The 206,070-nt window shown below is 35.8% G+C and overlaps 17 protein-coding genes, 1 long non-coding RNA gene and 1 pseudogene across 28 annotated transcripts; 8 read left to right on the plus strand and 11 right to left on the minus strand.

Annotated features, from left to right (window-relative positions):
* Window positions 1–9,751: 9,751 nt before the first annotated feature.
* On the minus strand, window positions 9,752–12,231 carry LOC133699780 (3-hydroxy-3-methylglutaryl-coenzyme A reductase 1-like). Its single transcript, XM_062123239.1, has 3 exons — window positions 10,874–12,231; window positions 10,427–10,773; window positions 9,752–10,293 (listed from the first exon to the last, which is right to left on the minus strand). Exons 1-3 carry the CDS (start codon window positions 12,066–12,068, stop codon window positions 10,051–10,053), a joined length of 1,785 nt encoding a protein of 594 aa, XP_061979223.1. The 5' UTR covers window positions 12,069–12,231; the 3' UTR covers window positions 9,752–10,050.
* A 5,711-nt stretch (window positions 12,232–17,942) lies between these two features.
* Window positions 17,943–27,705, minus strand: LOC133699660 (brefeldin A-inhibited guanine nucleotide-exchange protein 1-like). 2 transcript variants are annotated; one of them, XM_062123007.1, is made up of 11 exons: window positions 26,333–27,705; window positions 25,703–26,020; window positions 25,041–25,374; window positions 24,418–24,840; window positions 23,618–23,910; window positions 22,672–22,945; window positions 21,894–22,396; window positions 21,470–21,791; window positions 20,994–21,351; window positions 19,730–20,403; window positions 17,943–19,085 (listed from the first exon to the last, which is right to left on the minus strand). In XM_062123007.1, the coding sequence occupies exons 1-11, from the start codon at window positions 27,427–27,429 to the stop codon at window positions 18,477–18,479; spliced, it is 5,205 nt and encodes a 1,734-aa protein (XP_061978991.1). In that variant the 5' UTR covers window positions 27,430–27,705; the 3' UTR covers window positions 17,943–18,476. The 2 variants fall into 2 exon arrangements, with proteins under 2 accessions (XP_061978991.1, XP_061978992.1); XM_062123008.1 differs by lacking the exon at window positions 26,333–27,705 and having other exon boundaries at window positions 25,041–25,384; window positions 25,703–25,880.
* A 4,211-nt stretch (window positions 27,706–31,916) lies between these two features.
* Window positions 31,917–35,751, plus strand: LOC133699138 (uncharacterized). 2 transcript variants are annotated; one of them, XR_009843239.1, is made up of 5 exons: window positions 31,917–33,040; window positions 33,145–33,210; window positions 33,634–33,702; window positions 34,442–34,620; window positions 34,888–35,751. It is a non-coding gene; the product is annotated as an uncharacterized LOC133699138 (long non-coding RNA). The 2 variants fall into 2 exon arrangements; XR_009843238.1 differs by having other exon boundaries at window positions 34,442–35,751.
* Window positions 33,671–34,996, minus strand: LOC133699137 (expansin-A20-like). The gene is made up of 3 exons (XM_062122286.1): window positions 34,846–34,996; window positions 34,393–34,711; window positions 33,671–34,289 (listed from the first exon to the last, which is right to left on the minus strand). Exons 1-3 carry the CDS (start codon window positions 34,973–34,975, stop codon window positions 33,986–33,988), a joined length of 753 nt encoding a protein of 250 aa, XP_061978270.1. The 5' UTR covers window positions 34,976–34,996; the 3' UTR covers window positions 33,671–33,985.
* Window positions 35,752–37,605: 1,854 nt separating the features above from the next.
* LOC133699357 (uncharacterized) lies at window positions 37,606–38,397 on the minus strand. Its single transcript, XM_062122593.1, has 2 exons — window positions 38,060–38,397; window positions 37,606–37,837 (listed from the first exon to the last, which is right to left on the minus strand). The coding sequence occupies exons 1-2, from the start codon at window positions 38,395–38,397 to the stop codon at window positions 37,606–37,608; spliced, it is 570 nt and encodes a 189-aa protein (XP_061978577.1).
* Window positions 38,398–42,372: 3,975 nt separating this feature from the next.
* Window positions 42,373–45,759, plus strand: LOC133698837 (uncharacterized; annotated as a pseudogene).
* A 264-nt stretch (window positions 45,760–46,023) lies between these two features.
* Window positions 46,024–48,763, minus strand: LOC133698836 (pentatricopeptide repeat-containing protein At2g03880, mitochondrial). The gene has a single exon (XM_062121925.1). It carries the CDS (start codon window positions 48,707–48,709, stop codon window positions 46,775–46,777), a length of 1,935 nt encoding a protein of 644 aa, XP_061977909.1. The 5' UTR covers window positions 48,710–48,763; the 3' UTR covers window positions 46,024–46,774.
* A 2,101-nt stretch (window positions 48,764–50,864) lies between these two features.
* Window positions 50,865–53,703, minus strand: LOC133698891 (probable galactinol--sucrose galactosyltransferase 5). The gene is made up of 4 exons (XM_062121996.1): window positions 52,486–53,703; window positions 52,185–52,362; window positions 51,588–51,955; window positions 50,865–51,428 (listed from the first exon to the last, which is right to left on the minus strand). Exons 1-4 carry the CDS (start codon window positions 53,701–53,703, stop codon window positions 50,865–50,867), a joined length of 2,328 nt encoding a protein of 775 aa, XP_061977980.1.
* Window positions 53,704–56,825: 3,122 nt separating this feature from the next.
* LOC133699958 (damage-control phosphatase At2g17340-like) lies at window positions 56,826–60,847 on the plus strand. The gene is made up of 12 exons (XM_062123500.1): window positions 56,826–57,060; window positions 57,151–57,216; window positions 57,321–57,387; window positions 57,489–57,557; window positions 57,785–57,925; window positions 58,433–58,561; window positions 58,683–58,769; window positions 59,191–59,265; window positions 59,340–59,417; window positions 59,542–59,619; window positions 60,459–60,521; window positions 60,609–60,847. The coding sequence occupies exons 1-12, from the start codon at window positions 56,891–56,893 to the stop codon at window positions 60,696–60,698; spliced, it is 1,113 nt and encodes a 370-aa protein (XP_061979484.1). The 5' UTR covers window positions 56,826–56,890; the 3' UTR covers window positions 60,699–60,847.
* LOC133699959 (cysteine protease XCP1-like) lies at window positions 60,795–62,435 on the minus strand. The gene is made up of 3 exons (XM_062123501.1): window positions 61,672–62,435; window positions 61,442–61,582; window positions 60,795–61,326 (listed from the first exon to the last, which is right to left on the minus strand). The coding sequence occupies exons 1-3, from the start codon at window positions 62,362–62,364 to the stop codon at window positions 61,111–61,113; spliced, it is 1,050 nt and encodes a 349-aa protein (XP_061979485.1). The 5' UTR covers window positions 62,365–62,435; the 3' UTR covers window positions 60,795–61,110.
* A 4,536-nt stretch (window positions 62,436–66,971) lies between these two features.
* Window positions 66,972–68,239, plus strand: LOC133699896 (uncharacterized). Its single transcript, XM_062123408.1, has one exon. The coding sequence runs from the start codon at window positions 67,208–67,210 to the stop codon at window positions 67,676–67,678; it is 471 nt and encodes a 156-aa protein (XP_061979392.1). The 5' UTR covers window positions 66,972–67,207; the 3' UTR covers window positions 67,679–68,239.
* A 4,773-nt stretch (window positions 68,240–73,012) lies between these two features.
* On the plus strand, window positions 73,013–75,897 carry LOC133699561 (uncharacterized). The gene is made up of 4 exons (XM_062122857.1): window positions 73,013–73,414; window positions 73,848–74,488; window positions 74,983–75,183; window positions 75,609–75,897. The coding sequence occupies exons 1-4, from the start codon at window positions 73,132–73,134 to the stop codon at window positions 75,651–75,653; spliced, it is 1,170 nt and encodes a 389-aa protein (XP_061978841.1). The 5' UTR covers window positions 73,013–73,131; the 3' UTR covers window positions 75,654–75,897.
* On the minus strand, window positions 75,871–80,976 carry LOC133699560 (calcium-dependent protein kinase 26-like). Of its 5 annotated transcripts, XR_009843296.1 has the most exons (10): window positions 80,657–80,973; window positions 79,386–80,205; window positions 78,842–78,985; window positions 78,605–78,757; window positions 77,988–78,103; window positions 77,475–77,642; window positions 77,038–77,262; window positions 76,781–76,924; window positions 76,179–76,338; window positions 75,871–76,099 (listed from the first exon to the last, which is right to left on the minus strand). XR_009843296.1 is itself a non-coding variant. In XM_062122855.1 (9 exons), the coding sequence occupies exons 2-8, from the start codon at window positions 80,137–80,139 to the stop codon at window positions 76,802–76,804; spliced, it is 1,683 nt and encodes a 560-aa protein (XP_061978839.1). In that variant the 5' UTR covers window positions 80,140–80,205; window positions 80,657–80,976; the 3' UTR covers window positions 76,120–76,338; window positions 76,786–76,801. The 5 variants fall into 5 exon arrangements, 4 of the variants coding, with proteins under 4 accessions (XP_061978839.1, XP_061978840.1, XP_061978838.1 ...); XM_062122855.1 differs by lacking the exon at window positions 75,871–76,099 and having other exon boundaries at window positions 76,120–76,338; window positions 76,786–76,924; window positions 80,657–80,976; XM_062122856.1 differs by lacking the exon at window positions 75,871–76,099 and having other exon boundaries at window positions 76,120–76,352; window positions 76,786–76,924; window positions 80,657–80,976.
* A 567-nt stretch (window positions 80,977–81,543) lies between these two features.
* On the minus strand, window positions 81,544–87,105 carry LOC133699562 (mitochondrial phosphate carrier protein 1, mitochondrial-like). Its single transcript, XM_062122858.1, has 7 exons — window positions 86,645–87,105; window positions 85,145–85,494; window positions 85,025–85,068; window positions 84,017–84,231; window positions 83,814–83,938; window positions 82,903–82,976; window positions 81,544–82,076 (listed from the first exon to the last, which is right to left on the minus strand). Exons 1-6 carry the CDS (start codon window positions 86,798–86,800, stop codon window positions 82,922–82,924), a joined length of 945 nt encoding a protein of 314 aa, XP_061978842.1. The 5' UTR covers window positions 86,801–87,105; the 3' UTR covers window positions 81,544–82,076; window positions 82,903–82,921.
* A 6,462-nt stretch (window positions 87,106–93,567) lies between these two features.
* On the plus strand, window positions 93,568–99,348 carry LOC133699873 (monosaccharide-sensing protein 2-like). Of its 3 annotated transcripts, none has more exons than XM_062123376.1 (6): window positions 93,568–94,001; window positions 94,288–94,419; window positions 94,692–95,258; window positions 96,858–97,798; window positions 98,117–98,304; window positions 98,661–99,348. In XM_062123376.1, the coding sequence occupies exons 2-6, from the start codon at window positions 94,341–94,343 to the stop codon at window positions 99,103–99,105; spliced, it is 2,220 nt and encodes a 739-aa protein (XP_061979360.1). In that variant the 5' UTR covers window positions 93,568–94,001; window positions 94,288–94,340; the 3' UTR covers window positions 99,106–99,348. The 3 variants fall into 3 exon arrangements, with proteins under 3 accessions (XP_061979360.1, XP_061979361.1, XP_061979363.1); XM_062123377.1 differs by lacking the exon at window positions 93,568–94,001 and adding an exon at window positions 94,111–94,204; XM_062123379.1 differs by lacking the exon at window positions 93,568–94,001 and adding an exon at window positions 94,117–94,149.
* A 224-nt stretch (window positions 99,349–99,572) lies between these two features.
* Window positions 99,573–101,010, minus strand: LOC133699874 (homoserine kinase-like). Its single transcript, XM_062123380.1, has one exon. The coding sequence runs from the start codon at window positions 100,876–100,878 to the stop codon at window positions 99,778–99,780; it is 1,101 nt and encodes a 366-aa protein (XP_061979364.1). The 5' UTR covers window positions 100,879–101,010; the 3' UTR covers window positions 99,573–99,777.
* Window positions 101,011–103,597: 2,587 nt separating this feature from the next.
* Window positions 103,598–107,660, minus strand: LOC133699719 (alpha-1,3-mannosyl-glycoprotein 2-beta-N-acetylglucosaminyltransferase-like). 3 transcript variants are annotated; one of them, XM_062123112.1, is made up of 17 exons: window positions 107,472–107,660; window positions 107,235–107,373; window positions 107,090–107,152; window positions 106,843–106,877; window positions 106,662–106,738; window positions 106,533–106,584; window positions 106,309–106,371; window positions 106,059–106,125; window positions 105,918–105,986; window positions 105,771–105,840; window positions 105,594–105,655; window positions 105,318–105,408; window positions 105,140–105,233; window positions 104,788–104,850; window positions 104,647–104,685; window positions 104,395–104,565; window positions 103,598–104,095 (listed from the first exon to the last, which is right to left on the minus strand). In XM_062123112.1, exons 1-17 carry the CDS (start codon window positions 107,541–107,543, stop codon window positions 103,979–103,981), a joined length of 1,344 nt encoding a protein of 447 aa, XP_061979096.1. In that variant the 5' UTR covers window positions 107,544–107,660; the 3' UTR covers window positions 103,598–103,978. The 3 variants fall into 3 exon arrangements, with proteins under 3 accessions (XP_061979096.1, XP_061979097.1, XP_061979098.1); XM_062123113.1 differs by having other exon boundaries at window positions 106,533–106,578; window positions 107,472–107,659; XM_062123114.1 differs by having other exon boundaries at window positions 107,468–107,653.
* Window positions 107,661–111,930: 4,270 nt separating this feature from the next.
* LOC133698933 (amino acid transporter AVT3B-like) lies at window positions 111,931–113,644 on the plus strand. Its single transcript, XM_062122044.1, has one exon. The coding sequence runs from the start codon at window positions 112,077–112,079 to the stop codon at window positions 113,358–113,360; it is 1,284 nt and encodes a 427-aa protein (XP_061978028.1). The 5' UTR covers window positions 111,931–112,076; the 3' UTR covers window positions 113,361–113,644.
* Window positions 113,645–130,186: 16,542 nt separating this feature from the next.
* Window positions 130,187–152,484, plus strand: LOC133699358 (uncharacterized). The gene is made up of 9 exons (XM_062122594.1): window positions 130,187–130,268; window positions 130,378–130,532; window positions 130,564–130,646; window positions 130,788–130,875; window positions 131,117–131,227; window positions 142,867–142,989; window positions 143,057–143,197; window positions 152,142–152,264; window positions 152,332–152,484. Exons 1-9 carry the CDS (start codon window positions 130,187–130,189, stop codon window positions 152,482–152,484), a joined length of 1,059 nt encoding a protein of 352 aa, XP_061978578.1.
* The last annotated feature ends 53,586 nt before the right edge of the window (window positions 152,485–206,070 follow it).

Below are 206,070 nucleotides of genomic sequence, written 5' to 3' on the forward strand. Positions count from 1 at the left end.
TTTTTCAATCGAATTATATTTTTACAAGTCATCCAGATTGCTTTGACCCGCAAAGTCAACTAAGTTTTATTGAGTCAACGCCACACAATTTGATTTTTTTCTATTAAAAAAACACATTAGCATCGTCTATATATCTTTTTACGTTCAAGAAAAATTTGACTCGACCTCGGCATAACACGGGTCAATAATCTAGTATTTTGCTACAAGCTTTGGGATAATAAAACAGGTAGAAATTGTATTTGAAAAATAGCACAGTTTGAATACAACTACGTTTCAAAATGTTGTTTTTATACACCATCGCTATTTGGAATAGCGATCATATTTCAGAATATGTTTTTCAAATAACAATTGTTTAGCCATCTTTCGAAACATCTTCCATTTATAAATTAATTAACCTAAACAAAAGTCAATTCAAAATTTTTATGAAGATCTAATGGCTAAAAAATAAGATTCAAGATCCATTGACCAAGAAAAAAAGAAAAAATAAGGTGATGTGGTACGAGAGAGAATGGAAAAAGAAAAAAATAGGTCACCATGAACACGTTGAGGTTCCGTTTTCAACATACTTGGTACTGTTAAAAAAATTAGATGAGATGATTTTAACAACACTTTAGAAGAACATCAAATAACATTGTAATTAACTCTAAATTAAACCCAAACAAAACCGCTAGCATATTACAACTATGTTTGGTGGTCTTTCAAGAAGTGATTAAAATTATCTTGTCAAGATATTTTTAAGGATACTAAATGTGTCGAAAATAGAGTTCTGGTATGTCTATGATGACTCATTCTTTCTTGGTCATTGAATATTTATAAAATTTTGGGTTGATTTTTTTATATGTTAATTAAATTGAAAGAGATAATTTTTGAAACAATAATTATTTCAAATAATGATGGTGTTCAACCACTATTTTGAATCACGGTTGTGTTCAACAATTATTTTCAACGACAATGATATTCAAACTTTGTTGTTTTTCTAACAATTTCTTAACATGTGTCAAGTTTCTAAATTAAAATTCTAAAATAAGATCTCACCATTACTCACACTAATTTTATTTATTTATTCATGGACTCCAAGCTAGCTATGAGATAATCATATTATCAATGTTATCCATCATATCAAAGACTGGGAGTCGAACCATCTAAATGGTGACCTAGTGGTAAGAGTTTGGGACTAAGAAATTTATTTTTTCTGTAGTTTTAGGTTTGAACCATGTGGTTACTCATATGATGATCACTGAAGGTTTACATGGCCATTAATTTCAGAAACCCGTGAAATTAGTTAAGATACATGTAAACTAATCCAGATATTTATGATAAACTAAAAAAAAAAAAGCCAAGAGTTGGAGATGGAAAAAAACGGTAGGTAGTGAAAAACCGCCCATTTATTTTATTCAACAAGTAGGTAAATATTCTAGTGGTTTTACTTTTTAGTTATGATCACATGTGGAAATTTTGAATGCAATGTCTGTGTAATCATGACTGCACGGAGCATTTTCACATGCGTTGACCATAATTTCTACTGAAATGCCTTTTATTGAAGTTACAAATTAATGCAGCAATACTCCTATACATTTTAAAAATATTTTAAATTTTTTTATTTTTTATTTTAAATTAATAATTTTTTGATATTTTCAAATCATTTGGATACGCTGATATCAAAAAATAACTTTTAAAAAATAAATAAATATTATTTTAATGTATTTTTATATAAAAAATATTTTAAAAAACAACCGTTACAACACTTTTAAATAGACACTACATGCCTTCTATTTGGCACAATACTTTTATTTTGGAGATTCTTATAGATGTTTTGTGTTTTCGATAATTTTTTTCAATGGTATATTATTTGAATCATAATGCTGTAATTCTCTCGATTATAATTAAAAAATATTTATTTATTTTTATGGGATTCTGCGCTTTTTTTGGGAAGTTATTTTAGAAAATATTTTTTTGATGAAAGGGCTTGATTAAGAAGTAAGCGGTAGAAGGCAAGAGTAGAATGCGTGCATTCGTGCAGAAAACGAGAGTGGGGAGGCTCCAAAATGCAAATTAAATGCAAATGGCGGTTTGCCAGTCCTCGGTGAGGATTGGATGGAGCAAGTCAAGGAGAAGATAGACAGGACTTGTGGCCTAACGTGACAGACACGTGAGAGGTGTCGGAAGGGACATCATGACCTGGGTCATTTCCCTAATCTTATCTCACTTTATCCCGCCATTCATGTATCACACCATACACGCAACTGCTTCACCATGCATCTTCCTGGTGTCAGGTAAGAAATTATGTTTTTTAAAACATTTTTTATTTATAAATATATTAAGATAATATTTTTATTTTTAAAAATTTATTTTTTGATATCAACATAATAAAATAATTTAAAAATAGTTTTTAAACACAAAAACAAATACACTCCAAGAGTTTTTTTAAAATATTTTTTATTTAAAATTATATTAATTTATTTTTATATTATCACACCAAAACTATTAAAAAATAATAAAAAATATTAATTTTTTTCAAGTGAAACTCATTTTTAAAACGTACTCAAAAGTAGAAGCTCATGTACTCTCATACACTATCAAATCATATTTTTTTATTTTTTTATTTTTTAAATCAATACTTCAAACTTATTAAAAAAATATTTAAAAAGTGTCAATTTGATATTTTTTTAAAAAATAAAAAATATTTTAAAAAGCAAATTAAATCATAAAAACAAACACATAATAAGTTCTAACCTCACCATGTATATATATTTATATAGATGCATGCAAAGAAATTGATTTTTTTTCAAGGATAAAATTTTTAATCAATTAAAAACAAAAACCTTTAATATATTTACACGAAATCAACCAAAAAAATTAAATATAAAGAATGAAATGGATTTGCGTTGTTCACACACACAACACGAAGTTGTTGTTTTTCTTTCTAATAATTCATTTTGATCTATAAAGTTTTATTTTGTACAATTTGCTCCTAGTTGAAGGTCAATTGTTTCTAATTTCTCAGTGATTAATGAAATTAAAAAAAAAACCAAAATAATAAAAAAAAGATGTAAAACATGGTTGGTGTGCCAAGGATTATATAGAAAATATACCTAGGTCCTCGATCTTTCAAAATTACGCAATTCATATAATTCAAGTCCCTTTAAATTTTTTAAAAATAATTATGATACACAAGTCTATTTGTGTTATTTTTCAGTCCCTGGTCAGGAAGAGAGGGGTTGTCAGATTTTGACAATGAGAGATAAAGTCATCATTCACTCCATTTTCGCCCACCAAGATGAGTTTTTTTAATGTACACAGGTCCCATAAGATAAGAGGGGTTTTATGGTAGTTGTTTGAAGTCTCAATGTTACATGAAAAATCAGATATAAGTTGACAAAGCCAAAACTAATATGTTTTGACTTTGTGTTTTAGGCTATTTTTTAGGTATTTGGAGTAGATGAAATGATTTTTGGGTACTATAAAGGTGTTGATGAGGTGTTTTTTGGGTTAAAATAACCTAAAAAAGAGATTTTTTTTTACCATTGTTGCCTCGATTTTTTAGCCACCCCGTGTTGTCTGGAATCTGGGATTGCTAAAAAAAAAACATCATTTTCATTCACAAGAAACGTGTCACTTGCTTATTTTGTTTTTGAAAAAAAGTAGGGTGAACACTTGGGCTTGAAGGCCTGCTAACACTCATGAGCTCTTCATTGTTGTGCCCCAGGCGCTCCTACGATTCTAGGTTCTTTTCGGACATTTTTTTAGGTTTGATATAAATTGAAGGAGAAAAAAGTTTTGAATCCAATTGAGTTCATGGTCCGGATCACGAGTTTGATAAGTTAAATTACAACACCCGACCTGCTCTTTTTTCTCTCTAATATTAATTTTTAAGATTTAAATATCTTAATTTATATATGGATGTTATTTTTTTACTTTATATTTAATTATTGTTAATAAATTTCTTTCTATAAATTATTATCTATATATTTAATTAGATGATTTTCAATTTACTTTTATAATTCTTCATTAACATTTTAAATCCTAGTTGCCTCCAGCCTGCCAGTGGTAATGATTTTTTAACTTTATAGAACCGACCACTTTATTTGTACGTAGAGTGCCTCAAGGTCAGTGGAGTACTGTGTCCGTCCGATTTGAACAGATGGAGTGTGTAATTAAAAAGCAAATTCCTTTTAGCTGATTGGTTAATCCTTTCCAGAGGAGAGAGCAGCCACATGATGCTGTGCGTTTGATAGCTTTCTTTGCCCAGGATTAAAAAATTGCTAATCAATTATATTATTTATATATTTATCTAAATACAATACCTTTCTTGAGCCACGGAAAAGGTTAGCACCAAATAATAATTAACACACAATACCTCTTGAGTTAATTAGCGCAAGTGGAGAATAATTTAATACAACCAGCGCTGGGCTGGCTCATGGAATGTAAACATTGGCCGATACGAGGAGTGCTCCTTCAAGCCTTCTTCTGCCTTTTGGCAAGATTAAGCGTGCGTGTTTTTCAAAAATTTTATTTTTTTTTATATTTTTAAATCGTTTTAAAATATTAATATCAAAACTAATTTTTAAAAATTAAAAAAATTATTTTAATCTATTTTTAAATAAAAAAACATTTTAAATTATACCATAATACAAACAAGCTTCAAGTAACATATTGCTAATTAATTGCGATCGCGGATGTTCATGTAAGAAATCTTGAAAATTGTAAGAGGATTTCGAATTAACGAAGGATGAAATGTGCACGGTTCTAACATCATGTGTGTGTGAATATATATATATATATATATATATATATAAAGGCAGTAAATTGGCAAGATTTGTGAAATAACGACAGTTTGTGAGATTTACTCTGTTCTGAAAATAAAATAAAGATGAAAAAAGTTAAATCAGGATTAATTTTGAACTGTATAAATTATAAATATACTAAAAAAAAAATGTTTTCCTTAATAGAAATTGCATGGTTGTAAATTTTGCTATTTTTTTAGATGTTGAAATTGTAATTCCTGTTTTTTTTTTAAAGAAGAAAAGTTTTGCTTATTTTTTCCCTTTCTTTATACCTGGAGCTTAGTTGATTTATTGTTGTTCCTTTTCTTATCTTTATTTTTTTTATAATATATTTTTTAGTTTTTTTTTCCTTACACTTTCTTTTGGAAAAAAAAATATCATTTTTTATTTTTCACATTTTGAATATTTATTATTCTGTCTATTTATATCATTCTCTTTGTTCTTATCTTTATTTTTTTGTATTTTTTTCTTATACAATGACTAAGCAAACAGTATTTTATTAAAGCAATTGTAATATTATTTTATTTTTATTTTATTTTAAAAATTAGCTTGAGATCTTATATATTTTTATTAACACTTATAATATTTATTATATTTTATTATATGCAAGTATTGACTTTTTGATTCACGGTTATATTTTTTATTTGATATAAAAAAATATGTTAATAACATCTACATATTAATTTTTTGCGTTAGAAATAAAATTATTCAACCTGCAACGAGGTGAGTTGAATAACACATAAATACATTGTTTGATTTACATTTATTGGCACATGTGGTTTTCTTAAATGACATAAATTGATCTTGATTTATAATTTGAATTAAAAAAGGCTTATATATTTATTTTTACACCAAAAAAATATCCCACCCTACAACAAAACACGCGTCGAATAAGGATGGCCCAATCCCTGTGGTGCTAGACGGCTACTCTGCTGGGTAAGCATGAAGAAGCAGAAGAATGGGCCAGGCCGAGGGCTTCTCTGGACTGCCAAGTCGATGACCCAAAACATCTCTTATTGCAATCTCATCAGTAATCAGCGCCCTGTGCTTAAGCAATTTTAATATCATCTTTAAGGGCCCACAACCGCGATGTCTGGTGGGGTATCTCTCGTATCAGCATTTTAATTAATTTAATATATTTTTATTGAATATTAAACTCGGTGTGTTTGATATTGTGGTAGCTTTTATGGTTGTAGTTTATAAAAAAAATTTAATATGTTTAGTTAAGAATGTTTTTTAAATTGATATTATATATATATATATATGTGTGTGTGTGTGTGTGTGTGGTTTAAATTTAAATATTGTAGATTTAACTATTACTATTACATCATGAAATAAATAATACTTTATATAAAATATTTTTTATTGTTCCATTAAATTATCTACAATTTCAATACATATAAAATTCATCCGACAAGAACTACAGTTTCCATGATTTTTTGAGCATGCAATAAAATTAGGTAAAATATTATCAGGAATAAAATTGAGATTACAGTGCAAGTAAATTTAATTCACTTTAAACTAATTTTTTTTAAAAAAATACTATTGACGTGAACTACACTGATTTTTTTAAAAAAAACAGTGTTTACTTATGAACAGTGCAGAGTAGAAGAAGAAAAGCAGCCGATAGCTACTTTGAATTTAATTTTGTTTTAAACACAAAGCTCAATGGGCTCCATTAAAAATAAATTGCTTTTTGAATGTTACCAAATAATTATTTAGTTATGGTCTTTTAATATAGAAGTATCCACACAAACAAACAAACAAACAGACTAGATTATAATCAAAGATGAAAGCATACCTTTTCAACCACTAATGCAACCTTTTAAATTAACTAATTAACCACTCCTTTTAAATTAATTGTTCTTGAAACTAATTAGCAAGGGAGAAAGATTAAAAATATATTTTTTAAAATTTAAATTTTTTTTTAAATTACTTTTTATATTTTCATATCGTTTTGATGTATTAATATAAAAAATAATTTTTAAAAAATAAAAAAAATATCAATTTGATATATTTTTAAACAAAAAAATACTTTAAATTATAATATATAATATATTTCTAAATAGTCCTAAATAATAGATAAAATATGGATGCATCCCCTCGAAATTTCGAAATTAGGTAACTAACATGAACAAAATATTCTACAATATAATTTTGGTAGATATAATGATAAAAAAAAAAAAAGCAGTCAACTTTGGCTGTCGCTACTATGCCAACTGAATCCAAGGTGCTTACTTAACCATAGAAAAAAGTACAAGAAACGCACAGAATGTTAAGTGGTCCAAGTCAACTTCATTTCTTTTGACTGGTCAACTTACTAGCTCAGCCTAAACCTAGCCTGCTGCCACCATTGACGAGGCAATGGTTAAATTGTCTCTGTACCCATTTTTTCCTTGGAATTCCCTTTTTGTTCCTCTACACTCTGAACCTGACCTGTTAGTGCAGGGCGGCAGTTTTTTTTGAAAAAAATGTTTTTTATATATATATATAAAATTTTATTAAAAAAACACCTAGAAGATATTTATCTCACTGTACCAAGCACACAATAATTGGATTTGGATGGCAGCTATGATATTTTTTTTTTATTCAAAAAACGCTATTTATCTCACTGTACCACGCACACAATATATACATATACATATACATATACATATACATATACATATACATATATATATTTTCTAATTTGAATGGTTCTGATTAATGCGCTCTATTCTTATTTTTTTAATTTTAAATATGCATAAAATTTTATCCGTGTTAGTATTGTCTTACCAAAGTCTCAGCAAGAAGTCTTAAATTCCAACCCTCCGTCTCGGTTCAATAAGGCGGGTCCAGCCACCCGACAAAGGAATAAAGTCGCCTCAGCTGCATAAATGACCTCTTTAGCTAATATATTCATTAGCTACAATTATAATGTCTGTGACCTAATCCCACAAAACAGGGGGGTACTTCTGTACTTGCGGAACATGGGAATTATTTATTTTTATGTTTTCAAAATATTTTAAAAATATTTAAATTTTTTTAAATTAATATTTTTTTAGTGTTTTTAAATTATCTTGATGTACTGATGATAAAAATAATTTTTTAAAAATAAAAAATTTTATTTTAATATATTTTTAAATAAAAAAACTTTGAAAAGTAATTATCATCACACTTCAAAACACATCCATGACCCTAGAAGGTAAGATTCCTAACATGCTAAGTTTTTTAAAAATATTTTTTAATTAAAAAAATATATAAAATATTATCTTTTTTAAATCAACAATAAGATTATTACTTTTCAAGAAAAAATTTCATCCACGGGACAATCATTTCCTAACCATAGTTTTTAGACTCTACCTGATCCAAGGTCAGGGTTCTGGGTTTTGACTGGGTCATCAAAGTCAATTTTTTTTAAAAAAAATCAAAACGACATTGTTTTAGTAAAAAAAGGTCAACGGGTTGCAACCGAATTTTTGACCGGGTTTTGCAGGGTTAATCAGGTCACACCGGATTTTTTCTTCCGTTATTTTTTCTTCAACCCGACCCGATTCCAATCTCGGATCGGCCAAGTCCCGGGCGACCCGCCATGCCAGGTTTCAAAACTATGTTCCTAAGTGAATGTATGTCCATAGGACTTGGCTGCTTGCTTTTGCTCTCCAAAACTTTGAGCATGAGAAAATTATCCAGATACAATAAAAAAGTGTTTATCTATATATATAGTTGGATTGAGTTTGAGTTCATAATTATATTTAATTTAATTTTTAATTTTTTATAAATTATAAATTTGATTAATTTAATTTTTTTTACCCGAGATGGATAGATATATGGGGCTGAGTTAATTTTTTTATATTACAAATATTTATGAGTTGAGTTAATTGAACTTAATTTAGAATTAAAATTTGAGCATAATAAATTAATTTAATTTTTTTTATAAGCTGTAATAAATAATTTAGACTTAATATAATTGAACAATCATAAAAGAAGAAGGATAAGAAAATGAGAGGATGAGCGACAAGAGATAGAGAAATGGAACAAAGGGAGTATTAATACTAAAGATTTTTTAGAATATAAAGTTATATTATGATTGAGCTTTACAATCAATTCAATTTAAAAATTTAAGTTGTTAAGTAAAGTTTTAAGATATAATTTATATTATTTTTTAACACATTTTTTTTAAATGAATACCTTTTAGACTTAAAATTTACACAGGCTTATAAAATATTGTGTTTAATTTTTATATCAAATAAATAGAGATGATGAGATTTGAACTCGTGATCACTTGATCATCAAGACTTTGATACCATAGCAAAAATCTATTTTAATCCAATAACTTAAATTGTGAAGAAAAATTTTAAAATATAATTTATATTATTTTTTAATATAGAAAAATTTAATTCGAGCTTTTGCTGGATAATACGAATATTACAATTTTTTTTTTTTGAAGCGCAGACAAAATCTGCCAAAGCATTAAAATCCCCGTGGGAATCTCTGTAACGTATACAGGTGAAAGCAGAGACAGAAATATGAATGAATAATAAAGATTAATTGCACACGTACAGAAACACACCAGAGATGGAATTGGATGAGTAAAAGAAAGAGCAGTACTATAGATACATAAAACAAAGGAAAGGCATACTGATCTATTCTATGGCTACATCTGCCTAGGGATGAGATCTGAGGGTGTCATGGACCAATTACAGCAATGTTTCTTTCCCGGTCGAGGGCGGCCCTTCTCGGAAGAAAGCTACGATCCCCGCTCCACTAATTAACTATCAAACAGAAACACAAAAGAAACTGTAGATGGGTCGGCGGAGAGAAAGTTTTTGACATGGTGGTCTGCCACAGATCGATGCAAAGTACGTACGCAACATCATGTGATCTTGACTTCTAATAAAAATAATACGTGTAAAGAATCATGGCTCCCTGTATGAACTATGTACGAAAGAAACAGGAGATTCGAGTATTAAACAAGGTGTGGAATCTTTGAAGAAAAAACAAATGTTTTGATAATTTTACACAATTTGCTGAATATTTCTTACATGGCTGTCATGGAGAAAATTTGGAAAAATAGAAGAAAGAACAACGGAAAGAACGAAAGAGAATACACATTAACATTGCCTAGCTAGCTGTTCTAATCTCCATTTATTTTCTTCCTCTGAATCTCCTATTCCCCTCTCTTTCTCTCCGTGTCTTCTGAAGTGCCTCATTGATATGACTCGTCTTATGGATCCCTACACGTCCGAGGCTTCCCTGCCTCCAGCCCTCGATACATCCACGTATTTTATGAAGAAACCTTGGCAACATCCTTGTTTGCCCGGTTATATTGCATGTGGCTTTGGACAAGTTGTCCAGCTGCAATAGCAGACATGAGGGAAAGCTCTCCAGCAAGAACAGAACCAGCTACAATGCTGGCTAGCAGCCTTGCGTTGGCTCCAGGTGTCTCTTTGCAAGCACCCTTCACTCCGAGCAGGTTCAAGCATGCTGATTGAGATGCAAGCTGGGTACCTCCTCCAACAGTACCAACCTGAAATGATACATCATATAAAGCGAATTAGATTACTAATCAACCAAAACACCCAGAGAACATAAGCCTAGGATTAAAATTGCTATCTAATTTAGAGAGCATAAACGACTAAGATAGGATCAATGTGAAGTACCTCAATGGAAGGCATAGTGACTGAGACATGAAGATCCTCTCCGCCGTTAAGAGGTTCCATCATAGTAATGCAGTGAGAACTCTCCACGTTCTGTGCAGGATCTTGGCCAGTGGCAATATAGATAGCAGAAACAATGTTACTGGCATGAGCGTTGAAGCCTCCGAGAGCTCCAGCCATGGCAGAACCAGTAAGGTTCTTGAGCATATTAAGTTCCACCAAGGTATTCACGTTAGTCTTCAAGACTTTCCTCACCACATCACCCTTGATGATTGCCTCACACACCACTGACTTGCCTCTTCCTTCAATCCAGTTGACAGCGGCAGGCTTCTTATCAGAACAGTAGTTTCCTGATAGAGAGCATATATATGTATATAAATTCATCAGTTTCAAAACAAATAACATTTGATCAAAACATGGTCATAGTTTCAATCAAAGAAGCTAGCTTACCAGAGATGCCAAGAACATCCATATCAGGGAAATCATTCTGGACAAAGTCCAAGACATTCTGAACACCTTTAGAAACCATGTTCATGCCCATAGCATCACCAGTGCTGCAGGAGAATCTCATGTAAAGGTTCTTTCCAGCGAGAGCACACTTGATATTCTGAAGCCTGCCAAATCTGCTAGACTTGTTAAAAGCTGTGGACACAGCCTCAAAATTAGCAGGATCCTCCAAGTATAGCTTCAATTGAGCAGCTCTTTTAGCAGTTCCAAACCTCACAACAGGTGCTCTTGTCATGGCATCCCTCAACAAAACACTTGTAGCACCACCACACATATGAATTGCCTTACAACCCCTATTCGTACTAGCCACCAAGCACCCTTCAGTTGTAGCCATTGGAACGGAGTACTCCTTCCCATCAAGCAACAAAGGCCCAGCAATCCCTACAGGAATCTGCACGTACCCAACTGGCATCTCACAGCACTGCCCCAAAATCGACTCGTAATCAAAACCCTCCAGGGGTAACCCTGACAGAGACTTGGAAGTAATCCTCTGCAAAGCCTCACGCCTTATTGCCGCAGCACGCTTGCAATCCCCCAATTTAGACTCGAGTGAATAAGATGGAATTTTTCCAGCCACCACGGAGTTGATAAGTTCTTCATCTTCTTCAGTTAAAGTGGTTGGAAATGGGACTTCATCGACCGCCTTGGGCTTGAGCGGAGGAGAAGGCACAACAACAATCGGGTCCACAGTGAGTTTTTGCGGTGGTGGCGCAGTGCAATCAAGAGCCTGTCCGCAGGGAACTATACAGGCATCTTCTTTGAGAAGATCTTCTTCATCTTCCTCGTCATCGTGGGCAGCCCAGACATCAGGAGAAGGACGGAGAATAAGGGACTGAACGAAGTCGATGCCGAAGAAACCAAGCATATAAATGAAAGAAGTAATAAAGGCAAAAATAGCGGCGATTTCAGAGAGAGTGAGAAGATGAAGAGGAGTGGAATTGCGAATCTTCTCCCGCCAGCGAGTAAGCAAGAAATAAACAACGGAAAAGAATACGGTGAAGAAGAGAGCATTGGTTATATATAAAGGAAGGGGTAAAGCATCGGATGCTTTTGGGCCAATCACTGCACTGCTTTCGTCGTGATCAACTAATTTGTGATCATGAATGGATTTGGTCGATCGCCGGCGAGTCCCCTCCATTGTGGCGGTGGCGAGTTACTGTAGGTGAATGGAGGAGGGAAGCAGCGAACGGCGGATGGGGAAATGAGAAGCACAGAAGCAAAGGAAGGAAGCTAGAGTTGTGTTTGAATGAATGGTGGATGGAGATGGAGTAGAGATTGGGTGCTATATTTATAATGATTTCAGGATACTGCTTCTTGCTAGTGCCATCGAGACGAAAAACGTGTTTGGAAGCAGTCCTTTTTAGACAAAAATGATTTTTTTATTGTTTAAAATTATTTATTATATATATATATATAATTTTAGATTAATGTGTAAATATTTTTTTAAAAAAATTATTTAAATATATTTTTAAATTAAAAAACATTTTTTAAAAAACAACTTTTATCATGATACTAACTAGAGTATTAAAAGTAATAATTTAAATTTTAAATTTTTTTAAAATTAGTATATCAAAATAATTTAAAAATATATATAAAAAATAATTTAAAATTAAAAAGGTAGTTGCGTATAAAATATTTCATAATCTTCTTTAAAATAAATAGATAAAAAAAAAGAAAAAAAAAGAGAGTAGTGGTGTGTTAGCCAGGTAGGGCGAGTTCCAAATCACGAGTCAAACGAGACTTACCACTAAAGCAGACAGGTGTTCGTTGCTTGTGTGTTTCGCAGCTGCTTCTTCCGGTGGACACCGTAGGTTGCCTTCCGTTGTCTTGCAATTTTATACTTTATTTCAATCTATTTTTTAAATTTCTCTTTAAATCCTTTTTATCTAAAAAATTATCCATTTACATGTTTTTTTAAATATTTAAATATACTAATTGTAAAAATAAAAAAACTATTCAATTAAAGAATATTTTTATAAAATTAGTATGCACGCGCGGGTTACCGAAACCAGTTAAACTAAACTACTGTGTTTTTTTTTGTCTTTATCAAGCATCCTCCTGTTTCCATCCATAATTAAACCTGGGGCTTGGAATTTGCCCGATTAACGTGTTTGACAGTGTGGTTGCGGGTGCTTTTCAAATAATTTTTTGTGCCAAAATGTATGCTAACGATGTTTTTTTATTTTTTAAAAATTATTTTTGACATCAGCACATCAAAACGATCCAAAACGTACAAACCATATTAAATTTTAACAAAAAAAAAAAACAAAAAATTTTCAAATTTTTTAGAAACGCGGCCGCAAATTGCGGAATTAAGTGGGAAGAAAATAAGATTTGGCATCTCAGAAACGCAGTCCATAGGTTTAGGGTTAATGGTAATCTTCACATGCGCGGGATAGGATTATATTAATTTTAATATAAGAAAATGATAAGGCTGAGGTCCAACTACCTCTTCAATGCCATATATACCCCTGGTTTGATTTGATTTCGTGAATAATGGATTATTATTGGCTGGCTGTCCCCACAGTGCCATGTAAAAAACATGGATGAATCATCCTTAAAACGTGTTTCACGGCAAATAATTAGTGCAAGGGACCATCCATATTTTCAAGCTCACAATAAGCTAGCTACTCCATGCGAATACATGCATGCATACATGCATATATATATGTATATATATATGTATATAAAATCAAGATTAAATAATTTGGATAGGGGATTTTCAGATATATTTATTTTATCCACTGAAGCACACCAAAAGAGAGGATTGCAGATTCAATAAAGAATGAAAGTCGAACATTTAGCTTTAATTTGCACTAATAAATTATATTAAGTTTAATCATTCAACAAATCCCACGGCCTCGCGTCAAACATTCGGTAAAATATAGAGGACGGCGGTGTGTTCAAGTTTGTTTATGCATGTGAACGATGAATTCGTCTTCCTAATCATGCCATGACTATATATATATATATAGACTATTTCCTGTTGGTTGATTAGTAGAGCTAGCCACATAATTAATTACCTGATTAAATATTATTGATTAAAAATTATGATTAATTAACTAGCTACTGATCCGCAAAATAATGATCCATGTTATGACAAGATAATTAATAATACATTAAAACATGCGAGGAGGAAATTATGGTAGCAATGAACAATATTAGATTTGGCAAGTTACTAGGTGCACCGTCATTGAGTTTTTTTTTTGGTTTTTTTTAATTAGTGTTTTTTTATTTAATATTAAATTTGTTTTTTATTGAGTTATCTCATTTTCATGACATGAATCCAAATATGATGGAGTAACCCAAGCGGACAAGGATCTGGCAAGTTGCTAGCCGCACCGACAATGGGCTTGACACCATACCGAGACGGTTGATAGACATAGTGCCATTGGGCTTGGCTGCGTGCCGAGCTGAATGAGGCATGGTTCTAGCGAGCAATCAAACCAAATGAGTTGTGCACCAAGCATTTTTGGGCATGTATTTGGCAACCCTCTCAACCATCGACCTTGAGTTTGGCTACGTGCCAAGTTCAATTGCGTATAAATGTGGCTTGTCGCCATATCCATTGACCATGGGCTTGGCAGTGCACCAAGCACAAAGGGCTAGAGGTCTGGAGATCATTATAAGTCTCATGTTGGGTCATAAAGCTCTATTTGTTTATTCTTATAATTTTTAACATAAAATATTAATGTCAATGATATTTATCCCACTACTTATCCAGGTGTATAAAAAGACTTTCAATGACCTATCATATTTTCATCTCGTTAATTTTGTGTAAAGGGTATTTGTCACTCGTTAATGTTATGTAAGAGATATTTGTCCCTCATTAATGTTATTAGGAGAAAATGATTCTTTAACCCCCTTACTCCATTAAAACAACAAGGTTCAGGGCTATAAATACCTCATTGAATCACATGTAAATGATACACAATTTCTATTATCTAAACATTAATACTTTTAAATCTCATAACATCTATCATATAAAAACAAAACAAGAACAAATACTTTTATTCTTAGAATTTAAAGTTCATTCTTTTATTCATTGTAATTATTTTTTAAAAAAATTTACTAATTTTATCTTTCGAGGATCTTTAAACCCCACTAAAATGGTCTGTTTTGCAAATATTAGGTTTTCAACTACTAATCATCCACTTTTTTCAAGTTCCAGAGAATAAAATATTAACATGAACATGTGATTATCAATTATCCAAACACAAAAAACCCTTATTTTATTAACTAATATCTAAATGGTGTGGGGGAATCACTATTCCCCCCCACACAAAACACTGTGGATTACAACAGTAATCCACAGTGCATTCTTTTTTTTTTGTCATTTTTTTCCCAACTTTCTCCTTTTTTTTTCCAAAATTACTTCTTTTTTTTTTCAACTTCCCTTTGTTTTTTTTTCATTTATTTTTTTTTCAAAATTTTTTTTATTGATTTTGCTTTTTATATATTAAGCTGATTAAAATTTTCACTTTGTAATTTTTTCTCTTTGAAATGTTGTGGATTCCTGCAGTTTTTTCCCACAAAGTTTTTCTATTTTATTTTTTTATTTTTTAAAATTATATTTGTCGATTTTTTTTAATATTGAGTTGATTGAGAATTTAGTTTGGTAATATTTTTTCTTTAAAAGATTGTTGATTGCTACAGTGTTTCTCCGCATGGTTTTTTTTTATGATTTTCTCCTAAATTATCTTTTTTTATTTTATTTTTTAATAATTAGCTGGTTAAAAATTACAGTTACAATATGTGAGGAAATCACTATAACTTTCCTCGCAGATTACTGTGGATTGCTACAGTGTTTTTTCCCACATGGTTTTTTCCTGTTTTGTTATGTTTTTTTTCTAAAATTGCCTTTGTCAATTTTATTTTTTAAATATTAAGCTGGTTAAGAATTATAATTACAAGTAAATACAAGTTTTTCCTCACAAAATACTATGGATTGATACAATTTTTCCTCACATGGTTTTTTTCCAGTTTCTTTTGTGTTTTCATTTTTTGTAATACTTTTTTTCAAAATTATCTTCGTCGATTTTATTTTTTTAATATTGAGCTGGTTAGAATTTAACTTTGTAATAAAGCTTAATCATGTGGGGAAAACACTGTAGTTTTCCTTACAAAATATTGTAGATTGCTACAATGACTCTCCACATGGTTTTTTTTCTTATAATTTTTTTTTAAATTATCTTTGTCAATTTTATTTTTTTAATATTGAGTTGTTTGAGAATTACAATTACAAATAAGGCTAAATCATGTGGAGAAGCATTGTAACTTTCATCACAAAACACCGTGAATTGCTACAGTATTTCCAACATGATTCCCCCCCCTTTTTTGTTATTTTTTTCTAAAATTATCTCTATCGATTTTTTTTAAATATTTAGTTGATTAAGAATTTAGCTTTGTAATTTTTTTCTTTAAAACACTGTCAATTATTGCAGTGTTTTCCCATATGATTTTTTTTATTTTTTTTTAAATTATCTTTGTCGATTTTTTTTAATATTGAGTTGATTAAGAATTATAATTACAATAAAGCTAAATCATATGGGGAAAGCGTTGTAGTTTTTATCACAAAACACTATGGATTGCTACAGTATTTCTTTAAATGGTTTTTTATTTTATTTTATTGGGGAAAGCACTGTAATTTTTCTCACAAAACACTGTCAATTGCTACAACTTTTTTTCTCATGGGTTTTTTTCCTTCCAAAATTATCTTTGTTGATTTTTTTTAATATTAAGTTGGTAGAGAATTTAGCTTTGTAATTTTTTTTTCTTTTTATTAACAGAAAAGCTAAATGATGTATCGAAAGCACTGTATCTTTCCTCACAAAACACTGTGGATTGCTGCAAATCATTTTGTTCAGTTTCTAAGTTTTTGATTACCAACACAACCTTTTTTTTTATCATGAAATATTTGTTCCATCATACATTTAGTTTTTATTACTTATTTAGCGCTGGTTCATAATTATAATAATATATTGTTTTTTTTTCCTATCCATTAGACTAGGGCCTTTATACATGTAAGCCGAGCACGCAGCCCTATCAAATGGATTGATTCCTGTGCTCGGTATTTATTTATATAGTTTGATTCTTTCAATGAGTTAAGAAATTGAATACAGGAAATCTGCAATATTTGTTTTTTGGAGTAAATAAATTAAAAAGGAAACATGGAGTGATTGTTCCGCGACTAATTATTTTTGACCAAGAAAACAAAATTGGACTAACGCACACATTGGAGTGGAAGATCAAGACCGCCATTTCATTGTGCGGAATCATGGTAAATCATGGGAGGCCCTTAATTTGCTTGCATGAATTGGCTTTTGTTTGATAGTGTGTGGAAACCAATGCACTCGTATTAATTCACATGACGATGAAGAGCGGCGAATTTGAAAAAGAGGATGCATTTGTTTTTAGGATTTAGTTATTTTTTAAAGAATTTAAAATTTAAAAATATATGAAAATAATTTTTTATAATTTATTTTTGATATTAACGCATCAAAACGATTTAAAAATATAAAAAAATTAATTTTCAATAAAATATCTTTTCAAAATTTGACAAAATAGCGATGACATCTCTATAAACACTTAAATTGAAAACTAAATCAAATTGATGTTATAATTGATTTGCTCAATTTTGACATTGATGATTAAAAACATGACAAGCAGGAAGTATTTGTTTTTTCAGCGAAAAGTATCTTTTTTTCTGAAGAAAAAGCATATATAATTGCAACGGCATGAAAGCTGAAAATGTCGCTTTTCTCACGAGTAAATGATTTTTTTTTTATTTGGTCGATTGTCAACCATGATCACTGATATGATGATGAATGCAGATGTTAAAACTCTCCGTTTGAATCCCACCCTAGCTACACGATCCCCTTCGCTCGTTGATATATACGTACATATATAATTAGTTAAATACATGTATAAATATTGAATACCAATTATATTTATTTATACTTTTCCAAGTCAATTTGTTTGAACACGAAATGGCCTTCCAACGGACTCAATCGGAGCAAAGTAGCATTAAATACATATAAAAAACAGATTTGACCCACTCTGTTTCGACAAGTTCAATGAACATTACATTTATGAATCCACGATCCAATTTACGTAGAGTTTAATCACTAAAAGCAGTCAAACAATTATTAATTATATCATTATCCAACCCCTTGGTGTTCAAATACTAGAGTTGAATAATACCTGCAGCATCAACATATGCCGGAAAAACAAAATAGCGACCAGTTCTTTGTAGCTATCAGGCATCTTTCCCTTTGTTTATCGCCCCTTCCGAGCCAGCAGCAGCCAGACATCCATTTTGTAGCTATCAAAGGCATGGACTTTAAACAGCAGGGCGCTAAGAAATTCTAATTCAATCCTTATACTATTACTTCTGCAACGGCGTGCTTTTACAGGGGGTGGAAAAGAAAGAAATGATCAAACAAAAAAAGAAGAGCATCATCAAGGCTTTGTATTCTATCGAGCAAGAGAGATCAAAACTGTGATAACATACATGTGTTGACTCTGTAAAAAATACTATGATATGTCATCCCATTATAATGGGGCCTATACATGATAGGAAAATGTCGCTCAGAATACGCTGAACTTCACCTGAGCTGTGCTCACACCGCACAAGGTCAACCAGCAAAGGAAAGAATTGTCTGGCATAGCCCCTAAATGAATCCCTTTCCAAACCACTCAATACCCGCAAAGCTGACAAAAGCAAAGAAGTCCTTGCTGCTAATTCTTCCTTTTTGGCCGAACCTGAAGGAAGAATCCAGTGTATCACTGGCTTGTTAGCGGGATCTTGCTGCACGGTCTGCAATCCAGTACAGTTCAGATAAATCTGCAATATCTTTTCACACACTGCTGCAAGTTGTGCCTCGACATTCAACGCCTCAGACATGGATGGGTTATCATCAAGCAAATCTCGGAGGAAGTCGAGGTATTTCTCGTAGGACTCATTTTCAAAATGTACCATTGGAGGATCAGATATCTCTGCTATAGAGCACGCTTTCAGCAGTTTCTTCAGCAGGTCCGTCTCAGAATTCAGCTGGTGGGCATGGGATGCTATTGAGGAAAATATATCAACAAGGACTCTGACATTGGCCGCTGACAATAGTCGCTGGTTTGCTTTGTATAAATCACTTACAACCTGATGTGATAAAAGAAAATCAGTATCACCAAAATACTACTGAAATCTTCGTGCATGAAAAACAGTCCATGCATCAAGCTACCTGTTTAACACACTGTTGGTAAAATCTAAAATGGAAGTGACTGCATAGTCCTGTTAGCAAAATAAAGCTAAAAAGTGAAGTACCATGAAAAGCCAAAGAAAATGTCAGACACTACTGAGTTTTGGAAAGCTCCTTGGTTGATCATAAGACAGAATAACATCAAACAATCTTGTTAGAAACTTTTATATTTCCTGTCCTGCAGTACTTCTACAAAATATTCTTTCATTGATAGATTGCCAGTCACGGCCCTAGAAGGGCAAACCATGTAGTGTATACCAAAGCATCTAAAATAATAATAAAAAAGAGAGTAAAGAAAAGGGAAATTTGTACTGGAGCCAGTAAAAATACATGAAAGATACAAATTGCACGCTGATGGCATCTTTCAGATGATTGGGCAGCTAAGTCTCTCTCTACACGTGTGTGCGGATGAGTGCGTAAACTTAAAAATCTTTCTATATATATATAGCAATGTGTACTTGGAGGCATAAACATCAAATGTAGAATGCAGAAGCACAATTTGCACGTGTCTTTTCTGAGTGAATGTGAGAGTGAGAGGGAAAACCTGCACAATAAGTAGCTGCACAGCAATATGACTCTTCACTCTTGACACCACATATGCTGCAGTTTGGAGATTGTCATCCTCAAGATCATCATTTGTGAAGCCATGATCAGAAGACACATCCGCATCCGCAAAAGGGTGAGAGCTTTCAGGCATCTCAATCCCATCCATGATTCTTAAGACCTTCATAAAACCTGGTAACAATGATGCAGCGGCCTCCTTCAAAGATAGAAAAATCTCTCTATATTCATCTTCTGAAATCCTGCTGCCCAGTTCACCTATTAAACGCAACAATGCAGCAACCCCAGTGCTAGCAGGACCCTTGACAGGACTCCTAATAAATCCCATCAATATAGATACTACACTCTGTAGTTGAGACCTAACAACGTTGAAAAAGTTGACAAATAGGTATACTAGACACTGGACTGCGATTGTAGAAGTTTCAGAATCCCATGCACTTCCTACTGAATGAGGTGGTGCTGAAGTTGGTGAATCCTGATCATTAACATCTTTCATGTCACTGAAGCTATTGAAGATGGGGAAAATGGCAGAGTTGAAAACAGTGGTCCAAAATGAGTGTGAGAATAGATGACCATGGTCATTGAGAATGTTAAATAGCACTTCTAAAGCACTCTTTCGAATAGCTGATCTGGGATCAGATGTAAGTTTCGATAACCCTGCAACCATAACAATGACACATTAAAAAAATACAACACGAGTTGTCTGCAATTCTTCATAAAGCATGTGCTATGTGTCCAAATGGCAGGCTCATGTATTAATTCATGCTAAAACAAGTTATCTATCCATTCATCTTTTGCTTGATGTTTATAAATAAGATCAGATTATTACATTTCCTTGCGTGTATTGAGCAAAAAACAAACAGGAGCTATAAGTCACATAATTCATCCTATTGCGATCTTCGATAAACAGGGTGCTTTAAAGCTTTATCAGTACAAGCATGGCTGTCACAAGGGATTGGAAGAATGCAACATGATAGCAGAAAAAAGTGAATCATCAATTCCTGGATACTTTCTGTTAGCCTTTTCTCTCTTTTTATGGGGGTGGGGGTAGTGGGGTTTAACTTGCAAGCAAATGTCTTTTGAAATGTGGCAAAGTACAAGGTGCACGTGTTCTGTGTACATGGCATAAATTTAAGCAAGGCAGCTAAAAATGAATGTCGAGTACAGCCATCCATGTTTTCTCGGCTATTTTGCCGTGCAAAAGTGTCAGGCAGCATCTAAAAAATCTTTCCTTGAAAGCAGGTTACCTGTTAGCAAAGGAATCCAAAAGGAAACATGATCATCTTTGTCACTGGGGTTTACATCCGATGCAACTTCATCTACTATTGGGATGGATGGATCATCAACACTGCTCTTTACGTTGCAAATAAGTCCTCCATCTGCCAGTTTCAGAGCACAGAATCGGAGAAATGCAATTGCATTGAGGCTCACATCACTATTAAATCTGCTATTTGTGAAGGTGGTGAGGCATCTAACACAGTCAGTGAAAGTTGTTGTCTCCGTCTCCGTTATATAAGGAAAGTACTCTCGGACAATTTTTTCCATGGTCTCAAATGCCAACAAGACAACATTCTTCCGCTCATCAGCTGCAGCAACAGTAAAAACCTGAGAGAAGATCATGGCATCACTGGAACAATTAGAAAGAAGAATTGCCCATGGATCAACATTTTAAAAGTTGACAGAATTAAACAATTTAAGAAAATAAAAAAGAATGCTACCATACCATAAAAACACTTTTCCAACCAGATTTCACATTACTGACACGACTAAGGACCATCTGTGAAATACACCTAACTATTAATTCCCTGATCTCTGTAGAGCTGCTTTTCTGCATCACAATCACAAATGGCCTCAAAAATTCATTCTGGAAGTTGTAATTTGCCAACTCCTCGCGCTCTAAGAATTTCATAGCAAGTTGTCTCAGAGAATCCATCACAAAAATAGCGACAGAGAGATTTTCTGACAAGCCAACTGATACAAAAAATTCAGAGAGAACATTCCATATGCGGGACCAAACTAATCTGATGCGGTTCATATTATAATGCCTGCAAATAGGGAAAAGAATATAATGTACTCTTTCATATAAATTCTCATGGAACTTCAAGAGGCAATAAAAAGTTCTTAAAGGAAAGGGAAAAAGATGTTACGCAATTTCTACGATTTTCGTAAGGCTAAATACACGAGGATCTGTTGGAGACTGCAACTCAGATATTGAAACTTTACAAAGAGCTTTCACAAAAGCTACTATTGCTTCACTGTTCAACCTTTGGCTATTAGCAAACACATGGTTCAATTCAAAATTTCCAATCTGGTCAAGCAAATTCAAATTTGAAATGAAGTTATGAATCTGCTCTGGAGTTACTAGTCCTGGAGAATTGACTCCAACAGTGGTGCTATCATATGAACCCCCTCTAACAATAGCCATTACAGCTGGATTCTGGAGTGTTCCCTTTTTCTTTAGAGAAGGATAACCCATTGACTTCAGTGCCTTTTCTTCTGTTTCCCCATTAGATGGTGTCAAATAAGAGGCATCAGGTGGTGCACCTTCTCCAAGCAGTTGCAGATGCTCAATACGGGAGAGGCAAGTTAAGATATGCTCCCAAGCATCCTGAAGATTATTTCCATCTTCAATGGCAATTGATATTATTGCCTGCATGAATTAAAATATATAGAATTATAAATTAAAAAAATGTAAATGACTGTACAGGAATTGACACCAAATCCATGAAGCCTGCTGATATACAGTATGGCTGTTTGACATGAACTGAAGTAACTAGACCAATCCAATCTATTTAAAGCATCACTGTTTCTGTATGAACAGTTAAATGGCTAGTAACCAAAACACAAAAATTCTTCCTTTGGGGTCATGATTTTTTTGTTCTTTTCCTCTTTTTTTTTTTAATAAAATCTAATGATGTGATTTACCTTCACAGCATCTACATTTCTTTGCTTCATATCTGCAGCACAGTGCAGATATGTAAACTTGGCCACAGATGTAACAAAAGCATCTCTCTGGGTCTGCATACCCATGACTGCAGTAACATGCACAGCATATCGAAACCCCTGTAAGCACTGAGAGGCAGCAAGCCTATCATCACTCTGATCAAGAGTCATACTAAAAGCAGCCAGCATAGGACCCCAGCAGACCTCAACCATAAACCTCAGAATCGCTGCATCTGTTACAACATGATAAATAGACCTGCAACAAAAGAATCAAACTACTATTTTCAACACAAGGACAGCAATGTTGTTAACATGTCTTTTATCATTTGCAACAGCCTAGGTAAGATTGACACGGCCCAGATTGGAAAAAGAAAGCAGCTAGAAGAAAACCATCCCTTCAGAGAAAGGTACCATATCATAAGCATTAGCTTATTTATGAAATTTATGGTGCGCTCAGTTGGCTAAGTCCATCTCAGTTCTTAACTAATTTCCCCAAGATTTGGCACATGCACGAGCATGAGAGAGGGGGGGATCAAAATTATTTAACTCAAGCAAACATTAAACCAACTTCAACTCCCCCAAACCCCTCGCTTTAATTCAAGCCTGGTCAATGGATCATCTGCATTACTGCTAATCTCCGTTCCCCTTCAACCCATTTGTCTCCTATAAGGAGTAAACATACCTTGGTTTTTCTCGAAACCCCAACCATGCAAGTTTTTCTCTAAGATTTTAGATTGTCAAATATGGCCCACTAGGGATTAAAAGAAAAACAGATGTGTTTGAGACAAGGGTCGATGAGAGTCAAGGGACTAGGCTATAGGTTCTCAAACATGACTGATTAAGTTATGATCATGTTCAACCCCCATGAACTAAATAATAATTTACTCTAGAAAGAATCAACTGTGCAACATACTATAACATAGCTTACTCTGATTTTCCTGACTTCGCCTTGAACTGCTCTTGGATATGCCTGATAAGAAGCCCATTTGCACCCAAAGCCTTTTCCTCAGTCTGCTTCCCAGTAACTAGATTGAGTATACCATCCAAACCTAATAGCTTATTTAAGCTGTTACCCTGCTTGCTTTGAGGAACAGAAGAATTTGCACTCATCTTAATTTCATTTTTCACAATGTGATCATAAAGAGCACCCAGATACTCTTCAGGCAAATCCTTGCCATCATCTATTCCTCGGTTGTTCCGAATAAAATCAGCCTTGCTCATCTAAATGGAACCAATTTCACGAGGGAAGTCAGAAGATAAACAAAATTGAATCTACAGTCATTTAAGCACAATTGACAATAAGATGCCCCACTGTAGCCAAATTTATTAATACATGGAGAAGTTCTACTAGTATTTGCTATCCCATTCTTTATTCTCCAATTGCATTGTTCATATTGATAGATTCCATCTGGAGATTTGCTGCTAACTATCAATCTAACTTAACAATTACCCTGACAAGGAAAATCAACTGTGAAGATTATTTACAGTTACAAAAAGGCAATTTTATAAAGAACATCCATAATTCTTTAGGATCAAGTAAGCCTAATCTTATGATTCAATAAAAAAACCCAGAAAGATGAAAATTGTCCTGAAGCATGGAATAACTATCAGGACCAAAACCAAAGCACACCTTTTATCAACTTATAATAGAAAAGAACGGGGTAAAAAGAGAAGCTCGCTAGTCATGATAGTGGCCAAAGATAAAGGGAAGAGGTTTTGCAAGAAAACCTTATCTTTCACCATGCTGTTATGAGCATCTGTATTGAGCATTATCACAGAGTATGCAAGAACGTAAGCAGTATCTGCACTGGTAAATGAATTTGGATTGCATTTACAATAGCGCTCAGCAAACTTTTCCATGATACGATCAATCTTCTGTGCTTCTCCGGGTAACCTGAAGCCCCGTAAGAAAAACCTTATCGCTTCACCAAAACCCATCGCCTTAAAGTTAAACGAGTCTACATAAGCATGCATAACTCTCAAACAAAACTCATCCCTTTCACCTAAATAGTCACCAATCACTGTTTCATTTAGGCCAGTAGTGTTTTTCAGGAAGGCAGCAACTTCTTCTGGAGAACCACCAACCTTTTTGGCATTTATCAGAAACTCAATGCCCTTGGAAGGTTTCCTATTGAATATGGAGATACCTTTCTGCATTTAATAGAGTAAAGTTGTCACTAAAGGAAAAGTAAGGCCCATTTCTGATAAAGTGTAACAAGGCAAGAAATTCAAAAAGAAAAAAATGGTGGCACAAGAAGCTTGCTAGTGATACTAGTAAAAAAGCAATCAATTATAATATCAGTACCATGTACCACAAATGACCATCCCTTGTAAATAAAAAGGAAACTAACCTGGAGTTCAATTTTATATGCCCGACGTTGTTCAAGGGTAGCAGCATCAGATGTTTCAGAGTTCACTTCTGGATGCAAATCATACTCAGGAGCACTTGCATCTTCTCCATTCAGAGTTGAATGATTCTCAGTTGAAGTGGAACTTTGAGAGATCTTAGGCAAGTAGGAATCTCCAATTCTCAGCTGTTGATCCATCCATGCACCCATTGACCTGATGATGCTAACCAAGCATTTCACAGATTCATGCCTAAAAGTAATATCCTGAACCGAAGACAAAGTTGTTGTTGAACCAGGAGGGGGTCCTAGAGCAGTTTTCAGAAGGCCATTGACAATCCTGCAAATATCTGATGGAATTATAAGTGTTTTAATACATTAAAAAAATACATGGAACAAAGAAATGACAAAAGAAATAATAACCAAAATAAAAGACATCAAATGTTTACAAACAAGAGAGAGAATCCACCAACTTTCCCCTATTGATTAAAGAGATCTCATATAACTCTAAGCCCATCATAGTATAAGATCAATGATTAATATACAAACTATAAGATCCTTGTCTTCTGAAAATTTACAAGCAATTAGCTGATCAAATCTCACAACTTCTTGAACAGATGCATATATTGCAACCAAGACATGAGTAACAACAGATGCTCATGTAATACCTTTCATATATGTTTGGAGCATCCACATCGCAGTCATAGTTTACAAAAATATCAATAATGATCTGGGAATCTTGGCTGATTTTGTCCAAAAGATTCAGGACAGTCATTTTCTGCAAGAAGCTAGGCTGGTTAACATTCTCAAGCACTCGAAGGACAAGCATGGGAAAGAATATTCCAATTTCCTCCTTCAATCCAGATCTGAATTTCACTAACAGCATCATAAAAATAGAGCACTGAAGCTGGAAAATAGCCATAACTGACAACGTACTGTTCTTTATCAATGACAAGCATAGGAATTGCTTGATAATGTTGAGAAACCTGTGCAGGATAGAAGAAAATGTTACATTCTACATTAAAAAAAAAGCATGAAAATAGTGCAAAAGAAAAAAAAAAGTAGTTAATTAACAACTCATGATGGTAAAATCAGAGCAATTTATGCAAAATATTCACAAGAAAACCATATACAATTTGTAAGCAGGCAATAAAATGTTTAAATAAAATCAACTAAAAAGGAAAACAGCAAGGGCTTTCTAAATTGAAATAAAATTTGATGGCCAACTGTGGACAATACAGGTATAAGCATAATGGCTGAAGTTCAAAACACTGTAAATGGATGTATTAATGACTTGCCTCTCATTGGTGCGCCAGATTGGACCGCCATTGTCAATGATCACCTTAAGCAACTCAAGAGACAAAATCTTCCCTCTCAAAAGAATTTGATCATCTGGGGTCTCCTGCGATGAGAACTTCATTGACAATTTGCACAAATTCCTAAAAAGAAGAAACCCATCCTCCCTAATCTTACTCCCCCCAGCTTCAACACCACCACTACCACCCACACCACCATCGGTTTCAGCTTCACCATTTGCTTCCTTATCCCTTAATTCACTTTTATGATCCCCTTCACCTACTTTATCATTATCATCACCAGCACCTCCACTACCATTTTGGAGTTTATCAGAAGGCGGACTATGCAACAGCAACAACTTATCATCAGGAACCCCTTCACTTGCCGTCATAACCTCATTAACAAAATTCTGACAAAAATGAATAGAACTCCCTTCATTCAAATTCTTATCAGTAAACAGTAACATTTCACTAACAGAAACCGGTTTAACATTGACATCCATAGAATCCTCCTCGACTCTAGTAAAAACAATGAGCATTACCTGTGCAAGTACAGATTTCGCACAGATCTGATTGGTCCCAGTCAATCCACCAAGATAAACATTATAACAAGTCCTAACAACGTGCACTAAACATTCACCGCGAATCAAAACACAAGGAGATCGAACAGCAGAGAGCAAAACTCTAAGCACAGAAAGCTCAACAGCTTCGTCACCAATTCCACAAACCTTACAAACACTCTCGATTATCTTAAAAATGATCACATTTTTTGAACTATTATCGATCTCACCTCGAATCAGACCTGAGGAAAACAATTTGAACAAGCATTCGAGTGCGGGGTCCACGACCTTGGCGTAAGCTGAATCTAAGGCGAGAAGAATTGGATGGAGAACGAATTCGGCATCCGAAGGGGAGAGCCCGAAGAGAGGAGAGTGAGAATTAGAATCCGTGAGTGATTCGAGCTTGTCGAGGACCGATTTGCAGGAGGAAACGAGGTGAGAGTGCTTCCTCCAGGCGGCGTTTTTAACTATCTTGTCGAGAGAAGGACCTAAGGAACGGCCGCAGCGAGAAGGACCGCCAAGGGTTTGTGAAGCAGACATTCTGGTGATAAAAAGGGATGATGATATGCTTTGTTGAATCAGTCATTCATTAGAGAGATGTAGATCTGCTGCTGCTGCAACAATGTTAGTGTAGAGAGAAAGAAGATGGAGCATGGAGCATGGTGGAAGAGAATGGAGGAGGAGATTGAATTTGGAAGAAGAAGATGATGGATGGAAAGGGAGCGGGGAGCCAATATGGATTTGATGAAGAGAAGAGAAGAGCCGAGCCGATAGATGCGTTCCTGACTGCGAGGTGGAAATTGGAAAAAATTAGCATATTTTGGATTTGGAGTGCTGTCCTTTTTTTATATAAAAAAAATAATATATATATATATATATATATATATATTATTTCCCCTCTGTCTTTTCAAAAATATTTTATGGTTTTTTATATTAAAAATAATTTTAAAAAATAAAAAATATATATTTTTAATTAAAACATATTTTAAATTACAACCCACTACTGTAATTGCAAACACTCCGTCTAATTAGTCCCACTCCGGTGAAAATGGGCCATACCTACTCCCGAGCATTTAATTAAACTCGGCCTGACATCCAAGTCAGTTTAAGGTTTGATGAATGAGTTGACTTGTATTTATTAAATAATATTATTTTATTTAAAAAAATTAAAAAAGTCGTTTTACAAAATTAAAAAAAAAAGAACAAAATCAAGTTTGATCGGTTCCAGATCGACCCTTTGACACCCTACAGGAAATCGAATTAGTCAGATTTAATAATTGTGCTTTCAAATCCCCCACCACGCATGAGTGATGTATCTCTTGCTTAGTGTATAAGATAGAAAAAATAAATATAAAAAAAGATAAAAATTTCCTTGATTAAGAAGATGAAAATAATATATATATATATATATATATATAAATATACAATATATTTTAAATATTTACCGCATGTGTTTGTTTTTTATTTTTGTAATTGTGAATATTTAGGTTAATTTTCATCTTCAAGATCCTAAAGTTAATAATCAAGTAAATTTTCAGTAATTTCAAAATTTATGATATTTGAATTAATAATTTTTAAATAATAAATTTAAGACATGACCAATTAAGTTATACCTTTAAAGTTGCATGTGTATATATTTTTTTAATGTGGATATTCGAGCCAACTTGTGTACACCTTGACTAATTCTACAAGTCTTGAAATTAATAATTATATAAGCTTTTAATAATCTTAATACTTGAATTAATAATTTTTTAAAAAATAAATTTAAATTTTGATTGGTTGAGAGTTATATTCTTACTTCTAGCCAATGTAGCGTCTAAGTCTCTTCATTTATTCGCATAAAGACAAATATAGAATGAATTCTTCTTCTTGTTTTTTTGTCTCTACATAGGGTTTGGATACGAAGATGGGGTATAGATATAAAGACATATAAAGGGTAGTAAGCCTCCGAAAAGACATATAAATGGGTGCGGTGCATGTCACGGGGTAATTTTTCGCTCCGTGAATAAACCTATACGGTAGCCTAGTCCCTCGCTAGACTCAGCCTTCCCTCACCAATTCCACTCATGTTTGCCTAGTAACTAAATGTTTCCCTCACCCGAGAGGTTTCCCCATTTTTCCAAGTTAGAAGACAAGTGGAATACACAACACAAAGCACACCGAGAATACAAGAAGAACTCTCAACCTTTATTTATCTCGTCAATAAAGGATTACACAATGAGTGTGTTATGCACAGAATTCGCATGCTACACAATCAAGCTTACACACGTTATTTTTCTCTATGCATTCCCTATCTCGTATGCTCTCTATGCTCCTACATCTAAAAGTAGCAACAACTATTTATAGCCAAGTATGTGAGCTGCAAGGCTCACCCATGATCTTCTATTTTTCAGCACATAATGGGGCACTTTCTCCCCAAGATCTCCATGATCTCATCAGCTTGGAGAGTCCAGTTATGCTCCATGAGGCTGCCACTTCACCCACATCCTGCCCCCATGAGGCTACCACTTCACCCACGTCCTGCCCCATAATTCCATGATCTAGGAAGACCATGACTGCCACTAGCCCACGTTCTCCATGCCCACCTAGCAGCTCCATTTGCCAGCTCTTGCTTCGTCAGCTGTTGAGTCACTCGTATGCCTTGGACAGTCCTTCGTCCAAGTTTTAGATCGTGCCAAGTCGAGCCCCTGACTTGTACAAGCTGCCACGCCCTGTCGAATTCGCATCTGCGTGCAGGCTGCCAATGTCTTCACTGCTGAATTCCTTGACAGCCTCAATTCTAGTCAGCATATGCCCCTGACAAGTTTTCCTGCCTGGCTTGGACATTCTATCATCAAGTCCATGTTCGTCAATAATCTGCGCTGCCGATTTTTCTTTAACAAACCTACAGCCGCAAGCTAGGTTTTTTTTTATTTTATCTCTATTTTTTTCTTAAAAAAAATAACATTTTATATTTATAACTGTCTATATGCTCAAGCTGGCGTGCAAAAAGAAATAGCAAAAGAATACTAGTTTATTTACGTGATTTTCATTGTATTATATTAAATGATCAAAACATGTTTAAGAATGTAGTTTTGGTTATTTTTTAAAATATTTTTTATTTTTTAAAAATTATTTTTGACATTAACAAATTAAAATATCTAAAACCATAAAAAATTATTAATTTAAAAAAACATAAAAAAAAATTAAATTTTTTTAAAAATATTTTTAAAATACAATAACAAACACAGCTGGGAAAAGCTTCTCCAATATTAACATTACAAATTTGTTATCGTCGAAATTATAAAATTGCTATAAATACTAGTTGATCTGAAGCCTTAGCTTGCTCTCTGCTGATGCGTCGCTATATAAATGCATCACAAATATTATGCTACCATTCTTGGCCAAGAAAGTGCTTGAAATACAAAACCAGATCTGCTCGTTTATGGAGACAAACAACAATTGTCTTGAGTCACTGCGAAGCCATCCTGTACTGTCAAAAGAACATAGTTGTGAAGGAATGCTTAAAGCATTGCATCTGGAAAGTACGAGATAAATTAGGGTTTTTTTTTCTTTTGGTTTTACAGTGAGAAAGAGAGAGAAAAAGAGAGCGCGCGCGCAAAAGGGAGGTGGTATTGAAGATTTGCGACGAGTCAATATTGTTAACTTAATATTTTTATGTTTTAAAATAATCTAAATCTACAGATAGAGGTATTAGTTCAATGAGTAAGAATTTATTTGGAAATATGATGCAAATCGTGTTTTTAAAAAATTTATTTTATTAAAATTTAATATGTTTTGTATGTTTTAGATCGTTTTGATGTGCTGATGTCAAAAATAATTTTTAAAAAATAAAAAAATATCATTGACATGCATTTCGACACGAAAAATTATTTGAAAAACCACTGCAGCCACATTGCCAAATATTTTCTAAATCTGGTAAAATGCTATGTCATCGTGGGTATGGCAAAACACCAGAATTATTCTTTTTAGATTTGATTACATGTTAAATCCAATTAAATTTAAAAATTCATATTATAACCATAAAATTCTATCTTTAAATTATTTATATGAACTATTCATATAAGAGTTAATTGTCTCTTTACATCTATAAATATATAAAAAATCTTTCAAAAAATCTATCATATTTTTCATTTTATTAATAATATATAAAAAATATTTATCTCTTATTAATATCATTAAAAGCAAAATAACTTTCTAGTCTTTTCTTTTTCTAGGATGACACGGTTCAAGAGTTATAAATAACTCATAAACTACATGTTTTGTTTTTTTTTCCTACTCTAAAAGCTTGTATATCTCAAAGCATTAATTACAAACTATAAAAAACAAACAAGCTTGTTCTTGGAATTAAAAACTTTATTTATTTATTTATTATTTTTATTTTTATTTAAAGTTATTGATTTTATAAGAATTTTTAAATCCCACAAACAAGTACTGTTTTTTGCAGATACTATGACTTGTATTGTCAATTTTTGTAATTCCTTGGCTAAAAAAAGTAAGAAATAAATACATAAATATTTAATTAACCATTATTTATATACAAATAAACATGTTCTCTAAATATACTGGATTTTTAAAGCATCATCAATTTACATTAACCTTCAATTGGCATTGCATTGCTTCAAATTAGACCAATGTGGTTTAGTTGCTGAGAAAATGTGAAAGAAAACGAGAGAAGGTAGATTTCAAAAACGCTGTTTTTCCTTGTGATTGCGAGTGAGATACATTGCCATCAATGACAAGAAACGTAGAAAAAGGGTTTTATTAGGGATTTATGTTTGATTTAGGTTTAGAGAGAGAGAGAGAGAGAGAGAGATAGGTGTTTGAAAGAGAAAAAGAAATCATCAATGGAATAATTTTTTAGTATTTATTTGGAAATGTAATAAAAATAATTTTTATTTAAAAATATATTAAAATAATATATATATTTTAAATGTATTTTTAATATTAATATATTAAAAAAATAAAAAAAAATAATTTAAAAATAAAAAATATTCAATAACACCTGCACTGCAATCCATTCTCATACAAGTAAAAAAAGAAAAGAAAAGTGAAATTGAAAATACTCAACAATCCACTGTTCCAATGCTGCAGAGTACTATCTCATGCCCATCATCATCCTCTCACTGGTCACTACTGCTGCCGGTGCGGTGCGGGGCAGTGCAGACAGAAGAAAGAAATTAAATTCAAAGAGGCTGATGATAGACAAAAACAATCAGCTACACTAGTAGTAGTTTCCATTTCCTTAATCCAAAGCCAATCGTTTCGGAAAAGCAGAAACCTCAGCAAGTCAGCATCGACGCCATTCAAACAATACAAACCTTAAAAAAAAAAAAGCGAGCTTACACACAAAAACGACAAGTCGCTGCTTGATCAACCTTTCCGTTCTAAATCCAACCGATTGTTGAGTTCGTTTTGACTGCCGTTCCTCGCCAACTCCTCCGCCAGAACCACTGCCTTTTGGCTCTCAAGGTCAAATATCATTCATTATTTATTTTTGAAACCCAATCACAGAGGAGTACTGGTACAAACCACAAGTGGTGTTTTATGATGAGATGATTAAAGTAATGTCTAGCAATGGATTTATTGACGAGGTCCGGCTTCTTTTTTTTAGGTATTTGGAGACTGAAATTAGTGGTGATTTACAGTGAATTTAATCAACTGTTAATGACTCTGATTAGTTTTAAGCTGAGTGGACTTGTTATGGAGTGCTATGAAGTGCCTATTTGTATTCGAAGAAATGTAAAAAAGTAGTTTTTTTTTTTGTTATTTTTTTAATATTAACATCAATTCAAAAATTAAAACTAGAAAAAAAATCCAATATACAAAGTCTGTTGTAATAGGATGTGAACCTAACAGGTCTACATTTAAATTACTCGTTAGTGGTTTAGAATACATTGGCGAATCTGTTACTGTCAGGCAGGATGCTTACAAGTATTACGGTGACTCCCTCAATTACGACGGGGGAAGAGATAGCTAGTTGAGTTACTTAAAGTAAGAGATAGATCAAAATCCCAGCTTTTGAATTGGTTAGTTCACCATCACTTGGCAGTAAGAGTACCTTGTGAAGAACAACCTGGAATGTGTGTTCAACTTCATGTTGCTGACAGAGAAATCATACATGGCCTTTTGGTTCTGCAATGCCAACATGGTATATGTTTCTTCATTTAACTCAATCTCTATGATCTCTTCTTTCATTACCCATAGCCTGTGTTTTTCTTTTGGTATTTTGTTTAATTTTGGTGATTTTTGTAGTTGTATCAGATATGTAGTAGAAACTCGCTTCTTTTACTCTCCTTTCATTGGAATATGAAAGTTGAGGTGGGTGATTTTCTTTCCTCTGTTAATCTATCCTAGTTGTTATGATTACTTTTATTAAAATAAAAAACCCATTTTACACACTGGAAATGTAAAGAGCAACGACTCTGTGGAGACAACTGTATTTCAATTGTCTCCCAAATGAATCAAAGTAAGAAATGTTTTATCCTTGTAGCTCATGTGACTGGAAAGGGTCAGCAATTTGTTCTAGACCTGGTAGCTGTGTCATCTCTACAACAGCATAAATTCACTTCTTTGGTTATGCTTTACTTCCTCAGTTTTCAATATTGAGCCTCTGTAATTTGGACATCAAATGAGTCTCTCTTTGTTTTCCCCTGCATTACATACTAGCAGTTGCATTTGATGAAAAAGCTTCCATCAATGATGATTTCCACAGCTGTGCTTAATTTATAATCATTCTTGTAGAATCGAAGTAAATCATCTCAAAGTACAGCCTAGTTCATGAAGCAAGGATTGCCTGGTTAAAAACTCACGGTAAGAGATACATATCTTAGACTTTTCTCTTGTCTTTTGAAGTGAATATAAACCTTAAACATTTCAGTAGCTACACATTTCAAGAGCAGTTAACTTTCTACTCTCAAAAGCACGTAAAGAGACAAAACTGGGACCTTGCATTCCTTTTTTTTCCCAACTTCTTTTACAACTTTCTTGCCTTCTTTTGACCAAGAACCAACTTCATCACATAGCAAGAGAATTTTAGTCATTCTAAGCAAAAGGGAAGTGTGAACCTATGTCTCGAGCCTAAAAGCCTCTCACACTAGAATTGTTTGCCTTCAAATGTCTGACCGAATTGCCAGTTTGCTGGTGCAACATTGTAAGATGTGAGTGTTTTTCTGCTGCTGGTTGTAACCTCGAAAGATAGAGGCTGTCCAATAAGGTTGACATTAGATTGCCAGTTTTGTCCCCAGTTTCTTGCCATAGGTATCCATGCTGTTTTCGAACCCTTCACTTTCACAGCAATCACCTCACCATCCAACCCCACATTGGAGATCAGGACTTGATAGAAGTGAAAATTTCCACTCACTGTGAATCTCAGCCCACCCCTTCTTTCACACTTCACCCTACACAAAATTAGCATAATCAATGTTTGCTCATCTAAGGTACTATAAAATAGAGAGAAGCCTATACTCATTTAGCAAGAAATTGCGAATTGATTAGTGATACCTTCTGTGTTGAACTGGCACAATATCGGCTTTTTTCTCTGCGATTTCAGTAAATGCTGCCTCTGACATCTCGAAGTGTTCTTTCGGGAAATTACACCAGCCACCATAATCCGCCGAAAGCCCGTAATTTGGAGGACAGAAATCTGTTGCAGTGAGAATGACCGAGGGGCTACCCTGCAGGCACCATAAGATGTGGTCGACACATCTGACCTCGAAGCAAGCCCCACAGGTACTCCCTCTGTTGAACAGCATGCTACTTAGTCCAGCACTGTACTTTCCATAGGTGGCCTTGTGAAGGTCCGCATACCCACAAGCACCTTCTGCAACATTAAACAATGACAGTTTAATCTTTACAATCCAAACTGGAACTTTTTTTTGTGGAATATGAAACACCATTAAGAGTTGAAGAAACAGAATGTTTCACCCTTACTAGGACCAGTTGGTAGAAAATTACCTACAACGATTGATCCATTTGTTTCCTTAACGTATGTTGCAGTGGCAGACTTCCATTCCTCATCATCAGCGGTGATCTTCCATGTCTGGTGCATAATCAAGTAGAGAAGCATGGCTTTTAGAGCACCCATTTGATAAGCAACGACTATGAGAATTCTGATTTGTACTTGATGAGATTCTTTTCTTCTTGTTTTTTCCCTTTCTTCTCTTCTCTGTGAAATTATGGTCTTGAGTGAAGAGAAAGACCACCCTTTTCTTCGGGAAATGACCCGAATCTCCTTGCTGAAATGAAGCTAGCTTTGTTGGTTAGATGGCCACCCCTTATACGAAACTGTGAAATTTTGACAAATAGGCTCTTTGGGAGAACGTAGTCCAAAATGTAGGGACGTGCAGCAAGCCCGAGAGGAAGGGTAGCTTTGGTCTATCATGGACAAAAGCAATGCCTTCTTTTCTTTGATTTTTTCAAGCTGGGAATGTAAACTCAAAAAAGGGTTTAGGGATTGTGTATGGAGGTTGCATGGTTTGTTGTTGTGGCAGACACGGAGAGCGGAAAGTCTTTGGCCCTGTTTCTACTTGCGTGCACTCATTTGTTGTTATTTACATAATTTGGCTCGTCTTTTGAGAAGAAACGAATGGGGAACCCCATGGCCATATGGAAGAGAAAGTGTGATTGACTAATTGGAAGCTTTGATGAGTATATTTGGAGTTGATTGGCTTCTATGAGATGAAGCAAGATGTATGGTGAAATTATGACCACGCAGTTGCCTCTGCTGTGCCTGCAGCCTGCTCATAAAGAAACTGTGTGCCCGAACGGTTTGCTTGGGCATTCGCGCGAGGGTGCTTTACTGTAGGAATTCTTGTAAATAATGAAAATAATAAATATTATTTTAAAAGATTTTTTTATTTATATTCATATAATAAATTTTGATATGAGATAGTAGTTAATAAAAAAAAAATAATGGGTTCCTGTTTATAAGGTTGAGCTAAAAGAAAAACATTTGATTGCACCCATGATCGAAATAATACCTATAATTTTTGAATGTTTTTGTCTTTTGAAACTATAATTTTTTAAACACTTGAAATTAATTTTTTTATAATTATAAAATCATAATAACTTTTTTATTTTAAAATCTTTTTATTAGTTACAACTCTTTAATTCTTTAATAGTTTTTTAATTTTCTAATTTATTTTCTTTAATTTTTTAATTTATTTTCTGTTTAGTTGATATGTGTTAGCAACCCTCCCCCCTCTTTCTGTTTGTGTGTGTGTATAAAATGTATTTTTACAGTCGAAGTGTGCTGAAAAAAACTATAATATTATTTCTCCGTGCTTACAAGTTTGTTGATATTTCCTTTTGATCTTAGTCTGACTTGATTTAGAGGACTAACTTGTTGGATCTTGGAAAATAAATAATTTTATATTGAGAAAATATCATTAATGATAATATCTATACAAGCTTCAAGGTATATTTTGTTTTTGTTTATTGTATTTTATTACAACAGGACCAGTCCAACACTATACCTTTCCTTTACTAAGGAGGGATTAATGGACCAAAATTTAGATTTCAGAACATTACAGACCCACCTCGCAGAAGGATCCAGCATAGAAGGGTTCCTTTGAAAAAGCTGATGCTTGCAGGCTAGACTAGTGGTTTGGGTGGGAGTGTGATCGATATTGAATACCAAACTGGGCATAAAGATAAATTTGCAAAGGCTCATGTCACGTCGCCTCTATTTTAAACCGTTCTAAATCTCTGTGTCTCACTGCATATATTATAATTTAGAAATGTTTCGATCACTTGTACTAGGCGGCCAGACATTTGAAAGATTAATTGCGGAACTTCCTAGGTATTATGGCTCCGCTAGAAGGTTTACAGCACTAAAATTCGACATCAAATGCCTAGTAATTTCACCAACTTAACTGTTAGAAAAGATAGCAAAAGATAACCATACAGTAGCTATACATTGGTAAGAGTTTAGGATTTCTTCTTTCCTCATCTCAGATAATTCGAACCATATGATTGCTAATATAATAGTCATTAAAAGCTTACATGGTCATTAACTCCAGGATATGTGAGATTAGTCGAGATACGCGCAGGTTGACCCGAACATCCATATTAATAAAAAAAAAACAAAGAACGGATGAAAGTTATACAAAAGATAGCAAAAGATAACCATATAGTAGTTGTCTAATAGTAAGAGTTTAGGATTACTTCTCCCATGATCTCAGGTTCGAACAATGTGATTGCTAACATGATGGTCATTAAAAGGTTACATGATCGTTAACTTCAGGACTTGTGAGATTAGTAGAGGTACACGCAGGTTGACCCAGACACCAACGTTAATAAACAAAAAAAACAAAGAACGGATGGAAGTTATAGAAAATATAGCAAAAGATAACCATATAATAGCTGTCAAGTAGTAAGAGTTTAGGATTTCTTCTTTTATAATCTCAAGTTCGAACCCTGTGATTGCTAATATGATGGTCATTGAAAGCTTACATGGTCGTTAACTTCAGGACCCATGAGATTAGTCAAGATACGCACAAGTTGACCCAGACATCCATGTTAAAAAAAAGACAAAAAAACAAAAAACGGATGGAAGTTATAAAAAATTTTGTTCAGATAGTACAAGCAGGGAGAGGGAACGTAATAAGCAAATTACTGTATATATTAGTCTTGAACCAAATAAATAAAAAAGAAAAAGAAATATAAATTGCCTAATGCATGGTGATCATTTAAGAATTGAAAAGAGGAGCTGAATCATACAACTATAATGTCTTTCAAAGGGACGATGCATGTAATGGGAGCATTTTTGCCCTTGTCACGAATGAGCACAGAATCATCGCCATTGCCACTGCTTGGCTTCTTCAAATGATAGAGATGGTAAGTCGTTTGATCTAGAGTCCCTTCTCTATAAACAAACACAGTCTCCTCTTCTTCCATTCGACGCCACTTCCAATCTCTATCCACATTTCGAGAAAGCGGCATTCCCCTATCATCATCATCATAAATGAGCAAAAACATGAGCACTGTTGTGCTAACACTGATATTATTATTATTATTATTATTATTATTATTATTATTAAGTAGTGCTGAGCATGAAAAGTTAAAAATGTGGTATCCATAAGGAAATAAAAACAAAAAAGAGGAAAAAGAAACACGGAAAATTAAAGAAAAGAGGAAACCAAGTAAATTAATGCATTGATGTATTTACCTGACGTGGAAGAGATCGGAGATGTCAGACATCTCGAGGTAGAGGTTAACGGAGTCGATGAAAGCTTGGTAAGTATATAGGTGGAGGCCATCTATCTTAGGGTAAGGCAGCTTGGGTCGCGGTGGCACTGGCGACTGCTCCTCCGAGTGATCGTAGCAGTATTTGTAATATTTAGACGGCTTAGCCATGTAAGCGTACTCCTTCCAAGACGAAGAGGAAGATGGAGGGAGCCCCACGAAGCCCATGGTAGTCATGAGGGGTTCAAGCTCTTCGTGAGTCATAATGGGATTGAATGTTCGAGTGTGCCATAAAGCTAGCTTTCTCATGCACTCCTCCATTAATAGAATGAGTGTGCGTGCTGCGTCTTAATTATTGTTTCCTGAGGTTTTCTTTTTTTCAATTGATATATATAACTTTTGGTTAGTAATTCTGGGGAGGGAATAGATTAGACTCTAGAGAGAGTCTGCTGTGGCGGTGGTTAAGCAGTGAAAGGCTGGAAAGTAGGGGTTTTGTTTCTGGAGGTCGTCTTCCACGGTGGGATTTGAAAAAGGGAGCTTCTTCTGTTTTGCTATTTGTCTACGTTTGGTAACTCCATTAATTTAATTCATTGCTTGGACTAATTAACCTAAACCTAAACCTAAACCTAAACCTAACCTATTGGGAGATAGAGATCTAGTTAAAGAGGAAACATGGTGGTGACCACTGGGAGAGACGGTTTCGTCATGCAATCTGGGCTCTTTCCCCTTCTTTTCCTGGACTTGTTATTTACAATTTTGGAGGGGTGGCATGGCCGCGTCTCACGTGCATGACTCTCTCCAGTCTTTATCTCCTCGTTAAATTAGAATTCTATATCTGCAACATATCTGTATTGGAAATTCTTAATTTATCTTACTTTCAACTTTATCTTTGTTTCAGTTCATGAAAAAACAATTAACACACCGCTTAACCTTTTCAACGTTTATTTCTCAGCGACTCCTCTCTATTTGCACTTGGGGTCCAGTACAAGCTAACCTAGTGAATCGTCACATGCCTAGGTTTCAAAATAAATCTACTCGTAATTAACTCCATTAAATTTGATTAATCTAGTAGATGAACTTATGATGTTTTCAATGTTATTATAACAAAAACTAAAAGATATAAGTGTTTTATTGTTGATTGTAAGTATTTTAACTATGGATTAGAGCAATATTTATCGGAGAGAAGTTGATTGGTTCTCACGATAAATTGTGAGCACTTTATTTTTTGTTATTTTTTCATGGTGTGTGTGGCGTTGGGTTATTTGTTGTCAATGGATATTTGATGACATGTCATTCTCCTTATTTGTTTAGTGGGAAGGGGGTGATAGTTAGATACATGTTTTATTGCGATATATGTCGTTCTTCTAATTTGTTCAGTGGGGAGGGGCTGTTAATTAGATACAAACCTTATTGCAATGTACCCGGTTGCATAGTAGCTCCTAATTTTGATTGATTTTGCATAGGGTGGCAATAGTTTCATTGTTGTTTCTTTTTATTCTGGGCATGTATAACTGCTTTATTACTGCGCTGAGTTAATATAAGTTGCGCTGAGTTGTTATTTTTAATTATTTCTTTTGGGTTCTGCTGGATTCAAGGGACAAAGAAATGATTTTGTATTTGAGATTGGTTAGGTCTGACACTCAGCCAGACCTAGCACAAGTGGATATTAATAATATTATTATTTTATTATAATTAATATAATAATTAATAATTTTTTTAAAAAAATACTATTAATATTAAAAAACAACCATAGATTTGATTTGAAGGGTAAAATCATCATCATTAATATATTTGAAAAAAAATATTATTACTATTGAAGAAAACCATAAATTTAATTTGAAGGGATTAAAAACTATAAGAACTTGATTCAAACGAGTTTATTATTATTATTATTATTATTATCATTAATAAAAAAAATTAAAAAAATATTATTACTAGAAAAGAAAAATCATAAATTTTATTTGAAGAGAATAAAAACTATAAAACCTTAGGTCAGACAAGTTTAATATTATTATTAATATTATAAATATTATTATATTCATTAATAGTACTAAATTTTAAAAAAATATTATTACTATCGAATAAAATATAGATTTGATTTGAAGGGTAAAATCAATTATTATTGTTATTGTTATTGTTATTGTTGTTGTTGTTGTTATTATTATTATTTTTATTATTATTAACTTGGTCTGACATCCCCTTATAGACCCAAGTAACCTGGGTTGTAAAGGGATGCCCGACCCAAATTGCTTGGGCCTGGTAAGGACTTATACCCAAGTTACTTGGGTCTTGTAGCCCCGCCAAACACAAGGCTCTTAGGTTTGGCGTTCAAGCCAACCCAAGATTTTTAGGTCTGGCCTTGTAGACCGACTCAGGGTTTTTGAGTCTGGTGTCAAAACTCAAGTTTCTAGGGTCTGGCGTCTGGACCCGCAACTCCTGAGTCCAACATTGCAACCAGACCCAAGGCTCTTGGATCTGATATTTAAGAGGACTTAAAACTCTTGGGTCTGACGTTTAAGAGAGGCCCAAAGCTCTTGGATCTAATGTTGCAGCCAGATCCACTTAAATATGTGTCTGCCAAGTTTAATATTATTATTTTTATTATAATTAATTTTATCAATATGATAATTAATAAATTTGAAAAAAAATATTATTAATATTTGAAAACAATCATGGAATTTATTTGAAGGGTAAAATTAAAAATTATTATTATTGTTATTATTATCATTAATAAATTAAAAAAAAACATTATTACTATCGAAGAAAAATCATAAATTTTATTTGAAGAGATTAAAAACTATAAAAACTTAGGCCATGAAAGTACCTATACATTTGTAAGAATAAATAAACACATAAATAAAGGTGACTCATCATAAGGGTAGAATTAAAAATTATTATTATTATATTATTATTATTGTTATTATTATCATTGATAAATTTTTTTAAAAATATCATTACTATTGAAAAAAAAACATAAATTTGATTTGAAAGGATTAAAAATTATAAGAACCTGGATCAAACGAATTTAATATTATTATTATTAAATTTGAAAAAAATATTATTATTAAAGAAAAACTATAAATTTTATTTGAAGAGATTAAAAACTATAAAAAACTTGGGTTAGAAAAGTTTAATAATATTAATAATATTATTATATTCATTAATAGTATTAAATTTGAATTTTTTTTTATTACTATCGAAAAAATATATAGATTTGATTTGAAGAATAAAATCAATTACTATTATTATTGTTGTTATTATTATTATTTTTGTTATTAACTTGGGGCTAACATCTCTTTTCAGACCCAAGTAAGTTCGGGTTGTAGGTCTTGTAACCCTGTCAGGCCTAAGGCAAGGCTCTGGGGTCTGACAGTGCAGTCAGTCCAAGGTTGTCGGTAGGACAAACCCAAGGCTTTTGGATCTGGCATTGTAGCAGATCCAAGGCTATTAGATCTAGCTTGTCAGATTGACCCAATGCTCTTGAGTCTTAATTTTTTTTAATATTTTTTATGTTAGAAAACATTGACTCGTAGCGTAGAACATGCCAACTAACTAGTTAAAATCTAGATGAGATCAGTTAAAAATTTTATTTTATTTTTTCAAAATAATTTTAATTTATTTTTAAATTAACGAGGTTACTCGGATTTACCTTTGAGGTTTTGTATACTTTTCATGTACCACTATTATGTTGTGTTTGTTTTATCACACGTTGCTTTTATTTTTTAGATGATTATTGCTAGACGTTCATGAACTGGTTTTTCCTTCTTTTATTTTTTATTTTTTTTAAAATGATTGATAAGAGTGGGGAAAAAAGAGAGAGGGAGATCTAGGTTTATTATATTTATTATTTCCAATAATCAAATCAATCTTCATAGCTGACATGAAAACAAAGGGAGTATGAAGGCCGTAATTTATGCTGTGTTAAAAGAAAAGAAAAGGTTGCCTGTGATTCGACTCATCCATTCGGCTGATCGTGAAAAAGGATTAGGTATGATCATGGGCTTGAAAATCTTAACTTTGTTAAGAATCGTAGCATTGTGAATGTCCCAGGTACTAGGAAAGCCCTACGGGTTTGTTTGACAGTATGGTTATAGTTGCTTTTGAAATAGTTTTTCGTGTCAAAATACATGTTAATGATATTTTTTTATTTTTTAAAAATCATTTTTGACATCAGCACATCAAAATGATTTGAAAACACTAAAAACATATTAATTTGAAGTTAATAAAAAATTAAAAAATTTTCAAATTTTATCAAAAGCGTTTTTGAAACGCAGAAACAAACAGACCCTTACTTTTAACTTGTAGTCTCGATATGTCTGTCGTCTACCATGCACTACAAGTTTCCACTTCTCAACAGTGATCATCTCTAAGACTGAAGCACACTGCCGGCGAGTGAGAGCGGATGAAAATATTCTCTCTCTTGGCCGCCTTGCTTAATTAGCCAGCCAGCAGTAAGTCGTGACTTACTTTAAGTGACTGGCAGAAATGGAGACAGCCTTCTTCAGCTCCAAAAACAATCTTCTCCTTCTCCTCCTCTTCTCAGTGCTTCTACTAATCCTTACAATCCATCCATTAGAAGCAGAATCAGAAGATGCAGCAATCATATCAAGGTTCCAACAATACCTTCAGATCAACACTGCACAGCCCTCTCCTCAATACCAACAATCAGCTGACTTCCTTATCTCCCAAGCCAAATCCATCGGCCTCGAGTTCCAATCCATCGAATTTGCCCAGAACAAGCCTCTCGTCCTCCTCAAATGGCCTGGTTCTGACCCAACTCTCCCTTCAATCCTTCTCAACTCACACACAGATGTCGTCCCAGTAGAACAGCACAAGTGGGCCCACCATCCTTTTGGAGCCCATGTTGATTCTGATGGTAATATCTTTGCTAGAGGGTCTCAGGACATGAAGTGCGTTGGCATGCAGTATTAGGAAGCTATTAGACGCTTGAAGTCTTCTGGATTTCGCCCTCTTCGTTCTGTTTACTTGTCTTTTGTCCCCGATGAAGAAATCGGTAGCCGTGATGGTGCTAAGAAGTTTGCTGATTCTGATATCTTTAACAGCATGAACGTTGGGATAGCCCTTGATGAAGGTAAAAAGTTTTGTATATAATTTTCTTTTCCGATTATTAGCTAGTTCTAATTTTTATGTTTTGGAAATTACAGGGTTGGCATCACCGAGTGAGAATTACAGAACGTTTTATGCGGAGAGGAATCCGTGGTGGTTGGTGATTAAGGCTACTGGACCACCAGGACATGGAGTTAAGTTATATGATAATAGTGCTATGGAGAATCTTTTGAAAAGTGTTGAGAGTATAAGGAGGTTTAGAGCTTCTCAGTTTGATTTGGTGAAGGCTGGTTTGAAAGCTGAAGGAGAGGTCTTTTCTGTCAACATGGTCTTCCTCAAGGCTGGCACTCCTTCTCCTACTGTAAGTTGGGATGAAATTTTATTTTTTCTAGTTGTTTTGCTGATACATTTAGGTCACTAATGAATATTATGCTAGCTAGAACAATTATGGTAGAACTGGGAGTCATTATTCTGAAGAAAGAGCAAGGATTTAGGGACAGTTTGAGACGGTCTTTGTCCAATCATGTTATGCTGTAGATGTTGCAAGAATGCTCCAACACGTAAACATAGGGCCCAAGGCAGGGGTTTTTCTGCACATTGCATGAATGCCTCAGGACAAAAGTCACAAGCTTTGTCAAATAAACATCTTATTTTTTTCATAAATGCACTAAATCTCGGTTATAAATTATTTGTTGATTGGCTGATTTATTTGGAAAAGTACTGATCTCACTCCATGATGAGAGCATTGTGAGTTTACAATCCTACATGTTATTGATTAGATGGACTGATATTATCCCTTCTATTCCAGGGATTTGTCATGAATTTGCAGCCATCTGAAGCAGAAGCAGGTTTTGATATTCGAGTCCCACCAACTGCGAATCCTGAATCTTTGGAGAGACAATTTGCTGAAGAGTGGGCACCTGTTTCACGCAATATGACATTCCAGGTATTAATGCACTTGCTGGGAGGCTTAAGGCTTATATTTTTTTCCCCGGCTGTATCTGAAAAACATGAAACTCACAATTGTCTTGCTTTATATGGTAACCAGTGATATTCTTGAATTAAGAAGTGGGAAAAAGGTGATGATTATGCTGGTGTCTTTTGGTAGTAGTTTTTCATGCTACAATTGGTACGTGTCATCTAAAATAAAAGTTCCCATTTATCATGAAGCTTAAAGAGCACCTCTTTACTTCTTTGCACTGCTTTTATAAATACATGGTGCGCATTTATAAAAGCTCTAAAGCTGGGGCATTAATTAACTCGGAAGGAATGGGAAGGGAAGAGACTATTGCATTTTGATCAGTAGCTTAGGAAATATGATCTGTCTATATAACCCTTTCATATACCCCATTCAGGGCCCTGTCCTGGCAAAACTAGCTCAAGCCAATGGCCTTTTCTTGCTAGGATGGCAAGTAATAAGAGCCTTAAAAGGAGGTGACACGATTCCTGCTGCAAATATTTTGACTTACACTGTGAACAAGGAAGGAGAAATATAATCTATCAAGAGAGACTTTTGGCAATATAGGCTAAGGGAAACCTTGTTAACTGATACAAGTTTAACTCATATCTGTGTACTTACATGCAATATGGGTACAGCATGTAGAAGAAACATTATCCGGAGGAATATGTGATATCTGATCACTTGTTGGAACCCTTGCTCTTTGATCATGGCATACTTTTAACACACAATAACTATTTGAAGAGTTCCCTTTTCATTTCCAAATCCAGTTTTAATTGTGTTTATAGCTTGGGCAGTTTAAGGAGAAAGCTTCTATACACGATAAGTTTGGGAGGCCAATGCTCACGAAGACTAACAGTTCTAACCCGTGGTGGAGCCTGCTTGAGGAAGCAGTCAGAAAAGCTAATGGAAAACTCAGTAAGCCAGAGATCTTTCCTGCATCAACTGATGCTCGCTACTTTCAGGAACAAGGCCTGCCTGCAATTGGCTTCTCTCCTATGGCAAACACACCTATACTTTGCATGATCATAACGAGGTGAGTGTTTAATTCACTGCTTCCATTTACATTTCTCCATTTGTAGGCTAATACTGGTGGCCGTTTTTCTCGTACAATATTGTCAGTCATTGCGCGCTAATCTCCATGTGTGAATGAGAGTGCATTCAGCTATGTTCTTTGCAGACTTGTTGCACTTAATTGGAATCGATATAATGCATATTAAACCATCATTGTGTCTGCTCTGTTGCAGTTCTTGAACCAAGACGAGTACCTGAAAGGCATCAATATCTATGAGTCCATAATTAAAGCTTATGCATCTTATGTCGAGGACAAAAGCACTGGAAGCTCCAGGGATGAGTTGTGAGGGAGCTAATGCATTATCTCATGTTGAGATACAAGAAACGAAGGCTGCATATATGAGTTGTGAGGGAGCAGCATCACCACTCATACCACATCCTTGAGGCCATATATGTTTTATGAGTTTCTGGCGGTGAAACACAACGATAGTTGAGTTTTGCAAAAGTGATGCATGTGTCAATAAATAGGTGGATTGATTATGACTATAAGGCAAGAATTGCGCTATGCATTCTCAGTTCCTCTTCACTTTGAACCTGCTTAAATGTTCATTATCTTGAAAAATGTATATAATTTCTTAGTAATCAATCATGTATCTTGATCAAAGTAGTTGAATGGCAGGTGGTTGAAAAGCAATTCCCAGGATTTATATCCAAGTTATATACCAGTACTTTAGATGCCTAGGATAATCAAAGTAGTCGCACTTTTATTTCAGTTTTTTGATTGATTTTGAGCTTGGTAAAGTGAGGAAAACATAGAAATGTATGGACAGAACCATTTTTTACAGCTCGATTTATTGATTGTCCAGCTGAATGTCTAATTAGCTTTACGTGTGTGTGTGTAGGCTATAAAACAATTATTCTATACATTTGACGGGGGAAAAAATACAAGTTATTGCATGCGTGAGTTGAAGAGGCTAGAGAAAACATTGAAGTAAGTGTCACTCTTTGTTTTGTTTTTCGCTTAAAGTCTTTAATTACATGAACAGTGAAAGGAGGGGCGGAAAAGCACGAGACTACTACATAGCAGTTGATAATATGAATTCCACTCCAGTGAAGAACAAATTTTTTTCAGCAGCGGTCATAATCCCGAGGATGGCATGCAGTTGGAGGATATTCATCAAAGTCATCCATCCCGCTTGATTTCAGTTTGCTTACTAATAGATCGATTGATGTATAGAGGTAAGTGACAATTTATTTGGTCAATCCGTTCATCCGTGGACCATTCATCATTTCTTTGAGGGCTTTGAGCTTTGATGTGCCATCGTAGCATTCGTAGCTATAGATACACCGAGTCTGAGAAACATTGTAATGCTAAGATGAAGTCATTGGAATGGAACAACTTTCCTGATATTTTTGACTTGGTTTTTCAAAACAGTACGAGTGATCACACATTCTGTAATGGAATCTTTTTCATTGAAACGGTTTTTCAGTGCCGTTGTGCCACCCATTGTTTCCGGCAAGTTGGAGGCAGCATTTATTGAATGATCAGATAAATCCAATCAGGCAGTTGAATTGTTCTATGGGTCTGCGTCTTCTCTCCTTTCCCCACTCTCTAGATGCTAAGCAGATACAAACCACAAGGGCCAACTAGATCTCCTGTCACCAAAAATCTCCACAAGAACAAAGCCCATCTTGGAAGTGATGGTATCGAACGGGATCTCGGATAACAATAATCCGCTGCTCCATCTTTGCTAGAAGTTTTGTAAAGAGATGACAGTCTCCACAAATCCTCAGATTTTTTCTGATTCTTATGGTTTGACCCCTGGGCAAACTCATCAAACCAAATACAATTGCCAGTTTCTCACTGTGGTATCTTAGGGAGTCTTGCATTTGCTCCCCCTCCAGATCTTGCAAGACAAAATTGGTGTCAGGAACATAGCCGACTCCCATGAGTTTATAAATTAACTGGTTCAGCTGAATGTTGATTTCACGGATTTGTGGATGTGATCTATCTCCTAAAATGAAAGCATGAATCTGCTTACTCACTTCAATCCAGCTACATCCTGGTTCTTTCTTGATTCCTCTGTTAGTCATGGCTCTCCTAACTTCTGCAACATCATTCCACCTTTGAGTATTTGCATAAATGTTAGATAACAATACATAGGTTCCAGCATCCTGGGGATCCAATCTTAGAATTTGTTTGGCAGCATGAATAGCTACATCCACATTCCGGTGGACCCTGCATGCATTAAGCAAAGCCCTCCATGTAACAGCGTCTGGTTCACATTCCATTTCATTTATCAAGTCAACAGCTTCACCGAGCCGTCCAGCTCTTCCAAGGAGGTCAATCATGCATCCGTAGTGTTCTCTTCCCGGATCAATCCCAAACAGCTCTTTCATTGAATGGAAATAGTACAGGCCTTCTTCCACAAGACCAGCATGGCTGCAAGCAAAAAGAACACCAACAATAGTTACGTAGTTTGGTTTTATACCCAAAACTTTCATCGACTCGAACAACTTCAGGGCCTCTTTGCTGTATCCATTTTGTGCCAAACCAGCAATCATGGTACTCCAGGAGATCACATCCTTCTCTACCATCCGAACAAAAACAGCATTAGCATCTTCCAAACTTCCACACTTGCAATACATATCCAAAAGAGCATTATTCAAAATCAAATCTTGATCGTACTTCAACACATGAACATGGACTTGCCTCCCCAATTCTAACAATGCCAACCCAGTACAAGCTCTCAAAACACTTGTTAGCGTCGTTTGTTGGGCTAAGAACCCGGCTCTCTTCATTCTCTTAAAGAGCCTCAACGCTTCATCACCATCGCTATTTTGAGCAAACCCTGCAATTATCGAACTCCAAACAACCAAATCCCCTGTCACCATCTCATCAAAAACACGCAGTGCATTCTCCAATTCACCCCATCTGGAATAAACATCAATCAAAGCACTCCTAACAAACACATCAGAGTCTAAACCAATCTTAATTATACAACAATGCAACTGCCTAAGATTAAACAGTCCATCACAGGCTCTCAAAACCGAAGAGTACGTGAACATATTCGGTCTCACACCTTCTCTGAGCATCAAAACCAAGAAATCCAACGCCTTATCATTTAATTTAGCAGCAGAATAAGCTGATATCATCGTTGTCCAAGAAACGACATTTCTATCGGGCATTTTGTCAAACACGTCCTGCGCATCGTGTAGAAGACCGAACTTGACATACATGTTGATCAAAATGTTGATTAAAAACGTTTTGGGCACGTGCCCGTTGGAGAAGAGGTGGACGTGAATACGTTTGCCGTGTTGAATAGCTCGACGGGCCAGGCAGCACTTGATTAGCTCTGAGTACGTAATACAATCAGCCCGTATACAATGTGTGTGCATGAGTTCCAAGGCTTGCATGGCTCTGGGCAAGTCTCTTTGATAACAAAACTTGGTGAAATCATCGAGTAGGGAAGATGGGAATGCCTTGTTGGAGACATTGAAGGACGCTATGGAGGTGAGAGAAGCAGTTGATGATAGCAAAGACGGTGGCTTTGTTATAAATTTCTTCACCACCTTGCTTGAAATTGTTTTCATAGCGTAGTAGTGTTCAGGTTTAATTCGAAGAGGCAGAAGCGGGCAGGTTTTAAAATTAGTGGGTGGGCTTTGAAATGAGAGAATTACAAATTAAGTTCATAAACTTTTAATCTTTTTCTTTTTCTTTTTTAATATCTATGTCTACTCTTTTTTAATGTCTATGATATTTATAGTAGTGTTTATTTTTTAAAATGTTTTTTATTTAAAAATATATTAAAATAATATATATTTTTTATTTTTTTAAAATTTATTTTTAACATCAAAATTTTAAAATAAAATAAAAATATTTTTTAAAAAAACACAAGGCAAAGAAAAACAGTTTTAATGTGATGGTAGCATGTACAAATACAGAGAGTCCACTTTTAATTGAATTAATGGCATTTATCTCGTCCCTCTATTCTTGATATTATATTAATATGGCCCCTCTACTTTTTTGAATCAATTAATTAGATCCCTGTACTCCATATATATTTAATTCTTTTCTCTTGAATTCTTTTTTTTTAATTTTATTATTTGTTGCTTAAAAAATAAAAAAATAAATATTGCGGCCACTATCCAGTCCACACACACACACAAGAGGTTAGGGGATTGTAATTGATAAGAAAATTTAGAAGCAGAGGAGGAGAACTGAGATAAATTGGGCAATTAGTATATAAAATTAAAAAAAAAATTGATGAATTGACATAGTAGTAAAAAGTTTTAGTGAAATAGTATAGTTTTATCATTTTGTATTTGAAATGCAACATGGTTAAATTATGTTATTTTTGACTCAATCGGTTCCAAAATAACAAGAAAAATCTCAAATCATCAAAATCAGAGGGTCTCTGTGAGAATTTTGTTATCTAAATATATGATGATTTGAGTTGTGAAGCAGTAACTTGTATAGGAAAAAAAAACCTCTTTATAAAATTATAATTTTTATGTGAACGGTCAATTTATTAATATAACTGGATCTAACTGATTGATTAATTAAGATAAAAAATTTGAGTTTGACCATGTCATCCTTCAAAAACACAACATTTACTAAATTTGTTGTTGTGATTTATTAGATAGATCATAACTTTGCTTTTAAATTATTGATGCAGTTCAGTTCATAAAAAAGAATCATTTCAACTAAAAAAAAATCTAAATGGTTAAAGTGAAATTTTTTGAGTTTTTTTGAGTTTGGAAGCTGCAGAAACCGTCAACTTTAATATGTGATAGTGGATAGGGAGTCCCATGGTTGAAAAGGCAACAATATCTTACCTCATTGCAGAGTGGTGTTTGCTTTTGCAGAAATAAGAACACTCATGTTTTACTTCTGTGCAACATTTCAGGTCTATAAAAGACTCCAGACTTCATCTAATCTTCCTAAAACCATTGGTCAAGGTGTTTGTCAGTAGCAGTTTTAGGTGGACAGCCCTGGGAGGAAAAACAATCTTCGCCTCATTATGGAAATATATAGACATCAATTCAATATTCAGAGATATCATGTGATTTATTGGAAGCAAGGCGTTTCTGCTTAAGTTAAATCCACTTTTCGCAGATTGATGATTTTAATGCCCTAGATTTTTCCTGAGCTTTCTTAATAAACAATCACAATATCATTGATCTGGTAGTAGATGGAAAGGTAAACTGGATCATAAAGACAAGGAATTGTGTAGCAGACTGGTTCGCTTCCTATGCATTTTAACTATTGCTTGGGGGCGCCAAGCTCTGGATGATCTGCCTGCAGGATAGCTGTGGGGATGCTCATCCCAGGCTGCATTCTAAATGTTACAGCTTTACTAGAGAATGCCAGGAAAAATACTACGCTCGAAGATCAGACCTTGGCTAGAGACAGCGCAGTAGAATGCAGCATGTAAACTTGCTACCCGAATTGGTAGCAATTATTGATGATCCAGAGTGTAGAATCGACAAGTTGTAACAATTATAAGGTGATAAAATTTAGCTGATACAATGAAAAGCATATCAATACTTGATTATTATAAACGAGAGGAAAAGAAAAGAAGTTCTCATGTACCGGGCCATCAATCTGAACAGCACCTCCTTGTTTCTCTTTCCCAATTTAGAGGGATGATAGGATAATAATACGTCCCTTCAAATTCAAACCAATAATAAAATGATGTTTGATGATGATAGCAATCAATTTCCTTCCCAATCAAAACCCTAAACTCTAAAACAAGTACTCAGCCATAGATTGGCCAGAAGGAGCAGACCATGGCACTTGAGTGACAACCATGCACTCCTCGTACTCAAATGGGACCTCTCTTCCATCAATTTTGCAAGCAATTGGTTTCTCAGATGCAAAGACCCTCATTTCTCCGGTTCCTGTGACGCCAATTTGGACAGAGCTATTAGCATCGTTGTAGGCCAATGACTGGATAGCACCGCCTGTGTTTAGCATGTTCACCAAGCCTATAGGAGCAAACTGGACTAATTTCCCCGCCAAGGCAGTAACTGGGGAGACAGTAATGAGCTCAAAATTGAATGGTTCCAGTGCCATCTCAATGTTATCGTATGGTTTGCAGAGAACCAGCATCTTGGACTGGGAAAAGTACATGGCAAACACCTGTACTCCTTCAATGGAAATTGGGTTCTTGCCACTATTCCATTCAATGTCGTTGGGGTTGGTCTTAGCAGTCACCAGGTGAGAAAATTGGGATGCGCATTTGTTGCGTCTAGTCTCGCGGCACCATCCTCCTCCTTGGCAGTTAAATGCTCCGATGACTCCAGTGAACTGTCGTAATTCCCAGTAATAAATTAAATTGGCAAAGTCAGCAAAACAGTTCGACATGAAATGAAATCCAAAGTCTAGCTGCATATATAGGCACAAGATAATCTCTTTTTTAACATGGGGCACAGTAAGAATATTTCAGTACCAAAAATTGCTGCTTACCTTGTTGAGGTTCCAGATTTTAAGCATGGTATTGCCATCATGCAGAGGGTCCTCAAACAGGCAATCCTTGGTTGGGAGTGCGTAGTACTCACACCGGAGAATTGTACCATCTGGCAACACTAGCCTCCTGAGCAAGGGGAAGTTGTGCTTCCCAACGGTGTCACTGACATAAATTGGGCCACCAGAAATTGCCCTGGAAGCAGCGTGGAACTCAGCACAAGGATGAGTAGACTGGAACATGTCCCAGTCAGGGCGAATGAAGTTGCCCATCCACAAGCTATTGTAAGCACAGTGCACCATGTGACATCCTTGGAGCCAAAATGTGCCATTAGGATCACCAGATGGATCGGTGCACCAGAAATCATCACCTGTTGCAACAATATAATAGGGTATATATATAAATGAACTAGATATCATAAAAAAAAAAAAAAGATTAACCAGCAGTCATAAGATGTATATTAGCTAGCAGCATATCAAGCTGCTGTATAACCAGATTACTAAAACTTCTACCAACGAAACAGGTAGTAGTTAAATCTCATTGTAACTTCACAGATTTTTTAGCAACAAATCGATCCATAGGAAGTTCAAGCGACATACCAACACGACCAAGAGAGATGGCCTCTGTACCAAGGAACATGAAGTCGTTGCAGTGTTCCATGCTGGCGATCACACCATTTCCATTGAAATGCTTCCTCACCGAGGCTGTCAAGGCCTTATAATATGCCTTCGCTAGTTCAACTCTGCCTCCGTAGTTTTCACTCAACATTTCCAGCAACTGCACATTATTCAGAGAAATATATTTATATGATCAACTGGACATCAATTAATAGGGCTTGTACTTCGTATATTAAGAAATCATAAATCTAAAAATAGATTAAATATTTGCGTACAAACTCACATGGATGACGTCCACCTTAACACCATCAATCCCAACATTCTCCAAGTGGGAATGAAGCCCCTCGTACATCTGGTTAACTATCTCCGGCGGCACCAGCCCTATGTCATTGTTGACGATCTTATCAACGGCAAGGTCCTCCATCGTCATCTCCAATCCTGGAGACAATTTTGGCTTCACAATCTCAGTTTCAGGCAAGCCAGGCACGTTAGGCCTCAGACCACCCCAGTACCCACATAGTGCATGCCACACATAAACATAGTCCACAGACTTAAATTCCTCCTTGAGGTCCTTTATAAAGGCTCCCATGCCTTTATTATCGTTGGCACCAATAGCCAAACTCTTGGGACTCACATAGTCCCTGAACTTGTAATTCTCCTGGAACTTCAATAGTCTGCATGGCATCTGCTCACCAGCAACAGCAGCGTTCATGCCTTCTTTTGTGATCGGGTCCTCATCATGACTAATAGATTGCCAACCATCATCAATCAACACAAGACCAGGTGGGCAACCACCTTCAACCAGACCCTTTACACCTTCCCAGACACCTTGAGGGTGTACAGTAAGATAAAAGGCATCCCAGGTACACCAACCAAATTTGTCGACAATACCTGGAGGAGTTTTCTCCTCCAAAAGCCTAAAAGTATCCAAATGCTTCCTCGCCACCTTTATGGCCTCCTTCACCAAATTGTAAGGATCATCACCAACATGCACATAAAGAACACTTCCGAATTCGGCACCAGAAACTTTTGTGGAACCACTTTCCACACAAATATCAATGTTGTCGTTGTTGCCGGGCTGGAGAGAGGCCCGGAAAGGCCCCTCAATAAGAGGAAGGAGGAGGACGTAGGGTCGTCCCGAGTCAGACTTATCAAGCATGACCATCTGAGTCTCATGTTCAAGGTCTCTGCCATTGGAGCCAACCCAGTGAGTTGTCCACCAGACCTTAAACCTGAATATGCTCATAAACCTTATGTTTTTCAGTTTCCCAATAGGGACAACATGCCTGTCTGCGGGTTCTTTCGATTCGAACCCAACAAAGAATCCGGCAATGGGGGAATAGGGAGAGGAAGTGATGGTGATGTTATCAGGGACATCAGAGAGAAAGATTTGGCCATTGGCAGTGAAGTTTGATCCCTCAAGAGAGATCAAAGACGGGTTAATGCCATCAACCATCCCTGAATCACCAGTGTTATCACTTCTAATGCCTGGAGGCGACATGGTTGAGCACAAAAGGAAAAAAACGAGAAGATGGGTTCTGCCTAGCCTTAAAAGAGAACAATAAAGAGAAAATTGGAGAAAAAAACTAGGGTTGTTGGAGTGTTTATGATGAGAGGAAAAAGGCTGAAGTGTGCATGTATATATACAGAAGAATGGGAGACTGAAAAGGTAAGTGCAATATTGAAGGAGATTCTGTGTGATTCTGACAGCAAGTAATTTACGTAGTTAATTTTTGCGTTTTAATAGAAACCTTGAACTTGCCTTTATTATTGTTTAAGCTCCACAGAAATGGTAAGTTCTTTATTATTAGTTTGTGCAGGATTTGGAGGGATACATTAGATGCAGATATACAAGACAGGATTATGACTATGAAGGAGACAAAGGGAGACGCAGAGATATTTCAAAAGCAAACTTACCATTGCTACAATTAGCAATGAACGAAAAACGATACATGCTTGGTGATGGCCAAGCTGAGCCACGCTCTCTCTAACACCCTCTTCAAGACCATAGGCATTACTCATCAGTTATCATCTCGATCCCCAACCTGAATTCACGCAGAAAATTCTCATGTCTACCACCAGAGATGGCCCTCAATTTGCTCTGTGGTTGCCTTTTCTCTCCATGTAGCCGCCACATTGCCAGTAATCTTCTCATTTAACCTTATCCTAAAACACCCGGCATTGTGCTTGATGCTCAATCCCATTGTAGAAAACAACAATGAAGACAATGTACAAAAAGTCAACTTAAAACCTTATCTGAGCAACAACAATGAAATGATTACAGTTATACTATCAACTGGCTAAAGCATTGATCTCCTGCCCCCCTGCCGGTGGGGTGGCAATGAATGAGACAGTTGTCCGAGACATAACTTCTCTGAATAGCAAGTTCTTTCACATAGCTCTTAATTTGTCGAATGCAAGAACTTCAAAGGTACTAAAATAAGATTTCTGCACCAGCAAACAGTCCCAACACTAAAGCTCCATTGTCTTCATCTCTCAATCTCTTATAGGTACCGGTGATGAATGCATTTCTATTGGACAAGGAAATTCTCAGGTCACCGTCACAAGAATCAGATGTGGACCTGGTCTCTGAAACAGGTACTACTGAGTTTTCTTCTAGTTGGAGTGGTATAAATGTATACCACCTGTGTAATTTCTTAGAGGTAACTAATATATTGGATAAATGTTCCTTGGTCTAATAGTGTTGGAAGCTTGGAAAGATACGTGACCAATTCAATAATCATTGATCAGTCATATTGTCCATTCACTTCTTGCATCCTTACAGTCAGTATTTACTCTTCTCCGGGGACAGCCCAATAATAGTTGGCAGCCGGATTCTTGAACGCAGCAAAGAAAACGAACGGAAAAATTGGACACTGATGGAAGTTGCATTGACTACTGGCTTGTGCAGGGACTATCTAAGGTGAAGCTAAGTGATATATATTTCAAGAAGCTAGATAAGAGGGACATCATCATCTGCTGTAGCAGTACCAGTAGCAGCAGAATACCTTGAAGACATTCACTTGGAGTTGTCATCAAGTGAGAAACAAGACACTTCATCAGGTAAAAATGTTAGAGCTAGATACATTTTGGCACACAAATCCCACCATCATGCGCCTAGCTAGTGGTTAAAGAGAAAAGAAACAGAAACCATGTCTTAGGTGGTGGTTGTTTTTGAGGAGTTGTTATGCTCCCTGCCTATTCAACTCAATGAATGATTTGTTTGATTGTGATTGATCATGGCATTAACAATATGAAAATGTTGGAGATGTTTGCTCTCTGGCTCTCAAGTGTGAGAGAGAGATAGGCAGACGGTGCAGCAGTGCAGAACTACCAGAGCAGACATTTTTTGGGCTTTCAAGTCGAGGCATCAAAGGAAGGGCAAATATGAAAGTGAAGATAACCCAGAGTCACAAAGAAAATAAAATAAAAATTATGGGTAAATAATGAAAATACTAGGTAGTAGTGGTATTACTATTAAGTATTTAATATATTGCATTTCCAACCCCATTTTTTTTTTAATTATTTGTGAAATAAAGGGCATAGTAAAGTATCCGGAGCAGCAATATATAAAAAAGTATGTCGGCAATTAGCATATATATATATATATATATATAGTAGAAAGCTATGGTGAAATAAAAAATTTTAAAATCCTATGGTGAAATAATTTTTTTTTAAATCGTGAATATCATGGTTAGAAATTATGATAAAATTTTAATTGTTATCATAATTTACAACTGCAACATCAATTAAATTCAGGATAAGTCGATTAGTTTGTAATGACCAATAAAACTAGTCGACTAAGTTAAAAAATTTTAAAATCTAAAAATTTGGCAGTTGAAGTAACGATTTCATAACTACTATAAAGAAAATGATCTCTAGAAATTTCATGTGAAAATCTAAATGTTATCCAACAGTCAGATAAAAAATTATATTTATTTTGAATTATATTTCTAATCTTGCGTGACTAAACCCCCTTTAAATCTAGAGCTGTCTTATTTGTCTATAAATATATTTGCTAAACTATTTATATAATCTGTTTGGGATATATCCTCTTCTAATTATGACAAATCCATACTTAACTGTTCAAAATCACTTGTTATCGTATACTCGACAATATCATCGACATTAAAAAATAGAAAAAAACTATTGTGTGAACAATAATTTTTAAGATTTTAATAGTAATCTGTTTTTGAATCTACAAGTTGGATAAAGATATATATTTTGACTCATAAAATATATTTTAAAATTTTTTTCATAAAATTATAGTTTTTACGTGAAATATTTGACCAGTTCACATAATTAAATTAACCAACCAACTAATTATATCAGAAAATTAATAATAAAACTAGAAGTTAAGCTGTCGAGCTTTATCAACACGATGAATATCTTACCTTCTTTAATAATATATAAGTAAATATTATGATTTATAAATATAACAATATAAAAATATATTATTTCACTATTGTTTTTTTAAATTAGCTTGCCATGTTTAATAATAGTAATATTTAGTAAATTTCATGATTTATAAATATAACAAATGTACTATTTCACTACTTTAAAAAAAAAAAAACTATGTTATTCATCCGAAACTTTTAACATGTGATAATATTTTTTATAAATCCGAAAAAAAGGAAGAGGAGAAGAGGAGAAAAAAGGATTACAGAGAGAGGAGAGCTCTGAAAGCGATGGAGAGCGAAACGGAGATGGTAGCTTTTCCGTTGCTATTGACGCCGATCGAAACAAATTACAGAGCATGCACCATTCCTTACCGCTTCCCATCAGACAATCCTAAGAAAGCAACCCCAACAGAGCTCCAGTGGATTAACGTCTTTCTCAACTCCATTGCCTCCTTCAAGTAATTCTTTTCTTTCCATTCCCTTTCTCTTAATTAGTATAATATTTATATTCCGGCTCAAATCTCTTTCTTCTTTATAATGGAGTGCAGGAAACGTGCTGAAACTGATTCCACTGTTCCTGATGCTCCTCTTAGAGCTGAGAAATTTGCTCAGAGGTACCCTTTTCCCTCTTTTTTGCACTCTTTCTTCTTCTTCTTCTTCTCACTTCTTTTTGTTTGCTAATGTGAGCTTTAAAATAAATAAATAAATAAATAATAAGGTATGGTGATATACTGGAGGACTTCAAGAAAGATCCAGAAAGCCATGGCGGCCCTCCTGATGGCATTGTGATTCCCCTAAACTTCCTCTTCTTCTATACATTTCCCTTTTCTTTCTTTTTTTAATTTTAGAATTATCATAGTAATTGTTTTCTCTTTCTGCCTGGTAGCTTCTCTGCAGACTGCGGGAGTTAATCCTTCGAGAGTTGGGATTCATAGACATATTCAAGAAAGTCAAGGTCGGTCACTCCCCTTCATTTCTTTTTTGCTACTCCAAAATCCTGTCGTTTTACTTCCAAAACACCTGAATTCTAACGTATCTCCTTCCCTCGATAACAGCTGACTTAAGGGGTTTTTTTTCCTTTCATGTTTCTGAGTGTGTTGGGGCGGCTGATTGTGTTTTCTTGCAAATTGCAACCTTTTGCTTGTACACTTGAAAAAGACACTGGTTTTGTTGATGTGACAGGATGAAGAGAATGCAAAGGCTATATCTTTATTTAAGAATGTAGTTCAGCTTAATGATGCTATTGTAGATGAGCCCAAGCGCCTAGAAAATCTTGTCAGAGGAATATTTGCTGGGAATATCTTTGACCTTGGTTCCGCAGAGGTTGGTTAAACATTTTCACTTTTATGATTTTTGTGAGCCTATTTTTGTTTTTCAACAAGTTGTGCACTCATTACAATGGCAGTTATAAATGAATCTAAATTGCATGGATTCTAGGACTTATTTAATCTCCCACTTTTCTTCCATTTTTGGGATCCTGCATCTTCTCACTTCAATCCCCAAACTTACCGTTAGCATTTGTCATCTACGTGATCCCTTTTGATATAGATCACCCTCTGACTTACTGGTGCATTAATGTTCTCTGCTCATTACCCAGCCATCTTTCATTATTTTATTTTATCTGTGCTTGGTTGATGCCATTGCTTTATGAGTATTTCTCCTAGTTATCATTCTCTCTAGCTTCTAGCAAAAGCAGTAGTTTTGTTTCTGTGACAGTTTAGGTACTGCTTAACTTTTATCTCTTCTCTCATTGATATAGGTGCTGTTTTGGTTGTGCAGTTTGAATAATTCTAGATAGTGTTTATCCTTTTTTTCTTCTATTTCATGTAGCTCGCTGAGGTTTTCTCAAGGGATGGAATGTCCTTTTTGGCTAGTAGTCAAAATCTTGTCCCTCGACCCTGGGTCATTGATGACTTGGACTCCTTTAAAGTGAAATGGAGCAAGAAAACATGGAAAAAGGTAGGTTACAAGACTGATTTCTTAGACTAGTCGCATCCTCTAATTACATCTATACAAAATATTGATGATTCCATTTGTACTGGAATAAAAATCTTACCGGCTTCCTCTTTGCTCATGACAGGTTGTCATTTTTGTTGATAATTCTGGTGCTGATATAATTTTGGGTATTTTGCCCTTTGCAAGAGAGCTACTGCGATGTGGATCTCAGGTTTGCTTTTACATTTGAGTTTCCATCTGCAACACATTTATTTTTTATATCAAAAGCCCGAAGTTTGTTTCAAATTTGTGAATTCAGGTTATTCAGTTCCAAATTTTAAAGAATCAATTGATGGCGTCAATTTAACACAATAACTAGTTTATCAATACTTTGCTGGTATTCAATAGAATCACTGACTAATAGTATTTTGATTTTGAAACTGATCACGTGGTTTTGAACCCTCGTTTTCTTTTCTTATTTTATACTGAGGTCTTCAAATTTGAGGCTTTCTTCGTTAAATTAATTTGTGCTAAAATATTATGATGGGTGCTGGAAATGATTTATTAATTTTAAAGTATGATACAAGATTGCTATAATGGGTACTGTTTAAATGCTTTCTTTCTGAGCATATCTGGGTTCTCTCAATCTGCAGGTTGTGTTGGCTGCCAATGACATGCCTTCTATCAATGATGTCACTTACACTGAACTGATAGAGATTATAGCAAAGGTGATAGAAAGAACTTGTAGAGGTATGATATGTTGAATTCTTGGTTTTGTCTGACTTAAGATCCAATTTTCCAGTTGAAAGATGAAAATGGACAGCTTATGGGTGTTGATATGTCAAATCTTCTGGTAGCCAATTCTGGAAATGATTTGCCGGTAAAGAATTAAAGTGATATATTGTTTACTTGTATTTCATGTTGAACACGTCTTTTTTTTGTTCTTCCTGTAGGGCACCTTTGGCTGCATAGTTATAGCCCTTTAATTTTTCCATTACTTGCAGGTTATTGATCTAACAAGAGTATCCCAAGTGCTAGCCTATCTAGCAAGTGATGCAGACCTAGTAATATTGGAAGGAATGGTAAGTTCTTTCTAAAATAAGAGTAGTGTGTAAAGAAACAATGTCAAGTGGCCAACTGGATGTAGATGAATGATTAGGTATAGTGACCTTGTACTTATGCATAACTAGCTTTCATCGATTGTTCGCGCGGGGGGGGGATAGTGAAGATAAAACTAGAGTTCTCAAGCTCTAAGGTTACAGACTAAACTATAGAAAAATCTAAAGAAAATTCTCCAATATTTTTATTAAATCTGAATATTAATCTTGATCTCCATAAAATAAACTAGACATCCTTATTCATATTAGTAATAAAATCCTTTATAGAAAAGGAGTCCTAATTAAAACTTATCTAATTAATAGAATTCATCTAGCATTAAGATTCTTAAATAGTAAAACACTAATTAAATTAAAAGTCTTAAGCTAAGTAGGAAACAAATAATTAAAATCCAAAATTAACTAGGAAAATAATTAAAACAAGAAAATAATAACTTCAGGTTTTATATCAAATGTTTTGGGTTTCTTTGTGGATTTTTTTTAGGCTTGGCCTTGTCAATCTGATCCATAAATTCCTGGGATAATTGTTTTACATCAAGAGAGAGAGGGACTTGAGCGACATGTGTCCTAAAAATGGATAAAGATGGAGTTTGATAATTATTTCTAGTCCAGGAATGATAAAAGTGGGGTGTGTTTCTAGTGTTGTTGAATATGTTGACTGACAAAGAACAACAAAAAGCAAAGAAAGCCCCCATTAAGACAGCTGCACTAGCATATTCTAATCCATTGGTACAAGTGAATCCAATACTTCAAAGAAATGCATGAATCTCTGATATATGGTGTGTAACGTTTGCTGCTTTTTGCAGGGTCGTGGGATTGAGACAAATCTTTATGCTCAGTTTAAATGCGACTCTCTCAAGATTGGGATGGTAATTATCTGAAATTTATTTATTTATTTTTTGAGGATGTTAACGTGCATTGGTCATCTGTCCAATTTTTTGTTTCTTTTTAAACAGGTGAAACATCCAGAGGTTGCTCAGTTCCTTGGAGGACGGCTTTATGATTGTGTTTTCAAGTATAGTGAAGCTGTGAGTTCAAAGTTTTGATTCTTGTCTGTACTACCAACCCACTTTCATCTGAGCCAACCATTCAATATGCATGTATTTTAGGCCTCATCGCCTAGCTAGAACATATTCAGGAACTATAAAATTCAGTTCTTTCAATTAATAAAGAAGCATAAAACTGATTACATGCATTTTTTTTTCCCATTTTGCTGTGAGACGTGGTATCTTTTGCATGTGAATTTCTGTTGCACAGACATGGCAGCCCTGGTTTCTTCTGTGTTATAAACTGCATGACGAGCAAGAAACACTGGCAACGTTATCCATTAGCATTATTGTAGGGATTTATTCTTAGTTTTCTTCCACACTAAGTATTGCAAGGAATTGTTTCTTGTGAACTTTCATCTCGTTTTATCATCAAATGTCAGGATAAGAAAAATTCGGAATCATATTGATGTCACTTCTGTTTGGTGGGATATGAAGCCATTTTGTTGATCCCACAGAGCCCTTCAGGTTTGCCTGTATTTCTCTTCATCCGTAGGTAGCCCCTTTCACCCCACTTGGGTCCCCAGGAATTCTTCACGATGATATAATCTATCCCCGATGATGAACCATATCCTACTGCCGCCACTCCATGATCCAGATCTGTTCCACAAGGTCCGCTGAATACCCCCTGCAAAAACCAAAAGCAGAAGCCCCAATGTGAGCACACCTCGAATGTTTTTCAAAGTTGGGAAGTGAAGATTGAGCAGATAATATAGATGTGAGAGCATGTTCAACTTTCTTACCCCGCTATAGAATTGGAAATCTCTTCCAGAAGCGTCAATAGCAACACTGAGAGGCTGGTGAGCTAGTGCCTTCAAGAGGCTTTGTTCGTCATTTCGTGGAACGTCATGGTAACCACTAATAGTTACTACCTCCATTTCTTCCTGAAGACAGCAAACAAATAGGTATTAAACAAATTCTATTCATTGTATTCAACAATTGGATGCATTGTTTGCGACTCATCAGCATTTACCCTCTTGTCATCACAAGTGCCTTCCTCCATGAGATATGGGTAGTCTTCCTCTTTGTGGAGTCCACCGTTGTTGACTATGAACTCAAAAGCATAATCCATGAGGCCTCCATTACAGCCATTGTTGAAACTTGTGTCGCAGTCGATCAGCTGTTGTTCTGACAATGAAGTTAGATTTCCCGCGACAATCTGGTTTATGCCTTCAACAGCTGCAACCGTTGAGAATGCCCAGCAACTGCCACAAGAACCTTGGTTCTTGACTGGAGTAACAGCTCCTTTCTTTCTCCAGTCAATAGATTTGGGCAAGTCCACCTCATCTGTGTAACTGAAGTCATCGGAGCTCTTCTTCCTAGGAAACTCGGGATACAATCCTAAGAACTTGCTCTTGAACTCCTCATGGCTCAGGTCTGCAAACTCATTCAACCCAAGCCAGTAGCTAGTAACCTCCTTGTTTCTCTGGTCAATGTGCTTCAAGTTTTCTTTGAACACCTCAAACCTATGCAACTTCTCTTCAAGACTATTGTAAGCCTTTCCATGTCCAGAAATCCATGATTCGAATAGCTCAATAAGTTTATCAACAGAAGTCAAGTGCTCTGGTGAGTAACCCACGATTGAAAAGTCGTGGGCTAGAACCGAACACACGAAAAGTGACGCAAAGAAGGTAAGAAAAGAAATCTTTAAAACAGAGTGCGCCATGGAGATTGAGAGATTAGACAGTAAAATGAGAAGTAAGAGCAGAGCAGTAGAAGAGATGGATGAGAGATGAAAGGGGGTGGGTTAGTTATATATAGCTTTGGTTTCATATGTTAGCTTTCAAGTGAAGTTGGTTGAATAAATTTTCAAATCAAACTCAGCCTTTACGATTTGTTCATTATTTGGTTTGCTTTTGCTCCAAGCATTTTCATTTTTCTTACAATGGAGACATGCGTTGATCTTTTCTTCTTGAAGAAAAGAGCATTGCATTAATGATAATCGCTCAAAAACACTCGTCGCAACACAAAAACTATCATAATATTAAACACATTGAAAATGTTTTTCAAATTATTTTTTAATTAAAACTATATTAAATTGATATTTTTTAAGATTTTTTATGATTTTGATATGTTGATATCAAAATTAAAAAAATATTATAAACAGAACATGATTTTGATGTATTTTTAATAAAAAAAACTTCTGAAACACTCTTTACATCGTATTACTAAATACATGCTAAAGCTATGTTTGTTTTTGTAGTATGATGTGATGCGATCTATATTTTATTTCAATTACATTGCAATAAACTATAATAATTTTAGATAAATATCATGAAAAACAATTTTTTAAAATTTTGATTAAAAAAATATAATTTATAATTTTATTTTTTTCAAACCACAAAGCTCACCATAATACATATAAATAGACTCCAACATAGCATTAATAATTTTAGCTTCATGGTGAAAATATGTTATTGAGATCATTGATTTCATTCAACAAACAAATGATATTGTGCTCAATAACTAAAATATAAATTCATCAGTTGATAGCTGTTGGATTTACAGGAGGAGAGCATAATTGGAATCTCGAAAGACGAAAACGGGCTATTGAAAGTTGATGTGGCCGATCAACTATCAATGATATAGTTTTTAGACCTGGTTGGGTGGTCGGTCTGGTTCAAGATTCGGGTTTCAAGTTTTGATTAGATTACCAAGTTATTGGGTCAATTTTTTTTAAAAAAAATCAAAACAACATCGTTTTAGTAAAAAAACCAAAAGTCAAAGGGTTACAACCGGGTCTTGCCGGGTTGCCGAGTCAGCTAGGTTTTTTCTTTTTTCTTTTTCTTTAACCCGATCCAGTTCAAATCTTATATCAACTCACCAGATCAAACCAGGTTTTAAAACTATAATCAATGAACTCTCCTCTACTTAGTCACATCCTAAAGGGTTATGGTCTAGCCTGGGTTTTGGGCTGATCTTAAAGGCTCTGTTCCCCGATAATTCTTTGTTGGGCTTTTTAGCCTCTATACCAAGAGTTTTATATACATACCGCTGTGACTTCCTGAAAATTTTTATAATGTTAAAAATAGCAGCTAGTGGTCTTATATTAATTATTATTTGAGTTTATTTTATAGAAAAAATAAATAGGATAGATTAGAAAAATAATATATAAAGATGTTTTTTTATCACTTTGGTAGTCAAATAGAATATCACTAATCTTTAAAACTTATAAAATTTTCTTGTAATCTTTTTTTTTTCTTTTTAATTGTCCTTGTTGTTATTATTATTATTATTTGTTTCCCTCTTAGAGATATCTTTAGATTTTTTAATTGCATCACTCCAAATTAATGATTTTAGAAACTTGTTTTAATATTGATTGATTTTGAATATTTAAGGGAATATATTTTCTTAAATAATGATTCCCAAATTAGAACCTAAAAATAAATAAATAATTTTTTTTAAAAAAATCATTATACATATATATGCCTTTCATCTCTCATTCAATCAAACCATACATCAATTAAGTAACTGATTGGATTGAAATTTGCCTTAATTACGACTTTCTTAGAGAGAGGAGGTAGAGTTCGTGTGAAGATGCTATGCAATCTATTACTATTTTTCTAGAGGTTTTTTTTTCCTACACTAGCAAAGTAGGCAAATTTATTTCCCAAACTAGAACAATTAAAATAATAATTTATATTCTAGCACAAAAACAATAATCGCGCATGTAATACATGCACGGCCTATAAAGACATGAATTTGTTATATGCACATCCGCATATTGCAGATGTACTATATTCACGACCTAGTGGTTGCGCATGTAGTATATACACAATCACTAGTCATGCATATAGTAAATGCACAACCTATAGGTCGCACATTTAGTACATATGCGACCACCCGGTTAATTATTTGAAGACAATTTCCCCTTCTATCTTCATCTCCCCTTACTTCTTTCTTCCATTGTTTCTTTCTCATCACAACGCTACTCTCAACTCAGACCAGCTGATCTCTTTCTCCTTCATAAAAATACCATCTCTCTCCCTTCACCAAATCATTGCCACCATTGCTGCCGCCCACAAGAGCCCCGTTAACCAATTTAAGGTATAGTCACCCTCCTTTATATTAATTTGCTATTTTACTTGGCTACTTTGTGAATTTTCTAGCATAAGGGTTTTAGGGTTTGAGTTAGGGTTTTTGTTGATTTTGCCTAATTTAACAATAATTTGAAATTAATTAGATATAAAATTAATGAAGTAAGTACATGCATTGTCTTATTTAGTAAGAAAAATTGATGAATTATGTTGTGTTGATTATGTTAGTGTAAAGGTTTTAAGATTTATTTTATAATTTTTGTTAATTATTTTGGTGTTGAGATTAAGTATTTGTAATTATGAAATCATGAAAATTAGGTGAATTTTTAAAATGATCATGTTGAATTTGTTCTGATCACAACTTGTTGGCTTGAGTTATAACTGTTGTTTACTTAAAAATACTGCTCTACTTTCAAGTAAATGCAATATTTTACTTTAAAAAAAAAGAAAAAAAGAAAAAGAAAACAGAGGAGAGAGAGAGGAGAGATTAAAGAAGAGAGAGATCCAGACAGGTTTGCAACCGACAGCTGAAATGGTCCCACACTTTGGCCGTCTCTCCACGTTTTCTACTCGCACATTACACCAATATGAGAACGATATGATAAATTGATACCATCTCTTTCCAACTCCCTTCAATTTATCGTGGACTTCACCGTTCACCTTGTTTTCTAGAAGGAAAAAAAGTGACGAATTTGAACTCATATTTCTATTATTATTTTTTTATCAAATTAAATTTGTATAAGTAAATCTAGTAAATATCGGGAAAGAAATTAGTTTATTGTAATCTTGCTTTTTAAAATTTTTTTAAATTTTTTTATTTAAAAATATTAAATTAATATTTTTAAAAATAATTTTGATCTATTAATATAAATAAATATTACTTTCATTTATTTTCAATTAAAATACACTCTGCATTATAATATCAAATACAAACTAATTTTTTTTCTTAAACTACATCTCAAAAGTTTATATTATTTATACAATATAATGAGGATATAATTAATACACCAATTAATCTGTTAATTTTGATTTCCATCTTTCATTAAAATCCCTTTAATTACTTTTTTTATTCATTTCAAGGAAACTACACCCTTGCTATTAAAGATGATTATGTAATAAGTCTAAACTGCATATTTTCCAATGGGTTTTACCATATATATATATAAAGAAAGAGAAGGAAAACTAGCGACTTCCTACTATGAACCTTTGATATCATTACTGGCTATCATGATTATTATTTTTATATCTGAGTATTTTTTATATTTTTTTAAAGAAAAAAACTGGTCTCGTTTGAAGTTCGTAACTGTCCTTTCCAATAAATACGTTTCTTGTGAATCAAACTTGTATTCTCACTCTTGCAGGGATATAATAGTATTTTGACCGCTAGACCAACACTTCATCAGTTACTAACTATCACAATTAATCATCAATATACTATAATTAGTTTCATACACGAATCTTTGTATTTGTTATAGTTAGTTTCTTAAAAAAATAATTCATAAAGAATAAAAGAATCTATATTAAGTGACCCTAGACCGTTTATTTTTACGATTGAAAAGTGATTTTACAAAACATTGTTTTTTTTTTTTGTTTTTAAAATAGATTTTTTATATATTTTTAAATTATTTTAATGTAATGATATCAAGAATAAATTTTAAAAAATAAAAAATATTTATTTTAATATATTTTTAAATAAAAATATTTTAAAAAATAATTATTATAACACTATCGAGCAATCACTTCACACATACATCCTCCCTTTACCAAGCTATCAATCATAATGCAAGAAGTCAATCACCCACCCAACCCAAAGAAGGATATTTTATATTTCTATATATTTCAAACGTGAACAATAATCAAACGATCATCGATCAGCACCTAAATTGAGAACTCAAGTAACCCTCTGGCTTTGTATGATCACCAGCAAGAGCTATAGGACGCATTAATTTCTCATGATCCAATAACCAGCAAGAACACAATTTTCCTCCTAATTTAAGATTTGGATGATAAATCAGACAAGTTATCTTACATTAAATTAGACTTTAATTAACAAGAATTAGAGGAATGATGTTTCGGGTTTTTATTTATTTTTTTTAATTTTCAACACAGTTGTTTTTAAGTTTTTTAAAAACCACCTCGTTTGGAAAAGAAAATAATTGTTTTACCATTGACCCACCAGGACATACGGGGGATCTAGCTAGCTAGAGCAGATGGACCTCACCATGCGCGTCCATTGCCGCATCAGCATGCATCCAACCTATCCTCCCACATAAACGAATAAACCAGCCTGTGTGTAGCTGTTAACACTTGTAATATTTCACCTCTCCCTCCCTTAAATTTTCTTCTCTCCTCTCTTCCACTCTTCCTAGCTAGCTGATTCCTCTCCTTCCTTCACACAAGCACAGCAATAGCATTAGCTACGTTCTATCCCATCTCTTTTGATATTCTTCTCTTGTTCATATCTCTATAAAAATGAGCTCCATCGTCCAGAGCTTTCAAAAGAGAAACCATGGCGCTGCTGCACTCCCAGTCTCACAAGCTCATGACTCGAAAGATCGAGGCGCAGCTGCTCTACGTAGAAGAATCTCCTCTCTTTCCCTCAAAATCCAGCCCATCTCTTCACCTGCAACTCAATGGGCATTTCAAAGATCCAAATCTGTTTCAGCCATGGGAGAATATGCTGGCAGTTCCATCAGGAAATGGTGGGACTGGGGCTGGTCTTGGATCCTTTCAAAGAAGCCACCTTTTGCCCAGGATCTTGAAATGAATGAAGAAGAAACGAGGGTTCTTGGCTGCCACAACAAAGGAAGCTGGAGACATGTGTTCTACAAGGTTAGGTACGAGGTAAGAAAGCTTGTGAGATCTGATGATAAAGTTGGCCTTCCTCAAACTTACAGGTATGATTCTTTCAATTACTCCAAGAATTTCGATTCTCGCCACTGAGAGAAAGTAGTGGCACTGCTACGTACGTACCAGTCATCAAATCAAGCTCATCATGATCACAAGTAAAAGACTACTACTTGGTTATTTGCGATTCTTCAACGTTTGGAGGTGTTAAAAGGAAGCTGATCAAGCTTTGATTAATTTGTTCAATAAGATTAAAATCCAAGAACTCGAGATTCAGATCAAGAATAGGATTCTTTGTGTATGTTCTTTTTTTGGGTTTTGTCTTCTTCTTCTTTTTTTGTCAATGCTTGTCCATGAAGCTTAATTACTGGTGGCTGTAAGTAAGCAATTACATATTTAGTAGATCATTACGAGTATAATCCTGTTCTTAATATATGTGATTCTCCATAAGTTGAGAGCAATAAACTCATTGGATACCCACCTAGCTTGCCATGGCCTGAAGAGGAATCAACGTCCGTTAATTTCAAGCCTGAAGAGCCACCAGTAATGATTGCTCATTGCCAACCAAAAATGATTCTTGTTACTTTATTTTACAAGTCATATTGCAATTAGTGTTGTAAATGAATGCTAATTATTTATTTAATTATTGTTTGCTTATGTTCTTGAAGCTCCATTTGCACCCTTGTGTTACTATATTCATAAATCAAGTCGCGTGTATTGTTGTTCGTTGAAAATTAAGAGAAGGAATTAACCAAGAAATATTTTTTTTTTCCCCTCTCTCTTTTTGTACAAGCAAGCAGGATTACGTGCTCTCACAGCACACTTTGGGGCCCAAAACCCAACAAAAAATGATTTGAGTCCACATATGAATCGTTGAGTGACCATGATGTATGAACTCCATGTATTATTAATTAATTTATATTTAAGAGTCCAAATGTTCTCTGTAATTTCGAGGATCTCCATTCCCTTTCCTCTTTTTTTACGAGAAAGGGAGAATTTCTCAAAGATTACCGATCACAACTATGCCTATGAGTCTATGACTACAAGAGTACAAGGGTAGGTAGGTAGCTAATGTCCTCGTTCTTTAATTTAATTGGAGAAGAAAGTGAGAGGTAATCGAGTAGATCTGGCTATAAACAGAGAGCAAGATGAAGAAAGTGTAAAGCGAGGGGGAATATGGACTCAAAAGTGATCTGCCAATCATTCGCCAGAGAGGATGAAAATCTATTGATGAGGTCCATGTGCTGCCAGGCTAATGCTAGCGACGGATATCCATCTCTTCCCTACTCGCTGCTGCACAATCAGCGGCTTGAATTTCTTCTTTGGCATTACTCCACATGACATCCATGAGACAGGAATGGAGATCGAGGGACCTCCCTACTCTATAGTCTCTGATGAATCTAAAATTGACGTGCCTAAGAGAGGCTTGAAGTTCTAAAAATTCACGATCTCTCATAAGATATTTAGATCCAGCCTCTTTTTTTTTTTTGTCAGCCAAGAAAAGAGACTTTTTGGACTTAGCTAGTGAAAATGCTGAAGGGAAGAGCGTGAGCTCTAAAAATTCACTATCTCAAATAACATATTTAGATCTAGCTCTTTTTTTTTCGGGTTTGAAAACGCTGAAAGGAAGAGCCCAATTTTTGTCAGCTCATATACATTTTGTATTATATTCTTCATATATAATTTTTTTTTAAGAATCTACCATATTTATTTCTTATTAAATGTTATAAAGATAAAATAACATTTTAGTTTCTTCTCTCCATAAAATAACAAAACTTATAAGTTATAAATATCTCACGAATCCTTTCAAGCTTTAAATTCACAATCTTTATTATCTATTAAATATATATTTTCAGAGTCTATCTATCTAGAATATCAGTGAATTTTCTTTCTCTAAAAAAATACTTAAGCATCTAAGAGTACCAAAATCTACAAAAAAAAAATCTTTTGTAGGTACCAGCTACAAGGCATCTTGGCCTACTAGACACCAGGTACAAACTAATAGCCACATTAGTTAGGAAGAAAAGATTAGATTGCTAGAACTAAGAGATTAACCGATTATTCAACACATAAACCTTGCTTTTAAGTTATTTGGATTTTTTAGGACACCATCATTGGCATTGTATGTGAGAAACTGAATAAAAAAACCCACTCTATTCTTGTTTCTCAAAAATTATTTTCATGGTTGATGAATCCCTAACGCAATGGTAGTTATACCAATAGCTATGTCTATGATTATGCCAACAACATGACAGCAGCTAAGCCAACGGTTACACTCACAGTTACGTCAACGACTACACCCACAACACTCGCAGCGACACCACGACTACGTCTATGGCTATGCCTACGACTATACCCATGACTACACTCCACGACAATACATTAAGGCTATGCCCATAATTTTTATAGCGACTTGTACATGCCAAAATGTGTCACCAGGACTTGAGGGGATTTGATGATATACAAAAGGATGAGTTCCACCTACTGGACGACCACAACTCTTATTGAAGTATTTTTTCAAGTATGGATTCCTCTATGGTTTCACTTTATCCTCCTGAAAAATTTTTCAAGTATGAGTTCCTCCATGATTCCTCTTTACATACTTAGAAATTATTATTTTAAACATGGTTTGTGCCTCTGCACATGGGCTCTTCGGTATATTACCTGAGGTTTCCACCTATCTTCTTACATGAAGAAAACTCGACGAACTTGTCATGGTAACCAAGTATTTTTGTAAGTCCTTTTGTATTAATATCACAAAGACTTAGATGACTACTAATGCACCTAAATTTAATAGGTCTAAAAAACTCTCTGAAGATAAAAAAAAATATTCACAATCTCAGGCAACGTGCCTCAGTCCAACACAACTCCCTTGGACTTAGCCAAGGGAAGAGCCCAGCCTCTTAGGCTCAACCATGGGAAGAGCATAGCTCCTTTGAGTTTAGTCAAGGTACCAGTCATCTTGGCTATCAGGTATCAGGTACAAACTATCAGTTATATATTTGCTAAATAAAATAAATTAAATTATTAAAATCAAAATATTAACTGATTATCCAACACATAAATATTATTTCAAAGTTAATTAGAATTTCTAAAACTTCATCACCCTGAATAGATTTTGCGTACGTACATGTAGCTTCCTCCATCAACTATATATATATATATATATATATATTTGAAAGTGTCGGTGCAGATTTTCTTTTCTTTGTTGAAAGCATAGACAAATTGGTACAAGATGTATTTTGACCAACGACACAAAAAGGCACGTCACATGAATCCCCATCATTGGGTCATGAAATGGTCACCGACGAATATTGTATTATTTTTATTATATATATTTTTTATTTATATAGTTGAGACATGCAAGTAGTGGTGGTTGAGGTTTTCCTTTCCTTTAACCATGGTAATAGTCGGCGAGGTGAAATTAATAAATATCGGATATTATATACTCATGCTGTTCTCATATTTCCGTCGGTCCATTTCCAAGTCGGCTCTTCCAGGCATGATTTGGAAATTTTGTACACAAGTACAAAGGGAGAGATGAAGACAAATCTTGGTTAGCCTTAGCAATCACAATTTATATACTTTTTCTGTTCTCACAATTTATATTGTATGTGTTTATATACAATATAAATAATAAAGATTAATTGTGGAACCAATTTACATGTCTTTTTTTCTTTTATTTGTATAGTAAGAGTTATATTCAAATCAAGATTGTATATTAATATTATATTGATTATATTCCTTGCTCCAACTATCTTAAAAACGCACATTTCACATTGATATGATATATTTGTAAACTGGTCCGGGCATCCCGAGTTATCAAAAAAAAAATTAAAAAATTTGTAAATATGAGTCTTAAAGTTTAAATCTAAAAATCAAAGAATTTACATATAATTTATGTAGAATAGGCTAAATTTTATTCGTAAATGATATTAAAAAAAGTTATTTAAAAAACTGAATCCTTTTTTTTAAAAAAAAAATTGAATAGTATATTAACAATACATTAAAAGAGGTTGTGTTTTTACTATAACTCACTTGACATAACATTATTTATTCAAATTGTGTTTTTTCTAAGAGATGGTGTTTTTATTATGCACCACTTCATATAATACTATTCATTTTATTATTGATTTTTTTTAATCTATGTTTTTTTTAAAAAAACATTATCTTGAATTGTTTTGAGTCAAATTATATTTTTATTACGTGTTTGGGTTGTCTTTAAACTTACTAAGTCAATCATATCATTCTGGATCAATACTTAAATTGTTTAATTTTTTAGTAAGAAAAAATATTAGTAATACCTGAATATTTTTTATATATTTAGTTTTTTTTATCCAACCCATAGTAAACCAATAATATAGTAAAAACTAAAATTATTGCCAATCAAAAGCTACAAACTTATGATTTAAATCTTTTTTTTAACATTTTTCATAAAATGAAGGAAGTGGTTTATCCCAAACCACCTATGTGGTGTGAGTAATCTAATTTACATAAAAAAACAGAGCATGTCACCCTTCTTCTTTTTATTTATTTTTAATTAAAATGTAAAAGGACTAGATAATCATCTATCATCAAAGAAAATTTTCATTACATTCATAATTTTATTTCAATCTCTCAAATAAAAATGAGAATCAATATATATATTGTAATATTTACCCGCCGGAGAGCACGAGTACAGTCATTCTCAGCAAACTTGAATGTTAAAGTTAAGAAATTTATCCAGTAAATTCAGATTAATTCTAAAAACATTGTTTTGATTTTTTAAAATGAGTATTGGACCTTTAACAACCAGTAATAGGCCCATTAAGGCTACATGGTGCCAGCTTCATTAATATTTGGGCCTTAAAACAACTCTCTACTAATTTTTTTTACGTTAAATCCCTGATTTTTTTTTAGCATAGTAAAAGAAAATTAAAAACAAAAAATACATTGCAAAAAAAATTAAAAAAATAATACAAGTTTGAGAGTCATTATGACTCTCAACTCTCAAGCAAGTTATCAAATCTAATTTGAGAATTGATTTGATCAAAAGATCAAGTTTTAGATTTTACGGATCAATCTAGAAAAATTAAAAAATATATTTAAAATTTTAATGTTTTATATAAAAAAATTAAAACAAATTTGTATAAATAAAAGTTATACATGTTATAAATAATAAAATTTAAAAGAATATTTTAAAATATTTTTTATCTCATATTAAAAAGATAATATATTATCTTTTAAATTGAAATATTTAAATAATTTTTTTTTATTTCATATTAAAAAAATATAATGTTTATTTTAATATGCTAAAAAAAAAAAAAACTCTTAACGCTCTCTCTACTCTACACAAAAGTAAAACATAGGATTAAATAATATTCTCTCAGTTGTTTTGTTTTGATTTGTTTTGTCTTGTCTGTACTTTAACTTTTGTACCAGAAGCAACGGAAGGAATCAATCCAAACTGTATGTGTGCTCAGAGTTGAGTTACAACACTTTATTTCTTTATGTTAAAAAGATAAGATAGAGAGAATCAGAAGAAGAAGAAGCAGCAGCAGCAGCAGCAGATGATGGCATTAGCGGCAGCAGCAGGAGGAGGAGGAGGAAATAGGATTGCCAGTAGCAGCAGCAGCATAATCTCCCGAAACAACAGAGCTGCTTCTTCTATTCCTACGATCACTTTGCCATTAATCTCAAAACTTCGAAACAACAACAAACACACTAATAACTCACTCCACCATCCCTTCCAATACAAACTTCCAACTACATCTAATTGTGTCGCAAAGACCAGTAGTACTGTCTCAGCTGCTCCAGTCCAGCAAACCATCAATCCCACCACATCCACAACTCGTAAGTTCTTGTCTCAGACTTCAAAGAATTCTCTCATGATTTTATCTTTACTGCTTAATTAATTACCTCACCCCTAGACCAAGAAGAATAACGCAAAAAGGGAACATGGGTCATTTTGCTTCTCCAGGAATACGAAGGTTTATGTATCTTGTTTATAAATTTTCATCTTTCTTACAATTGTTAGGATTGCAGTACCCAAAGGAGATGGGTGGAAGGCTATTCCTTTCTTTCTTGCCGTAGATGTTACAGAAATATTGAATGGACTGAAATCATAGGGCTCCACTTTTTTCTTCTTCTAATGTCCCAGTATGGATGATGGTAGAGTATAGGAGTTTATTTTTGCAAAAAAAATTGATAAACTTAAAATGGTGGAGTAAATATTAAATTGAAAGGAAATTGAGGATTGTTTTCTCTTTAACTTGTGTTGTTATAGCATGGTCGGAATTTGCCAGCAAAATATCTGGTGAATGGGATGGCTTTGGAGCAGACTTCACAACTGAAGGAAAGCCAATTGAACTGCCTGAATCCGTGGTGCCTGAAGCTTACAGGGAATGGGAGGTTAAGGTTTTCGATTGGCAGACTCAATGTCCCACCCTTGCTCAGCCACTGGACTTTCTTATGACTTATAAAACCATCAAACTACTTCCCACTGTAGGATGTGAAGCTGATGCTGCAACTCGGTATAGCATTGATGAAAGGGTTGTTGGAGGAGTAGAGAATAATGTTTCTGCCTTTGCATATCAATCAGGTGGGTCGTATGTGGCTGTCTGGCCAATTGTGGATAATGGCCAATGTAAGCAATTGGAATTGGAGCATTGCTTGATCAATCCTCAAGATAAGGAGTCTCGTATGAGAATAGTTCAGGTTGTTCATGTAGCGAATACAGCGATTGAATTACAAAGTATCAGAGTTTTTTGCGAGCAGTGGTATGGGCCATTTAGAAATGGTGACCAACTAGGTGGATGTGCTATCCGGGATTCAGCATTCGCGTCTACCACTTCCTTGAGGGCTTCTGAAGTTGTTGGTGTTTGGCAAGGTCCCAGCGCTGTTGCCACTTTTGATTCATCTCAAAATGTGAGTTCACAACGTTCCCTCCTTTATCTTAATTTCATCCAGGATCAATGAAATTCATCTTGACTTATCCTGTCTAGTGGTTACTTGGAATCTGTTCTGTAACTCCTTGTTCATAATTTCTGCGAATTCAAAGTTTTATTAGATATGTGAAAGAAGAAATATGTTATATATCATTCCCCAAGACGAGATTTCTCTATATCTGATATATAAACTGTTCCATCTACAAGGATTGGATTAATTCTTTCAGAACCTTTTTTTTCCCTTCATTTTTTCTTTCCAGTAATGATGTAGAATTCTTCCCTGCACAAGTCCTTGTGCTCATGCACTGAAAGAGAGAGATAGATAATGTTCTGCTGAATCCGAAGTTTTAGATATGTGTTGGCTGGTACAATTATGCTAGTTTTATCACTCAAAACTTGTTCGAACTTGTTAACAAATCCCGCTCCATGCCCTGAATACTAAACACAGTCAACTAATTTTTTTAATTAATCCAGGTCTTGCTTCAAGAACTATCAGATGACATTGTGCAGAAGTCAGTGAGAGATGAACGTGATATTATTTTGCTTCCCAGGCAATTGTGGTGTTCACTAAAGGGAAACAAAGATGGTGAAACTTGCTGTGAGGTAGGATGGCTGTTTGATCGTGGATCCGCTGTTACATCAAGATGCATCTTCTCAAGCGATGTGAAGTTGAAGGCAAGTTGCTATAGACTGATTGTTACTATTATTTGACTCCTCTCAGAGATTCACACGTTTTTTCTTCAGTTTAACATCTAGCAATCATTGATTTGAAATCACTCTAGTTAGGTGGTCAGTGCATCCGATGATGATGGGACCTTTTTCTTTCTGGGCCTGTCTGAAGGTTCATGAAATCTCATGACTCAGTGACCTATTTGAGGGCAAAAGAACTCTTGCATCCTTTAATGTTAAGCTGAGAGATCGATTTAACTAATAGTCTTTCTGGCAACAAGAATTCTGCTTATGCGCATTCATCATCATTTTCTTCTTTTTTTCGTCAAATAAATAAATCTGAAACCGCGGCAGATGGATTTATGATCATTCGTTAATATGCTTATAGAGGTTTGTGTTTTTCTTAACATCAGCCTTTGTTACATTTGCAGGAAATTTTGATCGCACAGGAAACTGCAATCTCAGAGGATGTCTAGCCTGGGACTACCATTCAAACCAGCTCAATTTACTAGTAATACATAGAAAAGAATGTTGATATTTAGTGTGTACGCTGTTTTCAAGCCAAAAATAATCACAGAGATGGGGTTTTTGTAGTGGAGGTATGTTATATTGTTTTTTGCCACCAAGGAGAATAAACATAGCATGAGTTCTCTCCAAATTCCTTGTAGCACAAATACAGATTACAACATGTAATATTGGAAAATTTTCTTTTTTGATCAACTTTGGCAATTACTCACAATTACAAGGACCAGTTTCTGGTTTTCAATTCATCATGCAAGACTCCTATGATAAAAAACGGATAGGGTTAGCCCCCATCATTAGCATACGGTGAAGTTCTTCAACCCGGGGTTCCATGCACTGCCTGGAGTACAAAAATGAACCTTAAAGATCCTTGTTCTTCAAAAATCAACCAACAGAAAGCCTAAATAAGAGCACAACAAATTAACTCATCAACTTGAACAGCTATAATAACACTTCACGCTGAAGTTTACAAAGCTTACAATCATTTTCCTCAGTCATACAGCAATATAAATGCACGTGGATAAATGCTCAAGCACATGAACTTCCAAAATCTAAATCTTCTGTTACTTGGAAGGAATTATAATCATTTCCCAAACTTCTGTCACCAGTCATCCGCATCTTCCAGCTCTGCTGTGCAGCCTGCCAATGTGGATCTGATTCAAAATACATGACTACAGTAGATAATCATACATCACTACACAATCGTATCCAAACGTACCCCCCATAAAATGTCTCTTAAGTATTTTAGTTTTAGTGCCGTCTTCTTCTAAGACTGCACAATAATTAATCTAAAAATAAATTTACAATCATTAGATTTTCCATTTGGAAGCATGTTCTAAATCTTCACTAGTCATAACAGAATATTATGATTAGAAAGTCTTAAACCATTCTGTCAAGGACATGAATACCCAAAACATTGATTTGATAATTGCTGATTAAATGTTTCTTTCCTTCAAACATCTATTATCAATAATTATGAAATGCGCATTAGAAATTCCCCGTAAAGAGACAGTTCCAGCAACAAGTAAAATATAAGGAAATGGAAAATGGGAATCATCCAAAACAAAAGGCTGAAACGTACTGTACATCATATATTCCCAAGCTATAGGGCCCCTGGTGCATCTCTCATGCTCATATTCAGACTGTTTCTCATAGTTCGTCTACCAATTCCTGCATTGCCTTTTTGCATCATGGCAACAAATTCACCATAGTCAATTCTTCCATCCTGAAACAACACATACACGACCAAATCAGACAAGTTTGGAAACAAGCAAATAGTTGGGGGAATTGAAAACTCAAATGACTCTATCTGTTTGCATATAGCAGCAGCTGACTTACATTATCTTGATCAACTTCTTTAATTATGTCTTCAAGTAAAACATCAGTCATGTTGTGTTCAGCGCAAGCTTGCTGAAGCTCATCGACCGTGATATAACCACTTCCATCCTTGTCAAAATATTGGAATGCTGCAACAAGATGTTCCTCGCGCTCTAATTTGTTAAGATGAACTGTAGCAGCTACAAATTCTCCATAGTCGATTGTTCCACTGTTGTCCACATCAGCCTGAAATTGGGGGAAAAAAAAACTAATCAGCTGATTAGAAGATAACAGTAAGATTTAATATCATAAAGAAGAAAAGCATGCACATATCACGAGGAAAAAAACAATCGTGTGAAAATGGAGAAAAGGAGATGTGAAGGGGAAAAAGCAATGCAATGGAGAAGTACAAAAACAACCAGACATGCAGATATCATGCTTTGACACAAAAATCATACCGCATCCATGAGATCACGTATCTCTACATCCTTCAAGGTAGAGCCATATCTTCGCAAACCAGCTTTGAGTTCATCAAATGTGATTGCACCACTGTTATCAGTATCCATAGCCTTGAACATTTCTTTCAAACCAGCAATTTCCTCCTCAGAAAGGCTTTCAGCTATTACCTGATAACATGAAACACGCAAATAGAAGTCATCAGAATGTGTACAGTATAAAGAGTCAAATCTAAAACACGACAAGTGGTTAAGATCAAGCATCTGGCCTCAGAAGTAGCAAGTAAAGTTTCAAAGTCAAGTAAGTATGCTTTCCGGCTAAAATGATAGACTGCACATAAGTCCAAGAGAGCAAGTGGGAAACAAACAAAAACTACATGAGGACAAGTGACACAGATGCATAATTAATGCCACCATCCATATTTTCCAAGTGATTGAGTACCTTCATGAAGTGAGTCAACTGGAATCTAGAATGCTTAAAGAATCAAATGCATATGAACATGCACATGCACTTACCCGTAAAGCCATCTTCTTTAATTTATTCATTGCAGAGAACTGCTTAAGACGAGAAAGTACAGCTGGATCCAGTGCTCTATCAGGAGCAACTCCATTATCATTTATCCAAGGATGACCTGGTAAAGCAAACAGATGTCAGTTTGATCTAGAGTCTGGCTGAAAATCAAATAATTAACAAAGACAGCAAACTATGCAGATAAGGAATTCCCACACAATAGCTGAGCGATTTTGGATCCAAGTCCAAAAGTTGCATACTCTGCAAAATTATGTTTGATAGTAAACCTTCTTGAGGGTGGTGAGTTCTAGAACAACAGTGAATTGAAGATCGCAATGCACAAACTAATGTGGTAATTCAAGGGCAACATGATGTTTGACATTCAGGCACTAATTGCAACCTAAAGTGATTGACCTAAGAGGAGCCCAAAAGGAAAGTCGCAATTTTTTTTAGCACTGCAAACATAGCAAGGGCTACGTAGACTACACATCCTTCAATAGTCATTCTGCTATCTGGCATTTGGGTTGCAGCAACAGTAAACACAGATAACAAATCCAAATTGGATAGAGCAGCCTGCCTACTTATCGATCAACTCAAGATATTATTGAAACATCAGACATACATAGAACTTCATGAGCAGTCAAGCGTTCTGAAGGTTGAGAGCAAAGCATCTTCCGGATGAGATCTTTGGCACTGTCTGATATTACGGGCCATGGGTCTGAGTCAAAGTCGATATATCCCTTCAACACAGCATCAAATATTCCTTGTTGTGTTTCTGAAATCCAAACAGATAAATTTTCAGTAAATTGCAGAGAACAAGAAACTTAGCTTTTATAGAAGTATCCCGAACAATACCTACCTGCCCAAAATGGCGGCACTCCACTTAGCAATATATACAATATGACCCCAGCTGTCCACACATCTGCTTCTGGCCCATATTGCTTGAGGAGTACCTCTGGAGCAACATAATATGGGCTTCCAACAACATCAGTGAAAACTTGACCTGTAGAACAAACCACATATAAGCATCAATACTCAAGATTACATTGTTTTACCATGTACCAAAAGTTTTCAAGAATGCTACACATTACTATATCTCAATAATTCGATTTGATGTAATTAGAGAAGCAAAGTGCGATTAAATTCGCTATACTTGTCAAGTAATTATAGGAATGCGTAGCAAAAAATTTAATTACTCAAATTCATAAAACAAAAGCATAAGAAAAGGTACAGAATTTAACATGTGGAGAGTTATTAATCAGAAAAACATGCAATCGAAATTGTAAAATCGTTTCATATAAATATTTAAATGAAGTAACACATCTTGATATCTTTTTATATAAACATCTTTAGTATCTCGATATGCTTATAGTTCAACAAAATGCAAATGATGCGTTGTATACCTGGTTTGAAGAACACAGAGAGTCCAAAATCGATAGCTTTGAGTGAGAAATCATCATCCTTATTCACCAACAAGAAGTTCTCTGGCTTTAAATCCCTATGCATAACCCCTAGCGAGTGGCAAGCCTCCACAACCCCTACAATAATCTTAGTCAACTCAGCTGCCTTCCTCTCAGTGTAATGCCCCCTTTGGATGATCCTATCAAACAGCTCTCCTCCAGAGCAAAGCTCCATTACAATATGAACATACAATTGATCCTCGTATGCACCCTTAATGGTCACAATATTCTTGTGACCTGCCAAATGGTGCATTATCTGAATCTCTCTCCGAACATCCTCGACATCCTCCTTGGAAATCAACTTCCTTTTGGATATTGACTTGCAAGCATACTCAATCCCTGTGGAAATATCAGTGCATAAATAAGTAGTGCCAAATTGTCCCTGTCCTAATTTACGGCCTAAAGTGTAAAGATCACGAATGTTTGCAGTTTTATGGCCTAAAACATAATAAGCCTGGTTATCAACACCGCGCCTCATTATCGTATCTTTCTTGGTGGGGCTAATGAGAGGTAAGTTGCTGTCCTTCTTCGGGTTGAGTTCTTGGGGGGTTAGACTAGAAATGGAATACTCAGAATTGGAGTGATCAGAGGAGGCGTTGCGCTTGGAATTGGAGGCAGTGGTGGTGGATTGCTCGTCGGGCTGATTGTAGCCCTGATAAAGTTTTCCTTTGAAAGATCCACGGCATGTATTGCCCATGGAACAACCACAATTCCTTTGAATCACTTCACCCTGTCCTCATCTAATGAAGTCTCATCAATTACACTGCAAGGACGAATTTTACATCACAATTAATAAATAAAACCCAAATTTAGAAACTTGACACATCCAAACACTGCATATTAATACTATTGTGCATAGAATCCACACATGTATTTCCATGTGCGTATACAGGCAGACGAACCTTTTCCAAGATTAGAAAGTATCTAACATCAGATCAAGCCTGCTGTTCAGTTTGTTTCATCAGAAAACGAATACCGTCTTCCTTTTTTGAAGAAGGGAGCAAAAAAACTAAACAAAATGAAAGATTTTTCTTCAAAATACATCAAAAAGATGATGATGAAAGTACCAGTCAAACCCCCACAAGAACAAATCTTTACAACACAAGACCATCGCAAATTACGAAAGCAGAAAAACCCACCAAGGAAACAAGAAACTATTTAAAGAAAGTGATAGGATTCAAACATAAGAAAGACATGATCACTTAAGTACTTACCTATATTATGTCTTCAATTATAAAGGGGAAGAAAAGATGGATCTGGGTGGTATGTAGAAAAGAAAGGAAGAAATGAGGAGAACCCAATGTATAAAACTTAGAAGAACAGGAGAGCGGTTTGTTTATTAACGTGATGTTATAAATGTTAAATGGGGTTTCTTGTTGCTGCTGGGAAACATCGGATTGGAGAGTGCTGACCAGCTAACTTCTTTTCTTCTTCTTTTTTTTTTCTTTTCTTCTCTCTTTTTTTTTATATTTTTTTGGTGGAAGAAAGGGTACGCGGCTTTACATTTTTGGTTTTCTTTTGTTTTTACCATTCAATCAAGTCATTGCTACAGGACAGTTTTCTTTAATTTCCTCCATTTTTTTTGTTTTTTTTTTTTTCAAGGATCATAATTCTACCCTCACCCCCCCCTCTAATCTCTGCCTATTATTACACAATTTCCTTCCAGGAAAAGCTAACCAACCAAAAAGTTCATTGACCTCAGCATAACAATCCCATGGTGGGTTGTGCTTGGAGAGTAAAAGTCTCGCTGGCTCCCCGAATATACTTGATTGGTGCGTCATTCTCACGTGCTGTTGAGATAGTGGATCTTCTCTGACAACATGGAATTTTCTGTTTTCTTTTTTAAGATTGGTCTGGTCAAAATGTTGCAGCTACATTAAGGAAAGATTAACTTAGCCTTGCAAGTTCTAAATTTAGACACTCATTTCTCTCTTAGCGTTAACTTTTAGGCAACCATTTATGGTAATCTTCAGGGTTTTTTTATTGACTGTATCATTTTTATTTTTGAGCAATTTACCTGCCTATTATCCACAAAAGATAGGATAAGACTAGCTAATTGTATATCATTTCTTTCGACTTTGGATTCTGGGGGAGCGTAGAGTGGTCAGAACTTGGAACTTTAAATAAAAGATTTACACAAAGTTATCAACGTGATGATTGTATCTACTAGTAGTTAGTACTCGTATTTAGGATTTGGACACCCATCACTTGAAGCCATCATTTTGTCAAAGTAAAAGAGATTGTTATTCCAAAATTTCTCATCTTTTCTCCTCCAGCTTGGCATGGTCAGTGTGAACGAGTGACTGGCCAGCCATTTGGAAATTATTAAGCAGAAAGGTTGAATTCCAACTGCTTTGAGGGATGGTCAACTGGGGAGGAGGTGATGGTAAATGGGAAATTGGCACATTGCATCCTAGTTGGCCAAGTTGAGCACGTCAATCAAACAATCCTGGCTAACTAGGTAAGGCCCATCTGGTGCAAGCATCATTTTTCTGACATCATCATCCATCTACCACCGTCTTCCAGACGATAGGACAGTCACCTCTCAGCTGGGTTTAGATCGAGGCATGCACGACCTTATCTTTCTTCTTTTTCTCTCAAGTTCTTAAGCTTTCGTGGGTTTCTCCTCTAAGCCTGCCATTAAATATTACAAGACTGCATTAGAAATATTGTTGTCTAATTATATTTTTGCAAAAATTTTGAATTTTTTTCTGTTTTAAATAAAAAATACTATTTTTATGTATTTTAAACAAAAAAAATACTTAGAAAAATATCTAATAAGTTCCCAAATAAATACTAAAAATAGAAAAAGCTGTGGTGGTTAATGGCTGCAAGCATATCCGATAAATAAAAGGATATTTCAGGGAGATCCCATAAGGCCATGACTTTGTTTAATAAATGAAAGCTACAGTGTCGACAAAAGAAAACGATTTACTTTGCAAAGAAAGCAATTATAAAATATGGACTGTGGCTGCTCTGCATATAAAATATGTTGTTCACCAATCAAATCTTTGCATTGACAAGAAAAAAAATGCAAAACAACATGAAAGACAAACTACTGTCCTGCTCCATTTATGCATTGAGATCAACCAGGTCAAAATCAGAGCATTGTTATTTCTGAAACGAAATTGGCCCTTTAGCATTTATGCTATATAATGAAGGAAAGCATATATCTGTGCACATCTCCAGTGATTAATGGTAACATTTGTAAGTACCTAAACAGATGATTTATGTAAATAAACTGAAAAGATTCCCACCCCCACTGATTGTAATTCTGGGAGGGTTGAGAATTACAGCGCAGTTTTACCAGCTATCCGCCACAAGGAAAAGAATCAATCAAAGAATGGACAAAACTGTGACATTATGACATCTAAGCTGGGTCCAGGAGGAAATCTATGCCTAGTTCAGAAAGATATTTAAATGCCACAAGTTTCCACAGGAGATGATGTATCTTTCATACATGGAGACTTCCCCGACTTTTAAGCTAACAGATCGGTGGCTTCCTGATGTCTGCCAAGCCCTCCAGTGGTAGGCCTGAAGAATTTTCAAGCATGTCAAGTAGAATGAACAACAGGAAAAATGTATGTTTGACAAGGGAAAAAATTCATTCAAGAACACAAATCAACAAGCAGCCCATATCTCAAAATTCTGAGCATGTGCTATTGCATATTGTAGCAGGATAATTGCAGAAAGCAAAATTCTTTATTACGTTGTTAGCTGCATTCGGAAAAATCATATAAGTTTATCTTCATGGAGCCTATGTGAAAACCTTTTTACAGTGAACTTAACATACAAAGGGTATCTTCCATTATGAGTTTTCAAGAACTGTTTGGATGATGCCTTCTTTCTCATTGTCAGGATGTGACTGATGGAAAAATATATATGAAACCCGCAATCCATATCATAAGAACTTCTTGAGGGTGCTATAGAAGAAGGATCCTAATGCACAACGGAACTTATTAGCTGAGAAACAAAACACCATCCTGGGGCTGTAAATGCCTTTGCTAAGAACAAAAAAGAAAACTCCCTTTGAACTCTAAAACTCCATGGCAAAATGTTTCAAATATTTTGAGAAACAAAATGCCATCCTGAGGCTGTAAATGCCTTTGCTAAGAACAAAAAAGAAAACTCCCTTTTGAACTCTAAAACTCCATGGCAAAAAGTTTCAAATATTTTTCTCCAACAAATATATGATTTACACATGAATCTTGGCAGTGCCAATTCAGGTCTTGCAAACTAATAGCCTAAGCATATTCTGTGATTCTGCAGTTCCTTACCAATCATCAGGGATCCAACATTGACAGAAAAAGCAAAATTACATTTCTGATATTATGAATTTGTGATATAGCATGAAAAATGAGATGCACTTACAGTCCACTTGATACTTTGATGGTGTCATAGAAGAACCACTGCAAAGTAACAACAGGCCCCACGATTGCAATCCGAATAGGAAGACTTCGAGTGAAAAGGTTAGCTAGTCCAATATTTTTCACAGCCTGAGAGATGTATCAAATGCAATCAATCTCCTACATCGCATAGCTGACAGAAATCACAAGTGTTGATAGAAGCCATACCTGAAGCACATTCTCAGCCTTTTTATTGTAAAGAGAGGTAACAACATTGTCAGCTGGATTAGAAATCACAGTACCAACAGCTCCAGCTACATAGCCAGCCAAACATGTCACTCCAAGCTGTTGACTTCTGGAGCAGTCTTCTTTTCTCCGTTGAATAATGTTGCGATATATTAGGTCAACTGACTGCTCAAATGTTGTAAACATTACCATTGAGACTGCCAATCACAATAATAACCAGACAAACGTTAAAAAGCTTTTTGAACATAGATAAGGAAACACAAGAATACAAGCTCAAGTAACTTCATCAAGGCAATAATTCCAGTCAACAAATAGTAAGTTGCTCCAAAAACACATCCCACTGATTGGCGGTACCTGCATTGTCTCCTGAAATCTCTGTAGTACCAAAACAATAAGGTTTCTATCATGCAATGGAAAGCACTAACGCTTCTAGATAAGTTAATGAGTATCATTTTCTTATTTGATTGTTTAACTGGCTCTAGTACTGGTCTTTGTTTGGGTTTTCTTAATCTTAAGTACAGGACTTCATCTTCTCCTGTTTATTTACCCATGTCTAGTAAGCAGCAGGATTGATAAAGATTTTCATTTGTTGCTCCTTTATCCATCACTTTAATTAAAAGTAAATACTGTATTGCTGTCACTTCAATTCAAAAATGACCCTAAACCTCCGATCTATCTTATCTTCATGATCCCTAATCAAAGTGTGTCACTCGTTTCCTGCCACTTGTAATGGAAAGTAGACAGCATATAGATGTGAAACAAGGTTAATACAAGACGAACAAATAATTATTACAAGTAGCAGATGCTATAATGTCATTTGCTGAAATCATATTTTAGCTAGATTCAAACATTCTCTTAAGCTGGCTAGTGCTGTAGTAGTCACTCAATCAAATCAATCAAATAGCATGGCTTCACAACTATAGAAGTCATAAAATTATAATAGCTTGACATTTTTTTACAAGTATGCAGAGAAACTGTGATATTACATACATGGAAGGTTGCGGCCCCAAAGTGGGACAAGTCCTCGGTAAAAACTGCAAAAATAATATGAAAGTAAACATAATGGGAGAAGAATAAAAGGAAAGACCATCAAGTTCTCTGGTAATTTACCCAGTGAGACCTTCAGCTTTATAGAGTTTTGGAAACCCATCAGCCAAGCCATTGGCAAATGTAGGCTGTGTTTGGACACGAACTTTTACAGCTTCAAATGGACAAAGAGCCACGTCGGCAAATACTTGAGCAGATGCACTGCTGAGAAAGAATACGAAATTCCTGTTTTGATCCATCAAGACATCTGAGTAAAGCCTCTTAAAGTATTCGTAAAGGCCAAATTTGCAGCCACCTTGAACACCATATCCAAAGAGCTTGCCAGACCAGCCTCTCCAAAGGGAAGAAGGGCCTTGTTCTTTCAAGAGGGTAGAGAACCCTGACAAAATACTGTTATACTTGATTGGATTCGCCTATAGTAGAGAAAGCATATATTATAAGAGTGGTCTCAAAACTTTTAAATAGCAGAGAAAGTGGAAACATGGAAAAAGAAGAAAAGTGCTGGAGAAGAGATAACTGGATTGCTTCCAGTTGTAATTTGGAAATATTTGCTTAAAAGGTCATTTTGATGGTTGAAAATTTGAAATGCAATGTCTACTAGCAGGTTAAGCAGGATTTAGTTTCATTCAGCAATATAATGCTTCTGTAATCTGTCATCTAATCTACTTCAAGTAAATTATATGAGAGATAAATAAGAAAAACTATGAAGCTCAAAACCAAAAAGCCTATGGCCTTGACATTGAACGAACCTACTCTGCCCATGATAAAATCTATAAAAGTAAAACTCTTCCCCTTCTCTTAATAGCTCTGTCCTTATCAACCAAATTGCTCTCCTCTCTCTCATTTGGAAATTTTATTCAACACACATGGGATATGGCAATTCAAGTTTCAAAGGTTAAGGGATAACGACAGAAAAAACCACGCTTGGAAGTTGAAACGCGCTGCGTCAATGGAGAAAGAAGAGTGATTACGAGACCACTGGTGCATGCCATGGAAGAAAAAGTTCCACTCTCGGAATGAAAGTCAGACCAATTACCAATTAATAATTATTGCTTCTTTAACTAATTAAATAAATAAACAAATGTTTCAAAATTGAATAAAGGCATATGACCAGAACTGAAGAGATTTTGAGAATCCTATGTTAAACAAGGGCAAAATAACAACACATAACGTTCAGCAGTCATAGAAAGGACAAAATCAAAAATAAATAAACAGTGGCAATAATTAAGAAATGAAACACAAGTGATTAGGCATAAATGACTAGCATACCCAAGGCCCATCATAAAATCCTTGAGAACATGATGAGAAAGAGTTTCTCAGGTGCTAGTTGAAAGATCCTAATAATAATTAGCAATAATTAGCCTGATTGATTTCAGTTAAGATAAACCCACCAAAACCCTCTTATAGTCGTACTGTTAAAACTTCAACACCCCATCATGCAGTTCAATCACCAAAACACAAAAAACTACCCAAAAAAAAGAAAGAACAGAAAAGGCTAAAAAGTGTTGATGATCAAGGCAAGTCACCAAAAAGAGAAAAAGGAAAACATGCACGAAAAAGTACCTGCATATTGACTTTTAAAACATCAAGAGGAGTGATAGCAAGGTGAGTGGTACCGGCGCTGAGCATGCCTCCAACGGCACAAAGCCCATAGTAGGCAGGTGAGAACTCCTTCACAAGACTACTCCCACCTTGTCGAGCCCCTCTCATCTCCTCCATTCCTCTCTTTGATCAACTTGCCTTTTTATTCTCTTTATTTATTTATTGATGAGAAGGCACATTTGTTTTCAAGTTCAAAACTTCTAACCAAAAAGCAAAGACCCCTTTAAAGGCCTCGTGAGTTGAAACCAGATGTCCCGTGAACTATATAAAATCATGCGCGAAACTTTTGAGTTGACGGGTTTGATTCGAAGAAAAAGAAGGCAACAAGAAATAAGCTGACTTGTTCTCTCCCGTTCCTTGCTGCCAATTCGTGCACGTATGCAGTTCCAAACATAAGGCTCACAACAAAACACTTTTCTGCTGCCACCAAGACCAAACTAAAGTAGAGAAACCCAAGAATCTTGGAGCTTTTAAGAGAGGGCAGACTAGATAGAAATCAGCTCCAAATGGGCCCAGAAGAAGCCTGTCCAAATATAAAACCCGGGAGAGGTCACAGAAGCTCTAACCAAAAAAGGCTTTTGGTGTATTACCATGCAAACCTGCTTCACCAAGCTTAGAATCTGAAATTAGGCCATCAAAATAAAAGAGCTTTTGAATTTCTAATTTCGATATGGATGGGCTTTCCTTCGAGGACGAATCTAGCATCACTGATACGGAGAATCAATTTTTTTTTAACCTGCAAGAAAGTCGATGGAAATACTTGGAAATGTCAAAGATGCATCCTTTTTAGTGACATTTTATATTTGAACAATTAGACTAAAATTGTTTTGAAAAAAATCAGACTAGATCGGTCATCTCTTACGATGGAGAGCTAATTTTTATATTAGAGGGTTAAACTTGTCAAGAAAAATTATTCTTTCATGGAAAAACAATTATTTTTTTCATTTAAGGATTAAATTAAGAGTTTTGAAACAAAAAGGACCAAATATATTATACTAGGAAGCGGGAGGGATTAGCCAGGGCTACCCCTTCAATCGTCCCTGCTTGCCTGTACTTGGATTGATGAGGAGAATTTAAGATTTAGAGTTTATAATTTTAGCGTTTAATTGGGTTTATGAAAATATAATAAGATTGATCATAATCCAAACTTCTGATTATTCTCACAAACTTCTGATATAAATGTCGTAAAAAGAGTGCAGGAGTGTTTGTACGTAAAGGTTGAAGAAGAACAATTTATAAGCTTAGAGACCGAAATCCTCTGCTCGAGAACTCGTAAACGCATACATAACTTTATGAGCCATGTCGACAGTTTACACGATCGAGGACGACGATAGAATGGATCACCCATTACAACACCTATCGCCAGCTGGGGCTTCATTGATGGGCCGTGGGAGTGACATCACGAGAGCCGTCTATTGAGTATGGATGTGTTCTAACGCTGTTCTATGAGCTCCGTTTTGTCGGCAGGACTCGATATTGTACAATTAACGATGAGCATGAGCCCTAAAGAGGGTAGGTAAAAGTGGCTTGAAATGATGCCCTGGTTCCCCCGCTCGACTACATCCCGCTAGTTAGATATTGGCGAGAAATGAGAATACAGGGCTCTAAAGGCTAAATCTTTTCCTGTGATCGGGCTAGGATATATCTCTTTTCCAACACGCGTGCATATATATAGCTTGGACACATCTGGTTCGGCTGCCGACTGCCGCGATGAAGAACCTGTTTGTTTTTTTCTTTTAAATGTATACTAATTAACGGGTTGCATGAGGCATGAGCATGTTAATTTGAACAGTTATCATTCAAGATCTAATAATTTCCAATAATTGAAAAAATAACGTATATATATTTTTTTAATCTAACGTAAGTGTCCGGCTAGGTTGCGAGCACCTCAACTAATTTTACAGGTCTTGAAATTAACGATCATATAGGCCTACAGTAATTATCATATGAACAATCACAAGACTCCAACCTAAAATCACAAAAAAAACAAATTTTTAATTTCTAAATTTTTATCACTAACCACCATCTAAATTCCTCCTCCTCCTCCGCCGTTGTCATATGCTTACGTATATGTAGCTCTTCATGATTCTATCAAGCTGCTGTCTCCCTCCAGTTTTCGTCTACTAATTCTGACTTGAATCTTGATGTATCTGAATCATCATTATGACCAGTGTTCATAAGGACAACTAACTATGATTATCAAATAAAGAAATGAATTGACAGCCAAGTGGACAGCTAGATTCTTTTCACTTGCTTGCCTTTTTTTAGCCTGAAATGAGTGTTATCCTGCCTTCGCCGCATGATACCATACTTTCCCTTTTATATTCCATATCATATTAATTTTTTAAAAAAAAACATAATTGTAGCTTTAATTAATTATTAGTGTTTTGATAATTGTTACTTTTTAAAAATATTTTTTATTTAAAAATAAATTAAAATAATATATAGCTCAACGACAAAAACAAACAATATTTGTAAATGTTTAGTAATTGAGTATCTATCTCTACACGAACTTTTCAAAACACAGAGGCAATCTACTGCTACTCCGAGATTGCAGCCGTCATTTAGGTGACACCTAGGAGTCTAGCTCTAGGGTTTCGGAAATCCAAGAATTCAACCCACGTGGACAGCACTACGAGGATAATGGACAGCACAGCATATACCCACTGTCTTTAGGGTATTTTAGAATTCTAAAATATTCCAGTAAAAGTTCTGGAAAATTAATCCATGTTTAAAACAATATTAAAAAATAACACAATTTAATTACAATTATTATTTTTAAAAACAATCAAACATAATTACTAATGGGAATAACAGTTAATCATAATTATTATTAACATAATGATTAATCCAATCCTTAATTTTGTATAAAAATTCAACCTAGAATTTTACAAAGTTTCAATGATATAAATGAAATTCAAGATTCAATTATTAAAAAATATTGATTGTTATCGAAGACACATTGAAGTTTTATTTTTTACATATCCAATATTATTAGAAAGATCTCGACAAGACTATTCTAACCGTATATTTAAAAACAATCAAACAATGTCATAATTTACCATGATTTTTTTTGGTTAATTATGATATTTTTTTATGTTGTTTAAAGATGTAGTTACATTTGTTTTGCTGAGATCTTTCTTACTATATCAGGTATGTTGAAAATAGAATCTTCATATATTCCTGTTGATTCTTTTTTTTTTTAGTTATTTATCTCTCCTGTCATATTACCATCTTATCTCATCTTTTTTTCTTGAACATTGGATCTTAATCTCATATTTTGACCATTAAATCTTTATAAAATATTTAATTGATTTTTATTAAAGTTAATTAATTTACAAACGAAAGATATTTTCAAACTTTCACTAAAAATCTACTATTTCAAATAATGATTATATAAAAAGTATATATATAGAGAGACACGATGGATATTCCAAATAACAGTTATATATAAAAATTATACTCTAAAATATATTTGTATTCAAACTATATTATTTTTTAAATATTTTTAACCTTTATTATTTTTCCAAAACTTTTAATAAACTAAGATATTTTTTTATGTAAAAAAATCCTCGTCTTCAAGGAATGTCATTGTCCCTACACAAGGCCCCACATGCACTGATCAATTACAGGTTTCACTGACTTGTACTGTGCAAGGAAGGAAGAGGTCGCTGTCGCTTGCCATGGAGATTGATTGATTGATTGCTGAACAGTTAATTGCACCTCAGCCCACAAGCTTTGCTATCCCTGGGGATATTTGTGATAATGTAAGTGTTTTTTTTTAATATATTAAAATAATATTTTTTTATTTTTAAAATTTTATTTTTAATATTAATATATTAAAACGATTAATATATATATAGTTAATAAATTTTAATTTCTTTGAAAATTCTAATCAAAACAGGAGCCAAACACCCCCATAGAATTCAAGCATAAATTTTTTATATTTATGTCACCAACATGCCTGTTTCCGGACCAACAGAATTAAAAAGGCGGGTTTAGTTTTTTTATTCATCATCAAAGAATATGTTTAGACTAATTTTAATATTAATTAAGATTAAGATTTTTTTATTCACAATTCGAGTGATTTTATTAAATAATAAGCTTAAGATTTGACATTAAAAAAATAAAAAAAGATAGAAAAAACTTATCTACCTACTGGACCACTCTCAAGATTAGATTTTTTTATAGATTTTTATCTACTAGAACACTAGATGCCACGTGTCATAACACTAGTTGCTTAAAAGCGTGATAAAAATTAATTTTTGAAGTGTCTTTACTTGAAAATATATTAAAATATTTTTTATTTTTTATAATTTATTTTTAATATCAGCATATTAAAATGATGTAAAAATATATATAAAAAAATAAAATAAAAATTTTAAAATTTTAAAAAATAATAAATGGACAGCGATGCCGAACTTGCCTGCCATAGAATTCATTGAACCTCACAATCAAGAGTGACGAGGCTGATTAAAGCACCGTACCAAACCAAAATCAAAGCTCAATTTGATTACATGGGAGAAGTGAAACCAGTGTCCACTATACTTTAATCACACCATGATTAAGACATGAACTGGGGCCCAACAGAGGGTGGTGGGTCCCAGGTGCAAATAATTGAGAAGGTTGTAGCGCAGAAACTGTCAGTGAAGCGAGGTGGTTCCCTCCCCGTTATCTCCAGCAGGAGTGGACCAGTAATTAGTAAAAAGAAGCAAAATTCCTAGTCCGAATCTTGTGCTCTTCCGGCTGCTTTCCCTTCCTTTTATGGAACGTGACAGTGATGCCCATCCTTCTCTCCTCGACGGCGCAACCACAAAGAGTGACGAACAGAGGATACATCTACTGTTGGTTTTTGGCTATAATTATTCTGTAGACGCATCGAGTTTCTTTTATAAAAAAAAAAAAACTAGAATCTGGATGGTATGTGATGGGTTCGGTGTCTATACTCCTAACCAAACGACCCCGTATCTATGTACAAGTCACCTAACCGACACAAGCTCAAAGTCATAATTATAGGTCTCGAAGTCCACCTCGACATCCAAGATCTAAATAGAACTTGCGCTGAGGCTTGTGACCAAGCGGTGAAGATAAGGTTTTTTTGTCTTTATCTTTTGGGTTTGAGTCTCAGTATGAATGTTTATTATCTTCATAGTGTTTTATTTGTTTATTAGATTTGCAGAATATTCAGTGAATTTAAGGATTAGTTGTAGGGGTATGCAAAAAAACTGAAAAACCAAATAAACCGAGAAAACCGAGAAAAAATTAACCGAAAAAACCAAACCGAAAAAAAAACCGATTAAACCGATTAGAATAGTTAGAAAAAATCCCGGTTCGATTCGGTTTCGGTTTCCAAAGTCTGAAACCGATTGAACCAAACCAAACCAAATCGGTTCAACCATTCCAGAATTAAAAAAAAAACCAAGTATAAATAGAAAAAACACTAGACCTAAAGTGCAGTTAACGCCCCCCCCTCTCTTCTCTGCCTCTCATCATCTTCTCACACAGCCCCACTCCCTTTTCCCTTTTTTTCTCTCCTTTTCTCCCTGCCTCTCATCATCTTTTGATTCTTTTCACAGCCCCCCTCCTTTTCCCTTTTTTCTCCATGCCTCTCATCTCCCCGTAGCCCCTCCTCCTTTTCTCTCTATCTCTCATCTCTCATCTCATCTCTTTAAGTTCACCCTTGCATCAACAATACATTTACTCTAATTAAACTACATGGACTAGGCAGATAAAAAAAAGAGACGACTTTTTGATGATTGAAATTCTAACTCCATTTAAAGTTCATCTCTGCGGTCTGTATCTTGTGGGTTTTTGTTTTTTTTTTTTTATTATTAAGTTATAATTTGCTTGTAATTTGTGGGTAGATCTGTATTCTTGAACAACAGAAACCAAGATTTGCTTGTAATTTATGGGCACTGGACATCGAGATTTGCTTGTAGTTTGTGGGCACTGGGCAGATCTGTTTTCGTGAACAACAGAAATTGAGATTTGCTTGGAGTTTGTGGACACTGGGCACCGAGATTTTCTTTTTGGTTTCACCGGTTCTTGAACAACAAAAACCGAACCGAAACCAGTCGGTTTGAACCGGTTTCGGTTTTAAAATTTTAAAATTAATAATGTCGGTTTGGTTCATTTTTTTATGTAAAAACCAAACCGAACCGAAAATGATCACCCCTAATTAGTTGTGATGCACGTAAGCTGACCCGAACATCTCGGATTATCAAAAAAAAAAAAAAACCTATACAGAACTTGCATTCATTTAGAATAGGGCGTGACACTTGACATGATGCTCCTCTCACTTGACATGATGCTTCTCTTAAATGGGGATATTAATTTAATTTGTCTGTTTTTATATTTTAAAATTGTTTTTATAAAATATTAATTTTTTTATTTTTTATTTTACTTCAAATTAATTTTTTGGTATTTTTTTAATATATTTATAGACAAAAAAATATTTTAAAAAATATTATATAAATAGTTAAAAATTATATAAATAGTATTGAATCCTAAGTGAGTAATCGGCTCTTTAAAAGGAAACATCTTCTTTTGCTTTAAATTGTTTTTTTCTTAAATTAAAATTAAAATTTTCAGCATCAACTCTGATTCATTACCTTTTTGTCTGTTTGGTAATACGAATCCTTAATATTTGCTAAATCACATGGTTAACAAAGGGAAGGAAACTTCACCCAATCTGTGTCTTTGTTTGTTTAGACTACTGGTTAGACACTAAATTGTTCGTCAGTGGACACACCACTAGATTCCAACGTCTAGAGTCCAGACTTATTACATGGATCTTGGGATGGATCCCTTTTAGCCCCTTGTACTCTTCCACATCATTGCTTTCTCAAATGTGATATAAAGTTCCGAACTTTTCTATTTTTCTTTTCTTTTTGAAATTTATAGAATTGAGGCCCCTTCTTTTCTTGTGGTGATGCTAAGATGGGGTTGATAGCGAGAGTGATGTGTAGAAAAAGCCATCCGAGGAAGGTGGTTACGTGCAGGGTGAATATAGAGGCATAAGGGGCAGGTGTCGTACTTTAGAAGGCCTTTGCTTTGCTTCTCTTCTGCCAAAAATTCTCTCCTTTTTCACTTCTCCATCTGCCACCTAAGAAAGATCTCTCCTTCCTCTGTTTGCATTCCATTGCCCTGAATTATAATACAAAATACAAAAGAAAAGAGAGAGAAGAAATCATCACCGAGGACAACTTTTTTGTCGCAAGTCATTGCAATTTGCAGAGAATTTGATGACCCTTTCTTCATCTGATAATACATGAAAGGACGCATCTAACGGTTCTGCTTCTTTTGCTTCATCACGTCGGTAATTTTAAAAAATAACAACTTGTTTTGTTTTCACGTTAGATTTGTACGTCTGGGTTTTCGTTGTTTATTGTTTTCTAATAAAGTCTCTAGTTTGTTTTGTTCCGTTGTGTTCATCGGTTTGGTGGTTTGGTAGTGTTGATCCATTGGTTTGTTTCTCTGCCCAGTAGAGATCCTCGTACCGTACAAGATAATTCTACTATTGTAATTATATGTAGTTTTGTTGAATTAGGAGAGCAATAAAGCTTTCCACCATGTGATCTCTGATTTGGAATCTTCTCTTTCAGGGTGCTCGGTTTGTCGGTTTTTTTTTCCAGAAGAAATCTTGGCTTAAGGGAAGATGAGTGGAGCTGTGCTTGTAGCTGTTGCTGCTGCTATCGGCAACTTATTGCAAGGATGGGATAATGCAACCATCGCAGGTAATTTTCCCTTTTGATCATCTATTTCCCAGTTTAACTGTTATGGCCTAAAATGCTTTAAGGTTTCTTCAGCTTTTAAAGGTAATTCTTTGCACATGAAATGATCACTTTCAAGCTTTGAGTTGTTTTTGTGATCGACTTATAGTAACCGATATTTGCTTCTCTTTACTGGTTTATAATTAGATCTTTCTTGAATTGACCTTCTGAATTAGAGCCATGAATGTCTGGGCAGAGTGATTTAAGTCATTTTCTGTTTTCCTTTGCCGCTGCAGGGGCTGTTCTATACATAAAAAAGGAATTTCATTTGGAAAGTGAACCAGCTATAGAAGGACTAATCGTGGCTATGTCACTTGTTGGAGCCACTTTAATTACTATGTGCTCTGGACCCATATCTGATTTGCTAGGCCGCCGTCCGTTGCTGATAATATCATCTGTACTTTATTTCGTTAGTGGTCTTATAATGCTATGGTCTCCCAATGTTTATGTTCTACTTCTGGCAAGGCTCTTGGATGGATTTGGCATTGGTTTGGCAGTTACTCTAATTCCAGTTTATATATCTGAGACGGCACCACCTGAAATAAGGGGGTTGTTGAATACCCTTCCTCAGTTCACTGGATCTGGTGGAATGTTTCTCTCATATTGCATGGTGTTTGGAATGTCTTTGATGGAGGCTCCAAGTTGGAGATTGATGCTTGGAGTTCTTTTTATTCCCTCTATTATCTATTTCCTGTTGACTGTATTTTTCTTGCCTGAGTCTCCAAGGTGGCTTGTGAGCAAAGGGCGGATGCTTGAGGCCAAGAAGGTTCTGCAGAGGCTCCGTGGCAGGGAAGATGTCGCTGGTTAGCCCTCTCTGCTTTGCCTCTTTAGAAGTTACTTTTTTCTGGTGATGCGAAATATGATCTGCATGGGTTTTGAGTTTAATAGCAATATTGTTTTGATATGCCTAGTGACGGGCGATATGACACATAAGGTAAAACCTTTCTGCAGGGAAAAAGTATAGTTTTGGGAATTTAGTGGATGCAGAAATTTGTCCCAGCAAAATAAAAAATTTGTTGGAATTTTGCTTATGAAAAGTTGCACGCATAGATTCTTTATCAGTTATAAAATGAAAGTTCGCTGTTCAATGTGGGGTGATTTTAGGTCTGAAATTTAAGAGCTTCCCTTCTTTCATGTGCTATGCTTCCTGTTGAAGCAACCATTCTTTGTATATCCTTTGGCTTAGCTTTATATAAAGCTGGAAAACAATCCATTTCTGTATTTGGATCATCATTCTCTATGACAGTTTGGCCTTCATTTGTTTTGCTTTCACTGACGCTGAGTTGTTAGACTAAATTTACTAAGCACAACGCGTTTACAAATTATTTTCCTGTTTATTTTTGCTTCGGTTCACTTCCTATTCTACTCCTTGCAATATAATGAAACTTTTTCTAGTCCCCATTAACTAGATAATGGATAATATTAATAAAATACAAATCATATCATATCATAAATTGCAAGAAGGATCATGAGGTTCTTGTTTGATTTCGTTAATTGTACAAAAACTTGGAAAATGGCAGCAAGATTTCAGTAGACAGAGTAAATTTGTTACCTTTAGAGGGCGATTTATGCTTTTGTTGTTCTATTGACCAATTGCAATAGTGTGCCTGTTAAACATATCATAGAGCAATGCCTATGATAGTCATTTTTAGGAAGCTTGTAGAAATCTGCTTGGCTGTAATCTGTTCTGTTCTTTCTCTTCTGTGTTTGCTTTAAAAAACCAGTGCCATCAAATATAATGTATTCAGTTTTAAGAGAACAGCATTTTGATTTCATGGACAACATACCTGTACTTATGCCACATTATAGCTGCTGCTTTATATAGAATTCTGTAGCTCCATATTCTTTCATAGCTAATCGTATGCTAGTTATAGCTCCTACGGTTCATATTTGCACCATGCTTCCTCTAATGTTGTTTGCCTTACAAAATACTCTAAACTTAACTGCCTCTACCACATGTGGTGAGGGAATTCTCTTTCAATCTCTTCTTCATTGACTCTTCCTCTCTCTTGCATTTTCACGTCCTCTGAAACCTTGCTAAGCGACTCCACATGTCATGTATTTTCTTCTATCAGAATTTAAGTAAGCATTACGTTTCTCTTTCTTTTAGCATTTCTAAAGGAGAGAACCATGTGTTTGAATTTACAGCAACTCAATAGATGATTGGTGACTAGTCTATTTATTTCTTATTTATTTTTCTCTTTGTTGCTTATATGGTGCTAATGTTGCAGTGTTTCCTCTTACTTCTCTACTGTTTCTGCATTGAAGTTTGAGTATTCTGTCATGTTTGGCGGAAATGGTGTAAAATCACTCACTACTTCATTTTAGGATGTTTATTCTCACAAATTGGTAGTGATGGAAATATCCTATTCATGGTGTACTAATCTTGTTTGAACGAACAGGTGAGCTGGCTTTACTGGTTGAGGGACTTGGAGTTGGGGCTGACACATCAATAGAGGAGTACATAATTGGCCCAGCCAATGATTTCACTGATGAACATGATATATCCGCTGACAAGGATCAGATCAAGTTATATGGATCTGAACAAGGTCTCAGTTGGGTTGCCAGACCTGTCAATGGGCAGAGCGCTATTGGTCTTGTATCTAGGCGTGGAAGCATGGCAAACCAGAATGTACCTCTCATGGATCCTCTTGTGACCCTCTTTGGTAGCGTCCACGAGAAGCTCCCTGAACAAGGAAGCATGAGAAGCATGCTTTTTCCGCACTTTGGCAGCATGTTCAATGTAGGAGAGGGTCAACCTAGAAATGAAGATTGGGATGTGGAGAGCCACGCCAGAGAAGGCGAGGATTATGCATCTGATGGTGATGCCGGTGATTCTGATGACAATTTGCAAAGTCCATTGATCTCTCGCCAGACAACAAGCATGGATAAGGACATGGCCCCACCAGGCAATGGAAGCATGGCAAACACGAGACACGGGAGTCTGATTCCTGGAAATGATGGAGAGCCAGGTGGTAGCACAGGGATTGGTGGTGGTTGGCAGCTTGCATGGAAATGGTCCGAGAGAGAAGACCAAGATGGAAAGGAAGGAGGCTTTAAAAGAATTTATCTGCATCAAGGGGGTGCCCCTGGTTCTCGGCGTGGATCTCTGGTTTCTCTGAATGGTACCGATGGCCATCCAGACGCTGATTACGTCCAGGCTGCTGCTTTGGTGAGCCAATCAGCTCTTTATCCCAAGGAGCTTTCGAATCAGCATCCAGTTGGACCAGCTATGGTCCACCCATCGGAAACTGTGGCTAGAGGACCAAGCTGGAGAGATCTTTTTGAACCAGGTGTCAAGCATGCCTTGGCTGTTGGGGTGGGACTTCAAATACTTCAGCAGGTAACAATTACTGATCTTGTTGGTTTTTTGTTATGATGTTAATTCACTGCTACTCTGTTGGTATAATGGTAGCAAACTGATCTTGCAATTTGTTCTGTTTTCTTCAAGAGGGAGATTTTCTCAACTTTAATAGCAGGGATGGTTTTAAACCATTGGATATCTCAGTCTCAAACTATCATTTTCTTCCTTTCCCTTTGACAACTATGCCTTCAAGTTTGAAGCGTAGTGAATTTGTTAATGGAGACATTATACTATTTTAAGGTTTTTTTTTTTTTCACTTTTGCATAAGTTGGCTTCTGAATTTGTGTGCCTATGCAGTTTGCTGGCATCAATGGGGTTCTCTACTATACTCCTCAAATTCTTGAGCAGGCAGGAGTTGGAGTTCTTCTCTCAAACCTGGGCCTTAGTTCAGCTTCTACATCTCTGCTTATCAGCGCCCTTACAACCTTGTTGATGCTCCCCTGTATAGCTGTTGCCATGAGGCTCATGGATATCTCTGGGAGAAGGTACTTCCATTTCTTCTTTTCCTTGACTATTTCCTATGCAATTGTAGCCTATATTCTTTAAATCCAGAAATTTTTTGTTGTGATGAGGATTACTGATGCGCAATGATGCGTCCAAGGCTAAGCCCAAAAAGCAATCATTTCTTGATCCAACAATTTGTAATCTTCTCATCGGTTAATGTTTAGGGCCTAATGAAATAGGGGGGAAATACAAGGTCTAATCGTCTGGACTCAATTACATGTATCTTCTAGATGAAAAAAATTGTAAAATACTAATGGAATTTAAAGAAAAAGAAAAGAAAAGAAATACCCGTGTTGTTACCCTTTTTTCCTGTCTTCACTGCTGTTGTGTTGTGCAGGACTTTGCTGCTCACAACTATCCCTGTGTTGATCGTATCACTCATTTTGTTAGTCCTTGGAAGCATGGTGGATTTGGGCGGTGTTGTAAATGCATCAATCTCAACTGTTAGCGTTGTGCTCTACTTCTGTTTCTTCGTCATGGGTTTTGGGCCAATTCCTAACATACTATGTGCGGAGATCTTCCCTACTCGTGTTCGTGGCCTTTGCATAGCCATATGCGCCCTTACATTCTGGATTTGCGACATCATTGTGACGTATACACTCCCAGTGATGCTCAAATCTGTTGGCCTCGCTGGTGTTTTTGGCTTGTATGCAGTCGTCTGCGTCATATCATTTGTGTTCGTCTACTTGAAGGTTCCAGAGACCAAGGGCATGCCTCTGGAAGTGATATCAGAGTTTTTCGCTGTCGGTGCAAAGCAGGTTGCAGCTGCCAAAGAAAACTGAATCCAGGCACCTATGGATAGAAAAAGTTTTGACTGTCGCTTTATTTGTTAAGTTTATATTTTTGTAGAAAAAGCACACCATCCTTTCCCCACTCCCTTTTGTTATGATTTTATTTTACAAGACTCTCAGGGTTCTTTCCTCCTCGCGTGTTGACATTTTTTTTTCATACTCCTCGTCATGTAAGATGATAAAGAGTGGGATGATCAATGAGGTATGAGAAAATAGAAGGGATTTATTTATTTACGAGTTGGAAGAGTCGAGTAGGGTCTTCTTATGCGTGGGGCTTAAATAGACAGAACCATGGCATTTATACCATCTTCTCTTCAATGGAGATCCATTGTGAGGTTTCAATCAAAGTGATTTCCCCAAAGCAATATCTTATGAACTAGTTTAAAATCGAAAATATACGACCACACGCACACAAATGAAGGAATGTTGGCATGAACAAATTCTAACAAGATTATCAATGACAGACGAGAACCCACAATTGCATTTGACATAAAAGAGGGCAAAAACATGTGAGGTTTATTCATCAAAGCAGCTGCATTCACTAACAGTTTTAACACTGAAGCAAAACAAAACCAAAAAAGCTCTCCCCTCTACTTGTTTGCCTGGTGACTGGATATTTACTGCTGTTTAAACTTATTATCTCAGACCAGATCGAAACCAGCATCATCTAGGAACACTACCAACTAGTCTAGCACCAACTCTATCCAGCCTCTTAACCATAGCAACAGCCTTCAAATTCCCTTCTTTCCAAAAAGCCTCCACCATTCTCTCCCCAACTTCCACCCCTCTATCCTCACTACCCACCACTGCCACTGCTGTCGGTCCTGCCCCACTAATGGTACATCCAAAAGCCCCCGCCTCCAGAGCCGCCTTCTTAACCCCTACCATGCCAGGAATCAGAGGAGCCCTTTTAGGCTCCACAATTTTGTCACTTGACAGTGCCTTCCCTAACCCCACCAAATCCCCTTGCAGCACTGAAGCCACTAAAGCCCCAGCTTGACTACAATTCCACACATGGTGTGACATCCCTATTTCAGCAGGCAATGCAGCCCTCATTTTCTTAGTTGGGGCTTCAAAATCAGGACTAACAAGCACAAAGATCAAGTCTTTTTCAACGGGGAATTGTAAACTCATTAACTCTAATGGATCATAACTTCTAATCAAAACAAAACCACCCATTATTGCTGGTGCTATATTATCAGCATGGTAACCTGAAACTTTAGCTTCAGATTCCAATCCAGCCAATACCAGATCTTTCACCTCCAATTTCCTTCCAAACAGCTCATTCACCGCCACAGCAGCCGCAGCAGCACTGGCAGCGCTGGATCCGAGTCCGGATCCTAAAGGAAGGCCCTTTTCGAGGGAAAGAGAGAGACCCACAGAGCGAATGTTGAGCATCTTCATGGTCGCAATGGCGGCGATGCCAGCACAGTTGTTGAGAGGGTTTTTGGAGAGATTTTTTGTGCCTGAAATATCGGAGATGGAGAGCTCGCCGGGGTGGACCGAGGGGTCGACACGGAGAGAGACGAAGTCGCCGAGGCCATCAACGGCGCACCCGAGGAAATCGAAGCCAGGGCCAAGATTGGCGACGGTGGCTGGTGCGAAGGATCTAACGGAGGTGAAAACGGGTTCAGGTTCGGTGGTTGTGATGATGGGCAGAGAAAAGTTACAGCGAAGGATGTTTGGTTTTATAGGATTGAGGCTTGTTGTCAATGAAGTTGTTGGGGTTATGGGTTTCAAAGGAGAAAGAAAACAGATTGCCATTTTCCGTTGTAGAGAAAAAGGTGGCTGCTTTTCAGTGGGTCAAAACACAGAGAGGGTTTTAGATTCCCGTTCTTCTTTATTTTCCAAAGAGACAACAGCGCTGAGGGGGTAGGTCTCTTGTCTCTCAGTTCATGAGGTAAACTCTTTTATGCAGTCCTCCAAAAACGTTTGATAGTCATATTAGCACCACAACAATAATTTCAAGCACATCGGCCCTTATTACAAGGAAAGGGCACTTTTACCATGAATTGAAGTTTTGTATTGAGTATAATTCCTTTTAAAATATTTTTTAGTTGAAAATATATTAAAATAATATTTTTAAATTTTTAAATTTATTTTAATATCAACGTATTAAAATAATTTAAATATATATAAAAAAGTTAATTTTAAATAAAAAAATTAAAATTTTTACTAAACACGACGTTCCCAGAACCATAGTTATCAAACCCGGCCTTGGGGTTGACCCTGCCAAAGAGCTGGGTCCCGGATTTCATGGGTCAATCCGGAAAAATTTTAAAAAAATTATTTAAAGTTTTAATATTTCATATGAAAAAATTAAGAAAAAATCCATGTGAATATAGACTATGCATATTATAAATAATGAAGTTTAAAAGAATATTTTAAAAAAGTTTTTATCCTATATTGAAAAAACATAAATTTTTTCTTGTTAACATATAGTATATATACTAAAAAGTTTCAAATCCTACATTGAAAAAATAATTTCTTTCTTATGAACATAAAATATATATATTAAAAAGTTTCAAATTCCATATTGAAAAAATATTATATTATCCTTTTAAATTGAAGTATTTAAACCAAATTTTTTAATCTCACATTAAAAAAACATAATTTTTTTTCTTGTGAACATAGAGTATATATATGAAAGGGTTTCAAATCCCACTTTGAAAAATATTTTTTTCTTAGAAACATAGAGTATATATACTAAAAGGTTTCAAATCCTACATAAAAAAAACATAACTTTTTTCTTGTGAATATATATATATATATATATATATATATATATATATATATATATATATATATATATTAAAGGGTTTCAAATCCAATATTAAAAAGATATTATATTATCCTTTTAAGTTAAAGTATTTAAACTAAAAAGTTTTTTGTGCTACATTGAAAAAACATAAAATTTTTTTTGTGAACATAGAGTATATATACGAAAGAGTTTCAAATCTCACATTGAAAAAATAAAATATTTTTTTAATATTTCTATAGTGAACTTTAAAAAATATTAATAACTAACTAAAATAAACGAAAAAAAGAGGTGTATAGGAGAAAAATCACATTAAAAAACAAAAACACCGAGTCTCGTCCTGGTTTGCCCAGGTTAACCGAGTTTTGACGGGTTGTTGTACCGGCCGGTTATTTAATAAATCCAGATCGGTCTAGCCTTCAGGTTAATCTACTATCCGGGTTTAATAATAGTGCCCAAAACAACTCCATAGTTATTCATGTTTATGGAAAGTTGGAAACAGGGGACATTATCTTAGAATATATGAAAAGAAACGAAAAAATGTTTTGGAAGAAAAAGTAGAGGCAAAAATACTAGAATACAGTCCTCGCAAGAGAAGCTACGTGGGTCAGTTGAGAAACTGGAGTCACTTATGATTTAGATTTCAATCTTACAAGAGAGCATTACACTTTGAGATTCCTGCTGCAAGGGCCATGGACCATTGATGTCGAATGTTCTTCAACAGTCCTGATTGGCCATGCCTGTGTCATCACAGTTTGGACCCCCTTTGTCTAGGGAGATCAGATCTATTTTGTCTGCAAACCCTTACCGAAGGCCAAAGGCCGATGTTTCTAATGTGATGACAGGCTTATACCTGGACACAAATGTAAGAATAAGAAACTATACTCACTGTGAAAGGTGGAAGATGAGAAAGATAATGAACATTCGACTGTTGAAGAACATTCGACATCAATGGTCAGTGGCCATGAACATTCAAATTAATTTTCAAATAATTTAATATTAAAAATTAAAATTAAATAAATAAATAAAGATGAAGTTGCTGAAAGATGAAAAAATAAATTGAATTGTTGAAGGATGAAATTGAAAAACAAATTATTCAATTAAAATAACAAGTCAACCAAAATCAACCTGTGAAACTCACTACTCGGATCTTGAGATTGAGATATAACCCTATAGAAAGAAAAAAAAAATAATTATAAGATTTAATATTCAACCATCCTAATTTAAAGGATAAAATTAAAAAAAAATCAATTTGAAAACACGACCCAAAAATAACTTAAGTCAACCCGGATTAACTTGTTAAACTCATGACTCGAGTTATAAAATCGAAATAAATACAAAGAAAACAATAAAAAAAATACAAAATTCAAAGTTAAAATTAAGAAAAAAATAATCAATAAGATTGGTGTATAACCCAACAAAAAAATAATATTTTTTTATAATTAACAATTTCGAAACAACCTAATATTATTTAAAAAAAAAACTAAACACAAAACAACACTATTCCAATCCAATAAATAATATTAATTTAATCACACCCTTTAAAATTTTGAACTAAAATAAAGTGTTGCAGACGTACATTTTCATCGATCACCCTTCTCTTAGATTTCCAACCGCATGATCGTCGTTTCTGGAACTCGAAACAAATCCTTATTTTTTTGAACCATCCATGAGAGTGGGGTCGGTATGTTGTCTTTTAAAACATCATTAATCAAGAGACAGTCGCAAGTCAATTACCATCTGGCATGTATTGGTTAAGCAAAGCGTTAGTAACAACAAAGTCTTTGATAGAGACTACAAAATTCATGGGCATTTCCACCAATCGAGGAGCACGAGAATTAAGCATCTCACACAATGATCAGATGTAAATATGACACAAAGATGGTACACAGGGGTCCATAAAAGCAAGTTCAATAGAAGCTGATTCCTTTATGTCGTTTAGGATCAACTACGCTCGTGTCTAGCTGGCTCCGGTGTGTAGCCTGAGTGTGTGGATCTCTGACGACCCAAATTTACACACATTTCCTTCTTTGAACTCCGTTAATTTAAAGATAAAAAACAAACTAAATGGAACTAACAGTGCATGATCTCTCTTTTCATATGGTCTCAAGCATCTTCGATCCCAAGTTGCCTCAGAGAATCTGGACCAACAAGGAATATACGTCTTGTTGTATGGTATCTGAAAACAACTACTCCTTTAAATGATGTCCTTGGTATTCCATCCTAGAAATGGAAAGGAAAAAAATCAATTGAGGGCACAATTGTTTTCAAAAATGATAAAAAGATATCTGATTCTGAATGCAGAAAAGTAGAGAGAACAAGAGTGAGCATACATGGCGCAGTGCAACACAGATAGGATTATCAACTGTTGCACTAAACATGTCACCGAATAGTGAAATGTGATAACATGATAGGAGGAGCTACTTAATCCAAGCGATTTGCCCAAGAGCACAAAATAAAGAGAAGAATTTTCTAGTTTCATTCCATTTTGCATAACTTTATCGAAGTTAGAGCAGAAATACCTTCCACTCTTCAAAAATACCAAACTGGTGTGCAATCCATTCAAAGTCTGGTTGGTCCCTGTACTGGATACGCACATCACCCTCTATATTATAGGCCTTAAGAACAGCATCAGTTCCATGGACAGGTTTAGCTTTTCTCACAATGTTGGCAAAATGCTTTGTATAATTGTCCTGAGAAGAGCAGCATAATTTATTGACTAGAATCGGCTTTTAGGGCTCCTTCACTTCACATGAATTAAAATTGTCCATTACCTTTGTCAGGTAGCTTAAATCCTTTGCCTTCCAATCAACCTTTTGAAGAAGAGGCAAAAGTGAAATTCATTATAATGATAATGATATACATTATAAGTGCAGACACTTCAACTTGGGGAAAAAATGTGGAATACGTAATACCTTTACATTGTTCAGTTTAATAGGCTGGAGATATTGCTGGAAAAACTGCCCTAAACTAGAGCCCTGTGATCATAAATCCACACTCAATTAGAGGGTAAAGACATCTGGGTTCTGATATTTGGTGACATTTTATTGCATTAACCTTCTGTTTTGTGATATTATGAAAATAAATGGTATTTCATCCCCTGCATGTTATCCAATGATCAATCAACTGATTTGTAAGCTTCTGCCTAAGTGGTTCTCAATACATTAATATTAATCAACACTTTCTAAATATGTCAGCCTGACACAGATGCATCCAAACAACTAAGAAGAAATATAAGTGCAGTAGTACATAGATAGACATACATACATGCTCACCGAAGTTATATGTTCGGCATACTTCTGGACGAATGAACTGTCGACCTTTATGATTCTCCTTTAATCTCAACCAATCATCCCAGTAAGTGAGTTTTTGTCAAGGGAAATGCCTTCAATCACACTATAAAAGCCAGACTTCAAAATGATATGACAAATTAAAAAAAGGATATGCTTTTGGCCATTTAGGGGATAGTTCGTCCCAAATAGATTTAGTCAGCATCCAGCCAAGTCCAGGAAAGAAATCTGACCGATAAAGTTCATCTGCAGAATACACCAAATAGCAGATCAGAAACAAAAAGCAGTTCAAGTTTGTTGCTCAAATCATTACCAAAACCTTTTCCAAACACATGCTGCCCGAGCTCATTGAAAGTTAAATATCCCATCACATGAGTACAGTTTAGAGAGGAGAGGTGGTAGTATAAGGAGTAAATGAGAAAATAACTTACAAGGATCATGCACAAACTGCTTTTGTCCATTGTCATTCCATGAGGAAACAGCCATGATGGACCTACCAGGTTAGATACCAAATGAGAAAGAAACTAGCTTACTGAAAACCTAAGATCCCTAGCTTTTTATATTAAAATTTAATGTGTAGGAGATAGAAGGCATGGAAAATAACATACTTATCCTTTTCAAGAAGAGCTGCAGCAGCCTCAAAGTAATCAAAAAAATCAGGGGCGATTTCCATATCGTCTGTTTTAGAAGCAATACTTTAGCACATAATTTCTAAAGACATGAATAGAGATTCCACAGCAGGAGAAGAAGTTCACCTTCAAGTATAATTACTCGGCTGAAATTATGCTTGTAGAATAATTGATCCATTGCCCATTTGTAATGCCCTGTAGAAGATTTACATTTCAGTTAGTAAATTTGAGAAGAAAGCTATTACACAAGAAGTAATCATTCCTTACTTGCAATCTTGTAGTACGCAATCAATTCCCCAGGTCTTTCTGTTTGTACTGGTTCAGAATCTAAGTGCTGCAAATGAATGAAAAAGAAACTAAAATAATCAAGTATTGCAACTGGAATGAGAAATGTTCCAAATACACAGCTTGACATACCACATCATATACAGATACTATTCAAGCAACCATAAATATATACCAGATAATAGATAAGGACCTTGCATGCACACACAAAAATACATAGAATACAGTTTACCTGAATGTACATTAGCTGATCATAACTCATAGCCTTGCTTCTTACATTTGGGTCTGATCCATCCTGAAAAATTGAAAAAAAAAAATTACTGAAAGAAAAACAGAACCAGCTATATAGTTTTCTTATACGATATATCTATGGATAGTAGGTGTGCATGCCATGCTCAGAAGCAAACCTAATTTGCACTTTGAAAAAAAAGGAAAAACAAAAGCTAATATGAGTACCTGAGACACAAAAAGTGGATACTTCGAAGCAACAGAGCTTTGATACCTGTCAACTTAGAAAACCAGTCAGCTGGTGATTAGAATTGAGTTAAATGCACCAGAAACAAACTACATGAACACGAAACATACTTCAAAATAGACTCAATTGTCCGTTGTAAATAATCAGCACGATTGCAGGCCATGATCACAACGGCTGCCACTGGTACCTGAAAAATGAAGCAGAAAATAGCTTGTATAATTTAAAGCGATGACTGCAATGGCATATATATATATAAAAAAAAAACTTCAGAAATTGTCCACTGTTCTGTACCTGTGCCTTGTCAACCACTTTTCGAACGCCTTTTCCTGCAATATCAGCATTGAGAAAACGCTAAATTTCTTATAAATTTGGATCAACACTAAAGAAAAATAACTATTTACACCAAACACCAACAACCTAAAAAAAGACCAGGATAAATAGGAATCAACAGAAACCAATGCCACTCAGTAAAACAACTGGATTCATAAAGCTTAGTCTAGAAGATGAAGTGAGTGATAAAATTTGGTGAGGCACATACTTTCAAGATCATCGAGAAGCGCCTTGAGCTGTCTACACTCTTCGGCTTGACGTCTATTTTGTTCTGAAAATTATTTCAATATAAAAAAAATCAAATTCAGTTCAAATAATGGTTAAAAAACAGAGAGAGAGAGAAGGAAAGAAACCTTGAAGAGAAACAATATTGGATTGGTGAATGCTAATTTGATCAATAAGTAATCGCGATTGAGAAGTGCAATGATTCTCTGATTCAAGCGCAACAGCAAGCCGATCTGCGTACTCTGATTGCGTCGCAAATAGCCGCATCTGAAATTCCACAACCATTATGAAACTTGACGATGGATGGATGCATCCATCTGTAACAAAAGAAGAAAAGAATTGAAGAATCGACCTGACCTACCTACCTGGATGTAGAAGAATGCGACTACGGCTGCTATCAGAAGAAGGCATCGGTAATCGCATCTTATTTTTCTCATTTTTTTATTTAGTTTTTATTTTCAAGTCTTCTTCATTTTGTCTCTGCTCTCTCTCTCTCTCGCTGAAGCCTGAATGTACAGCACTGTCAATTGTGTAGCGAGGGTTTTTCCATCCTTGCGTGCTGGGAAGTGTGGATGATGTTTTTTTAAATGTTTTTTATTTAGAAATTTATTAAAATAATATTATTATATTTATTAAAAATTATTTTTGATATTAATATATAAAATGATGTGAAAATATTAAAAAAATATTAATTTAAATTTAAAGTTTTAAAAAAAGAATTTAATATTTTTAAAATATAAAAACGGGTATACTCGCCTTGTTAAGTTATTATTGTTTATAGTCGCTTCCCATTTCAAGTTTCAACATATTCTATTTTGAAACGCCATATCAACCACCTACCCAATAATTCCTTGCCACGTTTAGCCATATTAGCTATTTTATCCTCACCACGCCGCCACTCTATATTATACGTAGACTTTTCTAAAGCTTATTCGTATATAAAAAAACATAAATATAAATTAAAAAATCTATATTTATATAATTAAAAAAATTAAGAATGTTAAATTTTTTTTTAAAAAAATTGTTAACATGAAGATAAAATTAAAAAATTAATAAATATATATAGATTCATATATTTTATTTTATAATATGAGTCTTTGACCAGGCTGGTTTGAATGATTTTGTATACAAAAATTAAATTTTTATTTTATTAAATAATAATAAAAATATATGTACATTAAATTTATTGAATAACATATAAGAAAAAATATTATGCAAAGTTACATATATTAGAAATATTATCCAAAAATATTTTTTATTTATTTATATTAAATATAAAAAAATAGATGAATTAAAATAATGTTTTTAAAAATTAAATGCAGACAAAATAACTAAAAACTAATTATTATTTTAAAGAGGCTATATAAACAAAATAAAAAAGAGAATGCATATTAATTTAAATATAAATAAAAAATAATTTTGAAAAGATACATAAAAAAAATATCAATTAAAAAACAAATTAGAAAAAAAAAGTCAAGTGATATGGGCATGGCAAGTAAGGTTAGTCTTCTTGACCCATTTAGCAAGGGATGTGCTTAGGCCCTTTTTTTTTTTCTTATTGTAAATAGAGCATATAACATATTATTTGTCCTAATTGTTTTTTTTAAATTGAATCAGACGAATAAACCTTCTTAGATTATGACCATTATGATAGCTAGAAAATTAGGACATAAATCTTTTTTACTCAAAAATCTATTTTTGACCAAAAACATCCTATAAAGTACCCTTGAAACCTTGTTAAACCTATTTATAACCTTAAAAAAATGTCCCAAAACCTAGAAGCAACCAAGAACCAAAAATCTTTTCAAGCTCATATATGTTTTTAGGAACTTTAGAGGTAGGAAAAATACATAAGTTGAACTCCTGTCGTCAAATGAAACTATTTGACATAAAAATCAACCATTTTAGTAGCTGAAAACGATTGTAACAACATTTTTATCTCTCCATTGCATGAATCCAACAACTTTCACTCTCATCTCTCAAATTAGAGACAAAGTTTTAGATCAAAATTGATTTTTTGTTGAAACTTTAAAAATTAAAGGGGCCTAATTCTTATTATTAGCAAAGAATGAGAACTGAGTTGAACATTTCACAAAAAATTAGAAAACACCATTTATCTTCTCCGCATGTTTAATTTTAGTCATATATCTTTCAATTTCACCATTCCTTAACAATTTTAGCCAAATTAGCCTTCAATTAGGCCCTTAAAGGAGAAAAATAAAAAAGAAAGAAAGAAAAGGGATGAAAAAAAAAACCTCATGGCATAGTGAATCCACAATGCCTATGAGTCTTAGTTTACAATGCGTGGGGGAACAATATTTCCCTTACACCTTTTAGAGTTCTCCACTAGTTACTTAACTCGCTCTATACCGCTGGTTATATATTTTTTTCAATAAAAAATGGATGAATCAAAATAATATTTTTAAAAATTAAAAACATACAAAATAACTAAGAAAAAGACTTTATTGAAAAAAGGTTAAATAAACAAAAAAAAAAACAAAGACAAGATCATAGAGAATGAAAATTAATTGAAACATAAATTACAAAAAATAGTAAAAAAAAAGACATGTAAAAAAGGCATTAATTAAAAAAAAAGCAAAAAAAAAAAAGAAATAAGAAAGATAGACAACTCGAGTTATAGCCCCAATCTTTTCTTAAGAAAATAATGTTGAACAATGAAATAAAAAAAATAATGAGTAAAAAAAAAGATGTTAACTTGCGTTAACTTCTCAAATAAATGACCCAGGTTATCAGACCGGAAGCACCATAAATAAAATAATTGCAAAGCCCAATCCTTAGCAAATTAAACACTGAAGGATTAAACCGAGAAAAAAAATCAATTACACAAAAAGTTTTAAAAAAATGAAACTAAGGGAATAAGGGTGAAAATCAAAATAAAAAATAAAGTAGAGGGCAATAAAAAATCTTCAATTGGAGGGTTAAATTTAACAAAAGTATAATTGTAATAAAAGGAGAAAATTAAAAGAATGAGGAACAAATTAAAAAAAGAACACCATAAATTTTGATTGAATGATGAAATTGAAAGCCAATAAAACTTAAACAAAAAGGTAAAGGAAAAAACTTATAAATAAAAAGAATAAAGCTAAATTTGAAGAAATAATACATGAGAAATTGTAATTAAAGTAATAAATTGAAATCCAACAAAAATTCCATAAAATGGTTGAGAACAAAAATAAAAATTAAAAGAATAAGAACTAAAATTTAAATATAAAAAATAAAGACGACCGAGGTGTACTTTTTAGAGGGTGAAAGAGAAAAGAAAAGAAAAAGACACGGCCACTTATGATAGTACGACCATCATCTGTCTACATGTATTATACACACTAGAAGTGGACGTAGTGATGCTCCCAACGCCGCCACAAAAGGCGGTTTTCCAACGAAGGATGCCGCTATATGCGCTGTCTAAAGAGTACGTGCGGTATCCACATGCTTGCGCATGCATGATATACGCCAACAATGTTTTTTTTTTAATTATTAAAATATAGAAATGCCCTTTATTGCTCCTAATAATAATAATAATAATAATAATAATAATAATAATAACTATAGAAAGACTAAATTACCATTGCAAGACAATTTCCTTTTTTTTTAATGCATTTCAAGGTTATTTTTTGTTATTTTATTGAGCAATAAAAAATAGAATTACAATAAAACCCTTGAGCATAAAGTTTTTTTTTTTTAACCTAGGTTACTTTGACAAGTATACTATTATAAGAAAAGACAAAAACACTTTTGTGCTCCTATTGAAAATGAAAAAGACATGTGTGTCCTTATGAAAAAACCACAATACCTCCCTTGCGTTGCCTTTTGTTTTGAGTAAATAAGAGAAAAATATAATTTTTATTGTTGATTTATGCAATGAAAACCCTATTAATGTTTTCTATAATAAACCAAGTCAGCATTTGATTACTATAGTTGAGACATGTTTGTTTTGTCTCTCCAATTAAACATATCATATTTTATTTTTTATTTTTAAATATTAACCAAATAGTATGTAAAAACAATCATGTATTCTAAGACTTTGTTTGTTTTGTATGATACGGTGTGATACAATTTATATTTTACCTTGATCATAAATTTAAAAGTGTTTGGTAAATTAATATATACCATAATTTTGCATAAATTTTATTGAAAATTCGCTTAAAACATTAATTAATAAAAGTTATAATTTATACTTTTCAAATTGTAGGTGCAAAAGTTATTACCATATCAAACACATATTTTAAGGCCACATTAGGTATTTGTTTTTTTAAGGATATTAAAACATTATTTTTTATATTGGAATAATTTGTTTTTTTTTTATAAAATCATGTTGAAACTATTTATATGATTACATAATGAATTGATGTATTTTAAAAATACTTTTATGTTTTTACACTTGATTGTTGTTGATGATGTGGTCATGTGTGAGTAATGTTTGTCTAATTAACTAGATTTATTGAAATCATTTATTCTAGAAAAAAATTAATATTATTTATTCAATTAAGTCCTGTTGAAAAAAAAGTATATGTTTAACGGTTACTGAAATTCTAAAGTGGTGAATATGACTATGTAAAATCTTTACCTATAGATAATAGTTAGGTTATGATTATTGATCTTTCATCTGCATATCATTACGGTCATACTAGGACGTAAACCATAGATAATGACTGTCATCCCTCACAGGGAGGATCATGTTATAAAATCAAACTAGTCCAGGGATGAAATCTTGGGTTGTTTTTAGTTTATGGGGTGATTTGACCTGGGACTAAAGTTCTAGGGATATGATTACAATTTGGCCTTGCCATTAACAGATCTTTCCTTGAATCTCCGTCTGTCCCTGTTTTTGGGTTGGCGAAGGTTGTAATAGCGCATCATTTTCGTTACCTGTTCAAAACATCATCAGCAACCAATCTCTCATCCAATTATTGTTGTCTATCAAAACAAACAAAGTATCAATCAATAAAAAAATGGAGTCTGGAAAAAATGCAGCATTCTCATCTGCAAAAGCTCTACCAAGAGAAGACACACCTCTCATACCCAAGTCCACGCCTCTATCCTCTCAATCCAAGACTTTTGCAAATGTATTCATTGCTATTGTTGGTGCTGGTGTTCTTGGTCTCCCTTATGCTTTTAAACGCACAGGTTGGATAATGAGTCTTATGATGCTTTTCTCTGTTGCTGGTTTAACTCATTATTGTATGATGTTGTTAATCCATACACGTAGAAAGCTTCAATCTTTATCCGGTGAATTCGCAAAGATTAACTCCTTTGGTGATCTGGGTTTCACCGTTTGTGGTTCTATTGGGAGGTTTGTTGTTGATGTTATGATTGTTTTGTCTCAAGCTGGATTTTGTATTGGTTATTTGATATTTATTGGCAATACCATGGCTAATCTGTTCAATGCATCATCACCTGATAGCTTGACTTCTCAAGTTATTGCCTTTTCAATGTCCGCTAAGAGTTGGTATATATGGGGCTGTTTTCCTTTTCAATTGGGATTAAGTTCTGTTGCAACGTTGACCCATTTGGCTCCGTTGAGCATTTTTGCTGATGTTGTTGATCTTGCTGCCATGGGAGTGGTGATTGCTAAGGATGTTTTTTTAATGATGGAAAATAGGCCTGAAGTTAAAGCTTTTGGAGGTTTGTCTGTGTTTTTCTACGGGATGGGCGTGGCTGTATATGCATTTGAAGGGGTTGGTATGGTTTTGCCAATAGAATCTGAAATGAAAGAGAGGGAAACGTTTGGGAAAATCTTAGGTTTGAGCATGGGGCTTATTTCAGTGATATATGGAGCTTTTGGTGTGCTGGGTTACTTTGCATTTGGAAATGATACTCAGGATATTATCACTGCTAATTTAGGGCCTGGGCTCATTAGCCTTTTGGTTCAATTGGGTCTTTGTGTCAATCTGTTTTTCACATTTCCCCTGATGATGAACCCTGTTTATGAGATAGTGGAGAGAAGGTTCTGGGGTGGCAGGTATTGCCTGTGGCTTAGATGGCTGTCGGTTATGGTGGTTACTCTGGTGGCTTTAACGGTGCCAAATTTCGCCGATTTCTTGTCCTTGGTGGGGAGCAGTGTATGTTGTGGATTGGGATTTGTTTTGCCAGCTTTGTTTCACTTGCTTGTGTTCAAGGAAGAGATGAACTGGAAAGGATGGACAATTGATGTGGGGATTGTGTCCTTGGGCCTTGTTCTTGCGGTTTCAGGGACTTGGTATGCTCTCATGGAGATCTTCGCTATCAAGGCATAGGTATGTTGTCCTCAGAACATGGAAGATGTGAATCATAGCAGTCAGCTTGTGTTCTTATCCCTACACAGTGGTTTATTTTCTCTTCATTGTGAAGCTGCCTCATCAATCTTAAGATGGAAAGACGATGTCTGATTGAGAGAAAGTTCAGCACCATGAAACTCCATCATGGATTACAACCATGTGCGCTGCATTATTGCTGTATATGATATTCCAAAATGGATTATAACCTTGTGTGCCTCATCATTGTTTCATTTTTGGTGTTATTTGAAAATGAACTTGTTTTACATTTGTCTTGAGAAATTTAATACATGCCAAGACAGACTCTGCCGAGCTAAATCGTTGCTGCTGAACAAGTTAGCATTGCTTCATAGCACTCGGCTCATACAAAGTGAATGGTCAGCGAATCTAGAGTTTGCCTAGCATATTAGGTTTGGAAATCTTATAGACAGCCCTCATTTGGAGTTCCTCTTGTTCAGCAAATGTGTTCGACACTAGTTCGAATATGTGTTTGTAAAGTAGAGATCCTCAAGCAAGTGCAAAGCTGCACTCTTCTGATCCCCGAAACACGTAAAAAAGCTCTGCAAAGATTTTGATCCATGCAATAAGCCAGTAACTTCCTTTTCATCAGTCATTTTCCATGTAAATGTGGACGGAAAATATCCGTCAACAAATTCCAACGAAAAATTTTCTGTCGCTAATTAACAATAAAATTTCCGACATTGTAAAAATATTTAAAAAACCAAGAAATATTAGTCATTGATGCAGGCAGTAAAATAACACATCTATTTCATCAGTAAACAATAGCCTCATTTCCTCTTTGCTTCTTCCTTTTCTTCCTCTTTTTCTTTCATTGTAAAAAATAACCCCTCTATTTTTCCACAAACCTAGGAACCATCCTTATAAATTTGGCCACCCTAGCACTCCATAGTATCGATATCACTATCTTGATTGATATTTTTGTATAGTATTTGTAGTTTACTTGTATATTTATATGTGTTTTAACATTTTCATAGACAATTTTGTTATATTCAAGTATGATTTGTATGTTAGGGTTTATTTGAGATTTGCTAAAAAATATTTTTTTTTGTAATTTAATGAAATTGAGTTTAATTTTATAACTTAGGTGTGTTATACTAGAAGAAAAGATGAGTTATTTAATGGGTACAAATGATAATTGGTTATTAGATTGTAGATTCATTTTTAATTACCAAAGTTGAATTTTGAATTGATGGTTACATTATTAAAATATAGGTTTCCTAAGTACTGAATGATCGTTCTTGGATGTATTGAAATTCACCCCAAGGGTTGTATAGAAAAGATTATTGTAAAGGGGTTAAGAGTTTTATTAATTTTACACTTTTAAATTTGAAAAATATAAGTGGAGCCAGAATTAGATGTCCATATGTGAAGTGTAAAAATAAAAAGTTTCACTAATTAGATGTCATGATGCATCATCTAAAAAAGGATTTGTAGAGAAATACTTATGTTTGTTTGCACATAGAAAACCTTATGTTCTTTACAAGACTATGTTAGAAAGGATTGTTGGCTCAACATCTCCTTCTAGAAACATTTATGAAATTGTAGATGATAATAATAATTGTTATAAGAGTATGATGATGAATTTAATGAGAATGAATTATAGTTATTCAAGTGAAAGTTTATGTGTAGATGAAGAACCAAATATAGATGTAGCTAGGTTTTTTTGATTTTTTAAAAGATTCTGATGAACTATTATGAGATGAGTGCATTAACCATAGTAAATTATCACCATTATAAGAGTGTTTACCATCAAGTCAAAATGTAGATTAAGTGAGGCTGATTATGATAACATCATCGAATGAGAAAGCATTTTACTTGAAGGGAATAGGATGAAAGATAACTTCTATACTAAAAAATCCATGATGAAACCCCTTGGTCTAGAATATAAAAAAATTAATATAAGCCCAAACTTTTGTATGTTGTACAATGGTGAAAACACAAATTTATCCAATTGCGAAACTTGTGGACATGCTCGGTATAAACCCAATATTGATAGAGAAAGAACACTTGTCGCATATAAAAAACTAAAATACTTACCACTCATAGGCTGTAAATGTTATTTATGTCTCCAAAGATGGCCGGACACATGACATGACATGACATCATTTATATGATACGGTGGATGAAGTCATGGACCCTTTCGATGTTGAAGCTTGAAAGCAGTTTAATATGGTGCATCTTTAGTTTTCAATGGAACCACGTAATGTATGTTTTGATTTATGTACTGATGAGTTCAATTCATTTGAGTCATTTGCTGCACCATATTCTTGTTGGCTTATTATACCAACAATTTACATCTTGCCCTCAGGGATGTGTATGAGGTTGAAATTCATTTTCTTATCTACAATCATAATCGATCCTTATAGTCTAGGTAATAATATAGATGTTTGTCTTCAACCATTGATTGATAAGTTGAACCAATTATTGTCATTCGAGGTTTTGACGTATGATGTTTTAAGAAAACAAAATTTTCAAATGAAGACAACTTTGATATGGACTATAAATGATTTTCTTGGCATGAAATGGTTTTAGGATGGAGCACACATGAAAAATTAGTGTGTTCTTACTGTATAAATAACAATAAGGTCTTTATCTTAACGAATGATAGTAAAGTTTTTTATTTATTTATTGCCATTGGAGGTTCTTGCCAAGTCATCATCAATACAAAAATAACATAAAGAACTTCTTGAAAGGTAAAACTAAAAGGGATGATAAGCCACCAATAATGTCTAGTGAAGAATTATATGATGTAATGTCACAATATAAAGACATTGTATTTGATTTTCAATCCAGTAAGCAAAAGTTTTCTGGTTTTGGTATGACCTATAATTGGATAAAACAAAGTATTTTTTGAGAGCTTCTTTATTAAAAGACTAATGTTATTTGCTATAATTTAGATGTCATTCATATCAAGAAGAATATGTTTGAAAATATATTTGACACGATCATGGACGTCAAAGGAAAAAAAAATGACAACATAAAAGCTAGAATGAATTTATAATATGAAGTTGTTTAATGATGAGGTACATGTTCTAAAGCCCAAAGCCACCTCTGTATTAGATAAAAAACACAGTTTCTTGTCTTTGAAAGGTTTAAAAGTTTGTGATTTTACGATGGATATATTTTGAATATAGCTAGATTGATGAAATTAAAGGAATATAAAAAGTCATGATTGCCATGTATCTATGTAGACACCCATCCCAATTGCATATAGGGATTTATTATAAAAAAGGATTGAGATGCTCTCATAGAGATTAATCACTTTTTTAAAGATGTTTGCTTGAACAAGTTGCATTCTCAACACATGGAGATGGTTGAAAGGAATATCATTAAGAAGATTTGCAAACTTGAGATGTTCTTCACTCCCTTCTTCTTTTACTCAACAAAGCATTTGCCCATACACTTAGCTTATGAAGCAAAAGTTGGAGGGTCTGTGCAATATAAATGGATGTATCCATTTGAGAGGTTAAAGATTACTAGCATTTATCTTTTTGTAAACATTCCTTTCAGTTATTCATCTATAATTACTTGCATGTAAGTACTTGTTCACCCTTAAGAAAAAATTTAAAAATAAGACACATGTTAAGGCTTCGATATATAAGGTTTATATTATTAAAGATATTTCAATATCTCATATTATTTTGAGCCTAGTATGAGAACAAGAATCAATTGTATTTTAAGATATAATAATGGTGGTGAAGTGCCTTTGAGTGAGAATTTGTCAATATTTTCCCATCCTAGACAACCATTTTTGAAGAATACAGTATCGAGAAGATGTTTGACAAACATCAAATTTAGATAAGCATATAATTATGTGTTATTTAACTATGATGAATTGAGACCTTTTGTTTAATAAGTCAGTTTTACAATTTAATAGACTAAAATAATTTTTTCTTGTATTATCAAATAGGCTAAAATCTTTGTTAATTACTTATGAGCAACATTGTCAATTTATGTTATCCCAAAGTCCATATTTTATTGATGCTTAAATTTTTTAATTACAAGATAAATAGTTTACTATGTGGTTTAAAACACAAGTATGTAATAATTTATAAATCTAAAAAGAATACATTTACTTAATTTTTTTCATCGACCGTTAATGATTGCTATTTTTAACTAGGGAACAACATGATGGTTTGAAATTGCTATCATCGGGTTTTGAAAGAAAGATCCAATGTTTTAATGAGTATTTCATCAATTAATATGTTTTTTTTTATATCAAAGAGTATGGAGAGGGTGGAAATACCTATAATAGTGGGGTTTATGTTAAGGGATCAACTTTTAATGAGTTTGAAGTTGATTATTATAGCAAGTTAGAAGAGGTGATTGAATTGCAATATCATATGACATAAAATAATTTTTATTTATTGAAATGCTATTAGTATAATACTGATATAGGAATTAAAGTATATCATCACCATGGTCTAGTTGAAACTAATAAAATAGGTAGACCTGACAACATCAACAATGCTTTTGTATTTGCCAAACAATGCCAACAAGTGTATTACATATACACTCGTTCATTTAGAAATGATTGTAATAGAATTGATTAGTTATCTATTATAAAAACCAAACCCAGAAGTCATGTCTAATTTGTTAAAGAAGGTAACAATGAAGTAAATGAGGGAGAAAATATATTTCAACTTGATGAGTTACTCAATCCATATCGAGTTGCTCCATCTACCTGGTTAGAAGAAAATTCAAATTTTCATGTCGCTAAGAATACTTATATTCATATTGATGTTAATGAGTTAAATGATATATTGAATACCAGTGGACATATAGAAGTTGATGAAACTGAAGAGATCAACCGACTCCAGTTTAACAAAAAAGATGATGATGATGAAAATGAAGATGAGGAAGATTCAAACTAAAAAGGATTTTAATTGATTTTATATGTAAAATATCTGTGTAATTAACATATATTTTTTTTATATAAAGCATTATAGTTGATTGAGTAGTTTGAAGTTTCATCTGTAATGAAGATGAATTTTGTTTTGGATTGGGCTCGATTTTCTTAGAGCTTACTAAGAAACTAAAATTTTTTCCTCCTGTGATGGTAAAAACACATTTGGAAGGGTTGAGTTTTATCTGGTATTGACTTAAGATGACAAACACTTTTTAAAGTTTAAGAGATACTATTTAAAAGTCATGCTTTTTACTAGCATGTCATCAATGTATCATTCTATAATCCTTCCCAACTGATTTTTGAATATTCGATTAATTATCCGTTGATATGTTGCCCTTGCATTCTTCAATCCCAATTGCATGACTTTATAACAATAAATGCTGAATTCAATAATAAAGGCTGTTTTCTCCTCATCCTCAATATGCATGAGGATTTGATGATACCCTGAGTAAACATCTAGGGAGCTTAAAAATTCAAATCCTTCCATAGCATCTACCAAGTGATTGATCTTTGAATGTGGATAACTATCTTTTGGGTAGACTTTGTTTAAGTTAGTGAAGTCAATACACATCCTCCATTTTCCATTACTTTTTTTCTTACCATAACCATATTTGTTAACCAGGTTGGGTATAACACTTCCCTGATAAAGCTAGCGCCTAAAAGTTTGTCTACTTCTTAAGTTATAGTCTTCTGTCTATCTCCCCTAAAGCTCCTCTTCTTCTATCAAATCGGATGTGTAGCTTGATTTACCCTTAACTGGTGGGTGGCTATTTTTGGATTGATGCTTGACATTTTCGATGCATCTGTTGTGAAATTTTGCTTCTGGACTTGTAGGAGCTCTGTTAATGATTGCTATTGTGTTGGCGTTAAGGTGGATACCACTTTAGTGGTTGTTTTCTCTTCTCATCCCAAACAAACATCTTTCAGTGTTTCAACAATCTCAATTTTGATTTATAGTATTTTTTTTGAAGACCCTTTTTGGCCTAATATCAATATTTTTTTACCTTTCAAGCAAGTAGAGGCACATTGTTTTGAGATCGTTTGATCTTCCTGGGCTGTGGCTACTCCCTTCTGAGTTGGGAGCTTCAAAGTTAAATACCGAGTACTGATGATAACATTGATTTGATGTAAAAAGGGTATTCCTAGAATGTCATTGTAAGCTAATGCCATATCAATCACCATGAAACTTTGTCGGAGTGAAACACACTTTGGAGGGGTACCCAATATAATAGGCAATTCTAAGACACCTTTCACTAGCACACCCGAACCCTCAATATCAATAAGAGGAGTTTTTATCGGTGTTAGTTTTGAAAAGGGGATTCCTATTTGAACCATAACTTCTGCAAAGAGAATGTTAACTGTGCCGTCGTCGTCTATCAATACCTGATGTACCCTATGATTATAGATAATAGTGCAAATGATGAGAGCATCTTTATGTGGAAAAACCACTTCTTCTTCATCTATAGGAGTGAAGATTATTGGCTCGTGCCATTGAACCAATGATCTAGCAGTGGTAAGGACTTTCTTCCTATATTTACTCTTTCTGTTATTTGAATCTCCTCCAGCAAAGGTTCCTCCTAAAATCATATTGATTTTAGGTAGGGCCATAACAGATTGGCCAAGGTCGTCTCTACCTTGCTCAGGACGAAAGTCCTTTTTCAGAAACTTGCGAAGGTAACTTTTAGCTATAATCTTTTCAATTTTTTTTAAGACATAACAGTCTTCTGTATCATGTCCTTTATCTTTATGAAATAGACAATACTTTTTAGATGTGCGTGTGTTGGGGGGAGACTTATGGGTGAAGGATACCTAATAATTTTTTTTTGCCTTGGATGGCCGCTAGGACTTCAGTATGAGAGGTGTTTAAAGGACAAACACATATTTCACGATAATTTAAATGTTTCTTGGTTGGTTTCTTTTGTTCTCTCTTGGAACTTTTATCTCTTTTGGGAGAGTGGTCTCGCTTGGGCGATTGACCTCGTCTAGGGGAGCATTTTATTTGTTTGTCTCTGGTAAAATGGAAGGGACCATGACATAGTGTACTCGCCTCCTCTACTCGGATGTGGTTTTTCATGGTTTGTTTCACCTTTAACAATCTTTTATTTGGTAGAATGTATAACTCTCTCTACAATGCTCTTTCCCTTACTCAACTAATAAGGGCTTCAGAAGCTACCTGTTCGATCAAGTCTTCAACCTTAAGCATTTTCTTATTGAATCTTTTGAGGTATGTTCTGGTAGACTCATTCTTTGTTTGGGTGATTCTGAATAGTTTAATGGAACTTTTTTTCGTTGGGATTCTTGTACTAAAGCGTGCCACTAGCTTGATGTAAAGATTACTAAAGTTGATGATTGAACCTAGTTTCAAGTTGTTACACCATGCCTTTATTGAGCCTCTAAAAGTCATAGGGAGTATCTTAAACATGACATGGTTATCTTGAATGACTAGCTCTAGGCTGCTATGTATGTTCTGTAGATGTTCCCTAGGGTCTGTAAGCCCATCATAGTTTGTATAGAGTCATTTTGGTGGCAACGTAATCTCTAGGTATACGTGTGTTAAACACATATATGGATAAAGGGGAATCTCTAATCTAATGAGGAGTGTAGACATCACGTATGAGTTTTTCTAACTTTTTAGTATTTCTACACCTATCAGGCTTATGAGAACTTGGTGTGTGTGGTGTAGAATGGCGTGATAGGCCAACCGCCTTATTCTTACTTCGTCCAAATGGACGCCTAGAATAGCCATTTCGTGCCCTAGTGATTTGAGGGTGTGAACACTTCTTAGCATGGCTTGATGACTTCTGAGGTTGAGTATCCTCTAGGGGATCATTTTGCCCACACTCCTCTGGATAAAGGAGTTGTCTACAAATAGGTGGGGCTTGCTGTCATGGAGGTGAGTTTACAGATGCGATAATTTATTAAGGAGGAGCTGCAAGTTTTGGTGGTGGATTTTCTCTCACTTGTTGATTTGTCAGGACTGTCTGGGTGAGGAGTTGTATATGTTCCACCAGTTGTTGAAGGATCGACTGTGTGGGAGTTGGAATATCTGTTGTAACAGAAAGATCAATAACTCATTCCATTCTTGAAGTGTTTTGATTATCTGCCATTAATAATTATAATTAGGGAAAACTGTAACACAAAAAGAGGTCATCTATGACTTTTTGTAGATTTTCCAACAGACAGTGCCATTGATGAAGTTCAAAAATCTAAAACATCAAAAAAGGTTATTTAGTTTTTAGGATAATGGTTCATTAATATGTTAAAGTACTTGAATTTTTTTATTAATCCAAAAAACTCCTAATTCACAAAAAAGGTCTTGAATACCTCCAATAAAACAATCCTAATTGAGGGGACTTAAAGATCATTCGATGATAAAGTCAATATCTTTATGAGAAAGATATTAAATGACTCAATGCAATAAAATAACTTCAAAAAGCTTTAAATTCCAAGGATAAAGATCTTGTTCCTGAATTTTAAGTTTGTTTATATTATGAAGTCTTGGTCTGCCTTTACCTAGATGGTTCAGAGGATATTTATACCTCTAAACTTTGTTGTTTCTATGAAAAAGGACAAGTTGGAAAGTCGTCCACTTTCGGTGACATTAATGGGAGGTGAAAATTCTCTTACATATCAGTAATGAGATAACAAATATAGAAGGTCCCTTAAGAGACCTTGCACACACCTATAAGCATAGAGAAATTATTATCTTATGGCAGTTTATCATGTCTTTAATATTTATATAATAAAATATTGTTTAGGATTAGGCATAAAAGCCTAAAAATTGATAAGGTTGTAGGCAAACACGTTAGGCCCACGTTATTTAGACTTGGCTGACTGCCAAGTTCACGCACTGTGGACTTGGCTATTTGCCAAGTCCATGCATCTTGGGTCTGTGAAACATGCCAAACACACATTATTTGGACTTGGCTAACTGCTAAGTCCACACACTTTAGACTTGGATATCCACCAAGTCCAAGCGTCTTGGGTCTTGCAAATATGTCAAACCCATGTTATTTGAACTTAGCTGACTGCCAAGTCCGTGCACTTTGGACTTGGTTGTTCACCAAGTCTAGGCATTTTGGGTGCGAAAAATATGCTAGACCCATGTTATTTGGACTTGGCTAACTGCCAAGTCTAAGTCCAGATATCTTAGGTCTGAAAAATATACTAGACCTACGTTATGTGGACTTGGATGACTACTGAGTCTACGTACTTTGGACTTGATTGTATGCCAAATTCAGGTGTCTTGGGTCTGACAAACGTGTCAGACCCACGTTATTTAAACCTGATTGATTGCCAAGTCTATACAATTTAGACTTGGCTGTCCCGCACGTCTAGGCGCTTTGGGTCTGGAAAATGTGCCAGACCCACGTTATATGGATTTGGCTGATTGCTAAGTCTGCGCACTTTGGACTTGCCTGTCCACCAAATCCAGACATCTTGGGTTTGACAAACATGCTAGACTTATGTTATTTGAACTTGGTTTACTACCAAATCCAAGCACTTTGGACTTGGCTGTTCACCAAGTCCAGATGTCTTGGGTCCGACAAACATGTCAGACCCACGTTACTTAGACTTGGATGATTGCCAAGTCTGCACACTTTGGACTTGGCTACTTGCCAAGTCCATACGCCTTGGGTCTTGCAAACATGCCAGACCCACGTTACATAGACTTGGCTATCCACTAAGTCCAGGCACCTTGGGTCTGCTGATTAGTACTTAAAAATGCATTGTTATTAAGGCTTTATATCATCATATTGCACTTAAAGTGTCATTAAATTCCCTAACTTAAGCATGTTTTATAATAACAAGTCTGATAATATAAGATAGCTTTAATTTATGATAAATGCTCATTTTAAATGTAGACATATCTCACAATTCAAAGGATTGATTGATGTGATTAACCATTGAAAGTGAAAGGACAAAGAAAAGGCTAAGCTTAGAAAAGAGATGCTGGATCAAACTGGAACACCATTCAGTTATTTGATCATATCTGGAGTTATGGACCTTGGATGTATGTTTGGTTTATTGTTCTGGAAAGGTAAGACATAGGCCTACAACTTTCATGGGAGTGGAAGACCCAAATCTGTCGTTTTCAAATTCAAAGCTTAGCCATAAAAGAGAAGTTAGAATCTGTCCTGCAATCCAGCCCAAACACTGCTCAGAATTTTACACATAGATGGAATTCTAAAGGCCAAATGACATAAGATTTGGTGGGTGGAAAGATAAGACAATGAACAACAACTTTCATGAAACCACATGCTCAAATTCTAATGTTAGCAATGACATTGCATCCAGACAAGAGCTTGAGGGCTATCCATCACGCCCACCAGAAGCACTACTCAGTATTTTAGCTATATCTCGAGCTTTAGTGATCCAAATGCTCTAAAATGTTGTGGGTGGAAAGAGGAGATTATTTCCAACAACGTTCATGAAGAACACTTTGCCAAATTCTGATTGCATCAATGTCATTTCATCCAGCCAAAATGCTTGAGTGCTGTTGTCCACCAAGTCCACTAAATCAATAGTTGGCCACTACATCAATAATCAATTACCAAATGAATAGTTCTGAATTTTAGCCTATAAAAGGAGGCATTTGCCATTCATTTAGGTATCTTGGTTTTCAGTTCAATATCATTTTCTTGCTTGCTTTCTCTCTTTGTAATGTTCTAGTTTTATTTCATGTTTTATTTTCATTAATCTCTTGTTTATGCTTTTCATTTTCTTTACTACTCTTAGTTAACTTATATCATAATTATGTTTTTATCTTGTTTATTTATGTTCTTCTTCTTCATTATGTCTAGCTAAGTTAATTATGTCAAGGTGAAAAGGTTTCACTAATGATGTTATAATATGTATAATATAAACTCAACATGAACTTTGTTGTTACTCATTTTTGGACCCCACGTGATAGAGACGTTGTATACCTCTTTTGAACTGAATGTAGGAGTTTAACTCATGTTTGCTGGAAGATCGACAAAAGCAGAAAAGAAAATATTTTTTTTCAAAACCCTGTTTGAGCTGTTTACTGCTCTCTTTATCCTTCCCCTTTGCTGCCAAAATCATCAGGTTTATTAGATTGACTAGGGGTCTTCATAATGCTAAATTTGTTCCTTCATTATCTTGTTTTTAAGGTTGGATAAATCCCTCAGAATTTGCGCTAAAAAATGGTTCTGCTGTTGTCGTAATTTTTTGTTCTAATTTAGGCTCTGATTCTGACTCGGTTTCGTAAGATATCTGGCCATTCTAGGTATATTTTGTCACTCATGACATGTTGAAAAATTGACGTACACCTTTATTAGGTCCTAGGGATCATTGTTCTTAGGGCAGATTCTTAGTCAGATTTGGATGCTCAGCATTGTCAGATGAAGAACCTTTTTGACCAACTAGATTACTCCCAAATTCTGTTCTCTAAAATGATTTTACCTCACTTCGACTCCTTCATCAAAGTTGTAGTCCTAGACGCGTAGATGATTTTGGGTGTTTGAATCACTTGATTTCGATATCAGAAGCTCAAGATATTCCCGTTTGAATATCTAACGTAAAGGTAGAGAATTCTACCGCGAGAAGGATACTGACCCGAGTCTGCACTAAAAAAACTCTATTTTTGGCCTAGTTTTAATGATTTTTGTTCTTAGTTCATACTCTCAGTCATATCAGGATTCTTGGCATTCGTCAGTGTTGTAACCCATTTTTGGGTCCCCACAAAAAAATAAAAATAAAAAGCCAAAGGAGGTTAGAAAAATAACAGGAGGTAGAAGCGCTCAGAAAATGGTTGGAAAATTGGTCTAGGAGGTTAAAAATACAAAGATTTGATTTTTGACAGTATATTCTTGAAGGATGAGAGCCCTGTTGAGAAGGAAAATTTGAATTTTGAGGAGAAAAGCCCAAATTTAGATGTTTATGGACTTAATTGGATTTTTATTTTTCAATTTATAGAGGATTTGATTGCAAGAAAAATTGATTTTAAGTCAATTTGGGCTTTAATTAGAAGAAATTAAAATTCTGGGGCCAAATTATAATTTTTAGGAATTTATTAGGTCCAATCAGGGGCTTAATTGCATAAATATTGAAGTTTAATGGCCAATTAGGGACTTAATTGAGAAAATCCGAAACCAGGGACCAATTTGAAAAAGGCGCGTAAATCAGAGGGGCTGTATTGGATTTGATCCGGGGCCAAATTGAAGAAATTAAAAACTGGAGGACTGATTTGAAAACAGCGCAGGGAAACCAGGTGACAGGTCGCCTGTTACTGTTCACTTTCTTCCTTGAAAAGCTGCCCGAGTGGCTGCTTTCCAGGCGCATTTTCCGGCTCGTCTGTCCTTCAAATCTGACAAAACATGCACCAACATGTCCACCTGAAACCCCTTTATCCCGGAGAATGGTCTGGTTGGGTCGAAAAATTTAGAAACGGCTCCGTTGAGTGGCTCAAAGTGGCTACCTCGGGCAGTTCACAGCCTTGAGCTGCCAAATTTGGCAGCTCGAGGTGCACACTTTGAACCAACGGTTTGGATTCCTCGAGTCGAATCCAGGGCTGAAAATTTTCCCCAATATAGACAATATGACCCTCTTAAACGGCCTATAAATAGAATCTCTGTTGAAGACCTGGTGGAGGGGAAAATCGGGTCCAAAGTCAGCCAAAAAACCAGCATTTTCGCCCAATTTCTGCAGATTTCTTCCTTTACTTCCAACGCTGGCCGCCAGCTCCAACCCCCTCCCCCTGGGCTTTTGATTTTTTTTTCTTCCCCTCAGCAGCCAGCAACGAGGGACAGCCCCCCTCTCCTGCAAAGCCAAACCAGAGCAGCCATTTTGCTCCCACTCCATTTTCCTCCCAAAACCGACACAGCCTTCCTTATCTCCCTCTCAGCAGCGTCTCCTCACTAAAAAATAACGAACCAGAGCTGGCCGCTACCCCCATTTCCTTATCTCCCTCTCAGCAGCATCTCCTCCTCCAGACCATCAACGCCGTCCTCCAACAGCAGTCCTCCTTCCTCCAGCGACGCCCAGCAGCAACCAAAGCAACAGCAGTCCTCCATCCCCGCAGCAGCAGCAACACCAGGAGAAGAGCAGTAGCAGCAACCCCAGGAGGAAGATTCCAGCAGCCACACCAAGAACCACGGAGAGGGGAATACAGAAAAGGAGAACATAAGGAAGCAGAAGAGGAGCTGACCGAACAGAAGCAGAGGACACGGTGAAGAGATATCACAGCACCACCATCTTCGCCGTCTTCGCAAAAACCAGGTATGCCTGCTGCTTTCTTCGTATAATGTTGTGTTAATATGCAGAAATGAAAAGAAAATCATAAGAAAACCCATCACTGTTGCAACACTCTGTTATCCCGTTTTTTTTTTGTCATGCACTGTAATGCAAAGGAAGGTGATGAACAGTGCGAAGGTGATTTAATTACCTTCACACTGTTCATGCACGCGTAAAATATTACACATGTAGGTGCGGACTGGAGGGACTGGTCATTGGCATGGGCCAGTGACCAGGCTGGGCTTGCTAGGCCCAGCCCAGCTATGCAGGTTGGCTAGGTCCAGCCCAGTCACATGGGCCGGGCAGGGCCCAACCCGAAAAAATAAAAAAAATAAAAAATGAAATCTTCTTGGAAATTTATTTCAAAAAAAAATATGTGATGTTCTGAAAATTATGTTTATTGTATTTTGGATCAATATGGTTTGTATTTTTTATATTGTAAAAATACAATTTCGGTATGAAAATACCAGTTTTCGTCAAGATATCAAAAAAATAAAAAATGTTTTGTTTTCTTGCGTACGACCAATACCCTAACATTGTTTTTACGTCTTTTATCTAAAAAACAAATATTTGAAGTTTCAAAAATGTGTTTTCGCATGGATTTCTTAAACACAACAAAAATCATTTTTCTTGCATTTCTGGATTTTACAACATGTTTGTAAAACTCCAAAGGGTATTGGCCAATATTTCAAAAAATATAAAAATCTTATTTTTGGGTGAATTCATATATTATTCACCGTTAAAGAACGAATATCCAAAATATTATTGGGAATAATTTGTTATTATTCACCACTAATGTTTGGATAAAGAAAACCCTTAAAGGACGAATATCCAAAATATTGTTGGGGATAATTTGTTATTATTCACTGTTAATATTTAGATAAAGAAACCCGGAGTGGTAAATATCCAAAATAATTTTCTAGGAATAATAAATTCGCACACATCCTTGAAAGAAGCCTTGATTATAATCGAGGACATTTCAAATTTTTTTTACTCCACGGTTTGCGAGCCATGAGAGTATACAACACTAAGATAAAAATAGGTTTTTAAAGCACCCTAGATTTCGTTCATCAGAGCAGACTTATCCTAGGAAACTGATGGGATTAGAGAACATCAACACCATAACATTTATAAGGCAAATCAAACACCAAGCAGCTTACCTTAGGTAGGGCGTACTAGGGGTGCTAAAACCTTTCCTTTATGCAACCAGTCCCTTGCCTTAGAATCTCTGAAAGACCAGTTAGGTTTTCTAGTGATCATAATACTAGGTGGCGACTCCCTTTTTCACAACAGAAAGACCCCAACAATCAATCCCCGCAAATGAAGGATGGGTCGCCGCGACGTCGAGCTCTCGGGAGGGTGCGACAGTCAGTTTCTGAGTTAGACTTGGAGATCCCTTTTGACCAACCAAATTACTGCTAGATTCTGTTCTGTAAAAAGATTTTATCTCACTTCGACTCCTTCATCAAAGTTGTAGTCCGGGACACATAGATGAATTTGAGCTTTCGAATCGCTTGATTTTGATATCAAAAGCTCAAAATATTCCCGTTTGAATATCTAGTGTGAAAGCAGGGATTCCTGCCGCAAGAAGGATTTTTGCCCAAGTTCGCGGGACTGATTCAAAGGATTTTTTCTGGACCAAGGACTAAATTGAAAAGTGCTAAAATGAGGGATTTAATTGAAGAAGGATATTGGAACCTGGAGAGGGGGCTGGATCATCATAAATGACAGGATTTCTACCATACCGAATAAGGAAAATCACGTTTTTGTGCAGCTATAATTCATAAGAAACAGCAGCTTTTGACAGCTGCAAAATGCCATAAAGAGAAGAACCTCACCATCATCTAATGGCTGTGATTTTATCCCTAACATAGATGGCTGGGATGATGTGTTAATGTTGGAAAGAAATCACTAGAATCAGCACATAATCAATGACAACATTGTAGTTTCCTCATTTTAATTATTTGGCTGCAAATCAGCTAGGATTTGCATCCTAGATTAATGCATTGAATCTTTCCTAATAAGAGCTGTGTATAGACTATATATACGCGGCCTCTGCTGACCTAAAAGGAGGGGGAGAGGACAGAAGGAAAAAAAAGGGGAGATGGAGGCAAAACAAGGGGAAAGAAAGGAGGCTTTTCTTTGATACTAAAAAGCCTGCACTGGAACGTGAAAGAGAAAAAAAGGAGAGAGCAGAAAAACGAAGAAAAAAAACAGAGGGGAGAACGGAGAAAGAAAAGAGGGAGCAGAAGCACAAAAGAAAACAGAGAGTAAGATCTGCAGGTATAGTTTCCAGCTTCTTTTCTTTGTTATATTCAGACTTGGCACCGTTGGTCTGTGCTATCCCAAAACCCGTCTCTTCTTTTGCTCTAGATATTTGGTTTCTGTTTGAACAAAAGGTGCCATGCTTGCCCGCTGTTTTTTCCCTGATTTTGAGTCGGATTATTGTTGACGTTAAAGCTGCGTGCTCTTTTTCTTGTTCTATTGCTGTGAGGGACTGTGAGTTTTGACGGTCTTCATTGTCCCTTTCCTCCGTCTGCTTGAGTGTCACCTGGCCTTAGAACGTTGCATAGTAATAGTTGGCTTATAGGCGCAGCATGTTTTTTTACACGAAGGAGAAAAAAAATAAAAAACGTGAGGGAGAGCATTTGTTAGTTAAGGGACTTTTGTTTTTTGGCAGATTCAGGGTTCACGCTGTCCTCTGTTTTGATTTGCAGAAATAAGATAGCAAGCATTTTTCTTTAGCCTTAGTATTTACTACACGTTCCTGCTTTTTTTCGCGTGAAAAAAAAAACATGGCAGTGCTTAAAAAAAAAGGAGAGGCGTTAGTCAGGGGTTTTACTATAGGATTGGGTTCAAAGGGTTGTTTTTTTCATGTGATGTCGCACGTCCCCCGCGCGACGATTCGGCAATTGTTTTTTTCATGTGATGTCGCACGTCCCCCGCGCGACGATTCAACAATTTTTCGTTATGTTTGCTTGATTAGTTCTTTAAGAGTCGCCACCTAGTATTTCATTGAGGGTTACTAGGAAACCCGGATTTACTGGTCATTGTCGAAGATTCAAAGGTAAGGGACTGGTTGTGGCTAAGAAAGGTATTAGCACCCCTAGCACACCCTACTTGAGATAAACTGCTTTGTGGTTTGATGTGATTTAAAAATTTAAAATATTAATTAAATTCTAAGATTTTAATAAATCAGTTATTAAATTCCCGAATATATGTAGAAACATGTTCTTACACTTTCATGGAAAATATAACATGATTTTATTTATCCTTAAGATATTTAACCATATTTAAATTAAACACTTAATTCTTTTTGTCTTTTTTTGATTTTTACAATTCAATAACATAAATAAAAATACAAAGACACACACACACACATCTCTTTTTATTATAATTTTCTCATACACCATCTTTTACATGTAAAAAAAAACAAGAATTCAAAAAAATCAAATACAATTTTAAAATTACAAAATAAACCCTCCAAAATCTACAAGAATTGCAGGGAAGGCCCTCTGCAACTGCAGGAATGGTGGCTAGAAAATTTCTGGGCATTTGGGATGTGGCGGCGCGTCTCCTCCACGCGCCGCCGTGAAATCCAGAGAGCGTGGGGAGATCCGTAATGGCTGCCTCCCCTCTTCACCTTCCTGTCGGCTGTGGGCAACGCCGTTACCTGCAAAAACACCCAAAAACGCAACAAACAAGTCTGTTTTGGCTTTGTTTTCAGATCGGCTCCTCTTCCTTCTCCTTGTTCAGATCTGCTGCTCTCTCTGCAAGTTTTTTTTGTTTCCTCTTCTTCTGCTTCTGCTTCAGGTGGCCGGTGGCACGACCAAAGGGCTGCCGGTCTGTGGGCGCTGCTGGGTTGCTGTGGAGCTGTTGTCGCCGTGGGACTGAGAGAAGGCTGGGAAGAAGACAGCGGGGCTGCCGCTGTGTTCGGCTTGAGGAAGCAAGGAGCTGCTGCGGGGCTGGTCTCCTGTGTCAGTGGCCGTTGCTGTTTAGGAAACCAAAGGGGAAGCAGACGTTGCTGATGGGGAAGGAGACGCTGCTGCTGGAGGTTTGGGTTTCGGTGGAAGCCGGTTTGGGTGAGCGGCTGGGGAAGGGAATAGCAGGGAGATGGAGATGGAAATGGCGGCTAGGTGCTGGGAGAAGGGAATCCAAAAGCTAGGAGCGGCCACGGTTTCTGGCTCTCTGTTTTTTGCAACGGGAGGGGCTCTGTTCTGTAGGGAAGGTGGGGGCAGGGCTCTCAGTTCAGTAGAGAGGAAGATGGGGTTGAGAGGGACCCTGGTCTGGTCGGGTGAGGATGAAAGGAGTGTATGGTGGCTGGCCAGCGTGTAAGAAGGATAAAATGGGGGCTGCCTTGGTTGGTTTTTGTGAGAGGGAGCTGCTGCGACTGCCGGCGAGAGGGGAGAGTGAGGGGGCAGAGAGAGGTCTCTCGTTTTTTCAAGGGAAGGGGGCAGACCGGTTTTCGGGAGGAAACGAAAAAAATCAAAGAAGATAGGGGCGGCGGCTGCCTTCTTTTTTTTCAAAGGCTGATGGCTTTTTTGGCTGGCAGTTCACTGGTTTGTCTCTGGCCAGGCAAAGGGGGAAGAATGGCGCTGGTTTAGGTGGGAGCTGCCGAAATGGGGGAAGGTCCCCGTGCAAGCAGAGGGTGGCGGCTTTTTGTGTAGTTTTTGTTTAGGTTAGGGTTTTTCTCAATTTTTCTCCGCCCCTGTACCTCTCCATTTTTCTCCGTTAATAAAGTTTTCTCCCCCATTTTTTCACTGTAGCGTGGCTTTTATAGGAAGTGTGGCTTGGCCAAAATCACAATGGTCCCTCAACTTTTCCTTTTCTTTCCTTTTCTTTTCTTTTTTGTTAATTTTGATCTTTCTCTTTTTTTGTATTTTTAAAAGCGAGCAATATCAACGTCGACTCAACAAGAAAAATCAGTGATTGTAAAATTTACGCGTTAAAAGTTGAACGCGTTCCAAATACCTTTGAAAATTTAAATTTTTTTGAGATGACGTTGAGAATGCTAAAAACAATGCAAATATATCAAAAATAGATTTTTTGGGTTTTCATTGTTTTTTGCTATTTTTTTTATTTTTCTGAAAATTTATCAAAAATATGGGTCAAAAATTGGGTAACAACATGTGATATGGACTTATTTTTTTTTCTGTCGAAAATAATAGGTCATGCTATGTTTAGGTTCTGAGTGATTTGATGGATCAAATTCTATTTGATGAGTTTTGGCTTTAGAGGGCTTTTTTTTTCTCCTGCTTTATTTTAACTGGAATGTTTAAGGCTTATGATTGTTTTTGAAATATATGTGATGACTTGTTGTCTTTATTTGTGATTACCGTGATGCTTTTGTTTCGATCAAATAAAAAACGTTTTCTTGTGTGTTGTATACGGCCAATACCCTAACATATTTTGAATATTTTTTTATATAAAAAAATATTGGAAGTTTTGAAAATGTGTTTTCGCATGGATTTCTTAAACACAACAAAAAAAATTGTTTTCTTGCATTTCTGGATTTTACAACATGTTTGTAAAACTCCAAAGGGTATTGGCCAATATTCCAAAAAATATAAAAATCTTATTTTAGGGGGAATTTATCTATTATTCACCGCTAATGTTTGGATAAAGAAATCCTTAAAGGACGAATATCCAAAATATTATTGGGAATAATTTGTTATTATTCATGTTAATATTTGGATAAAGAAATCCAGAGTGGTAAATATCCAAAATAATTTTCTAGGAATAATAAATCCGCACACATCCTTGAAAGAAGCCTTGATTATAATTGAGGACATTTCAATTTTTTTTTACTCCACGGTTTACGAGTCGTGAGAGTATAAAACACTAAGGCAAAAATAGGCATTTAAAGCACCCTAGATTTCTAAATTTTTTTGTCCCTCCTCCTTGCGATTTACGAGTCGCAAACTCTTGAAATACCAAGGGAAAAATGAGTTTTTAAAGCACATGGAATCTTCTTGGATTTATGTCTTAATAAATTTAGTTAGAAACTTAGAAAAATTGATGGGATTAGAAAACACCAACACCATAGCAATTATAAGACAAACTAAACACCAAACAGCTTACCTTAGGTAGGGCGTACTAGGGGTGCTAATACCTTTCCTTTACGCAATCAGTCCCTTGCCTTAGAATCTCTGAAAGACCAGTTAGGTTTCCTAGTGACCATAATACTAGGTGGCGACTCCTTTATTCATAATAAAACAAAAGACCCCGAAATCAATCGAGGGTTCGCCGCTCCGCCGCGAGGGTGCGACAGGATTTTATGGCGACAGGATGGTTACCTGATATTGAAACCGTTTCTTAGAAAAGCGTGGAGTTTTCTAAGAATTTTAAGATGGGCCGGTCACCTGATATTGAGACCGTTTCTTAGAAAAGCGTGGAGTTTTCTAAGAATCTTAAGATGGGCAGGTCACCCGATATTGAGACCATTCCTTAGAAAAGCGTGGAGTTTTCTAAAGAATTTTAAGAGGGGCCGGTTACCTGATATTGACACCGTTTCTTAGAAAAGCGTGGAGTTTTCTAAGAATTTTAAGATGGGCCGGTTACCTGATATTGAGACCGTTTCTTAGAAAAGCGTGGAGTTTTCTAAGAATTTTAAGATGGACAGGTCACCCGATATTGAGACCATTCCTTAGAAAAGCGTGGAGTTTTCTAAAGAATTTTAAGAGGGGCCGGTTACCTGATATTGAAACCGTTTCTTAGAAAAGCGTGGAATTTTCTAAGAATTTTAAGATGGGCCGGTCACCTGATATTGAGACCGTTTCTTAGAAAAGCATGGAGTTTTCTAAGAATCTTAAGATGGGCAGGTCACCCGATATTGAGACCATTCCTTAGAAAAGCGTGGAGTTTTCTAAAGAATTTTAAGAGGGGGCCGGTTACCTGATATTGAAACCGTTTCTTAGAAAAGCGTGGAGTTTTCTAAGAATCTTAAGATGGGCAGGTCACCCGATATTGAGACCGTTTCTTAGAAAAGCGTGGAGTTTTCTAAGAATTTTAAGATGGACAGGTCACCCGATATTGAGACCATTCCTTAGAAAAGCGTGGAGTTTTCTAAAGAATTTTAAGAGGGGCCGGTTACCTGATATTGAGACCATTCCTTAGAAAAGCGTGGAGTTTTCTAAAGAATTTTAAGAGGGGCTGGTTACCTGATATTGAAACCGTTTCTTAGAAAAGCGTGGAGTTTTCTAAGAATTTTAAGATGTGCCGGTCACCTGATATTAAGACCGTTTCTTAGAAAAGCGTGGAGTTTTCTAAGAATCTTAAGATGGGCAGGTCACCCAATATTGAGACCATTCCTTAGAAAAGCGTGGAGTTTTTTAAAGAATTTTAAGAGGGGCCGGTTACTTGATTTTGAAACCGTTTCTTAGAAAAGCGTGGAGTTTTCTAAGAATTTTAAGATGTGCCGGTCACCTAATATTGAGACCATTTCTTAGGAAAGCATGGAGTTTTCCAAGAATTTTAGGATGAGTAGGTCACCCGATAATCGAACCATTTCAAAAAAAAATAAAAAAAATTCTAGAAAATCTTAAATAGGCAGGTCATCTGATAGGGAGACCATTGTTTAGGAAAAACAGTGAGATTTAGCAGGATCAGACGGTTTATCTTTACAACACTTACTGCGCGAAGCGCTTGACAAGTTTTGCTTCGTAAGCATTGTAAAGAGGGGGCAACTGTTGTTACTCAATTTTGGACCCCACGTGCTGGAGACGGTGTATACCCCTTTTGAACAGAGTGTAGGAGTTTAGCTCATATTCGCCAGAAGATTTACAAAAGCACAGAAAGAAATATTTTGTGTTTTGAAACCTTGTTTGAATTGTTTTCTGCTCTTTTTATCCTTCCCCTTTACTACCAAAATCATCAGGTTTTCTTAGGTTGATCAGGAGTCTTCATAATGCTAAATTCGTTCATTTTTATCTGGTCTTTAAGGTTGAATAAAATCCCTCAGAATTTGCACTAAAAAAATAGTTCTGCTGCTGTCGCAATTTTTTGGTTCCAACTTAGGCTCTGATTCTGACTCAGTTTCGTACGATATCTGACCATCCTAGGTATATCCTGTCACTCATTACATGTTGAAAAATTGACGTACACCTTTATTAGGTCCTAGGGATCATTTTTCTTAGAGCAGATTCTCAGTCAGATTTGGATGTTCAGTATTGTCAGATCAAGAACCTTTTGACCAACTAGATTACTGTCAGTTTCTGTTTTGTAAAAAGATTTTATCTCACTTCGACTCCTTCATCAAAGTTGTAGTCCTATACGCGTAGATGAATTTGAGCTTTTGAATCACTTGATTTCGATATCAGAGGCCTAAGATGTTCCCGTTTGAATATCTAATGTGAAGGTAGAGAATTCTGCCGCGAGAAAGATATTAACCCGAGTCTGCACAAAAAAAAACTCTATTTTTGGCCTAGTTTTTATGATTTTTGTTCTTAGTTCATACTCTTAGTCATATCAGAATTCTCGGCATTCGTCAGTTTTTGAGTTAGACCCGGAGATCCCTTTCGACCAACCAAATTACTGCTAGATTTTGTTATGTAAAAAGATTTTATCTCACTTCGACTTCTTCATCAAAGTTTTAGTCCTCGATGCGTAGATGAATTTGGGCTTTTGAATCACTTGATTTCAATATCAGAAGCTCAAGATATTCCTATTTGAATATCTAACGTGAGGGTAGAAAATTCTGCCACGGGAAGGATATAGCCAAGTTCGCGGGGCTGATTCGAAGGATTTTTTTTGGACCAAGGACTGAATTGAAAATTGTTAAAATGAGGAATTGAATTGAAGAAGGATATTGAAAGCTGGAGAGGGGGCTGGATCATCATAAATGACAGGATTTTTTCCACACCGAATAAGGAAAATGAGACTTTGCAGCTGCACCCTCCATCTGATTTCTTTCCTTTTTTTCGCTGCAAATTCCTGCTGTTTTTCCTTTATCATCATGCCTGAATTTTGGAGCTGCAACCACGTTTTTTTCTTGCCTCATTTCAAAGGGAGCAGCTGGCCCTATGGAAGGAAAGAAAATAACCACACCCTCCTCTAAAACTGGAAAGAAATCAGACGTAAAGCACCAGCACAAAATCAGAATATTGCAGCTTCCTTTTGTGTTTTTTTTTACTGCAAATTAGTAGGGATTTACATCCTAGAATTAATGCATTAAATCTTTCCTAAATAGAGATATTCTAGACTATATATAAGCCCTTCTAATGACCTAAAGCGAAGAGGGAGGAGAGCAGAAAAATAAGAGAAAAAACGGAGAGAAAAGAGCAGCAAAAGAAAGAGCCAAAGACAGACAAGAAAAACGTAAGAGAGGCAGAGTAAAAAACGCAGCAAATAGAGAGAGCTTTCTTTCTTGTGTTCTGGTGTTATTGTGAGGAAAGAGGAGAGAAAGAATACAAGACGGAGAGGGAGCTTTGCTGCTAAAACCTTGACAGCAACATTTGCTTGGTTTTATTTCATCTTCTGCAGAACAGAACACAGTGAGACCTGCAGGTAAGTCTTAACTTTCCCCTCCTTTGCTGCCTTTAAATCTTTTGTACCTGTTTTGTTTTTGTTTTGCACATTAGTTTTCAATTTTAGACTGTACAATGCTCACTTGCTTTGTGTTGTTCCTGCTGTAGTTTTGACTTTTGGATGGGTGACTATGTTAAGATTTGGCTAGCCTCTGGTGTTCCTTTTTTTTATCTCCTTTCTTTCGCTGGTTCAGAATTAAAGAACCGGGGAAGGGGGCTGTTGTTTTCTTCATCAACAGCTCCCTTTTCTGTTCGTGTCCTTCCATTTTTTTTATTGAAAGAGCCGGCCATGTCTTGCTTTGGTTTCTAGTCCATGATATATATGTGTTACAAAGGCATGCCGTCCCAAGCTCTTCTTTTTTTGGTATGAAACTAGCATGGCAGTTTTTTCTCCCGGTTTGTTAAAAAGAAAATAGGTCATGAGTCATGGTCACATGCAGGAGGATTTTGATTTAAAAATTTCAGTTTCAAAACTTTGGCTCCCTCATGCATACGGGTTTAGTCCTTTCCAGTGTACAACATTTTAAGTTGATTTGGCTTTGAACGATTTTTTTGTTACGAATTGTTTCAAGTTTCTCGTAGTTCTTGTAATATGAATCATGGCTTGCTACTTTTCATTTTTGTGTTTACATCTAATTGTGATGTTTTTGTTTTGACAAAAAATATATATAAAAAATGTTTTTTTTGTGTGTTGCATACGGCCAATACCCTAACATGTTTTGAATGTTTTTTTATATATACAAAAAATATTGGAAGTTTCGAAAATGTGTTCTCGCATGGATTTCTTAAACACAACAAAAAAAATTATTTTCTTGCATTTCTGGATTTTACAACATGTTTGTAAAACTCCAAAGGGTATTGGCCAATATTCCAAAAAATATAAAAATCTTATTTTGGGGGGAATTCATCTATTATTCACCGTTAATGTTTGGATAAAAAAATCCTTAAAGGACGAATATCCAAAATATTATTGGGAATAATTTGTTATTATTCACTGTTAATATTTGGATAAAGAAACCCGGAGTGGTAAATATCTAAAATAATTTTCTAGGAATAATAAATCCGCACACATCCTTGAAAGAAGCCTTGATTATAATCGAGGACATTTCAATTTTTTTTTACTCCACGGTTCACGAGCCGTGAGAGTATAGAACACTAAGACAAAAAAAATAGATTTTTAAAGCACCCTAGATTTCTAAATTTTTGTCCCTCCTCCATGCGATTTACGAGTCGCAAACTCTTGAAATACCAAGGGAAAAATGAGCTTGTAAAGCACATGGAATCTCCTTGGATTTCTATCTTAATAAATTTAGTTAGAATCAAAACGAGAAAAAACTGATGGGATTAGAAAACACCAACACCATAGCAATTATAAGACAAACCAAACACCAAGTAGCTTACCTTAGGTAAGGCGTACTAGGGGTGCTAACACCTTCCCTTTACGCAACCAGTCCCTTGCCTTAGAATCTCTGAAAGACCAGTTAGGTTTTCTAGTGACCATAATACTAGGTGGCGACTCCCTTTACACAAAACAAAGACCCCGAAATCAATCGAGGATCGCCGCTCCGCCGCGAGGGTTGTTACTAGGGGTGCTAACAACTTCAATGTTTATATCCAAGAAAGTTTGTTATTAATATGTCTTATCTTTTTATCTTATCAATTCTTAATATCTTGCTCGTTAAATGGTTAATCTAGATTTGTGTTGTATAATACGTGGTACATCAAATGCTTGATCCTTCATAGTCTTCAGCCGATATCGTTGTTATGAGAGGAACTTGATTTGTTATTAACATAAGTTAGCATCATTAATTCCTGACAATACTTAAAAGTACGGTGTTACTAAAATAAGATAATTAATATGATCATGTTAAAAATTTATAATGACCTATTAAGGATAAATCATCCGATTGGAACCTCCTTTGTGTGTGGTTTCCAATTGAGTAATAAAAAGAGTTTACGCTATATTTATTTCTAATACCATTAGTGGACCATCTAATCTTGACATCTGTTTTTATTATTGTTTAATCCTCACATTAATCTCACATCTTAAAGATCTCTTTAACTCTTTGTTAATATATATATATAGTTGACCTCTCTGTGGATCGACCCAGGTCTTGTTGGGTTATTTATTACTTTGACACTCCTGCACTTGGGATAAGACATTAGCTCTTTGATCGTGTCATCTGCCAAACATGCCAAACCCACGTTACTTAGACTTGGCTAATTGACAAGTCCATGCACTTTGGACTTAGCTATCTGCTAAGTTCAATTGCCCTGGGTTTGACAAATATGCTAGACCCACATTATATGGACTTGGCTGACTGCCAAGTCTACGCACTTTGGACTTGGCTGTCCTCCAAGTCCAAGTGCTTTGGGTTTGGAAAACATCCTAGACCCATGTTATATGGACTTGGCTGACTACCAAGTCCACGCATAGTAGACTTCGCTATCTACCAAATCCAGATGTCTTGGGTTTGGAAAACATGTCAGACTTATGTTATTTAGAACTTGATTAACCGCCAAGTCCTCGTTCTTTGAACTTGGCCATTTGCCAAGTCCAGGTGTCTTGGGTTTGACAAAAATGCCAGACCCACGTTACATGGACTTGGCTGACTACCAAGTCCACACACTTTGGACGTGGCTGTCCACCAAGTCTAAATACCTTGGGTTTGACAAACATGTCATACCCACGTTCTTTGGACTTGGCTGACTGCCAAGTTCGCGATAAAAATCTTAAATAAAAAGTTGGCTCATCAATGTTTCAATAATTGGTGGAGAAGGTTCAAAAATACAAATATTGAATTTTGGCAGTATATTTTGACTGATGAGAGCCCTGTTGACAAAGAAAATTCAACTTGAGGAAGAAAAGCCCAAAATTAAATGTTTATGGACTCAATTAAATTTTATTGAAGGTTTAATTGAATTTATATAGGATTTGATTGCAAGAAAAATTGATTTTTAAGTTAATTTGGGCTTTAATTGGAAGAAATTAATGTTCAGGGGTCAAATAATAATTTTTAAGAGTTGATTTGGTTAAACCAGGGGCTTAATTGCATAACTATTAAAGTTTGATGGCCAATTAGGGACTTGATTGAAGAAATCTGAATCTAAGGACCAAACTAGAAAAGACACATAAATAAAGGAACTGAAATTGATTGAATCAAGGGTTAAATTAAAAAAAAATTAAAAGTTTATGTTGGAACTTGGCAGGGATGCAATTGTATTGATTTTTAAAATCAAAATTGCAATTGAGATCTTGTCAATGCAATCACAATCTCTCAAACATTAATTTAATAGAAATGAAGTATTAAAGGACACTAAATAAGTAAACGCGTATACATGTAGATTATAAATACATGAAAATAAAATTTAAGTTCGTACATTGAATTTAAAAGATATTATTACAATTTAAGTCATGACAGTTTCTTAAGATACAAAATACATAAGTATTCACCTAACTAGATAACAAAATGATAGAAAGATCTGAAAATCACTCATGTCGTGAGTGTGACGGACCCGGAAGAAATATAACATTGGAATATAAATATCATGGAAAAACACTATTAGTATTAATAATCAAACAATTTATTCAAGACTAACATTCATTTATATTTCCCTACAATTCTGGCTTGGTCCCTTTTAGGATTTCTTTCTCATAAATTCACTAACATTTTTCATGTCATTCTCAATTTTCAACAAATATCACGTATTTATACTGAAGGACAATTTCTTCAAGAAAGTGCCAATACCAATTTATTGGTATCATTAATCATCCTTTACCAGATAACTAATCATATCTTTTTTTTCTTCTCAAAATCTTAGGATGGTAATGCCGATACTAATGAATCCCATTAGTATCATTAGTCTCCTTCATCAGGACCGACTAATTAAATTTATCGTGAATGTCAATGTCAATATAACCCCTTAATATCATTAACTATTCCTAACTTGAAATAGTTAATCAAGTCCCAATAGTACTTTGAAATGTACTAAAAAAATACAGATGTCAAGGATCCTTGACATCATTAACGTCCATACCAAGAATAGCTAATCAAATTGCATGGAAATGCCAAACTCGATGTGCCCATCAATATCATTAACTATTCCTAACCCGAAATAGTTAATCAAGTCCAATATCCCCCATGTTTCGGGATGATCATGCCGATGTTAGTAAACCCTACTGACATCGTTATCCTCCAGTTCTCAGAATTGATTAATCAAATATAGGGAAATACTGATATCAAAGGAACCCATTGATATCATTAACTATTCCCAACCAGAATAGTTAATCAAGTCTATATCAATTTCTCATTCATTTCATTAGATGCTTTCTTTTGGCAACATTTATATATAAAATCCAAAAATTAAACAAGCTTTCATAATTATGTACATTTAAGAAAGATATGAGTGTAGAACACCTACCTGCTGCAGAAACTTGGCTCGTGCTCTCCTGCTGTTGCTGTACAGCTTCTGTGACCCCTCTTGTATTCACATGTATACCATATTATTTCCTATTCAAGTTATATTTTTTTAATAACAATAAAATCAGCAAATATTGACTTCCATTCAACAATTTCTTCCTTCACATTTATGTTTCCCATTATATACCTTAAGATCATTGTTTTTTTAATCATAACTAACATTACAAATATCAATTCTGAACACGACTTATTTCCTTTGAACCTTAAAACACAAAACTACACATTTACCGAGGGAAAGAAACCCAATTTCTACCCGTAACGCATCTAAATTACCCATTTTACCAACTTGTTGAAATTGCCAGTAGAGATGGCAACCCGACCTCTCCTCAGAGTATTACTTATATCTGGAGTTCTAGAACTCCAAATTAGGCGAAGTCAGTCTCATCAGAAAGCTAACATCTTTGGCTATAGTTTCTATGAATGACATTTCCTAAATTCTATTATTTTTAGGCTCGGATCTTTTATGGAATTAGAGAGATGAATTTGTTCAGTTTCATCAATGTCTTAAATAAACCCTCAAACATCTCCATTTTCCACTCTCCCTAAAAAAACAACCATTTGTTCACATTATAAACAACATATGACAAGCAATTTACAAAGAAAATCATAAATTCTTCTTTTCCAATTCACCCCTAAATGGTTAGCCACCTTTGCTTCTTTAACCATTGAATTTTTTTTTCTTTGGTATCTCTACATAATTTCATATTCAAGACAATTTTCAATACTCTAATTAATTCAATTCCACATGATTCTATATTTCTCTCAAATTCTACTCAACAACCTGAACTTAAATTCAAGATTAATACACCAATTCATAATCAAATTCAAATTGGCTTACATAATCAAGTTTAGGGCTCCCTACTTGGTGATCAATTGGACTTCGATCCTTAACCAATCAAAACATTTTGACTCCTCCCTTTTTATGCACTAGCCGAGCCTCACTCTCTCCCTCTCTCTTCAAAATTTTCTTCACTTGTTTCTTGCTAATTTCCTTGCCTAATGATGCTTTCCCTACCAATTGATCTAAAACTTGTGTAAACTTAGTAAATTTGGTGTTTCTCTTTTAATTTTTGATGGAAAAATTCAAATTTCTCTCCTCCTTTTGTTCTTGCTGCAACCAGCCTTAAGGAGAAGAAAGAAGGGTATTTATAATCTTATTTTTTTATTTGACATTTAACCCCACTTACATAAGTGTTTTGTTTTTTTGACCCTCTTCTTTCTTAATTTCTTTTACTATTTGAGTTACATCTCTTTTTATCTTTTATAATTCCAATCCTCATCATTTGAACTTAATTTGTTTTCCTTACATTTAACTTTACCTTCTTTATCTTCGAATTAATTAAAATATATTTCAAAATATTTTACCTAGGAAATTCATACCAGAAAAATTTCCGATCCTCCAATTTATTTAATTTGTGCATTAATTATCTCATTGCCCTATTTCCATCTATATTGTCGCACGTCAAAAAATCCGCGCGACGTCAGCTGGCGATTTTATCGTTGTTCGTTTTGATTGGTTCGTTGGAGTCGCCACCTAGTAATTGATTGTGGGCTACTAGGAAACCGGATGTACTGGTCTTGTCAGAGATTCACGGGAAAGGGACTGGTTGTGGTTAGGGAAGATATTAACACCCCTAACACACCCTACCTGAGGTAAGCTGCTTTGTAGACTTGATGCGTTTTAAAAATAAAATTTTAGCTCAATTCTAAGGCTTTGATAAATCAGTTATTAGTTCCCAAAATATATGTAGATACATGTTCTACATTTTTATAGGAAATACAACATGATTTTTATCTGTCCTTTAGATATTTGTGCATATAAATTAAAATATTAAATTCATTTTTTTCTTTGATTCAATAACATACATAAAAAAAATACTAAAACACACACACATTTTTTATTATGATTTTCTCATACACCATCTTTCACATGTTACAAAATTACAAGAATTCAAAAACTAGATAAAAAATTACATTAAATAAACCAAAATTTGCAAAACAGTCCCCCAAAACTCCAGAAATTGCAAAGGTGGCCCCTCTGGAATTGCAGCAACAGTGGCGGCGCGTGACCTCCACGCGCCACCGTCACTGGCGGTGCGTCCGCCGAGAAAGCAGTCGGCCGAAACTGGCTTCTTCTCCTCTTCTCTTCTGCAACACCGGCGACCTACAAAAAAGAAATCAAATCACACAAGCCAGTTGATTTTAATTTTGTTCTTGTTTTTCAATCTGTTTCGTTTTTTTCTTTTTTAGATCTGCATCCGTTTTCTGCCCCCTTGCTTCTCTTCTTCCTATGGCAGATCTGCAGGCTGAGGAAGGAGTGGTGGAGGCTGGAGGCCGGAGCTGCGGGTGCAGCGGCGCTTGAGGGAGGAGCTGCTGCTGTTGGAGGACGGCGCTGCTGCACAGGCTGGTGGAGCAACCGGGTCTGTTGGAGGGAGAAACTGTCGAGGCTGGTGGCGCGTCGGTGGTGTTCGTTCCTGTTGGTGGCAGCGGTGGTTGGCCTTGTTGCTGAGTTCTGCTGCCGCTGCTCTTGGTGGAGGAGATGGGTACGGCGCTGCTGGAATAGGAAGAGCAGGAGAAGAAGGAAACGGTGGCCGAGAGAGAGAGGAGGGAGCGTGTGTGGGTCTCCTGGTGTGCGGCTGAGAGAGAGGGAAGGGTAGATCGGGGCTGTGTTCTGGCTGCCAAGAGGGAGAAGGTCTGTGTGGCCGTTTTGGGGCTGCAAACGAGAGAGGGATGAGGCTCCTTCGGGTTGTAGGAGAAGGAAAGGCTGCTGGCTGGCCAGCTAGGGAAACCCTGATGGATGGGGGGCGGCGGCTTCTCCTCTCTTTGGGTGAGGGAGAGAAAAAAAGTTAAGCTTTTTAGGGTTTTCCCTTTTTTGTGTTGTCTCTCCAAATTGCAAAAATACCCCCCCCTCCCTTGAAAATTCAGTGTAGCATGGTATTTATAGGAAAAATTTTGCTAGGTTTTTCAAACTAGTCCCTCAACTTTTCCTTTCCTTCTCTTTTCCTCTTTTTTTTGTAAATTTTGATTTTTCTTATTTTTTTTGTATTTTTGAAAGCGAGCAAATATCAACGTCGACTCAATGAGGAAAATCAATGATTTTAAAATTAACGCGTTAAAAGTTCAACGCGTTCGAAAGACCTTTGAAAATTTAAATTCTTTTTAGACGACACTGAAAATGCTAAAAACAATGCAAATGTATTAAAAAATGTATTTTTTGGGTTTTCAATGCTTTTCGCTATTTTTGGATTTTTTTCTGAAAATTTATTAAAACATGGGTCAAAAATTGGGTAGCAACAGATGCCCCCTCTTTACAATGCTTACGAAACAAAACTCCTCAACGTTTATCGTAGTAAGCTTTGTAAAGAAAAAACTTGTCTTTCTGTCTTCCTAACTTGTTGAATATTCACTGATCTAATGACCTTATTTTTTATTTTTTTTTATTTCTCTCTGTTTTCCTTCTTCTCTTTTTTTTTTCTCTTTTCTCTCTCTCCGTTCTTTCTTTCTTGCTCTCTCTCTTTTTTTTTCTCTTTTTTTTTCGTTAACCTGAGATCCCATCTGGTGACCTCCTTGAACCAAAACCAAAATCTGCGTGGTTGGGCTAACCTGAGATCCCGTCCGGCAATCCCCTTTAACCAGAACCAATATCCTGTGTGTGCGGTTGGGCTAACCTGAGATCCCATCCGGCGATCCCCTTTAACCAGAACCATATCCTGTGTGTGGTTGGGCTAACCTGAGGTCCCATCCGGCGATCCCCTTTAACCAGAACCATTATCCTGTGTGTGGTTGGGCTAACCTGAGATCCCATCCGGCGATCCCCTTTAACCAGAACCATTATCTTGTGTGTGGTTGGGCTAACTTGAGATCCCATCTAGCGATCCCCTTTAACCAGAACCAATATCATGTGTGGTTGGGCTAACCTGAGATCCCATCCGGCGATCCCCTTTAACCAGAACCAACATGAGATCCCATCTGGCGACCTCATTAAACCAAAACTAAAAAATGTGTGTAGCTCGGTCAACCTGAAATCCCATCTGGCGATTACCTTTAACCAAAGCTACATGAGATCCCATCTGGCGACCTCATTAAAGTGGAACTAAAAAAATGTGGTAGCTCGGTCAACCTGAAATCCCATCTGGCGATTCCCTTTAACCAAAGCTACATGAGATCCCATCTGGCGACCTCATTCAACTGGAACATAGAAAAAAAGTGTGGTAGCTCGGTCAACCTGAAATCCCATCTGGCGATTCCCTTTAACCAAAGCTACATGAGATCCCATCTAGCGACCTCATTCAACTGGAACATAGAAAAAAAGTGTGGTAGCTCGGTCAACCTGAAATCCCATCTGGCAATTCCCTTTAACCAAAGCTACATGAGATCCCATCTGGCGACCTCATTCAAGTGGAACTAAAAAATGTGGCAGCTCGGTCAACCTGAAATCCCATCTGGCGATTCCCTTTAACCAAAGCTACATGAGATTCCATCTGGCAATCTCATTCAAGTGGAACTAAAAAATGTGTGGTAGCTCGGTCAACCTGAAATCCCATCTGACGATTCCCTTTAACCAAAGCTACATGAGATCCCACCTGGCGACCTCATTCAACTGGAACTAAAAAAATGTGTAAAAAGTGGTCTCATTGTAATGGGTGACCTACCCAGGTGGAAAGAATATGGAAAGCGGTCTCATTATGATGGGTGACCTACTCAAATGGAAAGAATGTGAAGTGTGGTCTCATTATAATGGGTGACCTACCCAGATGGAAGATGAGAAAAATATGAAGTGGTCTCATTGTTATGGGTGACCTACCCAGGTAAAAAAAATGAAGAATGGTCTCATTGTATGGGTGACCTACCCAGGAAAAATGATGGTCTCATTGTATGGGTGACCTACCCAAGAAAAATGATGGTCTCATTGTATGGGTGACGAACCCAAGAAAAATGATGGTCTCATTGTATGGGTGACTAACCCAAGAAAAATGATGGTCTCATTGTATGGGTGACAAACCCAAGAAAAATAATGGTCTCATTGTATGGGTGACAAACCCAAGAAAATGATGGTCTCATTGTATGGGTGACTAACCCAAGAAAAATAATGGTCTCATTGTATGGGTGACCTACCCAAGAAAAATAATGGTCTCATTGTATGGGTGACGAACCCAAGAAAAATAATGGTCTCATTGTATGGGTGACGAACCCAAGAAAAATAATGGTCTCATTGTATGGGTGACGAACCCAAGTGGAGGATGTGATGTGACAAGTGTGAAAAATGGGACTTACCTGGCGAAGTCCTGAAAGGATGATAGAAGAAGGGCCAGAAAACTTGGTGCTTCTTGATAATTCTTGATCGCAGGGTTTGAAAACTCGATGTTTCCTGATTGCAAGGTTGATCTTTTCATTTCTTTGAGATTTTCCTAACAGTAAGGCTTATCTCATCTTCTTCCCGTTCCAAGGTCACAACCATGATTCTCTGTTATTATCAGCTCAATGATTCTCCCTCTTTTTTTTTTCTCTGTTTTTTTTTTGGTCCCCAATCTTGCTAAACTACATTGAGGATTTTTCCTGCAACAAAAATAAAAAAATATGTACAATGTTTTGAGGTTAGATGACATGCATGCATCCTTACCTGATTTGAAATATAGGTCCCCCCCTTTGATGATCCATCGTCATAGGGTGCCTTTGTTTGCTAATCAAAGCCTTCTTTGCTTTCCCATGTACTGGCTCATTCGTGTGCTAGCCATCCACTCAGTTGTAAGTGCAGTGCCCATCCTGGGCTGTCTTCGACGGTTACTGCTCTTGTTGTTTATCAAGCTTAACTCTGCCCCAAGTGCGGTGTTGCTTGATTCATCATGAAAAGCTTAACCGATCATTCATCTTCTGTATTATCCGGAGAATTGTTCTCTCATTGATTGTGCACATCGTGCCAACACCATCATGATTGTCAATCAGTTACTAACTTGCCCCAAGCTGAAACAATACTCTTCAAGTATATGTTATCACCAGTCTTCATGGAAATCATCCAGTCGTCCAGACGTGCATCTCATAGCTTGCAGTGAAAGACTCATCGTTGTATATTCAATGTTCTTTCTCATGGATTTCTCTCAGCTTGTCAAATCAGATAATGGAAAGAAATGTCTTGATATCATTGATGATGTTCATGTTATCACCCATATTCGAAGTGCGCATTTGCTCCAAAATAGATGGTCCCACATTCAGTTTTGGTGGTGCGCATCTTTCCGACATTCATTCCAATGCAACTATGCATGCCCACATCAGTCGATAGCCATGCTTCAAAAGATGACTAATGAAGATGTCCTTCAGGTACATCTTTGATCTACCGTCAGTCTTGGTGGTGTGCATATGTTAGATGTTCATTCAAATGCACTCACTTGATAACATCAATGGCTGCTGAAGTTCACTAAATCACCGACTGTCTTTGAACAACATTGCCCCCAGTAATGATCTGAATGCTTGTTTTGCTTATTAGCTTTCTTTAAACACCATTGTCCTCGGTGCATTGATTCATCATTTGATCATCTTTCTTTGCCCCCTAGCTGATCTGAATACTGCTTGTTTCCCTTTCAGGATCCACTGTATTGCCCCCAAGTGGTTAACTTTTCAAGGAACGTCAAGAAATGTTGATGTCATTCTTGTCAAGGATTTTTCAAATTCGATCGATGTTCTTCTTGTTTGACAATCTTCCTTGTTCTGAAATCAAATCTCATATTTCAACGGTCATGTCTATTCAAGTCTAATTGTTGAAATGAAATCAAAGAGATGTCAATTTTTGAAAGTGTTTTTGGAAATCAAGCTTCTTTGGTCAACGACCCAACACACACTATTCAATGTAATCTTTTGACTGTCTTGTATTTTGAAAACAGAAATGACCTGTTATAAGATTAAAATGACTCTTTTCATGGTTATTTGTATCAGTTTTAATCTTTGATCTTGGGTATATCTTTTGATGGTCTGCGATGAGGTGACCTTCTGTGAATTTCAAGGAAAACAAAAGGCTCAAGTCAAAACTTGAGGATTCATCAAGAAAGATTGTTTTCTTTTTCAGCACCAATTTTATCAACATGCATAATAATCTGTAGCTTGATTCATAAAGTCACTACCCTTACGGAAAAGACTCTTCAAGTTTTGAGATCGCCATTTATCGGTTCAAATTGCTTACTTGATCAAAAAAGGCTTTTAAAAGCACGTAATGCAGGTTATGGTACATGGCTATGAAAGAAAGGGATTTCACAAGCTCAAAAAGTGTTTGAGGGTTTCAAAGACCTAGGATCAACATCAAACTATTCATCAACTCTTTTTCTTGTTGTTGTTGTGGAGAAAGTGACATATAACCTTGTTAATCTCAAAGATCAGAATTCTCTTAACATAGGTCATAATGTAAATCCAACTTTTCTTTGATGAATAATCAATCTAATCCTTTTGAAGACACTAAAGGCTTTATCCTAGACACACCAAAAGACATGAAACTTGATTTTTTTTGTGTTGACTTTTGGCATTTGTTGTGTCTTTCTTCAATTGAAACCTATTTTGCCCCTCTTAGAATTGATATGCATTCTCCTTTCATTCCACTCTTTTTTGCTTTTACATAACCTTCCTCAAAGTTTTCTTGGATGGCCCTCAATCTATGGCTTTTCTTGTTCTCCCTTTCTCAATCATTGGGCTTTTATTCTAAGCCTTTCTTTTATCGTTGATTCTATCATTGTCTTCAAGATATCTCTCATTTGCCCCCAGTATGGGGTGTGATCCTAGTCAAGGTTTCTTTTTGAAAGAAAATATTTTACCAGGCTCAAAATGGGACTGCAAGGGATATAATCTTTTAGAAAGTGAAGGGATAACAAAGATGGCCTTTTCTCATTTCAAGCAATGTCGGTTAGAACCGATAAATTTTGACCTCGTCCAGTGTAATGATTTGGACTTGTAAGAGTCATGATTCACGAGTCCATAACTATTGAATCCACTACATGTCATTATGCATACTGCTAAAACTAGCTATATGATGTGTGGTACAGTTTCAGGAGGTATGAGTTCAAAATTGTTTGGTCACCTCATGTCATTTTCAAGTATCAAGTCATTTCTGCAATCAAAACACTTTTAATGTTCATGATTAAACTTTGCATGTTGGAGTTTGATCAAAATATTTTGTCAGAATAGAATGCTAAACATATGTTGATTTCAAAACAACAAAGAGACAAAAACAAGACATGTTTCGTTGAAGGATGAGATGTGATCACAAAACAAAAATGCAACATTCCACAACAATATGATTGACAATTCATCGCCATTCTTGAATCATCTTTTCTGGCAATATCTGTGTTTTGCCTAGCAATTCCGATCACTCGTCATTCTGAGGATGTTCTGGTGACAAAATGATCGATGACATCATCTTTCACAAACTGAGCTCGATTCTTGAAACTCTTGTGTCTGTTCAATTGAAATGGTCCAGGAACCCCCCATGATATTCACATCTAGTTTGAATTATACCACGGTGGTTGCATGCAATTTGTCAAAGTCCGGGGCACTAAGTCTGGAATCTGGCAGATGCTGGTAAATAAACCCACATGGTAAAGGAATGTCTATCTTTGGCAAAGACATTGGAGCAATTGATGTTATGGCAAGACCTGACAAGGCAAAATGACTGAGGTTTCTCAATTGAGAGTCATCTTCTGATTCAACTCTCATCACTGTTATGGAATCCATGGTAGATCCTTTAATCTTTCCTCTCTTGATAGCTAGCTCAATTCTTTTGGCAATCCACACAACTTCATGTCAATATTCCAATGTTGTTGTGGTCGTTTGTGGATTGTTGGAAACCTTCCAACAGCTAGGTAATCTTGGCAGCACCTTGAGACTTGCAGCATTGTCACTGCCAATGTGTGAAATGATGCGTTGTCTCAATTGGAAGAGAAACTGATGAATCTGAAACCCTTTTTGTCCCCTCTTTGATTCCTCACTGACGGTGCAGCAAACAGACACTTGTAGAGGGAGTTCTGCTCTGTGAAAGTTTCAGTCTTCTTCATGTTTTTCAGTCTAGGCATGTCTCTTCTCTCTACTTTTTTCATTTTAATACTGACACTGTAAGGAGGAAAATCATAGATGATCTAAAACTACTATATTCTTTCTTGAATTTCCCACTTGCAGATCCACAAACAGATTCCTGTTGAGAGAGCTCTGCTATGTTGAAGTTTGATGCTTGCCCCTGTTTTCAGACTACGTCTGGCTTTTCAACCCACTACAGTGTCTTCGTACTGAAACTGGTGGTGTAAATTTTCATATCATCTGAAACTATTACATCATCTCTTGCATTCCCCACTTGCAGAACCACAAACGGGTTTTTGTGGAGGGAGCTCTGCCACGTCAAAGTTTGATGACTCCTCATGTTTTCAGACTAGGTCTGACTCTTCGGCCTACTCCAGTGTTTCAGTGCTGAAACTGATGAGGCAAATTTTTATAGCGTATGAAAGTACTGCATCCCCTCTTGCATGCCCCACTGGCAGATCCTCAAACAAATCTCTGCAAAGAGAGCTCTGCCACGTAGAAGTTCAGTGTCTAATCATGGGTTTTTTCGGGGTTTTTTTTATTGTTTTTTTGTTTTTTGTTTTTTGTTTTTTTTTTTTTACATCTTGTGCCGCTGAACTGGAATTGAGCTAACAATTGGGGTAACGTCAAAGAAGACTAACGCACCATGCACCGAAGGCTAAATTTATTTGGTGCCATTAGAAGATGTGGAGGCGATGAACAATTAACAGGGCAACTGACCAAGAACAAAAGTTGTCATTAGTTGATGACTGAAAGCATTGTTGTTGTTGTTCATGACTGAAAAGGAGAGGCACAGCTTCAATGGGACGTGGACGAGCGGTGTTCCCACAGAAGACTATGCAGACATTCCCTTTCCATTTGATGCTCTACACTTGTTCAGGCAGATCTGAACCTAGCTAATTCACCTTTGATGCTCTCAACTTTCTTTTGACTCTGTGCCTCTCTCTGACATCTTTCTTTATTTCCATCGTCTTTTTTTTCAATCATGTGTAGCACAGCTCGGATGGAGGAACCTATTTTTCCTCCCGGTACATGCATGATAAATGTATGAACATGTAATCTATATGAAGAACTCGCCCTTCGAGGGGTGACATATGGTTGTAACTCTTGTATGATGAAACAAGAATCTTGATTCTTGCCCCAAACTCTACAATGAAAATTTTCTGAGTGACGGCCATTGGGTCACCCAAAAGTCTTGAGTTCAAGATGCTTCAAGAAGGGTTTGCCCTGATGCAAAACAATGTATACGAAGCACACATCCTAAAGACAGGTTCTAATCTTTTTAAGTGAGACAAAAGGTAGGTTTACTACTTGGTCTCTAAAAAGGGTCTCTTGTTGTCCCAGTGATCACCCTCTTGAAGGCAATATAGGGGCCCAGTAGGTAATGAGATGGCACATGTACCAACTGTTACCAGTCTAAGCACTCAACGAAGAGTTGGGGTTTACACAAACTTAAACCTTGACTAACAGTCGTAAGGTAAGCTGCTAGTCCCCCTCCTAACCTGAAGCTTGTGTGTGCTTTAAAAAATTAAAATATGTGATGCATGATACAATTCTACAAAATGCATGAATAAAACAAAAATAAAATAAGACAAAAATGCAAAAACATAAACACATCAAATACACAAAGCTTAGTCCAATAATGTTGAAAACAATACCTTCCCCAGTGGAGTCGCCATTCTGTCGCACGTCAAAAAATCCGCGCGACGTCAGCTGGCGATTTTATCGTTGTTCGTTTTGATTGGTTCGTTGGAGTCGCCACCTAGTAATTGATTGTGGGCTACTAGGAAACCGGATGTACTGGTCTTGTCAGAGATTCACGGGAAAGGGACTGGTTGTGGTTAGGGAAGATATTAACACCCCTAACACACCCTACCTGAGGTAAGCTGCTTTGTAGACTTGATGCGTTTTAAAAATAAAATTTTAGCTCAATTCTAAGGCTTTGATAAATCAGTTATTAGTTCCCAAAATATATGTAGATACATGTTCTACATTTTTATAGGAAATACAACATGATTTTTATCTGTCCTTTAGATATTTGTGCATATAAATTAAAATATTAAATTCATTTTTTTCTTTGATTCAATAACATACATAAAAAAAATACTAAAACACACACACATTTTTTATTATGATTTTCTCATACACCATCTTTCACATGTTACAAAATTACAAGAATTCAAAAACTAGATAAAAAATTACATTAAATAAACCAAAATTTGCAAAACAGTCCCCCAAAACTCCAGAAATTGCAAAGGTGGCCCCTCTGGAATTGCAGCAACAGTGGCGGCGCGTGACCTCCACGCGCCACCGTCACTGGCGGTGCGTCCGCCGAGAAAGCAGTCGGCCGAAACTGGCTTCTTCTCCTCTTCTCTTCTGCAACACCGGCGACCTACAAAAAAGAAATCAAATCACACAAGCCAGTTGATTTTAATTTTGTTCTTGTTTTTCAATCTGTTTCGTTTTTTCTTTTTTAGATCTGCATCCGTTTTCTGCCCCCTTGCTTCTCTTCTTCCTATGGCAGATCTGCAGGCTGAGGAAGGAGTGGTGGAGGCTGGAGGCCGGAGCTGCGGGTGCAGCGGCGCTTGAGGGAGGAGCTGCTGCTGTTGGAGGACGGCGCTGCTGCACAGGCTGGTGGAGCAACCGGGTCTGTTGGAGGGAGAAACTGTCGAGGCTGGTGGCGCGTCGGTGGTGTTCGTTCCTGTTGGTGGCAGCGGTGGTTTGCCTTGTTGCTGAGTTCTGCTGCCGCTGCTCTTGGTGGAGGAGATGGGTACGACGCTGCTGGAATAGGAAGAGCAGGAGAAGAAGGAAACGGTGGCCGAGAGAGAGAGGAGGGAGCGTGTGTGGGTCTCCTGGTGTGCGGCTGAGAGAGAGGGAAGGGTAGATCGGGGCTGTGTTCTGGCTGCCAAGAGGGAGAAGGTCTGTGTGGCCGTTTTGGGGCTGCAAACGAGAGAGGGATGAGGCTCCTTCGGGTTGTAGGAGAAGGAAAGGCTGCTGGCTGGCCAGCTAGGGAAACCCTGATGGATGGGGGGCGGCGGCTTCTCCTCTCTTTGGGTGAGGGAGAGAAAAAAAGTTAAGCTTTTTAGGGTTTTCCCTTTTTTGTGTTGTCTCTCCAAATTGCAAAAATACCCCCCCCTCCCTTGAAAATTCAGTGTAGCATGGTATTTATAGGAAAAATTTTGCTAGGTTTTTCAAACTAGTCCCTCAACTTTTCCTTTCCTTCTCTTTTCCTCTTTTTTTTGTAAATTTTGATTTTTCTTATTTTTTTTGTATTTTTGAAAGCGAGCAAATATCAACGTCGACTCAATGAGGAAAATCAATGATTTTAAAATTAACGCGTTAAAAGTTCAACGCGTTCGAAAGACCTTTGAAAATTTAAATTCTTTTTAGACGACACTGAAAATGCTAAAAACAATGCAAATGTATTAAAAAATGTATTTTTTGGGTTTTCAATGCTTTTCGCTATTTTTGGATTTTTTTCTGAAAATTTATTAAAACATGGGTCAAAAATTGGGTAGCAACATATATTATCTTCAATTCATGTAAAAGTTTATTCCTTGCTAATTTGATGCTCACTTGGACAATTGCATTTCTAATATTCTAACCTCTATTATCATTATGTATTATTTAATTCTGATCACATTAACGCACATCGATAAATGGCAACCATCCATGCATGGACTGGACATAACAAAGGCAAATTATATTCCCAAAGCTTTGTGATAGGGACAGTGCCAGAATTATATTGATACAATAAATTTTATAATCTACCAATCATTTTTTTAGTAAATTTGAAGTGAGAAAAACACGTCAAAAAACACAACATATTAATCACTAGACTTGTGGAACGTGTGCGCCAAACTTGTGGAAGATTCATGGGAAGAAGACGAATGACCCAAACTCTTGATGGGATGTTTTTAGTCTTCATTGCTTTCCTTCACATGATATGCATCTTCACACTAAGAAAGAGAGAGATGAGGTTGACGAATTCAAATTTCTACAAAAATGACCAAGCCCCTTTGAAATGATCTTAATGAGTCTCATGCACGTTCCTACGAGTAGCGTAGAAGAAATGCACCACTTTTTTTATGAGTTGTGAACAAGAACTGCACGTCTAATAAGCTTTTTGTATTATTGAGGAGTACAAATATTCAAGATACTTATAAATAAGATTAATGTATTAAATAATTAGCTGATTTTTTAATTTAAATAATTTGTTCCATTTTTTTTAGTTAAGTTGTCTGATAACTGTGATAATTGCAGGTAGTGTTTGATGAGCTAGGTGATTGATAACTATAATAGTAGCTAGTGGTGCCTAGTGAGCCGAGCCAGGTGACCGGTAGCTGTTACTTGCAAAAGATCTTTTTTAATGGACGTGTGAACTCTTTGATGGTAAAGTCAGTAACTTTGAAGAGAGAGAAGGTATAATGGTATTTTAGAGAGATAGATTTTGAAAATATATATGTTGAAAATGCTAAAAATGAAAAGATTGTGAACCTTTGACTTGAAGGATTCATGATGTATTTATAGCTCATGAATCTTGTTATTTTGTGAAGAGGAGGGGCTGAAGTATAATTTCATTCTTGTGATATTTTGAGTTGTATTTTACTCAAAATAATACATATTGAACTAATATAAAATATTGAGAGATTTGCGTGGGGTCCTAGAAAAATCCTTGACAAGTATTGGGCTCATACTCATTAAATGTAAAAAATAGATCCAAACACATTGCCTAGATCCAAGCATGTTAGGCTCGGGGTGTGGTCCCGAGCCCAAGCCTACTGGGGTGCTGCTGCCCAGCCAGGCATGTTACAGAGACCAACACAAGGCTCCTGCCTTTGGTGCCACTATTGGTGATGTTGTCGGCAGTGAGCCCACTATTGGCTATAACAATGGGTGGGAGAATCACAATTTGACCCTCTCACTTATGTTTCATTACAAAAGGGTTTTGAGGGTGCAATTTATGTATCTATCCATGCCTTTTATTTCTTATTACATTTTGGCTCTTGAGATAAAATTATGATTCTCCACCTCTTTATATAAAATGTTGATTTTATATTTTAAAATTGAAACACAAATTAAATTAATTATGGAATTAATTTTCCTAATAGGACTATGATTGAATTAAAATGTTTAAATCAAAATTTTTGAGTTTTGTCATATCCTAATAGGGTTAGGATCTAATTAAAATGTTTAATTAAATAATGTTCAGAAAAATAGTTTTTCTAAAGCAAAGAGAGTTTTTAAACCAAAATATTTTTAATTAATTGATCCTAAAATAGTTTAGGATATTAATTAGAATTTTATTATGATTAATTTTCTTGTTAAATTTTAATAATTGTTTTTTCAATAAAATAATCTATATTAAATAAAATTTATTATATTTGGAAAATTATCAAATTAGATTTGAGTTTAATACTTTTAAGTGTTAGAAATATTATTTTAAATTGTACATAAAGCTAATAATTAGAATTGAAGCATGCAATAATTTTATTATGCATATTAACATGTTCTTATGCATTATAGATGATTATGGACATTAAAGACCAATGTGATTGTGTTTTTATGGTTGAATGGTTGTAATATTAAATAGGGTCTGCGTGTCTTGTCTTTTCTCTATTTTTCTTTTATATCATAAAATTCTTTTCTCATCTAATTTTCATCGAATGTAACTCAAGGTTTTTTAATTAATTATGTAAATGTTATGTAATTTAGAAACATAGAAATTTAGATAGAAAAATTATTTTGTAATCCAAGACGAAGAAAGAATGACAATGAAGGATATAACCACGATGCTCACATAAGACTTATGAAGATTTGCAGCAGCTACCTATATTTTGATCATCTAATTCCCTTCGATGACTCGAGGGTATTAATTTAAATATGTTTATAATCATTCAATTAGAATGACATGCTAGGGGTGTATGTTTATTTATAAATTGTTGTGTATGAAATATATATTTTTTATGCCATGTTATGTATGAGACCTAATTAATGGATAATAAATCCCTTCATTAATATATTAAATACATGTTGAGAACATGAATAGCTGTCTTTCAATTTTATATGAATAAAACCAAAGTTTTATTCATGGATAACTTGTTAAGTCACTTAAGATTACCGTTAATTGAATATGTTTAATGCTATAAAAATAGGTTCCACTAAACTAACCTATATGATTTAAATGAGTCACTCATGATCATGTGAGGTTAAAGACATGTGTTAGGTGAAATATATAAGATATGTTTAGACAACGAGTTGTCACCTAACTAATCTAGGAGTCATATAGAGATGTAATTGACAAACTATGTTATCCACCTTATTTAATTTATTTTGATTTGTCAAGTCACTAAAGGTCATATAAATTAAATGGGATCTTAGACCACTAGGAAAATCTGAACGAGATTTCTTGAATTAATAGAGAGGGCTATTAATTTGCAAGAAAATAGTGGAAGATCAAATTAGAATTAAAGACCTTATCTAAATTTGGAATTTAAATATGTATGCATGAAACTAACACTCTCTATCTTTATATAAAGAGGTCGGTAGATCAAAATGAGTAGTAACATATCCCTACAAAGCACACTTGATGATAGCAAATTGATTGAACTAATTTTTTTGGATTGACACCAAAATATAAGAATTATTCTCAAGTAAGAAAAGAGGTTATATGTTCTAAAAAGTCCAATTCCAAATGCCCTTGCTGAGGATGCTGAAGAAGAATTTAGAAATGAACATCGTCATGCTGATGATGATAAACAGGCTGCATGTGTGATATTAGCTAGTATGTCATCTGAACTTCAAAGACAATGTTGTTATCCTTTTTTGGGTCCTTGTACAAAAAAGAAAAAAAATACAAAAAAAAATAAAAAAATATACATTAGGAAGAAAACAAAAAATATAGCAGTGAGAAGAGGACGCCAGAGCGCCCAGAAAATAACCAAAATTAGTTGAGGAGGTTAAAAAATACAAATATTGAAATTTGACAGTATATTTTTGACTGATGAGAGCCCTATTGACAAAGAAAATTCAATTTGAGAAAGAAAAGTCCAGAATTAGATGTATATGGACTCAACTAAATTTTATTGAAGGTTTAATTGAATTTGTAGAGGGTTTGATTGCAAGGAAAATTAAATTTTAAGTCAATTTGGGCTTTAATTGGAAGAAATTAAAGTTCATTGGTTAAATTATATTTTTTAAGAGTTGATTTGGTCAAATAAGGGGCTTAATTGCATAAATATCAAAATTTGATGGCCAATTAGGTACTTGATTGAAGAAATCTGAAACCAAAGACCAAACTGGAAAAGACATATAAATAGAAGAACTAAAATTGTCCGAATCAGGGGCTAAATTGAAGAAATTGAAAGTTTGTTGATCAATTGAGGTTCAAATTGCATAAATATGAGACCAAGGACCGAAGTGAGAAAGACGACCAACTTTAGGGCTGACATCTGATTTTGGCAAGGATGCAATTGAACTGATTCTTAAAATCAAAATTGCAATTGAGGACTTGATTGAATAAATCAGAAATTGAGGATTGATTTGGAAATTGACTTCTTTGGTGCCATTTTCATTTAAATGAAACGACGTATTATGTCCAAAACGACATCGTTTAATCCATTGTTAAAAAGGGAAAACGGTGTCGTTTTGAATGACACTGTACATCTCCTTCTTCCCTTAGACGCACACAAGTAGGTGAAGAAGGGGATTTTCTCCCTTGCAACGCATCTTTCCCTCTCTCTCTCAAAAACCCAAAAACTGACAAGACCCACACCTATTAGCCTGCCAAGATGAAAAAGCAGAGGAGATAAGCCTTGTGGGCGGCTGCCTAGTGGCCGCTCGACCACCCTACCCCTATGCCATGACTGGATAGGGGTAATAACTCTCTCTCCCTGTTTTCCCCTTATAAATACCAGGGGAGAGAAAGGAGGAAAGAGGGGGGGGACACGACACTTTTAGGGAGTTTTGGAGGTGAAAAACAGAAGGAACAAAAGGATAGAGAAGACTAGGGTAAAGATTGGCAGAGAAAGAATGAGAGAGAGAGAGAGAGAGAGAGAGAGAGAGAGGCATACGATAGAGAGAGACAAGGGAGAAAAGAATAAACAGAGAGCAAAACCAAAGGTGAAAAACAGAGACAAACAGAGAGGGAAAGAAGGAGACGAATGAGAGAAATATAGGAAAAAAAGAAAAAAAAGAAAAACAGAGAGGAAAGAACAAAAAAAGAAAACAGAGGAAAAAGAGAGAAAACAGAGAACCAGAGGGGAATAAGAAGGAAAAGAAAAGAAAAGAAAGCACAATAGAGAAGAAGAAATACAGAGAAACAAAAGAGAGAAGAAGAAGAACCGCCGTAACAACACCGTCTGCAACCATCATAACCATGATACACCGCCTAATTAGTTTCTCCCTGCCCTTCCCTTCCCCTCTTTTCTTCTTCTTCGTCTGCCTTCTCCACTGTTTAATGGGCTGGAAAGCTCAGGCCCAGTTAAAAAAATAAAAAATATATCATGTGGGCCGAACCGGCCTAACCCCTGTCTTGGGCCAAGTCGACCCAATTTCATCTGGGCCAATTTCAGCCCAGCCAGGATGGGCTCAACCCAATACAATTGGGTTAGGCCTATCCCAATATATTAATATATTAATATTAAATAATATTATATTATATGTTAATAAAAAAATTTCCAAAAAAAATTAAATAAAAACCTTTTAAAAAAATGTTGTTTTCTCACAAGTTTTTCCATCTTTTTTTATTAATATCGATTTGTATTTTTATACTGTAAAAATACAAATCTAGCATTAAAATACCTATTTTTTTTGCAGAAACATTGCAAAACAATTACACAGAAAAAAAATATGTCTTGTTTTCATGTATACGACCAAGTCTCTCAAAGATAAAAAAAAAAAACAAATCATATCATATTTTCATACAACAAAAAACAAAAATTCAAAAATATATGTTAGCATGCATTTTGGCTTTAATAACCAGTTTATTAAAGCAATGAGAACTAGGCCAATATTTCAAAAATGTCCAAAAACTATTTTGTTTTCTTTTAGTATTTGAGATTATAAATTTATACGTAAAACATATTCATAATATTAAAAAGGTAGTTCTTTTTTATTGATGTTAGAACGATTAGGTTTTACTCGACAAGATAAAGATCGCCTTATTGAGGATGATTTTTCTTAAACCTTAGACAAACCAACAACTAGAAAAAACAACCATACCTTAACTTTTATTGGACAATCAAACAATGTAACTTACCTTAGGTAGGGCGTATTTAGGGTGCTAATACCTTTTCTTTATGCAACTAGTCCCTGTGCCCGATCTTTGAGACTAGTTAGGGTTTCTATTGACCAAAATACTAGATGGCGACTCCCATTCCCTCTTTTCCATTGATAAATGACAAGAATTCGTTGTCTACCCTATTTTCTTGATTTTCCAGATAATACATACGAGAGTTGACACGATTCGCCGCGACTAGCCACAACGCCATACACGTGCGACAAAATGGCGACTCCACTGGGGACCTTGTGGACTAAGCTTTGTTTTGTTTGATTATCGTGTTTTATTGTTTGGTTTGTGTGTTATTGTTAATATGCATTTCCTTATTTGCTCATACGCTTTAATTTTTTACATATTTGTTCATGCATTGTATAAAATTGCTTCATGCATCATTCTTTTTTATGAGAGTTTATGCTGAGAAAAACTTGAGGTTAGGTGGGCGACTAACAACTTACCTTATGACTTTTAGTCAAGGTTTAAGTTTGTGTAAACCCCAACTCTTCGCTGAGTGCTTAGACTAGTAATGATTGGTGCACTTGCCATCTCATTACCTATTGAGCCCCCATATTACCTTTTTGAGTGTCGCACCCTCACGAGCGGAGCGCGGCGTCGAGGCGATCCTTGATTGATTTTGGGGTCTTTGTTTGTTTTTTGTAAAAGGGAGTCGCCACCTAGTATTTAGTCACTAGGAACCCTAACTGGTCTTTCAGAGATTCTAAGGCAAGGGACTGGTTGCGTAAAGGGAAGGTATTAGCACCCCTAGTACGCCCTACCTAAGGTAAGCTGCTTGGTGTTTGGTTTGCTTTAATTGCTATGATGTTGGTGTTTTCTGATCCCATCAGTTTTCCTAGGTTTGATTCAAACTAAATTGATTAAGATAGAAATCCAAGGAGGTTCCATGTGCTTTAAAAGCTCATTTTCCCCTTAGTATTTCAAGAGTTTGCGACTTGTAAATCGCAAGGAGGAGGGACAAAAATTTAGAAATCTAAGGAAATTCAGAGCGCTTTAAAAGCTTCTTTTTGCCTTAGTGTTTCATACTCATGGCTCGTAAACCGTTGAGTCAAAAATTAAAATGTCCTCGATTCTAATCGAGGCTTCTTTCAAGGATGTGTGATGACTTATTATTCCTAGAAAATTATTTTGGATATTTAACCACTTAGGGTTTCTTTATCCAAACATTAACAGCGAATAATAACAAGTTATTCCCAATAATATTTTGGATATTCATCCCTTTAGGATTTCTTTATCCAAACATTAACGGTGAATAATAACAAGTTATTCCCAATAATATTTTGGATATTCATCCCTTTAGGATTTCTTTATCCAAACATTAACGGTGAATAATAGATGAATTCCCCCAAAATAAGTTTTTTGTATTTTTTGGAATGTTGGCCAATACCCTTTGGAGTTTTACAAACATGTTGTAAAATCCAGAAATGCAAGAAAATAAATTTTTTGTTGTGTTTAAGAAATCCATGCGAAAACACATTTTTGAAACTTCAAATATTTCTTTTTATATATATATATAAAAAAATGTTCAAAACATGTTAGAGTATTGGCCGTATGCAACACACAAGAAAACATTTTTTGTTTTTCAGACTATATATATATATATATATATGCAACATTTCATCGAAAAACCGGGTATTTTAGTACCAGATATGTATTTCCACAATATAAAAAAAATAACAAAACCATAAAATAAATACACGAGAAAACCAACGATATTACTCATTTTTTTTGGGCTGGGTCCAGCGCGGCCCATGTGGCTGGGCTGAACCCAGCAGGCCTAGCTGGGTCACTGGCAGTGACCCGGCTGGGCACTGTTGCAGCTTGCATGCGTGAATTACTCACGCATGCACTGCACAGTGCGAAGGTAATTAATTTACCTTCGCATAGTGCCAAATCCTTTACTTAAAAAAACTGAAAGAGAAGAGAGACGACTTACCTAGCGAGGCAGCGGCTGGAGGAGAAATGGAGGGAGACGGTCGGGCGCTGCTCACGAAGGATGACCCTCTTCGCTGTTCCCGGTGGAGACAGGTTTGCTGGCTGAAAGATGATTGTTTCAATGGTGGCCCTTTGGTGTTACTACGACTAGTGCAGCCTCTGCAGGGAAGAGAATGATGCTGCTGGAGGAGCAAACTATGGCAGAAGTGAAAATCCCCTCTGCTGCTGCTGGCTTACGTGCTCAAAATGGCTGAAGAATTGCAATGACTGGTGATGACCGCGCACCCCTGCCGCTTCTCGCTCCCGGTGCAGAGAAGAAAACACAGCTACTACTGGTGATGGAGAAGAGATTGGCGAGGGAGACGACTGGGACCAGCTGCTGGTACAGGGACGAGACTAGTCGCACTACTGGATTGTTGTTGCGGCTAGTACCTGCTTCCAGTGGTTGAGGGGCTGCGAGTCAGCGATGGCTGCCGGGGATGAAGATGATGCCGCTGTTGAAGCTGGAGAAGGCTGCGTTCTGGTGCAGGACTCAGAGAAGAACTGTCTGTTTGGAATGTGAAGCAAAGCTCCTGACGCTGCTTGTGGCTCACGGTTTTGGCTGATCTTAAGAGAGGTTGTTGGGCCGTGGGGGGAGAATCTGGTGGTGATGGGGAGAAGCCAAAAGGAAAGAAGGAGAGGACGAGGCTTTGGTTTTCTTGCTGTTCGGGTGATAGAGGGAAGATGTGTTTCGGTTTTGAGAATGGAGATGGAAAGGGCAGTGTGCTGCTGAAGGTGGGTGGTCGAGAGAGAGTCTGAAAGTTTGTGTTGATGAGCGGCTATGGGTTGTTTTTTTAGACTGACGGGAAGGGAAAACTTTGTTGAGGGAAGGGGAAGGTCTGTGAAAAGAGAGATGGGGCTGTGACTTTAATGGGGTTCTCTGGTTTTGCAAGGGAAGAATGGAGATGGGGAACTAACAGAGAGGGGAGCTGCTGCATTTTGGAGGAGAGATGGCGATGGTGGAACGGCTGAGAGGGGACTGTGAGAGGAGAAGAAGGTGGGGGAATGGGCGGCTAAAGAAGAGAAACGGGTTTAGTGTTTTTTTTATCTTTAGGATTTTTTTGGTGTTTGGCTCCTATTTTCTGAAAAATTATCCCCTTTTGAATATTTTTCTCCTCTCTTTCATATGGCTGGAGGTTCACTTATATAGAAAATCTCTACACGTGTTATTTAAGGAAATATTGCAATAATTATTGCAAAGATTGTTTTCTATAACCAGTACCAACAAATCCTATATATATGGTATTTTATATTGCAGTGATTATTTTCCATAACCAGCACGAATCAAATCATATATCTATGGTATTTTATATTGCATTAATTATATATGATTCAGTAATTATCTCCTTGACATATTGCTTCTTTAATATTAGCCCTGATGCTCTATGTTATCGCCACATGTAAACCCTTATTTTTTATTTTTATTTTTTAATTTTTTAATTTTGAAAAATTATTAAAACATGGGTCAAAAATTGGGTAGCAACATTAAGGGTGATTACTGAGACAGCAAGAGACCCCTTTTAGAGTCTGAGTAGTCAACCTGCCCCTTGTCTCACATAAAAGAACTAGAACCTACCTTTAGGGTATATGATCCCTACCTATTATTTCGCATCAAAGCAAACCCTTTTTAAAGCATCTTGAAATCAAGACTTGCGGGTGATACAATGGTCATCACTCAGGAAATTTCCATTGTAGAGTTTGAGCAAAAATCAAAATTCTTGTCTCATCATACAAGAGTTACGACCATGTGTTACCCCTTAAAGGTCGAGTTCATATAAAACATGCTCATACATTTAAAGATACATACTCGCAGTTAGGAATAAAGGTCCCCAATTATGTTTCTCTCTTCAGAGTCAAGAGTTACCGACATTTGATAGTGTTAAAAAAGATTCACTCAAACTTCCAATAAAAAACATAACTTGTGGTAAAAAAGATTCTTTGCTCTACCATGGACCCAACTTGTGACTTATGTCGGGATGCCATATATAAAGTTCTGATGCATTTATCAGTAGAGACAATGGGGGGAAATGTAGACTTCTTTTAAAGGAATACAACAAGTTAACCTATGAGTCTACTTTCACAAAGCTAGATAGCGAAAGAACTAACATTGTCTTTGGTTTCCTTATCCAAATCATGATCAAGAATGAATATCATATTTCATTTGTTTTAATTGATGCTTTAAAGCCTCATCCTTAAATATCATTTGATTTTCTTCCCGACCATATAAAGATTGTGTCATCAATGAATCAAAGAGTTTTGCTTTGCCACACACATAATGGACCATTCTATTATGTGTGTAACCTTTCCATCAAACAATGGCAAAAGATATCAAATCCAAAAACACGATATGATGCTATAGAATCTAGCCTAATGATTGAAAGGTCAAAGCCTTTACATTACAAAATTGTGAGATTCTCAAAGCCTAAGTTTCGCTCACATAAAGAATTCTACATGTACCACTGCATTATAGTTGAGTTGTTTAATTCAACTACTTGGAAATGGAAGCTGTTGGATGAAGTGAAGTTACCTCAAGATGAATCCCTTTGTTGCATGACAAAAGTATTTGTGAATGGATCACTTCATTGGCTCACATGGAAGAGAAACATCTTTGCATTTGATGTAAAAAGGGAGAGTCATTGTTTCTTCCCACTTCCCTTGCCAGCATCTGAGGACAATGATAACAAAGATATCGAGTAGCTGTTGAATATAAAGGAAAGCTTGCTATGACTTGCATTGATAGAGAGAGCAATTTCATTGAAATATGGATCATAGAGGATCATAACATAAAACAATGGAGCAAGAGGCATTCGATAAACATAGAGGTTTTAACAAGGAAAGAACCTCACGCAAGTCCTTTGACTTTTTGTAATGCTGATGTTGTGTTGATGGGAGAATATTTTCTTGACGTAACATTCCTCAACTTTAAGACCAAAGATATTGATGTGCTATGATTAGGGAAGGGCTTACTCCATGGATGCTTCCCATTTTAAATCACCTTTACCATAGAGGAAAAGGCACAGTTAGACGCAACAGTGGAACTGTCATTGCCCCAAGGCACCATTCTTTAGGTGGAGTGATCCTGATAAGGCATCCGAGAGTTGGTGAGCAAGAGGCAGGTGGATTTTGTGAAGGATGATGTCAACGATCATATTGTCACTAGACCATCATGAATGAGTGATAACAAGACATGGATGATCGCTGAAGAAGCTGTTTAGAAATGTCATATTATCAATTTTATTGTCCACCATTTTGTTTTGGAATCACATCTCATCTTTCAATGGATTATGCTTTGTTCTTAGTCTTATTATTATATTGAAATAAAAATATGTTTCTTTCAAAGTTTATTTTACAAAATATTTTGATCGAACCCCAACATGCAAATTTAAGGCTAATCAATCCTGAAAAATTAAAAGCGTTTTGATTACGGAAATGACTCAATGTTTGTTAAAATGACATTGGGGTGGCCAAACAAATTTTGAGCTCATACATAAAATTGAATCACACATTGTTTAGCTAGTATGCATAATTACTTGTAGTAGATTCGGCAGTTATAGACTCATGAAGCATGACTCTTTACAAATTCAAATCATTACACTGGATGAGGTCAAAATTTATTGGTTATAACCGACTTTGCTTGAAATGAGAAAAAGGCCATCCTTGTTATCTCTTCACTTTCTAAAAAATTATATCCCTTGTGGTTCCTATTTTGAGCTAGAATAATTTTCTTTTTCTAAGAAACCCTGACTAGGATTACACCCCACACTGGGAGCAAATGAGAGATATTTTGAAGACACTGATAGAATTAATGGATAAGGGAAGACTAAGAATAAAAGTCCAACATTTGAGAAAGGGCTAAAAAAAAAGAGACATGGATTATAGGGTAGAAAATACTGATGTTGGTCTTTCATTATCATCTAGACAAAGAGTGAAGACATGTGCTAGAATTAATCATGTCATAATTAGTAGACATAGTAAATGCCAAAGGTCAAACACAAAAAATACTAAGCTACAAACATGACTTTCGGTGTCTATGATAAAGCCTATGATGTCATCAAATAATCAAGATTGGTTATTCATCAAAGAAAAGTTGGATTTGCATTATGGCTTATGTTAAAAGAATTTTGATCTTTGTGGTTAACAAGGTTATATGACATTTCCTCTACAAAGACAACAAGAGAAAAAAAGATTGATGAATAGTTGATGTTGATCTTAGGTCTTTGAAACCCTCAAACACCTTTTGAGCCTATGAATTTCCCTTTCTTTTATAACTATGAGTCATAGCCTGCATTACATACTTTTAAAAGCCATTTTTAATCAGGTAAATAATTTGAACTGATAAATGACACTCTCAAAACTTGAAGAGTTTTTCCATAAGGGTTGTGATTTCATGAATTAAGTTACTGGTTATTATGCATGCTGATAAAATTAGTGTTAAAAAAGGAAACAATCTTTCTTAATAAAGCCTCGAATCTTGACTTGAGTATCTTGTTTTTGAAATTCATAGAAGGTCACCTCATTACAGACCATCAAATGATATACCCCAAAGCAGAGATTAAAATTGATACAAAGAACCATAGACAAAGCTATTTTAATCTTATAACGGGTCAATTTTTGTTTTTAAAATACAAGACAATCAAAGGACTACATGTATTGTGTAACAATCCCGACTATTAGTTTCTATCAACGCTAAAAGATCCCAACATATTCTCTTAATTTGAGGGTAATTTTTTTTTTAAGAATTCTACCAAAATTTCAGTAGAGTTTCCTTTGTATATAGAATGTCCCAAGTTATTGACTACTTCCAATTTGCCCTTTTAATCCATCACAACAAGGTCCCATAGTTTCGAACTTTAATTCCATCATCAATACTCGATAGCTCAAACAATCCATCCACACAATTTATATATATATGCCTTACGAACAAGATCAATATAAACATAGCCCACATATCATATTATAAAGTCTAAAAGGAAAATGGATACTACATGGTGAGCTAAGATTTTTTATATACATTAAAGTTTACACAAAAAGCATACTACATAATCTAGCTAATACTATTATGCTTGAGCTAAATTTTTACATAGGCTTAGTAAAGCAGAGTCCTAAAACTAATGAGCTCCCTGAGTATTAGATGGATCTGTTACAAAAACGACTTAATAAGCATATAATTATATTGACAACAGAAATAAAAATGATCATATAATGAACACAAATAAAGCATCAATTTTCTATTAGTTTCTTAGGAATTCTAATAATCAACTTATAAATTTCCTGAGAATAATTTAAAACTCAATTAGACATCATTTATGTATTCTTAATTAAATACTTTTATTTTCTTACACGAACTTAGTAACTTTGTTTGATTGGTTTTATTAAATCTTCAACTTGGCATAGTCCAACCTGGACATTTCAGGCAATTATACTTATCAATTTTCTCAGGTCATCCAAACACAGACACCCTTTACGAATCGAGCCTTATCGATCGTTCCCAGGTGTCCCAACATGGACATCATTAGCCGAAACTAATTTTATAATTCATTTCCCGGCAATCCTATCACAGATGTCATTAGCCGAAGCTAATCTTGTTAATATGCCAGACTTTATTTACATTAAACATAACATTATTGTAATTGCATTCGTTAGGAAGACTTTAAATTGCATAAGTGTAAAGGAGAGAGAAACCACACACCTGCTCCACCTGTCTCGTGACTTCCTTTAACAAAAGATCCAATCCTGGCCGCTCCTTCTGAATTACAGAGAAGTCTTTGGTAATGATTCCTTTAAGCCAAATGTTATAGGCAATCCATATTCATTCATTATACATATGATACTTTCTATGCATGTTTATTTCCCTATTATGACATGCATATACATATCAAGTGTATTTTTTTTAGAGTTAGCATATCAACGTTCAAGTGTTCGCACGACTCAGTTTGCATCAACAAGATTTCAGTATCTGTGACTCGGGTTTACATCTATAAAATTTTAGCATCTATTTTCATCTAGACCCTTTTATATGTTTCTTTTGAATGTCGACATATATGTTGCACATGCCCGCACGACGTCAATGGAGATTTTCATCGTTGTTTGTTCTGTTTTGGGAGTTGCAACCTAGTATTTGGTTCAGGTCACTAGGAAACCCGAGTATATTGATCTTGTCAGAAATTCACGAGTAAAGAACTGGTTGTGGCAAGGAAAGGTATTAATACCATTAGCACACCATACCTAAGGTAAGCTGCTTTGTAGTTTGATGTGATTTAAAGATTTTGATGATTTATCTTGTTAGTGATCTATCTTCTAATGTGATGATCAGGAATAGTCCTATGCATAAGATCGTAATCCTTTATTCTAAAATAAAATACTTTTTTATATTTTTAAAATATAGACCAAATCATCAAGAATTTAATAAACTGATTATTAATTCCCAAAATATATGCAAAAATCATCTTCATTTTTCTTGTGAAATGCCATGCAATTTTTTATATTGTTTGAGAGAGATCTAGCCAGATGCAAATTAAAACATTATTTTTTGTTTTTCTAGTTTTTTAACATTTAAAAATATAAAAGAAAATACTAACACACATACACATCACTTTTTACAACGTTTTACTCACACACCCATAATTACATGTTTACAACGTAAAAGAAATTAAACAAAAAAAACTAACAGTAATTTACATACATATTCCAGCATGTAAAATTAACAAAACAGACCCCTAAAAATCCAGGAATTACAGGGGAAGATTTCTAGAACTATAGGAACCACAGCGACGCGTCTTCTCCACGCACGGCCGCTACTAGCAGCGCGTGGATTCACACGCCGCTGCAAGCAAACCCAAAAGATGGGTGGATTTGAGATGTTTTCTCCTCCTCTCCTTTTCTCCACCAGTGGTGACCTATAAAAACACCCAAAAAACACAACAAGCAATTGATTTTTGTTTTATTTCCTCCTACCCAGATCTGGTTCTTTCAGGTTGATTTCTCGGTTTGTTGTTCTTTCCTTCTTCTTCAGGTAGCAGATCTGCTGTGAGGTCAGGGTGGAGGCTGTTGTGCTAGGCCAAAGTTGGTTGATCTTCGGTGGGAGGAGGTTGTGAAGGGCACTCCTGCTGGGAAGGTGAGGGCGGTGTCTATAGAAGGAAAGGGGTCCAGAGTTGTGGGTCGGTGGGCGTTGCTATGTTTTGTCTGCTGCTGGAGGCTGGTTGAAGGAGATGAAGAGGTTGTTGGCTGTCACGACTGGAACCTAAGAAGATGGGGGCTAACACAGAAGAAGAGGGATTTAATTCAAATCAAGCATAAAACGACAGCGTTGGGAGGAAGCGGCAAGGAATTTAAACATTAGTTAAACGGTTGCGTTTCAGGCAGCCCGGATGTTTCTAAATAAAACTAGTTGAAGCCACGTGTAATGGCTAGGTGAAATATAGAAGCAAAGGAACGTTTTGGAATTATGTTAAATACCCTGAGAATGTAACAGATAAATCAATCAATATAACAGAATCCAGTATTCTCTCCTATTTTCCCTCGTTCTCCTTCAGTGTGTTAGGGGAAAAATCCATGAAGAACGCATGACATGTTCTTCCTCCCCTCTTCTAAACTTCTTCTCTTCTTCCATGGTATTTTGATCATCCTCTAGAAAACGAACTCGCAGCAAAGTGGTATCAGAGCCTCATTTTTAGACCTCCACAACATGCCTCCAGAGACCAGGTCCCAAGATGTGAGAAGGTGTGACGATTCCTTGGAAGCTGCTAACCAAAGAATCAATGGGATAGAAATTAAACTGAATACACAGTCGGATGATCTTGGCCAACTCAAAGCTATGATAAAAGAAATAGCTACCCAGCAGATTGCCATAGAACATACCTTGCAAACTCTCACGAGAGAGACCAGTTCCTCCCAACAGCCTCATGCTCCTCAACCGCCTACAACAACATGCAGTCAGGGGTGGAGTGGGGAGGGTTCGCAAGGATCATACAGATTCCACAAACCCAAGAGAAACTTTCCTACCTTTGAAGGCGAAGATGTGCATCAATGGTTGTATAAATGCAACCAATATTTCGACCTTGAAGAAATAGCAGAACCAGACAAACTGAAGCTAGCATCCTACTACCTAGATGGATTGGCACTGTACTGGCACCAGAACTTCGTAAGGAACTTGGAAGGACAAGAAACAACTTGGGTAGATTATGTTGAAGCCCTGTGCTGCAGGTTTGGAGGACAAAAGGACCCCTTGGAGGAGTTAACTGAACACAAACAAGCTGGTGATCTAGAAAGCTACATCAAGGAGTTCGATATGCTATGGAATAGAGCTCAGGTATCAGAAAAACAAGCCTTAGTATTTTTCTTGGGAGGATTAGAAACTGAGATTAAGAACTTAGTGAAAATGTTTGAACCCAAATCTCTCAGACAAGCATATAACCTAGCTAGACTCCATGATAACACCCTAACCTACAGAAAAAACACCCCCCATTACACTAAGCTTCCAGCTCAGGCAAACACTTACCAACAGACCCTAAGACCAGCATACCCCACAATCTCCAATAAATCAACTGCCAGCTCCACCTTCACTGCGTTTAAATCCCCCCAAGCTGCCTTACTACCCACTCCTAACAGGACACCATTCAACAACACTACTGCTAACCCTAACCCCAGACCTTCCAGACCTATTAGAACCAGGGAGATGGACGAGCGAAGAGCCAAGGGATTATGTTTTTGGTGTGACGAAAAATTTGTACCAGGACATAGGTGCAAAAATCAAAAGCTATACTCACTATGCATCATCGAAGATGAAGAGGAAGACTCGGAAGAGGAGGAAACCATTGAAACCATAAATGTTGAAACTCTTACCCCTCATCTGTCATTACATGCATTGCAGGGCACCACAGGATGTCACACCATCAAAGTATGGGGCAAACTGGACAAATGCCCTATATTCATTTTGATTGACTCAGGCAGCACTCACAACTTCCTTAATGCCAACCTCGCCAACAAACAGAATTGTCTCCTGACCCCCATCAAAACCATGCTAGTAGAAGCAACCAATGGTGGCACCATGTCCTGTGCTAAACTCTGTAAGAACCTGCAATGGAAAATGCAAGGAGTTCAGTTTCAGGCTGATGTTTTTGTAATGGCATTACAAAACTATGATATGGTCCTGGGCATACAATGGTTGAAGTTACTAGGCAATGTGTTAGCCAATTACAAAGATAAATGGATGACTTTTTAGTGGCAGGGCAAAGAAGTGACTCTAAAAGGGGACAACCCTAAGCTCACTCAGTCCATTCGACTGGAAGAGTTAAATGGCCTACTCACCAATAAAACCCTGTTGACAGAGGTGAACATTTGCAGTCTACGAGTACTGGAGGTGGATGGAAAAGCACTCAACTCCCAGAAAGGATACCCTCTTGCCCAGGATGCAGAGGATTTTCCATTGCAGACATTGTTGGACACATATCACCATGTTTTTAGAGAACCGGTGGGATTACCTCCTGTCAGAGGACATGACCACAGGATACCCCTGAAGGATGAAAACTTGACAGTCAATCTAAGACCATACAGATACTCAGGGTTGCAGAAGGATACCTTAGAGAAAATGGTGGCCGAAATGCTAGACGCTGGGATTGTTCAACCAAGTCATAGTCCTTTTGCTTCTCCAGTGGTGCTAGTCAAGAAAAAAGACCAGACTTGGCGGTTCTGTGTGGATTTTCGAGCTCTCAACAAACTGACTGTGAAAGATAAGTATCCTATCCCCATTATTGATGAATTATTAGAAGAATTGGAAGGAGCAGCCATTTTCTCTAAAATTGACTTAAGGGCAGGATACCACCAAATTCGGATGGACCTTAAAGATGTGTTTAAAACAGCATTTCGCACTCACAATGGCCATTTTGAATTCCTTGTCATGCCCTTTGGCCTCTCTAATGCCCCAGCAACTTTCCAAAGTTTAATGAATGGCATCTTTAGGCAACATTTACGGAAGTTCATTCTAGTTTTCTTTGACGATATATTGATTTATAGCAAGAACACGGTAGACCATTTGCATCACCTCACTGTGGTGTTTGAACTGTTATGTGCAAACCAACTGGTTGCAAGGAAAGAGAAGTGTGTATTTGGCAGCAGTCAGATGGAATATTTGGGCCACGTGATCACCAAAGAAGGAGTGGCCACCGACCCTAATAAGGTAGTAGCAATGGTGAATTGGCCTATTCCCACTAACATCAAACAACTGAGGGGGTTTTTGGGGTTGACCAGATACTATAGAAAATTTGTGAAGGGATATGGGGAACTCTGCAGGCCCCTTACTCAACTGTTGAAGAAAGGCTCCTTCAACTGGACAAACTCAGCCACTATGGCCTTTAAGCAATTAAAAAGAGCCATGTCTAACCCCCCGGTGTTGGCACTGCCTAACTTCGACAAGACTTTTGTTGTGGAGACAGATGCATCAGGAGTGGGAATGGGGGCGGTTTTGATGCAAGAAGGACATCCACTCGCTTTTATAAGAAAGGCGCTGGGACCTCGACAGCTAAATCTATCAGCATATGAACGTGAGCTATTAGGTATTGTCTATGCTGTCAATAAATGGAAGCATTACCTAAGAGGAAGGCATTTCTTAATCAGAACAGATCACTCAAGCCTCAAATTCCTACTCGATCACAAGGCGACTCATGAGGCACAACAGGTTTGGTTAACTAAACTCTTAGGCTTTGATTATGAGATAGAGTACAGGAAAGGCAAAGACAATTTAGCAGCGGATGCCCTCTCCAGGATCTTAAGTGCTGAATTGAGTGCCTTAACTCTATCCTCGATTTCCACCAACCTCATGGAGGAAATCAGACAGACTTGGACAACTGATCCAAACTTACAGAAGATCATTGAGGAGTTGAGAAAGGATGCCAATTCGCATCCTGCCTATGCATGGGTCAATAACACTCTTCTTCAAAAAGGAAAGGTAGTTGTGGGTAGAGACTCACAACTCCAAGCTAAGCTCATTAGTTTGTACCATGACTCTGCAGCTGGAGGGCACCCAGGAGCCACTGTCACTACCAAGAGACTCGGGCAGGTGTTTTATTGGCGTAAGCTGCAGAAAATAGTAAGGCAATATGTCCGAGAATGCTCCATTTGCCAACAAAACAAGACTGAGAATGTGAAGCTTCCAGGACTTTTACAGCCTCTACCCATCCCTATTGCCCCCTTCATTGACATCAGCATGGACTTCATTGAAGGCCTACCAAAATCAGAAGGGAAGGAAGTCATCCTAGTAGTAGTCGATCGGTTTAGCAAATATGCACACCTTATGGCTCTCTCCCACCCCTACTCTGCCCTGACAGTAGCTAAAGTCTTCATGGAGCATGTCTACAAACTCCATGGAATGCCAGCCACCATTGTGAGCGATAGGGACAACATTTTTCTCAGTCAATTTTGGAAGGAATTGTTCAAACATCAGGGCGTCAACCTGCAATACTCTACTGCCTATCATCCCCAATCGGATGGCCAAACCGAAGTGGTTAACAAGTGTATAGAAGGATACCTACGGTGCATGACAGGGACTGCCCCAACTTCGTGGGGGAAATGGTTGAGTGCTTGCGAGTGGTGGTACAACACCAACTACCACACTTCAACCAAGAAGACGCCTTATGAGATACTCTATGGCATGGTGCCTCCAATTCACATTCCCTACACTCACAAGGACTCTCCAGTCGAGGCCGTGGATCACTATCTCACACAACGAGAGGAAATGTTCAAGGAAATCAGAAGTAATCTTCTACAATCTCAACACCGGATGACCCAACAAGCCAACAAGAAAAGAAGTGAAAGAAGTTTTGCAGTGGGGGATTCAGTCTATGTCAAACTACAACCCTACAGACAGCACTCAGTTCACAAGAGAGTTTCCCACAAGCTATCAGCAAAATACTATGGTCCCTATACAGTCACTAAGAAAATTGGCACCGTAGCATATGAATTACAATTACCTGCCACAGCGGCTATTCACCCCGTCTTCCACGTCTCTCAGCTGAAGAAACACGTAGGCCATCATGCAGTCCACTCCGATCTTCCCAATCCTCAGCATCTATCCCTGCTGCAGCCTCTATAGATCATCGAGAGAAGAATGATTAAAAGAGGAACTACAGCAGTCACTCAATTACTAGTTTTATGGAAGGACCTACCCCTGACAGAAGCCACCTGAGAAAATATTGATGATTTCTGCTGCAGATTTCTTGAGTTTCACCTTGAGGACAAGGTGGTGATCATGGAGGGGGCATTGTCACGACTGGAACCTAAAAAGATGGGGGCTAACACAGAAGAAGAGGGATTTAATTCAAATCAAGCATAAAACGACAGCGTTGGGAGGAAGCGACAAGGAATTTAAACATTAGTTAAACGGTTGCGTTTCAGGCAGCCCGGATGTTTCTAAATAAAACTAGTTGAAGCCACGTGTAATGGCTAGGTGAAATATAGAAGCAAAGGAACGTTTTGGAATTATGTTAAATACCCTGAGAATGTAACAGATAAATCAATCAATATAACAGAATCCAGTATTCTCTCCTATTTTCCCTCGTTCTCCTTCAGTGTGTTAGGGGAAAAATTCATGAAGAACGCATGACACGTTCTTCCTCCCCTCTTCTAAACTTCTTCTCTTCTTCCATGGTATTTTGATCATCCTCTAGAAAACGAACTCGCAGCTTTGGCTGTGTTGAGGCGGAGACACTACCGCTGCTAGGAGGAGGAAATGAAGTAAAAGATCATAGGAAGAAAGGCAGATATGTTCTGGGTTTATGGGTCTGTGGAGGAAAAGCTGGAGACCGGTCTGTGGGGCTGTTAGGTCGGATCAGGTACAGGTTTGTGAGAGAGGAGAGCTCGTGGGGGGGGTTTAAGCCAATGGCTGAGTGATGCGGTAGCCAGTCATGGAGGCGGAGAGGCGCATGGGGAAAAGGGAGGAACCACCAAAAGGAAGGGAGAATGAGGCTCTAGTTTAGGAGGGGGAGATAAGAATGAATGGTGGGTCAAGATGGGAAGATCTGGTGAGGCCAAGAGACTGGGGCTATATCGAGAGAAGGGAGTAGGTGGTGGTCGGTGGGCTTATTAGGGTTCTCTGGTTTGTTTTTGGCAAAGGGAGGGGGGCGACAATTGACTTAGAGAAGATGAAGGTTCTTGGGTTTTTTGTGGTTTTAGGGTATTTTTTTCTGCCCTCAAGATGGCTCTTCCCTTTTTTTTTACCCCTACTTCTGAATTTTCTTCCCTTTTTTTATCTGATTTTTCTTCTATATTTATTGGAAAAAAAAGTCATCTTTTTCAAATGCTTGGTTAAACATTTGTATTTTAACTTTTTTAAAACCGAGCAATATCAACATCATCTTTGTCGCACGTCAAAAAATCCACGCGGCATCGGCTGGCGATTTTTCATTGTTGTTTTGATTGGTTCGTTGGAGTTGCCACCTAGTATTTAACTGAAGGCTACTAGGAAACCCGGGTACTGGTCTTATCAGAAATTCATGGGTAAGGAACTAGTTGTGGTTAGGGAAGGTATTAGCACCCCTAACGCACCCTACCTTAGGTAAGATGCTTCATGAACTTGACGTGATTTGAAAATTTGAAATGTTAATTAAATTCTAAGGTTTTAATAAATCAGTTATTAAATCCCAGAATATATGTAGAAGCATGTTCTTACATTTTCATGGAAAATATAACATGATTTTATTTCTCCTTAAGATATTTAACCATATTCAAATTAAACAATTAATTCTTTTTTTGTCTTTTTTAACATTTATAAAACATGTAAAATAAAAATACATACATACACGTCACTTTTTACTATAATCAACTCACACATCATTTTTACAAGTTACAAAATAACAAAAATTAAGCAAACAACAAACAGTAATTTAAATACATATTCCAGCATGTAGAAATTACAAAACAGACCCCTAAAAATCCAAGAATTGCAGAGGAGGTCTTCTGGAAGTGCAGGGGCAGTGGCGGCGCGTGGGTTCACGCGCCGCCGCATGAAAGTCAGTCGAGGAGGGGGGCTCTGGAACGATTTCCTCCTGTCTTCTCTTCCCTGCCCGTGGTGGCTTTCACCGTGACCTGCAACAAGAGAAAAACACCCAAGCAGTCGATTTTATTTTGTTTTTTAGATCTGTCCAGCTCCTCCGGCTTCTCCCTTATCGTCGGTGTTTCTTCTGCTGATGGCCGATCTGGTGGCTGGGAGGACTTCTTCTTCTTCTCCTTCGCTTCAGTGGCTGGCGGTCACTTTGGCTCACTCTGGTTTTGGCCAAAAACAGAGGCGGTTGGGGAAGAAGAGAGAAGGACTCGGGTCTGTCCGGTTGTTGGTCCAAGGAGAGGAAGATGGGGCTGCTGGCGGCATTGAGGCGGAGACACCGTCGTTGGGTTGCTGTGGTTGGTTCTGGAGGGAGTCTGTTGGATGCGTGCTGCTGAATCTCCGGCGAGGCAGCTGGTTCGGGTGGTCCTTCTTTGGCAAAGAAAGGGGGCAGTGGCTTTGGTTCTCCTTCTGCCCAGAAAATGGAGAGACCCCAAGGGATGGGAGCGGCGGCCTGGTGCTGGGAGAAGGAAAAATCAGGGGAACAGGGGGCGGCAGCTTGGTGCTGGGAGAAGGAAAAATCAAAAGGGAAGGGGGAATCAACCGTGGCTTTGTTGGCTGAGGAGAAAGGGCCAACAAAGGGTTTGCAGTGAGGGAGAGAGTGAGATGGGGGAAACCGGGGGGCTTGAGCCTCTGGTTTTTTGCTGATGAGAAAGGGAGAGCAGGTGGTGGAACCAGCCGAGAGAGAGGGGAAAAAAATCAAAGCTGGGGGCTGCGGCGGCCCCCTTGGAGAAGATAGGTTTCGGTCATTTTTTAGGTTATTTTCTTTTTTGTGGTGTCTCCCCCAAATTACAAAATGCTCCCCTTTTGTTTGAGTTGTGGACCAGTATTTATAGGTAAAATGTTGCATGGATCTCGAAATTGGTCCCTCAACTTTCTTTCTTTTTTTTTGTAAATTTGATTTTTCTTAATTTTTTTGTATTTTTGAAAATAAGCAATATCAACGTCGACTCAAATGAAGAAAATCAATGATTTTAAAAATAACGCGTTAAAAGTTGAATGCGTTCCAAATGTCTTTGAAAATTTAAATTCTTTTGAGACAATGCTAAAAATGCTAAAAACGATGCAAATATATTAAAAATGTATTTTTTTGGATTTTCAATGTTTTTCGTTATTTTTGGATTTTTCTGAAAATTTATCAAAACATGAGTCAAAAATTGGGTAGCAACAGATGCCCCCTCTTTACAATACTTACGAAGCAAAACTCCTCAATGTTTCGCATAGTAAGCTTTGTAAAGAAAAACTCTAAATGTTTCTTCTTCTTTTTTTCTTCTTTCTTTCTCTCTTTTTTTATCTTGAGATCCCATCTGGCGATCTCCTTTTCCAAAACCAAAGAATGTGTGTAGCTCGGTCAACCTGAAATCCCATCTGGCGATTTCCTTTAACCAAAGCTACATGAGATCCCATCTGGCGACCTCATTAAACCAAAACAAAGAATAAGTGTGTAACTCGGTCAACCTGAAATCCCATCTGGCGATTCCCTTTAACCAAAGCTACATGAGATCCCATCTGGCGACCTCATTAAATCAAGACTAAAAAATGTGTAAAAAGTGGTCTCATTGTAATGGGTGACCTACCCAGGTGGAAAGAATGTAAAAAACAGTCTCGTTATGATGGGTGACCTACCCAAATGGAAAGAAGGGAAGAGTGGTCTCATTCTTATGGGTGACCTACCCAGGGGAAGAATGACCTCATTATAATGGGTGACCTACCCAAGTAAAAAAAGATGGAGAATGGTCTCATTCTAATGGGTGACCTACCCAGAAAACAAATGATGGTCTCATTATGATGGGTGACCTACCCAAGTGGAAAATGAAAGAGTGGTCTCATTCTTATGGGTGACCTACCCAGGGGGAAGAATGGCCTCATTATTATGGGTGACCTACCCAAGTAAAAAAAAAAAGATGGAGAATGGTCTCATTCGAATGGGTGACCTACCCAGAAAAAAATGATGGTCTCATTATGATGGGTGACCTACCCAAGTAGAACAGGAAAGCGTGGTCTCATTCTTATGGGTGACCTACCCAAGGGAAAGAATGGCCTCATTATAATGGGTGACCTACCCAAGTAAAAAAAATGGAGAATGGTCTCATTCTAATGGGTGACCTACCCAGAAAAAATGGTCTCATTGTGATGGGTGACCTACCCAAGTGGAAAAGGGGAAGAGTGGTCTCATTCTTATGGGTGACCTACCCAGGGAGAAGAATGGCCTCATTATAATGGGTGACCTACCCAAGTAAAAAAAGATGGAGAATGGTCCCATTCTAATGGGTGACCTACCCAGAAAAAAAAAATGATGGTCTCATTATGATGGGTGACCTACCCAAGTGGAAAGAATGTGAAAAACGGTCTCATTATGATGGGTGACCTACCCAAATGGAAAGAATGTGAAGTGCGGTCTCATTATAATGGGTGACCTACCCAGATGGAAGATGGAAAAAATATGAAGTGGTCTCATTGTTATGGGTGACCTACCCAGGTGGAAGATAGAAAAAATGTGAAGTGGTCGCGTTATAATGGGTGACCTACCCAGGTGGAAGATAGAAAAAATATGAAGTGGTCTCGTTATAATGGGTGACCTACCCAAATGAAAGATAGAAAAAATATGAAGTGGTCGCGTTATAATGGGTGACCTACCCAGGTGGAAGATAGAAAAAATGTGAAGTGGTCGCGTTATAATGGGTGACCTACCCAAATGGAAGATGGTGGTCTCATTGTGATGGGTGACCTACCCAGAAAAAATGATGTGTTTTTTTTTTATAAAAAAAATGGTCTCATTGTTACGGGTGACCTACCCAAAGATAGAATGTGACTTACCTGGCAAAAAGACTTGGTTGGAGCAGTCCTGACAGGACAAGGCTGAGAAACTTGGCACCTTCTGGTCGCAGGTTGACTTGAAGACTCCTTGATGACAGGGTTAATCTCCTCGTTTCTTTGAGATTCTCCTACTGGCGGGGTTCATCTCATTCTCTTCTCGTTCCAGGATCTAAACCGATTCTTTATCATTATCAACTCAATGATTCTTTCTTTGTCCACAAACTTGCTGGACTTCATTGAGGATCTTTCTGTAACAAATCACAAGTATGTGCAATGCTTTGAGGTTAGATGACATGCATGCATCCTTACCTGATGTGAAATATAGGTTACCCCCTTGGATGATCCATCGTCATAGGGTGCCTTTGTTTGCTAACCAAGGCCTTCTTTGCTCTTCCCATGTACTGGCTCATTCGTATGCTAGCCTTCCACTCAAATGTAAGTGCAGTGCCCATCTCGGGCTGTCTACGACGATTACTGCTCTTGTTGTTTATCAAGCTTGACTCTGCCCCCAAGTGTGGTGTTGCTTGATTCATCATGAAGGATTTTCTCTCCTGGATTCTTCTGAAAATTATCTTCTGATTGGTTGTGTGCATCATGCCAACACCCATCAAGATGGTCCACTAGTCATGAACTTGCCTCCAATTGAAACAATACTCTTCAAATATATGTTATCACCCGCCTTCTTGGAACTGTCAAGTCATCCAGACATGCCGCTCATACCTTGCAATAAAAGGCTAATCATTGTAAGCTCAAAGTTCTTCTTCATAGATTCCTCTTAGCTTGTCAAATCAGCTTATAAAAAGAAATGATTTGGCATCATCAATGATGTTCATCACCCATATTCATGCGGTGAAGTGTGCATTTGAGCTTCAAAGCAGATGGTCCCATAGTCAGTCTTGGTGGGTGCATCTTTCCAACATTCATTCAAACGCAACTATGCTATAACATCATTCAAAAGTCATAGCCATGTTGGAGATGATAAACCAAGATGAAGATATGAAAATATCCTTCAAATGCAGCGTTGCTCATCAATTGCTGCTAAAGTTCACTAAATCACTGACTGTCTTTGAACAACATTGCCCCTAGTAATGATCTGAATGCTTGTCCTACTGATTAGCTTTCTTTAAACACCATTGTCCTCAGTGCATTGATTCATCATTTGATCATCTTTCATTGCCCCCAGCTGATCTGAATACTGTTTATTTTCCTACCCAGGATCCACTGTATTGCCCCCAGGTGGTCACCTTTTCAAGGAGTGTCAAGAAATGTTGATGTCATTCTTGTTAAGGATTTTTCAAATTCAATCGATGTTCTTCTTGTTTGACAATCTTCCTTGTTCTGGAATCAAATCTCATATTTCAACGCTCATGTCTATTCAAATCTAATTGTTGAAATGAAATCAGAGAGATGTCAATTTTGAAAAGTATTTTTGGAAATCAAGCTTGTTTGGTCAAAGATCCAACACACGCTATTCAATGAAGTCCTTTAATTGTCTTGTATTTTGAAGACATAAATAACCCGTTGTAAGATTAAAATGACTTTTTTCGTGGTTCTTTGTATCAGTTTTAATCTTTGATCTTAGGTATATCTTTTGATGATCTGTGATGAGGTGACCTTCTGTTAATTTCAAGGAAAACAAAAGGCTCAAAGTCAAAACTTGAGGATTCATCAAGAAAGATTGTTTTCTTTTTAGCACCAATTTTATTAGCATGCATAATAATCAGTAGCTTAAATCATGAAGCCACGACTCTTATGGAAAAACTCTTCAAGTTTTGAGAGCGCCATTTCTCGGTTCAAATTGCTTACCTGGTCAAAAAGGGCTTTTAAAAACATGTAATGCAGGCTATGGTACATGGCTATGAAAGAAAGGGATTTCACAAGCTCAAAAAGTGTTTGATGGTTTCAAAGACCTAGGATCAACATCAAACTATTCATCAACTCTTTTTCTATTGTTGTGTTTGTAGAGGAAATGACATATAACCTTATTAACCTTAAATATCATAATTCTCTTAACATAGGTTATATCCAAATCCAACTTTTTCTTTGATGAATAACCAATCTCAATCATCTGATAACTTCAGGGCTTTATCATGGATGCCAAAGGTCATGGCTTTCACATAGCATTTCTCATAGTTTTCTAACATGCCCCCAGTCTAGGTCTTCTTTCTTTTAACTCTCTCTCAAACGTTGGACTTTTGCTCTAAGCCTCTCTTTCACTTTTATCTTCTCTTATTTGCCCCCAGTGTGGGGTGTGATCCTAGTCAGGGTTTTCTTGAAAAAAAAATATTCTATCAGGCTCAAATGGGGACCACAAGGGATAATATTTCAAGAAATGTGAAAGGATAACAAAGATGGCATTTTCTCATTTCAAGCAATGTCGGTTCGAACCGATAAATTTTGACCTCATCTAGTGTAATGATTTGGACTTGAAAGAATCATGATTCACGAGTCCATAACTATTGAATCCACTACATGTCATTATGCATACTGCTAAAAATTTAGCTACATTGTGGGTGGTTCAATTTCATGTGTGAGCTCAAAATTGTTTGGTCACCTCATGTCATTTTCAAGCATCGAGTCATTTCTGTAATCAAAACACTTTTAATCTTCAAGATTGATTAACCTTTATTGCAATGTTGGAGTTTGATCAAAATATTTTGTCAAAATACCCTTTGAAATAAGTATCTCTTGATTTCAAAACAACAGGAAGACAAAGGAAAGACATGTTTCGTTAAAGGATAAGATGTGACCCCAAAACAAAATGTAAGATGGCAAAATTCCATAACAAAAATGATTGACAATATAACCCCTTCTTGGATCACCTACTCTGGCAATATCTGTGTTTCGCCGAGTCAATTTCGATCACTTGTTATTCTGAGGATGTTCTGGTGACAAAATGATCGATGACATCATCTTTCACAAACTGAGCTCGATTCTTGAAACTCTTGCACCTGTTCAACTAAAATAGTCTAGGAACCCGCCATGATATTCACATCTCGTTTGAATTATACCACGGTGGTTGCATGCAATTTATAGAAGTCGGTGCAACAAGTCTGGAATCTAACAGATGTTGGTCGACAAACTTGAGTGGCAGATGAATGTCAATCTTGGCAAAGACATTTGAGCAGTTGATGTTATGGCAAGACCTGACTAGGCAAAATGACTGAGGTTTCTCAATTGAGAGTCATCTTCTGATTCAACTCTCATCACTGTTATGGAATCCATGGTAGATCCTTCAATATTTCCTCTCTTGATAGCTAGCTCAATTCTTTTGGCAATCCACACAACTTCATGTCAATATTTCAATGTTGTTGTGGTTGGTTGAGGGTTGTCGGAAACCTTTCAACAGCTTGGTAATCTTGGCAGTGCCCAGAAACATGTGGCATCGCCATTACCGACATGTGGAATCACACATTGTCAAAACTGGAAGAGAACCTGATGAATCTAAAACTCCTTTGTCTCCTCTTTGATTCCTCACTAACGGTGCAGCAAACAAACACCGGTAGAGGGAGCTCTGCTCTGTTGAAGTTTCAATCTTCTTTCTATTTTTCAGCCGAGGTCTGTCTCTTTTCCCTACTTTTGCATTTTCAAGCTAACACCAATGAGAGAAAATTATAGATGATCAGAAACTACTGCATCCCTTCTTGGATTCTCCACTTGCAGATCTACAAACAGATTTCTGCAGAGAGAGCTCTGCCACGGTGAAGTTCTATATTTGCTCCTGTTTTCTAGCTCAAGTCTGGCTTTTCTGCCTACTACAGTGTTTCGATGCTGAAACTGGTAGGGTAACTTTTCATATCATTTGAAACTAGTACATCCCCTCTTGCATTCCCCACTTGCAGAGAGAGCTCTGCCACGTCAAAGTTCGATGACTGCTCATGTTTTCAGACTAGGTCTGACTCTTCGGCCTACTCCAGTGTTTCAGTGCTGAAACTGATGAGCCAAAGTTTTGTAGCTTTTGAAAGTACTGCATCCCCTCTTGCATGCCCCACTGGCAGATCCCCAAACAAATCTCTACAGAGAAAGCTCTGCAACGTAGAAGTTTGATGTCTGTTCATGTTTTTCAGACCAGGTTTGGCTCTTCAACCTACCACAGTGTCTTTGTGCTGAAACTGATGAGAGATTTTTATAGAATATGCAACTAATAAATCCCCTCTTGCATTCCCAACTTGCAGAGCCATAAACGGATTTTTGTACAGAGAGCTCTGCCACATTGAAGTTTGATGACTACTAACATTTTCAGACCAGGTCTGACTCTTTTGCCTACTACAATGTTTTGCTGGTGCCACTGGTGAGAGAAAGTTTTAAAGCATATGAAACTACTACACCCCCTCTTGCGTTCCCCAATGGCAGATCCACAAATAAATCTCTACAGAGAGAGCTCTGCAACGTAGAAGTTCAGTGTCTAATCATGGGTTTTTTTTTCAGGTTTTTTTTTCGAGGTTTTTTTTTTGCTTTTTTTTTATATCTTGTGCCGCTGAACTGGAATTGGGCTCACAGTGGGGGTAACTTCAAAGAAGGCTAATGCACCATGCACAGAAGGCTAGTAGTTATTTGGTGCCATTGAAAGATGTGGAGGCGATGGACAATTAACAAGGCAATTGACCGAGAACAAAAGTTGTCATTAGTTATGACTGAAGGCATTGTTGTCATTGTTCATGACTGAAAAGGAGAGGTGCAGCTTCAATGGGACTTGGACGAGCGGTGTTCCCACAGAAAACTGTGCAGACATTCCCTTTCCATTTGATGTTCAACACTTGTTCAGGCAGATCTGAGCCTAGCTACTTCCCCTTTGATGCTCTCAACTTTCTTTGTGATAATGAGCCTCTATCTGACATCTTTCTTCATTTCCATCATCTTTTTCAATCACGTGTAGCAAACCTCGGACAGGGGAACCTATTTTTCCTCATGGTACATGCATGATAAATGTATGAACATGTAAACTATATGATGAACTCGCCCTTCAAGGGGTGACATATGGTCGTAACTCTTGTATGATGAAACAAGAATCTTGATTCTTGCCCAAACTCTACAATGAAAATTTTCTGAGTGATGGCCATTGGGTCACCCACAAGTCTTGAGTTCAAGATGCTTCAAGAAGGGTTTGCCCTGATGCAAAACAATGTATACGGAGCACACATCCTAAAGGCAGGTTCTAATCTTTTTAAGTAAGACAAAAGGTAGGTTTACTACTTGGTCTCTAAAAAGGGTCTCTTGTTGTCCCAGTGATCACCCTCTTGAAGACAATATGGGGGCTCAGCAGATAGTGGTATGGCACATATACCAATCATTAGCAGTCTAAGCACTCAACGAAGAGTTGGGGTTTACACAAACTTAAACCTTGACTAAAAGTCGTAAGGTAAGCTGCTAGTCCTCCACCTAACCTGAAGCTTGTGTGTGCTAAAAATAAATACAAGTGATGCATGAAACAATTCTACACAATGCATGAATAAAAAAAACAAGACAAAAAGCAAAAAATTTAAACACATCAAAAACACAAAGCTTAGTCCAATAAAGTTGAAACAATACCGTCCCCAGTGGAGTCACCATTCTGTCGCACGTCAAAAAATCCACGCGGCGTCGGCTGGTGATTTTTCATTGTTGTTTTGATTGGTTCGTTGGAGTCGCCACCTAGTATTTAACTGAAGGCTACTAGGAAACCCGGGTACTGGTCTTATCAGAAATTCATGGGTAAGGAACTAGTTGTGGTTAGGGAAGGTATTAGCACCCCTAACGCACCCTACCTTAGGTAAGATGCTTCGTGAACTTGACGTGATTTGAAAATTTGAAATGTTAATTAAATTCTAAGGTTTTAATAAATCAGTTATTAAATCCCAGAATATATGTAGAAGCATGTTCTTACATTTTCATGGAAAATATAACATGATTTTATTTCTCCTTAAGATATTTAACCATATTCAAATTAAACAATTAATTCTTTTTTTGTCTTTTTTAACATTTATAAAACATGTAAAATAAAAATACATACATACACGTCACTTTTTACTATAATCAACTCACACATCATTTTTACAAGTTACAAAATAACAAAAATTAAGCAAACAACAAACAGTAATTTAAATACATATTCCAGCATGTAGAAATTACAAAACAGACCCCTAAAAATCCAAGAATTGCAGAGGAGGTCTTCTGGAAGTGCAGGGGCAGTGGCGGCGCGTGGGTTCACGCGCCGCCGCATGAAAGTCAGTCGAGGAGGGGGGCTCTGGAACGATTTCCTCCTGTCTTCTCTTCCCTGCCCGTGGTGGCTTTCACCGTGACCTGCAACAAGAGAAAAACACCCAAGCAGTCGATTTTATTTTGTTTTTTAGATCTGTCCAGCTCCTCCGGCTTCTCCCTTATCGTCGGTGTTTCTTCTGCTGATGGACGATCTGGTGGCTGGGAGGACTTCTTCTTCTTCTCCTCCGCTTCAGTGGCTGGCGGTCACTTTGGCTCACTCTGGTTTTGGCCAAAAACAGAGGCGGTTGGGGAAGAAGAGAGAAGGACTCGGGTCTGTCCGGTTGTTGGTCCAAGGAGAGGAAGATGGGGCTGCTGGCGGCATTGAGGCGGAGACACCGTCGTTGGGTTGCTGTGGTTGGTTCTGGAGGGAGTCTGTTGGATGCGTGCTGCTGAATCTCCGGCGAGGCACCTGGTTCGGGTGGTCCTTCTTTGGCAAAGAAAGGGGGTAGTGGCTTTGGTTCTCCTTCTGCCCAGAAAATGGAGAGACCCCAAGGGATGGGAGCGGCGGCCTGGTGCTGGGAGAAGGAAAAATCAGGGGAACAGGGGGCGGCAGCTTGGTGCTGGGAGAAGGAAAAATCAAAAGGGAAGGGGGAATCAACCGTGGCTTTGTTGGCTGAGGAGAAAGGGCCAACAAAGGGTTTGCAGTGAGGGAGAGAGTGAGATGGGGGAAACCGGGGGGCTTGAGCCTCTGGTTTTTTGCTGATGAGAAAGGGAGAGCAGGTGGTGGAACCAGCCGAGAGAGAGGGGAAAAAAATCAAAGCTGGGGGCTGCGGCGGCCCCCTTGGAGAAGATAGGTTTCGGTCATTTTTTAGGTTATTTTCTTTTTTGTGGTGTCTCCCCCAAATTACAAAATGCTCCCCTTTTGTTTGAGTTGTGGACCAGTATTTATAGGTAAAATGTTGCATGGATCTCGAAATTGGTCCCTCAACTTTCTTTCTTTTTTTTTGTAAATTTTTTTGTATTTTTGAAAATAAGCAATATCAACGTCGACTCAAATGAAGAAAATCAATGATTTTAAAAATAACGCGTTAAAAGTTGAATGCGTTCCAAATGTCTTTGAAAATTTAAATTCTTTTGAGACGATGCTAAAAATGCTAAAAACGATGCAAATATATTAAAAATGTATTTTTTTGGATTTTCAATGTTTTTCGTTATTTTTGGATTTTTCTGAAAATTTATCAAAACATGAGTCAAAAATTGGGTAGCAACAATCTTCATCAGAAAAATCAATAATTTTGAAAATAACACGTTAAAAGTCTAACGCGTTCAAAAGACCTTTGAAAGTTAAATTCTTTTGAGATGACATTAAAAATGCTAAAAATGATACAAATATATCAAGAATGCATTTTTTAGGATTGTCATTGTTTTTTGCTGTTTTTGTTTTTTTTTTCAAAAAATTATCAGAAAACTAGGTTAAAAATTGGATAGCAACAGATGCCCTCTCTTTACAATGCTTACGAAGCAAAACATCATCAATGTCTTGCATAGTACACTTGTAAAAAAAAACTTGTCTTTTTGTCTTCTTAACTTGTTGAATGATCCACACATCTAAAGATTTTGCTCTTTTTTTTTCTTTTTTTTTGTTAGGTTAACCTAAGATCCCATCTGGCGATTTCCTTTAACCAGAACCAAATAAACTGTTCTTCTTGATGGCAGGGTTTGAACTTTCTGTTTTTTTTTTTTTGAGAATTTCCTAATGGTAGGGTTCTTCTCACTTTTCTTCCAATGCTAAGATAATGTTAGTGGCACAGTCAACCTGAGATCCCATTTGGTGATCTCCTTTAATTAGAACCAAATAAAATGTTCTTCTTGATGGTAGGGTTTGAACTTTTTTTTCTTTTGAGAATTTCCTAATGGTAGGGTTCTTCTCACTTTTCTTCAAATGCTAAGATAATGTTGGTGGCTCGGTCAACTTGAGATCCCATCTAGTGATCTCCTTTAACTAGAACCAAAGTCTCTGTGTAGCTTGGTCAGCCTGAAATCCCATCTGGCGACTGCTTTTAACCAAATCTGAATTCTGTGTGTGGTTGGGTTAACCTGAGATCCCATCTAACGATCCCCTTTAACCAGAACCAAAGAAAATGTGTAAAAGTGGTCTCATTATAATGGTTGATGATTAGTATTTGAAAGTGTATTTTTATCAAGGTTTTATATCATCATTTTGCACTTGAAGTATCAATAACTCCTTAACTAGAGCATGTTTTATAATAACAAGTTTGATAATATAAGATACCTTTAATTTATGGTAAATATTCATTTTAAATGCAGGCCTATCACATAAATCAAAGGATTGATTGATGAGTTTAACTACTAAAATTGAGAAGACAAAGAGAGGGGTAAGCTTAGAAAAGAGATGCTGGTTGAATTCAAATTGGAACACCATTCGGTTATTGGATCATAATTGAAGCTATAGAACTTGGATTTAGGTCTGGTTTATATTGATAGAAAGCTAAGACATAGGCTTAAAACTTTCATGAGAGTCTAAGATTCAAAAGGACCGTTTTCAAGTTCAAATTGTAGCAACAACAGAGAAGTCGGAATCTGTCCTACAACCCAGACACTGTTCAATGTTCAGCTCATATCTCGAGTTCTAGAAGTCCAAATGACCTCATTCTTGTTTTGTTGGAAAGATGAGACAATTTCCCATAACTTTCATGAAACTATCTATTCAAATGCTGATGTTAGTAATGACGTTTTGTTCAGACAAGAAGATAAGGGTTGTCACCAAGTCAAGAGGTGGCCACCCACTCAATAATTAGTCATCAAATCAATAGTTTCAAATTTTAGCCTATAAAAGGAGGCATTTGCCATACATTTAGACATCTTGGTTTTCAGATCAAGATCTTTCTCTTGCTCTCTTTCTTTGTATTTTGTAATGTTCAAGTTTTATTCCATGTTATATTTTCCTTAATCTCTTGTTTATGCTTTTCATTTCCTTTACTATACTTATATAATTATGTTCTTATCTTGTTTATCTATGTTTCTCTTATTTATAATGTTCAACTAAGTTTATTATGTCAAGGTAAAAAGGTTACACTAATGGTGTAAGAATAAGTATAGTATAAACTCAACATGAACTTTAATGTTTGATACTAACATGTTTTGTATTTATTATCTTACTCACTCTTAATACCTTGCTTGTTAAATGGTTAATCTAGATTTATGTTGAACAACCCTTGGTACAACAAATACTTAGCACTTTCATAGCCCAACTATATGGTACAACCGACGCCTATGCTATGAAAGAAACTTGATTTGTTGTTAACATAAGTTATCACCATAAATACCTGACAACATTTACAAGTATTGGCATTACTTAAATAAGATAATTAATATAATCATGTTAATAAATTATAATTCGATTGGAACCTACTTTGTGTGTGGTTTCCAGTTGAATAATAAAAAGAGTTTATATTATACTTATTTGAAACACCATTAGTGGATCCTCTAACCTTGACAATTGTTTTATATTTGTTTAAATCCTTACATCAATATCACATTTCAAAGCTCTCTTCAACTCCTTTTCTGTTATTATCTATTTCTTTATTTGTAGTTTATACAGTTAACCTCCCTGTGTTTCAACCCAGTCTTGCCGGGTTATTTATTACTTTGACACTCCTACACTTGGGAGAAGACATCAACTCTTTGATTGTGTCAAGTTTTTGGCGTCGTTACCGGGGAAGGTAAATTACTGTATAAATTATATATTTTATTTTATTGTCTTTTCTTTTCTTTCCTTTTATCTAACTTTTGTTTCTTTTTTTTTCTTCCATTTTATTCTCTTCCTACACGTGCATGAGAGTTTGGTCATGTATATTAAGTGGTAAACTTTATAGGGTATCCTTATCATTTTCAGAAAATATGGCCGAAGAAGATAACCAGTCGCTTTATAATGAGAATAATGAGAATAATCGAGTTAGAACACTTAGAGACCACATGAATCCAACAAGAACAAGTGCACCATCATGTATAGTTTTCCCTCCTGATGCATCTCATTTCAATTTTAAGCCAGACATTATTTAACTTTTACCTATTTTTCATGGCTTAGAACTAGAAAATCCATACTTGCATTTGAGAGAATTTAAAGAAGTTTGTAAGATTTATAATGACTTAAATTGTACCATGAACACCATCAAATTAAAGCTTTTTCCTTTTTCATTAAAAGATAAAGCTAAAACATGGCTACAAAATCTTAGGTTAGGATCCATTTGTGCTTGGGATGGAATGCAACAATAGTTTTTAAAGAAGTTTTTTCCATCTCATAGAACAAACTCTTTCAAAAGACAAATCACTACATTCACTTAAAAGCCAGGAGAAACATTTTACCAATGTTGGGATAGATATCGAGACTTGCTTAATACTTGCCCTCATCATGGTTTTGAAACATGGAGATTGGTTTCACATTTTTATGAAGGGTTAACACCTAAAGATAGACAAATGGTGGAATTGATGTGCAATGAAACTTTTGAAGACAAAGACCCTAATGAAGCAATGGAGTACCTAGACTTGCTAGCTGAAAATGCTCAAAATTAGGACACTACAGGCACTTATGAGGCACCAAGTAAAACTTAACCTCATACATTTAGTAGAGGAATGTACAACCTTAAGGAAGATTATGACCTCCAAGCCACGTTTACATCTTTAGCTAGAAAAGTCGAGGCACAAGAATTGAAAAAGAGTGGTCAATTAAAATCTGTTCAAGACATTGTGTGTCAAATCTGTGAAACTAATGAACACTCAACCAATGACTGTCCAACTTTGCCTTCTTTCAAGGAATGCCTCCATGAACAAGCTCGTGCTTTAAACAGTTTTCAGAGGCCCAATCATAACCCATACTCGTAAACATACAACCCTGGTTGGAGAAATCACCCAAATTTCAGTTGGAAGAGTGATAACAATAATGCACAAACTTCACAGCCATCTGATTCGTACTTAAAAGTGTATTTTTATCAAGGTTTTATATCATCATTTTGCACTTGAAGTATCAATAACTCCTTAACTAAAGCATGTTTTATAATAACAAGTTTGATAATATAAGATAGCTTTAATCTATGGTAAATGCTCATTTTAAATGCAGGCCTATCACATAAATCAAAGGATTGATTGATGAATTCAACTACTGAAATTGAGAAGACAAAGAGAGGGCTAAGCTTAGAAAAGAGATGCTGGTTCAGTCCAAACTGGAACACTGTTCAGTCATTGGGTCATATCGGGAGCTGTAGATCTTGGATTTCAATTTGGTTTATATGGCTAGAAAGCTAAGACATAGGCCTAAAACATTCATGGAAGTCCAAGACTCAATTCTGCTGTTTGGAATCCAAATCTTAGCAATAATAGAGAAGTCAGAATCTGTCCTGCAGCCCAGACACTGTTCAGTGTTCAACCCATATCTCAAGTTCTAGAAGTCCAAATACACTGATTCTTTTTTTGTTAGAAAGCTGAGACAATTTTCTAGAACTTTCATAGGACAATCTGTTCAAATTCTGATGTTAGTAATGCCATTTTGTTTAGACAAGAAGATAAGGATTGTCACCAAGTCAAGATATGGCCACCCACTCAACAATTAGTCATCAAATCAATAGTTTCAAATTTTGGCCTATAAAAGGAGGCATTTGCCATGCATTTAGGCATCTTGGTTTTCAGATCAAGATCATATTCTTGCTTTCTCTCTTTATAATGTTCAAGTTTTCTTTCATGTTATATTAATCTCTTGTTTATGCTTTTCATCATAACTATGTTCTTATCTAGTTTATTTATGTTCTTCTTCTTCATTATGTTTAGCTAAGTTTATCATGTCAAAGTGAAAAGGTTACACTAATGGTGTAAGAATAAGTATAATATAAACTCAACATGGACCTTAATGTTTGATACTAACATGTTTTGTATTTGTTATCTTATTCACTCTTAATACTTTGCTTGTTAAATGGTTAATCTAGATTTATGTTGTATAACCCTTGGTACAACAAATACTTGGCACTTTCATAGCCCAACCGTATGATATAACCGACACCTGTGCTATGAAAGGAACTTGATTTGTTGTTAAGATAAGTTATAATCATGAATACCTGACAACATTTACAAGTATTGACATTATTCGAATAATATAACTAATGTAATCGTGTTAACAATTTATAATTCGATTGGAACCTCCTTTGTGTGTGGTTTCCAGTTGAGTAATAAAAAGAGTTTATATTATACTTGTTTGAAATACCATTAGTGGATCTTCTAACCTTGACAATTTTTTTATCCTTGTTTAATCCTTACATCAATATCACGTCTCAAAGCTCTCTTTAACTTATTATTATTGTTGTTGTTGTTATTTATAATTTATATAGTTCACCTTCCTATGGTTCGACCCCGGTCTTGCCGAGTTATTTATTACTTCGACACTCCTGCACTTGGGAGAAGACATCAATCTTTTGATCGTGTCAAGTTTTTGGCGCCGTTGCCGAGGAGGTAAATTCTTCTATAAATTATAATATTTATTTTATTTTCTCTTTTCACTTTTCTTGTATCTAACTTTTGTTTCTTTTTCTTTTTTTCCTTTTTTTCCTTTTATTCTCTTCCTACACGTGCATGAGAGTTTGGTCACGTACATTAAGTGGTAAACTTTGTAGGGTATCCTCATCATTTTTAGAAAATATGGCCGAAGAAGATAACCAATCGCTTCATAATGAAAATAATAAGAATAATCGTGTTAGAACACTTAGAGACCACATGAATCCTACAAGAACAAGTGCACCCTCATGCATAGTTTTCCCTCCTGATGCATCTCATTTAAATTTTAAGTAAGACATTATTCAACTTTTACCTTCTTTTCATGGCTTAGATCTATAAAATCCATATTTGCATTTTAGGGAATTTGAGGAGGTTTGTAACACTTATAATGACTTAAATCGTAGCATGAACACCATCAGATTAAAGCTTTTTCCTTTTTCATTAAAAGATAAAGATAAAACATGGCTACAAAATTTAAGACCAGGATCCATTCGTGCTTGGGATGAAATGCAACAACAATTTTTAAAGAAGTTTTTTCCGTCTCACAGAACAAACTCTTTCAAAAGACAAATCACCACTTTCACTCAAAAACCAGGAGAAACATTTTACCAATGTTGGGATAGGTATCGAGACTTGCTTAATACTTGCCCTCATTATGGTTTTGAAACATGGAGATTGGTTTCACATTTTTATGAAGGGTTAACACCTAAAGATAGACAAATGGTGGAATTGCTGTGCAATGGAACTTTTAAAGATAAAAACCCTAATGAAGCAATGGAGTACCTAGACTTGCTAGCTGAAAATGCTCAAAATTGGGACACTACAGGCACTTATGAGGCACCAAGTAAAACTCAACCTCATACATCTAGTGGAGGAATGTACAACCTTAGGGAAGATCATGACCTCTAAGTCAAGTTTGCATCTTTAGCTAGAAAAGCCGAGGCACTAGAATTGAAAAAGAGTGGTCAATTAAAATCAGTTCAAGACACTGTGTGTCAAATCTGTGAAACCAATGAACATTTAACAAATGATTGTCCAACTTTGCCTTCTTTTACAGAATGCCTCCATGAACAAGCTCATGCTTTAAACAGTTTTCAAAGGCCCAATCATAACCCATATTCACAAACATACAACTCTGGTTGGAGAAATCACCCAAATTTCATCTGGAAGAGTGATAACAATAATGCACAAACTTCACAGTCACCGTTTCAAGCACACCATAATTTTCAAAATTCTCATGGATATGCACTTCCTTATGTTCCCTCTCCTAGAAGAAATCTTGAGGAAACTTTGTATGTATTCATTGAAAAGCAAGAGACAATTAACACTCAACTTGCTCAAAGCATGATAGATTTTAAAGATACTCTTGTAAAATTTACATCTGCTCTCAGTTTTCAAGAGAAAGGTAAGTTTCCATCTCAACCATAGCAAAATCCTAAAGGGCAATACAATGCAAATCCAAGTAGTTTTGGAAGCCAACACATGGATCAAGCGAAATCAGTCATCACTCTTCGCAGTGGTAAGGTTATTGAAAAACCCATTCTTGAACCTTGTGAGAAAGATGATGAGTCAATCTCTAAGGGTAAGGAAGGGGTTAAACCTGAACATTGCAAGGGAAAAGACTGATTCCCCGCCAGCACTTTCATTTCCTCATGCCATGACCAAACAAAGGAAAGTCAATCACAAATCTAAAATCTATGAAACTTTCAAACAAGTAAGGATCAATATACCTTTGTTGGATGCTATTAAACAGGTACCTTCGTATGCTAAATTTTTGAAAGATCTGTGCACTGTGAAGAGAAAATTGAATGTGAAAAAGAAAGCCTTTTTAGCTGAACAAGTAAGTGTCATTCTTCAAAACAATAATGCTTTGAAATATAAAGACCCTGGTTGTCCTACAATTTCTTGCTTTATTGGAGAGCATAAAATTGAAAGAGCTTTACTTGATCTTGGAGCTAGTGTGAATTTACTTCCATATTCAGTTTTTCAAAGTCTCAATCTAGGTGAGTTAAAACCAACTTCTGTAACTCTTTTACTTGCTGATAGATCTGTAAAAGTGCCTAGAGGAATAGTTGAAGATGTGTTAGTACAAGTCGATAAATTCATTTATCTTATGAATTTTATTGTCTTGGAAACACAACCTGTAGAAGCATGTAATTCATTTTCTGTTATTTTAGGACGTCCGTTTCTTGCAACTGTTAATGCATTGATTAATTGTAGGAATGGACTGATGAAGCTATCTTTTGGAAACATGACATTGGAGATGAATATTTTCAACATTTGCAAGCAACCTGGAGATGATAATGATTTACAGGAAGTGGACTTTACTGAAAAATTAGTTCATGATCAATTTCAAACCACTTCTAGTGAAACTGAGATTGATGAATCTGATGATTTGCAAATGGTTTATTTTCAGGAAGAATCAAAGGCAAATAGTTGGAGACCAAAAATTAAGGAATTGCCACCACGATCAATTGAGTCCATACCTTCAGGTGTTCAACCACCAAAACCTGATTTGAAGTCGTTACCATTCAATCTCAAATACTCATTTTTGGGAGAAAATGAAACTTTTTTAGTAATAATCTCTTCTAAACTTAATGCACATCAAGAAGGTAAGTTATTACAAACTCTGAAAATGCACAAAATGCATTAGGATGGACCATAGCTGACATAAAAGGAATTAGTCCTTTGATTTGCACACACATAATTTATTTGGAGGAAAATGCTAAACCCTATAGAGAAATACAACGAAGGCTTAATCCTAATGTCGCACGTCAAAAAATCAGCGCGCGGCGTCGGCTGGCGATTTTTCGTTTGTTGTTTGATTTGATTGGTTCGTCGGAGTCGCCACCTAGTAATTTATTGAGGGCTACTAGGAAACCTGATGTACTGGTCTTGTCAGAGATTCACAGGAAAGGGACTAGTTGTGGTTAGGGAAGGTATTAGCACCCCTAACGCACCCTACCTGAGGTAAGCTGCTTCGTGGACTTGATGTGTTTTTAAAAATAAAATTTTAGCCCAATTCTAAGGCTTTGATAAATCAGTTATTGGTTCCCAAATATATGTAGATACATGTTCTACATTTTTATGGGAAATACAACATGATTTTTATCTGTCCTTTAGATATTTGTGCATATAAATTAAAATATTAAATTCATTTTTTTCTTTGATTCAATAACATACATAAAAAAAATACACAAACACACACAATCTCTTTTTTTTGTTATTATTTTCTCTTTCTTTTCTTTTCTCTTTTGTTTTTTACATTCACAATACAAAATACAAAACTTCAAAACTCAACAAAGAAATTACATTAAACAATTTAAAAATTACAGAACAGCCCCTAAAAATCCCTAACAGCGTTGGGAGACATTCTGGTGAGCATGAACAGTGGTGGCGCGTCTCCTCCACGCCCCCCCGCCACTGGCGGCGCGTGAACCCACACGCCGCTACTACTGTTGGAGCGCAGTCCGTTGGATCTGAAACCGCACGATCTCCTCTTCACTCCTGCATCGGCGGTGACCTGTAAAACCAACCAAAAACACAACACAGGTGGTTGATTTTAGATTTGTTTTTTTTTTTGTTCTTTAGATCTGTTTCCTTTCCTCTTTTTTTAGATTCGCTCTTTCCTTCTTCCCCGATGGTAGATCTGCTACAATGAGGGCTGATCGGTCGGCGGCTTTTGTGCTGATGGGGAGGAGATCGCCGGGTCTGTGGGGGATGGAGAGGCTGCTGGTTTTCTGTGAGGGCTGTTCGGCTATGTGGGTCTGTCGATTGAAGGGAAAAATAGAGGCGCTGAGGCTGGCGGAGCAGAGGGAAGTGGATGGCAGCTGTGAAGGGGAAAAAATTTCAAGCTGGGGAGGGAGACGAAAGGGGCTGGTCTTCGGGTGTGGTGGCAGGGGAGAAGGAGCTGAAAACGTGGGGAACGTTCTGCAGAGGGGGGAACGCTGGCTGTCCAGTTGAGGGGAAGAAGACCAAAAATCAAGGGGCTGTTTGGTTTGTTCTTGGCTGGGAGGAGGAGGACCAACGAACGGGAGGGGGGAGCAGCTGGTGGAACCAGCCGAGAGAGAAGAAAAAAATATCAGAGCTGGAGGCAGGCTGTGCAGTTCAGGGAGCAGAGAAGAAAATCCAGGGGAGGGGGGCGGCTGCTCTCCTTAAAAAAAATGGGTTTAGGTTTAGGTTTTTTTGTATTTTTTTCTGATGTTGTCAAAATTGCCCCCCCCATTGAAAATTCAGTGTAGCATGGTATTTATAGGAAAAGTTTTGCTAGGTTTTCAAATTAGTCCCTCAACTTTTCCTTTCCTTCTCTTTTCCTCTGTTTTTTTGTAAATTTTGATTTTCTTATTTTTTTTGTATTTTTGAAAGCGAGCAAATATCAACATCGACTCAAAGAGGAAAATCAATGATTTTAAAATTAACGTGTTAAAAGTTGAACGTGTTCGAAAGACCTTTGAAAATTTAAATTCTTTTTAGACGATGCTGCAAAATGCTAAAAACGATGCAAATGTATTAAAAATGTATTTTTTGGGGTTTTCAATGCTTTTCACTATTTTTGGATTTTTTCTGAAAATTTATTAAAACATGGGTCAAAAATTGGGTAGCAACACCTAATATGAAAGAAGTAGTGAAAAATGAAGTCATTAAGCTTCTAGATAATGGAATCATTTATCCTATTTTTGACAGCAAATGGGTAAGTCCTACCCAAGTTGTACCCAAGAAGTCTGGAGTCACTATGATAACAAATGAGAAAAATGAGTTAAATCCAACTAGGACTATTACTGGTTGGCGCATGCGTATTTACTATAGGAAACTTAATTTAATAACTAGAAAAGATCATTTTCCTTTACCTTTCATGGATCAAATCCTAGAAAGAGTTGCAGGTCATGAATTTTATTGCTTCCTAGAAAGATGCATTCCCGACAATGAGGTAAGTAGTGTCATTAAATTTTGTCATTCGGAGGCATGTTGGGGTCATTTCTCATTAAAGAAGACAACTCCAAAAATCTTACAATGTGGATTTTATTGGCCCACCATGTTCAAGGACACGCATGCATTCTGCAAAACTTGTGAAAATTGTCAAAAGTTAGGATCTATTTCAAAACGTCACATAATGCCTTTAAATCCTATTCTTGTCATTGAAATCTTTGACTGTTGGGGTATAAATTTTATGGATCCATTTCCTCCATCATTTGGTTTTGTGTACATATTAGTCGTAGTAGACTATGTTTCAAAATGGATAGAGGCAATTCCAAGTTGTAACAATGATCATAATACAGTGATCAAGTTTTTGAAAGAAAATATTTTGAGTCGATTTGGAATCCCTCGGGCCATGATAAGTGATGGTGGAACACATTTCTGCAACAAGCCATTAGAGTCTTTAATGAAGAAATATAGAATCACACACAAAGTTGCCACCCCTTATCACCCCCAGACAAGTGGACAAGTAGAACTTGCTAATAGGGAGATCAAACAAATCTTGGAAAAAATAGTGAACCCTAATTGGAAGGATTGGTCTTTAAGACTTAATGATGCACTTTGGGCTTATCGAACTGCTTTTAAAACATCATTAGGTATGTCACCTTATAGGTTGGTTTATGGAAAACCTTGTCACTTGCCTGTAGAACTTGAACATAAAGTTTATTGGGCTATTAAAGCTTTTAATTCAAACTTTGATGATGCTAGCCAGCTGCGCAAGTTACAAATAAATGAGCTTGAGGAAATAAAAAAATGATGCATATGATAATTCAAAAATTCATAAAGCAAGAATCAAAGAGTTTCATGAGAAGAGAATCTTGAGAAAAACATTTGATGTTGGTCAAAAAGTTTTGCTTTATAATTCTCGACTCCATTTATTTCCTGGAAAGTTAAGATCAAGATAGAGCGGTCCATTTATTGTGAAACATGTGTATCCTTATGGGGTCTTTGATATTGAGAATCCAAAGAATGACAATGTTTTTAAGGTCAATAGACATCGTTTGAAAGCTTACTTTGATAATTTTCCTAGTGAAAATGAATCCATTGGTTTGAATGATCCTGTATATAAAGGTTGATTATTTTGTTTTTCTCACATTATTTTTGTGTTTCTTTTTGGTGTGACTCTTGTTTTGCTAGTCTTTCTCCAACCCTGGTCAAATGGCGGATAACGGTACTCCGTGACTATTAAGTCTGTTCTTTTAGTTTCCCATGATAACTGATATCTGTGTATATATTTGTTCAATTCCTTGTTCCTTCTCTTTTCTTTACATCTCTTTTCTACTTCTCATCTAAAAAAATGGACACCACTCTTGAAAAATTGAAAAAGTATTTTCCCGCTTTGCCTTAAAATGCGATTACAAAAATTTACCGTGCTAGGTGTGAAAGATTAAGGTTGTTAATGAACCATGAAATTCCTGAAGATATTCGCTGGATGATTGAAGCAAAGGTCCGATTATCAGGTGAGTCTTCCAATACTTTTATTTCATACATGCCTGGGACAGGTAAAAGCACTTTTGCAAAGAAACATCATGCAAAACGACTGAAAGTCTATCACCGATGTGCCAGATGGACTTGCAATGCAAAATGTCATTATTTAGTAATGTTATCTATAAATCATGAAGATAAAATACAATTCATTAAGGACGGCCTGAGTAAGGAGTCTTTAGATAATCTTCTATTAACTCTTGAGATGCATCCTAGTGGAGATGTGTATCGTGCAATTCATGATTTATGGCCTCATTTTCATAAAGAACATGATCAACTTAGTCTTGGAAATCTGACTAAAAAAGACCCTGTTTGTCAATTTTTAAGAAAACTGGATGAGAAGCTTATCCCCGACCCATAGAGGGCATTTAAGTTGTTCTTGGACGTAAAACCAAGGGAAGATGTAAGCCACAATCACAACTACTTGTACATAAACATGTTTTTTTTTAAAGAAAGAGAAAGAGTAAGACTCCAGCTAGCCTACATATAGGTGGTATGATTGCATTTTCAATTTCTTATCTATAAAATCTTCTCTTCCTTCCCTTCATTTCTACTCAACCCATACATTCAACAAATATAGAAGTGTGTAGAAATGACAGGTTCCTCAATTCCTAAAATAAAAAATATTTGTGTTTTTGGTGGATCCAGTCCTGGAAAAGAAAACGAGTTTTTAGAATCGGTAAATCATCTTGGTCGGGTACTAGCTGAGAGAAAGATTCATTTAGTGTATGAGGGAGGCAGCCTTGGGTTAATGGGGAGTGTGTCAATAGCTGCATTTTTAGGTGGCAGTCAAGTTTTGGGTGTCATTCCAACAGCTTTGGCCAAAATGGACATCATTAGAAAAACAATTGGAGAGGAACTACAGGTCTCCACAATGTCTGAACGATTGTTTGTAATGTTTGAACATGCTGACGCCTTCATTGCCTTACCAGGTGGTCTGGGCAATTTAGAAGAGATATTTTATATTTCCTCTTGGGCTCAATTGAACATTCACCAGAAAAATATTGGTTTGCTAAATGTTAATGGTTTTTATAATAATTTACTGTCTTTTCTTGATCATGCTGTGGAACAACAATTTCTAACATTTTCAGCGTGACAAATCCTCATCTCTGCTGCTACTGCTGAGCAATTGATTGATGAACTATAATCTTTCATCCCTGTAGTTGATTCCTCTATGAGTCGACTCAATTGGTCAATCATGGAACGTCGTAAAAAGCTTAGATTGGATTTAAGCCTTAGCTTGTAAAAATTTGTGTATTCTGGTTTTATTAATAGTATAATATTTGTGTTTTGTTATTTTTTATATTTGTTTAAGTGTGTTTCAGGTTTATCAGTAGTCGTTGTTTCAGGTGATGTCTTCTATACTCTATCTTTCTACCTTAAGACATTAAGGACAATGTCTCGTTTTGGTTGGGGGGAGAGGGTAGTTTATATAAAAAAAAACTAACTATTTTGCTATTATTAAACCATTTGATAAAACTATTGTTGTTAGGATGACAGAGTAAGGAGGAATTCTATTAACTCTTGAGACGCATCTTAGTAATCATTTTCCAATGGTTATTTGTAACAAGGTCTATCATAACACTTCTTGAAATATTCAGGTTTACAAACTCTTGCATTGTTATCACTTGATTCTGCCCATATAATCATTTAACAAGTATTCTTAAACCTTCATTGTCACACACACACTTTAACATATGATTGTAGGTTGCACATTGGATTATTACATTATTTATGTTCTTTTGTTAAAGGTAACAACTAAGGAAAATGGATAGTATATAATATGCAAAAAAAAAACAAAAACAAATTGATAATAAAATGAATAAATAAAAAAGTAGATAAGTTTGATTTTGTAGCCTCCTTGACTTAAGCAATTAAGCCTGGAGGGGTGTTTTAACACCTAGTACCCTAAAGTCAACTGACTTGGGAGCTATTAGCCCAGTGCTTGTTACATGGGTTGAGGAGAAAGCTTAAGAGAATCAAACATTGCACTATCTATATTTTAGTATCTGCAACCCGAGTTACTAAGCTCGAAGGGGTGTCTCAACACTTAATGCCCTAAGACCAACTGGTCTGGGACTCATTAGCCTAAAGCTCGTTACATGGGTTCAAGATACATTGTGTTATAAATTACTACCTAAAAAAAGAGAGAAAAAGATAAGAATACCAACCCAAGGAAGTTAACCTTAAACATTAGAACAAAATTTTGTTTTCTTCCAAGAAAAGCTCCATAGATATGTTTTGATATATTAAACACAAAAGAAGGTTTATTAATATCTTGTTTAAGAAGTATGAAGCAGATATATAAATTTAATGAGAGTTTGTTTATTTGAATAGATTAATGGAAGTTGAATGATGAATGCCTTGCTTTGTGGAACTTGCAATTTGTTTTTCTATTTTAACGCTTTGATTACTAGGGACTAGTAATCGGCTGGTTGGGGGGTGTGATTAATACTTAAAAGTGCATTCTCATTAAGGCTTTATATTATCATATTGCACTAAAGTATCATTAAATTCCCTAATTAAAGCATGTTTTATAATAACAAAGTCTGATAATATAAGATATCTTTAATTTATGATAAATGCTTATTTTAAATGCATGTATATCTCACAATTCAAAGGATTGATTGATGTGATTAACTATTGAAAGTGAAGAGACAAAAAGAGGACTAAACTTAGAGAAGAGATGCTGGTTCAATTCAAACTGGAACACCATTCGATTATTGGGTTATAACTGGAGTTGTAGACCTTGTATTTAGGTCTGGTTTATCTTGATGGAAAGCTAAGACATAGGCCTAAAACTTTCATGAGAATCTAAGATTCAAATCTTTCGTTTTCAAGTTCAAATCTTAGCATCAAAAGAGACGTCTGAATCTGTCCTACACCTAAGACACTATTCAGTGTTCAGCCCATATCTCAAGTTCTAGAAGTCTAAATAAGCTCTAGTTTTTTTGGTTGAAAAGCTGAGACAATTGCCCACAACTTTCATGAGACTATGTGCTCAAATTCTGATGTTAGCAATGATGTTTTGGCCATCCAACAAAATCAATAATCAACCCATAATGTCAATAACCAACTAACAATGTCAATAACCAGCCAACAAGTCAATGGATGGCCACCAACTAAATAGTTAGTCATCTAATCAATAGTTCTTAATTTTAGCCTATAAAAGAAGGCATTTGCCATGCATTTAGGCATCTTGTTTTTCAGATCAAGATCATCTTCTTGCTTTCTCTCTTTAATGTTCAAGTTTTCTTTCATGCTATATTAATCTCTTGTTTATGTTTTTTAATTTCCTTTGCTATACTTAGTTAACTCATATCATAATCATGATCTTATCTTGTTTATTCATGTTTCTCTTCTTCATAATGTTTAGCTAAGTTTACTATGTCAAGGTGAAAAGTTTTCACTAGTGGTGTTAGAATATGTATAATATAAACTCAATATGGACTTCAATGTTTATATCCAAGAAAGTTTTATTTTAACATGTCTTATCATTTTTATCTTATTCACTCTTACTACCTTGCTTGATTAAATGGTTAATCTAGATTTGTGTTGTATAACACACTTAGTACAATAAATGCTTGATCCTTCATAGTCTTCGGCTGACATCATTGTTATGAGAGGAACTTGATTTGTTGTTAACATGAGTTAGCATCATAAATATTTGACAATATTTACAAGTATGGTGTTACTTAGATAAGATTATTAATATGATCATGTTAATACTTTATAATAAGTCATTAATGATAAATCATCCGATTGGAACCTCCTTTGTGTGTGGTTTCCAGTTGAGTAAGAAAAAGGAGTTTATACATGCTTATTTGAAATACCATTAGTGGATCCTCTAACCTTGACATTTGTTTTTATCATTGTTTAATTCTCACATTAATCTCACATCTCAAAGTCCTTTTAAATTATTTGTTATATATATATATATATATATATATATATATATATATTATTTGTGATTTATACAGTTAACCTCTCTGTGGTTCAACCCTGGTCTTGCCGGGATATTTATTACTTTGACACTCCTGCACTTGGGATAAGACATCAACTCTTTGATCGTCTCATTCGACTTTTTAAGCCTTTCATCTTTTCTTTTGCCGCTCTTCTTTGATTTGCCCTTTTTCATTGTTTTGGTCGGGGCATACTCACTTTGTTTTGGCTATCACTTTTCTTGTGATTTGGGCATGCTCCCTAGCATTTGAGTTTCTTGGTCTCTTTTGCCTTTTTAGCTTTTTCATCATTTTTTATCATTGAAATTTCACTTGCCTCTAGTGTGGAGTGTGATCCTAGTTGAGATTTTTCATGAAAAAAAATTATTTAGGCTAAAAAAAAGACCATGATATATTCATTTTAGAACACGAAAGAAATAACAAAGATGACATTTTCTCATTTCAAGCACTAGCAGCTAAGACTAATAATTTTGATTTCGTGCAACGTGATGATTTGGACTATGCGAAGACATACATTTCATCAGTCCATGAACAACAAATTCACCATGTATAATTATTTATACATTTAAAACACTTGGCTCAAAAAGTCATGGTGTAAGGTTGACGATTCATTTGTTAAAATGTTGTTTTTAAATAAACATCAAATTATTCTTGAAATCAAAAGTAGGTTTAATTTTTCAAAAATTCCATAAAGGGAAAAGATTTTGGTAAAAGAACTAAATTGAGTTTATGAGATCATGCAAGGCTTCAAAGGTGTATTTGTGGATTCTTTGGTATTGATAAACATTTATAAGAGAAATGAAAGATATGCAAAGAGAATTTCCTGGCTAAAACTTTGTTTTATTGATTTGATGAGAACTTATACAATCATGGATAATATTTCTTTATAGAATCAGGGTTCACTGGCCTACTCAAATCTTCTCCATCCATTCTTGTCAGTATCAATGCTCCTCCAGAGAATGCCTTTTTCACTACATAAAGACCTTCATAATTGGGTGCCTATTTGCTACATTCTTCACCAGGTAGTAATAGAATTTTTCTAAATACAAGATCTCCTTCTTTGACCTCTCTCGGTCAAACTTTTCTGTCATACACTATTGCTATCCTTTTTTGATACAACTGGTGGTGTCAAATTACAACTAATCTTTTCTCACTGATCATGTTTAGACTCTTCCAACTCAGATTCCATGAGGACCCTTAGAGAAGGAATCTCCACGTCTAACAACATTATTGCCTCCATCTTGTAAACGAGTGAGTAATGTGTAGCTCCAATTGACGTTCTCACTACTGTTTGATATGCATGGAGAGTATAAGGAAGCCATTCTTGCCAATCTTTGTAAGTAACCACCATTTTATGGACAATCTTCTTTATGTTCTTGTTAACAGCTTCAATAACACAATTCATCTTTTTTTTGTAAGGGGATGGATTAGAATGCTTGATTTTTCACTTAGCACATAATTCCACAATCATCTTCCCATTTAAGTTCTTGGCATTATCGGTTACTATCATTTCTAGTAAACCGTACCTATAAATTAGGCATCTCTTAATGAATCGCTTGACCAACTTCTGAGTCACATGGGCATACGAGCATGCCTCCACCCACTTTGTGAAATAGTCAATTTCTACCGGGATAAACCGATGTCCATTGCTAGCTTTTGGACTAATTGGCCCAACCACATCTATTCCCCACATTGCAAATAGCCAAGGTGATACCATGTTGAACAAGGTATTGGGGGTGCATTGATTTTTTCACTATACACCTGACATTTATGATATTTTCAGAAAAATTCTTAGCAATCTCTTTCTATAGTTATCCAAAAATACCCAGCTCTTTGCATTTGTCTAACCATCATATGCCCATTTGCATGTGTAGTGCAGATTCCTCCATGCACTTCTCGCAAGGCTTTGTTTGTTTTTGACCTGTCCAAACACTTAGTAAAGTCCTATTAAACGACCTTATGTATAAGATTTTCTCATCTATGTCGTATTCCATTGCCATCGAAGAGAATCAAGGAGATACTATTACTAAGTCATTATCCATACAGAAGTATTAATGCTACATATAGCAATATGACATTAGATACATGAGTGATTGACTTTAATGCAAGTGAAAGATTGCTAGTTTAATATGATCTGTAACCAATCGGTTGGTTACATGTTGTTGTTACCCTTTTTTTAAGCCATACGTGCTACTGGAGACCCCTTTTTACCAACTAGATTGCTGCTAGTTTCTGCTCTTTAAAACAATTTTATCACACTTCGAATCCTCCATTAAAGTTGTATTCCTGGATGCATAGATGAATTTGGGCTTTCGAATAGCTTGATTTCGATATCAGGAGCTCAAGATATTCCTGTTTGAATATCTGTCGAGAATTCTGCCGCAAGCAGGATTCTGACCAGAGTTGCACTAAAAACTCTGTTTCCGTCACGATTTTGCTGGTTTTTATTCTTAGGTTATACTCTCAGTTATATCGGGATGCTCGGCATTCGTCAGTTTTTGAATCAGATCAGGAGACCATTTTTTTACCAGCCAGATTGCGGCCCAATTCTGTTCTGTAAAACGATTTTATCTCACCTCGAATCCTTCATGAAAGTTGTAGTCCTACATGTGTAGATGAATTTGGGTTTTTGAATCACTTGATTTCAATATCAGAAGCTCAAGATATTCACATTTGAATATCTAATGAGGAAGCAAAAATTCTGCCGCAAAAATTTTCTGCCGCAGAAAGGATTTTGCTCCCCAACTTTGCAGGACTGAATTGAAAAAAAGACTGGAATAAGGGAGGTAATTGCCGATATAAATTGGAAGAAACTTGGCTGGGTTTTGAAGAAATAGAAAAACAGGGATAAGACCAGCAAATTCTGCCACAATGGGTCACGTTTCTGCCTTATTTTTTTCAACAACAAACGACACTGTCATTGTTTTTACTTTCTTCAGCTGAGAAAAGAGGCGACACCATTTTGAAACAACCCCATTGCGGTACTGTTTATTTGTTTTTTTCTCAGAACAGTACCTCCCCATCTGCAGCTCTTTCCCTCCTCTGCAGCCGCTCCTGCTGGCTTTTCTTTCATTCCCTCGTCCTTGCGTCCTCAGGCCAGCTTGGTCTGTACGAGTGCCACCTATTGTACGCCAGGTCTGCAGCTGCAAGTAAAACAATTTTAGCAAGGGAATGGCTGTGTACGTTCACGATACTAGCTGTTGAAAGAAGACAAAGGGACCATTTAAGGGCTGGGATTCTACCCCTAATACACACGGCTAGGATGAGAGGGGGTGGGGCTGGTCTCCAAGTTTGGCTTGACTATATAAACAAGCTGTGAAGAGAAAGAGGGGGAGAAGAAAGGGAGAGAAAAAGGGGGGGAGACAGGGAGAGTTTAAATACAAAAAAGAAAAGAGGGAGGCGGAGGGAGACAGAGAGAGTTTAAAGACAGAGAAAAAAAGAGGAGGGAGAGAAGAGTTAAAGAAACAGAGAGCTACACTAGTTGAGGTTAGAGAAGCCGAAAATCATTGAGAACAGGAGGAGATTACCTTGGGTTTATCCTACTCTGTCGAACCGGGGTTTACAAAGACTCTAAGAGGTTTTTGGAAAAGCTCCCAACGGCAAAAAAAGAGGAAGGCTTGCTTCGGGTCATTAGAAAAAGGGCGGAAGCTTTGCCATCAGTTACATACTCATCTTCTGCAGGATCCGCAGGTATGAGTTTGGATTTGCCTTTGCTTTAACATATGTAAAGCTGCCGGTTTGGTTTTTTTTGTTTCCTTTAAAAATCTGTTTCTACTTCTATTTCGGGACGTCATTTTTCATCAGGCAACAAAGTTGTATGTTTTCTTATTGTTACGTCCAGAACTTTGAGTCTAGATTACTATTACTGTTAGAGCTGCGTTTTTTTGCTCTTTTGTTGTGAGTGACTGCCCACCGGTTCGTTCTCCATTTTTGCAAGCAAGATCTGCAGGTATAGGTTTCGGCCTCTGTGTTTTTTTCCTGCTATACTACAACCCTTGCATGTGTGTTTCGTTATGTTCCGGAACTGTTTCTTTCCTTTGCTCTAGATGTTTGTGTTCTGTTGAAAAGGGAGATAGCAGACCGTTGGTCTATAGTTCTGGTATTTAACATATGTAAGGCAAAGGCATGACGTTTAGGTTGTTTCCTTTAGCGTGATATAAAACATAGTAGAGCCTTATTATAGAATGTAACTATATAGGAAATATTGTAATCATATTCTTATGTGGTAATCTCCACCTTTACTATTGTATATTGCCCTACTCATATATATAGAAAGGGTTGGCTAACTATTAGGTCAAGCCTCCTAATTATTTCTCAATTTGGTATCAGAGCCTTCGGCCGTCAAAACTCTTTCCTCCCTTTGCAACTTTGCAGTCGGCCCTAACTTCTTCTTTTTTCTCTTTCCCATGGATTCTCCTCCTTCCACCGATGCTGCAACATCACCGGCCAGTCATCCTCCTGCTGCTGGCCGAGAACTTCCTCATGTGTCTGATTCTTCTTCTCATAATTCTGCCGTTCCTTTGCCTCTTATGGGAACACATACTTCAACAATGGTTCCTCTATCCAACACCCACCAAATTGTGTCGTTGAAACTTACGAACACAAACTATCTCTATTGGAGAATGCAGATGAAGCCATATCTCATTGGTCAAGGTGTTTTTCACTTTGTTGACGGCTCCTTGCCGTGTCCTCCATCTCATATGATTGATGCTTCGGCTGGTTCTTCCTCTGTCATCAGCCCTTCTTTTCTTCGTTGGAAGCAACAAGATCAACTTATTTTGAGTGCTCTACTCTCCTCTCTCTCCGTGGATGTGTTGCATCTTGTAGTAGATTGTTCTACTTCACATTGTGTTTGGCGCACACTTGAGAAGGCACTTGCCTCTCCATCTAATTCCCGGATCATGCAACTACATGGCTCCTTTCAAGACCTTCGGCAAGGTGATGCATCCGTTAGTATGTATATGCAGCAAGCCAAATCGTTATTTGATGAATTGGCTGCTGCTGGTCGCCCAATGTCTCTTGAAGATTTCAATCTCTATGTGTTTCGTGGTCTTCGTGGTGAGTTCAAAGACTTGGTAACCAGCCTCATAACCAAGGCCGAACCACTATCGTATGCTGATCTTCA

This window comes from Populus nigra, chromosome 7 (assembly GCF_951802175.1).
Source record: "Populus nigra chromosome 7, ddPopNigr1.1, whole genome shotgun sequence".
NCBI classification, from domain to species: domain Eukaryota; kingdom Viridiplantae; phylum Streptophyta; class Magnoliopsida; order Malpighiales; family Salicaceae; genus Populus; species Populus nigra.

What these genes read in the sequence shown, in the direction of transcription:
- LOC133699780 (XM_062123239.1), bottom strand. Translation starts at nt 12,068, where the DNA reads ATGGAGGGGACTCGCCGGCGATCGACCAAATCCATTCATGATCACAAA. An exon ending in GGATGTTCTTGGCATCTCTG is followed by an intron (nt 10,774 to 10,873) that starts GTAAGCTAGCTT and finishes GCTCTCTATCAG; the next exon opens with GAAACTACTGTTCTGATAAG. An exon ending in TCACTATGCCTTCCATTGAG is followed by an intron (nt 10,294 to 10,426) that starts GTACTTCACATT and finishes GTATCATTTCAG; the next exon opens with GTTGGTACTGTTGGAGGAGG.
- LOC133699660 (XM_062123007.1), bottom strand. Translation starts at nt 27,429, where the DNA reads ATGTCTGCTTCACAAACCCTTGGCGGTCCTTCTCGCTGCGGCCGTTCC. An exon ending in CATATAAAATTGAACTCCAG is followed by an intron (nt 24,841 to 25,040) that starts GTTAGTTTCCTT and finishes TATTAAATGCAG; the next exon opens with AAAGGTATCTCCATATTCAA. An exon ending in GAAATGTAGATGCTGTGAAG is followed by an intron (nt 22,397 to 22,671) that starts GTAAATCACATC and finishes TAATTCATGCAG; the next exon opens with GCAATAATATCAATTGCCAT.
- LOC133699137 (XM_062122286.1), bottom strand. Translation starts at nt 34,975, where the DNA reads ATGGGTGCTCTAAAAGCCATGCTTCTCTACTTGATTATGCACCAGACA. An exon ending in AAATGGATCAATCGTTGTAG is followed by an intron (nt 34,712 to 34,845) that starts GTAATTTTCTAC and finishes TTAATGTTGCAG; the next exon opens with AAGGTGCTTGTGGGTATGCG. An exon ending in GTGCCAGTTCAACACAGAAG is followed by an intron (nt 34,290 to 34,392) that starts GTATCACTAATC and finishes AATTTTGTGTAG; the next exon opens with GGTGAAGTGTGAAAGAAGGG.
- LOC133699357 (XM_062122593.1), bottom strand. Translation starts at nt 38,397, where the DNA reads ATGGAGGAGTGCATGAGAAAGCTAGCTTTATGGCACACTCGAACATTC. An exon ending in TCCGATCTCTTCCACGTCAG is followed by an intron (nt 37,838 to 38,059) that starts GTAAATACATCA and finishes TGATGATGATAG; the next exon opens with GGGAATGCCGCTTTCTCGAA.
- LOC133698836 (XM_062121925.1), bottom strand. Translation starts at nt 48,709, where the DNA reads ATGAAAACAATTTCAAGCAAGGTGGTGAAGAAATTTATAACAAAGCCA.
- LOC133698891 (XM_062121996.1), bottom strand. Translation starts at nt 53,703, where the DNA reads ATGTCGCCTCCAGGCATTAGAAGTGATAACACTGGTGATTCAGGGATG. An exon ending in TTAAGGTGGACGTCATCCAT is followed by an intron (nt 52,363 to 52,485) that starts GTGAGTTTGTAC and finishes AATAATGTGCAG; the next exon opens with TTGCTGGAAATGTTGAGTGA. An exon ending in AAATCTGGAACCTCAACAAG is followed by an intron (nt 51,429 to 51,587) that starts GTAAGCAGCAAT and finishes GAATTACGACAG; the next exon opens with TTCACTGGAGTCATCGGAGC.
- LOC133699958 (XM_062123500.1), top strand. Translation starts at nt 56,891, where the DNA reads ATGGAGAGCGAAACGGAGATGGTAGCTTTTCCGTTGCTATTGACGCCG. An exon ending in GCTGAGAAATTTGCTCAGAG is followed by an intron (nt 57,217 to 57,320) that starts GTACCCTTTTCC and finishes ATAAATAATAAG; the next exon opens with GTATGGTGATATACTGGAGG. An exon ending in TTGACCTTGGTTCCGCAGAG is followed by an intron (nt 57,926 to 58,432) that starts GTTGGTTAAACA and finishes TATTTCATGTAG; the next exon opens with CTCGCTGAGGTTTTCTCAAG.
- LOC133699959 (XM_062123501.1), bottom strand. Translation starts at nt 62,364, where the DNA reads ATGGCGCACTCTGTTTTAAAGATTTCTTTTCTTACCTTCTTTGCGTCA. An exon ending in GCACTTGTGATGACAAGAGG is followed by an intron (nt 61,583 to 61,671) that starts GTAAATGCTGAT and finishes TGCTGTCTTCAG; the next exon opens with GAAGAAATGGAGGTAGTAAC. An exon ending in ATTTCCAATTCTATAGCGGG is followed by an intron (nt 61,327 to 61,441) that starts GTAAGAAAGTTG and finishes TGGTTTTTGCAG; the next exon opens with GGGGTATTCAGCGGACCTTG.
- LOC133699896 (XM_062123408.1), top strand. Translation starts at nt 67,208, where the DNA reads ATGAGCTCCATCGTCCAGAGCTTTCAAAAGAGAAACCATGGCGCTGCT.
- LOC133699561 (XM_062122857.1), top strand. Translation starts at nt 73,132, where the DNA reads ATGATGGCATTAGCGGCAGCAGCAGGAGGAGGAGGAGGAAATAGGATT. An exon ending in CTTTTGATTCATCTCAAAAT is followed by an intron (nt 74,489 to 74,982) that starts GTGAGTTCACAA and finishes TAATTAATCCAG; the next exon opens with GTCTTGCTTCAAGAACTATC. An exon ending in CAAGCGATGTGAAGTTGAAG is followed by an intron (nt 75,184 to 75,608) that starts GCAAGTTGCTAT and finishes TTACATTTGCAG; the next exon opens with GAAATTTTGATCGCACAGGA.
- LOC133699560 (XM_062122855.1), bottom strand. Translation starts at nt 80,139, where the DNA reads ATGGGCAATACATGCCGTGGATCTTTCAAAGGAAAACTTTATCAGGGC. An exon ending in TAAAGAAGATGGCTTTACGG is followed by an intron (nt 77,643 to 77,987) that starts GTAAGTGCATGT and finishes TCATGTTATCAG; the next exon opens with GTAATAGCTGAAAGCCTTTC. An exon ending in AAGAAGTTGATCAAGATAAT is followed by an intron (nt 76,925 to 77,037) that starts GTAAGTCAGCTG and finishes GTGTTGTTTCAG; the next exon opens with GATGGAAGAATTGACTATGG.
- LOC133699562 (XM_062122858.1), bottom strand. Translation starts at nt 86,800, where the DNA reads ATGGAGGAGATGAGAGGGGCTCGACAAGGTGGGAGTAGTCTTGTGAAG. An exon ending in TTGGGGCCGCAACCTTCCAT is followed by an intron (nt 84,232 to 85,024) that starts GTATGTAATATC and finishes TGTGATTGGCAG; the next exon opens with TCTCAATGGTAATGTTTACA. An exon ending in ATCAAAGTATCAAGTGGACT is followed by an intron (nt 82,977 to 83,813) that starts GTAAGTGCATCT and finishes AAAATTCTTCAG; the next exon opens with GCCTACCACTGGAGGGCTTG.
- LOC133699873 (XM_062123376.1), top strand. Translation starts at nt 94,341, where the DNA reads ATGAGTGGAGCTGTGCTTGTAGCTGTTGCTGCTGCTATCGGCAACTTA. An exon ending in TGGCAGGGAAGATGTCGCTG is followed by an intron (nt 95,259 to 96,857) that starts GTTAGCCCTCTC and finishes TTGAACGAACAG; the next exon opens with GTGAGCTGGCTTTACTGGTT. An exon ending in ATGGATATCTCTGGGAGAAG is followed by an intron (nt 98,305 to 98,660) that starts GTACTTCCATTT and finishes TGTGTTGTGCAG; the next exon opens with GACTTTGCTGCTCACAACTA.
- LOC133699874 (XM_062123380.1), bottom strand. Translation starts at nt 100,878, where the DNA reads ATGGCAATCTGTTTTCTTTCTCCTTTGAAACCCATAACCCCAACAACT.
- LOC133699719 (XM_062123112.1), bottom strand. Translation starts at nt 107,543, where the DNA reads ATGAGAAAAATAAGATGCGATTACCGATGCCTTCTTCTGATAGCAGCC. An exon ending in ATCAGCTAATGTACATTCAG is followed by an intron (nt 106,126 to 106,308) that starts GTAAACTGTATT and finishes ATTCATTTGCAG; the next exon opens with CACTTAGATTCTGAACCAGT. An exon ending in ATTTAAGCTACCTGACAAAG is followed by an intron (nt 104,566 to 104,646) that starts GTAATGGACAAT and finishes TGCTCTTCTCAG; the next exon opens with GACAATTATACAAAGCATTT.
- LOC133698933 (XM_062122044.1), top strand. Translation starts at nt 112,077, where the DNA reads ATGGAGTCTGGAAAAAATGCAGCATTCTCATCTGCAAAAGCTCTACCA.
- LOC133699358 (XM_062122594.1), top strand. Translation starts at nt 130,187, where the DNA reads ATGGCTGCCTCCCCTCTTCACCTTCCTGTCGGCTGTGGGCAACGCCGT. An exon ending in CGGGTGAGGATGAAAGGAGT is followed by an intron (nt 130,876 to 131,116) that starts GTATGGTGGCTG and finishes TTTGGCTGGCAG; the next exon opens with TTCACTGGTTTGTCTCTGGC. An exon ending in CAGGCTGGTGGAGCAACCGG is followed by an intron (nt 142,990 to 143,056) that starts GTCTGTTGGAGG and finishes TGTTGGTGGCAG; the next exon opens with CGGTGGTTGGCCTTGTTGCT.